The sequence below is a fragment of the Lutjanus erythropterus genome, chromosome 7 (genome assembly GCF_056507025.1).
Source record: "Lutjanus erythropterus isolate fLutEry1 chromosome 7, fLutEry1.hap2, whole genome shotgun sequence".
NCBI classification, from domain to species: Eukaryota; Metazoa; Chordata; class Actinopteri; order Lutjaniformes; family Lutjanidae; genus Lutjanus; species Lutjanus erythropterus.
Window position 1 is genome coordinate 12,080,231 of NC_139323.1, and position 230,698 is coordinate 12,310,928.

Sequence of the window (230,698 nt, forward strand, 5' to 3'; positions counted from 1 at the left end):
CATAGAAGCATGCGCATTCACAGGTGCAAAGAAGCAGTCCAACACAACATGGCGGATTATCTGTAATCCTGTCAGTCATATCAGCTCTCCTGTTTGTGTGTGTGTGGGTGTGCGTGCATGGGTCCATCAGAGCAGTCCTTGTGCTGTCAAAGATGACAGCAGTGTATTTGTGGTCATCAGTTCTGTGCAGCATCTTATTTTAGAGGTCATGAAGGTTGTTGGGCTCCTCAACACAAATAATTCAAGAGACACCGACTCTGGTGTGAGGGCTGACGATTACACATGATGTCCATCGTAGTGTTTTTTGACATACTTCATATGCATTTTATTTTAATGTGAAGAATAAATGAAAAACAGTCTAATACATGTCAGTTAATCGAGACTTGTATGTCAAAAAATAACAAAGTAATATTCTTGTGTTTTTGCTTTTACATGATTTACAATTAATTAGCAGTACTTGGATTTTTGTGCTTTTCCTAGTCTTTTTTTTGTGTCATTATGGCATGAAAATCAATGTGCAGAAACCACAGTTGTGCATAAGTTAGTTAAACAATCATGATTTTCACGTCACATTTATTTCTTTATTTATCATTAAAGATTTGTTTCATGTTACATATCATTAATTTGGTGCATGTTTTTTCTCAAGGTTGTTTTGTTGGCTTTTGAGTGCAAAATATTTCGGTAATTCTTCCCTAACTGCCAATTTATGTCCTGGTGGAAGTTCTCTAATAGGATTTGAGAGATGGCTGCGATTCAGCATTTCTTTTCCCCCTCAGCTTCCATGTTTGATTTTTCACATTTGATTAATCAGATCCAAATCCAGTTTGTCTCTGCAAGTCGTTCTGAACATTGCATTCAAGTCTATTAATATCATTATTAAAAATGTACAAAATAATGCACTGAAAGTTTATATTTGTAATACTAAAATATGCAAAAACACTGACATGATCCTTTGAAGCAGAGGGATTCAGTGGTTACAGTATGTCAGGTTGTGATACTTAAAGCTCAGGCAGTGTTGCCAGTGAGCTGCAGTGGTCTGGAGAACAGTGGAAAAACTCATATGGTCAGATGAGTCATCATTCCCCTGCTTTCAACAAGCTGATGAGTACATGTGTGGCAGACAAACTGAAAGACGTCTACGGGCCTGAGCGCTAGTTTCCTAAAGCGAATTATAATATCCATCCTATGACAAAGCATGTTAATTGTGATGGGGAAAACATTAGTTCAAGATGACAATTCCCAGAAACCAACAGATCACTGCATTGTTTGATAGACACGACAACCTCAGACAAGAGGATCTTCCACTTATCCAGATTTTTTTTAGCTGAAATTAAGTAAGTTTTTAGGCTCTATTGTAAAGTCTGCCATTACCAAGGTGAGGACCATCAACTTAATATACTGTAAAAAAAGAAAAAAGAAAGAAAGGAGGAAAAAGAATTTGATAAAACTTAAAAACAAATAAAGCAACCAGCTGCAAAGCCTAGTATTGGGGCTGACTCAACTATGGTCTAATTCGTTATGTCAACTTAGGTGAAGAAGTTCTCTCAACATGTTTCTTACATTTGTCAGACTTAACATTAGTAGTCAGACCTACTCACATATTTAAGTTAATAATACTTACATTATTATCATTTGATAAACTGAACAGAACTAATTTTACCATATACTCCAATATAAGCTATGTATGTCTCAAAGCAATATCTGAAGTTTATAATATATTTATACCACTTATGCTTATATTTCAAAATATAGCAAGTTGTCTAGACAGCTGGTGGATGCAAACCCACATTTTCTTAGTGTGAGGAGACAAATACTCTTGAATATGGATTTTTTTTTTATGCAGTACTCTTTATGTATGTTTTCAATTTACAAGAATACACAGTTTCCAGGTGATCAAATGTAATAATTTATTTTCTTAACTTAAGTAGACAAGCAGCTCTTAATAGTAAAGTTAAGTTGGACAAACTTAAGAAATTACTTTGAGTGAACTTCTTAACCTAAGCTGACACAACAAATAGCCTTTACTCAGAGAGTTCACTCATAAGCTGGTTGCCTTACTTTTTTAAATTTTGTCAACTTTTTTTTTCATACAGCCTATACAGCTCAGGTTTGTATCAGTATTAGTGTCATAGCGCTTTAGTATCTGCACTAGAAAACCAGCATTATTAGCATTTTCCCTATTTGGTTCTAATTAAATATAGTCAATAAAGATCATTGTGGTTATATTTTTCACCATTAATTCTCATTGCACCATGTTGGTCAATATAAGATTACAGAATTGAAAAGGGTCACTTAATGACAGCATCCTGAGAGCAGATGTTTTGGGGGGAAATCCCAAGAATATTTAAGCAGTGTTTCCATCATATGGAGGCAATTGTGTCACCTACACAGTGGCATAAGCTAAGTGACTAACTGCCCACAAAGAAATATATTCTACTTTGTAGAGAAAGGAAACTATTTTACCAAGTAAATGAGTGTTCATATTATTACAAAGTTGCTCAATGTAATTTAATGTCATTAATGATTAAAAATACACACTGGTCAGAAGAACTCCAGCATGGCCATTATCCGTTGCTTATGCTCTTCTGTGTGCTGTATATCTGCTGCTCTGAGTCGGTGAACTTAGCGGCTGTTTGTTTAAATGAATAGATGTGACCTGTGCCTGATATGTCTGGTCTGTGTTGGCTTAGCTTAGCAAAAAGATGGAAGCCACTGCAGCTTGCCAAAACAAGTCCAGCATGAAACCACCCAGAGAACCACAACTTGTTTTTACAGTTTGATTTTTGTGCAGATTAAACAAACAAGATACAACATGGATAACAGACAGAACCAGACTAGTTGTTTTCCCTGTTTCCAATTCTTATGCTCATCTAATCTATCTGTTTCCTTGCTGTAGCTTCATATTTAGCAAACAGACATGAGAGTCATATCTAACTTCTCATGTAACTCTCAGCAATTTCCCAAAATGTCAGACTATTCCTTTAACCTCCTGTCTATAATACCAGCCTGATCTCAACACATATGAGTAATTTACAACACTTATAATGTTCATAAAGACAGAGAAAAATGGTGTCTCATTACGGCCGCCCTCTTTATAAAGACATAAAGTGTCTTGGTGCTTTATTTTGGTTTGATAAGGCTGAATTCGGTGTTATCTACCTTTAATTTAACCGAATGCATCTACACCAGCATTATAATTACAGAAAACTTAGGTAAAACATGCTAGGATTAGCACTGGTCAACATCAGAAAGAAGCATGCTTCAAGTATGATAAAGTGTGTTGCTGTCAAAAGACAGCCATTGCAGAGTCTGAGTAAAAGCCCCAGTCTCATGCCTGTTTATCTTTTGGTCTGATGTATGGAGAAGCTGGGCGTCCTCCAGCTTCACACCTCAAAACTGATCTCTCTTGACTGTCCAAACAGGGGTTCTGTTGCCAGGTGAGTGTCTGAGTACGCACGTCGGAGGTGCGTAGAGCTGCAAGTGGTCTTGATGGCAACCTCATAGGGAGGCGGGGGCTCCAGCCACGGAGGAGGGTGAGGCGATGGGCTATAACCACCAGGTTCCATGGGAGGGTAGTCGAATTCCTCACCGCGAGCACCTTGCCTGTGGCGTTCCATCGTCCTACAGCCGAGAGAACAGTGGTAATAAAAAATCATGTGAAAACAATCACATGGAGACACTTAATGAGGACAGACCAAACACAAATTGATATAGTTCTAAGGTGTCAGCTGTTGTAGAGATCAGATGTTAGACAGCAGATGGAGTCATGTTCTGTCAGTAGTGGGGTTTCCTGCCAAACACATGCATTGGGTTTCACCAAAGCATAATGGATATCTCAGCTGCACAGGATGATAAAAAGCTTTTGAATAACAGCCATAGCCTGTAACCATGAGCCGTGGATGTGCAGTGTTGCTTTCCAAATATTTCAGTAATTTATTTCACTCAGTAGCACATCTCTAACCAAACAGCACAAGCTAATCAACTGTTTTTGGTTAAAGTCTACACTTCTTTGGATTACACTAACTGACTCCTTCTTGGTCAAAGGAATAGTTTGACATTCTGTGAAATATTTCTTTTGACAGGGACAGCACAACTTCATAGCAGCTGAATCAGTTATGACTAAATTTTCACCTCTGGTCCCTGCGTAGGAAACAAAGATTAACAGTTCTGCTAAAAACATTGCAGTTGCAAGACAGTATTCACTGTACACCAACAACATCAGCAACAACAAGACAAGGAAGTAACAAAATCTTGGTCCATCTTTGATTGAAACTGCCTAGTGTTACAGTTTACAGTTACAGTTTGATCTTTGATCTGTTTATCATCTATTTTACTCTGATTTACAACATGAGCATTATGTTGTATAGATGAAGACTTTAAACTAGTGAATGAGACCATAAAATCATGAGGAAACTATTCACTGAGGTCATAAATCAAGACAGAAGTCGGATCATTTTATCATAAGGCTTCATACAATTTGTTTTCTTTTTACAACCAATGAAGTCGCCCCCTGCTGGTCAGTAGAAATAATGTACCTTTAAGGCACTTGAACTTGACTTTTCAGACTGAGAAGCTCTGTCCACTTTTTAATATGCGGTCTATGCCTGGTTGAGTTCCAGAGGTTTGGTGCTCTAACAGAGAAGGCTGATCTGTCAAACTCTGTAGATCAGTGCTGTATCACGCCGTCAACTCCACTGGTCATCCAAATTGTCCTCCTTTCTGGCACCAAGTTAGATGAGAAAATCAATACCACTCTCATATCTGTGCAGTTAATATAAAGCTACAGTCAGCAGCCAGGTAGCTTAGCTTAGCACAAAGCCTGGAACTGGGAAAAACAGCTAGTGCAGTTCTGCCCAAAAGTAACAAAGTTCATTTACCTGCACTTGTAAATCTCTGCAATCTACAGTTAGTTTGCGCAAAAGTGTGACAAGATGACAATTCACCAGCTTTGGAGGTTTTCTTGGGAAAATAGTTGGATAGACAAATGGAAGTTATGTTTTAACACATTTTCTGTGCCAGGCTAGCAGTTTCCCCATCTTTCAAGTCTTTATGCTAAGCTAAGCTAATTGTCTGCTAGCAGTAGCTTTATATTTAGCGTACAGACATGAGAGTTGTCTGGATCTTCTCATTTAACTTTCATCAAGAAGGCAAATAAGTATATTTCCTAAAATTTCTATCTATTTCTTTCTAATTTGTAGAGATTGTACGTTGTCATTAGATAGCTGTTGCCTGTGGGCAGTGTTCAAAGGGATAGGCCACAATCGATCAGTGTCATCCAGAGCTGAGCAGGGCATACGGAAGACAATATGACATTTTTTTCCTCAAGTATGGAGGTTGAAAAGTATATTTGGCCCAAATTAATGAGAAATAAAGTCAAAGTGGGCATTTTTCTTGAAAAGGTGCAGCTGTTGGGGTCTTTGTTCAAGGCTCTAGTACATGTACGAACAGCTGTATCTCTTAAGGACCCTGAAAACTGATAACTGAATCTATGATGTCATCAAATATGGAGCTACAACAGGGAAAATGAGTCAGACAACATGGCAAAGCGGACAGTAATACTGTGTAGGGTCTTATATGAAATCTATTCTATGGATCTGTTGTTAGTACAAGAAAATCACCGTAATACACTTAAATCAATAGTTGGAGTCTTTTTTGCTTTCAGGATAAAATGACACTTATAGACACAGACTGAAGAGTAATAAATCTGCACTCATTTTCCTTCACCTACCTGGGCAGAAACACTGACTGAGACTCTGGGAAGCGGCTCCCCGGCGGTGTGAAGAGGGCATGCCCGTTGAAGTTGGGGTATTCGTTGTATGGGTAATGTGGACAGTCTGGGTCGAACTCCCGGTGGTTGTAGTTTCCAGCACTTTTGCTGTTCATAGCCCAGAACAGCCCCAGGATGAGCATGACCACCCCCAGCACCACGCAGCAGAGGGAGAAAGCCTGCAAGCGGCTCTGGTACGAGGCCAGGAAGGCTGTGGAGCCCCCGGTCACAATGAGGAAGGCTCCGATGAAGATTGCTCCATGGTGTAGGGAAGGCATCCTCCTCCGGGACTGTAACTGTTTCTGAGGTTACTGTGTAGGCTGTGACCGGCTGGATAGAGTGTCTCACATACAAGCAGTCCCACGGAGTGTGCTCTCCATGCGCTCTGACACTCACCAGACATCCAAAGATTCACTCCACAGTCACAGAGGTCCTATTATGACAAGAAAAAGCTCAGTGAATCTTACTTATTTGTTCCTATAATTTCCATAATTCCAAAAATATTTTTTTCTTTTAAAACTGCTGATCATAAAGTCCAGGTGTTCAGTCTCCACTCTGTAGATCTCCAGCTCCTGTGGATCAGTGTTGAAATTAATATTCTGGGAGTAGGAAGAAAAATAAAACAATGAAGGCTTTGATGCGCATCAGGCCAATGTGGAGTAGCTGTGTTTATCATCAGGGCAGATGGACGAGAGGACGGCAGAGCCCATTAAGAAATCTTTACTGGCGCCCCACCCTCCCTCTGTCTAATGTGTCTGAAGGGTACCACTTTAGCCCTGTGTGTGTGTGTGTGTGTGTGTGTGTGTGTGTGTGTGTGTGTGTGTACAACAGCAATTTCTCTAAACATCAGGGGTCATATTGCACATGAAATATAATGAAATATAGGCATACATCCTTTAACAGAATAAGATGCGTTTATAACTTCAATGTGTTGGTTACAAAATGTAATGAGTAAGTTACAACCGAAACTCAATCTTCAACAGTAGAAAATAGCATCTCTGTAATCTTATTTAATACTATTTGTTCGAATTTATGAAAGGGTTAATTAGTATTTTACTATCTAAATGCCATTGTTGGAGCTTTTGACATGGCCTTGAAGACTATGAATCTGGATCTTATTATATAATATATAATAAATAACATATAATCCTTTTTTATAACCCTTTTTTAAAATCTGACACTGAAGTCATGCCCCCTGTTAAAATCAAAACATTAGTGGTAGCACAACATGCTTAACCAATATGTTTTTAGTATGTTTAAGATCCAATGTGTAAGATTTCTGTGTATCTATTGGTCTAAATGAAATATAATATTCATAAGTATGTTTTCATTAGTGTATAGCCTGAAGATAAGAACACATGTGTTTTCATTACCATAGGATGAGTTTTTTATTTACAGAGGGTGCAGGTCCTCCTCCACGGAGGGCGCCATGTTGCACCTCCATGTTTCTACAATAACCAGAGTGGGCTATTGGACAAACTGGAATTTTGACCTGATGATGACAGCGGATTAAAAGTCAGCATGTTGGCAAAATAATTGCAATTCACCCTGAGGAGATTGTGAATGTCTGAAAAGTCGTGGCAATCCATCCATTAGTTGTTGAGATATTTCTGTCTTAATGAACGTAGCTGACTGACAGATATCAGTGTCCATAGTATGGCTAAAAATAGAATGAAATAAAATTTACACAGAGTAATTGCACAGCATGAACAGATGAAACTAAATTATTTTGGTGTTTCTGAAGCTCTGGATACATCTCTACTATCAATACTTTATGATAACATGGGCAAAAATGAGCTGATAAAAGTTAAATATTACAACTATACACAAGCCCAGCACAGTACATTATTCTGGACAATTCTATATATATTGTATTTTATTCCCATATTTTTACTTTTGCCATATTTTATGTCTTACATAGATCCTCATTTTGACTTAATCACTTACGTCTTTTTGTTTTATACTTTTTGTAGGAGGATTGCTGGTGTGAGCTTGAGTGCAAGAATTTCATTGTCAGAGACTATTTTAATTGTGCACATGATAATTAAAGACCTTTAAACTTAAATGAGGTGAAGTTTGTTTCTAATTTACTCCTCAGACTTGACCAGTGGCTGATGTAGGCAGTGTTGTAACAGAACCACACTAACAGCTTGCATGGTGTGACAGCCACTGTGCTTTGTGATTGGTTCAAGTTCGGAGAGGCTACGCTTCTAGAATTCCCTACAGTCACTGGCTTGGCCAATAAGCGTGAAGCTTTGGCGTGCGGTAACGCCCCCTTGGTAATTTTAACCAATGAGAGTGGTTGTAGCCTATCACAGTGAAGGGGTGATCAGGAGTCGGGGTTTGGGTTTGGAATAATCAATAGGGAGTTTAGTGTGAGTCTAAGTGAAAAGTGCAGCAGAGACTTTTATTTTGGAGACGGTGCGCACTTGGCTCTGATCTGTGCAGACACGATGGATCCGCTGTTGTATTTAGGAGGCCTGGTCGTCATGTTCCTGCTGTGGATCAGAGTCAAAGGTCTAGATTATGTGATCGTTCATCAGAGGTGGATATTTGTGTGTTTGTTCCTGCTGCCGCTCTCTGTTATATTTGATGTGTATTATTATGTGCGAGCATGGATCATTTTCAAGATGTGCTCTGCGCCCAAACTGCACGACCAGCGTGTGAGAGACATCCAGAGACAGGTGAGACACCGTCATCGTCTGACAGCGTCTGTGTGCCTGTACAGGTGTGTGTGTGTGTGTGTGTGTGTGTGTGTGTGTGTGTGTGTGTGTGTGTGTGTGTGTGTGTGTGTGTGTGCAGTTTGAAGCTGGTTTGGTGTGCTGAGATCATTTTAATCTCTGGTAAGAAAAAAAAAAAAAAAAGTAGTAAACTTTAATGTATTAGAAGTTCAAGAATACAAAGTATACGTGTGCTTGTCTTAAAGTTTATTTGAAGTGTCCTTTTAAAGTGTAGAGCTGCATCAATTACTAATCGACTATCACACTACTCACCAACTTTTTGATTATCGATTAATCATTTTGAGTCATTTTTCAATAAAAATATAAAAACATTTCATCTTCTCATATGTGAATATCAGGGATTAACAGGGACTCACATATTCACAATTGAGTGACATTTTATGGACCAAAATAAAAATGATTGTTGCAACCCTAAAAAAGTGTTCTTCAAAATAGATATTGTGAAGTTCGACTTCAGTGCACTGAAAATAAATATAGGCCTGGCCTGCTAATTTTCTAGTACTTACAGTACTTATAATGGTATTTCAGTGTAATTACAAGAAGTGTACTTTATTGTAAATGCATTATGTATTGTAAATTAGTCTACTTTTAAAAAATGATACTAAATTTCAGGTACTTATAGTGGTAAGTTAGTTTACTTTTGGGAAGTATATTTTCAAGTCAATTGTAATACTCTATGAGTATGCTTTATTTAACTGGACTTAAAATATGTTCAGACAAGTGTACCTCAATAAGTTTATTTGAAGCTATTACAAGGAACTTTGATATTTTGTTGATTTTTGAGGCCCCTGCAGATAAAAAATAGTCAAAACTATGATGTCACTTCAGTGTACTTTGGAATAGCAGCACAAACTAACTTTGATTTCATTAAAGCATTTATATTAGTATATACACAACCATATATTTTAAGTGTACTAAGTATACTTGAAGTTCTTCTTAAGCACATAAAAGTACACAAAGTGAATACTAGCAAATGTCAAGTGAACTAATCATTAACACACTTAAAGTATAGTGATGATTAGTCTGACTGCAAGTACACTCAAGTATGCTACAACTTAATAAACTCAGCATATTTATTTTTCAGCAGAAGAAATGGGAAACTGAATTAACATCTAATACAGTGGAGCTTTATTTATTAAAATCTTGCACCACTGCAGACATGCAGTTTCAATTTTTGTTGCTGTTTCAGTATTTCAACAAGCTACACAATATCAGTCTGATACATTCTACTCGTCATTATGTCAATTAATAACATTCATTATGTGAAGTTTAGTGTATCATTCACATTGTTTATAGCCTATATGATACTGTACTTAAGTGATGAATAACATGAGTACTTACCTGTATGTTTTTTGCAAGGAATCGTGGGTAGAGAAGAACTCACAGTGGCTACTTGTGTTTCAAATGCAAAAGTGATATGTCTTCAGTTATGTGAAATATGTCAATGATCAAAGTGACTTTGTTTGAAGTGCATTGGTGGTTTTGTTTCATCTCTGTTGACTTCATCAATCTCTCACCAATCAGTTATTACACAAATGTTTTATATCTGCTGAATTGTTTAGGCCTACCTGCTTTTTAATCAAATAAAGGACATTTGGAGGTAAGTACGGTCATAGAGGTATTCTAATATAATTTTTCAACCGTTAAACAAAGAGTCATATAGGACATTGTTGCAGGACACCTTATATAGTGTGTGTGGGAATAGCAATGTGCGTGTGTGTCTCTGTTATCCCATTAGCAACAACATAGTGTAGAATTGAGTATTATAGTATATAGTATAGAGAATATTATATATAAGACATAACTGACAGAAGGGTGAGACTGAGGGGAAAAAAGGTTCAATTACAAATTCATTTGCTCGTTCAGCACCATGGACAGCTCCATGATGGACTTTTCAACTCCCAGCAAACTTAGACTGCTGATATTTCAGAGCTGTGGTCGGGGTCATAGATTCTAACCTTTACGAACCTCAGTCAGATAAGGGATCAATAGTTCAGGCAGACTAGGTTAACATATTCAACTAAACAGTCCCTCTGCCCCTTCACTCTGGTACAGTTAAAACGTATGTAAGGGTTTAGTTGTGTAATCTCTTTACAGTTTGAGAGCCTCCTGACTGTGTAAGACAGAGAGCACTGGGAACACCTTGGCGTGAGAGCAGACCAGACAGAACTAATACCTTGATTCCTAAAAAGATTTGGTCAGCTGAGAATTTGACATGAATTAAAAGTGAATCAAAGCCACAGACCTGAAAGAGCTTAAAGCCAATTATTTGCATAGTTCAAGGGAGCTGCCAAGGCCTGAGGACGTACAAGAATGTCCTCAGACAGCTGGAGTACAGGTCAGTATGCTGTGTATCATCTGTCCTTTAGCAGATAGTAACCTGTTCTTCTGTGTCTCACATATTCTGACACATTTTAGGTACGTGAGTGGAAGAAGGGGGGCAGTAAGACCTACATGTGTACAGGTCGGCCCGGCTGGCTCACTGTGTCTCTCAGAGTGGGGAAATACAAGAAAACGCACAAGAACATCATGATCAATATGATGGACATTCTGGAGGTGGACACAACGAGACAGGTAGGACGATTCAACAGACAGAAGTTATGTCCCCAAATGTCCTGCAAATTTGTCAAAAGAGTTGTCCATTCAGCCCCAGTCAGCTTTACTCATAGATGACAGATATTTCTACTCAGACATTTTTTTTCTACTCAGACAGTTTTTTTGCAACTTGGCCTTATTTTAGTCCATGCTAGGGTCTCATTCAAGTCTTTCTGTGAGGACGGTAATGTCTGCTATTTGGCCATTTGGTCCACCACTTTGGAATAGAGTGTGGGTGGGGAAAAAAATAAGTCATCAGTCAATCAGAGCCTTTGTTTTGTCATGTTTTAGTAATTCCCAGTGTGTTCGTTTTGATGGAGTTTTTTGTGAGGGTACAGACTATGCCTGTGTATTGGGAATGAGCATGTGCAAAGGATGGGTATAATAAATTAAAATTCATCTGTATCTTCTTGTATGGTAATATGTCCTGACCTGCGATAATAATGTATGGTTGTCACAAAATCCCACAGCCCACCTGGACTTTACTCACGGCACATCGTTTAGGAACCACTGGTTTAGAGAACATTGTAGATCCAGAACAAAACAGACAGAAGGACAGGACTGAGAGAAAAAAGGTGCAATTACAAATCTAACTGCTACTTCAGGACCATGGACAGCAATGTGGGGTTATCAATACACAGCACAGTTAAGTCCTTATATTTCAGAGCCGTAGTCGGCACAAATCTCAGTCAGATCCTCAACTAAACGACCCCTCTGCCCCTGTGCTATCTCTGCTTCCGCCACTAGGGGATGGAGACAGGGAATGGCAGGTTAACAAGGGGAATGTATTTTGGTCATTTTGCAAACAAGGGGGATGGCATCCCTCCTCGTATCGGCTACTGATTCTAAGCATGCTGAGCATTTAGCACAAAGCACTGCAGTAAAGCCTCACCGACATGCTAATATGGCTGTAGACTCGTAGATAGGAACCTCACCAGGGTGATAGAAACAAGAAGTCAGAAGATCAGACAGGTTGTCAACAAGCCAACAGCCAGCCTATTTAAACCACTTTATTTGTAGGGTCAAATTGCTCAAAATTTTACCATTTACAGTTTTTTCTTCTGGTTCCATCTGGCTGTCTTGTCTGTTATTAGTTCTCAGAATTTAACCTGATGAACAGAGTTGTTATTAACCAATGGTCTTTACTCACAGTGATCTTTGTATTTCAGGTGGTAAGAGTAGAACCACTGGCCAACATGGGTCAGGTGACCGCTCTCCTCAACTCTATTGGTTGGACACTGCCAGTGCTGCCCGAGCTCGATGACCTCACTGTGGGTATGTTGTCCATATTACTGTGGAATATTTTCAGGGGAATCATCATGTAGAGGCATCATCTGTGTCTTTCTGGTTACTAGAAATAAGGAAGATGCACTGATGATTTCCACAGCACATTGCTCAGTGATCCCACTTCTCCTCCATCAATCACTGTATCCTGTTCAGAGCCGCGGCGACTTCTCTAATTGTGTTAGAGGATTGATGTTGTAGCTCAGAAGATGAAACTAGGAGGAAATGGCTGCAGTGTTGGAAGCTCCCCTGGATCGGGTTTCATAATGTATTTCCTGATGCCATAAACTGCACATCAACAATCTAATGTTTTCCCATCAGGCCGCGGTACATTCATTTATCCTGATGTCCACACAGGCACATCATACTCACTCCCAGCAGGCAGATGCTGCTTTCTGCTTGTTTGTTGGTCTAAAGTTATTGAATTACCAAGAACAGATGTTTTATTCTCTCTCCTGTCTCAGGTGGGTTGGTGATGGGTACAGGCATCGAGTCTTCCTCTCACATTTATGGCCTGTTTCAGCACATCTGTGTCGCGTATGAACTGGTTCTAGCTGATGGCAGCTTAGTGCGCTGCACTGAGGTGAGTGTTGAGTGTGTGTGGTGTCATCATGAAGTCAGATTAGTGGGTCGACTCAGGTTTTCTGGTATAGCAAAAGTGGCTCATGTTTAACAGGGATCACCATAGTAACATCATCACCACAGAGCAACTGACCATATCTTTACTCTGGCAACAGAAAGTCCTACATTACTTTTAACTGTTTTTACTGATCATTTTTGCTTCATTGTTATAAGCAGCAAATGCAGTTTTCTATATTCTAGACTACTGAAAAAGTTGGAAAAATTGCCTCCCTACTAGTAATTTTTGAACAATCCCTAACCCAAAGAGAGCCAGAGTTGAACTTGTGAAGCAGGCCTCAGAGTTGCAGTGTGGTTTTCAACAGTAACTCATTGTGTAATTGTCACACCGAGCAAATCAACAAGAGTGGTTGCCTTGTGGAGAAGATAAAACAGCCAGTGCTGTGAGGTTTACTAATGGTTTAGTTGTAAAAGCCGTCATGCAAGACTAATGGCCTAACGTTAGAAACCCTGTAGGCTGAGACCACATTCATCACCACAAGTGTACGGTTTGATCTTGTTCAAATAGAGAAGGTTTTTTTTCGGTCACACAGGAAGAAAATTCGGACCTGTTCCACGCCGTCCCATGGTCTTGTGGAACTCTGGGCTTCCTGGTTGCAGCTGAGATTAAGATAGTCCCCGCTAAGGCATGGGTGAAACTGTGCTATGAGCCTGTCAGAGGACTGGAGAACATCTGTAAACGCTTCACTGAAGCATCAGAGAACAAGCAGAACACATTTGTGGAGGGCATCCAGTACACTCTGGACTCTGCTGTGATCATGACAGGAACCATGACTGACCATGCTGAGCCTGATAAGGTAAGATGGGTAATGCTTAATTTGAGGGGATGCGCATAAGACTGTCATTACACTGTCATAACCATGTCATTAAACTGTCACGAACACAAAGCAGTCTTTATGAATGTATATGACTGTTGTCACTGAGTGTCATTCAATCAATTATATGACTTTTAATACAAAGTTGACATTGTTTGAGATGACTTGTTATGACGTCTTGACATTGACCATGACAGTATTTTCCTTAACCTCAAGTTGTACCACTTGGACTTGTCATAAACATGCCATTAAATGTTATAAAGCTTGTTTGACAACAGATTTCAGTACCAATGTGATTTAGCTTAAAGAGTCAGCTGATGAACAGAGGTTTGCTAGTTTACGTGTTGCTAAAGTGGGCTAACCGCTCTCTGTTGTTATCTTTAGCTGTCATTAGCTAGTTAGCTTGGTACTGTACTCTGTACTCAAACTGGCCTTATAACAAATAATTACATCTCCATTATCAAGTTCAAATGATGCCACTTTACTTGGAGTCCAGAAAAATATTTACGACAGACTTCTAATGGTCTTATGACGGCCAGTGTCCAAACCAATCACATATGACAGTATAATGTAAAATCATAACGCTTAACAGTTTCATTGACAGATTATGTTGTCCTGGTTAGAGTCAAGTTGTCATAACAAAGACATCTCAAACAATGTCAACTTTGCATTAAAATGAAAGAACTGACCCCAGCAGTTATAAACATTCATAAAGGCTTCCTCAGCTTCATGACACTTGTCATGACAGTGTAATGACAATCTGTGCATAAGATTGTCATTACACTGTCATGACAAGTGTCGTTACTGTGTGTTACTGTGAGGTGTTGACTATGTGCAGTGTTTGACTTGTTTTCACATGTTGTATCTCATTAATCTCTATTCTTCCTCTTTGATCAGATTAATAGAATCGGTCTGCACTTTCAACCCTGGTTCTTTAAACACGTAGAGAGCTACCTGAAAGGCGATTGTTCTGGAGTTGAATACATCCCTCTGAGACAGTACTACCATAGACACACACGCAGCATCTTCTGGGAACTTCAGGTACTCATAAAACACACACACACACACACACACACAGGGGATGTTTCTGTTACTTCAAGGGACGACATATATCTGTCATATTTTAGCTTGTCATCATCTTATCAACTTCCAGCATACACCTCTTTATTATACTCAAATGCTTTTATCTCTGTCACACACACACACACATTTTGCAGTTACACACACGCCATTAGCCATTAGTGAGAAGTGCTTGGCATCCTTTGGTTTCTGTAACAGTAAATGGTGTGTTGAATTATGCATCGTATTGGTTTGTAAGATATCTACAGGAGGGAGCTCTGGGCTTTTGGGTGCTCTCGGTTTTTGAAAGGCTTTTGTAGACAGTGCTGAGGAAAGTCAGACAGAAATACGGCTGAGCGATGCCTTGATTAAATCGTTAATCGATAATTTGTGATCGACATTGTTGCTGTGTTGGACGTGATGATGTAAGAAAATGGTTGTAGGGTTGTGGCTGCCCTCTGGTGGAATAGTTGATGAGCGCAACTAGACTGTATCAGCGTCTCATCAACAGGAAGCTGGAACAGATATTATATCAAATTCTATACTCATGTCCAAACTCAACAGTAAATCTCACATGAGAAGTTTGAAATTGAATTAAAAATGAGGCTCAAATTTTATATTTTGTTTGTAACTTATTTTTTGTAAAGTCAACATCATGGAAAAACTTTAAAAGTCTCAAAAAGTTAAAAATCCAATTATCTCTAGTTTTAAACTTTAACATGTCTTAAATAGTCTTGAATTGTGAATTTAACATTACTTTTATGAAGGTGCATTAACTTAAGTCTGTTTGGGGAAGTCAGTATGTATGTGAAATACGTTGTATTCATAATAATTTTTAATAGTCTTAAATTAAACTTGTTGAAACCTGCAGAAACTGTGTATTAACATTGTTTATCCCCAGATAAAAAATAGAGTGGGACTGACAAAGCACAGATTTACATCGAGTCTCACATATAAAAACAAAGACAGGTCAAAGTTATCAGCAACTATGTACTTGATAATTGAATCAAAGATGAATATTTAATACTATTTAGATACTGTTTACTGCATTTATAGCATTAAAATACTGTATTTTACTCTGAAAAACATCTAACCATTTAAATGGTTTGAAAATTGAGTAGTAATTAATCTGTATTCAATTGCTAATAAAATCCAAACTACTACGTCTTCAGTTTGCTTCTATACACGTTTCACTCTGTCTCAGCTAATAAGTCTACAAATAATGCTTAATGTCATCGTCATCTAATCTAAGAGACACAAGGAAAACAGTCCACAACATCCATGACATCTTAAAGTACTTCTGTTGTTTGACCATTAGTCCCAAATCAAAATATTGAATTTTAAGTTTTATAAAACAGAAAGAAAAACAACAAATCCTCAAGTTTGAGAAACATGAATCGGCAAATTTTCTGGCTTCACTGATTAATAAGTTAATTATTATAATTGTAAATTGCTGTTAAATGTTAATTGCTTAATTGTGTCAGCACTAGTTACAGCACAATGCATCATGGAGAGCCACTATGGCATCGTCTTTTAACCTGTTTGTGTCTTTTCCTTTCTCCAGGACATTATTCCCTTTGGAAACAACCCGGCGTTCCGCTGGCTTTTTGGATGGATGGTTCCTCCTAAGATCTCACTGCTGAAGCTCACCCAGGGAGAGACCATCAGACGGCTTTATGAACAACACCACGTGGTCCAGGACATGCTGGTACCCATGAAGCACCTGCAGGCCGCCATCACACGCTTCCACCAGGACATCGACGTAAGACTCGGATGTGAACAACGCCACTAAATACTCGCTGTTTATAGAACATACTCCTGCTTGAAGTCCTGCATGCCTTGTGTTATTGCAGGTTTACCCTCTGTGGCTGTGTCCGTTCCTGTTGCCGCCAGGCAGAGGGATGGTCCACCCCAAAGGTCAAGAGGAGGAGTTGTATGTGGATATTGGAGCTTATGGAGAGCCCAAAGTCAAACATTTTGAAGCTAGAGCATCAACACGTCAGCTGGAGAAGTTTGTCAGAGATGTGCATGGGTAAGTGTTCAATAATATACTGTGAAAGGTCATACAGGAATTTAGTGGAGCTACAACTCACTTCAACCATAGATCGTATATTAAATAAGATTTCAACCTATTTAATATACAGTCTATTGCTCCAACTCACTGCAGTACTCATTTTTACATGTTCCTCTGTTAACATAAATATACAAGTTATATTTATTCAATAGCTAAAACATGTGTTCATCTAACTTGAGGTATTTTGACTTGAAATGATGAGTTCAATGAATGTACTGTACAGACTTCAATCAATTCATTAAATTAAGTTTCTACATTCAACATTTTTTCTCTAGTACAACTTAATTAATAGTTTATTTGACTAGAAGATTTTTTGTATTTTTTTATTATAAAAGTTTTTATTAAGTTATCTCAACTTGTCTTTTCAAATTCAGTCAACTTTAAATTTTTAGGCAGCCAGGACAATAACTTTTTTAATTACAAAAATATTTATTTTTCAGTGTAAATGAAATGAGTCTATGTGATAATATCAACAACTTGTGCTTAAACAATTAATAAAGTTAAAAAGTATTAAATATATACAATGGAGCATATAATTTTACACATTCACACTGCGTCTTGCATTTGCAGGTTCCAGATGCTGTATGCAGATGTGTACATGGACCGAGAGGAGTTCTGGGAGATGTTTGATGGACAGCTTTATCACAGACTGAGAGAAGAACTGGGCTGTAAGGAGGCCTTTCCCGAGGTTTACGACAAAATTTGTAAATCTGCCCGACACTGACCCCTCCCATCACTGGAACCTGACCACAGACCTGTGCCACATTCACACAGACGCATCTCTGTGCAACTGGACAGCCTCTAGTTTGGGGATGTTTCAACAAAAGCAAAAAACTGTCAGTTGAAACTCCAACATACATCTCAGACTTCTCTAAAGTGGAAATAAGCTTCGCGCACACAAATACGGGCTAAAATGTGTGTTATTTTTGGAAACCCTTCTCTCAATGTGAAGCAGGACCACAAGTGTTGTAATGATTTTAAGCAATGAATGTATTCTCTTTTCCCTCTTTCTGTACACAATAAGCTCATTTCAGTTCATTCAGATTTCAATTCATACTCTACTCAACTCAAAAACCACTTTACAATCATGGTTTATGTTCTTGTACTTGTTGAGAGACCGTACTGTACCAGGTGTTTCAGTTTTGTCCTTTTTTACATGTATATGTTTGGAGACTTTTCCCTTTTGCATATTTCTCTGATTTTGCTGTATGCCTTTTGTTAACAGGTTAGCCTTACCCACAGTTTCCACAGTGCCATACAGCCGAAAACATGGTCTCCCAATTAACATCAAAAACAAATTTTAAAATGCTTTGAGACAAATATGAGATTTTGTTGTTGTTTTTGTTAAAAAGCATTTTGTAACTTATAGGCTACTATTTTGATATCAAAACCCCATCATATTACCAGCACTGTGTACGGATTGAACAAATAATAAAAAACTGTTTTCCACAATAAATATTATTCTCGTGCTTTGTAAAATATAGATTCTAAAGTTGCTGGAAATAAATGGCATGCTGCACTACATTAAAAGTGTCTACAATCAAAATTATATTTTTATTTTAATAACACAATGCAAATTTTCTGAAATAAGTAAGTCTTTATTTTTCAGTAACTTTCCCATTATAATGACTTACAGGGTTTTTTTTGGGGGGGGGGGGGTCATCACATTGGCAGAAATGAGCTTCCATTAATTATAGACTTCTCAGACACCACTATAGACACACAAAAGTGCTCTGAGTTTTACTACAGGTCTGGAGGTGAGGTTTTACCTGAGGGGAACCAGCAGTTTCTGCTGTTTGGGATTTTCTTTTTTCCCAGTGACACTTGAGGTTCCGCCTTCTTCTTTTCTGTGAAGTTTAGAGTCATCGCTATCTGTTGCAAGCAGCCCGGAGTTACAGAAACCACAGGTAGGCTGTGTTTACACTTAAAGTTATAATATTAACTCTGTGTCGTCACTTAAAATAATAAAGATGACGGTTCCTGACTTCAAGGACAGTGAACTGCAACTACAGGAATAGTTTACAAAATGAAGCTAACTTACGCTAAGTTTCACAGTCAACTTTAGCTAACGTTAGCTGCAAACCGCTAGTCAGTGTAGCTACACTACCTTCTGCTAACGTACACGGTGTTATTACAAGTAGCGTTTGCTAATGCTAATATCTGACATTATGTTACGAAACAGGGCATTTTTGCAGAGGTGACTTTGGAGGTTTGTTGTCAGATGCTAGCTAGCCGTTGTCGTTTTTTGTTGCAGTGAAACAAAACAGCAATGCTGCCTGTTCTTAGCTTACAGACCTCGAGTTTTATCTAGCTTCTCTAGTTAGCTGAAATTAGCCGTGTGAGTGTTGGTGACCTGTGCACACTTGCAGTTTAAGTTTCTTTCTGGTAGTCCGCACACTGGATAAGGTCAAACAGGCACCCTGTTTCCTTGACAACAATGCGGAAGTATATAGAGTGGTTGGAGTACACTATGTCCTGCGCTGATTTTAGCATTGACAGATCTATAGCACCAACCTGTCGGAGGTTTTATTAATTTGTAAAGATGGATAAGCGCTCCCTGCTCTGCAACAAGACGTGTGTAGCTCTTATCTAAAGGCATTGTTTCAGTCTGCATGTGAGCAATCCTGTGTGCTGCAGTGTGTGGAGCTAAACATGCTAGCTCACTTAAACTTTAACCTATTTACACATTTACCCACCATATCGTGACATATCGATTATGTTTACAGAGGCTCTGGGTGGAGCATCAAAGACCCACAAGACAAGTCACAGAAAGGATTACTGGTCTATCCAGGCAGTGCAGTTTTTGGTGACGACAGGAGTTCAGACTGGAGAAGACGGAGGCTGAAGAGGAAGGATGTCCACTGACGAGGAGCCCACTTTCACAGTCAAGCTGCTGCAGCTGTTGCTGCTCTCCACCTATTGGGGAATGCAAATTTGGGTCACCTTCATTTCAAGTTAGTATTAAGCACACACGTACACAGACTGGGAGAAAGTACACAGAAAAGTTAGAAACACACAGGAACGAGAAGGAGAGGCTGATAACTCATTTTGGGTACAGATTGTCTTTGGGATGTTTGTCATTGTCATACGACCACCTCTAAATATGATCTTAGTGATCGGATCACAACGTGTATCTTGGGGTGCATTCACAACTGTATCTAGTTCTGTCCACTTATGACTGGACACCTTGGTCACCTTTACATCTACATCTAGACACTGCATAGTTTTTGTTTTGTTTTGTTTTGCAGCTCAATCACTGTATTTACTTAAAGCTAATCCAAGGTGTGTCTGTGCTTGTTGCTTATGAAGCTATGCCGTTCACCGTTAGTAATACATTACATTTATTAATATAATGCAGACAAGTGATTGTGAATAATGTGCAAACTGATTTGTGCAACATTTTCACATGCCTGAGTAAATAAAATGTTGCTTTGACTGACAGATGAAGACCAATTCAAAGGCCGCCTGTAATCTTCATCTTGTGGTATCTGGATCTGAATGATCTGAATGATCCTCAAAACCTCAAGATCTTTTTTATGTGGGGTACCAAAAAAGGATTGCAAAATCATGATGCTCTTGATTGAAAGTTCTGAAATAATGGCCCCCGTACATTGCAAAATCTGAGCACACTGTCAGTAAAAGTTTTTAGCAGTCTGCTTAAAACCATAGAACAGAGAAGTGTGGTGGAGCATGTAAAGCATTTTGATTGCTGTATGAATCTGAAATTGTTGAGAAAACTAATAAATATAGTGTGATTATGATGTATATGTACTTAAATCAGAATACTTTATATCTTAAAGCTTTAATATGTAACATGTCTGCATAGAAATTCTCAACATATGTTATATATTTTGTTGAGTTATGAACTTAAATTATGCCAAATGTTTCCAGCAATGAACATATGCAGAGAAATCCGTAATTCATTCAAGGTAGCGGTACGTTTCATACATGTCGTTGCTAGTTAGCCGCTAGTTGCTATAACTATATAGGATTACTATAGGAAGTCAGCAAAATTGACTAAGCATAAGGTGAATAAAACTTAAATATTACCTCATCCATGAAGATGATTTCTGCGTGAGCCATGTCAGATAAGCTTCATCAGCTATGGTGGTTGTTTAAAAAGTGAAGATAACAACCCCCATGATCCCACACTACATTATGACATTATCAATGTCTTTTGTTTTGTTTTTTTAATGTGAGAGACCCCAAATGTCTGAATTTACATATTGTGTGTTTAATTTGATTGTTCTTACTCCTGCTGCAGTGCTAATGAGTTGTTCTGATTTCTATGCAGGCTTTGTGATGGACAACCACCTGAACAGACACACTTATGGCTTCATCCAGAGTCGCCTTGTCCCATTTTACCTCCACCTGGGTTCAGCTTGTGCCTTCTTTAACCTCACCATTTACGCCGTGTATCATCCCAGTGAGATGCTGGATGAGAGGGAAGCCTTTCAGGTACGTTATTCATACCACATCATCATGTCACTTAAAACCCATTTTAGAATATTCCTTAAATCTCGGCCTCTGCTCTCCCCACCAGATCTTCATCTTCTTTGTGTCGGTGACAGTTGCGGCTATCAACGCCCAGTGGTTTGGCCAGATGACATCAGAGATCATGGCAGACATGCATCTTATCGAGCAGGCATGCGGACTGGGTCAGGACATCGGCCTGTCGTCAAACCGTGAAGCATACGCCAAGCTCTGCGAGACGGATGTCAAATACAGACACCTGAGCAGCCGTCTGTGGCTGTACAGACTGCTGTCATCCCTCTGTAACCTTTGTTGCATCGGCTGCAACTTCTACAGTCTGTGCTACATGGCCGAGAACCTGGTCACACTTTAATACTGATACACAGCAGCTGGACTGTTGAATTGTTAAAAAATAGTCTCTCCCACGTCGCTCCCTTAAAAATCTAGAAACTCATATTTTTTATATCAAAGCAGTAACTTATGTATTTAATTCATTAAGTCTTTCTCAATCTCTGCCTTAAAGTTGTGAGATGAAAAGTCAGTTAGTCTTGTTATTCTTGTGCCTTAGGAAATATTGAAAGGAGACAGCCTATGTGCTTAGATTTAGGCTTAGCTGGACGTATCTCCAAAAAGACAAATCAGTTCCTGCTGTGAGTAATGCCTCACCTTTCACCTAGTGTGGCTGCGGCTGGTGGCGCCCTTGAGATTTCCCTTGAGCATTACCCTATGGTACCTCTCAGCAACCTAAAACATGAGGACTGTTTTTATCAGCGTTGTACTTGCACAATCAGAGATACTCAGGACAAAAAACTAGCACCAGCCACAAGCTGGTAAAATATGCAAGTGGCTGGTAGATTTGCTTCACTCACCAGCCAATGGTAATGTATTGAGTGGCTGGTAAAATCTGAACACTGACTCGCCATTTGGCCGGTGGACAAAAAAAGTTAATTTTTTACCCTATAGATACCAAAGCAGAAAACAGCCCACTGCACTTTATTATATGTAAGCAACAGAAAGGCAACTTTACTAAGGGAACTGCTCCCACCCTGCTCAGTCCTGCTCTTCCTGTTTGGTTGTAGTTTAAATTCCTTGTTGCACACAGTGTAGTGTCACAGGTTTGTCTGGCTTACCTTTAGTTAACTTAAGAACACTTGTGCTTTAAGTTTCTCATGAAAATTTGTGCTATCTTTAGCTCCTCCGGCTGCTTCCCGCTGGTTTATAAAGAAGGATTCAAACACTTTTACTATATGGTATACAGCTAGTGCTGCTTTTAGCCCATCCAGACACCAGGGAATTGATTGTTACATTGGATCAATATAATTAGAATTTATTGGTGCTTATGAACAGTTCCTGTGTATTGATCTTCAGATGCTACACAGCAGGTTGGACCCTTGCTTTTATCAGCGTGCCTTTTAGGAAGACACTATTGCGTTTCTTCCGATGAGCATGGACCTGTGGTGGGATCAGAATAGTCAGTTTCAAAAATACAGCAGTGATCTTTAGGGGCTCTTTAGTATTGTCTGTTTGAAGACCTGAATGATATCTCTGCACTCATCCCTTTCATTAATCATCAAAGTATGACCATCATGTACATTGTTACCTTTACAGTGTGGCTCAAATGAAAATTAGTCTGTTGCCTGAATTACTCTGTGTGTTTTGCTTTATTATTTAACTGACTTTCAAACTGGGGGCTGAGTGGAATATTGAGTGGGCTATATTCTCAGAAACAGAGTTGGTCATTTTTTATTGAAGACTTTATTATCTTAAAACCTAAAACTAAAAAAAATACTCAGAGGGTATTGTTTAAGACAAAAATCCTCTTAAACTGGGGGTCTGTGGTCTAATATGCATCTACTGTACACTTTTGTGTCTGAATGTTATGATATGTTATAACATGATGATGTGGCTGTTGGGGAAGTTAAGCAGCCATGAATGGAATGAAGCCAAATCATTTTTGAGTTGTACTTGCGCTACGGTTGTTCTGCGCGGCACAGTTCTCAGGTGCCAAGAGCTTTTTGTAGTCATAGTTTGAATATCTTGTTTCAAGCAGAGCGGATCTCTCTGATCAATTATATATGCTGTTGTCTTTTTTGCACATGTTGAATTTATGTTAACAAACCGCTCCTCTCCTGCTATGACAGCCCCTCCTTGTTGTAACTGCTTTGGTGCATTTCTCTTTTTTTCTGTTCTTTAGTTTCTGTTGTGTTGGCCTGTAATACATGTCCATTAAACCAAAGTAAAAAATGCCATGAACACCGACAGCACTTCCATAAGGAAGAGGGCAGAGGCAGCTGAGTACAGTTTCTGAAACTCCTTTCTTGTTTTCCTTTTGTTTTTTTCTGACTGGACTGATGAAGGTGCTTATTATATACCCGTTACTGGCAAACTCAATGCAATAATTCTTAGTAGTTGTTTTACACAAGGCACATATTTTATGTTGTGTCTTGTTAGCTTGGTCAGTTTAAATTCATAGGAATATAAAAATAGGACAGTTTTGTGCATAAACATAAAATACATTTTAGAAAACCTTTTTACATTAATTTGCGGGCGTATGCCAGTTTCTTAATGATATGTCTGAAATAAGGGGTGTGGCTTGTATTGTGCTGAATGTAAGTCACCTGAAGACCACTGAGGTCAGAGATCATGAGCTGTTCATGGTAGTGGGTTTGTATTAAAGATGTTTTGTCATGTGTAGTCTGTTCTTTGTATTAAAATGTGTTATCTCTCAGCTCTGTGCTTCATCAGATTTTCTCCATCATTAGATTAATTTGTAATCTTTGATCAGGAAGTCCAAGCAAAACTCAATTACTGCTGATTTTATCAGTACAGTACTGGCAGTCAGTCAAAAGAGCCAATAAGTGAGGTTTAAATTCAGATTTCAGACTTTTTGAAATCAGATTTTTAGCTTGCCTATTTTGTATTGTATATTTTTGGGTGAGCAGTGTAAGATTTGAAGCCCTTTCTACAGCAGTCAGAGTATCCCATATGGAAAAAGACATTATCAGTGTATATGATGTGATTTGTAAGTTGTTTCGCATATGGAAGCCAAAAAAAAAAAATCACCCTCATGTAACGTTTTAAATGTTTGGTGGTTGATTTTGGTGACACCCAGTGGTAATAAAAAAAAAAAAAAATGAATGTGGTGTGCAGGGTGTTTCCAATGTGATTTTTGCCAGATCTGACAGGAGGGGGAGTTATTGCTCTACTGGAATTTATCATCAGCCACAAATAAATACAAGAACCTCAGTTACAAAACTGCTCAATTATCCAGGATCACGTGACATTAAAATATCTAGAAACAGAGAAATAATAAAATATTATTAGCATAATTCATTTTCAGACTTAATTCAAGACTCAAGTTGGATATTACAGGAAACTGTTATTTTAAAATCATAACACAGCATGCTGTCTGTAAATAAGCTGCAAGATGTCGAAATGACTCGATTTGTAACCTGAACAATAAATACAAATAAGCATGTCGTGTCAACAGAGGTTTTTCTTTTTAATGTAAAAACACATTGTTGCTACAAATCCATGGTTACTGAGTTTGAGATGAGATCAGCATCAACAATGCACAAGCCACTCCACCTACAAAAATGAATATTAGTCTAAAAAAAAGGGTAATAAATATAAAATGATGTTGATAAAAATGTAAAAAAAAAAAAAAAAAAAAAAAAAGTCAACACTTGTACCTGACTATTAAAAGGTTTAGAAAACCATGTTTCTCTTATAATACTTAAAAAAAACTGAAACATACATTTCAGGACAAAAAAATCTCATTCTCAGCAATAAATGTAACAGGAGGTGAGGCAATTCAGTTACAACCATTTCTGCAGGTGCTACCTCAGTTAAAAGTGCGATAACATCGTATCAAGAAAAAAAAAAAGAACAAATGGATCCCCTTGTACAATTTACAAACAAGAAGTTTGTTAATTCTGCATAGAGAGAACCAGTTACAGCCTTGGAGAGTCCACAACCACCACTCTGTAATACTGAAGGAGCGACATGTAAACTGTAATTATAAATTATCTCCCATAAAGAGGCAGCAACATTATTTAAAGCCACAATCCTTGATGGGAACTGACAGCCCACTGCCCATCCACTTTGGTTGCTTGAAGGATGAGGTTAGATAACTGTCATTACTGTCTTTAACAAGCTTTTAACAGTGAATGAAAAATCGAAAGTAATATGTTTAAGACTGAAATAACGGATAATGAGTGTCAGTGCGTCTCACTGTGCTTAGAAGGCATCTAAAGTTACATTCCTTGTAAACAGCAAACCAGAAAGGCAATAAAAATAAGGATTGTGCCTTTAAAATACAATTACTTAATATTCCCACGATTTGTCAGTACACAGTTGACACAGTTGATAATTCCAGCTGTTCACTCCTGTGTTCAGGAAACATTTCGTCATCCCAACATGCAACTTTCCTTTTTGTCTAAATGTCAGGAAATGTTGTCATATAAATAATATCAGTTCCATGTTTCCCTTCTTCTCAATGCTCACATGTACAGTATCAAAATACAAATATTTAAAAAGAAAACACAATCTAAAAAGAAAAAAAAAAAAAAAATCAATCCACAATCCTCTGTAGGGTTTGTAACCATGGCAGCAGTAAGAGCGTCATGGTGACGGCTCCATTTCCACAACACAGAAAGGTAGTTGCCACAGCACCATTGCCATTGGTTCCACCACGTCTTTGCTGCTAAAATACTCTATAAATAAAAAGTCGTACTAAAAATAGAGCTTTCCTGTTCATCAGCATAAAAATAATAAAATCCAGTGTCTCTGTCATACAACCACCTTGCCCTTGATGTCCAGCTTGGTGCTTTCAGTTGCTTTGTTGGACTGCTCCTCTGTGAGGGTGATGTAGGAGTACACCAGGCTGCCTGCAATACTGCAACAACAAGGACACAAACCAAGGTTAACGAAAACTAAACTAAAAACTTAAACTAGCTGAGGGAAAACATTTTAACAGAATTAGAAGCTAGCCTTGAAAAATTAGATGAAACAATAGACTAAATAAAATAAAACAGAACTGTACAGGAAATATCTTTTTTGGTCATATCACTTTGGTCAAATTTATCAACACAACAACCATGAAGAGACATTGTTGCATGTTATGTTTATTGAGACTACATAACTGTGAGTTCAATTGCCTTCACAATGTGCTGTGTTTAGATTGTAATACTATTCGGAACTTGTTAAATCTCGCCCACCATGTTATAATAAAAAACTAAAATGAATAAAACTAACACTGAAACTACCAAAACCAAACTAAACTTTTAAAGCAATAAACCCTAAACTGAAACTGGCAGACCCATTATGGAAACTAACTGAAACTAATGAAAAATACAAAACTATAACAACTCTGATAAAAACACTTTACATCTGTAGAAGAACATCAAAATAAGCAAAATACATTCAGTTTAGCTGGTGTTTGGTAAAGTAAATGTGTTTCTTAAGTTTTTAAAACGGTTAAACTGGTTTTCAGTATAGCAGCTATTTAGATTAATGTTAGGGAGGCTATAAAAAAAAAACTTCCATGCGATCATTTCAGGCAAAATGAGACTTGAAAATCACGTTTGTCTGTTTGTGTCAGCGTGAAGGTGAACATGTTGCAGCACGTCATCAGTCACACAATTTGCCATATTTCCCAACAAGATCCAGCAGGCACATAATAAAGTTCTGCAGCTGATTGGCACATTACTATCAGCACTGACTTTCTTTTGCTCAGCAGGAACAAATATCATTTAGTTTACATCTGTTTACAACCAGAAACAAGAATCTTTAAGCTAATAAACTACACACTAACAACAGAAGGTGGGATACATAGCACCTTATAATGAGCTATGTGAAAAACAAAATGTTCCCCAGAGTGAACTTAGCACAGCTGAGGCCCAGTTTGACGAGTTTGAGAAATTCAAAACAGTCCGTAATGATTTCATTAAGGGCTTGTGACTACATGGGTCCCACATGAGAGAGCACATTAGAACCACAAAGCCTCTCCTTCAAACTTCTCTTCTTGTCTCTTCTAAACTGTTATTTTGTCTGCTCTATTGTTGAAACACTTATCTCCAACAGAAACATAATCGTAAGCACTGGAAAAGGAAGCGTGGGTTTTGGATTTAAGATCGGCGGCTCCAAAGGTGATCAATAATGCAGTCGGCATCTTTCGAACATGAAGTCAGATCAGCTGGCTGCACCTCCACAGACCCCTCCAAAAGAAGAGGAGCTGAGCTGAGGCTGGCTCAATGGGACACCAGAGACTGCTGCGATCACAGAGAGACCTGTTCCACAGCATCCTGGATCAGGCTGTTGCACCTGAGGGGCTGCTCACACTCCGAGGTGACGGGACGCAACACACATGACACTAGCTGGACAAGGAGAGGAGGAATCTGTGATTTTACGTTGATGATGCTTGGTGCACAAACAGTCACAGCTGATGGACAATGTTTGGCACATGTTGATGTCGACCATTTTTCATTATTACATGCAACCTGATGCAAAATCAAAAAATTACATCACTACAGAATCATTTCCTCTGTGTGTAGTATGTGCACGTGTTTATTTTGCTTAATATTTTTACCCTATTACATTCTGAAATTGATTAGTTATCTGTATATGAAAAAGTTGAGTAAAAATAAAACTGATCATTTGCAATAGATTTTACTTACAAAGAGCTGAGACTGATGTGAATGCCATTAGTTTTGCAGGAATTTGATCACCAACCAACTGGGCAAATATAAAATTTGACCTGATGATGGTGGTAGAGGAAAAGTCAGGGGATTATCTACTACATTATTACAATTCATCCTGAGGATGACATGTATGTCTGTACCAAATTTTGTGGCAAACATCCAATAGTTTAGACATTTCACTCAAAACCACAAATGTCAACCTCATGTTGGTGTTAGAGGAAAAGTCAGGGGATTATCAAAGTCATAAGGATTCCTTGTCTGGGAACCATGAACGTCTGCCTATAATTTCATGGCAATCCATCCAATAGCTGCTGAGATATTTCAGTCTGGATCAAAGTGATGAACTGACCCAAGTGACATTTCCATCCATAGAGCCAGGCTGCTAGCGTGGCTAAAGACAACACGCTATGATAATATGGTATTTAAAGTTCCTTCTCATATTTACATTAGTGCCTATTGATAAATCAGATTTTCATCATCAGAGGATGGGAACATGCATGATAAACAGATCGCAGAAGACTGCCTGAAATGTGATGAATAGGAAAAATAATTTTATCTGCATGCGCCATGCATTCATTTCACAGTCAGCACGCAAACATTTGACCTATCAGATGGAGCCCTGGATACATGGGCCATGCAGTCACACCATGTGGCCAATCAGATGAAACCCCAGCTAACTGTCAGATTGGTTTGATGTTTCCAAACCCGATAATTTCTCAAAATCTGCCCAAATGGGTAAAAAAAGAAAATGAAAAAATAGGACAAGGAGGTTCAGGACATTTTTCCAATATGACATTATAGTAAAACAACAATTCAAATGTTCACAGGTGGACTAGAACACAGAGAACTACAATGCAACAAAATCTTTGTCCCCCATTCTAGCCCTCTGCCTTAAGAACAAATAAAAACTTAAGGACAGCTCAAATAATAATAAAAGTTATAGCAGCAGTTGTTCTGAACTGTATTCGCATGACTAAAATTATGCAATTTATGAATTTATTCAATACATTTCAAATCAGCCCAAATTGTGTCCACTTGTCCAAGTCTATTTTAACCAGAACAATGCAACCCAAAACCACCCGACCTGGCTACACGGGCCGCTAGCTACCCTCAGATTAATTGGTGTCAATTTGTTAGTAACTGCGGGGGTTAGTGAGCACGATAAGAAAGATAGAAAAGAAAAGTGAGGAAAACATGGCTGATGAAGACCTTGTGGCGATAAACAGCACCTCTGCTATTTTGTAATTATTCTGGATTTAATAAAGACAACATGTTACAAACACAGGTACTGTGTAAAACATGCCAAACTGTTTGTGGCATTATAACGTCAAAGAATTACATGAACAGGTCAAAACTAGCCAAACCATAAATGTCAAAACATCAGAAAGATAGGAACTGTCTCACATGGTGCTGGTATAGTTTATATGTAATTGCCTCAATCTGTTTTGTGGCCATATGATTCAAAATGCGCCAGAATGGTAAATTTGTATTGGGGGAGAAATTTGCATAGGGCCACAAAACAACTTGGATGAAACTGAAAAAATCTCTGATGACAACCAGACATTGTTTCATACCTGATATTCAAACCTATGAAGTTTGTCCATGAGAAGATGTAGTCTCCACTGAACACCATCCCAATGTATGTCACCAGGACATTCTGCAAAATGGAGAAAATATTAAACTTTTTGTGCTCTAGTGTATTTAACCATTAGCTCACATTAAGTCCACTGCTTACCTTGATACAACCCACGATCGTAGTTGTTAATGCAGAGTTGTACTGTGTACAAAGCACAGTGGAATACATCAGAACAAACCTGCAAAACAACATGTTATCATATTACAAATGATTCAGCACATGTTCAAGCATGAAGTCAAGATTTCAGTGTTAATGCAACGGATGATTGTGAGCTTCAAGCAATGACCTAGAATCTAGATTTCAGCTGCTGATATAATACATGTAGCAATACCACAGAAATTTGGTGTAATCCAGATGTTCAATTCTGGCACAAAATGCAGTGCTGCCTGCTTGGGCATGCACACACACACACACACACACACACACACACACACACACACACACACACACACGTCACACACTCCGCTTTGGCCTGTATTCTTACCCCATGATGCAAGAGAGAATGAACTGGGTGAGGAAAAACATATCTGACCAACCGTCGTATTCCACTGCCTGAGAAGAGAGGCACAGCATAAGAAACAACATAAGTCTATTAGTGAAAACAGACACACACATATAACACAAATATAAGACAGGAGTACAGACAGGTTAAGTAGGTAATTTTGTACAGGACAGTTCACCCAAAAACCAAAACTACCATTTTTTTTCTTCTGGCATGCAGTGCTAATTATACACTGCCTGGCCAAAAAAAAGTCTCTTTCATTGGACCGCCTTTAGTTTTGATTATGGCACGTATTCACCACGGCATCATGTCGATAAGCTTAAGCAATGTCACTACATTTATATGTGTCCATGGATGCATAAGTTTTTCGCCAAGATTTTGTATTGACAATGGGAGAGTCAGACCACTGTGTGAAGTCTTCTCCAGCACTTCTCAAAGATTCTCAATGGAGTTAAGGTCTGGACTCTGTGGTGGACAATCCATGTGTGAAAATGATGTCTTATGCTCCCTGAAACACTCTTTCACAATTTGAGCCCAATGAATCCTAGCATTGTCATCTTGGAATATGTCCATGTCATCAGGGAAGAAAAAAAATCCATTGATGTAAAAACCTGGTCATTCAGTATATTCAGGTAGTGAGCTGACCTCATTTTTGGGCTCATAACGTTGCTGAACCTCGACCTGACCAACTGAAGTAACCCCAGATCATAACACTGCCCCCAGAGGTTTGTACAGTAGGCACGAGGCATGATGGGAGCATCAGTTCATCCACCTCTCTTCTTACCCTGATGCCCCCATCACTCTGGAACAGGATAGATCTGGACTCATCAGACCACATGACCTTCCAGTCCAATCTTTATGCTCCCTAGTACCTAGAAGCCTTTTTTGCAATTAGCCTCACTGATAAGTGGTTTTCTTAAGGCTGCACAGCTGTTTAGTCTCAATCCTTTGAGTTCTCTTCACACTGTGTGTGGAAATGCTCTTACTTTCACTATTAAACATAGCCATGAGTTCTACTGTTGATGTTTTATGAACTGATTTCACAAAACATTTAAGTGATCTCTGATCACAATCATTCAAGATTTTTTTCTTATCACATTTCTTCCTCGAAGATGATGGTTCACCACTATCCTTCCAGGTTTTAAAAATGTGTTGGACAATTCTTTACCCAGTTTTAGTACTTTCATTAATCTCCTTAGTTGTTTTCTTTGCTTGATGCAGGCCAATAATTTAACCCTTCTGAAACAGAGTAACATCTTTTCCACAACCACAGGATATGTCTTCTGACATGGTTGTTTAAGAAATGAGAAGCTCCTCACTGCCTCAGTTAGGGTTAAATAACTTGTTGCCAACTGAAACATATTAATCACTGCATTAATTATCCAATGGACAATACCTATTTGCTTAGTCAAGTCCAGGTGGTGACTTTTTTTGGCTATGCAGTGGATATCTTTATAGTTACTGTGTGAGTTGCAGATTTAGGAGACATCGAACAAAGAGATGTCTGCGTTTTTTCCCCAAATGCTGGAAGTAGATGGAATTTGGCTTCTGATGCACATAGAAAAAAAATCAACAGCAATGTCTCTTGGAATTATGGCCTAGTTTCTCAAGATAATGCACAGACCTTGTTGTGATCAGTTTCATGTAGGAAATATTTTCTTTCTACTGTCCAGCAACACTGCGCAGATGGAAATGTACATCGACTAAAGGCTTGTGCTTGTGACAGTGCAGGAGGCAAATATTCATGACGTCCTCCTTGTCTGAGCTGTAACCTCTTGAGTAACGTGGTTTGAGACGGTGTACTGTTGTATCTTCTGTTCTGCTTCTGTTACGAAAATAGGTGTAAGAATGTTTCGTTTCTTGATTCTTTGAGAGTTTGTTTTGTTTATTGGACATAGCAAATGTACGTAACATAACATGCACACATTTCCCAGCTAAAACTCAGACAGGAGGATGCGGAAGGAAGGGATGAAAATATCGGCATTCACCAATGGATGAGCTGACAGTGACCGGCTGCAAAGCTGCCCAACTCTAACAGGCATCTCTACATCTGATATCTCCAATACTCTACAACTCACACGAAAACTACCTAGATGGATAAATAACAGTAAAGGTATCAGGAAAATATGTATTAATGATTTTGAGGTGAACTGTCCCTTTAAAAATGCTTAGAGTGCGAAATATTCAGATTTGATTTAATTTAAAAAATCAAGTCATTTCTTGTGGATGTAGCCTGCCTCGTCTGGCATTCAGTGGAAGAACCAGAGATGAACCAAACACTGCAGAGTTTCACATTTTAGGGAGTCAATGGCAACCAACACTTACATGCTTATAAACTCAACACTGTGTTCCCTGTAGTTTTTAAGGTGGTAGTCTGTATCTCCACTGAGGTTACTCAGTCAAGAGAGGTTGTAGGCGCTGCTGTAATAACTCTACGAGGTGCATAATAGCTGCTTTGTGCCTTTCTGGCTGCTGGGCCCCAGCTGGGAAAACCAGAAGGTCTCTGCCAACACTCACCAACAAACAGGCAGCTCATATTTACGGCACACACCCATCCTCACATGTAAGTGCACTTAGTTCAAATTAGGATTAAACTTCCCAATAGCTGATCAGCATCAACACCACAAACTAACTAAAAAGACGGTTTATTCATGTTTACATTACACAAATCTAATGAATAAAATCTTCCATGAATAAAGACGTTTAAAGGTTTGAATGAAGGGGCTGCTTACCTTCTGCATATCTCCAGTCACATGAGCCAGCAGTAGAGTGGGAATGATCATAAATAATGCATTATAATACAACAATCCATATTTCCCCAACTCCTGTGGGAAAGAGCGTAGAATCAGATGGGTGCAAGGGAGGAACATGAAAAATAAGCAGAGCCAGAACAGACAGGGTTATTCACAAGTCTTTCAGTGCATTCCTCACTAACTAGCATACAGATGTCATGCATGTCCAGCCCACTGCACTACCTAGAACCTCCAGTTTGCATGTGTCTGATTCCGACTCACGTGACTCCATCTTTCACTCCCTCACAATATCACGCAGACACATACACACACACCTCTCTGTCTTGCTCAGTATTAGCAGCTGGTGCTCTACAGACATCACAGACTAAATCTGGATCCAGTTCTGCCTCTTGCTGTAATGTGAGAGCTGTGCAGTCTGTTCATGTGACATAAAGAAAAAGACTAAAACAAGCTCTGTGACATTTCTGACTCATCAGTCATTAACCTGACAGTTAAAAATAGTGCTAGAAAACAAACACACAAATGATACCTTCTCTACAAAAACACATTTAAACCGTGATAAATCAATTTAGCAGTGAGTAAAAAGTATGTGTGGTGTTTGTGTACACTGAGGTCCTTTAAGCCAGACGCTGAAGGACAGTTTGGGTTCTTTAAATTCACCAACATCAGCTCAATGCCAAACACAGCTCCTGCCCAACAATGGTTACTATTCATCAAGACGGTGCTGCCACATACCTTTGCATCTAATTTTTGTTTCACATAGGCTCCGTTGGCTGCAGTGAGCACGTCGTTCAGGAGAATGAACACGTAGCCCTGCAGGTCAAAGGCCAAGTCGGCACTACGAACAGAGAGGAGAGGAAACTAAAGAAAGTGTCGGGGATGTAAATAAGATTTAGCTTTAGGCGTGCTCCGTTTCAGGAGGGCTCCTTTAACTACAGATATACAACATGTGTCTAATGACCCTAAAAACAATATAACTTAAGTGTGGACATATATCAGGGCAGGACAACCCTTTGTAGTGAAGGTATTTCTGGTTTGGTTAAAAGCTGGGACACCTGGACATAGCAGAACTTACCTCGCGGCTATAAACGCCCCAAGGATCATTGTAAATACTGTCAGCTGGACTGGCCTGGAGAATTTCTTCCTGCCAAAGGTCAAAGACAGTAGAGCAATGAAATTCAGTCTGGAGCTGTAAATAAAAGCCACCAATACAGCACAAAGAGAACAGCCTGGTGTCTCACTGGCAAAAGTGGGTTATCTCTCGTGTGCGATCTTACTTGAGCAGAAGTCCCTCAGCCAACATCGTGAATAAAATGGAGAACCTCCTGAGGACCGTAAACATTGGCAAACTGGTGGAGCAAGACAGAAATCGCTTTAACCTTGCCAGACATCAACAACCAAACCCAATGAGCTCATGATAGCACTACATCAGCTTCCCTTTAACTATCATTCAGCCCAAATAGTTTAGAGATGAGGACTTACTTCAGCCTTTTGGTTCCAAACAGACCAGTGATTTGATTTCCCACATACAGGAGAGGTAGAGGAAACGTCTGAAAAATCAAGGAAAAAATTTTTCATTATTTTCATTATTAATTAGTCTGCAGATTATTTTCACGATTACTCATGTAGTCTCCTATAAAATGATGGAAGTTGTGGAAAATTCTCATCACAATTTTCCAGTGCCCAAAGCGACATCTTCAAATTGCTTCTTTTATCCTGATAACAGTGCAAAACTCAAAGACAATTTATTTCCAGGTTTGCTTCTATATGACTTACTCTACAGATTCTGACTGAATGGATATTGGTTCTTTATTAGTTTTGTCTTGTAGTAGTTACAGCATGATCAAGACAAAGTTTTTTTTTTTCCCCAAAAAACACATTTAAAAACAGGCCTGAACTATGCAATTTTATAAATGTAAAGTTAACTTCATTTATCCAATCAATTTTTGGGACCTGCCAAATCATATTTAAGACACTGTAAGGCTTAAAATTCAGATTACTGGATTGTTAGGACCCCACAGACACCTTGTCAGGGTTAAGAAAAGCAGACATTCCTTCAGTTTAGGAAGGTGGAACAAGAAAATGTTTTACATTTTAGCCTGAAAAATGTTTGATTGATAATTAACCGATTATTAGTGGTTTCTTTTTATCAAATCATTGCTGCAGTTCTAATGTGGATATTGTGAAAAAACCACTGGAGCACTAGAGCTGCAATGAGTAGTCACATAGTTGTCAACCACTAAATTAATTGCCAACTATTTTGATAATCAATGAATTATTTTGAGTCATTTGGTCTCCTGTGATAGTAAAATAAAAATCTTTGGGTTGTGGACAAAACAAGGCATCATCTTTTAAGAAACAGAGATCAACAGACTCAATAGTTGCACCTATAATTTGGATATTGTGAAAAAAAAATAAAATAAAGTGACCACAGTGATCCTTTTACAAAGATGGATAGATGCTCTCACCTTACGAGGTATGCTCTCATCACAGTCTGGGAAGCTGATCACCCTCGCTGCCTTGCCCACCCACAGCACAACCACTGTGGCCAACATCTGCACACACATTCAATAAAAAACCATTCAAACTCTGCCTGCTTTCAGGAAGAGATGATGTGCGTTTGGAAAATCTCTGAACAAAAGAGGGAAAAGGCATTCAACTTACTTGTCCTATTCCGACACATATTGAAGAGGGGAACCTAAAAGAACAGAGTTAGTTAAGTCCCCGTTAGTGAACATTACAGCACACTGTAGCTAGCCTCGTCCTTAACACTAGTGGGTTAGATTATAGCTTCTCAAAATGCTACTGTAAGTGCAGCTTTCCTATTTCAGCTGGTTTCTCCTCGTTGGCCAAAAGTTGCCGCTAGCTAATAAGCTCCACCGTGCAGGCACTGTTATTCAGCCAACACAACTTCCCCGGCTGCGGCTATGTTAGCTAACATGGTAGCTTTTCAACTAGCTTAACGTTACCTGTAGTTGGTGAGGACACTTTTGTTCACCACGACGATGAGAAACGAGCTTAGACCGTAAAATCCAGCGGCAAACAGCTTCACGAACAATGTCGAAGGTTTGTCCGCCATCCCCGACAAGTTCTCATTCCTCTCTGAGTGTCGGCTCTTCCCCTGCCATCACTTCACTCACTCACTCACACACATACACACACACAACTCGGTGACGTAGGCGCTTCACAACTTCCGCCTTAAATCTGGACATCACATTGTGGTTACTTCAGGTACCTCAAATTAACGGTTTAATTGTGGTTTGTTGGCACAGCTAACGTGGGTCCGGTGGAACTCACACACAGAACTGAAAATTATACTAACTATAATTAGCTAATTTGTTACATAGATGACAGAGGAGAGCTGGGAGGACATGGTTATTTTTTTACAGCTTTAATATGCCCCAATACTTTCATCCATGAATATTTTTTAGATTAACAACAATAGCATTTCCTGGTTTTCAATGTGACATGTGATCGATAGTATCCAATCACAAGTTAGGAGGTATATTCATTCATTATACGGCGCTCGTAATAACCATAGATGGTTGTGGATGGATAGCAGGTTTTTGGATCGTTTAAGACCGTTAGAGCTATATTTTAGGTTATGAATATGTATTTAACTTTACATTATGTAGATTATAAAATCAGTTACATGGATTACATTTCATGGCCTTGAAAATATACTTTATAATACTATATTTATTATATATTGCATATTACACTAGAAAAATACCTACTTTTTTATATTTTAATTTGCATACTATATTAAACTGTACTTTATAGTATATCTTACATACTGTACTTTGCAGCTACTAATCTCACACCACAGTGCCATTTGAGACAGTACATTCATTTATCACTCTTACACAGAAATCCTCATTTTAATATTATCTACAAAAAACAAAACTTAAACTTACTGCACCACTACAACAACACTGTCTGTGGGTCTTGTTTGATTTTTATTGATCTTGTATAGTTTCTGTTTTAATTTCTGTTCTGATTTTAAATTTATATACCTCTATTTTCTGAATTAGATTACTTTTACTTACTAGGAGCAGTTCTGTCTGCTTTATCGTAGCATTAGGGCCAGATATGATATCTTCAAAATGCAGCTGCAACTACAGACTGAGGCACCTCCTCATGAGAGATGAGTGGAAGACAAGCAATGCAAATACATATAAAAATACATATAACCTCACTGCTTTATTATCACAAAGAGAAGTTCAAGCACTGCATGCACACTCATTTAGTGTTCTGCACACTGCATTTTACTGGTGAGTTACAGCTGCTCAGATAAAGGGCAGGTTGCTCCCCTCAGTCATTTTAGGCTATAACACAATTGAAATTGTTCACCAATTACACAGCCGACAAATGATCAAAGTGTATCACGATAAGAGCGGCAGCTTTGGGTTATAATAAAGAGTGTTGTTGTAATTGTGAAATGCTGATGTAATTTGGCAGGGGGAGCTCAGTGCCTCCTCCTTCTCTCCATCAGCAGACCTTTGTAGTCCTGATGGTTCTGCTGTCCCATATAGTTTTGCTGATGTGTTACAGCATTGATGGCTGACTCCTCTGGGGCTGAAAGAGTAGGCAATATTTTATTAGGCAATATTAATATTATACAGGCATATTTGAGAAGATGAGTGTACAGAGACCTAACACAGTGAACTCAGGAGACATGAGTGATGACATACCAATCTTTGTACAAGCCTTTAAAAGTCATAACTCTGAATGCGAATGCTTCAATCTACAGCACATTTTCTGCAACAGAGACATCAGGCAGAATCATGCAACATACTTCAAACTCTGCAAAAATATAAATGCAAATACTTTTGTTTTTGCTCCCATTTTTCATGAGTTGAAGTAAAAGATTCAAGATCACTTCTATACACACAGCACCTAATAGATATCTTTTTTCAAGATCAAACTGATAGTTTTAGAGATTAAAAAAAAAAGAACTTTTACAGTATAAGGAAGCATTTAACCAAAACTTTGATGTAATTCTACATGACCACTGAATGAAGGCCAGCTTCCTGACCTGACCTTGCAAAGGCTCATGTGTATTTTGGCAGCTGGTTGTGGGATACAGACCTGACGTGTCTGTCTGATAAGAAATGTGTCTCTGCATGTGCCACGTTGCCAGACACAAAGCAGAGTTGTTGAGTGAAACCCTCATTCATTTCTTTTTGAAAAGGAAACAGCAGGGGACACCTGACCTGAGCCATGTCTGGACTGAACGCGTCTCTCGGATACTTTCTGGCTGTCGTGATCTTTGCAGCCTTAGTTCGAACACTCCTTCAAAAATGGCCGCGGTTTGGCTTCGTTTTGGAGTTTGCATCCTCTTTCATGCTGGTGGCATGTTGGCTGGAGGTGCAGACCATTGTGGAGGTGGGCGAGTGGGCTGGGGGTCTGGGTCCTGATGTGACGGTGACCATTCTGTTTGTGGTGCTGTTGACCCACAGTGTGATCTGTGGTGGTGCATCAGGGAATCCCACCCTGGTGGTGCGGAAGTTCCTGCAGCTGGAGGCCACCTACCTGCCCACTCTCCTTGCTGTAGCAGCTCAGTTTGTTGGGGCCCACCTGGCCCTTCTTGTGGCTGGGTACTACTGGGGTCTGGAGCTGACAGACATGCACATGATCAAAAATCTGATGGCCAGAGAGTGCAGCACGTCTCTGCTGGTCTCTCTGCTGCAGGGGTTTTTCACTGAGTGTGTTTGTGCGCTCATCTTTCATCTAGTCCAGCTAAACCTGCAACGCAGATCTGCTTTGATCCGAGTGCCCCTGATCGCTGTCCTCCTCACTTTCCTGTCCCATACAGGTGAGTTTTAGGTGAACCTGGTCCCTCCTTTATCAGCACTGCAAAACAGGTTTAAAATCCACTCTTGAGAAGAAAATAAATAAGTAAATATGGGAAATATATGCAGGAAATTACTGTTTTCCTGGGTTGTTCTATTTTTACATGTGTATCTATATGGTTTAGGCCAATAATTTAACAAAACTAAATTAAAATTAAAAAAGGGGGAGTTGTGTGTGGATGTATGTAGTGGCATGAGTATATGTATATGCGTATAAGGGGTATGTACATGAGATTCAGATCACTTCACTGTATTAGTATAGTGATGGCAGGGCTTCATCTTTTAATGAATATATATTTTTGGAGTCTCAAAGAGCACATCACTTGTCCCATCTGGTAAATGTCCAATAACTTCTCAGTCCACATATCATACACATATTTATTTAAAACTTTTGCAAATAAGGACAAAATATCATAAAACAATGAGAAACTGGACTGAGAACTGTGTTAATGTGGCCTGTCACTTCCTTAAAATGAGAGACCAAATTACTTACATTTATTTTATACTCTAATCAACATCAATTAATCCGTTATCAATTCTGGATTTCTTAATGTGTTTGGTCACAGAAATCTGAGAGAAACAATTATTCTTACTTCATTTTGGTACTAACCTCCTCAAGTACAAGCATTGATACATAAGATATATATACTGAATATTTTAAAATATTTTTTGATTAAATATGATACTGAATATGTTCTACTGTATAGCAAAGTAAGTTACTCCCCCCAGGTTGTCAGTGTCAGTAAACTAATTGTTTTTTGTTTTTCAAATGATGATTTATGGATTATGATTAATGGAGTTTTTATTGCTTTATTTACACTGAAAATTGAAGATTAATATTTTGGGTACGTGCTCTGCTTACTGTTTTTGTCAGAGTAAAGTGATGTGATAAACAGTGAATGTTTATCAATATTGACTATGCAACATGCATTTTATTGTACTGAAAATGTTTTGAGATGTTTAAAGAGAAAATAAAGAGAAAAAAAATGTTTAAAGAGATTTTTAAGTAATTCAAAAGTATTCAGATTAAATTGTAATGCAATGGTTTATGTAAATTACGAAAATTTGCTATGCAATTGGTATTCAATAACTGACAACATTACAAAGTAATCTGATTCAACCACGTCAGTCATTTATGAATGTATGTCTGCCTCAAGTGATATTTGAAAGACTTTCCCGATTCCACTTTCTTAACAGTATCTTTAAATCAGTATAATAAAAAGCGACTGATTAAAAACTTAATTATTTTCTGCAGCCAGAGGCTACACTTCAGCTTACATGAATCCATCTCTGGCTTACGGCCTCACCTTCCACTGTCCTGGATTCACCTTGGTGCAGTACGCAGCAGTCTACTGGCTGGGTCCTCTCACAGGTAAATGACATTACAATGAAATATGTGCATCCTCTGTCAGTTCAGGTGAACACACTGCTTACACTGAATGTCTGTTTTCTAGGTATGACTCTGGCTCTTCTCCTGTACATGGGCCACATTCCAAGGATTTTTGCCAAGAACCTGATATATTTTCAGAAGACACGTTTCAGAGTACCAAAGGGGGACAAAGGAGAAAAAAAGAAAATGTGAAAGAAACGACTAATTTTTAATTTTCTTTTATCTGACAACAATTGGTCTAGACATATTTACCTCAAGTAAGAGTCACATGTCTGTATAGACAATGTAAATTATATTTAAAAAAAATATAATAATAATAATAGCAAATTGCTGAAATTTTCTATTTGTCTTTGCAGTTTTCAATAAAATCATCAGTATAAATGAAGTTTTTGTCATGGAAAAAACAAACACGGTCGCCAACACTTCTTCCTTTAAATCCATCATGTGTAGGACACCACACAGTCGCCATCTGCTGGTGGTGTCAAAAGTAACACTGACCAACAGATAAACATACTCCAGAAAGATACTTAAAGTGATCTCACAGAGGCCAAAAACTTACTCAATCAGTAAATTACTAAAATACAGAAAAGTTAGTATTTAAATAATATCAAACTCCTACCTCACCTTGTGGATTTATGTAACACAATAAAGCTACACATAAAAAAGAAAAAGGAGAAATATCAGTCCTTCATGTTCCACAGTGAGAAGAGGTGCTCTGGACAGCAGTGGGTTTAGATGACACTGATTCATCAGGCTTTTTGTCTTTTGGCTGATTCTTCAGAGAAGGGCCTGGATCTAAGGGTGAGAAAGAACAAATAATATCGATCAGAAGAAAGTGTTTGCCTTTTCGAATTGAGAAATCTGAATTTTAGGCTTCTATAGCTCCCAGTGTGTTTAATTTCAAAGTCTGATTAGGAAAAAAACTCTGGTTTCACACCTCAAATCTCAATGCTTCTGTGTGGAGTAATGATGAGATAAGTACAGTTTGCATATGGAAACCATCCTCTGTTGTGTAGTGTTGAGTTGAGGCTTGATACCTGGCTGCTTCTGGTGCTCCAGCTGAGCCTCTGGACGGTCCACCCACAAACAATAATCTGGATTATTCAGCAATGTCTTGCTCTGCCCACAGCTGAGACACCTCACAACAGTGAAGCAAGTCTTGCTGTTTTTTCCTGATGAGACAAAGTCAACAAAGACAAGGCTAAGTGTCTCTGAGCATGCTTCTTAACCAAACAAATGCAGATTAAACACATAAATGAACTGTTAAACTGATTTACTTCTTTGTCTTGTTGTAGCAGTCACGCCAGGGATGAGCAGTGAGCAGCACTTCTTGCATAATGTTCTCTTCACTGATGGGTCTCTGCAAAAAAAAAAAAAAAGAACAGATGTTAAAAACCCCATTGATGACAGGCAGCTGTTATACTGACCAGTTCCCTGAAAAGACTAAAACCAACAATACTCTCTGATTTACCTAACCTGTCTGTGGCTGTTAACCATAAACACACTGGGTTTCTACAAAAAAAACGTAAATCCCTTAAAGTGTCACAAATCTACTTTTTCAGTCTTTAAAATGGCTCAGTATTTGTCTATAACAGCAGGGCACTGTTGTTTTAAATTACTCAAACAGGAGGAAATAGTGCATGACTGGAGGACTGTTTTCAGTATTAACAGCAGCAGGGTGGTGCATACAGGACTGACTCAAAATAGAGTGCTCGTTCATTGCAATAAAGGGACGTCTCAGCCAGTATGACTCATTAATGTGTTTTTAGTAATTTTTGTACAATAATTGAGCTCTGACTCTCATACGAATAAAATATGTCACACTAGAGCTACACAGACAATACTTGTTAGTATAGTGGTTTTTATGGAATTAGTTGATGTAAGCAACCCAGATCTGCTCTAAAAACAACTTTTTAATAACCCCCCCCCCCCCCCCCCCCAAAAAAAAAGTCATCAATTGTGAACCCTGAAAACTAAACCTTAAGTCTAAATAATTTTGTTGAGCTGGACATGTTCATGCACATGTGAAACAGACAACAAGAAACAAAGAAACAACTACAACTCATGTTGCTTTAGCACAGTGATGCTAAATCAATGGGAGTGCTACAACTTGCTACAATTAAAACTTGTTAGAAAGATTCGTACTGGATATTGATTTTAGGTGGGATTTCCATGGATCAGAAAAATATTATTATTTTATTTTTATTTTTATTAGTATTTCCCATCTTTTCATTGTATGTAAACAAGAGCTAACTTAAATATGTTTGATGATGTGATGCAACATTTTAGTCAATATAAGATTGAAAATAACATTACATAATATTTAGGCTCACTAGAAAAGCTCTGCTACACTGAATGGAATTGGTCCTTATTTAGTACCATTACTAACACCTGTGTTTATCCTACCATTTCACATCAATATCGCTGCCTTGAAAGGGGTTTATAAAACAATATAGCACAAACTTTATACGTTATTAAAAGCATAACATTCTGCATGAAACACAAACTGACATTGTAAAATATAAATGTAATTTTGTCTGGTCTTTTTTTGGGCTTTGTTCTCCATGTATGTGTACCTACGTTTATAAACGTGTAAAATAAATAAAGTGAAAAGGGACTGTAGTTCTACCTTCAAAATAAAAGCAATCCCAGTTGAAGCACACAGCTCTAGATAATATTGAGACGAACTTAACTTACTGTCTGAGAACCAGACGTCTTGCAATGGTCCTCTGTGTGAAGCAGTAGAAACGAGCCAGCTCCACATTTTCAGGGTTTTGAGATAAAACACAATGTGCAGCCTGGACAGGGATAAAACCAGTAGAGGATCATAACACGCATGTTAGCAAGACAGCTAGCATGTTAGCCATGTGACGGCTGCCTATGGCATCATGACAGCTACTAGACATTGATGTACTATTTATTTCCTACCTGGTAAAGATAGTTCAGTCTTTGGTAAGCTTCTTTGTCTTTTATTTGGGCTGCCATTTCACCCAGAGGTCAGAAAAAGTTAACTTGACGACAGCAGCAGGCTGAGCTCAGCCGGTGTCAAATGTGTTTAGAAGGAAACCCCAGACCCGCAGAAAATCTCGCGAGAGTGAACATTTCAACCCAGACCGCGATTTTCCCTAACCCTAACAAATGTTTTCTGTCCCCAAACAGATTTTAATCAACAGCGTTCTACATAAAATATATATATATCTAATTAGTCTGTACAATGTCCACAGTGAAGTAACAACACATAGAAATCTCGCGAGAGTTTCGCAAATTAAGAGTTCTGTTCTAGACACGACCGGTGTCAAACACAGTTACACTTCCGGGCCAAATCTCCAGAATAAACGCACACGAAAAATTTTGCTCACAAAATTTTAAATGGTTGTTAACTACTTCTACTGCTTAAAATGAAGACATCTCAAGCTCCGTTATCTACATCCTAATCTTCATTTTTCACCTCCTGCAGAGAATTCAGTCATAGAGCCTAAACTGATTATACATGAAGTCCTCATTAGTTCAACTTAAAGTATGCAGATAGGAAATGTTATCAATGTTATATTGGATCACTTAAATGATTCTAGCTTCATGTTTGTTTCCCCTTGTGTGGCTTTATTGGAAAAAAAAAGTTGAAATACACTTTTTTAGACTGCAATAAATCTTTTTATTTGACACGTCTTTGCAGCTATTTTTCATTTCTCGGCTTCCACGTAGATTTATAGCTTTGTGTTGGTATTTATCTAGGTATCTAATTCTCATCAGTTTTAGAAATTTTCAGGTAACATAGTGACATAAACTGAAAAAATTACTTATTTCAAGATGATTTGTCTCAATTTACATTCGTACAAACTTGATAAAACAAGCTCAACCAACATTTTTTTCAGTTATCTCAACTAATCTTTGCTTGTCCAAAATATGTGACACAGGAAGTTGAGCCAACCAACTGCATGATAACTTGATTACGTCAAGCTGAGTCAACAAATCCTTTAAGTATGCTACAAACCATGACGAAATATTTTGCTGGCAATCAGTACATTATGGTGATTTTGTAAAACTGTGAGACTTAATTACTGTAATTAAGTCATTTTGAGGGTTCTTGTACTTTAATGAGTAAGTATGCATTACACTAATAGCCTTCAACTTAAATTAATATCACAACATTTCATCTGCGTATTTGTTGCCAATAAAAAGTATGTGATTGCAAAGTGAAAAACATACGGATGACAACAAACTACAACATGCACAGGTTTGGAGAGGTGACTGTGACCACCAAAAGAAAGAGAAACTGAAACCCCATTCGAATGAATTATACTGCATTAAACATAAACGTTTAACAAGTAACTAATACTCTGAGTAACTTTCAGGAAAAATAATTTGTACTTAAATGGACTGCTCACCTCAAAATCAAAAATACACATTTTCACATACATTGCATACTTGTTTGAAGACAATGGTGTTGAACTTACTTTCGGTGCTGAGCACAAGTCAAATTCCATTTAGTTTCATTGCATTCAAGAGAGGATTTTCAAAACTCTGCAACTTGCACCAACACTACACTGTAAACACTAACATCAAGCTTAATTACAATTACAGTTCACCTAAGTCAGTTTTTTTTTACCAACTTGTTATTAACAGTCATTTTAAATAAGTTACTTGTACTCTGAGGTCAAAAAAGCTGCCAAACTCAGTGTACTTGAGTTGGGTTCACTTAAACAAACCAAGTACTTAGATGTTATGCTTTTTTCAGTAGTGAAATGTAACATGTGGGTTCAAATCCCAGCTGGGGCAGAGCCTTTCTGTGCAAAGTTTACGTGTTCTTCCTCTATCCCTCTATCTATCAAATGATTTAATTCTAAAAACTGCTGAAGGCACAAAAAGGTAAAATTATGTAATATCCGGAGAAAATGAAGAGTACAGAAAAATGTGCAAAACTATGGTACAATTTGTTTGTTTGTTTTCTTCTTCTTTTGTGCATTAAACTTGGTACAGCCATCAGCTGTGACAGAAAAATTCTTCTGGTACAGGTTTTGGCGATGGGCGTGGCTAAATGGCTTAACCATTTCCCTTAAACAGCAGCTCCTGCTGCACGTTTCACCCACATGAACAAAAATCAGTAGGCACATGTATCACGCCCGGATGTTTAAAAAAGCCTCATGGAGCCACAGTCTAAACCCAACAGAAAATTGGACATTTTTAATTAAGTTGGCAATTTTGGTGATTTCCAGGTGTTTTATTTTAATAAACTCTTCCTACAGAACTAATATGATAGATTTCAAAATTGGTGTGTGCCGTCTAGAGACCTTCATGATGAAATGTTATGATAAGATTCCACTTTTGTTGAACAGCGTTGTCGTGGTGTGGCGTTGAATTTTGATGTCAGTCTTTATCTGCTCCAACACACCTGATTCAAATGATCAGCTCGTCGTCAAGCAACCTGATCATTTGAATCAGGTGTGTTGGTGCAGGGAAACATCTAAAACATGCAGGGGTACTTGAGGACCAGGGTTGAGAAACACTGACCTACACCCTGAACTTCATTTTGCACCTCCTGTCAAGCATTCAGTTAGTCATAAAGCAAATACTAATAATAAATGAGATTTTCATTTGTTCCACTTCAAGTATACAATTTACATTTTCATTTAGCAGATACTTTTATCCAGAGCGATGTACATCTGAGAGCTGATATAAAACAAGCAAGGATCTAGTCAGGAGAGAACACAAGTATGCGCCATGAAGCCAAGTTCAAGTCTGACAGGACTACAGTATAGATAGGAAAGGTTATTAATGTTACATTGCTCAAATTAGTCAGGCGTCTTTGCTTGTTTCCCTCTGTGTGGCTTTATAAAAAGAGGTTATATTACAGCACACCAATCACTTTCACACCCAGATCACAAAAGCACAAATAGTTGCATTTATTTGAGTGCGCAGACAAGGTTGTTAGTCGTTCAAAGGAGAAAAAAAACAAAAAACAAAACAGTCAACAAATTGTCTTTACCAGCCTTCAACAGCTAACCATTATCATATGGTCACTTTTTTTTCAAACTAATTATTAAGTACACAATATACACATGGGAAAAGCGCATTTGTTTAGTCCAGAAGAACACAAAGGACAGAGTTCGACATACAATACTCATTTTTAATAACAACAATAAAGAAGAAAGTATAAACCCTGTCAATCTAACATTTTAATTTGCCTGTAAGGTGCACCTCTGGTATCAGGAGACTATTGATACAGGGGAAGAACTGGTACAGTAGGTCTGTCAGGTCTGCGGCAATTGAAGAACGACACAATCACAGCACGTTCATGATGACAAATGTACTGAAATGTTTCCTATAAAAACCAGAAAATGTCCATAAAACACGACGAGTCAATGTGGAAATAGCAAGAGTGTTCTTTGAATGAGACCATCTATATAACAAGAAGGGGGACAAATATGAAATTCAAGTATCAAAATAACTAAGACACTGACGAGCTGAAAAGGTAAATTACAAAGGTAGTAAAAATCATGGGAAGAGAAACATTGACACAATCAACAATACATTAGGCAACATTTTGCATTTGTTTAAGGCAGTTGATTAAAAAAAACTAAATAGAACTAGGCATCTTCTTCATTCCAAGTTAAATACAAGCCTAGCCCTAACTTGTCACCAGGAGATTTGTTGTACAAAATAACTACGCCTGACTCGGAAACTAAGCACTTTAGTTTGACTTGTCTTCTGACGTCTGAGTGAGAATAGAGTTCATATGGACAGCGGTGGAGTTGTGCTCTAGATTTTTGGTCTTCTTCACAGTGAGGTTTGTCAGGGCTTATAAGGCTGGTGCATCAAGAGTGGCGAGTCACTCTCAGCCTATTGTCTGGCATGAAATCTAAATGTTTGGCACATATCTGTGCACAGCATGGGAAGGCAGGGTCGTGAGTTTCATCAGCTAACGATTGCCCTTCATGGCCTCCTTGGCTGCCAGGATGAGAGGTGTGAGACTGGAGAGTGGCTTCGCCAGCTTCAAGAACGGGTGCTGCACAAACAGAAGAGAAGGCAGGGGGACCAGTGAGTCAAAGTGCAGATTAAATTAAAACACAAGAGAAGTCCAATAAAAAAAAAAAAATCTAATAACAGGAAGTGTTTTTTAACCTGCAGTAGCTCTTTGCCTCCACCTCTTTTCTCTACATCCATTTCCAAGCAACGGTTGAGGAAATCTCTGAAGACTGGAGACAGCTTCTCTGGGTTCTGAAGCTCGGGTGTGCCATTCGTGGCAATCAGGTATAATGCCTGCCAAAGGGGAAGAGACAAGACCAAAAGGAAGAACTGTCAAACCCAGTTTCAGGGAAATAAATCATTTGCCAGCAGCAAATGAATCAAGTCAAACTGGTAAAATGAGACAACGTCATTAAAGTCTGACCGGTGTTTAATTGCTATGCAAACAGTAAGCACTTTAACAAGTCTACATATATTGAAAACCTCACAATGATTTGAACTTTGGTCGATGCCAGACAGTATTTGCTGTAAGTTTTTCCAAGGCGCAGTAATCAAATACGGCTTTAATTATCATTCAGTTTTGATATGGTAATACTAATTGTCAGGAATTTTACTGGGGTTTACCTCTAAATCATGTCATTGCTAAGAAGTGGCGAGGTTTGTAACATGCAGTGTGGACACATCAAGAGCAGTGTGCTCAGTTTGACGGGATAATTTATTTAAACATCATCCATCCCTGCTGAAATAAGCAGGCTTTCTATACTGTACATTGCACTCTTTTCATTACTGCAGAACCTGGCACTGGCTCTTTCCCTGTTTATGGTTACAATAAGTTTGATCTGTGTATCAACGTTGTACATTGTTCTAATCCAGTGGTTTGCAAGATTGGCAAAATCTCAAGGCACACCTGTACATTTGTGCAAAATAGCGTCTAAAACGTGTTCTCACTGTTATCTCTCCGTAAACATTTATTTTTATTTACTAATGCCAAATAAAATTTAACAAACATACTGACAAACTTTATCACTCAAAAATATTAACAAAGTAATTTCACAATTAATTTAAAACTTTGGAAATTTACATCAAATCAGCAACAGACCTATTCAAATCAGACAGGTCACAAGATTAACAATGAGGTAATGGAACTGAATAGTTGGTGTTGTTGTTGTAAAGTATATTGCAATAATAATGTAGCATTGTCACAAAATCCCATGGTACACCTGGACTTGCCTCACTACACTGTTTGGGAACCACTGGTCTAATCCCTTGTCTGCACTTGGTCAGTAAAGCTGATTCAACAGTGTTTGCACACAACACGAATACAAAAAAGCAACAGAAGCAGCAGACAAACTCGTCAGACATATTTGTATCTCAACAAGTTCAGCTAACAACAAATCAACTGTTCGGTGCTCGAATGCCGTTGTTGGTGTATGTGGAGAGCAGGACAAACACTTATAACACTTGTGAGCATGTGTCCTGGTTTTGTGTTGACTCATGACAGTTTAAGGACCGCAGCTGGTCAGCAACTACACCAAAGTTTGACAAACAAATCGTTCATCCCATTAATCACTAATGTGTATAGCTTTTGATACTAGGATTGCAAATAATTATTTTTTATTAGTGATTAATCTGTTGATCATTTTCTCCAATAACTGATTAGGTGTCTGGTCCAAAAAATGGCAGAAAATGGTGAAAAATGGCGATTGTTGTTTCCCACAATCCCACGGTGAAATCTTCACGCTATGTGTCCACAAAAATTTGGACACTTTTTCATTTTAGTTGGCAACTAACTTAACACTTGACAAATAATCGACTAATCATTCCATTTGATATAAAAATCAGAATTGTTTACAATGTACAGTAAGCTGTGCCTTTGACTTTTATTTGTATGTGAACCCGAGTTTGTTAAATAAATTTGCTCACTGCACAAAATTTAATTGGGAGAATTTCATGCCACAAGCTGAAAAAAAAAACCATGTAAACAGGACTAAAGGAAAAATAATTAAATAATCAAGAGGGTTTAAAAGTCTGACTCACTCGTAGTGGGTTCTCGTTCAGGTAGGGAGGCTCTCCTTCCACCATCTCGATGGCCATAATACCCAGTGACCAAATGTCTACTTTAGGCCCATAAGCCTTTCTGGTCACCACCTCAGGAGCCATCCAGTAAGGCGTGCCGACCATGGTGCTGCGTTTGCTCTGCTCTGGGGTGATCTGGGCACAGAAGCCAAAGTCGGCTGTCGAGGAGACGGAGAAGAGTAAATATATAGTTACAGTGACAGGACGTAGAGATCAGAGTTTAACATCAGTACAGGACTTACTCAGCTTGACAGATCCGTCCATCCCCAGTAACACGTTGTCACTTTTGATGTCTCTGTGAATGACCTGGTTTGCGTGCAGGAAATCCAACGCTTGTAAACACTACAGATATGATGACAAACAGGAGGAGATGTGGTCAATTGATATGTTGGGAATTTAACTTTTGTTTTGCCTCCAACCTCTACTTAAAGACTTGGATTAGATTTCGTTCACATGGCAGCATACCTCTCGGCAGACAGCAGCTATCTGGGCCTCATCCATACAGGTCTCTGTAACCACATCTGTCAGCGAGCCACCAGCCAGATACTCCATCACCACGAACAGCTCCTCCCCCATCAGGAAACTGACACGCACAAACACACATCATCACACTCTGGTGTCCATCTATGATTTCTAACTTTTAGGATTTGTTAGAATCACCATCAGCAATCCAGCTGCAGGTTTACTGTCAGTCTCACCTGTCTAAAAAGTTGACAATGTTGGGGTTCTTCAACTCCTTCATCACTAGAATCTCATTGATGATCAGCTCCTTCTTCGGCTGCTTTTGTAGGTTGATCTGCTTAATGGCGACCTGAAAAAAGGCACCGTGCGAAACCAGAGAATCAGAATTACCCAAATTTGACAAATTATTCTCAGGACTATGTTAGTATACAATTTTTTCCCCTTAATCTTTATTATGACTGCAGTGTATGTGTGTCTTTAACACAGTTAAGTGGTTTGCCTAATTGTCTTTTCTCTCTTATTGAAAAACAATTTAACTGAGATTATGTAACTTTAGAAAGAAGAAATAACAATTTTGTCCACTTACAAATGAAAAGTTGAATTCATAAGCAATAAAATACACCCTTATTCAGAAGTTTTAGATTAGAACTGCAATGATTAGTCAATTCATTGATTGAAAGAAGATCTATTGCGACACAATTGATGTCAAATTAAGTCATTTTTCGGGCAAAGAGGTTCCAGCTTCTTAAAGGTACGGATCTGCTGCTTTTCTCTGTCCTTTATAACAGCATATGAGGAGGTTTTTGGACTCATGGCTGGACAAAAGAAGCAGTTTAAAGATGTCACTTTGGGTTCTGGTTAAGTGTGATGAGCACTTTACACACATTTTGGCCATTTTGTTGACTAAACTCTGCACCACTTTATCATGAGAATAATCAGGGGATTAACTGATAAGAAAAATCATTGTTAGTTGCAGCCGTTTTGCTGATACAAATAAACTTGGTCTGGTATGATTTATGATGTTGTTGTTCACAGATGAGAACTAAGGTAAACTAACTTTAAATAGATATCTTTGAGTAACTGACAGCACTGGGTCAGTTTGCTGACTTGATTACTCTCACTTTACTTGAGCTGCTGTTACAGGATGTTTTAGTGTTCATCATTGTCTCAGAAATGTCACTTGCAGCCGCAGTGTCAACTGTTCAGCAAGTTACACCATCTCACCTTAGAGCTGCATTTCTTGTAGAAACAGTGCCATGTTAATAAAGCTTATTGTTAAAAATTATTTACTTTCATGAGTGCATTTTATGTGATGACAACTTTACTCTGCTGTGTCCCTGGACTGTTAATTCCTTTACTCAGTCATATTTTACCTCCTGTCCTGTGGCAACATCGATGGCTGTGAATACTGTTCCTGATGCCCTGTGAGAAGAAAGAGATTATCAATTTACTTCAATGCATATTAAAAAAAAAGTATCATCATCTCAGACATAGACAGACATTTTAACACAAAAGCTGTGATACATCTAACACAACTGTGATATGATGCTTTGTTTTAGGGTTGGCATGATACCACTTTTTCATGTCTGATGCTGACAGCATAACACTGATTATCTGCTATACCATGTTTTTCCCTCTTGAACAACTAAGCTGTTAATGATTCATTTGCATGGATGCACTTTGCTGAATCTAACCATCTAAAAAACATCATGCTCAAACTGTGAGACTAATATTCTGCTTTCATGAAGGAGGAAACACACAACTCACAGCATGAGTGATACTGCTGCTTCTTTTTATTTAAACCTTTTCACACAGAAAACTTTTAGCAGCATTTTTGACTGGTCGGCACAAAACTAATTTTTAAATGCAGAGCATAATTACACTTGGCTGTTTTGCTTTTTTCCTTCCTTGAGCTAAAAGCAACTCCACACAGCTGACATGGTGACAGCACAACTGACAGGTCTCACTCACATTCCAGCTACTGTTCACTGTTCAGACATTGTTCATCTGTGCTACTGGTGACTCTCTCCCTCCCTCCTTCCCTCCCTCTTTAGTATGTCACTCAAGTTGACTTAAGCATTAACGCGAGATGCGATCCAATGACTTGGCTACTATTGGGCCAATACCAATACTGAGTATCAGATCAGCACATCCCAACATTGTATGTATAATACTGACCTAGATACACTAGAATAACAATAATACTAGGATCTGAGTGATAGGATAGTTATGATCTCATTATCGGGCTTATCTGGTTTCGTATCACTGATGATGCTCAAAAATGGACCTCACAAAGCTCTGTTAACTGTTAACATTTTTTGTTTTTAATTAAGCTGTTATTTAGAATTGGCATGTTCTGCTTTTCAAGGTTGGAATATTAGCGTACAGTAATCATGAGAAAAGTCCCAGTTCTAACTGGCATCCATTTGATCTATTTTGGTAAATAGCTGTTGAAAAACTTTTCCAGGATGCAGGTGGGCAGCATTACACTTTAGTGTGGATTCTGTCTCAGGATACAGTCAAAGCCAAGTGTGAGTACACTGTGGGTGGATTCGAGAGGTTTAAAAATTTCATGTTGATACAAAAAATTACCAAATTGTGAAGAAGTTTAAGGGCCTATAATCATAATAATTACATAACTACATACATAATTAATATTCCATAGTATATATAAAAACTTAAACACTACCACATGTTTTAAATGTAACTGGTGAATCTGTACTCACCCCTGACCAATTTTTTCATATCTGGTGTACTTCTTCTTGGGATCTCCAATGCTGACTATGGTTCCTGTAAGCCAGATAACAATTTCGTATGTAAAGGAAACAGGTGGGATTTAAAAAGCTCTGTCACTGTGACAATGGATTTGTGAGATCAATGGTTTATTAATAATTTACTCAGTTTATCCATGATCTCCTCATCCGACATCTTGCCCTTCTTTTTCTGTCTGTCTGCAGCCTTGGAGGCAACGTCTCCGTCTACACACGTGCTTGGAGCAGGGATGGGGTCGATAACAGAGCGAGTATACACCTACACAACACAACACGATTAAGACTAACAAATTAAGAAATCTCAAGTTCACACTGAATGCATCAGAAAGTGATTTTTACAAACAATCATCAATGAAATCACAACTTACACTCTTTGTGTGTTCCGGTCTTGGTGCCACAACAGGAGGAGGAGTTTCATCATCGTCATCATCATCAATGTCTTTGATATTCGGAGAAGAGGGTTCAGTGCCTTTTTTGACAGGCTAATTTAGAGAGAAAGAAAATGCTGTTAACCGTTACAAGACAAAATACAATGCAACTAAAATAGCTTTTTTTACAGACTTGAAAAACTTACAGACTGAGGCCCTGGGGTGAAGGCATCTTTTTCTGCGAATTAAAAGAAGAACAATATAGCAGAGTGAGAAAAAATAAGATGCTTTATAAGTACCTGTAGTGACGGGTTAAACTAGATGTTCTCAAAAGGTTCACGGCTGTTCTGCTCGTTGCACTGCCTGATCACACGTTTTACATTACAAAATATTGATTAAATTCCTCTTCATGAGAAAAGAAAAAATGTATCAACTTAAAGGCAAAAGTATAATTTTAGGAAATAATTACCTTGCACCTACCAACTTGTTAGAAATCCATAATGCCCTACAGGTAACTAAACAAACTTAAAACTTACAATCTGGATTTTTTTCATGTGGTGACGTATTTATCCATAGTCAGTGTAGATGGCAGTTGGCGCAACCCCCAGTTTGGAGAGGCAGCAGGAATACCAGTGTACAAAACTAAGCAAGAGTCAGCAGCTAAACCTAATCAGTTTAAGTGTACAATGTACTTAGAATATTTTTAAAAATATGTAAATATGATTCACTCCAATGCAACCAGACTCCTTAAAACCAAACTTTTTCCTCCCAGAAAACAGGAGTTGCTGGTCTACCGCTGCCTTGATCAGTTACTTTATTTGTATTATTGTGTGACTTTGGTGAATCCAAACTATTATTTTAAAACACTGAAGCCACACAATACCATAAACAAACTAACAGATCGAGCCAAGGCAGCAGTAGACCAGCAACTCCTCATTTCTGCAAGGTAAATTTACTGTTTCCGCTTAACAAGTCTGCTTGCTTTGGAGTGAACCATATTTGTCTTATATAACAGCAGTTTCTTGTCAGCAAAGGCTGTCTGAAGGCAAAGTAAAGAAGTGAAATATTCTAAATATAGTGTACACTTAAACTGAATACAGCAAAGTAAAGCGCTGAAAATATTCAGATATCAGATTAAATATTCTAAATAGAGAATAAACTTACACTAATATTGTTTTCTTTAGTGGACCTTTTTTTTAAGTGTCTAAAACAAGTTTTGCTGCTGACTCTGGCCATGGCAATTCATTGCTTAGCTTCTCCGCTGGGGGCGTGCCAGTCAACATCTACTGTTGGTAATACAGTTACCAGTAAGTACCTGATAGAGTAATCCCATATCAAACAATATGAAATATCCTTTTAATGTTGCAATATAACTTGCAGCCTCACCAGAAGATGAGAAGCTGAGGTACTTCTGACGACCGTTGCCTGTAGAGTCGTAGAACTTAAGAACATCAAGCACAGCCTGTGGGTTTTTCTTCTGCTCTGACTTGGTGATGTTTGAGGTCTGGAGTAGTCGAGCCCATTGCTCTGGCATACCCTGTGTGTAACAGAGGTGACATAGTGTCAAACTGATGCAGGCTTAGATGTTACGTACATACGACTTGTAAAGCAGGTGTTAGTGGAAGAAAAAAAAAGCGTGAGAACGAGCAAAAGGTGAAAACTCACAGTGAACTCTCCTGTGACGGCGTCAAACCCAACATGTATGGTGTGTTCAAAGTCTGAAGGTGGTGAGATTTCTGGTCGTTCTTTGTCTCGATCTTTTTTTCGACCACCTTAGAGAAACCAAAACCTTATTGAAATTACACATGACAACACTTCTCAAGTGTTAACAAACCAAGAGGCTTTACTCAAATAAAATTGAAAAAGTACAGGCTCTGAAATGTAATCAAAGTATGAAAATAAACAGTACCCCTCTCTGACTGTTCACAACATTTCTCTTCTTCTTATGTATTTTTCATCGTCATACCTTTTTGGTAATCTTGTTACGTCTTTTTTCTTGTCACATCTTTTTCTATCTTGCTACATTGTAAAGTAACAAGTACAGTAACAAAGTATTTGTACTTCATTACTTTCCACCTCTGAACAAACCCAAGAATGACTTTCAAGTTCTATATTTTTCTGCCAAACTCTTTGTCTCACCTTTTTCAGCCCCAGAGAAGATTGAGATGATCTTGTTACGAGGTTTTCTCTCCTCAGGCACAGAAGGCAGTGGTTTTGAGCTGTGGTTGGCTGAGAGTGAGTCTTTGCCAGAGCCTGTGCTGAAGATGGTGCTGCTCATCCTGACCGGAGGGGCAGGGGGTTTGTCCTCAGGGTCTCCGTTATCACACATCGCTATAGGTTGCTGGGAGCCTCACAAGGCTAAGAGGGCTTGGGGAAGGGCACAGCGGGCGAGAATGGACAGGGTGGCAAACAGAGAGGGAGCGAGGCAGCGCTCACATCAACACGAGGCACGGCTGTGCTCATGCGCTACGGGAGAATGTGCCAAAAATGACAGAAGAGAAAGGAAGCAGTGAGTGGTACCTGTAAGAAAATTAGACATTTATAAGACAAGGAAAATACAGTGATAAGGTTACAAATACAGTAGAATGTGGTGACTAATAATCAGGGAACTACTCTCTAATAAAACAATTTAAAGGGACAGTTCATCCCAAAATAAAAAATATATTGGACCTAGGTTTGTAATGCTCCAGATATCAAAAAACATTTGAAAAACTTATCAGCGGTACATCTTTCCAAAAATCACAACCCAGTTAGTCAAGATAATCTACACATCTTGCTGTGAGCAGTTTCATGTAGGAACTATTTTCTTTCTAACATCTGCCAACTGTATTACCACACAGATAGAAGCATGCTACTTTACTCATGAACAAGAGGAGTTAACCTGTGACAGTACAGAACGTAAACATCAACAGGGTGCGCTGTAACCTCTCGTCCATGACGAGATGCGCATTTTGTTTTACACAGTGATACTGATGACAGGTGTAGTTCAGTAGAAGGAAAATAGTGCCTACATGAATACAACAAGGTCTGTAGATTATCTTGAGTGACCAGGTCATGGTTTCTGGAAAGAGACATTGCCACGGAGGTTTAAAAATGTAGTTTTGGCAAGTGCCAAGGAATTATTATATTTTCTATTATATTGGAGAGATGGCAGATATCTCTACGGTGGACATCTCCACAACAATCTAGATGGATATACAGTACTACAGGTAAGAGGACAAATACTTATTTTTGATTTGGGGTTGAACTGTCCTTTTAATCGCGAATTAATAAAGCTGGTTTGGTCACTGGGAAAACAACCATCATCTTGGGTCACAATAGTGTGGGACAGAAACCATGCACACAGTCTAAAATGCTCTAAGTCTCATCTCATAACCTTATTTTTCAGACAAAAATGTATACAAAGAATTGCCACTACTTCAAGTACAAATAAACGATCCCTACAGTGGATAAGAGGGTGACTTAAATTACTGTACGAACAAATAAATCATTTGGCAGTAGCTAACTAATAATCAGAGAGAGCAGAGGCTAACATTTACAGTTAACTTAAAGGAGACCGTGTTGGCGGAACGAGATCAGTGACTACAGTTTATTTAAACATAACTTACCCCCGTTAAAGACTTAGTATCAGTCTGAGGAAATGTTAAGAGCATTTTTAATCAGACTAGTTTCTTCTTTGCGTCCCATGTTTTGTCTAAATAAGACTATAAAAGGAGCCCGCATGAGGATACAAGAATAATGCAAGTTGCTCCTCTCCAAGTATAGCTGATACAGAAATAACATCCTAACACTTAATTGCTGCTTGCTAAGATAAATAGTGTCAACATATCGACATTCAGCCTGTTATTTTCCAATATAACGGTATTTCTGTTTTGTCAAAAGTGTCCTTCAAATAAGTAACAACCGGGGCGGCTAGCAAGCTAGCGTTAGCCTTAACTACTTGGCCAACAAGTGGGTTGTGTCCATAAGAGAACCCCCTATCCGCGAAACGTATCGCGAGAATGATTATTATAACCCAATCCTTGATCTCTATCTAACTATACACACACGTTTTACTGTTCCTGAAGTTACCCAGATATTAATGATAGCGTCTTCACATTACAAATCATGCTTAATTATACAAACCGCCACAAAAAAAAAATTGAGAAAAATCTCGCGAGAGTTTCATAAATTAAGGGTTCCCTTCTAGACATAACCCAACAAGTGTGCTAGCCATAAGCTAAGATTAGCATGACTAGCTACTAACGCTTGCAATCCTATGAGAGCAGTGTTTAAACTTTTAGCCAGTTAGTCTGCCAAACAAACTTATAGGAGAGATTAACATAGCCAAACGTGTTATCTAGACAACACTATGGAAGCTTAAAGTTTTAAACTATCAAGCAGCACTCTGGTTTACAGGCAGGCTAACGGAGGCGACGCAGGAGCAGCAGCAAAGCTCACCGGAGCCTCCACACCAGTTCAACTTGAAGAGAACTTGACTCCCGGACGATCCTCGACGAGCTGGAAAACGGCTGTAAATCCGTTAAAAGTACTTCCTCTGTTACACGGGCCTTGATGGTACGCAGCGCATACAAATAACTTAATAAAAACGTGACTACAATTATTTACAGTGCAACTTTTCTTCTATCTTTTCGGCCCTTGGATAATTCCGCTATGGCGAAGGGGAAGCGGAACTACCGACCCAGCCCAGCCTATTCAATCATGTTTCAGATGAATGGTGTGAGAACTTTGACTGCTGTCTGTATTCAAAACTGCACTGCTGTGATACTCAGAGCTCTGACAATAATATTTTTGAGCACTACAAACATTTACCATGCTGAAATTTAAAAGAGGAACAGAAAGTTAGAGGTTGAAAAGCACATAATGTATTTTAACATAATATGTGAAAAGGAGGCTGATTGAAACCCACTTTCCATCAGTTTGAAAATAACTTTAAAATCCAGGCCCTGCTGAAGCACTTTTGCGCATTTCCGGCAAACAGACTATTATATATAATGACTGATTTCCCACCGTATGATGTCTGATAAAGAATGACACCTAAACATCAACTACACAATGTGTGATTTGTGGTTTGTCATCTCCAAATAGATATGGTATTATAGATGGGTATTTTATTGATAGTGATAGTGAAAATCAAAACATGACACAAAAAATATTAAAACAACAGTTACTTTATTTTATTTGCAGAAGTAGCAAGTTAAATTATTTCCTGAGGTATTACAGACAGCTGCATCTTCATCACATTTAGTGAACTGAGCCCTCAAATTTTGAACATTTTCCCCTACTGTTTCTGTAACATTACATAAATACGGTCAGCAGTATTGTTTGTCCAGGAGCTTATTGATATTTTTGTAATGACTAGTCAGGAGCCAGTACTGGTTTAGTACTGTTTTTCAATACCCATTCCTATATGATAGGAATTAGGGCTGACACAATATCACATTTTCACTTCATGATTATTCTGGCTCAAAAAAAAAAAAAAAGAAAAGAAAATTGAAAAATCTATCTTGGCACATCTATTTTCATATCAAGCTATTTTATATTTTATAGCTTGATATGAAAATACTCAAGTATCTCAAAACTGTACTTGAGTAAATGTACAATCCACCACTGGCAGCTACAGCAGCATAAGTTTTTACTCACAGACAGAAGAGGTTAAAGAAGGTGATCTAATTACTATAATGTTTATTTTCCACATCATTCAGCTTAACTGTTCTGTAGCTGACCATGATGCCTGACCTTTGGATTTGGGCAAGCTTGAAAAACACCCATAATATTGAAAAGAAAGTTTGTTACTAGTAGACATTTTTACACCAATCATCCTCATCAATCTACACACTGAACATATTAATCTTCAGCTGTACTGCACAAAATGTCCAAAATAAAATATTTTATAAAGGAAGTACAATGGAGCTGGATATGAGACAAGTATTTTTTAAATTTTTGTGTTCATGTGTATTGTAACTTTATGACCCTGTAATTATTCTTCCCAATCTGACATTTCTGATAAAACAAAAACACAATAGAACAAAACTTCATTCTCAACACAAACTGGAAAACGTCTTTAGTTCATTAAGACAATAATCCACATAGATCTTTGCATTGTTTGAAGTTTAAAATATTGTTTTGGGCTAAAAGACATCTGAAGAACGCGATTTGCACCTACAGACAATGTTGAGTGAAGTGTTTTAAACTGAGTAAATTAAGACGTGTCGTCCTCCTGTATGATTTGGGCTATGTTCCTACTTCTGATCCAAGACTATAATAAAAGCCATTCTTGCAAAAAAAGTAGAAACTGAACCAAAACTTAGACTTTTACACAGAGTAACTGGGGCCTATTCCAAGGATTACTTTGCAGAGTAAAACAAGGAACCTGGACTGATGTAAAATAGACATGTTCTCTGTCTGCATCACCTCAGAAGATCAGGTGTTCTCTGACTTTGATGCTACAGTGACACCTGGTATCAGAGAGAACTGTATTATTAAAAGCTATTGAGTTGTTTAAAACAAAATATGTTGACCATCACTTAATGATTCGATGTTTCCACATGAATTTGGACAGCAACACACCGCAGATCATTGTGACGAGAAGAGTTCCACCACATATAGGTATCACCAAAGATCCATCACCAACTGGAAACTGTAAGCTCACAGGGACTTGCCCCTACAGGATAAAAGATACGTTTTGAATGATATAAGAAAAGGAACAGTAGACAACTAGTACGATGAAAAGATGCAAAGATACCTGCTGATGCTGGATTTTAACCCACGGACATGAGCTTGAATTGTCGGGAGTACAGGGAGCATTCACGACAGCATGAGGCTCTAAGTTGTCGAGCTGTGTACCTGGACAGCAAAAAGTAATTTAGATCAAGACAAACAGTCACTTAATTTTCAGTCCCCATTAGCTACTTTCTTTATCCAGTGTTTCTGTCAACCAACATGTAGGGGTCTTTCATGAGATTATAATTCAGAGAAAACTTCTTTTTTTCTCTTTCTCTTTCTTTTTTTGTATTGCTGATATTCTGGTTTACCTTATTTTAATGGATTATATAGGATGGGCAAAAATAAGTATTGGACTTCAGCCTATTACTTTATCAGTTGCTGATTGTGAATTTTATTGTGTGAAATCAATCAATCAACTTTTATTTATTATTCATAGCTGCATTACTATTTAACCATATAATTTAGTATATAAATATATCCACACAACTAAAACAAAAACAATATTATTAAAAGGCATATTGATTTCATTTTATCTGTCAAATTTAGATCAGAAAATTCCCTTTGCAGCTATCAGGATTGGACCCTGAAGTCCTCAATCAGTCAAGGCTAGCAAAAACTCCAAGGCACGTTGTGAAGGAGCTAAAATGTTTGTTACCCAGCAGGAAATTTAGGAGGTATATAATAAACACATTGGTTTCTTGTTTCTAAGAAGAGCTGATAGAATTAAAATGATCCACTTGCATTTTTCAGTCCTCAGCAGCAGCTCTGGAGGTTCTATGTCGACAGTCCTGAATGTTTTCCCATCAAAAGAAGGCTTGTGGTAGCGACCATGTATGGGAATTGTTACTTTTAGCAGTCTGGGAGTTGGTCCAGTTGGAAACACATAGGTGATAAATCCTGAAGTCTTGTGAGCAGGCACCTCTAGATCTATGGCTGCATCTAGTAAAATCTTCCAGTGAAAACACAAATAATTACATTACTATATACATACACAGTGTGGATGAATGTGGCTTGTAATACTTATTTTCATAAATATGCTTTGTCAGTCGTACCTGCCAGTCACTTTGATCACGCAGGGATGCAAGTTGGTATGGATCAAGATAGACACCTCTGGGCCATTTATGAACCAGCAAAACCTTGACCCCACTGACCACGTCAGGGTTGAACTCTACAGTGGTTACCACCTCCCTAAAACAAAAGAAATCACATCACTCACAGAAAGCCTTGAAGATGGTTATTTTCACATGCTTGGAAATGCACTGTCCATACCTGTGAAAACCCTTCTTGTTGATCTCCACTGAAACTGCTGAGGATTCAAGCAAAGGCTTCAGACGATCACAGTGGTTTTCATTCTTCTCATCTACAAAAATAAATATGTAAGGTGCATTGATCAGGACAGAACAGACTTTTAGTGATAACTGTAATAATACTTTTATGACTGATTTAATTTATTCTTTGTTAGTTCTAGTAAGGAAATGAAAACACGGGGGGAAAGTGGGTTCATGAGGAACAGCCTGATAGTATTAAGATTAAAGATAGAATTAAAACTAAAATATAAAGGTGTTAGGTTTTAAGACAACTGTACGTTATAGCTGAGTGGTAGACCAATGAAGCTGAACGAGTTTTTGTTTTAAATGTATTTTCCACCCACGAGGTTGTAAAGTGTAAACTTAATCTTTCGTGTCATTTCTCTTTTCATACATGATGACAGAAGAAATTGCTTTCTACCAAAAATAAGTTCAGAGTTTTGGTGACACACAAACTAATAATTGATTATCGGTTTTATACCTTACCCTTTTCGATCAGACAATGACATGTCGATAAACAGGACAACACAGAAAACAGTAGGAAATACATCAAAATGGTACCAGTGAACTACAACAAGCCTTTCACGGCCTGTGTATTCTTTTTCCTCTAACAAACTACGTCTGTAATATGTCGTGCTCTCTTTGAACTTGTTTACGGAAAAAGCTCTTGAAGGACCCCTTTATAGTTCTCAAGAAACTCTAGCGATGCCTGACTAGAAAGAAAAATAAACGAGCATTTCTGATGGAATAGTTATACAAAAATAAAAAATAAAAATGTACACTCAAACAACCAACCATGATTCATTACCGCCACTGTAGGTGAAACAATAGGACTTTCAAATAATTTCTGTAAATATAGGCAGGCTTCGACAAAGACGTCGGCTAACGTTCGGCACCAAGGAAACGCTTAACGCTAAGCATCTCTCAAGCTCGCTAATTTTAGCGAGTTTATTAATCCAGACTCATTTGTCAAATATTAATTTTGGTTAAAATTATCTAGTATGTTATCACTTAACTTCGAATGGAGACCAGTTGAAACCAGTTTGAGAAGATGAGTTTCGAGGCAAAACGATGTGGAGTGCAGTTCAGTCCGCCCGCTATAGTTTTAATTTATGAACACAAGGAATCCAATACGGTGCGAAAAAGAATAATACCAGTGCGAAACTTCTTTAAAAATTCCGGTGAGGCGAAACATTTATTCTGCACTTCACCCACACAACTTACTGTCCATTTCTTTATTTAAAGTTACTAAAAGATCTCGTTCACGGCAGGCATGTCGATATGAAGCAGAGTAAACACAGACATCCCGTTCCATTTAGTATAGCAACATCTTTTCAGTGAGCCAACATGCACAATAGCAGCACCCTGTCTCTGTTTGAACTGACTCGAACGGAATCTTAATTAGTATCATGGAAACACCTGTGTTTACTTTACTATAGTTTAAGTCTTCAACTGCATTTCTATGCAGCACCAAACCACAATGCACGTATAACCAGTGGTGGACAGTACTGAAGTACATTTACTTGAGTACTGTACTTAAGTACATTTTTTGAGTATTTGTACTTTACTTGAGTATTTGTTTTTTTGGAAACTTATGACTTTCACTCCACTACATTTCAAAGACAAGTATTGTACTTTTGACTCCACTACATTTCTAGGAAGGTTGTTGTTACTTTTCGACTGAGCTTTGAAGTCAGCTGTTGGTGTTTTTTCTTTTCTAAAATGCAGTTGGTCACATGTTGTGTTCCTCACAGAAGGAAACCAATCACAGTAGCTCCTCTCAAATGGGACTGATGTAAAAGTGGAAATTTGTCATCCAGGTGCTCTCTGTGACGAGCACAAGCAAGCTCTCCCTCTGTCATTCAAACAAAAAGCTGTAATGGTGACTTTGTTTTTATTGGGGTGAAAAATACCACATAATCCATGTATATACTGCCTCTGAAGACAAAGAAATCTGTTATTTAACAGACTTGAAGAACTCCTTACAGTTGTCTTCAATCTAATTTTATGCAGTGATTTTAATAGTTAAATCAGAAAATGACAACAGCTGTCCTTTTTGTTTTTGATTGTATTTCAATGCTGAAGTTTGTATAGGTGTTTCTATAGACTTTGTGTAGCATCATGGTTCTACAAGCAGGTCAGTGAAGCATCAGGTGGTTTCAGAGAGTTACAAGCTTCTTTAAATGCATCATGAAAACAATACAGCATGTATTGATATTAAAAAATGTACTTTGTAATTTGTACTTTTGAATATTTAAATATTTTTAAAAATGTACTTTTGAATACTTAAGTATTTTTAAAAGCAAGAACTCTAGTACTTTAACTCAAGTAAAATTTTGACTGAGCAACTTTCACTTGTAGTTGAGTAATATTTGACCAGGAGTATCTGTACTTTGACTCAAGTACTGGGGTTGAGTACTTTGTCCACCACTGCGTATGAGGGCCTTAGGGCTCCTTTTTTAAAAATCTTACAAGCCTTTTCCTGTCGATGATCCTCTATCAAAACCTTAATTATTTGACCCTATGATGAAAATTCCTAGATAAAATTGTGCTTAATTACATTGCCTCAAACTAACTTTTTTGGGGGCCTTAGGGGAAAAAATGAACTTATCATCTATAGTAAGCTGTGTGCACTGACATGGATGCTGAAAGGCAACAGGATACAAACATGATGCCCACAAAGTGGGAGGAAAGGGGGGTTAATTGGGCCCCTGTAGGCAAATCTGACATTGTAGAAGTCTGAATCCTTTGTGTCCTCTCTCCCGAATCACCAGACTACAGCAGTGCTGCTGAAAAGCTGAAGAACAACCCCCGGCACAGGGACTACCTGAAGGACGTGTCTCAGAGCCAGCTGGAGAAGCTTCACATCATCCTGCGGGATCACATGCGAGGCTTCACCTTAGAGCACAGTCTGGCCTCATTCCACGTGGACCCTGATGAAGACCTGAACAAACTGGACGACGAGGAGCTGGCTCGCAAGAAGAACCAAATGGATGAGCTGTTTGAGAGGAACCGGAGGCACAAAGATGATCCTGACTTTGTTTACGACCGTGAGATTGATTTCCCTAAAACCACCACCCAGGAAAAGTGCAGTTGGGATGACGAGTCTGATGATGGATTTTAAAACTCTGTTCTTAAATCCTCTATCTGACGTTTCAGAATGTAGACTGCAGATCACCTGACACACTGATGCTCTGTGAGATAAAAGGGAAATCTGACACAGCTGAACCTGACTACAAAGCCTAATGTTCGTCTGAAGTCATACACACATTTGCATGCAGAAAAATATTTTCCGTCTATTGCCAGTTTATTAGGTACGCTTATCTAAACCTAATGCAGTCAAATGCAACAGTCCTTGACTTCATTACACCTTCATGAGGTTAATAATATGAACTTTTTATTGAAACAGTTTTATTAAAAAGGTGCTTCAAAGCCAAAGTTACGGCGCTGTTGAACATGCTGAGAAGAGATTTTATTATTTTGCCCACCCAATTTATATCAGTACGGATAAACTAAATATTAGAAACACTACTCAGTATAACACAATACTACAGCAGTGTATTGCTAACAGATCAGTACCAAGTTTTATAATGTGAAAAGCTTTTCATTGTAACATTTTGAGAAACATTTAATACAACTTTCTAAATCTGTATGTAAAAATGTGAAAATATCTTGTTATAACATGAAAAATATCACGTTGTAACAAACTATTTCCTGAGCTGTTTTTCTTTTTCATACGCTTCTTTATATTACAGTTCCACAGCCCTGCAAACTAAAGCCTCCAAAATGGACATAGAGTTGAGTCAGCACCTCTCTTCAGCAGTTTCAAATAGTGAACATTCTGACGTTTGCAAAAGAAGAATTTACTGCACAACTGTTGTACAAGACTTTTAGCTATCTGTACCTAATAAACTGGCAACTGAGTGTTTCAGTGTTTCTGGCAATGGCCATCACAGCTACAGTGGGCGAACAGAGGAACAGAACAACTGCAGAAACACATCACAGCGTATTCAGCACCAATTTGACAGCATTCCCAGACAACTACAGCAATAAATACAGTCAATACCCGCATTCACACTGTTTTGATAATGGTTTGGCATTTCACTGGAAACACCAGTAACACATGCAGTATTTTTCCAGGTACCTCTCATGGTAATCTAGTTGGTCTTGAGACCTTTGCACCTGAAAGTACAGCTGCAAGCCCCAAAACAGCCAAAAAAGCAACGTCTTAAGAATCAATGTTAACAGTTACTCTGCTCTATCCAAAGTCGTCAGTGTCAACAGTTTTCATTGAGTGGTTATTGAGACAGTTTGTGTACCTGTTGTCAGTGAAAAACTGGCACAACAGTAAAGGCTTTTCATTTAAAAGAGTAACTGGACCGTTGTTGGAAGAAATGTTACTGATTCAAGAGTAATTTCTTTTGGATTTCTTGATCTTGATCTGTTTTAATTGTAATGTGTGTAATGTTCTGACACCAATTTTTTAATCCCGATACATGAACCTTGTGTATCAGCAGATACTGATTTGATATCAGTTACATATTAATTTTTTAACTGCTTTTTACTACTTAACCTGTATGGATGTAATATGATTTCTATTATTGTTGTATGGCCTGGCACAGCTTTGAAAAAAAACATGCAGGTGTATATGACGCTGCTGTGAAGCTAATAAAAGAATAATATCGGTTCAGTGCTTAGACTTGCGTATTCGCAGACACCTGATCCAGTGTTTCGGGTGTATTGGAAGCATTTCCAATACTAGTACTAGAACAACCCTAGAAACAGCAATAGTCTCAGCGCCTATTTATACAGAGTTAAGGTACCATTAGAGGTAAATGAGAAGATTCATAAATTCGGTGAAACAACCTGAACACTATTTGTAAATACCCTGTGGTCATTTTAAATGCACATCACTTGTTCCATTTCAAACTGCAATGAATGGAAAAAAAAACATGAAATAATAGTGAATATTTATTTGTTATAAAATACTGAAATTTATAAAATACAAAGACTTTGGCTCTTTTATTTGTGGCTTACACCTAAACAAGTGATATTCACAGTTGAATATGAAAGAAGAGGCTAAAATCCTATTAAATAAAATTTGAGTGTACACCAATATGTAAGCAATACAACAAATATATCTTTGGAAAATAATGTGTCCACAAAATATTGTTTCATATCATACAAAACATATATATATATATATTTCCATATGGTTTGAAGTGATGCACTATGGCAGAGTTTTAAATGAGTAAACTATATATCATAAAACCAAGCCTGCAGTATCAAACCTCTTCAGGGGAAAATTTCATTCAAAGTGCTTCAATACCTCATTCAGTTGACAAGAGACACTGACTGACTGACCATTAGTACCACAATACATTCAAAAATGTCGCTTTTTTAAAAAAATTGATAATGGATGAATTTACATTGCTTTGCTTGTTTGGTGTAAGCTAATCAAAACGTTTTTACACTGGTATCAATTGCAGTCATGTATGCAGTGCTGATGTATTCCCTAAGGAGGTAGGTAACTGAAAATATGACACATAATTCCTTCAACCACCACAATTTGGTAAGGATTTAAGTGTGTAAATTTGTAAATTCTCAGCAGGATCTTAATTTGTTTAAAAAATAGATCTTTATAAAATCAATATTTCAAGTATGCTTAAGCCACAGTCCAGGATTTCTGAGCATGTTAGTAATAACAATATATACACTTAAGAGGAAGGATTTTCTGATTGGTAATTTGTGCAACTTTATACTCCACTGCCCAGACTAATATACCCAGAATACACTAATAAAATACAGGTGAATTTGTTATTTAAGCGCTTTTGGACAAAGACAGCTGTCTTAAGTCCCATGACACGGGCATAGTAACGTCTAAAGAAGGGGTCTTATGGCCTTTAAAACAGATGTATGACCCATAATTTCTATGGAGTTATATGAACTGAAATATATGTATATATACACAGTATATTACACTATTAAACTACACCAAAAATACATACATTGTTAGTTAAGTACTTCTGAAATTGAAAACTTTCATTTCTTCTTCTTGTCTTGGGTGCACCTCGGACAAAACCTGAGTGATTTGAGAGGGAACGGAGAAAGTTGTTAAAACGTGGGGACCATCATTCTCATCAACCATCTGTTTTAATAATGGTAATGTTTTTATAAACGATTGTACATTAACATCCTTTAAACAAATTCAAAGTTCTTACCATTTTCCTTTGGGTTTCGTGGCAAGATCAACACAGGCAAAGTGAAACCACTCAATCGGACACTGATTGATGAAAAAACCCCCCAAAAAAACCAATGTCAGTTTTAAGAATCTTGACTCGAGGCAGGCAGTCAGACAGGTCGTGATAGTAAAGACTCTTGTCAAAAAAAAAAGCAGAAAAGAAATAATTTGAAAACTTACATCTGGGTTATCGCATCCAATCATCTCTCCATATGACACCTGATGGCACAGGCAGTACGTCGGCTCATTGGGATCGACTGGCATGTCCAAAACGTCTGATGGTTGCATAGGCAGGAGAGCGTCACTCAAGTCTGGGCTGGAAGTCCAACACAATACGTACATTATTAGATTTTAACATGATCAATTAGGGGGGAAATTAAATGTGCAGTGCAGAAACTAGAAGCAACCCCCTACTAAACCTCCGGCCTAACTAAACCACCCAAGTGTACCTGTTTTTCATCTTTTTCTTGCGGGGAGAATCTTCATCAGAACCTTTCCTTCCTCTTCCCCTGGATCCACGCTTCTCTCTCAGCCCCCGGGACTCACCCTCTGTGGAAAATGTTGAAATTTATAAATGTGCATCAATCATTTATGCATTGTTTTACAGAAAAAAAAAAAAATCAGTTACCCAACTTACTTTTCACTCCTCTTCCTTCTGTACTTTCGTAGCCGCTCACTTCCAGTTTCTCCTTTAGCTCATTCTCAAACCGTGCCAGATCTGCATCCAGTCTGCGGATATGTTTGTCCACCTGCAGTATACAACATTATTGGCGATTAGAACCTGGCCATGTGTTCAATTTAGTACGAGAATATGTGATTAAAAATGCCAATTTCCAACATGTCGACTATTTTAAATACTGAAACCAGATTAACAGTGACAGGAAACAGAATTTACAAGTGAGAAAATACGAGTAGGTTTTGGACTGACCATTTCATACGTCTGCATTGCGAGCTGGACTTTGTCATCACTGAACTCTTTGCACTTGCTGTAGGCATTCTGGATCTTCTGCAGGTGTTCCACTCTCTGTTCTGAGGCCAGGTTCTTCACAGTTGCAATGTACTCTTCAGCCAGTTTGTCAATCTCTCCTTTCTTTTCTGTACAACATGATTATTACAAGAATGGAAACACAATATTGATTGCACAATACTATATTATAAAGCATAAAACACTATACTTTTTCTATTGGTTTTAAATGGTATGACAAGCATGCCTCACATTGAGGCCTTCTCAGATGTTTTCAGTTACTAATCCAAATAGATATTCTTCAACAGCACACATTTTGACACATCAAAGCAGGAAATACACAACAAATAATTAATAACAATTTAGATAATAACATTATGACATTTAATTATCACCTTCAGTCCTGTTGTCCAGGTCCCGCATCAAGGTAAAGTTTCTCTGTAGCTCACATGGTAGGTTTTCAATACCTAGAGAGAGGGTTGACATCATGATGAGGGAGACAAAGAGGTAGACATTCGTCCCTAACACTTCACTTATTATCCACTAATGGTGGGTTCATACAAAAAGCAAATATATTTTTTCATGAATTATGCAATGCAAACATGTGAAATTTGCATCATTCGCATAATCATGCAAGTTGAAAATATTTTATTTTAGCACTAAGTTTTGAAAATGACAAACCATCATGGCCTAATTCACAATAGGCCTCATCAGTAACTCTTAGGAGTTACTTTGTGCATAAATCAATGTTCCTACACACTTTTACTGCCATTTCTGCATCATCTTTTATTATGTTGACATGTGTTATTGAAGATACATACACATATTAAATGCTTTATAAATGAGAAATAAATACATTTAAGCTGAGTTAACAGATCATCTAATTATTTTAATTTCCTCTCATTGGTAAACAACATAGGACATTTTAACCTATTTCATAAAGGCAGAATGAACAGGTTCCTGATTTTTTCCCTCTCATCAATAATTTTTTTTTTTTTTTTTTTTTTACATATTTTAAATGCCTTACAAAAAGGGTACTGCAGATATTAATCTCAAATTTGTAGAATTACTTCCAGTAACACCTCCTGTCATGGCCCAGCCTCGGAGCGTGACTGCTTCAGTTCACTGTTGTTACTACATGGTTGGACCTGTTCTGCTCAGAAACACAACCGCACAACTGAATGCTTCAAAACCATGTACAAAAAATAATTTAATTAATGCAGGTTGTTGGGGACACAAGGCGACGAGGGGGAAAATATTATAAGATTAATGGAAACTATTAATTATCAATAACATTGTCAGTTACTATTAATAATTTGGTTTAAAATAAGCTACCAATGAGCTCAAGAATTTTAGCCAATTGTATTTTGGGTTGACGTTGCATAAGCCGTTATGTAGTAGCCTATATATGTAGATATATCATGGTAAATGTAATATTTACCATAAAAAATAAAACACGGGCAAGTTGGGACATTTTCCCTCCACTTGAAGAGTGTCAAAGCTTGTATGGTATCCGTTACATTATGTGACGCACTTCAAACACCCCGCCCCGGCGCGTAACTGGTTACGGGAAACGCGGTTACCAACAGGTTGCAAATGCATGGGGTCTGCTTTCCAACAAGCAAGCACGAGTGTAAACCGAACTGGACAATATCCGAAAGTTTTATTTTGCAGAGTACGACAATAACAATTCAAACAACATTGTAGAAATGTTACTGGTTGCTAATCACCTAGCTGCTAACGGCTAACTGTGACAGAACACGATACGGACTCCATCCGATTGCTAGCAAGCGTAACCTACAAATGGTTAACGATTCATAAATTCCACATTTGTCCATCTAACATTGTCATTAGTCTTTGCGTGAGTTTAACGACACAGATTGACAGTTTGCCCAACTTTATATCACCGACGGTTATATCACGATGCTACTCAATTAGCTAACGAGCTAGAAACATAACTACATAGATAGAGACATAGCGTTGACAGCTAACCTAGTAGCTAACGCACTGTATTGCCATCTGCCAGTCACCCGCCAAGCAAAAAAGTCCCCAATACAGTAAAACTAAGCCTCAAACAGACGTAGGGTGATCGAAACGTTCATACTTATTTAGTATAACCCCAGATACTTACTGTCAAGATAGTGTTCCAAGTATATTGCCGTCGCCATTTCAGGTTAGTTAGCAGTGTAGCCCCTGCGTTCTTCGCTTTAGCCGTGAAACTGTTGGCCGGAGGGCTTGTTTTGTAAACCAGGGTCGCCCGTCGGTCAGTGGCTTTGAGATATTTGATTCTGTCTGTGGTCACAGATTTCTCTGGGCGGTAACGAAACGGCGCACACTAATGCATTTAGGCAGAGCAGTTTCCCTCCAGCGTACAGGATACAACTTTTCTGCTTGTGTGAGCTTGTCACTCGCATGCGCAGCAGATAGCGGTACGTCCAGTGCTTTTGTGTCTCATACTGTGTAAATCAAATAAAAACTCGTCTCAGAACGATCAGTTTACTTCTGTAGTTACGCTAAAACATATTTTTTTGCCCCGATCTCCAATGGCACTGTGTTTACGATATCTGATACGCCATATTCTCTTTATTCAATTCAATAAACTTAACCCGTCTCAGTGTAAACATCTATTTCACCAAGGGAAAGATAAACAAAATGGCTATATTCCCTAACCTGTATGATAGTCATCTGATGTCTGAGTAAATGTACTTTGTCCATTCTATTCTCTTGCGGTATATAAACCATATTAAACGCAGATATTTACACATGTACAGCCCACCATGTGAGTAAAGAGGGGAGACACGATCGAGTGCGCCCTCTCTGTATTTGCTAGCACTTTCGACTGGTCTTGTCTAGAAGGGAAACCCAGACCCGTCAAAAATCTCGCGAGAGTGATAATTTTAATCCAAGCCATGATCTTTCTTTAACCATTAACAAGTATTTTCTGCCCATAATCCCATCCAAATTTTATCCACGGCGATTTCAGAATATAAAACATGATTCGTTTGTATATCATGCACAATGAAAAAAAAACAACGGGTAGCAAATCTCGCGACAGTTTCGCAAATCAAAGGTTCGCTTCTAGGGACGACCACGTTCCAACGCTGTCAGCTGACAAGTACGTCATTCAAAACAAACACCTCCCTCCTCAAAGAGAGTAAATATTAGCGAAGATGCTCCAGGGGCGGCGTTCACGGAAACTGTCGACGGCCGTCTATAACCTGCGTTCACTCTGTTTATTGGTCAGGTTTCTGGACCCCAAGGAGCTCATCTTCGTTTTTGTACATCTCACTTCCGTGTTTGTTGTAGCCTCACGAAAGACATCTTTACTTGAAACATAGCCGTACAAACTAGCAAGTAAGTAACTACATTACACTGCGCTTTTACCAATTAATATTATAAGCAGTAGTGTTAATGTTTTAGGTAGCTAACGATGAACACTGTGAACTAGCTAGTAGGTCAGCACGCTAACATTACTGGCATGTCTAAGCAAACGGCGTTAGTTAACGCTAGCTAACTTCAATTGCGTTTGGTATCAGACAGGATCCACAAAAGATAAACTTGTGAATTGCTTCAGTGTGACAGACTGCTTCGCGTTACATAATCGGTATTCAACACGTTCTCTCCCTTCCAGCTTGTATTAATAAGAAATGAGGACGATCTGCTCACAACTGGCCTGTTGTTACTTGAAGCCATTATCTGTTACCGTTAGATTAGCTCGCTAACCAAAATAGAGCTAACTGATAGACTGTCAGCTAGCTAATTAACAAAAAGAGACAGTCATGACACTGACAACTTAGCTATCTAATATTTGTTTCTAATAATGCTGTTATTAACCGGCATATGTCAAACGTGCCTGTTCATGAGCTCATATTAATTTGCAGAATACAGTTTCTCGTGATAAGATACCTTTGTTGCATTAAATATCAGACTGTTGCTAAACTAACAATGTCAGTCACCTGCAGAGAAAATCATAATGGACATTTCTCTGTTTTGTTCTTAAAATATCAGTATGGATTTCTGCCAGTAGTCACGAGGTTTGTTTGGCTGCCACGCCTCGTCATGTTGAAAGTTAAGGTCTGTTGTATTAGGGTTGCAAATTGTAATAACTTTACTTAATCAATCATTAGGAAGTTGATGATCAATCAGTCAATTAATTGTTATTTAAATAGTATTCAAATTTTGCTTACACTAAACAATATCAAGTACATTTTTTCTACAACAACATAGTGCATATTTTCTGACAGGATTACGTAGCCTATGAAAAATATAAAGACATAAAGGCCTACATATTAAATAATTTTAATTAAATATCAGATAGCATAAAGCATGTGCTCATAAAAATAATCTCAGTGATACTTCAGATCTTTATTTGTTAGTAGATCAATTAAATTTTACTTGATTGATCAAATTCTTGATCATCAATTACTCATTATAATCCCTAATATATACATATGTTATTGTTTCAGGTGTTGCCTCCAAGATGGCTATGGTAAAGAGTGGTTGGCTTCATCGACAAAGTAAGTAACCACAGATGCCATTTTAACAGCATTTAATAAGTTTTGTCTACTAACTGGATGGTAAAGGTGCTGTGACCTTTGGTATGAAATCCTCTGTAAATTGACTAACATTTTATCATTTAAAGGCACCATACTGCGTCGGTGGAAGAGGAACTGGTTTGACTTGTGGGCTGACGGACGACTTGTGTTCTATAATGATCAACAACGGCGTGACATGGAGGATGACATTCACATGAGGGTGGACTGCATTAACATCCGCAACTCTGCTGCATGTCAAGGTGCTTGTCATCTGTTGCACAATGTCACACATTGTCACACTTACAGGATTAACCAACATGTATTAATGTTTTTTCAGGATGTAAAGATTGTGGTGTCTCAGTACCACAGCAGACTGTGACAATATCTACCATGATTTTACATAGTTAATTATGTTATTTTACTATTCAGTAGTATAAAAGGACTATTAGTGACTGCTGCATTTTTTGTTTTGAGTTTGTTTTGCAGTTGTACGTACATAATTCAGGCATTCATTGCCAAAGACAATTCAGAACCAACATGAACTTCATATGTGCTATTAAGTTCATGTTAGTTTTGAAGTAAGGGAAAAACACTTTTTTTTTAACAAAAAAAATGCTCTACACATCAGACTTGAAATAGAGGACATTTTTCAAGTCGTCAGTTTCTTTGTTTGTTAATATTACGATAAATATATTGTGGATTTTTTAGTGTGTACCTTTTAAATGTGTCCTCTCTTTATTTGTCCTGTTGTTTTGCCTCTCAGAGCTTAACCCACCGGATGGGAAGAAGCGCGATTCCTTGCTCCAGATAGTATGCAGAGATGGACGGGTCATCAGCCTGTGTGCAGACAGTGCAGATGATGCTCTGTAAGATGGATTACATATGCTGTGTCATTATATTAGCTTGGTGAATTATTTGGACCTCTTTTTTTGTTCCTGTGTTGGTGAAGTTGAATGTTTTTGTTTTAGGTCTTCTGTGATTATATTTTCTAGATAGACATTATCGTACATCCAGAATGACATGGTCTCCGCTTTGTGTTGCAGGGCCTGGACCATGGCACTTCAGGATGCCAGAATCAATACGGTGAGTTCATGCTACATCTTTAATTATGTGACTTTTGATTTGTTTACCAAAATAAGAACATTAGACTGGAGGTCAGAGATATTTCTCTTACTTGTTTCTGACTGTGTGATACAACTCTCATATTGTGCGTTTTCATTATATCTCTATGATGGTCAAACTCATTGCAGTAGAAGGAAATGTCTTTATGAGGGGTTGTCAGAATTTTCTATAGTTTCCATTTGTCTACACATCACACAGCTCAGTTTTGTTGGTGTTTATTCTCAGTTTACAAGTGAGGTGGCCTCATTCATGTTGTTTTATACTTTTAGGTGGTCGCAACTCCTCAGATCGGCTTTGCACAGGAAGTGATGGCATCTGCGCCTCCCCCCTACTCAGAATATGCTCCACCACCTCAGGTAAAAGGCATAAACAGAATGCATGTTATGCATGAGACTGAACAGTGATGGGATGTTACGAAGTACATTAACTGACATATTGTACTGAAGTACAAATTTGAGGTACTTGTACATTACTTGAGTATATTCTTTTCATTCTACTTTATACTTTTACTCCAATACATTTATTCGACAGCTTTTGTTACTTGTAACTTAGCAAATTAAGATTTTTGCACACAAAACATATTGAAATTTACAAGTCCAGAAAATGATTTAACTATTTTGATAATCATTTAAGTCATTTTTATTGTAATAACATTTTATGGTTCCAGCTTCTAAAATGTGAGGATTATTGCAATAATTTTAATTAGTTTTTAATGATTTTGAGGTTTAGATTATTGGTTGGACAAAACAGACATTGTAAAAACTATTTTCAGTTATTTACAAACCAAACAATCAGTTGATTAATGGAGAAAATAATGAGCAGATTAATCCTAAAGAAAATAATCGTTAGCTGCAGTTCTATTCAAATCAGTTAAAAATGAACCAACTACAAACAGTAAAATCCGACTTTGACATTAATGCATGAGTAATAATAATCTATTGATATAATAGTATAACAGCCAGGGGGGCACTGAATGCGTTTACTTTTAATACTTAAAGTGTATTTTCATGATAATACTTACACACTTTGACCCAATTAACATTTTTCAATGCAGGAATTTTACTTGTCTTTTTTACAGTGTAGTACCAGCAGGTCTGAAAACTTTCTCCACCAGTGGGTAAAGAAAATTGTGTTAAGTTAAATGGGGAAAACTATGCTAGCAAGCTAGGTGAAAGAAACAAAAAGAGACTACTTCATGACAACAAAGTTGGAGCCTACTGCCATCTACTGGCTCAGTAGTGGAAGTGTTAAAAAGCTCCACTGAGCAACATTTGTGAAATTTTGAAGGACTTGCTCACACTGCCATCATGCACAGAATTAACTGAGTCTTTTATTTTCTTCTTGTCTGTCATTTTTCAGCAGGTTTATGCTCCGGGTCCGTATGGAGAGTATGTGGCACCTCCACCTCACGCTACACAGATTGTGTACTCTGCTGATGGACAGCCCTACGCTGTAGCTTACCCTTATCAGTACCAAGGTAAATAACTGCACATTTCTCAGCATACAAGCAGTAAACCATCATACTGAATGTAAGATGGAAACTTCATAACATAAAATAGGACAATTTTTAAACTTTTTCATTACATTACACTTTTCATGTGTAAGCGTTAAGTTAAATGAGACATCACATCGCTGTCGTTCATCCTAGGTGGATACCCTGCTCCGGGAGTGAACCATGTTGTTATTCGGGAACGCCAGCGTGACGACGGGGGAGACGTGGCTCTTGGCATGCTGGCTGGAGCGGCCACCGGTTTGGCCCTCGGCTCTCTCTTCTCTGTCTTCTAGTGTCTTGATTAATGTACATCTAGTAGCACACTGTTCCCCCGTATTCGCAGTATTTGGCTTCTTCTCTGTGCCGTCACATGAGTTGGAGTGAAACGTGTCTGTTGGGCTACTTCCATCAATGAAGCATGATTGTGATGGGCAGTGAATTACTCTGTATGTGTCCTACATATATATACACACACATATATATATATATACAGTTAAGTAAATACTGTTAGCACTTTCTCATACGGCCTGTGTGGCCCCTCCCACCCCCTTTGTGTTGTCAATATATGAATGTTCTTAACCAAAAAATACAGTTACTCACTTTTAAGAGTTATTTAAATGGCACCTTTTATGTACATTTCAGGTCCTCTCAGTGTTTTTCAAGTTTGTTTCATGAAGCACATTTATCCTGTGTTTGAAGAATTATCTTAAAAGCCATGCATTTTTTTTTTTTTTTTTTTTTACAGTTTTCATCTTTCTGTGTACTGTACTTTGGTTTTACATGTATTCTTTTCTGTTTTGGTTGTGAGTAATGCAGTGTTTCTTCAGCTCCTCAGGTTATTTGTGGCGGAGGCAGGCTGAGATGAGAGTTTTGTAAAGACACGGCACACACTAAGCAATAATCCCTTACACTGTAGCATTTTGAGGTACCCATGTGGTGAGATCTGGTTGTGATGGATGTCTGATGTTGTCGTCCCCACAAGTAAGTCTCACGTATGAGGAAACACTTGCATTTACACGATGCGCTCTGAAGTGAAAAGGGACGTCACTCCTCCTTATACCTGCATGCATTATTTATGATCTTGTTTTTTTCACTGGCAGCTGTTGAGTCACTTTTCATTTTATTTGAAACATGTTTAAACTGATATGTTGGTTTTCATTTCAGTAGGCTATTATTACCAATTAGATGAATCCATCTCTTGAGATTTAGTGTCATTTCAATTGGCCTGGACTTTTATTTTTCACTCCAGATGACTTGAATGTTGTCAGATTTCCCAATTTTTCATGTTAAATTTGATAGTATTTATTCACTTTGAAATCACAACTTGTGCTCAGTAGAAAAGATTTTGGTCTTCTTTTCAAACAAAGACACTGCAGATATTTATCAGTGACACTAACAGACGATGTATGAGACTAGTATCTCCAGATTATTTAATTTTAGCCAATAGTCAGCTTGTGTAAGCAGCTTTTGATGTCATTTTTCTACAGGTCTTAAATTAATTAACCTAATATATTTCTCTTATTAAGTGTACTAATTAAATGACGATCTACCCTGCATTTAAATAAAAATATATGACAAGAGATGTATTTTAACAATTAAATATATTCACAAAGTTAATAATGGCTCCTGTTTGACTTGGTTTTGTGTCTTTTATTTAACCCTGAGACTTCTGTTCACAGAACATGTCATTTAGGATACAACAAAAGTGCAAATGACCACCTTTACAAGGTAGATTTATGTAACCAGCAATTCACCTCTGTAAACCCAAAAAGAAACTCTTAAATAAAGACATTTCACACCCGTTTGCAACACAGGAACATGACAGAATCTGTAAGTCATCCAGAACAAAAAATAACAGACAGAATCTGAAAGTGGTGAAAATAAAGCTCTCTGACCAAAGTTGATCAGAATTTAGAAAAATGCTTTTAAAAAGCATTATTGTAAAATATTACACTGAGTACCTCAATACAAACCCAAAAGGCCATTTGGAAGCTAATGAGAGGCTTATATGTAGTTAAATAATAATAAGTATACATTTTTAAATAGTGAGCATTCATGCATTTTTTAGAATAAATTCCCATTTATAAAAGCCCCAAAATTCAGTTAAAGAGGCATGTTGTGTTGAAAATGTGCATTTACCCACGACAGCATCACCAACCACAGTACAGATTTTAGAACAGTGATGGAGGAACATTTTTTTAAAGAGTATTATCACTAGTTTGAGACATGAGAAACAAAATCATTACATAAAAGAAACCTAACATGTGTGCATGTAAAAATGAGTCTAAGATCAAACAATTGATTAATTGATTAGTCAGCTAACAAAGAAATCACCAATTAAGAGTTTGATCATTGATTAATCATTTTTGTCAAGAACAGCAAACAAGCTGCTGCAGTAACTTAATCTTAAAGCGACAGTTCACCCCAAAATGCTGTTTATCAATCCAGATGATTTTGGTGTGAGTTGCCGAGTTTTGGAAATATTGGCTGGAGAGACGCCAAAAAATACACCTGAAAAACACAGAAACGTCCTTTCCGGAAATCACGACCTGGTTACTGAAGATAATCCACAGACAGTTTCACGTAGGAGTGACTCTATTTCTACTGAACTACACCCGCCAGCCAGCTCAGTGGTGCCGATACTACAGCTCACCAAGGCTGACACCATTACTGTTCACATTCTTCTTGTTGGCAGGTGCAGTTTGATTTTAGGGTGAACTGTCCCTTTTAGTAAAACCTTGATATTAGCTTGCTTTTTTGCTACTTCACATTTTTTAAAGCAACATTTACTTCTTTTAAACACCAATCCAGCAGCTAAGAACTTAGCTTCCAGTAACCTGTGATGGTTGTTTTCTTTTATTGTAGATACTTAATTGACGAAAAGATTAATCGAATAATCAAAAACATAACTGACAGTGAAAATAATTGTTAGTTGCAGTCCTGTTAATGAGTAGAGTTTGACTGTTATCAGCCTTCTTGACCAAAATCCTCGGTAAACTTCTTCAGCTTCTCCAGATCCTGCTCATTCACTGTGGGTTTGGTGTTCGATAGTGACCTCAGCATGTCAGCCTGCACAGAAAATATCACAACAAATTCTGATCGCTGCAGTCGTCCCCGTTTATCAATAACACTGACCAGCACACGATAGATAACATATTTTCCTTTGCGGTGATTGCTGGAATTCTTTTCTCACCATGCACACGACCGGCTCGAGAAGTTTTTCCCCAGGAACTTCCATCCACGTCATCTCTACGGCGTTGGGATCACCCGGCGAACACGGAGTCAGGAGGTCTTCCACCACAACGCCAGGATTGTTCCATGATGACCCACGAACCTTAATTACCGTTGTAGACAGAAGGACACACACAAAAAAATACTTGATTAGATACTAGATAGGTCATAATGAACATTTTGTAGTTGTAGTGTCAAAGCTTCATACAGTGTGAAAAAGAGGGAATATTTTAGCTATTTCTTTAATGAATGTCTCTTTAGTGTTTCCCAGTGTTCAGGCAGTGCAGCAGCTGTTCACTTGTGCGCATAAAAGTCTATATTTATTATCTCATAGCATATAAGATAAGAAAATATTATAGTGTACATATTAATAGATTCAACTTCTTGTACTTAAAGGACCAGTGTGTGATACAGCTGGGCAAAATATCAATATTACATCAATATCATGATACGAGACTAGATATCGTCTTAGATTTTGGATATTATATTGTGATATGGCATAGGTGTTTTCCCAGTTTTAAAGGAAGCATTACAGTAAAGTGATGTAATTTTCTGAACTGAACAGCCCCCACTTTGGAAGTCAGCGAACTAAAGTATTGGACAAAATAAAATTTGGCAGATGGTATTACCACCCTGGTGTCTGTAGCCAACAATGCTATTGTTGCCCACACAGGTTATTTACACCTGCATGGCAGAGACAAACCATGATCTTTGCCTAAGCCTAAACAAGCAGTTTTGTTGCCTAAACATAACCAAACTGTGACAAAAATCTAAAGACTACAAACTGTTTCACACCAGACTCAAACTCCAACAGGACAGTCCCATGTTTAACCCATTCATCCATCACAACCTCCTCATTCTCTTCTTTATAGCTACAGTAGGGGGCTGAGTTTATTAAATTGTGACCTGATGATGGTACTATAAAATGTTAAAGCATGACCAAAGTGATTCCAGTTCATCCTGAGGGGGGCGTGCATATGTATACAAAATTTTCTTGACAGAGGATATCAAGAACAGGTGAAATGTTACTGAGTCTGTACCTTTTTGAAGTGAGTGGCTGACTGAACCTTCCTGACAGGCTGCATGAGGGCGTCCCTCACGATAATACTGATGTCCGCTCCAGAGTAACCCACTGTCTTCAGGCCCAGAGTGTCGAAGTCTGCCTCTGTCAGGCTGTTGGGAGTGGAGCCGAGGTGCAGTTTGAACATGAAGGAGCGTGCGTGCTCTTCAGGCAGAGGAATGTAGATTCGCTTCTCAAACCTAAGACAGACAAAAGATTCAATCAGCCATTCAATCAGCATTTAACCTGTTAAATCCTCACCCTTTCCTTCTTTTTGGAGTTTTCAAACAGAAAATACTTGTAGTTAGTTAACATTAGATCAGCTTTTAAAAATGCTTTTTATATAAATTACACAAAAGCCAAAGAAATTTTTTTTTACCTATTTTAGCCATAGGCGGTCATACTGACCACACAGAAATTGCTATTGTCATACTTTTTACACAGCTGGAGATGCATATTGGTTGCTTAGCAACTAACATTGTCTCTGTTAATAAAACTTCACAAGTGGTCTCAATTTCCAATTTCCCAACATTAAATTACATATAATTAATTAATAAAACATGATTAAAAATAAAGTAGGGAAGACCAGGGACAGTTGGAACACTTTTTGTCTGCACCTTTAACTCACTGAATTTTTGTGTTGAAGCTCTCAAATCTTCAAACAAAGTAAACTTACTTACTTTTTTGGTTTTATTTTTGGTTTATTACTTTTAATCGTTTCCAGCTCTTTCCCACAGCCTATGATTATTTTTTGTGATGCTTCTAGATGGAAATTTGCTATTAATGTAAAAACAACAGTTTTAAAATCATATAAAATATATTTAACTGTTTCTCGCTCTGAGTAATTCTAGATTAAACAAAAAATTTAAATCAAATCAGTGATAGTTATTATCCTACAGAAAAATACTGCTGTGAATATATGCAATCGTTACAGTTTACTACACACAATAGCACACATATTGATACATATATAAATACATTTTACATAATTGACATTTTGGTGTTATTTTATATTTAAAAGATAAACTAACAGAATGAACGCAGCCTGGTATTTATCATGGAATAAAACAGAGTTTGGAAGTCAAAGATCAATATGACAGATTACGGCTATTCTTGTAGTTACTGATTTCTAACGCTTGTAGTGTTTAAGTTTGTTAAACCGACCTTCTCCTGATTGCAGAGTCCAGTGTCCATGGTATATTTGTGGCTCCCAGGACCAGAACTCCATCATTATTGACTCCAACACCTGAGATGAGACGGACATTTCTTACACTTCATTAACCAAGGACTACTGTTTATTAAGATTTTAGCTCAGATCTCTTCCTGCTCACCCTGCATCTGGACGAGGAACTCTGTCTTGATCCTGCGCGCTGCCTCACTCTCATTCTCGCTCCTGGAGCCACAGAGGGAGTCGATCTCATCGATGAAGATGATGGATGGCTTGTGTTCCCGGGCTAAGGAGAACAGCTCCTTCACCAACCTGAGGGTGGAAGAACAACAGATGTTGATTGTCAGTTTATCATTTATCATTCCAAGTTTTATCATCATGTAATGAACCTGGGCCTCACTTTTCACTTTCCCCCAGCCACTTGGACACAAGGTCGGAGGAGGAGATGGAGAAGAAGGTGGAGTTGTTTGCCTCTGTGGCGACTGCCTTGGCCAAGTAGGATTTTCCTGTTCCTGGAGGTCCAAACAGAAGGATCCCTCGCCAAGGAGTTCGCTTTCCTACAAAAACAGACACAGTGCTATTAAATACTTCTCATTTTCAGGAGTTTTAAAGTTGTTGCTCTTGTTTCAGCACCTGTGAACAGATGAGGGAATTTGATGGGCAGGATCACAGCTTCTTTTAAGGCTTCTTTAGCTCCCTCAAGTCCAGCCACATCGTTCCACTTAACGTTTGGCTTTTCCATGACAATGGCACCTGTAAGAGAGATGGATGATGAACACTTCTGTCAGAGCAATGATACTGAACTGCTGCGCGTGCCTGTTTGTTCATTTGAAGCAGCGGCACTGTCATTCACCTGAGAGTTGATTTTGGAACTTCTTTTTCTCTGTGTTCTCCCCGTCACCACTTTCATCCCTGAAATTAAGTGACAACAGTGCACGTTGCTATTTAATGATACTTTCAATATATTCAACAGTGAACATTTTTAGGGATATCCAGTAACATTTGATTTTACAGATTCTAGTTTCCTAATAATGTCTCAGCAAGAAACTGATATGAAAATGATAATTCTTCAGCTCTGTAATTAGGTGCTTATTATAGGGAGAAGGGAGAACTTTCAATTAAATAAGTCTCTTTACAATGCAGGTTTCAAAATGGTAAAAAAAATTGGTTTTATGAGGAAGGAAATGCATTCAGCACATTTCTTTGACCTAAACTTTGGCGACTAACACTAAATGTAGACAGAAACTTTTTTTTATTTACAAGAAAACTCCATAGGGCATCTTTAACAAAACCAACAAGACTCAAATAAGATTTAAGCCTTATTTGCAAAGGACTAGTATGACCAGGGGACCTCATGTGATTTAAATATTTCCCCACATCTTTGATTCATGCAGCACTTTCACATGGAATAAGCAAAGTCTGTATTTTATGCAGACTTAGTGACATTATCACCTGAATATGATGTTAAGGCTCTGAGAAACATCAATGTTTCAGAAGTGGAGCATCTGTTCTTCAGCAGCCACATTAATAATACAGTTTACGGTTGTTCTGCCCATTTTCTATATGCATTAAAAGCACAACAATTTGCAATTAAACTTCTCCGTCACCCAAACTAATTTTAAATACTGTTTAGCCGATCTCACAGCCCAGCTACTGACTGCTGTTTGACATATTTTGAGATACAATCAGCTTTCATGCTTGTTCAATTGTATGACAACAGGAAACAGTTGTTTAAAAAAAAATTACAACCCCAATTCAGTTAGATGCCGATTCACACGGGACTAATATTATCACAGCGCCTCTGTGTTCCCAGTGTAACTTTTACTTTACAAATTATGGACATAGCAGATTTGCATTGGGATTAAGATCACAAACGACTTTGGCAGTTATTACAAATTATTACTACTAGGTTTTCTAAATTTAAAAAGTCCACATAGTTAGACTCAGTCCACACTCTGATCATAATGTCTCACCCTTTATCATCAGACTCTTTGACAGGTCTGGCTGGAGGACTCTTGTCCTTCTTGCTCAGATATTCCTTCAGCTGTTCGGCTCTGTCCAGGTAGTCCGCACACTTGTCCCTGATGCTCTGCGCCGCTCGCTCACCCCTGGTCTCATCTACAACACAGTGAGTAGCTCAGACAATGTTTTTGTGTTGTACAGATGTGTAAACAATAAAAAATGTCACACAGATTGTATGAAATCAAAAGCTGATGGGTGTCAGAAGTCAAGCTCCTTACGCTTGATAACATGAAGAAAGTATTGCACTGCATGCTGATATAATCTTAAGGCCTCTTCATAGTTTTTGGCTTTGTCCTCCTCGGCAGCTTTGGTGGCCAGATCGATAGCTTTCTGAAAACAACAGACAACATGAAAAACAAGAATTTAGGAAACCATCTTGTAACAAAATGTTTTGTAACTTCTGTGTTTATTAATGCTTAACAATTACACACATTTTTATAGATAGAATCTCATAATTCATACAACCTTTGGGTTGCCAGACTGTGAAAAATCCTTTTGGCAACTGTTTATGCTTTTTACTTGGTAATACTGCTGTTATAAATGTTGGAAAACACATTAATTAAGTATTGCACCAGTTAGTAAATGATTTATTAACTGTTAATAACGCTATTACTTGCAGCTTACAGGGTAACTTATCAGAAATGGTACTGAAAGAGGTATAACAAGCAGTCTGATTAATTACTAAAATAAAGGTAAAGTCCTTCATTTACAATATTCCTTAAGTAAAGGCACATAAGTATTCTCAGCAAAATACACTTTAAGTCTACAAAGTAAAAGTATGACCTATTATTATATATTAGATTGTCAATGATGATGCATCAGTGTAGCATATTACTGGAGTAGTTGGTCGAGGTGGAGCTAGTTCTAACTCTTTAATATGCTGTTAGGTAGTTTAGTCCCTTTGTTTCCAGCCGAGGCGTTCGGCCCCCACCCAGACTAACAAGATAAATCTGAGGGGTCGTGAGATGATTAGTGGAAATGGAAAGAAAAAAAACTTATAATCAAAGTTTGTATACACTTTACAGACTCTTCTCTATTTTTTTCATCTTTGAATGAAACACTGGTTAATTTGACCACTGTTTAGTTTGTCCATTCTGGGCTACTGTAGAAACATAGCAGCGTAGCGAGGTGGACTCTATATATAAACAACTCACTTTTTAGGTAATGAAAACACAGTGATTCTTATTTTCCAGTGATTATATACTAATGAAAACATACTTATGAATATTATTAGGGTTGCAAGAAATAGTAAAAAGTCGTATTGTTTTTATTTTGACTGCAATGAGCAATACAGTTAGTGTGAATGATCATTTCTGCATTACAATTTTCATTTTTACTGAAAAATACAGCTACTTAAAGTATGATAATATAACATTTGTTGGGGTCTGTACCAAACAAACATGTTTTCTGACAAGTGGAGAACAAGATTTTTAGCCAGGGCATCTATGCAGCACTACAGTGCTTCATTATAATGCTGTTTTCCCATTTTTCCTTTCTCAAAAACTTGAAATTTGTTTCTGGTCCTGTGCTTCGGATATTGCACTTGGCTGTATTGCAATGTTGAGAATATTGTGATTAATTGTGCAGCCCTAAATGTTGTATTCAGTTGCAGCCATACTTTGACAACACAGCCTTGTAAATTTTACACACTTGACCTTTAATTTAAAACATAAATCTGAAAAGTAACCACCCATGTCTCTCAAATAAATGCTGTGGAGTAAAAAGTAGAATATTTCCCTCTGAAATGAAGCAAGAAATATAAATACTCAACTAAAGTACATCAAACCTTTACTTGAGTGTAGTACTTGAATAACTTAGTTACTTAGTAACTTTATAACTCTGTAGAAGATTAAACACCAGCCAAAGGGATTTTTCACAACCTGGCAACCCAAATGTTTTCATTTACTTCTACAGCAGACAAACCAAACCGCATCATTAAATAACTTAATAACCATTAATAAAGCCATTGGTTATTACCCACACAGCCTGGTAGCGACTTTAGTACTTCTTAACGTTTAAATTTACGTACTTTAATCCATTCAGTTGCTTGTTCATTAAAAAAGCCGAAATGTTATGTAACGAAGTAACTCAGTAAAAGTTTGACTCACCTGTAAATTAGAACTCGCCATTAGGTTTTGATGTGTCTGTCGCTTCAGACAAAACTGTAAATCCAGTAACTCTCTTTCTCTCTGTTACCTGTTACTTATATTTAATTTTCGAAACAGCTTAAATCTTAAAACATCCTGAAAATGTGCCCCTCTTCCGCATCAACAAACAGTGGACTGTCACTTCCGCGGTGGTCACGTGACAATGTTTATCTCATCTTCATCAGCCAATGTAATGACATATTTCTGTCATAACTTTGAAAACAGACACAGTAATCATTCAAGGTTTGTACAGAGCTGTCAACATTCAGAATTAATTACTTTACTTTGAAGAGAAAAAGAAAATTAAATTAATTTATCCTCGATACAAACAGACGTGTACTGACCTCTAGTGAAAAGCAGTTGTCATGACTAAACATATTGTAACTGCCATCGGTTTAATCTGCTTAGGACTTTATTATCAAAATAATATTCTTATATTTTTTTGTTAAAAGAAAAAATCAGGACATCTGTGACTTTTCAAAATAAAAACAATTTGATCCTTATACATTAAATAAACATGCAACACTGCCACTTATGAATTGAATAACAAATTTACACTTTATTACATCTATTAAAAAGGCAAATAAAAAGTGTGCAAAATATCTAAAAGTCTTACAACACCTGGGGTAAACAAAAATAAATGCATATACTGTAGAACAACGGCTTAAAGGAGACGATGCACATGGCAGACAAATGCATTTTGGTTGCACATTATGTGTTGCTCTACATTTAGTCCAGGTTTATTCAACATAGGACAGCTTCACTTCAGCCGCAATCAAAAGCAAGCACCATGTACAGTACATATTGTAGTAGTATTGTAGATTTGACACTGTGTGGTTTTCTTTTTCCCTCAGTATTCGTCATCAGTGTGCTACAGGCAGGCAAGAAGGCAGGAGCCTGACGGGTGGTCATCAACTGTCTCCATTTAAGATTTTTGGATGTAAAATCTTTAAGATGCGATCGCTCTTTGTAAGATCTGCAGGGAGTTCATTATTCTGTAAAGCACACATGAGAAAAAGTTTAGTTATGTTCTGTCTGTCGCCTCATTTTTCAGATTTAAGTGCCTCACCTTGTTGGGTAGTGTGGGGTCTGCGTTGGCCTCAAGTAGAAGCAGAACAGTCCGAACATTTCCACCCATAACAGCAGCATGAAGGGCGGAGGAGCCATTCTGGAGACAACAAATCAAAATATGTATTCATAATGTTTATGGAGAGGTGTCATATTCTCCACTTATTAACAAATATACATCTGTTCTTTATTCAGTGCTGCAGGGTTAGAGTAATTTGACATTTTGGAAAATATGGCCATTTCCTTTTTTTGCTCAGAGTTAGATGAGAGGACTGATATCACTTTCATGTCTGTACAATAAACAAGATGCTAAAGCCAGGAGTCAGTTAGCTTAGCTTAGCATTAAGACTGGAAACAGGGAGAAACATCTAGTCCTGCTCTGTCCAGAGGTAAGAAAAAAAATCCACCTACCATCTGTACAAAAAAACTGAAGAGTAAAAATGACACATTGAGGTTTTATGGGAGGTTATGTACCAAACCATGTCCTTCATGGGGTCCTTCTTGTATGCCAAGCTAAGTGTCCACTGGAAGTCACAACACATTTACCCTACAGACATGAGAACAGTATCGATCTTCTCATTTAACCCTTGCAAAGAAAGCGTATTACCCAAAATGTTTAAGTCCAGGGCAGCATCCTTTACCTTGAGAAGACCGAGTGAAGGAGAAAACTTGAGAAGTTCTTCAATAACGCTGTTGTGTCCCTTAAAGGCAGCTTTGAATAACGCCGTTGATCCATCCTTGAAAGACAACAGAGACAGCATCTCCACTCAAAGTCCTCTTACTCACTTGCTCTGAGGCTTTCGACTATATCACATGGTCCTTATCATCGGAGTAAGTTTGCTCAGTATATGTTAAAACTTTGAGACTCAAGCGCACCAACAAAGACGAATTTAATCCAAGACTAGCTCTAATAAGAGTTTTGCAAGACCATGTTTAAAATGAGTAAATCTGTATTTAAAATCAAGCACAGCTCTGTTGCATGATTAAAAAATAATCTCAGCTGTTAGGGGTTAACTTTCAGCTGCTTTCTATTCCTGAACAAAATGTTAACTAGCTTAAAAGTTATTTAGCCTAGTTAACCCTACTCATGATGGCTTGGCAGAGCCATTGTTTCTCCTCCTTTGACTGAATGAATGGAGAAATATGGCTGAATAATAAAAGATTTAAAACAGCACAGGAAGGATAAAAGAGACTGCCTGACAGCAACTGGCAGATTGTTTTAATGGATCAACTGTAGTGGGAAAAAAAAGAGACACCTAATAAAACTCAGTTGGACTGAGTCTGTCCCTTCACTTTCTATGAGGACCTTGATTGATTTGCTTAATCCATCTCAAAATGGCAGTCATTTTAAAAGTTTAACCTCCTCAGATCACATTTTAAATTGTTTTGGCTCAACAGAATTAAATTTAATTTAGGGTTAGTTGGTGCAACCCAGTCTGAGATACTGTAAGTACGAGAGGGTCTGTACAGTGTGTGATTCCACTTGCCACAAATCCAGTCGCAGTCAAAACTTTTGACACATTGGATATGAGGACTACCTACTAGTCTTGTTTTGGACAAGAGAACTAAATGACGCCAATCAATAATCCTGCTATGCAGTAAATCTGAAATAACTATGTACTTGTCTGTCAGCATCCCGATCTGCACCACGCAAGAGAAGCACCTTCACCACCTCACTGTGACCCATCTGAGCTGCCATCCACAGGGGGGCAGTGCCGTCCTGGAGGACACAAGGATGAAGAGGGAGGAGGTGAAAAGAAAGACAAGCATTAGAATCGCTGCAGGGATGAGATAACCTGGGGGGGATGAAAAAGAGGTGTGAGCTGAAGAGGGATAAACTATGTGACTGCGTCTTTTAAACATCTTAATATGCTAAAGAGGCGAGGACATTACCTCCCTCGCTTGGTTAACCTTGGCACCATATGAAAGCAGCTGACGAATCACAGTCACATGACCCTCCTGGGCGGCGAGAAACAGAGAGGTGGCACCGTCCTGAAACAAAAGAATCATCTCATACACTTTTTTACTTGGATTGCTATAAAAACTGTCCAAATAAAACCTTCCAAATGAGCAAAATGTGTATTAATAGCAAATTACTGTATTACTACTATTTTAGAAATGTATGTTTGTCGAGCCAGGTTGTTTTCCCCTGCCTCAGGACAGACACTAATCCTGCCAAATGTCAGTTGTGACTGACTCAGCAGTCTGCAGAAACCTGAGAGGCTGGATTCCAGCTGCTGGGACATTGTGTGCAACCGACCGTCATGTTCCTGACAGACAGAGGTACTGACAGTGGGAAGAGGACACACAGAGGCCAAAGGGGGCTCACATTCAGCTGGTCATGAACATTGGCTCCATTCTTCAGCAGAGTTTCCACCACCTTTGAGTGTCCGTATTGAGAGGCGACAGTGACAGCTGTGCCCCCATCCTGCCACAAAAACACACGAGAGAACCAAGCCAGCAGTGAGAAAAATAGTTGATAGCCATAACTGTGAGGAGAGAGTAATTCTAAAGCTTCGAGCAGTCTGGACAGCACGCTCTGTTCATCATTTTTGTCTCTTTATCTCTGCACGAAGCACTCTGAATCACAGTCTGAGATGATAGCATCACAGCAGTCTCAGTCGCCACCACCCAGTATTATAAAGGCTCACGTCATTGCGCCCTGCTACATACCTTTGTCTGGAATTCAGTGGAGGCTCCGAATTCAAAGAGGAACTTCACGATGTCATTGTGACCCTGCTGGGAGGCGAAGAACAGAGCGGTGGAACCTGTCTGGAGAGGAAGATGAAAAAAGATACTGCAGCTTTTATTTTGAAAACAAAGAGTTTCCGCATTTCTATCTACTTGAAATGTAGAGTAAAAGACAAAAGTACTAAATTAAAGGTGTACATCTTGCCAAGTGTTGGCAGGTGAAAACATTAGATTTGCGTGGAGCAAGAATGGCATAATAGTGGATGAAAACTAGAAGATGACACAGGAGTAGATTTTCACTCCTGTCCCATCCCAATGCCAGGAAGAATAATTCCCATCCCATCCTGTTTCCATCAATCCACAGTCCACACGTACTTACACACCTTTTAGTATATAACCTATAAGAAACTGATCTACTATTACTATGATTTCCAATCCCGCCCGCTCCCATTGACCTCAACCCCATCCCAGTCCCGTGACGAACAGTGAAAACTCCGATCCCATAACTCCCATTTGGCCGGGTGATGACAATTCCCAGAGTCTTCTCTGACATCCAGGAGCTGGTTAGCTTAGCCTAGAACAAAGACTGGAAATGTTGAACAGCTAGGATGTTTTTGTCCATACCAGCATCTCTAAAGCTCATTAATTTACATGTTATAAGTGTAATAGTGGCAATTTGTAGTTTTAAGGAGGGTTTACATGCGGGACTATTTCTTGGCCTGTAGCAGCAACTTCCTGGAGTCTCCTCTGGCAGCCAGCAGCTGGTTAGCTTGGCTAAGCACAAACAAACTGGAAACAAGGGAAACAGCTAGGCTGGCTCTGTTTGTAGCTAAAAAATCTGCCTGCCAGCAACTCTAAAGCTCACTAATTAACATGTTCTATGTCATTTGTTTAATCCAGCCTGAAACCAAAGTGTAAAAGCGGCAATTTGTGGTTTTACAGGGGCTTATGTGTGTGACTATTTCTTGGCTGGGAGCAGTGACTTCCTGGAGTCTCCAAAAAGGTAAATTATTTCTGTGGTCTATACAGATATTTTCCCATCATACCTCTCTCTGGTAGTTGATGTCAGCTCCTTGCATGATAAGTTCTTTGACACACTCATAATGGCCGCTGTATGACGCCACCATCAGCGCTGTCGTTCCATACTGGAAAGATACATGACAACAATAAATTAGCGTCTTTTTTTTTTTTTTTTTTAAATAAAATACTTTACAGGAGGTGATGGACCTGGTAAAAATTCTGCAAACACATGAAACCCTCAGCCATTATCACGATAGAAAAGAAAACTTGAAACGGTTGTGAATTTTTGATGGTACACATGCTCCACAGAGGTGAGGCTTATTATGAAGCTCTCTGTCTCCCTACCACAGGTGGGTTATGGTTAAAGCGTGCAGCTGAGCAGCAGGGACATGCAGCGTCCGTACACTGTCTCTGCAGTCTGCGTCCACACGTCCGCTGTTGAGCAGCAGCTGAAGTAGAGCCAAGTTCCCCTTCCTCGCTGCCCAAAACACAGCATTAGCCAGGGGTGTTTCCTTCTGGAGGGTAAATACACACAACAACCACTGACCTTAAACCACCATTATAGTATTATACACACTGACAGCAGAGCACGGCCAATAGAAACAGTGCAGAGGTTTATAGGTTAAAAGCAGGACTGTCAAAATCATTTTTGTTTGACCTCATCTGGGCCGGACCAGTAAAATCAGTGCATATTAACCTGAAAATAAGTAACCCTGCTTAAGAAAATTCAGAAGTAATGAACCACCAAACAGACTGAGCTATTCTGAGAAAAATAAGTGCAATTTAAAGTTTTTTTCACATTCGTTCAGTCTATTCTCAGCCTTCAAAAATGCGCCTGAGACACTTGCTGTCTAGACAGGCCTTTAAATAGATGACATAAATATAGATCAGAGTGCTGGACTTAAACGTAATAGTCCCTTGTAACAAAAAATACCTTGAGTCTTTTTTCCTTTCTTACTTTCAAACATAAAAGTGATTAACTTAAATGCTGCTGAACATAAAAAAATAGAAGGATGACGCACAGTATAACATTACTGAGGTTTGTGGGGTCTGGTGTCTGACATTTTGTGATGTGTTTGTTTGTCCTACAGGAGTGAGTGAATCATCAACATTTAGACATGAGATCGCATAGATTTATGAATTGAGATCACAATTTTTTTTATGATTAATCATGCTGTCCTCATATGACTTAGCAATAAAGCACTAACGTTCCACCAATGTTGTTTTAATATACAAGTCTGACAGATTATTTTGTACTGAAGCTGCTGGTAGACAATATTTTGCACAATGTTCGACATAATGGTCTGGAATTAATGACTGCTGTGCAATTTTTTACACTTTGCAAAGTCATCCAGAGGACCTGATTGGACCCTGTGGTGGACTGATTCTGGCCCATGGGTTGCATGTTTGACACCCCTGGTTTAAAGTGCTTAGGCATGAATGACATCAATCCAGTGCTTGAATTGATCAATAATCAATCACATTTTTCCCTCTCTCTCAGAAAAGGCATTGAATGAAGAGTTTTTTTTATATGCACAGATACTTTCACACTGCACAGCCAGGTGTGATACTGAAGCACAACCCTTTCACTGTATATTTATATAGCTTACAGTCATTGGAGGGACCACAGGCCCTATGACCTATTATAGACGCACATACACACACGTACACTCACACAGACTGTATAATTGCCTTTAAGTCCTAAACAGCCAGCTCACTTTACAAATAAACACAGCACGCCGTAAAACAACCCCTAAAAATGAACAAGTGAACACATCATCAGCAGGAAGCAGTGTAATCTGTTTTCTCATTGAGGCCCTGTGGGCTGATGGATGAAGAGGATGGTTTACCTTGAACGACATCCTGCAGACCTCATGCGTGACTCATGTTTCTTCTTCCTGCGCACTCATTCATTAGAGACGATGCTGCCGAGCGCCTCTCGCCTGTTTTGCCGCACTGTGTTTGGGTGTTGGCGGCGCCCGTTTGCCGACATAATAACAGCCAGAGAGGAGAGTCAGCTGAGCTCATCCTCTGCAGTCACAGCAGCACGGAGGCAGTGCACGCTGCAGGCCGCTGGAGGGCGCTGCTCAGCACCGTCATACACAACCTGGAGACGTCAGACACGGAGAAATGTGAGTTTCAGAGACTTTATTTGCTGCTTTCTGGTGACTTTTAGAGAAAAAGAAATAACAAAACAATAAGCACACTGCACTGGGGCTGCAGCTAACCATTATTATTATTTGATTGTCAGTCATTTCCTTGATGAATCTATTAGTTGTTTGGTCCATAAAATATCTGAAAATGGTGAAAATGTTAATCAGTGTCCAAGATGACGTCCTAAAATGTTTTGTTTGCAATGCTGAAATTTTCTTGAAATTACTCAAACCAATTAATTGATCATCAAAATAGTTGGGGATTTGATAATCAAGTCATAATCATAATCATTGCATCTCTACACTGCAACAGCATTTTTATGTTGAATACTTTTAAATTTTAGAATACAGAATAATCCATCCCTTTAGCGTGAACTTGCATAATTCTCTGGCATAAACATTCATTAGTTTTCTGTTATTCATTCATTTTTTTGCCCTTGCCCCTAAAAGATAATTGAAGCATCAGATTTTATAAAATGACTGCCCTTTTCCGTTAATGGTCCTTGAAAAACAGGAATTCTTCTTAGGAAGTCTGGTTTGGTGTCTGTTGTTGTCTTGGTGGAAACAGCAGACTTTTTAAGAGTCATATAGGGCTCACATACAGTACATACAGTGTCATAAACAGGTTGTGATAATGAAAACAAAAGAGGTGTGAAAATTTGTCCAAAATAAGAAGAAATACCAGAGAATTGTGATTCCTGGGAGGAAATGGGGAGAAGGCGATAAAAAATGGGAGTCTCCTGAGAAAATATGGAGGGCTGGCAACATCTGCGAGGGTAAAGACACATGGATGGATTCAATAAGTTGCTAAGTACAGTTTTGATGTATGTGCACTTTACTTGACTATTTCAGTATACCTTTTTGATGCTACTGCTGTGACTCCTGCGAGACTGACTGGACTCTATCTATATATCTAATATCTATTTTTCATGACAATCACACTGATATGTAATAGTTGGATAAACACAGGTGTTACCAATCATACCAATTAAAATCCTGCCCCTATTTCATTCAGGTGCAATATTAATTCAAAACTATGCAATATCTACATTTCAAAAGTGTGTGCAATAGTGTGAACTCAAGTGCTGAGTCTGTGTCTTGTTAGTAGTGTTTAATTTTCTCTTATGTATATCTTACTTGTGTACTTCTTTATTACATCTTGTTCTTATCTTATCCACTATTTCATATCTATTTTGGTCAACTTTCTGCCACTACTCCTCTACATTTAAAAAGCAAATACTTACAGATGTGGATTTCACATTAAATACATTTATGATAATCTCATAAAGATATAGCAAACACACACACAGATTAAACCAGTGGTTCTCAACTTTATCAGTTTGTGTTTCCTCACAGCGTCTTTTTGCAGCCCTTTGTCATGTATCATATTAAAGGTCCAGTGTGGAAGATTTACATGGATTTACTGGCAGAATGTGGTAGACATTGAATATAATATTCACAAGCATGTTTTCATTAGTGTATAATCACCTGAGAATAAGAACGGTTGTGTTTTTATTACCCTAGAATGAGATGTTTAGCTCTACAGAGGGCATGGGTCCTCTTCCATGGAGGCATGTTGCTCCACCAGTAGCCCAAAATGGACAAACCAAACACTGGCTCGAAATACAACCTACCACTCTTTTTGTGAGTTCCACAGCCACTATCGGTTCTCTTGCTTGCTTGGAAGGGAAGGGAGAGATGGATGTTCGCGATCTGCAAGCTCACCAATGGATGCCTCTAAATCCTTTAAATCTACGGTCCTTTAAACCTTTAACGTTCTGAGTTATTAGCTATTCCCCTTTAGAGTGATTTACCTCTCTGAAACTCAGCTGCTTTCAATTACTTAACTGTTTCAGGCCCAAAGATATCATCAATTATTTCACAAAAAGATTAGAGGAAAGTATGAAATAAATTAATGACAAAATTGTTTAGCAGAATTGTGTTTTTCTTCTTACCTCTCCTGTACATCATCTCATGATCCCACAGATATATTTTGAAATTTTTCAGGGTGTGACTCCTTGATTAAGAACTACTGAACTAAACTATCTATCATAGTTGAAACTAGCTCTACTTTGAATGGCTATAACAAGAAAATGTTGCATCTGCATTGATGCATCATTATTAACAATTAAGTAACTACATACATTTACTCAAGTGATACTTATTCTTCCATTTTGTACTTAAGATTCCTACTCCACAACATGTCAGCTGGAAATATTGTGCTTTTTTACTCCACCTCAAACATTTTCTAAGTATTTTAGATAAAAGAAAAATACATAAAAATAAATGTACAAGCAGCTCATAAAATACAATGCATTCTTAAGTTGTTCCACATTTCTTCAAGTTCTGTTATTCATTATTAATCCATTTCACCCATTTTCAAAGTCCTCCCAAAAAATATTAGAGAGAAGTCCACACAAAATTAATACAAATTTGTATCATGACCCATCAGGTTTATTTTGTGACCCTCAGGTGGGGGTCTGACCCTCATGTTGGGAGCCACTGAACAAAAAACCTGATCTCCACCTCAATCAGCTACAACCTTAAAATGCTGTGTAGACATTGATGCATCAGTATTAATAATTTTATAATGTCACATACACGAATATACCACTCAGGGACCACTTCTATAGTATAATTTTTACTTTGGATGCTTTAAAATAATACTTATGTACTTTTACTTAAGTAGGAATTTGAATGTGTGTAGTACGTTTATACTGTGCCCTTTTACTTAGCTTAAGTAAGTGATCTGTGTACTTCTTCTACTACTGGGTTTGGAAAGTTTGATGTCAGGTGTTATGGTCAATTATAAACCGGTATTTGAAGGATTTACAATATTGCAGCTTTAGCTCTCTCTGAATGATAATAGAGGTATTAACCCGAGGAGGAGCAGGGAAAGCATCTTATTTTTGTTGACTAATGTCCCTCTCAAGTGCTGGCATAAGTGTTGATTTAGGGATTCAGTAAAGTGCAGTGGAAACATGTACGTGTTGCAAGGCTATATAAGGAGGGTTGACAGTGATTCTGTTGCTGTGTGGCTGTCCAGAGTCGCTCTCAGAACATGGGAACAAAACAGACTCACATCCATGCAGGTAAGCTGGACAGAGCTTTTTATTTCACATGGAGAACAGTCTCAGAAAAAAAACCAACTGAAATCTGAAAGGCTTTTAAGTTTGTTCAGTCAAAACCTTTGTTCTGGCAAGAAGCTTTAAGGGAGAAATGCTAAATTAAATCAAAGTATTTCAGCTTGCAGTGGACTTTGTACACACAGCAACACTGTAGAGTTTGCATCATGATCCATCAACAACATATAGTCCTCATTTATGAGATATTAGATATCAGACATATTGTATCTTTTTATGAGAAATTACATTTTAATGAGTTTTTTACAAATGAGATTTTCCACAAAGGGCCACAAGAGAACAATTAAGTACCAACCCCATGTTAGAAATGAATATAGGATTCTGACCATAGTTGCAAACAAGTTAAAACATCTGGGAGATGCTATTATTGTATTTATCCTGTCTGTGCTGAGTATATCAGAGGACAAACTAATTTCAAGCTGTGTAATCCTAATGGTTGTGTAGTGATTTGTGAAGTCATTTTATACAGGGTGGCTGCATTTTTTCTACATCACTGCTACATTTTAATCTTCCTTTGAAAACCTCTGCTAAGTCCAAAATATAGCATTGTAGCTAATCAACAGCAAAGCCTGAAACTTTCAGAACTTCTAGTGCTCTGTGCTTTTTATGGTAATGAGACAGAAACTGTCTAGAGTAAAAAAAATCCACGATATTTGTTCTAAAAGTGTGGCATAAAAAATGTACATACAAAAGTTGAAAGCATTTTTGAGTTTTCACAAATCAGGGCTAATTTGTTATGACCTCTTATATGTAATGCATCATTACAGTTTGGAATTATTCTGTTATTTATAATAGAATAAGTATTAGGCACATTTGTGGAATCAATGTTTGTATTGTGCAGTAAAATCTGGATTTTCTGGTCAGTATATAAATGAGTACCTGCAGTATGAAATCTATATTAGTCACACTAAAAAAGTATTTTAAGTTTACTCAGATAATGAAGGATGTGTAGCGCCAATTTAAGTTAAGTTCACTCAAAGTGATATCTTAACAAAGGTCTGTCAAACATAACATTACTATTCAGATCTACTCTTGTACTTAAGTTCACTCAAAGTATTAACAGAGGTTTGTCAGACCTAACATTGAGTAAACTTAAAGAGGCTTTTTAGTGTCAACAACAAAGATTTCACACTGCAGTTACCAATTCATATACTTACTAGAAAACTCAAATGTTAGTGTACAGCACAGACATTAATTCTATAAAAGTGTCTAATACAAAGGTGTGACTCCACTGTGATGCTCTTGTCCCTGTAGTGCAGCAGGCCAGCTTCCTGCTGAGAGCAGCTCTGCTCTTTGTCCTGCTGTGCGGCCCACCGTACGTAGCGCCAGACTCAGATGAGGCCGTCCTGACTGACTGGGAGATCTGGAAAAACAGCCATGGTATATCCTACGATGAAATGGTGAGACGCATCCTCACATTTGAAATACAAGCTCTATCATTGGGTGCATAGATGCTCTGATTAATTTGAGTCTGATGTGATGTGATTTGTGTTATCATGCAGGACGACATGCAAAGGAGGGTCATCTGGGAGGAAAACAAGCGAATGATTGAAGACAATAATGATGGATATTTCATGGGAATTAGGCCGTTCACTATGAGCATGAATAGATATGGAGACCTGGTAAGTATTTTCCTGTCTGCTAGTTTGCCTTCGATCTCAACTCACAGTCACATGGTTATGGATTTTTTTTTACGTTACCACTTGTCTTTGTTGTTTTTCCCGCCGGTTTGATCACTGATTAGTTTCACCAGTTCCTGATTATCCTCCATGTGTATTAAGTCTCTGTGTTTCCCTCCTTTAATTGCCAGTTCATCTTTGTGTCTAGTCAAGTGTTCCAGCCTTTCTCTGTGTATTTTGAACTTTGTTTTTGAGCTTTGGATTTCCTCCATGCCAGTATGAATTTTGTTTGCCTTTTGGACTATTTTCTTGCTTGGACCTGTCATCTTGGTTTTTTGATACCCTGACCCAAAAGGCGGACGAAGAAAGCTGACCTGGTGCAGTTCAAAAAGATGTAGTAGCAAAAGAGTCAGTGAACAAAAGCTTAAGCTTTGGGCAGACAGGGCCAGATCCAAAGGCCATAAAAGAGATGGAGTCCAGAAAACACTGGGATAAGGGTGGGAATGCCTGACCACAGACAATGACTAACTGACGGCTTAAGGAGGGAAACACACAGACTAAATACACAGGAAAGTTTATCAAGGACAGGTGAGACTAATCTGTAATGTGAAAAGGTGGTTAAAAAGGCAGGAAGTAGAACGAAGAATGACATATATAAGGGAATGCTTTACCAAAATAAAACAGGATATAAGTGAACAGAAACACAAAACCATAACACACAATGCTGTGTTTTGATTGTATTTTAAAGAAATACAAAGATCCTAAGTTTAGAGAGAAAATCAATTATTGACTAAATTTGAAAGTCCCATCATGGCTGAATTATTGATGGCTTAAAGGCACAATATGTAAATTCTGCCACTAAGGCTCTGTCTCCCATTAAAACACCAACAAAAGACGTAGTTTGATAAAGTCTTGGACCGACGTGGGATCATAGGAGTTGTTACCTTCACTTTAAACAACCACCACAGCTGAAGAAAATCCATCTGTCATGATTCAGGCAGAAATCATGTTTGTTGTTCATATTGTGGCTTTTAATAAATAAGGTATGCTGTTTTGATTGACTGATTTGCCAAATTGTAGATATAAATAACATGAACTCTTGAAAAAAAATTTATCTTATTTGTTTTCTCCATATGTAGACAAGACAAGAGTACCAGGTTTTGCAAGGTGCCAGGATAGACGCCCACTTTGTGAAGAGAGGGAAGACCATCTCATCCCGAAAGTTGCGTAACAATGCTAAGAAGTTAGATGGTTGGTTTGTCGACTACAGGAACATGGGTTATGTCACTGAGGTGAAAGACCAGGTAAGACATTTTTAAATTTATTTTGGCTGGATTCTATCCAGACTGAGTTATGACCACCTTCAACCAACTCTACTCTTTAAAAATTTGTCACAGGGTTACTGTGGCTCATGCTGGGCCTTCAGCACTACAGGAGCTATCGAGGGACAACTGTATAAGAAGACAGGTCAGCTTGTATCTTTGAGTGAACAGAACCTAGTGGACTGCTCCAAATCTTACGGTACCTATGGCTGCAGTGGTGCCTGGATGGCCAACGCCTATGACTATGTGGTCAGCAATGGACTGCAGTCGTCAAAAACCTACCCCTATACCTCAGTGGTGAGGCTCCACCTGTTGGCTCTGCCTCCATCGGAACAGTTATAACAGTTCATTACTCTGTGTCCAGCCTGCCATTAACTTAAAGCTCTGCATTTCTCTCAACAGGATACCCAGCCCTGTTACTACGACAGCAGACTTGCAGTTGCCCATATTAAAGACTACAGGTTCATTCCCAAAGGAGACGAGCAGGCTCTGGCTGATGCCGTGGCAACCATCGGTCCGATCACAGTAGCCATTGATGCAGATCATTCAAGCTTCCTGTTCTACAGCTCAGGTTAATCATCTCAAAATACTCCCCCAAAAACAATTGTTTTGTCAGATTTTTCAAAGACACTATAATCTAGCCTGGCGTTGGGGATCTCTCAGTTCATTTTTGATTTCCAAGGGGTGCAGGCCAAAATTAATCTGGATTAGACTACAACCAATCGGAGCAATGAAAAATGTGAGCTAACGTTGAGCAACACATGCATGTCTGGGTGGCACTTAATCTGGTTTCAAGCAGGGAAAAATGGCAGCCTGGCTGCAAACTTTCTCAACTTACAGCTAAACAATATACTAAAATGTGCTTCTGAATACATCTGTGGTAAGAAAATATAATGCTGTAACAGAATCTTGATTCAGTAATGCCTAGTTATAGACAGTTTTGTGAGCCTGGTAAGTTGTGCTCAAAACATTTTCAGTCCTCAATATGTGACTTTTAAATCTGGACCAGTGAGGCTCCTTTGTCAGTCATTGCATCAAACCTGCCCCATATTAAATAAACAGTTGTGACTGGCTCAAAGAGATCTAGGACAAATGGAAATCTCTCTGCACAAACATCTGTCAGACAGGACACATGAGCTCATAGATTCATCTGGTTCCCAGGCTTACTGCCATCAGAACTTTGGTCCTAAAAATGGAATTGAATTACTATGTTTATGTGAATGATGTTGCTCATAGTGCAAATCCAGAGATAATTATCAGCTGACCCTTCGATGTCCCTCAACTCCACACAGTTTTGCAACACCTTTCAACTAATTGTTCTGGTCTGAAACTTTACAGTTTTAGGTTCAGTCTCACCAACTGTCTCCAGCTGCAGCAGGCAACTATTTACACTAACAGGCTAAAGAGTCAGATATTTTCCCTAGGACTTGGTAGAGACAAAAACAGAGGATAAAAAAAAGCATTGATGTTGGATTTACATTTACCAGTTGGACACAAACACAACCCCAAATGAACTGTAATGTTGCTCCAAGTGGCTAAACGATGAATTAATGCATGTTGAAATTTCTTTTGCAGGAATATACGATGAGCCCAACTGTAACCCCAACAATCTGAGTCATGCGGTGCTGCTGGTTGGCTACGGCTCTGAAGGAGGCCAAGACTACTGGATCATCAAAAACAGGTCAGAAAAACACTACATATAAAATAGCAGAGGTCTGTTTGTGCAACATACTTTTTACTGTTACTGTATCACCTGTACAAGTGATCCTTGTATTTTGTTTTCTTTTTAGTTGGGGCACCAGTTGGGGTGAAGGTGGCTACATGCGAATCGTCCGAGATGGCAGGAATGCTTGCGGCATCGCAACCTATGCCTTGTACCCTATTCTCTGACTCTAATAAGCTGTTCAGAATGAGTTATAATGCTAAACTCTTTCACAAGACTGTGAGTGGGTCTCAAAAAACAGCATCAGTCATTGCTGATCTAGGCCACGTCTTCTCTAAAGCACTACTCTCATCAATATTTTCTGAACCTTCTGCTGAAACTTTCTGACACTGTAGATAATGTTTTGTGCAAAGACTCACAAAAGCCTTTTACATCGAACACATTACTTCTCTCAGGGATGCAGCACACACACCAGTCTATCTGGCCAGGGATTAAATTGGCTGTTTTATTGATTGGCAACCTCACAAAATAAGAAAAAGTGTATTTTTAGTCATTTAAGTGAGACTATTTAACTTTTGGACATAAGTAATAATGCATTCCTTCACTTACAAATGCAGAGCTGAATTTGTATGTAATTCTCGCACGACTGTTAGCTTCTCATAGCTAAATTTTGGCACTTTTAGCAAACCTACAGCAATGTATAATGGACATTACTCAGTGAGTCTGCTAATTTTCTGACTCTTCTCTACTTCTGATACTGTTACAGTAGCTTAGTATTATGGCTTAGTTTAGCATGAAATATTGCCCCCTAAAACGCCTTGTCACACAAGCATTAAAAACACAGGAACCACACTGTGAAGTCAATTATTCCAATTACTAGTGGGGACATAGTAAATCAGCGCAAATTGAGTAAACACTGATCTGTGAGTTTGTGCAGTTAACCAATAGCTAGCTGTCTTGATAGTGCTTACCTTTGTGGGAATGGAGAACCAGAAGTCAAAAACAGAGGAATATGCTGCTCATTAGCTCATTGGCCTTATTACACCATCCATTATAAACTATACTAATACATCACAGTGTGTTTAACATTTGTTCTCCTCCAATAAAACTTGGGAACAAAATGCCAGTGGGAAGTAAATGGCCCAGCACACAAAAAATAGAAAGAATCTCCAATAATTGTTATAGTGACTGATGAGCGCTAATTTGTTCCCACTAGCAGTTAGCTCACCAGCTACAAATGTTCAGCAACAAGCCCTGCAAGAAATCACCATGCCACTACCAAAAACATCGCCACGATGTGAGGATTCATTGCGCTGTGCTACTTTCACAGTGACTGCTGTTCCATAAGTTACATAGTCTTGCTTTAACAAATGAGTAATAATTATTAATTATCAATATACATGCAATATCCATTGATTTTGTAGATCATACCAAAAAGGAAATCAGGGTGCCCTGCTTGAGAATTTCACTGTTTTGGGTTTTTTTTTTAGTTAAATTTTTTAAAAAATAACCTGGAATGTTATATACTCAGACTGCAAAAGTTCTTTTTTTTTTTTTTTTTTTTTACAGTGACAGTACTTGGTATAAACTGAAATGACATATTGGGGTTGGGGTAGGGTGGGGGGGTAATGGTGGTTGGGGATACACACCATACACAATTGAAAGCCTGGCTTCTGTGTTTCAGGCCTCAACATGAATCTGTTTGAGACAGAACAATAAAATGGTGCTTTGTATTTTCAATTAATTTTTCTTTTTTTTTTTTCTTTTTTTCTGTGGCATATTTTTGTATTATTTTTCTACCAGTATAAGCAATATTTGACTTGTTACTTACTGGATCAACTGAAATGCCTTAACTTCTGGACTGACTGATAATAAAGTGATAAAAAATTTAGCTCAGAGTGTATTTATCTGCACGTTGCATTGTTCAGCCACAGTTCACATACAGCGCTCCACCGCCTCATAAAATGTCTGCGAGTTCAACCACACCTCACTGAACTTTGTCCTGTACTCATTTGCACGCACTGTTTCTTACAGTTGAGCTTTTCTCCATGTGTCTCACAAAAAAGCTCCAAGGTTCACCTGCATCAGACTTTACCTGTGAGGAGGAGAAGGAGGAGCTTTCTGAAAGAGACCGAAGGAGACTTTTTTCACTGCTAGACTCTCACAGCTCACTGAATAGCTCACAGTGCGTTGGAATATGTTTTTGCGTTGCAGTGTGGTGTGGTTGCTTTTGCTTTTCTTTGCACAGGTTTGTCCCTCTACTGACAAACATTCAAAGTGCAGGCATGGCAGACATACACAGACCCATCAGAGGACCCACAGGACAAAAAAGTTCTGTGATCCCTCCCTCACAGCCCAGAGAGCAGGTGCTCTCACTCAGGTAGGGCAGCTCTTTGTTGGGTTTTCTGTTGCACATTTTGGGTTTTGCACAGCAAATGGTGCTAAACAAGGAGAAAAAAAAATCATTTTGTGTTACACCTGAAATTGCTCTGACCCCTTTTGAAAAAATAAATATTTTGATCTGATGTGAGTGTATTAAGGTCCTATCACACATACATTACAAACTCAATCCTTGGTATACAAACCTATGGTGCATAATGTACATAACGACCAGTGAGTTATTGTTTCTCTCTGTCTCCATGTCACACCCTGATTTACAACTCAAACCAGTGGAGACAATGTACTTTCTTTGTGACAAATGCATTTCATACAAGATTGAATTCCCATTAAATCCACATGCTCTTGCAATGAATCACTTTGCAGTGTGGTTACTCAGTGATAAACTCTTTCTCCTGAGCAGGTTATGCTGTTAGAGTGTTTGCTTGTGTTAATTGTCCCACAGTTGACTGTTCTGCTCTCTGTGTCTGTACAGAAGTGCAGCTCTGGCTTCTACAGAGAGTGGGCCGGACCACACAGGAGTCAGTGTGTGCCATGCAGCTGCAATGGACTCTCCAATGACTGTGATGAGTATACAGGGAACTGCATGGTTGGTGTTCACAGACATGCACACGGCGAAGGCCAGCCAAAATGTCCTTACTTTGCAAAAATGTCTTTAATCTGTTGGTTAAAAACGTGTTCCAGTCCTCAATATGCAACAGCACACACAGATATGGCACATGTTCAGTTGTTGATGTATAGAACACTTTGTGGGCCAAACCAGTGACAAAACCTGTTGTTCATGTTGTTTCATCTAACTGACCTGCAGAACTGTCAGTTCAACACCATTGGGGACCACTGTGAACGCTGTAAAGAGGGTTTCTATGGAAACGCAGCCGACAGGACCTGTCGTGCCTGTCCATGCCCGTTTACAACAAACAAGTCAGTTTCTTTTTCGTACCGTGCTCAACCGTGCTCAACTGATTTCTGCTCTGCATCAGTATGAAGATCTTATTCCTTCTCTCTGTAGTTTTGCACTGGCCTGTCTGGACGCCGGCTCAGGAGTGGTTGAATGCTTGTGTAAACGTGGTTACAGTGGAACCAGATGTGAGAGGTGTGTCTGCTATTCAAGAACCCTACACAAGCATCAGATACATTTCAAGATAATCATCAGTGCACCAAAATGTTGCATATTTATACCTACTGTTCACTGTTTTCTTTGCAGGGCACATAAATTATATTGACACTAAAAACGTGAAAGCTCAAAAGCAGCCTGTCCTTGTTTTTCTCTCTTTATTAAGATGTGCATTTGGTTACTATGGCAATCCAATGGTGTATGGAGGCAGCTGCAAGCCCTGCAACTGTAAGGATAGGATGTTGAACATTTGTGATTCTCTGACTGGAGGTAAATTTACATTTTCACACAAATACACACAAATAAAGGTTTAAGAAAAATGCTTGTCGGTTAAACAGAAAGTGATGCAATCAGTTTTGGACAACCAATCTGGGCTACTGGAGAAGCTGTTTGGCCATTGTGGGTTCTTCTACATGTTTGCAAATGACGTTTAATGCGTGGTTTTTTAAATCTATGAGCTATGAGCACAAATCCTTTAAGAAGAATGATAAAATCAAAGTTGCAGTGGCCGAGATATCCTGACTTTTGGTCCACTGTAAGGTCAAGCTCCAAAAATACTTGAATCTTCATTTCCCAAGATGCAATCAGCAGCCTTTTTTTTTTGTCAGACACTTTCTGCCTTACAAATACCAATATGTTAATTTCATGCTCTAGTTTGTAAAGCAGGCTTTCAGGTATGAATTTGTAGTCTGCAAGCCCAAGCGTAGAAAATAACCCTTGGCGGAGCTAGGACTATTTTCTCAGACCTCACAACCAAATTGGACATTATACAACTGTTTTCAGAGGCTGAGTAGTTCTGCTCATGACGAGTAAACTAACCTTCATGTGTTGAAATCCATGTTAATATCCTTTCCTTTTAATAGAGTGCATCACATCTGATGACAGCAGCAGTGGTGATCAGTGTCATGGTGAGTTTGTGTCGGAAAGTCATCTTGCGATCATCTTTTGAATAATGAAGAGTTACCTAAAATATCCTCTCCTTGTATTTCCTGACAGAATGTGACAGCTGCACTCTTGCCTTACTGGCTGACTTGGAAAAGATGGATGACGCTCTGGTTTGGCTGAAGCAGCAGATGGAGAACATCACTAATGACCCCGGTTCACTGTTCAGCCTGAACCGCCTGCAGGCTAACATCTCTGAAACCAAGGTACAGTACATGAAGGTTTTAGGCCTGTTTAGCTCCTTTAAAACTTTTTAGAGTTTGCCAAAAGATAAAAGATCCTAACTTTTACATTCAAATCAGGCAACAACATTTCCCCATATTTAGAATACTCCTCACTTCTCCTGTGTTGCAGATTCTGGTTGGGAGGTACAGCTCTGCTGTGAGACACCTGAATCCAGAGGTGAAACAGCTGGAAGCAGATGTGGATGTTGTCGCAGACGACTTAAGTCAACTGATTGACAAGGTACCTGGAGTGACTTTTCCTCAGTTAATCAAACTGAAACTCCATCAGGAGGATAATTTTGCTGAATTGTATGATTTATTATTTTAATACTACAGGAGGCATTTTTAGAAACTGATTACATCACACACACATCACATCATGTCAAAGAGTGATGGATGGAGTTTTATTGATGAACTTTCTTCCTCTTAGTGCAGAGTATAAACAATGGATGTGCATAAATCAATCTGGAAACACATGAGAAGTAATGACACAATTTTAAAATTATTTCCAACTTTCCAGACATTTGAACATGTATTATATCTGGAGAAGGTCTCGCAGAACGTGAATGGAACAAAGTTAAAGGCAGAGGATCTGCTCTCTGAAGCTATAGTTCTCCACACTACAATACAAGGTACATTAATTGAACAATATGTGTTGCTACACCGCTTCTCTGCAAGTGGGCTTTGAGAGTTTCCTCAAAATTTAAAGGTCCAGTGTGTCAGATTTAGGGGGATTTATTGGCAGAATATGGCAGAAGTGGAATGGAATATTCATAAGCATGTTTTCATGAGTGTAGTCATTTTAAAATAAGAACTATTGTGTTTTTGTTACCTTAGAATGAGCTGTTTATATCTACAGAGGGTGTGGGTCTTCACAATGAACAAATGAAACACTGGCTCCAGAGAAAACCTTTTGCATTTTGCAAACTGTAATCTCCCCACTAGATGTTACTAAATCCTGCACACTGGTCCTTTAAAGCAAGCTGTGCCAAATATCACATTAACAGAATACATGAAACCAGACATTATTAAGCAAGTTTCCTTAACTTTAATTATTTTTGCTCTGTAATCTGCCTCTTCTGTCTGGAACTTGTTGAGGAAACGGAATAACTGGCTCAGTCAAACTGACTCTCTGCCACAGATGTATCATTTACAGCGGTGTCTCTGTTATTGTGGTTCGTCAGATTTGATAAAGCGGCTAACTGAGGTGAAACCTGGAGAGTCAGTGACAATCTCTGAAAACAACAAAGCAGGAATGATGGAGGCTCAGCGCATCGTGCAGGAAATGAGAAAGAGAGGCTGCGCTGCTCAGAGAGACACAGCTGGCAGAGAGCAGGAGGACGCACACACATGTGAGATTTTATCTGTTGGTTGGTTTGTTTTCTGGCGTAGATAGAGATTAAGTTTAGTTTATGGTTACTCTGATGTTTGGATCCTCACACGAAGCAAACTTTCATTCACTTCACACTGATGTGAAGGGGATTCACAACTCTCCAACTTTTTTGATTGGTTTTGTTTATCGCTTCTCCTCCTTCTCCTTAACAACAAAAAGATATTTGTTACCTTCTCACCAGCGGTCACCATCCCTAAACCTAACTCCAAATTCTGGAAAATAACAGTAATTTTAAAAGAAATAAGTTGATTTTGAGCTCCCAGATCTAGCTTGACAATTTGAAAAATACGTGTTTTCATTTTCTTTCAAGGTTTAGATGCTAGTTTAAGTGGAATCCAGCTAACTTGATCACTTTTCAATGAATGTATGAAATAACTGAGTTAACATTCCTTAACTGATGATCAATAAAGTGTAAACTAATCATATGAAAGATAAACACAGGTGTTACCAATGATACTAATTAGGTTCTTGTCAGCAGTGTCAACTGTAACGCCGTTATTTTTTGCAGTAACTAGTAATTTAACGCATTATTTTTTAAATTCAGTAACTCAGTAAACGTTACTACATGATGCGTTACTCCGTTATTTTTTGTGTAGTCTGCAGCCAGAGCTGTGTAGTCCTGAATCTTCCTGTGTGTGTGTGTGTGTGTGTGTGTGTGTGTGTGTGTGTGTCAGCGGGGAGACGGGAGAAGACACGCTGTGTGGGCGTGTCTGTTTATAAGACTGGTATCATCATGGCGTCGGCGGCGGAGCCCAAGTCAAGTTTCTTTACATGGAGATATTCTCACTACTTGACCTTTGTCGAGCACAAAGACAAGAACGTTTTAGTTAAATGTAAGTTGTGTCTTGGGTCAAAGATCTTATCTACTGCCCAAAATAGCAATTCAAACCTGTTGAAACACTTACAGAAACAATGCTGCAACGAAGCTAGTAGCTAAGAGTACAGACACAGACTGATGCCACTTCACCTCCACCACCTCAGCAACAGCGGCTGGATTTGAACCGAGGGACTGACTGCTCCTGCTAACCAGGAAAAAGATGATAAAGTCATTCAAGGTATTTTGTAGAAGACATGCAGCCAATTTCTACTGTGGAGTCGCCTGCTTTCAGGAAGCTAGTTAGCATGATACCGGGCGTCACACGGCAAATGGGACGAAACACTTTTTCTAAGTACCTGGAGAGCGAATACGCAAAAATGGAAACCGAGCTAAAGAAAACTTAACTCAAAACTTAATGGGAGACCTTTTTTTTCATAGTGACTAAAAACTTTTCACAGTACCGCGTTACCTTTTGGTGTAAGTGATCAGTAAAGTAACTGAGTTACTTTTGAAATAAAGTAACTAGTAACGGTAACTAGTTACTGGTTTTCAGTAACTAGCACAACACTGCTCGTCAGTGAGCCAACTCTGTTTGACCTAAATGAAACAAAACCTTAATTAGTATCATTAGTAACACCTGTGTTTACCTACTATTTAATGTCAAAATGGCTGCTGTGAAAATGATCTATTCTGCAGTAAATCATGAGTCATTCGTTAGTTGACACACAAATAAACAAATATAAAAACTCCATGGAACAAAAATTCATGCTACAAAGAGTCATAACTGAGCTTGTTTGCAAGTGGTTCAGGTGGAAAATGATTTTTGGGCTGTTGGGGAATTTTTCGCTGCAATACCCCAAGTGGCCACTGGGAAAAATTGACAGCAAGGCTGAGCAGCATTGCTCCATCTAGTTTTATTACAAGTTCATGGTCTTTACAGTGGGCCAAGCTAAAAGGCTACTAGCTGTAGCCTAATATTGAATAAACAGACATATTTATAGAACAGGCCTGTTTTTAAAAAATTGAGCTGGGAGAGGTGGGTAGTATTCTGAGAAAAAAAAAATCCAAGATTAATGCTGTAAATGTACAAGGAAAAATAGATATTCTCTAAGATTATGAACTCCCGTCATATCAGAGACGGATGACACTGACTGGCTGATATCCAATAAATATGGCATCAACCCTGAAAATCATGTGCAGATTGCCTCAACATGTGAAATCCATGCTGTTTGTGTTCTCCTCAGTGTTGGACACGATCAGGAACATGACAGATCCTGCAGAATCTCTGCTGGCATCAAACTCTTCTCTGAGTGAAGTGGCTGAGCTGCTGTCAGACGCAGAGGACGCAGTCAACAGGACACATGGTCTTAATGTGAAGAATCATGCTATGCTACAACAGCTGGAGGTGGTGTGAAACACAGCTGCCATTAGTCATACGTTTCTAATGTACAACAGGAAAATCTGTAGTGTCATACTGATGTTTTCACCTCTCTTTGCTCATTGTTTGCCAGAGTCTCCACACTCAGCTGCAGGGAGAACACAGTACACTTCTTCCTGTGACTGACATGACAAAAGATGTGCTAAAGAATATCACAGACATCTTTTCAATGCTTGAGGATATTAAAAGAGTAAGCAGTCGTCTTTTACCACCCTGACTCCTCGAGACCAGCCTTTGAGAGTCCAAACTGAGTTTATTGTGTGTAAATTGCAGGACTTTGAGAATCATGCAGCTCAGCTCGATGGTGGAAGGTTGGAACTCATGAAGAAGTTAAGCAACATCGCTCAAATTATGGCGAATGTGCAGATGGTAACCAAGGCTGAGGAGCATGCGGAGGAGCTCAACAGATTGGTGACAGAGTTTGAACAGTGAGTGCGAAGCAGAAGAGACAAAGAATGTGGGGAGATATGATTTAGATTAAAAGGGATCATTTGGATTATTTGAAGTGGGGTTGAATGAGGTTCTTATATCAATAGTCAGTGTATTTCCTACAGTAGATGGCAGTCGAAGCACAGAAGCTAAGTAATGTGCTGCTGGGGATGGGGTCAGCACCAAAATGTATTTTAGCCACTTAAAAAGATCCATCTAAAAAAACTCAATATCAGTTTAAGTGCACACTATATTCAGAATATTTTCACAGCTTGTTGTCAGGCAGCTTTTTCAATGGAAAACTGGAAATAATATAAGCCAAATACTGCTCTCTTTTGCCTCACAGAACCCAGCTTCCTCGATCTGTTAGTTAGTCTGACTTTGGTGAATCTGAACTATTCTTTTAAGACACCAAAGTCACATGATAACAAAAATAAACTAACAGATTGTGATAGTGGTGGACTAGTGACTCTTGTGTTCTGCGAAGTGAAACGTCTGATTCTGTCTATGGAGTTTGGTTGGTTTGAAGAGAGTGACCCCTGTGACCCTTATGATCCAGTCCACAGCAGTGCATTGTTTAACTTCCTACACCAGTACTCCTGCTGTTTCCCTAAACCGGGGGTGTGTCCACCACCATCTATTGTAAACTGACTATTAATAACTACCTCAAAAAACCCCACTCCGACTAATCAATAACACTGAAGAGAACTATGTTTATTTTGACATTAATACATCATGTTATATGTTATTCCAGAGTGCTGCATAATGCTACGAACGGTACTGACCTGCTCAGTGTCCTGGGTATAGGAGCTTATAACAACATCATAAACACAATAGAAAAGGCAGCGATAGCAGCAAATCAGTCCAGTGAGGCTGCTGATCAAGCCTTAAAGGTAAATTACGTGCTATTATGCTTGATAAAAAGCTGAATGTTTAGTAATGGTAATGCTTATCAAAAATATTAATATGATTATGTCACAATAAATTAGGGTGTGATGGAGGGACATCTGGTCAGCAGGGCTCAAGGACTCAAAGATAATTCAACTCTTTTCTGGGCACAAGCCAAGGAGACTCAGAGTGACCTTAAAAGTGCGTAAACGGCCTCATTAGTAACAAGTCAGATTCAATATATTCATTCTGGATGTCCAAAAAGTGAAAAGCTGTACAATGTCTTTTGGACAGTGCTGTCGCATACAGTGAACGCCCACAAAGATCGTGTGAATAAGCAAAAGGAAAAGGGAAAATCACTGAGAATGGACATTTCATCTGCCAGCGGTGACATCAAAAAGATCAGAAAAGGTATACATCTCTTTCACTTTGACTGGATCATTGGAAGTCTGTATGGGGACACGTGAAATGGCAGATTATGCACTATACCTGAGTCACAGTACAGCTCAATGGCTTTTTCATTTCAGATGACACAGAAGTCCTGATAGAGTCTGCGAAAACAGCCGCCTCTACCGCTAACTCCGCAGTCAGTGATGCAACAGAGAGACTGAAGAATATCAGCCAGGAAGTGGAGAGAATAATTTTATCCAATGTCAGTGTGAATGTCAATGATATATTGACTGATGCAGACCAGGCAGGTGAATATTTAACAGTAGAAAACAGCCACTTTTTTGCACTTGTTTCCTCATTTTAAATTTTATTTTGCTGTTGGGTTATCATAATTCTATAGTTTGTTGTGTTTTTTTTCTGTGTCTGTCTCAGTGAAGAACTTGAGCAAAGCCGTTCCTGCACTGAAAGACAAAATCACACAAATTGAGGCTCTCAGTGGGAAGGTGCCTCCCAGTGCCAACATGACAGAAAGCATCTGGAGAATCAAGGATGTGATAGAGGAGACAAGAAACTATGTTAACAGGGTAAAGTTTTCCTTTAAAATGGTTGTTTCTGGCACGTCAGCTTTGATTTGAAGGGACATGTCACCCCCAAATCAAAAATACACATTTGTCCCCGAGTCTGCAGTGCTGTTTATCTATCTAGATTGTTTTGTCTGAGCTGCAGAGTTTTTAAGATATCAGGCATAGAGATGTATGTTGTCTCTCCAAAAATCATGATCTGGTTACTCAAGACAAACTACAGACCTTGTTGTGAGCATTTTCATGTGAGAACTTCTTTCTTTCTAATTTAAAGAAAGTAGTTCCAGTAGATTCTAGATGGATAAATAGCACTACAGGCCAGGAGGAAAATATATGAAAAATATAAATATATCAAAAATATGTAGTCTTGATTTTGGGGTGAACTATCCCTTTAGAGCTGCTGCTCCTGTCTGTTCTTCAGGTCTTCAGGCTAAAGCCTGTTGTTTCAGGCTGCTGTTTTTGGTTGTCCATCCCTTTTTACTGTCTTGTTCTTTCTCATTGCTTTCATAGCATTGTTCTCTGATTTAACAAAAAAGTAAAAACCTGCTGTACACTAGCTGCCCTGCACCAGATGGCAAAGTTAGTAACTACCTAGTGAACAAAGAGGAACATTTAGCAGCTAATGTGCCAGATATTTCCCTCAGGAATTGTTGGAGATTAAAAACAGAACTAACAAAAAAGTAAAAAGGATTTATATTCCCTAGGTGACAAGAATCCCAACTCCAAATTAATGCTAATGTTGCTCCATGTCTGCTGCCCCAAATGCCCCCAAAAACTGTTGCAAGTCTACCTTAACTCATTGCTCGCTGGTTAGCTTGCTAAATGCATTTCAGTTCTGATATTTTGACATGTTTTAATTGGAAAAGAACAGGCGTAATCAAAGTCTGTTTTTGTTTTCCGGGTTTTTCAAATGGAAACACCCACTCAGCCGTTACAAAAGGCAGTGATGTACTATAGGTTACAGCACTTGCTTATATGGCAATAACATTGTGCAGAAGCTTATGTTACGTCATATGGGGAAAACTTTTCAGGAAAATAGTAATCTGAGGCCAAAACATGTGCACTTAGACCAGATTGAATATCTGGATTTGAATACATATTGAGTACTACTGGGAAGCTACAAAATGATATAGAAAGCCTAAAAAAATAATGGACCCACCCTTTAATAATAATCTAGTTAGCAGCTGTTTTCAGCCAAAAAATCTCTGATAACCCACAGACTGCTACGAGTGACAGACAAAGTTAGCGGTTAGTTGGTGAACACAGTGGATAATAAAGCTGCTAAAGACGCAGATATTTCCAACAGGAGTTGGTGGAGACCAAAAACAAGCTAAAAGGGAAATTGGACTCACTACATTCATCAGGTGGACACAAACCTGATTCCAAATGAATGTAAATGTTGCAACATATCTACTGGATGTGTTAATAAACAATTCTTTGCTAACAGGTTTGCTGTATCAACTTTCCGCTGCCCCCAAACAGCCAAAAAATCAGTTATTGTAGGTCTAGCCAAAAACACAGCAAAACATTTTCACAAATCACCATTAATTTCCACCTTGATCGTCTCACAGCTCTCACTTGCCACCAATTTCAATGGAAAGGGTCATGTGGAGCTTCGTCCTCCGAGAGACGTCGATGACATAAAAGCATTTACAGCTGTCGATCTGCTTCTCAATCGCCATGAGAACAATCCCTCCAAAGGTAACTCCAGACATAAGCGACGCCAGAAACGAAGAGACACCAGCTTCTTTGTTTTCTACCTGGGCAACAAGAATGTGAGTGTGTCTCCTTAAATACAGAAAAATTAGTGATTTTGAGATTTGAGTGACAGATATCTGATTTTTTTTTGTATGTCATGGTATTCACTCATTTTCAGGCCTCTGGAGACTACATTGGGATGGCGATCAGAAGCAATGTATTGATCTGTGTCTACAAGTTGGGTGGAGTGGTCCAAGAGGTGGAAACCAGCCCAGTAACAACCACCAATGTGAACTCCACAGACTTTGACAGGGTTATCCTCCACAGGTACTCCATACAGAAATTTAGAAGAAGAACAAGGATCTTCTACCTAAAAGTACTGCACTCAAAGTTTCCTCCTCTACCAGTTATCTCTGTGTGTCAACAACTCCTGCAGAGTTTACCAAGATGCTGAAGTTAACATCACACAGAACTTCACGTCAAAGACGCCCATCCACTTCTCTCTCAAACGTGTACTTCCAAACACAATGACCGGCATCCTCAATCTGGATCCAGGCAGTGTTGTTTTCTACGTGGGCGGCTATCCGAAGAACTTTCAGGTAATCAGTCACTGCTGCTATTTCATTATACCTGCATTTATTTACTCTTCCTGCTGGTAGAAACAGAAAAAGAGACTTTAATCAAACAAAGCTTTTATTGATTTCAATCAGCACCCACTGGGAATTGCAGTCTCAAAAGTGTCAAGACCAAACCCAGTAAACAAGCCTATCTCCTCCTTGACTGGTTATCTTATATCCATGGAAACCCATTTTCACCAAGAAAAGAAAAAATGCATAGGTTAGGGATGATTAAAAAAAAAACCCAAAATACTCATGGTTAGCAGATAGTAAGTCAAAATTTTGATGAGTCATTTTGACTTACTAAAGCAGAAGTTTGACTTATTTAGTCAGCAGTCAACTGAATCAGTACCTCAATTAGTCATTAGTAAGTAGTATTAGTTGTAGTAGTAATAAAGGTACAATATACAACATTCTGCCTCACTAGATGCCGGCAGTTTACTCTGTTAAGATAAAGTGGAGTAATGACTATCTGTCTTACCTACATCTGGTGTCAAATTTCTAATATTACAGCTAAACAATATACTAAAATATGTTTCTGGAAACATTTTACGTGGTGAGGCAGTGCAGTAATCTTGATCCATATTTGATTAGCATTGCCTAGTTTGACAGTTTGATCTGGGTTTTGTGAGCAGTTTTATCTAGTAAACAAAGCACGCATTTATTTTGTTCTGAGATGCTGCCGGTTCACTGCGACATCTAATGGCAGTGAATATTGCATACAGCACTTTTTAAGTTTTGAACTGTGCTAATAATGGTAACTGTTACATTAACATTTTTCATTCTGTATCATGTCAAACTTTTCATTTTTTTAATTTATTTTTTGCTTCTTGCCACATGAAGAGTTTGAGAATAATACGACTATAATAAACTTTGATTTTAAATGGAGCATATGTGTCAGAAATGATGAGAAATGAAGCAATCAAATCATCAATCATCGACCGACTGCAGAGGAAATGTGGTCGTCCAATGTCCTTAAAATATGTTGAGTGAATTCATCCATTCATGGCATGTTGACATTTTCAGTCCCTCTTCTTTTGATTCTTCCAGCCTCCAGTGGAGCTGAATTACCCCAAATACAGAGGAGCAATGAAACTTTCCTACATAAATAACAATCCTGTTAGTCTGTTCAACTACAAGCATGCAGCCAATCTGGACCCCAAACAGCCCTCTGTGAAGTAAGGACTTAAAAAATGTTTCAAACAGTTACAGTGTTCATAGACTTCTGTTGTTACAATGACTAGAAATGGTTAAATAATGATTGAATTATTCTTTATTTGTTTAGTATTCGCAGGTCGGAGGTGTTTGATTATTATAAGGGGACCGGTTACCGGATGGCACTCATGAAGGAGCCGAGTAGGAAAAAGAGAAGACTGATCAAGTTTCACGTAAACAGTCGAGAGACAGATGCCTTGTTATTCTACATTGGAAGTGAAGTACGATGTTTCTAACTGACTTGAACAGATTTACAGAAGCACCAGTCAAACAATTACTGATAACAGCATCTTGCTCTACAAATAGAAAATGAAACATTGTCAGTAAAAAACAGTGGAGGGGAAAACTTAACTGACCATATGTGTCTCTGGTACTCAACATGATTATGATTTTGATTTTCAGCATGATTTTCAATGATTTTGGGCTCTGGGACTGGAGATGACACTGTTTAAATAGCAAAGTTAAACTGTAGATGCCCTAAATGCCTGCGCACCATGCACCTTAGACTGTGCGCTATAGATCATCTAAGTAGGGCCCTTTGTGTTTTATCCATTACAGGAGTCTTTTTTCTGTGTGTCTGTGGAGAGAGGCTTCCTGGTGCTTCAAGGACGGCAAACAGGCCGAGAGGTCAAACTTCAGAGTGCTGAAAAAGTGTCTCTATTTGTAAGTTGATCTAGGTAACTTTAGAAAATGAACATCAAGCAGTGCCAGATTTATGAATTCATGCTTTTGTTCCACTTATAAACTGCTTTACTAATGATGTGTCCTGTCTCAGGGCACACAATTTGCAATCACTATTACAGACATCTTTACTGTGCACTACGGACAAAAGCAGATCTTTACAGATCACAGTCAAACAAACTACACGAGTTACTACATCGGGGGTCTGCCAGCATCACTCAGACAGAGGTAACAAAACAGATACAAGCAGCATTCACAGCTTTAAATCACCAGATTAGCTTAGATCTATTTATGCCTATGAATCTCAGACACAACATCACGACTCCACCCCTGAGAGGATGTGTGGATCACGTGACAGAGGAGGCTGAGGCCGTTCAGTACAACAGGACGATTGGTGTCACTGATGGATGCCCGATCTCAGCACTGGTAAACTGCCAAAAAGACATGACCAGAATACATGGCTGCTCTAAGTTTCATGCCACAAAAAGACCAAAAACAGAGCTAAATATTAGACTTATATTCTGCAGGTGGACAATTTAATTTATTTTGTCAAAGTCAGTCACAGTCGTGCTTTAAAGTATTTAGAACTGTACTGAAAAAAGTACTGAACAGACTTTAGACAGACAAAGAAACTTAATATTAGTGTTTTTCTGGTTTGTGTAGGGTGTTCGTTTAGCTACGTTGCATTCTGCTCTATCTGCTGATTCCCTGTTTGACTGGGGTGAGCGGCCGCTCAGAGTCTCCCTGGGCTTCAGGACCACAGACAGACATGGTATTCTTCTTAGGAGCAGCAGCTCTCAGGTAAACCCTGCATGCCTCATGTGAAGCTTCAAAAGTGAATCAAAAGTTGAAGATGACTCCATCAGTATTCTCTGATCTTCTGCAGGGCTCCAACTCTGTCCATGACCTCCAGCTGTCTCTGGCTGATGGCCATGTGGTATTCAATAGTGACAATTATACTTTGAGGTCAGATAAGAGGTACAGTGATGGGAACTGGCACTACCTGTTTGTAGTACGGAGGTCAACAGGGTAAGATGTCTTCCTTTTGTCTGTAACTGTACTTTTATCTCACTTACTGTAATCTCAATTTTAAAAACAGCACGTTACTGAACCTGTTGTGATTTTCTCAGGTTGGAGCTCAGCATTGACAATGTAAAGGTGACTCAGGGACAGTCGCCCCAAAGAAAACCACTGGATCAAAATTTTCAGGGCGAGAAATTCACAGCCTGCATCGCTAACCTTTACACAAGGAGGTCTGCAAACATAAAAAATCTGTTTTTAATGTCACAGCTGTTCTGTTACAGATGTTATGTTTCCATTTCTCTGACAGTAAACCAAATTTATTTCTTATAAAAATATAATCTGACACAGGTCTGAGCAGAGCTTTATACCTGCTGATCTAAGCTCGTTTTCACTGACGGACGATGCGGTCCTCGGCCGGTGCAGTCTCCGTCCACCAACACCACACACTGAGGTTTTACCAACACCTGTACCGACAGGGCCCCAGACACAAAAACCTGTGAGCACAGCAAGCCATTATTTCTACAGCACCATAACAATTTGCTCATTGGTTTTATTATTAGATAGTGATGCAAGTTATTTGTTTGCTGCTTGTCAGATTCAAGCTCCGGCAGGCAGCCAGTGTAAACAGCAGCGAGCACAGCATGGTGAATACCAGCTCACTGAGGAAGACAGCTGGCTCAGTTTCACCCTGCCAGAAGAGGACCTTAACTTCAGGTATTCATGTATTTCATGTATAAACAATAAAATACCTTGGTGTTTTCTGAAGATGTAGAAATGCTGACAGAATTCTTCAGAAGCATTAGTGTTTTGGTTTGATGTCTTTTTTTTTTTTTTTTGATACTTCTCTTGTGTCTCAGGCCTCACTTCTCTCTTAACATCAAGACCAAGTCATTAAAAGGGCTGATCCTCCATGTAGCAGGGGGAGGAGATGTCCCCCTGTTGGCTCTGTACTTGGCCAACGGCAAGATCAAGATGTCACTTGGAAAGGACAGGACCATCTTCCACAAGGAGAAGAGCAACGATGGGAACTGGCACAAAGTAAGCGACAGTATGCTAAACCCTGCACTTCGAAATTTTGAATCTTTGACTACACAGGAGCAAATAAAGCTGGTTGAAAACTTCCTCCAGCTGAGTTTTCCATGTTTCTACATTCCATAAACGAAAACTCTACATAAAGATCCTAAAAATGCACATGATGGCTACATATGTGAAAATAGATAACACTAGCTAGTGCAAGTTTGTCTGGGGATTCTGGAGTGTAAACATCTTGATAACAAATAAAAAGCAGCAGCTAAACTCCTGTATAGTAGCTTCTTGGATGCTCCAGTAAATACACCGAACAGGTATTAATACGACCTCTAACTCAACAAAATAATGTACTTAGCTAAGGCCATGTGGGGTCCTTTAATATGACAAATGTTCCTGTATTCCCAGGCTCCTTCTATGTTCTCCAGATCTATATATTACAAAATGGGTTAGGAGGATAGCATTGGGTACAGGGTCATAGGTACATAGGTAAGCATGCAAACCTTCTGCCATTAGCAAGATATGTTAGAGCAAATAAACACACAAAAATCAATTTCTTACACTTTTGTTCTTTTTGTAAAGGCTAAAAATAGACCACATTCCTAACTTTTTAAATGCAGAGTATCTGTCTTTAAAGAGCCCCATGCACACTGCTTCAAGACCAAATCTTGACACGCCTACTGCCTAGTTATCATTACTTAACTGTAATAGTCTCTGTTCAGGAGCAGGTTTAAGTGAACAGTCAGTTACTATACATTTTTGTGCCCCTGACACATACAGTTAACACTTCAGTGTCGTGTAGATCATAGTGATAGTAACCTAAAATTTCTCTGACTGAGGTCTTTAGGTGAGGAAGTTGTGTTGAGTCGCTTCACTTGTGTGACAGGTTGTCTCTGTGTGTACAGGTTGACTTCAGTGTGGAGAGGAACTCTTTTCACCTGCTGGTTGATGGAGTCCGTGTGACTGATGGACATTTACCAAAGAATGAGGGATCGTCTTTAATGCTGCACAACCCTGTGTATCTGGGAGGTGATCCCATAAGCAAAACCACAAAAGTCTGTATCACACCTCGGTCATAGACTGTGTCATATATTTTCATTTGTTTCACATATTGACCCTCTTCTCTTTTCTGCTCTCATTCTCCCTCAGGGACACAACATTCCCATGAACAGTATTATTGGATGTGTACGGGAATTCAAAATGAATGAGGAAGTTGTTGGAGAACCTGACGAAAGCCATAAAACTTTACCTTGCTTCGATAATCTCACAGAGAAGGGGACATACTTTGGTGGCGGTCACATCATCTTAGGTCTGACAAATTTCATACATCCTGATGTCTTGTTTTATGTCCCTGTTTCTAGAGCCTGAGCACAGGTTATAACAAACACTGACCCAAACCTGTTATCTGTTCCAGATAATTACTTCATTGTTGGCTCCCAGTTTGTGTTGGCTTTCGAGCTGCGTCCTCAGTACCTGACAGGTCTTCTCTTCCATGTGCAAAGTCACAAGACCAGCCTTAATGTGTTCTTAATGGAAACCAAGGTGAAACCTCTCACTCTTAGAATGAACAATGACAGCTTTTCAGGCAGCTGTTCAAAAGAAAAAGTGCATTAAATGAGCAAAACATTATGTTACCAGGTGGGCGTTGAAGTGAATGATGGTAGCGGTGCTGTCAGTGTCTCAGTGACTCCTCGTGAAAGCCTCTGTGATGGAAAATTTCACGTTGTTACAGGTATGACTTATCATACTGACAACATCACACAAAGTTATAATAATACATGAGTATCTCTAAATTTTAGATTTGCATGTTATTGTCCTGCAGTGTCCAAACAACTTGAAGTTATCAAACTGGAAGTGGACTCTGAGCAGAAAGTCACCCCCTTCACATCCAGCTCACACGCAACAACACTGGATACACTTTACATCGGAGGTAAATCCATCAAATATTTCACAACCAGTCTTTCAGAGAGTATCAGCTTTTATGAAATAACCCTGACTAGGATTTTGTTCTTTCTTTGTTGTTGCATTTATTTTGTTTTGAAGAGGGATATGCAGTAAAGATATGTTGGTGTCATTGTCACATGCTAACTAACGTAAAGGAGCACTTCAGCCCCAAAATGATTTGCATATCAGTTACCCACTCTCTATTCTTTGAATTAATCTTTGAAGTTTTTATGCCTCCGCCCGCTGAAGGTGCCGGGCCGGAGGCATACTGTTCTCCGGTTGTCCGACCGTACGTGAGTCCGTGCATCTGTCCGTCACAGATTTTTGTTTGCGCGATAACTTTTGAACGGGTGGACGGATTTGCACCAAATCTTGTGTGCTAAGACTCTATAACAGGTACATGAACTGATTAACTGAGACCAAAGCTTTTGAGATCGCCGCAAAATGGCCGTCTGACAGACCTGTCTCTAAAAACACACTTATGCCAATAACTTGGTCAATTTTAAAGCTTTTTTATATTTGACTTTGATATATTTTTGAATAACTATGTTGGATAATATTAGGTAATAAAGGTAATAGTCCTTTCCTTGCAATCTTTTCTCATTAACTGTATACTGTATCAATAGAGCCATAATCTCAATTTATAATGAATCAATGGTTTCAATCAGGTGTAGGGAACACAAAAAGTCACAGTTGTATGAAACTGTTGCAGGTGGAGGCATCAGAATCGACGCTTTAGCGTCGACTTCTACCCGTTTTCATTATAGTGTGCAAGCAATCGTAAAAAACTGTAAATATAGGTCATATTTAGTTGAGTAGAGATTTATATCTTGTACTTCTTAATTAAAAAAAAGTATTTTTAAAATATATTTATACTTTTAATAAAACTGTATTATCAGTAGTATTAAAAAACACCTGATGTGCTGCAGAATGTGGAATGAGGCAGGGTCACATTAAAAGAAATCAGCGTATAGATATATTATGACGAAAACATTTTTATTAATATAATGAAATGTGTTCCTTAGTGTGTCTGCGATTTTATTGACAAGTCACCTGTGTGGGTTGATGAAGGCTTTAAAATGAAATATTATTCCAAGCCTAGAAGAGGTCACTCAGTAACGTGGAGATTCCCACTAGGGAACAAATGGTGAAGCACCTACTGCAATGCCACCACAATTGCTGGATGCAACCAGTGGAGATAAGTTCTGCCAACATTAACATAAACAATCTAATCAGACAAAAGTTATCTCTAACAAGATTTAAACTGAAGCAGTTGTTGATCACTTGCAGCCCCTAGTGGGTCCTAGAAATCAGCTGTCAATGGTTGTACAACAACTGAGCAATCAAAAAATAGAATTAGTGCCTCGTAGTTGTAATTCTCTACCAAACAGTCAACTTGCAGCTTACATCCATGTCTGTTGAGACTCATATAATGTATGTAGTGAAGACTTTGAAGGAATTTAATATAGAACTTACTACTATATTGATCTGTAAATGTGAGGGAATTTAATAAAAGATATTCAGTGTATTATATTCAGTGTATACACACACATACACCAAAAGAAAAAGTGACTTATTGTCCAAAATAAACATCAGTTAAATTGTTTCCATTCTTACAACCTTCTCCTTTGGTACACGTCTCATTTCTAATACAAGTCTAACATTTTTTTTTTTCTTTTAACAACCCAACACTTATTGTTACCAAAAGAACAATCATGAGTCATTATCACAGAGTTGTGGCCTACAGAGCAGCCTATAAAATAACCTGCTGTTTTTAACTGGGGACATAGAAATGTATCTTTAGAAACAGTTTCATATAAATTTTTGTATAAATTGCAGGGTCATGCATGTGCAGGAAATCTTTGAACACACTTGAGTTTTAATGCAGTGTTTTGAAGGAATGAAAAGTCCTTGGATTTTAGATAAAGTGCTTAAACTTGCTTGATATTGCATTACATTCAGAATAAACTGCTGCCTGACTGAATTTGTCAGTTACATTTTTACATTAAGATATAGAATAAGTCACATAGTCACTGAGTCAGATTTTGCCAAATAAGAATTTAACCGATTAAACATGTACTAATTGATTATTAATCAATAGTCTAGAAGAGGCATTAATTGCGCTGCATTTGACTTTGTTTTGTCTGGCATAGCCATTCATGGATTAGGGAACTTAAAATTAAACTTCCTAGTGAAAAAATTTGTTTTATGTCTTATTAATTATTAATGATCAATCAAAAAATCACTTGTTAGCAACTATCTAATCAACTATCTGTTTAGGGAAATGCATAAACTTCACAACTGTAATAGGAATTCATTTGTCACCTGTTTGTAGAAATCTATCACAAAACATAATTCTGGTTGATAATAGCACAATAGCATCTAATTTAACGTAATGAAGAGGTGAAATAATCATTTTCTATATAAATGTCATTTACCTGGAAGGTGTTGGAAGAACTTGACCATGTTTGGGAACCAGTGTTGTAAACCACTACATTTCAGAGGGAAATGTACCCTTTATCTCACTGCAACGCCAGCTTTGGTTACTAACAGTTTATGTTTTTGTCCACCTGTCAGTTAGCTAGTCAATTTTTCTTTTTTTTTTTTTTGCCAGCCACAATAGATTACCAATGTGGGGTTATTTTTGATTCGTTATTGACACAAATCTACCAGCCACTTGCTTATTTTACCAGCATGTTTACCCACCTAAACGTGGTCACTGGTATAATCTGGAATGTATCCATACAAAACATGAAGAGCTAATAAAACATGATGATTTGTTGAAGAAAAAAAAATACATGCATTTAACATTTACAATCCCAAAAAATAACATTAAATATGTTTTAGTTCAGTAACAACTAACAAACTGCACGATATTGCCCTGAGGCAACAGACAAAAACACTATTTTAGTACATACATTAAAAACAAAATTAATATTTAAACAGTGAATCATACTCATACACATGCATATATATTTTAATTTTTTATTAATTAATTTATTGCCAGATAAACATTCTCATCTGTGGACAATTTAGAGTCACCAATTAGCCTATTATGCTGCATGTCTTTGGACTGTGGGAGGAAGCCGGAGCACCCGGAGAGAACCCACGCGGACACGAGGAGAACATGCCAACTCCACACAGAAAGGCCCCAGCCACAAACTCCCCAGCTGGCTAGGGGATTTGAGCTCAGGACCTTCTTGCTGTGAGGCAGCACTGCTAATCAATGCGCCACCGTGCCGCCCTTTTAGTCACAGTTGTGTTTGATTGTTGTCTGAGTTGTTATTTAAATGGTGAATGTGTTGGAGTGAAGTCATGCAGCTGTGACAGGTGACACGTGTGATACACAGGCATGGTCATTTGAGTCTGTCTGAAAGGCAGCTGCTCTTGGAGTTCCTGCTGGTGATGGAGTTCTGTCTGTCCTGGCGACGTGTTGGGCAGAAGAACGTGGACATGCAGGTGACGTTGGTCCATCGCTGCAGCCTGTGAAGTGGACAGCTCCATTCCTGCTGGTGTCACTGCTGCTGCTTGGCCTTTTGAGTTTCCTCTGCAAGACAGAAACACCAGTCGGTCTTCTGAAACCTTAAAAACTCAAGATACTGCTTCTTGACTCTCACATTCACACCTATGGACAATTTAGAGTCACCAATTAGCCTATGATGCTGCCTGTCTTTGGACTGTGGGAGGAAGCCGGAGCACCCGGAGAGAACCCACGCGGACACGAGGAGAACATGCAAACTCCACACAGAAAGGCCCCAGCCACAAACTCCCCAGCTGGCTAGGGGATTTGAGCTCAGGACCTTCTTGCTGTGAGGCAGCACTGCTAATCAGTGTGCCACCGTGCCGCCCTTCCCTTTTAGTCACAGTTGTGTTTGATTGTTGTCTGTGTTGTTATTTAAATGGTGAATGTGTTGGAGTGAAGCCATGCAGCTGTGACAGGTGACACAGGCATGGTCACTTGAGTCTGTCTGAAAGGCAGCTGCTCTTGGAGTTCCTGCTGGTGATGGAGGTCTGTCTGTCCTGGCCAGGTGTTGGGCTGAAGAACTTGGACATGCAGGCGATGTTGGTCCATCGCTGCAGCCTGTGAAGTGGACAGCTCCATTCCTGCTGGAGTCACACGCTGCTGCTTGGCCTTCTGAGTTTCCTCTGCAATACAAAAACACCAGTCGGTCTTCTGAAACCTTACAAACTCAAGATATTGCTTCTTAAACCTGCTTTAAAGGATCAATATGTAACCCCCTAGCGTTCAAAAAAGAGTACTGCAATCCAAATAGCAACTATATTAAATATCCTGAATCCCTATTCAATGTACAATCTATGTTTGAAGCAAGTTGTGGTTGCAAAAACCAACATGGCCGCCCCCATAATACCAAACTTGAGGCTTGAAAACAGTTGTTCACAAACCAATGGGTGACATCACAGTGGCTGCGTGACTTGAATATTGTCTTACCTTCAGCCTCTGTGGGGACCTGGCTCCTCTCCCACTTCCTCTTCGTCTTTTTGCCCTACACACATACAAACATATTGATATCAGAGGATGAAAACTTGTTGCAGTGAGTGTGTGTCATCAGCTCTAATGTAATGATGTGTAGTGATGTAAACATGTTATGAGTTGTGTGTCAGCAGGGTGTACTTACATAGTTATCAAAAGTGGACCATCCAGGGTGATGCTGTAGGTGCAGCAGTCTTTCTCTTTCGGCTTGCTCGTAATATTTCGCCTGCTCCGGCCTTGTTAGTGAATTCCACTGACGGACAGACGACAACATACTGTGAGTGAGTTAACAAGCTAAACTAGCACAGCACAGAAATAAGCATTGACAGTGATGTCTTGTTGCAGAGTACCAACCGAAAAGGAACTATTATTTTTATACCAAACTTTACCAGACGAGTGTCGTTTGTAAAACACTGTGTCCCAAATATACAGAACCAACATACCTACCCTTTCTGCCACGGCTTTGTTTACAGTCGCACTTTCTCTATTGTTGATTTCGGCAGCTACAGCTGACCTCTGCTCCTTCAAGTAGAGCATGAAGGCATTTGGCGGCTTTTTCACGTATGGCCGGTCGTTGTCGTCTTGTTGGCTTTCACGCTTCCTCTTTCTGTAAGACAAAACAGAGCTCATTTTAATCACTGCAAAGAAAGACGTATTCTAGGAAAAAGTTACGATTAGCAGAATAATACAAGATGTAAATGTTAACTTTATCTATGCATGTATTGTACAAAATCCGTTAAAAGGAACTGATTATAATAATATTCGTGTTTGTAGACAATTAAGAGACACATGAAATCAGTCAATGGCCCAGAGAAAATAAGTATAAGGTGACTGTGATTCCTTTATGAGTCTGACTTATTTATGGTGACCACTGTCAGACATCATGAGCTGGTCACAAAAAAAAGACAAAAGCACGTTTTGATCTAAACTGTCCAGAACAAACTTACCTTGATTTGATGATATCCGGTGGGGGAGCAGAGACGGGGTTAATGGCAAGTCCTGGTGGAAGCGCATACACCAACTGTCCATTCCTACACAGACAAAGACACACACATTTGTTAGCAGAAGGAGTGTGATGATACATACTCAAGCACAGCAGCAGTGTTCCCTCCTGTGTTTGTTTGCATTCATGAGTGTGTTACTTACATAACTCCAACTGGACGCAGGGACTGGTTGGTGTCTTCAGGGATCCTGGGAACTGGTACACTGTTACACTGGAGACACAAACACACACAGAAAAAGGTGATTAGACAAGTTGCAATGGTGTCATCTGTCCACCAAATGTCCTAACACTGTCTTACCTGTCCGTGGCCATAAGCACCTCCTTGGCTGTACAGGTGACCTGGCTGCATAGGGTTCAGTTCCAGTAGGGCAGAGACAGGAGGAGGAGGTTGGTTGTCTGGAACAGCATCAAAATATATTAGAGCATCTTCCAGTAGGATGCTCCCAGGGAATTCTGCACCCTGGCTGTCTGCTGGCTGAGGCTGGGGGTTCAGGTCCAGAGTGGCAGGAACAGGAAGATGAGATCCATCATCGGGGGTTGCATAAAGAAAAGCTAAAACATCGTTCCAAACAGCGTCGTCACATCCGTTATCCTCGCTGTCTGCTGGCTGAGGGTTGGGGTTGAGTTCCAGCCCGGCAGGGACAGGAGGAGAAGGAGGAGGTAGAAGATCAGGTGGGTCATCCAACAGTGTGTACAGGGCCTGGATAGCAGTCTCTATCAACTCTCCCTGCTCCATCCCCTCTACAATACAGTCAAACTCTGCCCTGAGCTCCATATGGGGGCAAAGATGATCTGTGTGCAGTTTGTTGTTGCTGAACTCTTCCAGAAGAGAGACGTATACGTCTGATTCGGTCTGGACTCCTGTTAAACACATCAAAAAGAAGCTGCTTTTGAGACACTTGACTGTGGAGTAACATTCATTTATATGATATATCATATAGTCATTTAGGCATATATTGTATATTTTAGTTCACTATATTTGTTACTTTGCAGATATTGCACATACTGTGTATAAACAACTAACAACAAGATTTAGAGAAAATATTCAACTAATTTTAGCTGTCTCTGTGTGTGTGTGTGCTGTTCAGTTACTTACGTTCACACATTTTACTTTGCTGTTCACCAACTTGTCTTGAACTCTCTCTCGGGGTTTAGATTCTCGATATTTCGCTCTCAGTGTCGCTCTGAAGCCTTCGTGAATACTAGACAAATGACCAAATGTGGGCTCAGATGTCCCTGATGCTGTCTGTCATTCTCATGATGTCATGAGGTGCATTGTGATGTAAGCATTCCATTCTCCGACTCCATTCTGATTTATTCAGTTTGTCAGAATTCATTCCAAATTCAAAAAAAAATTGAAACAAATTAACAAACAATTAAAATACAATAAAACAGACCAGAAGATAAAACATTTCAGTCAGAATTACAATAAACTCACCACAACATTTTTAAATTATAACCGTGTACCACATGCACAGATGTTGATTCACAAAATTGCATATATGTGCATATATTTCTCTTTATAAGATGAAGCATTTCCTTTTTTTATTACATATCTATTGGCACAAGCATGTGTAAAATCCAACATTTTATATACAGCCTAAGATAAGCCCTTTAACACTTTTTAAAGATGAATAAAAACATTTCGAAAATGAACTTAAAGAAATTTGAAAATACCAAAAACAGATAGTATGCAGTATGATGTACTAAATCAGCTGCTTTGATTATATTTGTACAGTTAATTAATGGAAATATATTTTAAATATATGAGTTTCTATTATATTAGTTGAGTACAGACCCATTATTAAGAAGTACAAGATATAAATCTGTGCTCAGCTAAATATAAAGATGTGTATATTAAATACATTTATACATTAGTCAAAATTAGTTTAAGTTTTAAAATGAAAATTCATTGCTTATGTATTTATGTATTTATGCTGGAACAGCTCCTGGTATTAAATGGCCACTTGTTGGATAAAGTAGCCTAATCAGAACTGGCCAGAACCAATCTGTCTTTTTATATATGTAGTCTTACACCAGCTAGTGATTTAACCTCACTCTCAACACAGACTCTAGTTAAAGTTTTATATTGAATTGAAGAATATGAAAACCACATAAACAGCATTGTCCATTTTCTTTATTAATCAATTTATTTGGCATATAAAATGTAAGAAAATTGTGAAAAATATAGATCAGTGTTTCCCACAGTCCAAGATGATGTCCTCAAATGTCTTGTTTTGTCCACAACCCAAATATTTTCAGTTTACTGTCAGAGAGGATTAAAGAAACCAGAAAATATTCACAGAAGCTGAAATCTGAGAATTTGTACACTTTTTATTTAAAAAATGACTTATAACAATTAATCACTTATCAAAATAGATGCAATTTAATAGTCGATAACTAAGTCAATTAAACTTCCACCCAGTGAAGCATTTTTTCACTAGAGGCTATGATAATGTGCAGGGTAGTTTATCATCTATGTTTTAAAAGTGTAATCCTACTAATAATCCTAGTTTTTAACTGAAAGTATCTGTAATCTGATCATGTCTTTTTTTTTATCTGTAACTGTAATGGAACACAGTTACTTTTTTTTGTATCCAGATTACGTATTCCTGTTACTCTCCGACCCTGAACGTTGGTCCACCTGTAGAGATGTTGCAGTGTTGTTTAGGTAGTGATCCAATGGCAGTTCTTGACCAGTTTTACTTTGGGGGGCAGGCTGGAGCCAGTTGTCCTGCTGTAGTAATAGTACATAATGTAATAGCACACAAAAAAAACAACATTAAATGCCATGATTGGTATTTGTTTGAGTACCTTACAACTGCAAGTATTTGTTTCAGTAACAGTATTCAGTTCAGTAACATGGTGTCAGCACCATATCATTGCAAGAGAGTGATCATTTTACTATTATTGTGGATTTTTGAAGTGAGAGGGCACAGGGGTGTCTGGTGAGAGGCAGTGCTTTGAAAGGGCAGAGAACTGACATGATATTAGATTTCTGTGTCTAATGTAGAGAAGTGTGTTTAGTGATTTGAAAAACACTCTCTTTAGTGTTTTGCAAAAAGTGTGAGGCTGAGAATGTGCCTATTGTTGTGCAGATCTGGACTGAAGTTTTGCTCCTTGAGTATCAAGTTTGTCTCTAAAAACACACTTATGCCAAGAACTTGGTCAATTTTAAAGCTTTTTTTATATTTGACTTTGATATATTTTTGAATAACTATGTTGGATACTATTAGGTAATAAAGATAATAGCTCTTTCCTTGCAATCTTTTCTCATTAACTGTATACTGTATCAATAGAGCCATAATCTCAATTTATAATGAATCAATGGTTTCAATCAGTTGTAGGGAACACAAAAAGTCACAGTTGTATGAAACTGTTGCAGGTGGAGGCATCAGAATCGACGCTTTAGTGTCGACTTCTACCTGTTTTCATTTTTTCTTGCATGCCATTGTCTCCAGATGAAAAAAGGAAATCTTCATGCTCAGTATTTTCAAGAAACATTGCTTGTGAAATCATTTCTGAGCCTTGAAGGCAAACACTTATTATGTTCACCTGCAACACCAGCTGGTAAAATTTGGCATTACTGGCCCAGTGTTCAGCTTAATATCAAACTGACCTATAATACTGCTATACCTGTTGTTGTAAGATTGGTATCCACTGATACATGGCTGATATGGCTAATCATCAGGGCATCCCATAGTTTTAAATCTATGTCAAACATACAAAACATGATAAAAATAGGGGGGAAAAAAAGAAAAAAAAACAGACGGTATATGCTGCATATGCATTTATGCACATACACATACAAACGTTTGCATATATGAAAAAAAAAATGCATTACAGAAAAGCCAAGGCAGCAAAATACACTAAAGAAAACAACTGATGGTGTACAATTTGTGTGAGTGTGTGTGATAATCTTCTGTTTCTGTTTTGTCCTCTTCTCCATTCAGGGACAACAAAGCAAAGCGGCGTCTCTGTGTCCTCACCATTTGTGGGCTGCTTGCGAAATGTGAAGATTAACGGCAGGCCTGTTGCATTTGAGACAGGATCCAGGGTGGTTGGACCTGTGAACATCAAAAGATGCCCTGCAAACTAATTATGTGTAATAAATGGTTGATAAACCAACGTTTTCAACCCCACTGACCCTACGGCATCATTACAAAGTCATATTGTGTAGGCAAGCTTTGTTGAAACCCACAAAACCCCATTTGAAATTCTATTTGTTGAGCCTCCACACCCCCACAGTTCAAATGCAGTTTACAATGACAAAGACCATATTTATAGTATGTTTTCATGAGTGTATAATCACCTGAAAATAGAAAATGTGTTTTTGTTACCTTAGAATAAGCTGTTTATAAATACAGAGGGTGTGGGTCTTCTTCCATAGAGGCCGCCATGTTTCTACAGGAGCCCAAATGGACAAATCAAACACTGGCCATAGATAGGGCACTTCACATTTTTTGTGAGTTCAGCAGCCACTGTTGGTTCTGGAAGGGGAGGGTGCAACTAAATCCTACACACTGGTCCTGAACCACTGTAAACTGTAAAAATAACATGCAAAATAAAAAATAACATGACAGTAAAAATTCATTTTAAGTAGTTTTCTTTGGCCAAAGTTTTCCAGATAAAGCAGCTTTACTACTGCTGAGTAAACTGGAAAGAAATCCTAAATATATATATATATGCAAAAACTATTTGTCCCACTCTCTCTCACTCAGAGCACGACCAAACCAAGTTTTAAGTTCACAGACTCTGGACCATATCATTCAGCCCTTTGATTCAAAACAAAAAAATCATTTTCAGTTCTTCCATAACCCATAAAACACAGCTTATCAAATGTTATGTGCTGAGGGTAATGAAGTGGGTAGTCCATAACTTCTAGAAATCCTCAAAGATGTTTAAAAGCTGTGGTATATAGAATTCAAATAGAGTCCAGTTCTTGTATCAGGCTTTGTGATGCACAGATTCTTTATTTCCTTAGAGTTACTAATAAAAGGAAAGAACAAAATATCAGTACCTTTTAGTCATGTGAACTTTTTGATCTGTCTTAGAATAATTTTGGTGGGTTGTATGGCACAAAATAATGTGCTCAGCCAAGTTCGCCAACTTATAAGCATTTAAGTTACAACAATCATTCCATTCTGTCACTGACGGTGCACCAGAACATTTCTGGATTTTGAACAGACATTTCATTTGATACAAGTATTCTTAAATCACCATAATAAGGGCATTACAGAAGAAAATGTCATTCATTCTCCTTCTCCTAATTTGCATGAGTCCTGGATGGTTTTAAATCTGACAATTTCTAGAGCCAGAGGAATGATTCCTGTTCTCATCAGTGCAACTTAAGACCTTTGACTATTTTTTAAGTTTGCTGTAATTTAAAATCCAGTGCTAACATTATGTTTGATTTAGAGACAAAAGGTAAACTTTAATATCTCCGATATCATGGGGCTTTTGACCCTCAGGTTACTTTGTTTCACCAGCAAAAACATAGAAACATACTACATACACCACCAGTACACACAGAGTATGTACCCCACAGTGTCCTCCTCCAGAACTCCTCTAACATACATCTCAGTCTGCTGTTCTACTTTTGACCATGAGATGGAGTGCTTATCCTAATGTAGTGTCCTCAGTTAGTCCCACTCTGCTCTCAGATAAGTTCTCCCTGTATATGTGGTGGCAGAAAGGTATTAAGTGTTTGCTGATTTCCTTCTTCACTATCTGATATATCCTGTGCTTTTCTGGAGGCAACTAGCAGGAAGCGCACTGTTACCTTGAATAAAGAACAGATTTCTCTGCATTTGAAGGTTGCTGGAAACATTTGGAATAATGTCAGTGCACATCTCAACACTATATAACATATCTTTAGACTATTTTTATGCAGAAATGTTACATTATTATTATTATTATATTACATTTTATGGCTTTAACCCACAACCGCTTGTAGTTGGCCAGTAAGTCGGTAGCATATTCTGCTGTTCCTGTCGTACCTATGTTGTTTGTATGTTGTTTGTTGTATTATTTTACCTCACAAACTGGACTTTAGTCCCCATAACTTTTTTAATTCCATCCCTCCTGCATGAGCCTCTCTTCTCTTCTCATATTTTTCTTAATGTGAGAGAGCTGGAAGAGGGATTTCATTTCAGTTCCCCTCATTCACATGCAAATCAAATCTCCATTCACACATATATTCTGCTTTATTTTTCGTTCGTCTGGGTTTATCTCTTGTCAGCCACTGAAAATGCAAACATTTTAGCTTCACCTTCTCTGATCAGAGAGCACAGCCTCCTTCACATGCTGCTTCTAACTGTACATGAGACCATACGACTGGCACACAAGTCTTATGTTTTCATTTTGAGAAAACAACTTTTGTTTTACACTCAAGGTCCACATGTTGCATCAGGATTTTTCTGAGAGCAATGCTAACTTGACTCCAAGTCTAAGTTGGGAAAATGAGCTCTACTGGATCCTCAAAGGTCTATCAGAGGTTGGGAGATGGACTCCAGCCTTAGCTCCAATCTGTCAACACATCACTTTATTACAGAAACTCAGATCAGATTACACTTTATTTTCAGATTCCTCTGAACGTTGCCTTGGATCCCAAGCATACATCACATGTTTTATTTCATCACAGTGTTTTATTTCACTTTCCAATAAAATGGTTGGTTTAAATTCACTAGTTTCTACATCACGTGACCTTGTAACCCCTGCTCATTCTTGTTTAATCTGTCTGACAGATTGTATGATACACACGTTTTAGGTTTTCAGCAAAAATATTAATAAACCCCTTTACAAAGCTTAAGTCCTGTGTTTGTTTTATGAAATACTGAACACAACAGACAAAATTCAGTGGACAAAACAAGAAAAACAATCAAAACTAGTGATAGTTGAAATACTGATATAGAAAATATACTGTATGTTTCTGTGAGGATGTTTTTTTTTTAGGTTTGATTTCTTTACAAGGCATAAAACGTCAGGAGCAGTGACATCCACATGAACCTCATATTAACTGACTGCTTGTGGTTTTGTGAGTTTGGAGTCCAGAGGAAATGTTAACGGCATGATGAGGTAACTGAAGGTTGAATTAGTGAAAAGTGTATATACAGATATACAATTAGAGTCAAAACACTATTATTAACATTTAAAAGAAGACAGATGGACACTAAAATCATGCATCAGCACCTCCCCTCTGTGCTAAAAGTCCATCATGGACACAAACAATCCCGTCTCCATGTGAGTACAAATGCTACTTTTCAAAGCACTGTCAAACAACTTTACATTTCATCACTTTAAATATTGATTACTGACATTTTTATGCACAGTTTTCTGATCATAAAGTTAATTAAGGCCACGCAGTTAAAGTACACTGTTTGCATATTGCCTGTGTGTAAATTGAAGTAGCTATTCCATTTTTCTTTTTTTAAAAAAAAGCAGCTAATTAATGCTGCTCTGTATTGAGGACACTGTTCGGTGCAAGTTTCTCAATGAGGAAACGTCCGTTAGTAAATGTCTGGCAGCTGGCTGTATTTCCTGTCCCAGTATCCACCAGAAAAGAGCCAGTCCTGGGAGCTGGTGTGGGGGTTTTGCCCCTGCTGAAACCACCTGAAAACAGAGCAGAGACGCATCAGCATTCATTTTTAGTTCCTATTAAATCTAGGCGACACCAGCCAAATGATCATAACTCAAACAAATCAGAGAAAGCGAGGGAGGGAGGTCAGGCATGCTTTATCACAAGGTTATGGGTAATTTGTTGGGGAGTTGGTTATTTTGGTGGTTTGTTTTTGACTAAAATTAATTTGGTACTTTTTTTTTTGCATAAAAGTAAGGAAGGAAATGATTTGGAGGAGAGGACTCTTGTGGCTTCTCAGTGATTCCATCATGTGCCAGGAAGTGTAGCCTCCATGCTGGGGGGGGAGAACGGAATAATCACATTGTCTCCAAAATGTGATTCTATCATCAGTGATTCTCTCTCTTATCTCAACAGAAAACAGGACACAGTTATAGAGATAAGATTTAAATTTAGAGAATGAGAAGTGTTTGGAAACACGGAGATTGCAAGGTCATATGAGCACATCACACATTTCAGGCACATCATTCAAACAACAGACAAGCAGCTCTAACCTTGGACCCAGGGCAGGGCTTCTTAACATCAAAGAGAGGATGTGGCAGAGAAACAACACAGATGAAGATAAAATGGAGACTAAGCTTGAATATTTCAAAGCAACAAAGTATGAAACAGTGTAGAAAGAGATGATAAAATTGCAGCATCAAAGAAACAGAAACAGTATAAACAATGAAACCTGCACATACGGTAAATGTCAGCAACAACAAAGCTAATTGAGTTTAGCGAACCAAACAGACAATAATCTGAGCTGACACTGTTCAAACTGTCTGACAGAAATAATAGAGAATTAGATGAGAAGATTGACACCTCTCTCATATCTGTATGGTCAATATGAAGCTACCACCTGCTGTCTGTTAGCTTAACTTAGCTTAAAGGTGGAAAACAGCTGGCATGACCCTGTTCAAAGTTAACAATATCCACCTGTCAGCAGACCTAAACCTCACTCATTAATTATATAGTTAGATGCTGCTGGGAAAAAAAAGTTAAAAAGCAACACACTGGCTAGCTACCTCTCCTTCCTTTCAGCCTTTAAGCTATGCTAACTTAACCATCTGCTAACTGTTTGTTATTCAGTATACCAAATATTGTTCTTTATGACAGAAATAGTTTGACATTTTGGGGAAAACAATTACAAGCTTGCTGAGAGTTAATTAGATTAATACCACTCTCATCTCTGACAATATGAAGCTACCAACAGTATCTTAGCTTAACATAAAGGCTAAAACAGGGACACAACTAGCCTTACCCTGTTCAAAGGTAATCCACTTGTCAACAAGTCTAGAGGTCAGTAATTACCATATATAATTTATATTGTTAAAATTTGATTTTAAAAAAAAGGTAAAAACAACATGCTGGCTAGCTGTGTTTCCTTGTTTCCAGTCTTCGAGCTAAGCTAAGCTAACCAGCTGCTAACTGTAGCTTGTCATTCAGCACACTGAGTACGTGCATTTACCAAACTTTTGGACAATCCCTTTAAAGATAGAAATTAGATTGAACCATAATTAAAACTGAATCTACCATACAAGTAAATTAAGTATGGGAATGACAGTTCAGAGGTTAAACTCAACTGAGGATGTTCACACTTTATCAGTATTAAATATCAATTACTGCCATTTTATGCACGCTGATGAAGACAGCTGTATTAAAGCTGGGGTAGTTTATTTTTGGCGCTACAGGGGAAACGTTCCATAATAACTTTTAAACCTACTGTAATTCATGTGGTCAGAGAGAAAACTAGACTTTGACCAATCACAGGTCAGTTAGATAGGAGATTATTAAGTCTTATTCTAACACAAATAAGACTCAACAAATCTGTGAGCCATCAGTCCAAAGTGTTGGTAATTGGACGACCTGGGAATGACTCAACAATCAACTCTCTTTTTCCAGAATCACTTACTGCATCTTTATTATTGCCTGAAACTGTTTTTTCCTTTTAGTTACAGCTGCATTTATGTCACTATGAAAACTCACTCCAAGCATTAGCTGATTACACAAAAGCCTGTTGAGTAAATCAGTTCAGAGAGGATAACAACGCTCTGAGTGTCACTGACAGCCTCACCTCGTCTTCCACTCTTCATCAGATTTGGAGCGGTTTTTGCGAGCAGCTCTTTGTTTCTCCTCGAGCCTCTTCTTCTCCTCACTGGCGAGGTCTATTCGAACAATAACATTGTAGAGTTTCAGACTGCAGCGAGAGCATTCTTTTTTATTTTCAGTTCCAGTATGTTATTTCTAAATTATTACCGATGTCACCGTTCTCCATGGCTCGTATGTCTGGCCTCAGCCTGCAGTCAGTCTGAGGAATGGCTCCCTCCATCTCCTTGTGCAGCTCGTTCAGTTGCATCGCAAAGGACGTAAAGCTGTACATCTGCAATTACAGAAAACACTTATTAAGTATATTAGAACATTAAATACTCAAGATACATCCTGATTTTCAAGTTATGCTCCAGTGAAAGCTTGTAGTGTGCATTATTCAGTCACACCTGGGCAGAGTTGGCTGGTCTGGGTGCAATTCTCCACAACAGCTGACTGCCAGGAATCACTTCCACCGTGTCTGCAGCTGGAGAGGGAACCTCCTCCTGACCTTCACTGCAACCCTGAACACCACAAACAGAAATCATGCTCCATCATCATCATGTTCTCTGCAACAAATGTTATTACAATCATTTTATTCAGTGGTGGGAAGTAACTAAGTAAATACTTTGTACTTAAGAAGATTTTTCAGTCATCTCATGTTTTTACTTTTACATTTTAACACAAATATCTGTACTTTCTACTCTGTACATTTTCAAAATAGGCTTGTTACTGTATATTTAATGCATTTGAAGGGAATTATTGGCATAAATAACATAAAAGATGTTGATGATGTAATAAGACAAACATGACACAAAACACAAAAACAACATTAAAGACGTGACAAGACAAAAAAATATGTAACAAGACAAAAATAACACAAAAGATTTAACAAGACGAAAAAGATACAACGAAACAAAAAAGACATAATAGGACAAACGTGACGTAAAATGACATAAAAGATGAAAACAACATAAAAAATGAAACAGACTTGAGCAGGGAGAAAAGGTGAGGTCGGGTTAGCTTTGCACAAAAACAACTGGTGGAAATGTCTTTCAGAGGGTGACTTTTTACTTTAATATTCTGAGTACATTTCAGAGTCTGTACTTTTTCACTTTTACTTGCGTAAAGAAGTTGAACCAGTACTTATACTTTTACCAGAGCCTTTCTTTACACAAGTTTCCGTACTTCTACTTGTGTACAGAGTGTGTGTGCTTTTCCCACCTCTGATTTTATTTGACTTCATGTTGTTGGTCTTGAAAAACACTGCTATTATCCACCAGCTCAGCCATCAAGCTGCATTATTCACATGCTGAATCACAATAATAAACTGATGTGATTCCCTGCTGTTCAGCAGGAAACACTTCATACCGCTTTGCTGCCTTTTTTCTCCTCTGCCCCTTTCTTGTCGTTTTTCTTGTGCGCTTCGAAAGCAGCAGGGTCGACGACATACAGGCACTCTGTCCACTTCCCATAGAGAGCGCACAGCTTCTTTTTGCTGTGGGGAACACACACACACACACACACACACACACACACACACACACACACACACACACACACACACACACACACGCCCGCAGACACAGACACTAGAGTATGGTTTCAGTCAGTTTTAGCTTTGATGGATAAAGGCTTTCTGATGCATCAGCTAAGATGGCAAACACAAGCTCATAAAAAACAAAATAAGCTTTTTCATGTGTGGCATCACACTGGTACATTTACGAAATTAAAATCGTTGGTGGCTAAAAGGAAGTTGAAAGGCCAGACTCACAGGCTCAGGCAACATCAGAGTCATGCTGCGTAAAAAAAAGTGGATTTTCTCATTTCTCTGCTTGTGATCATCCTCTGCTACAAAACGTCTCTCAGTGTCATTTTTAAATGTTCGTGTGTTACAAAGTCAGTGTTGTTGTTGTGGTCATACACACTACTTGTGCCAACTCATTCATGTGGAGTCACTGGCTCTGTGTTGTGTCTTTTTTGTTTTATCTCTATTCAGTTACATTTTAGCTGCCTTTTCCACCAGTCTTTTAACTTTTTGCACTGAAGCCCATGTCTTTCAAGAGCTGGTTTTGACGTCAGTCAGTTATTAACTGTGTGAATTTTTAAAGGATCAGTTGAATGGTGAATAGATTTTGTCATAGAACAGAACAGAACTGAATACAACTAATATTTATTGTCCATATTGGCTTAAATCTCATCGGCCTCTTTGCAGAGTGAAGAATATTGATGACACTTGGGATGAAGGATTTCTTAATTACATTTTTAAAAGGTGCAGGGATGCTATAGGACCTTTGAGCTTAAACACTCAAACTGGCTGAAGAGAGGATGGGAGCAACCTGTCAGGTCATTCTTCACCTTCTTCCATGTCCTTTCTGTAAAAAGTTGGGTCAGAGCTTTTGGTTTGCCAATTATTTACTTGCCACTGACACGATCTCAGAAAAAGCATTTTTAAGTCTACAATTTATCTGACTGCAACCAGCAGATGAAAAGTTAAAACACTTTCCAAAATACACAAGCTCACACCTTTTCGAAGCTCACTGTACCAAGGTTTTTAAAGTTTGGTGAAACTTGCTCTTTTTTCAGATCCTGTTTTGTGTTTGGTGTCACAGTTTGAGTTATAAATGTGCTCAGGGTCGTGACAAACCAGCTTAAGTCTGTAGATCCTGATCTACAACTGAAACATATTTAAACAGCTTATTGATTCATATTTGTTCTAAAATATGGGAGCATGATGGAAGATGTTTCAGATGGCATGAGCCAGATAAATTAGACTGTCATCCAAGGAAAACACTCATGGCATCCCATAGGGCTTTCCACGCTGCACAAGACAGTTTGTGGGGTTATGCCCTGAAAATCTATGGAACTCAGGGCTAAAAGGTGGCAGTAATCAGGTGTGTTGGCTGTTTACAAAGATGGATGATGCATCTCCATGTTCTCTCACTTTACAAATCTATTTTACACTGATGATGTCATTTGCAGCCAGAGTCTGCCCAGTGGTGATCACATGCAGAACTAAGTGGCAAATCATGATGTGATGTGAAGGGTTTATGACCTATACTGCAGCCAACCACCAGAGAGCGATCAAGTTGATTTCACTTTATATTTAGTATATATATAAGTCTTCATGCAAAAGGTTACACTATCTAAATGGCTTTTCTGATCTTCATGCATTAGCGTCAGTCATACCTTTTATCCAGAATATACCCTTCAACCTTGTGCAGCTCTTTACCAAAAAGGCCACATGGTTTGAAATTCAGGCAGCACTTTTCACCAGTTCTGAGTGAAAAAGAGAAAAACAGCACATCATCCTCTCTCTCTCTGCTGGCTGAGTCATGCTGGACTTCCTCATCTGCTCTGTCCACTTTCCTCCTTCTTGATCAAACTTCCTCAAAATATTTACATCTGCAGTGTCAGACTTGTTTTGCTAGATAAATATCCAAAGCTTAACTCTAATCTTTAAAGGGACAGTTCACCCCAAAATCAAAAATACATATTTTTCCTCTTACCTGTAGTGCTATTTTGGACTTTTGGAGATATCAGCTGTACAGATGTCTGCCTTCTCTCAAATATAATGGGATTAAATGACACCAAAAAATATATTTGAAAAATTCAACAGCAATTCCTCATTCCAGAAAATATGACCTGGTTACTCAAGATAATCCACAGACGTTGTTGTGAGCAGCTTCATGTAGGAACTACTTTCTTTCTAGCAGAAAGAAAGTAGTTCATGTAGATTTTACCCAAGGCTGATCACAACAATGTCTGTGGATTATTTTGGGTAACAGGGTCATGACTGCTGGAAAAAGACACTGCTGTTGAGATTTTCAGATGTATATTTTTTTTGGCGCTTTTAGCACTACAAACCAAGTCTCCTTAGTCCCATTATATTGGAGAGAAGGCAGACATCAGGTGATATCTTCAAAACTCAAGTCACAGCAAAACTTTCTAGATGGATAAACAGCAAATACAGGCCAGAAGAAAAATATGTATTTTTGATTTTGGGGTGAACTGTCCCTTTAAATAAGTTGCTTATCCAATACACACACGTGTTAACATTTTAATTGCTGGCTTTCTTTATTATCTTACTTGTGGTTGATCACCTCCACGTTTCCATATTGCTCGATCCACAGCTGCCCCACAATGATGTTGTGAACACAACATGTAGGATTTGTCCATGTGTAGGCTTCACTGAACCTGGGGACATAACAACAACTTAAAGTGGACTCCAAAGATTTTACATATCACAGATGTTTACAGGTTTTAGGAAGCACTAATCTAATCACCTGAATCTGCAAACAAACTGTTTGTGGTTGAGTTGCATCATGGGTAATGTAGGAGGAGGACAAAAAGCTGTCAGTCAAGAGTCTAACCATGTTATTGGAGTGAAATGCCTCTAAAGAAAGTGCACAGATTCTATAAACCAGTATTTCTCAAAGTTTTTTCAATAAAGTACCTCCTTTGAAATATTTTTTTCAGCCATGTAGCCCCTGACCAAAACATTTTTGGTAGAAAAAAATGGTAGAAAAAAAAAAGAAGTACATAAAGAGACAGAACATAGCGCAGCAGCAGCAGCATCAGTGTCAGGCTCAGTGAGGTAAATCCCATCAAAACGTATTTGTCGTGATACGATAGCATTTTGTTCACACTTTCTTTTTCACTTCTGTCTCTGTGTTTTCAGCTGTATTACTGCTACATTTAAACAATGAATTCATTTTCTTCATTGCTGTCTATAAAAACCTTACTTGGCATCCATCTCATAGTGAACATCACTATGATCTCTTTCTTCTCCTGTGAGGTTTTTTTGGGAGTTAACTACTTCATTGAAAACATGCATATTGAATATAAAATGCTGTTTAATCAAACTTACATTTACATTTTTATTGTTTTTTTGTTTTGAATTAAACATTGAACATTCTGTAAAAATTCACACACCCTCTGCACTGCTCAAAATCACCCTGTGATTTTTTAGCAAAGACAGTCATATAAATAATGCCAGTTAATTTCTTTTTAATCAGAGAGAAGTTCTTACTTGGGCAGCTCCAGCGTGATGATGCCTTTTGGCTCTGCTTCCACACTCTTGCCCCAGAACTTGAGTTTAGGGTAGATGGATCCATGAAACACAAAGTCTTGCTTCAGGCCCTCAGCGTGGAACGCACTGACTGGAGGGTGGTGGCTCACCTGCTCTGATATGAGCCTGAAGCCCAGATCCTCCCTGTGAGACAGCGGACATCAAAGTGACAACGTCAGAGGAGGGACGACGACACAGCAGTGATGTGTACCAGGCAATTTATTTAGTATAAGCCAGCGTTGAATGTGCTGTATAATCCTCTTACCGGACCAGTTCGTAGGTTTCTCCTAGCAGAGGGTTGAAGGGTTTACCTGTCCGCTCCCACTGGGAGGCCACAGCGGACACTGCAAACGCAGCCACACACTGCCAACAGCACATAAACACACACTTATATCATACACACTAAACTCAATAGTGAGCATATAATTCAGTCAAAAAATATGGCTGCATTTGAGGCAATTTAAGTAATTTGCAGGATATTACAAAGTGTGCTACCTTCATCCTCTCAATAGAGTCTGAGGAGGTGTTGGCCTGGTGGATGAGGTAAGTGTGCTCCATGTACTCTGTCAGACGCTGCAAGAAGCTGAGCGGCTCGTTGAAAATCACTGGCATTGTAATCTTGGAAAGCTCCTAAAGAAGACATGAAGAGGAGCTGAGGGAGCAGGATTCATTACAGAGAGAAAATATAGTCTCTTCACTGAGCAATCTCCTGCAAGTGTAATATTCATGTTGAGGGTTGAAAAAAGGCCCAAAGAAATATTGGTCCTTAAACATCCTGTACAAGTGTATGTACTGTACATCATTTATGTCGCTTTGGAGAAGAATCTGGCGTATCATTAACTGTAAATGTAATGTTGCATCTACTGTATCCTTCTCAAGTGCAAAAAGGAACAAAGGTTTAGACGATTTCTTGTTCAAATATACGATTAATAAGACAAAAGGGTTTTTGACATTCCACATATGGATTACAGTGCCTGAGCTCTTTCACAGCCTAATCTTGAAGTACAGAAATGTACAGAGTAAAACTCTTAAAGCTTCTCAGCTGTGTGCTGAGAAGCTGAGTACAGCCTCTATACTTAGGCACAGCAGTGCTTTGAAGTAAAAGCTAATGCTAGCATGGCAACACGCTCAAAATGACAATGCTAACACTGATGTCAAGCAGGCATCATGTTTACCATGTTCACCATTTAGACCATGAATAGCTGATTTTTTGGCTATTTGGGGGCAGTGGAAACAAGTTATTAAAACAACACTGACACATCATCGCCTTTGAAGTTTATATTATATTTATTAAATTTCAAAATTGTTAGCAAACAGTTGCCAATTTACACATCCAGCATTTATAGAGCAACATTATCATTCATTTGGAGTCATGTTTCAGTCCCACACTGACTCTCTTTTATCTGTTTTTGGTCTCCCCTGAGAGAAATATGTGGCTTTTTAGCCACTTAATGTTCCATTATTAGCCCTTTTCCACCATATTTGTTCTGATGCACAATATACAGCAATCTGTAGAATATAACATGTCCACTTTGGTTCCAAAGGAAAAACCTTTTGGGTGGAAATGCTCAGAATGGTTCAAAATGAGCTCCTTGAACTGGACCGGGGCCAGTTCCATGTTCGTGGAAAAGGCCTACACGTTCACCAGCTAGCTGCTAACTGTGTCTGTCTGCAGTTTGGTGCTGAGCAGGGCAGTAGCAGGGTAGCTGACAGGGATTTTGTAGAGTTGTTTCACAGGAAACAGCTGCTTGCTGCGGCTGAAAATGAGAGAGGCGAGCAGTGAGAGTCAACCAAACCAGTGAAGTTACAGCTATACAGCTAAAAGTAATGAGCTAAGTCTTGTTAGTTAGGCTCTCCAGAGCTGAGAGGAACTGCAGATTCAGGACATAATTCTCTATAGGTTCATCCTTACAAGTGATCCTTACACAAATATCAAGTAGTGGAGTGAAATTTTTGACCCGATAATAGGGTTGGATAAAAAATAACAGAATCACCAAATGATTATTACAATTAATCCTGAAGGGGACATGAATGTCTGTGGCAAATTTCATGACAATTTATTTAAAAGTTGTGGAGACATGTCACTCTAAATCACAGAGGTCACCCTGTTGGTAAAGCTAGAGAAAAAGGCAGGGGAAATTATTAAGATTCTTCCTCTGAGGACCATGAATGTCTGTATCACTGACATACAGAAAGACTAAGAGCATGACAGCTCCAAACAATCTTGACCCTGGTGGCTGACTGCAGCTCACGAGCCCCTGCCGCTCTATTTCAGCAGATAGAACACGGGCCAAACTAAAAAATCCAAGTACACATCAAATACATTTTTCCCAGTGATGGTGTCTGTTATTTTAGGTAGTTCTTTCTGCACTAATGTTTGTTTAACTGTTCATGCTTCTTTCAAGTTTTGTTTTAATTAGTTCTTTGGGTGTACAAAAAGGGGGTTTGACAACGTGACTAACAGTTGAGCCCTGTTTGCGATTGAGTTGGCCGGCTGGGTGGGTGGGAACTTGAAAGCACGACTCCAACCCTGATCACTGCTGCGCAGATTCTGGCTCCAAATTATGTCAGCACTGAAAGTTGGCAGCGCTTGTACCTGGGGTATTTTGGTTTATTGGACGAAGTGGAGATGTGTTGTCCATATTTTTTTTTGCCAATGGTTTGTACCAACACTGCTGCACTGCTGACATGGCTAGTAAAAATATATGTACATCACTCTCACCATTCCAATGCAGTTCCTCAGGATACTCCAAATACTGAAGTCATTTCTTGAAAACATTGGTGCAGGTAAGCTGGTTCTGAAATAACACACACACACACACACACACACACACACACACACACACACACACACACACACACACACACACACACACACACAGTTGAATTAGTTCTATAGGGTGTGGATGATGCATTGACTTTGTGCAGTCTGGTCTCTAAAAATAGACACTTTTCATTAGAGTAAATGTAGCAGACATGTAATAGCTGCAGGCATCATTTCTTATTCAAGTGAATATAGTCAACAAAGGCCTATAATGTATTGTGTGACATACTGGAGCAAAGCCCAGACAGACAATCAACACCAGTATCAAAGGTAGAATCATCCATCAATTAAGTCTTCAGTCTAAGTCTAACAGTAGAGCAGCCAGGTCAAACTATCTTAGGCTGGAGTTTAGAACATATATTTAAAATCACAAGAACACAGCATATAAGCCATAAAAAGTAACTTTAGGCGTCCATGTAATAATTGAATTAAAATCCACCCAAACAGTGTGAACTGTTCTCCTAAGCTGCCTGAGGGATTAGTCAACATGGGATAAAACCGCAGACTGATTATTGCATTGCACTGTAACCTTATCAATATTTAACAGCTTTAACACGGAGCTCAGTTCTTTCAATACAACTCTGCCTGTTTCTTTACCAGGCTGGACCAGACTCTAAATTATTCACACTATGAAGTGGAAAGACCTGAGGGAGGACATGAAAATGAAAAACAAAGATCACCGAGAAAACAGTCGGAGCAGGTTGGGGAATATAACAGCCTGACACTAATATCTGGGATACGTTACACCAAGAAAGAAACTGCAACAATAACAGCGTGGTGCGAGCAGACAGGCCCTTTGTTGAGTTTGTTCCTCTTTTGATGAGTGCAGGATAAAAGCACAGGGGGGTCAGTGGCCCATTTAGGAAACGGTGGGGGCATACAGCACGGCTGACCTATGCTTTGTGATCCCGTTGGGTTGAGCCTCGTCCTCGTCTCCATGGTGATCCTCCTGCAACATGCTGGTGGGGCTGCTGCAAGGGCTGCTTAACATGACAGAGCCTTCGTCCTCCTCCTCGTCCTCCTCAAAGGAATGGCTGGCCACCGTCTCAAAGCCGCTCAGGGAGAGCTCCGAGTCCGATTCTGACGGAGACACACACATGGAGATGATTCAGTGGGAGCACAAAAAGGCAGGTCCAAAATTCGAAATAAAAAAAAAAGAGGGCAAATCAGTCCATTTCTGAGTTAACACTGCTCTACTCTCTGTTTAAACTGGTGGTACAGTAAAAAAAATGCAGTGAGAGGACATAAAATCAAATTGGGTTTATCAAAAGAAAGATATAATCAAATTCGTCCTGTCTCTGTATCTTTTATAGTCTGATAATAAAACCAGTGTCCACACAGACATGATAGCAATTACAGCTACACAGATAAATCAGCTGGGTTGATACAGTAAGTCATCTGATATCAGCTTAATACACATCTTTCAGTATTGGTGTATTCTGTATGTTGGCCAAAAGACTTTGTGGTCACATAATTATCACATAGTCTGTCCACCAGAGAGCAGTTTAATGTCCTGCCAGCGCACATGTTGCTCATAATTCTTAAAATAATATCAAAAATGTTTGAGTATGCAATATGTTTATGTAGAAAAATTTATATAGTTATCTGATTTTTTAATCTCTCAAATATCTGTATCTATATTGGTATGAAATCGTGATAACAAATTAGTGACTGAACAAACATGATCACATACATGACACATTTCATGTTCATTATAGTTGAATCCAGAAAAAGAAACAAACAAAAAAGTTTAATTTTTCTACTCTTTTCTACTTGTTTAGTTTAGAATTAAATAAATTTTCATTCTGTTTATGTTAAAGGTACAGTATGTAAGTCTGTCACTAAAGGTCTCTCACATTGGAACAATAACAAAAATGTAGCAAAGAAGTGGAGGATCATGGGAGTTGTTGCTTTCACTGTTGAAAAAAAACCACAACAGCTGATGAAAATCTATCTCACGTGGCTGAAATCATGTTCATGGACGAGATAATTTTAAGGTTTTTTCAATGTTCCATTTAGCCACGTCCACCAACTTCCTTCCTCACCGTCTGATGTATCTGACACATCCTGTGTTTTCAAGGAGGTTATAGCAGCAACTAACTCACAACTAACAGCCAGCAGGAAACACATCACTACTCTGAATAAATTACATTTTTCTCTGCATCTGAAAACTGTTGAAAACACTGATGTAAGTACACAACTCAACAAAATATATAACATATTATACACGTGTTTTTAGACATTTTAATGTGGAAATGTTATGTATCATAGCTTTCAGTGTATAAAATAACTTTTTTGTTTTTTACTTATTTAATTTAACTGCAAGTCATTATACTGTAACAGTGTATTTGTCAGCTAATAAATAACAAGTAATTTCATTACAGAAATGCCTAAATGAGTTGTATATGCACTGTATAAATTAAAATAACAAGTAATTTATGACACCTTTCATATTCATGGAAGTAGAAATCTGAAACATAAACAAAAAAGTTACATTTTTTTCACTCAGTATTAAAATACACATTCTATTTATTGATTCTATGTATCCATTATAAGTATATGTGTTTAAGTATATATGCACCATATTACTTTTTTTAAACTCACTTTATGATTATAATTAAATTAAATAATGGACTAAATAGCAGATAAAAAATACAAATAAAATATTATTCATAAAAAAATCAAAATCATGCTCTACAACCATGAACCCAGCAATTTAGTTAGAGAACTGGTTACATAAGATGTCAAGACATTAGCATCAAATTAAATAATTAGCATCAAATTAAATAAAAGGTTTTGTTGTTACTGATGAAGTTTAAATATGCACTGTAAAACTCTGTCATGTTTGAATAAATCCATGTTTTTTTTTACATGTTACTACAACATGCAGGTTTTTCACACCAAAAGCACTCATTCATGTGAAAAGGTTTCAAGTTATTTAAACACAACCAGGCAACACTTGCGCTTACGTCACGCCTGAGGAGCGGCAAAACATACCGAAGACATTCACCGGCAGGTAAAAGTATTCCAGTGTCCTATGGGTGAATGACAGAGCAGCAGAGAGTGTGAGCGGGGAGCTTGTCACAGAATCTCCTCCTGCATCTCCCGAGTGTGTTTGATCACTTGTCAACTCACCAGACACGGCGTCGTGGAACTCATCCTCGCTGAGGGCACTCCGCGGCGAAGATCCCTTGACGACGGATTGCTCAAGTTCGTGGTGCTCTGTGGCGAGAGTCTGCAGCGCTTCGGAGAGGATCTTATTCTTCTCTACCTCCTGCTCCAATTTCAGACTGCGCACCTGAGCTCGCCACACACAAACACACGCATACACACACATACACAAAGACAAAGACTAATCACTCATGGACACATTAACCAGCATGAATTCTAACTTCCACATTTGACTGAAGACAAATTTTCACATATACCAAAATTTTATTCTGTCTCTCTTAACAAAGTGTGGACTACTGTGGGTGACTATCACACCGGCTGTGATGGCAGTGGGTTTGCAAATAAGCAGCTTGTTGACTGACTGACCCTCCCCTCTGCACTGTCCTCTCATTATCAGACCCACAGAGAGAGACAGAGACAGAGATGGAGCTGAGAGGGACGAGCCATGTTTATCTGTAATAGAGGACAGCTGCCTCGCCGCCGCCACCGTCTCAAATGGCCAGCAGGAGAACATGACTCCAGTGGAGGAGCGGGATCAAATGACAGGTAATGGACTCAGATATAAACCATCAGGCAAACCTCCCTTTTACACAAGACATTAGTGTTGATCATATGAAGGTGTGCTCATTTCTGCTGCACCTTTCTGAATATCTTACTTCACTTTTTGCACACTGTAAAAAAAAAAAACTAAAACGATATTCAATACTGACTCCCACAGGTACCTAAAACAAACAGCTAATGAGTTATGAAAGGGGTGTGGCTTAAGTATATGTGGCTGAGCTAACGCACACAATTAAAATAGAAAATCTCTGCTGAGACCCAAGGTGCCTCCCAAAAGAGTCTATGAGAAACAGCTCCTGAGTTATTAGAGGGGGCGTGGCTTAAGTGTAGGGGGAGGAGCATAGGTCATTAATAGAAAATGAACTCTGCAAAGAACAATGATACCTCCCACAAGACTCTACAATAAGCGGTTCATGTCATGTAGGCCATGTTTCATGAACTCATTTGGAAATTATGTCTTTTTGTTATAGGCCACTTCCACTCCCACGCCCCCTTTGGCTCATGACCAACTTTCCACTCAATCTTGTGCGAATATGTGAATTTATCTGGAATTTTTCACTTCTTTGCAACAGGCCACTCCGATAGCGACGCCCCAGACTGACTTGCTGACTTTAAAAAAAATAAATGAATTAAAAAGAGCAGGATTTCAGGAGAGTTTTAACTCTCAAACCATCCATGTTGTGAAGCCTCTTAATATGTTGATCATGTTTCTTTTGAAACTTAATTTAATGAGTTGATTGAACTCTGTACAGTACATTCATTCAACTCATCATTTCAAGTCAAAAGAATAAAGTTAGAATAACTCATGTTTATAAGTTCTGAAGTGTTCTGAAAGTTGATTCCACTAAATTCCTGTATATATATATATATATTTTTTTTATGGTAACCAGGGCAAGTGAGGTGAAGTGGGTATAAGTGCTATGTAATGACTCACTTGCCATCATTGCAATATACTGAACTTTAAAGAGGTAATTCCTACTGCTTGACCCCCACACAGGTGGTGCAAACCGGTGCAAACTGGCGCTGCAGGAGATGGAAGTGATTCAGTATGTTTTCTTAGCAGAGGGGGAATGAGCGCAGACCTCCGCTGCTTTATTCACACTGCATATCATTGTGCGCGGCGTGAGATATACGGTACATGTTGGAGTTATTCCTGTTGAGACCAGGCCTATTCATGGTGAGAGCTCTGAGATCCTGTGAGCCTTTTATCATGCGCTCTGCCTCTGCGGATCGCAGTTCAAAAGGCTGCACAGCTGAGCGATCGAGGCCCGGCACAGGTGTAAAGACTGAAAGCACTGGACTGGCTGTTAAACTGAGAACATTCAAACGGTTTTTGGCAGCCTCTGGGCACGTCAGCAGAGCCGTCACTTCTAAAGTGCCCAGGGAAATTCAACTCTTTCGTTTGTGAGATGAAGCTGTCTAAGTGAGCACAAGTGGGAGGAGAAAAAAAAAGGACAGGGAGGAAGCATACGGAGATGGATTTCGTCCGCCGTTCTGATTTTAATAATTCAGTTTTTGGTACTCAATCATTTTATCCATGCTAGTATGCAGATTTCTTGTTTTAGATTCAGAAAACAGTCTTCAGAAGGGCGTGTATAAAAGGACTGAATCTGGGCATTATCTTGAGAAAGTGAAGAAACTTTGGTTTACATATTCAACAACACAAGTGTGCATTCATCACTGCATTCAAATACTACGGTGCATTAAAAGTAACTGCTCTGCTACATATCAGTTTAACCAATCAACAGAGAAAAGACAGAGACAAATCGTCATTCTGATGTCAGCTTCAGATTGTAGTCTGGATCAGACAGTACCTCAAATGAACCAAAGCTGTGATAAGCTATTATGAAAAATAAAAACTAAAAGTTTTGTGTTATGGACTACAAAACTGAGATAGGGGATGATGATTATGATGCAAATCAGATGTGCCCTCTTTGATATACTTTATATTCAGCTACAGCACACAGACTTATTCAGACAAGTTTGAGTGATTCAGACGCTCTATATTCAGGCTCTATCTCATTTTCTGTTCTTGTCATAAAAGCAAAACCATATACACATATAAACAAATTTGCATGTATGCATACACACATGCACTGACCAGCTGCCATGCTAAAGCAGCACTGAGCATTAGTGGTAGGAGACATGAAGATAGATAACGTGAGACTATACCAATTTGATATAGACATTTTGTTAATATTGTGGTAGCAAAAAATGAGTGTATTAGGCCATTCTACACTCTGTGATTTATGACATTAGCCATGCTAGTCATGTGTCTCTGTGTTAGTCCATCTCTTTACCACTCTGGTCTAGACTTTTATCCAGCTAAAAACAGCCAACCTAAAAAAAATCAGTATCAGTTTAAGAGTATGCCATATTTAGAATATTTTCACAGCTTCACCATGCTATAGGACAGAAAACCTCCAAATATAAGGCAAATATTGCTCTCTCAAAATTAACTCCTGTGGCAAAGACAGTAATTTCACCTCACAGGCCACAGGAGTTGCTGGTCCACCGCTGCCTCGATCAGTGAGTTAATTTGAGTTATTGTGTGACTTTGGTGTGTTAAAGACTTAGTTCGGATTCAAAGTCACACAACAACACAAACTAACCGATTGAAGCAGTGGCAGACCAGTAACTTATGTGTTCTACAAGGTAAAATTGTTGTGTTTGACAAAAGGTGTATGCTTGCTTTGGAGAAAGCAATATTTGGCTTGTACAAAAGATACTTCCCATCTGAAAAGGCTGTCTGACGGCACAGTAAAGCTGAGAAAATATTCTAATTAAAGCGTACATTTAAACTGATGATGTTTTCTTTAGGAGGCCTTTTTTAGGTGGCTGACATAGCTGATACATCCTACATCCTGCTGCTTCTCAAAACTGGGGGTGTGCCAAACACCAGCTACTATGGTTAACACACTGACAATTGATAAGAATCTCATACTTACTCCACTTCAAAAAAACTGAACTACCCCTTTAAGTCTACAAGCCCTTCATATCTTAATAAACATCGACAAGCCACACAGAACCTCAGGAGGACAGATCCTCCTGCACCAAAAAAAAGAACCCAGAAATGGTTTTTATTGTGACTTACCATGTAAACACTGTCAGTCAAGTGTTACAGATGTTATGTTTTATATTATTATAGCATTGATGTACAGGGTTGACAGCAGTTGTGAGCTATAAATGTTGCCATCTACTTTCTCACCTGGAGAGATGTAATCTATCTGGTGAATGTTTCCATTATAATCAAATCCATTCAATCACACACAAAGAAAACCCATCTGACAGCTTATAATCACTGCGCTCCACTGAGCTGCTGCCATAAGGAGGTGTGAATTGTGCCACTGCTTTCTTATGAAACACATTTTGTTTTTACATGTTATTCTTAACAAAATATCACCATATATCTGAGGGCCATAGACAGCAAGGCTCCCGTTGATTACAGTATTTTTAGTGTGTATTTTTTAAAGGGTCAGTTCACTCAAATATATAAATGTTCTTATTGTGTCCTCGTGGTCTCTACAGAACCCATTAATATAGTTACACTTGAAAAAAAAATCTATACACATATATACACACACACACATATATATGCACATGCATGTGTGTGTGTATATATATATGTATATGTATATATATTTTTGACTGTTTAAGTGTCAGTTAGTCAGTTATATCACCTTTAATGCAAAGTTGACATTATTTGACATGTCTGTTTCAGGACAACTTGACATTAATCAAGCCCGTAATGTCATGAACAATTTCCTGGACTTCAACTAACGTGGTAGCACTTGGACTTGTCAGAAAGATGTCATTAAATGGTTCTCCTGCATGCCACATGGAACAGGAGACTGTGGGCTTACTGCCAGATGCTGCTAAATCCTACACACTGGTCCTTTAAGAAATTCTGTTACGGAGAGCAAAAGGCTGATAATCGATGGTATAAAAGGACAACACCTGAATACTTTCTGTTGACAGGCATTTGAACAAAGACTAAAATCTGTCCAGGAGAAGCTGACACTTACCCCTTCCTGTCTGGAGAAGAGACTGAGACAGACACCAAGACTTGAACTGGTCTCGCTGGACAACTCATAAATTTCTTGCATTTTCTGCAGTATGGCGGATGGAAACCCTGAAGGGACAAACACGTAAATGAGAAACCACTTGCACAAACTAATGACAGACATGAAGAAGTCAAATGAGCTGATTAAAAAGCAGAAGATGCTAAAATGAAGTTCAAGTTGTTAAGTGTTTTTTTTTTAATGCTCTCAGAAAAGCTACAAACAACAAGAGCAGCAAACCTCTAATGACAGAAACAGATGGTGCAGACTCTTAATTACAACCATTTCAGACATTAGTCCATCAACATATTTAAACCTGCCTGATGATGCTTGTAATTTTAATCGTAAGGTTTTCATTTCCACTAATGAAATGTTCATATCTGTGAGGTTTCTCCTCTGTTGAGTATGTAGAAAAATAAAAACTTAATTGACAATAAAATAAATAAAATTTACTTTCTGCCAGCCCGTCATTTTTCAGCATGGACAGGAAAGCTGCCACCTCCTCTTCAAGTTTCTTCCGGCTGGCCTCTGCTGCCTGGTTTCAGAGACATGAGTGGAGACTGCAGTTGAACAAAAACATTGTGGGAGGACCGGGAGGCTTTCTAGGTGAGTGAAAACACTACGGATCATTGACGCTGACATGCTAATTATGAATTTTCTTGTTTACAGCCACCTGTAGTGAATCTGTTAGCTCCCCAAGAGACACCAATTCCTCTTCCTCCTCCTCTTCGCTGCCCTGCTCTTGTGAGCAGTAGTGTGTGCTGTACGCTGAGTGCTCCTCCAGTGCGTCCAGCCACGCCTGGAAGACAACAACAGATTTTTCTTTGGTTCGCCGTGAAAATTTAATACAGAAGCAATTCATTTAACACAGCATGACATTGGGGTTATGAGCTTTTGTCTGCAATTTCAGTGTTTTTTAAATATTAAGGATAAAAGCTTTGATATCCTTGAGAGGAAAACTTACAACAGCTCTCTTTTGTTGGTCAAAATAACAGAGACCCTGAAGATATTCTACAACTAAACATATAAAATCTAAATCCTATCACGTTTTTTAAATTGGAGTTTTTAAGATCAGGTTGATTGCAAACACGACCTTCTCACATTGAAGAAGTCATTTTCTGCTCAGAATTATAAGGGTCCTACCTGGTAAGACACATTGTCCTGGAAGCAGACCTGTTCTTAAACCTTTTGGACTAAACTCAAGTCCTTTGAATCAAGTACAAGTCAAGTCTCAAGTTTTCAGAGGACGAGTCCAAGTAAAGCATGAAGTCCTTTGGACCAAGTCCAAGACAAATCTCAAGTCTCAAGACACGTTTGTTTCTAAATAGTTGAATGAGAACATTTAAAATGACAGTACAATTGTGCAAAAAGCCCCATGATGGGTTCCTGTCTGTTAGGAACACTGTAGTATTTCTTCATCTGTGCTCTTGGTTTTGATCTCAAAGGTGGGATATGTGATTATAATCTTTTTTCTCAAACTCAGCAAATATCTTCTCATGATAGATGTCCGTTCTGAATAAACATCCAGTGGTTCTACACAGCCCTGGCTCTGTAGATGAGAAACAAAAAATAGCTCGGATGGAGCTAAATAACATCACTCCAGCTAATCAGCAACAGGTTGTGTTTGTGCTCATGCACAAGACAAGAGGAAGGGGACAGGGAGGGGAACGTAGATGGGGGTTAGTGAGAGGGACGGTAAGTCTTCTGAAGGAGCACTGAAGGGAGGGGAGTATTTGTTTAGCTGTTGAGCTGAAATATCAACAATCTTTCTCCAGAATCACACACTCCATCTTTAATGAATCTCTGATTGCTCTCATTAAAATCACGATCAGCTCACAGGCTTGTTTCAGGATGGATAAACACCTTAAGTAGGCCTAAATCCAAAGCCTTCAAACACAGATTGTAATAGCTGGCTGACACACACAGACATATTTTGCTGTATTCAACTGAATTAACAAGGTTCAGCTTCAGCTTTGATGGTTACACTGCACTCTGAGGATTACGGTGTCCCAGCTGTGTTTACAACACTCATGAACTGTTGCACACAAATGACACAGGCATGTTATTGTAATGCTAAACTGCATTTAGGATAATTTACCATTAAGCTGTAGGATCAGGGACACAAAAACATTTTCTTTTAATATCACAAATTCCTAGCACAGGCAGACATATCCTCCACTGTCTTGTTTAAAACAGGGCAGACGGCATTAAAAATAGGTCACTTATATTAATTTATATAATAGACAAATTATAGCTAAAAAATAAAAAGGATCTTTTTTTTATTATTACAAGAGGAAGCACATTGCTGAATGATTTGAAAGTCAGGATCATTTTCACCACTGCAGGGAGGAAAATAGGCGATATGCTGATATGAAGAGGGGAATTACTGGGCTACTCATTTATGTGTACAGACGAATTAATTTGATAATCAAAGACTAATTACTCTCATTTGAATTTATTATGTTGCCTGCAGCTACAACTGAAAGTGTGCATTAGGTTATGGAGACCTTGAGCGCATCCTGTTGTTGTTATTAATGATTCATGACAGTTTGGCAAAGCTTCAAAAGGCAAAACTGCAAACAACATTGCTTTTTTCAATATTTATGAGTCACCAAGTTCAGTCTCTTCATCTTTTTGCCTTCGAGCCTAAAGTAAGTCCAGTCTGACAGCAGGAGAGTTCAAGTCTCAAGTCACAGCTCAGACAAAGGGTGTGCAATGATTTTGTGGAAGTGGACAGTTTAATCCTTTTCCTTTTATCCTTTTAATTTAGTCACAACAATGCTGCAGTTATCTCTTTTACTAGCTAGCATTATTGCCATCAAAGAAATACCATCATTGCGTCTGCTGTAAATTTTAAACAGACATAAACACAGTTAGCAGCGTGGTTAGCATTAGATAACTAAAGCTATGCTAAAACGTTTAGCAGCTGAAGTTATCTCAGATATTTCTAAAATAAAATTGTGGTCTTCATTGCTGTCATCTCTGAACAAGTTAAGTTAACGGAATAGAGATTTTTTTTTTAGTTTCCTTGGCAGGAATGAATCCTTGAACAAAAAAACAAAACAAAACAAAACAAAAAAACAACATTGTTACTCCTTAGATATCTGAAATACGGCCTACAGTTAACACAAACTTAAGAGATTGTCACATTTTGCATTACACCACAAAATAGGTAGTCAGTAAATGTGTCTTGGACTTTGGAGCTTTTGTGCGTCTTAGGTAGTTGCTAATACTTACTTTTAATATTGTATCCTGGTTTGAACACCTACGTGTAAAATGCAAGACAAATCTTTCCAAAATAATTAAACTAGACAGTATGATGACAGGCTGCAAACAAACCCAACTGTCCCATCACAATGGGAAAGCAGTCCAACGCTTAAGTGGCGAAATCTTAGATGACCTCAGCATCCTCTAAAGCATCAACTTCAGTTACTGCCATTAGAGCAAAGGTAAAGAGTTCCCCCTTAAAAGAAAATCATCTACAGAAAATCATTTATTCCCATTGTCATAAAATATCTTAGTCAGTAATTAGAAACTTTAGAAGTCAGCCTGCTACCTCAGCACACAGCACTTTACATCGATCTTCTTTCTCTTAACCTCGACTCTGTATCACCAAGTATCAGGTGCTCTTTTTTATTCTATCTTCTATTGTGTCTATGTCTGTGTAAATGTATGTTTAATGTGTTTGGATGTGATATGTTGTGTTATTTTTAATGTGCTTGTTTTAAACAGCAGTTTTTCTGCACATTTCTGCAAAGACAAATTTCTGTCTTTTGCACGCAAATGGTGGACAATAAAATATTTTCTATTTTATTCTAACTTCTGGGATGGCATACAAAAATATGTAATTTCTTGCAGCACTCCATGACCTCGGGGATAAATTTTAGGGCCATTAAAAGCATAAAAATACAGTAAAAATACACGTAGCCAAAATCTACATAGTTTGTCAACGAAGGTCAGGAGAAATGCTGTTTGAGATTACAACCAGAGGAGAAATTAAACATACTTTTCTTGTTGCCTCGGGGTCGTTTTTAGGTGATACTTTGAAGTGATGCACACTGTCATCGAAGCACTTGAGGGTAAAAAAGCAGTTATCTTTGGCTCGGATCTGGAAACGAGAACATCAGAAACATCCCACTGAGCAAAAATTACATTACAAATTCAACACAATGGTCAAAAAAGGGAGTGTAATCCTTGAATGTTGGCTTACCAAACAGTGAGCACGCGTGAGAGATTTACAGCCTTGCCTCCTGACATTGGCAGCTGCATCTGACCTTCACGGAAAAACAGAAATAAACAGGTTATATTTTCTTGAGGTCTTTTCTTTTGCAGGCTGGAATCTTTTTTTCTGGCAGATGACAGTTTTTCAATGGAGCTATCGACACAGTCTTTCTATTTTCTAACTGATTTGTCACTTCCAGCACCTTTCTAATCAAAAGCGTGCAGGACTTCCATTTATCTCCTTCTGAGATCTTTTCAAATGTCTGAAAGACAAGGTGAAAGATGGGACCTACTGTTTCGGGTACCACGATAAAACTCCATCTTGGAGAACGACCCAGTAAGTGCGCCAGCCGAAAAATCTGGAGCTCTGCGGCACGACATAAAGGCAAGAATAAGGGGAGAGACATGCTGCATTTAAAAACACATTTCAAGTGCTAAAGAGGAAGCACATACAGAAAAGGTGAAACACACACAGAAGAGTGAGCTATGTGGGTTTGTTGTCTGTGTGATTCTCTCAGCAGGGAGTGAAAATGAATTTAATTTTTAGGGTTTCCCAATGCTGCGGTCATGTAATTTGAAAGCTGCTATTATTGCCAGTTTCTGACTTTTAAAGAAAACTCATATCAACATCCAAGCAGTGATTACAACTGGGATTGTATTTGGCAGTGGATTAATAAACTTTTGGAGTGCTGCTAGTTCCAGTATCAGGACGTTTTATGTGGGAATGACTCACAATACGGTGGTCACATACATTGTAATAAAGGAACATGTCACCCAGTGAAACAGTAATAATTTTTAGACAACAATGGAGCTCAGAGGCACAGGGGATTAGGCTGTTAGACAATACTTATTAGCAGGATTAGTTCATTGTTGTTTTTTTATCCTTAAAGCTGCAAAAAAATCATTATTTGTTATGACAGTACAGGTTTATTCCAGTAACAAACCCACAAACAATTATTACCCAACTCTGCAGTTCCCCTCAGCTCTAATGCAAAATATGCTTCATTTAAAAAAAAAAAGAAGAAGAAGAAATGTGTAGCTGTATCTTCAAAGATCCTGCCCTCTGCCTATATTTTTTTTATTTTCTCATTATTTTGCTGTGCCCGGGACACTTTACAAGCCCAAAATGTCTGTATTTGATGTCCTGGGAATGAAACTCAATAATCAATTGTCTTTCTAGTGTATTTATGAACAGCTCAGATAATCCTACTGATTCTACCTTTAAAGTTCTCATGAAATGGCAAGCTGAGTGCTCTGTGCTACGTGTTTTCTGTAAAACAGGCAGTTAGAGAGGGGCTTGTGGAAATTGGTTGGCATTTACAGGAGCCAGTAGCACTGTGCAGTACGTTCTCCCACTACGCAGCTAAAGCGGCCCGGCGATGTAGGAGGGACAGCGTTTATATTAGCTGACTCTTCCCGGACTCAGAGCTTCGAGTGAACACAGTCCTGTACGGGGACTGAAAGAGCTTCCAAACACCAACCAAGGCCAGTTTGATGACAGGAAATAGGCTACAGAAGGAGCTTTCTTGCCAATTTTGATTCTAACAGCAGTTAGCTAAGTTACTTAGCAACAAGTAAAGCTATGTTTTCTATCTATTTCTAGCTATCTTTTCTGAAAATATTTCCTGAAAATATTTCTGGTTTCCCCTCACTAAGTTAGCCACATACACTCAAAGGTAATAATACGTCAGTGCTGTGATTGCATTTTATTTTCTGCTGCCCTAAAAACGAAAAAGAAACGAAAAGAAAAAGAAAAGAAAAGAAAATCAGTTATTGCAGGTTTAACTTAGTGCTAATAGTGCCAAGTATTGTCATTGCCAGCTTATTAACAATGACTAAAAAGCTCCATTCAGAAGTACGTGTCACTATGGGGCTTTTTCACTGCAGAGATTTTGACACAGGTGTGATTAAAAGCATCAATTATAACCGCATTCTTCATTAAGGTTATTAGTAAAAATGTGTCTTGCGAAAAACTACTAGATCACACTCCATGCAGTTTGTACAGATTATTCTTTAGTTTTCTTGACAGTTTGCACACAAACCCTCCATCACATTAACATAATGTGATGGAGGTAATGCTGCAGTGAAGCCAGTAGTAACTTACTCCGTTGATGTGACAACCTCATTGTTCCGCATGTGAATCGTGTTGTGGACTCAATGTCCCAACTTTTATCGAAGCATTAAACTAATCAATGGCCAAACCCAGTTCACTGTGCAGTTATTCACTCCCCACTGATGGTTTCAGACGCATTCCAGCTTCTCTAGACACACTTTGGTTTCAATGATGAGAATGAAATTAAGACTTCTGGGATGATTTTTACAGTTATTTTTCAAAATAAAAGTATACTTTCTTTAAAAGAACAAACTATATGAGCCTATGAGAGTCAGTCAAAGTGATACCCTCCATTTTTAATGCAAAAACAAAATACTTACAACAATCATCTTAATTAAAAACACACTGACAGCTACTTAAAAGCAGCCATACTGTACAATATAAGAACAAATTAAGGTGCAAATGTGGTGTTAAATTGCATATTTTAAGGAGACTGTTGGCATGTATCTTCAAGTGTAGCAATGACAGATAAATTTTGTATGGCTCAATTTTTTGTAGCCTGTTGCTGAAGCACTACAGTATGTAGCTTTGACAAAATTCAAGTTTGTTTTTTAAAATGTCAGAGTTTTGTGCATTCAACTTTAAGACTAAATGCCCAACTGAAACCTTATTTTTTGGCTTGTCACAACACAGTCACATCACATCACAACACCATGCATTGCTTTCAGGGTGTCTAAATGCAACATGAGTTGTTCTCTGAGTATAATTTCTCCATTTTTATAGATAATATCTCCCAGACTTTACCTTAAAGAGGAGTCCCTCGTACTTCTTGACATTGCGGGTCATACCCTGAAAGGGAAACAGATGAGAAAAATGAGAAGTAGAAAACAAAACAAAGACCAAATCCGCGTTGACTCTTAGCTGAGCACTCACTCGATGAATGTTGCCTTCAAGGACCTGCTTCATTGCTGTATCACTAGCCAGGTCAAACGCTGTCTGGCCTGTGAGTTATGGACAAAAAAGGGTCTTTTAGTGCAACAGAGCACACGTACAACTGTATGCATGAGGGAAAAAAATTGTTTGGCTGAACAACAAGCTAGACACAACTGATATAAATATTGAGGAGTCATTTACATCCAAACCAACCGCAGACTGTGCCTCTCAATTTTGCAATCATAGTTTTCACATTTTTCTGCGTTGATAATCACGATCAGGCCCCAGAAATCACCACAAAAATAATCACAGGTTAAACTTTGAAATCTTCATGATAGCTGCTTAATCAGTCAGTTGCTGTTTTTGTTTGGGTGAAGGAATGGAGACAGACCTTGTGGAATTAGTTAAAAATGTCTTTTGCTCCACACCAGAAAGAATATTTTTCGTATAAGCAGCAAGTCTTAAAGAACTATGGAGAGGAATGGAGAGGCTGGTGTTATTCTAGATTTTTCATTACTGATTGACAGTTTTCTTAATGTCAAAAAGAAGTGAAAAGGAGTCATTCATGATTGGCAGCTCCATCTTACCATTCTTGTTCTTGATGTTGGGACTGGCTCCACTTTTGAGCAGCTTCAGGGCACACTGCTTCTGGCCTCGATAGGCTGCGGAGTGCAGCGGAGTGTTACCCAGCAGATCTGTGCAGTTGATGTCTGGAGGCTTCTTCCTGCTGAGCTGCAGTGAACACGCAGGACAAAAACAGATGGTTTGTCTGGTCCCGAAAGTCCTGCAGGTCTTTATTATACAGCTAAGAACAGAAGCATGGCTATTTGATTTATCATTCTGTGTCCAACAGCTGGAATAGTTAAGTTTGCAACTGGCTTTCAACAGTGTTCATTTTGTGTTTGAAGACTCTTTTGGGACATACTGAAAATATTTTATTCCAGTTCTTTTCCTAATGAGGTTTTCATGGACAATTGTGTTGTTGTCACTGAGATTTCAAGGGCGTAGTTGACTGAATGCTTGTCTGGACTTGTGAATATGCAAAGATGTTTGAGAGTGTAACTGTCATGTTCATGTACAAAACAGACTGAGTGCATTGTGCAAGTGCAATTAGGGTGTGTCCACCTCCAGCTTTGCTTAAATAGGAATTGACAGGTCAGGCATTTATGAAAATGAATTGATTACAATAATTTTACAGATATGGTTCATTGCTTTTGGAGAACTTAGCACATTTCAATTGGTTTGGTTCTTTTGCATGCCAAAAACAGCTTGGTCAATGTAAACTGAATGGAACTGGACTGAATATAACACACAATTATGATACCCCAGGAATTGTTTCATTTTCTGACCAATACACCCATGGGCGCACAGATGGGCACAAATACATTTGCTGCTTACATAACGTAGGCACTGGGTGTGAAAACAACAACTGCGTTGGCTGGAAACTAGCAGTGACAGTTTCTACACTGTGCACCACTCTGCACTGGTTGTAAGGTAGGGCCCTAAAATCTGCAGCCATGCTAGCAGTTCTATGAGGCTAACACAAGCGTGCTAACATGTTCACAGCAACATTACAAACATGCTGATGTTCAGCAGGTATAATCCTTACTGTGTTCATCTTAACATTGTTTGTTAGCAGGCTACCATTTGCTAATTATCACTAAACACAAAGTACAGCTCAGGCTGATGGGATTATTTGGTCTTAAGTTTTGATTATTAATTTTTTTTATTTTGACCTGAGAGTGGCTGTTAAATGATGATGAGATCGTTAATTTTTTATAATTCACCCTGACATTACGGTCCCTATAGCCACATTGCTATCATGGCTAATAAATCTAAATTGAACACTTCTTTTTGCACCACAGGGAGTATAAAAATTAGCTCAAGTTACTTGAGACCATTCAGCACTATTACTCTTAAAACAGTTAAAGTTTATGTTTCAGACTTTGGCTTCACAGTATTAGATCAACATCTGACACTAACCAGCTGAGTTAAAGTTGAAAGGTCTCCTTCTCGTGCAGCTTCCAGAAGTTTCTCCTCCAGTTTCCTCTCCTCAGTTCTCTCGGCCGCTGGTATCAGTAAGTTCACAAGAAAAAACATAAGATGATTTTAGAAGCTCTATATCATATATACAACTTGTACAAAATGAATATTAAAACATTTAATTGTGATTGATAAATTTATGTTTCTATGAAATCTTTGCGATGGCGTGTCTCTCTCACCTTCTAACATGCTTCTGATCTCTGGGTTTTGAGTGACATCTTTGGGAATCTGTGCTGTCCCATTGATGACAGTAGCACATGCATCATAGTGCAGCAGCAGCATGACAACCCCCTGATCAATACGTGATTGATTGTTTGATTGATTGACTGAATGGATGAATAAATGCATGCACAAAACCATTCTATCAACAAAGAGACGAGAAGAGTAGAGAGAAAAAAAGACTGATGATGCATTAAGGTACCTTTCTTCCTGTGAAGGCAGCTTTGTGCAGTGGTGTATCTCCAATATTATTGGGCAAATTAACATCTGCCCCTGCCTGCAGGGTGTAACAACACAGACACACACGTTATCTATGCAGTTATTCACAATCTACAGCAAAAATCTTAAATTAATTAATGATCTTAAATTGTTTGTTAATGTTTTATTTGAAGGCATTTGCACAAGACTGCCTTTACACTGTCATAACCATGTCATGACACCGCATGACAATGCAATGCTGACATTGTTTGTCTTTGTTTATGTCTGACAACATAACCTGTCAGTGTCTTTGTTATGACAACCTGACATTATCAAACTTTAATAAACTGTTTAGTTTTATGTTTTAACATTATAAAAGATATCATAAAGATGTCATTAAATGTTATAAGAGTGCAGTACCAAGTTGATTAAATTTACACAGTTGAACAGACAGCGGGTAGCTAGTTTATTTATTTCTAAAGTAGGCTAACCACAGTCTGCTGTTATCTCGATTAACTGTGAAGCTAGCTGTCTAATTAGCTGACTCAGCCGCGGGATGCCTGGCTCCACGGCTAACCGAGCTACCTAGCTAATGTCAGCTACAGATAAAAACACACTTCTATTACGACTAGTTTAGAAACAAGTGAACTAGCTAACCGCTGTGCACATTTATAAACGTTCATGTTCATGCCTGGTGTCATGACATGGTTATGACAGTGTAATGAGAGTCTTATGCACACCCTATCAAATAAAGCGTCACCAATTCTTAAAAAACAAAACAAAAACAAAAACCCTACCTTCAGTAATTCTTCCACTACATCTTTGTGTCCAAAGTAACAAGCCAAGTGAAGAGGTGTCCACCCCAGGTTGGACTTTTTCTTACCTGAGAAAACGATACATGCTATTACACACACACACACATACACACTATAATTGATATTATTCCCTTATGTCACTCGTGTACCTTTGCAGTTAATGTTGATCTGTGTCTCCTCTCTTATCTTGGACATGAGGAGCCTCTGAATGCCCGGCAGATCTCCGTTCCGGGCGTACTGCAGGAACTGCTCCTCTGGCTCCAGCTCCTCCATGGTCCCCTGCAGAGGAAACGCAGGCCCGGAGAAAAAGCGACAGCATAAAAAGATGCTTTTTATTTCTGTGACTCAACTGTAATTAAAAAGATGCTTTCAGAAGCACATGTGCACTGAGTCTCTGAAAAGAAATCCAGAAGCTATAGGAAGTTTAGGCTTATTGCTACTGTAATTACTTGGAGCTGTAAACTAAATGGCAAGAAAGCTGATGAGCCTGTAGGTTTATCAGCAGTAACACACTTGTTTTTATCTAGAGGAAACATTTGAGTACATTGCAGGAAAACTTTAGAAGCACAGTACTTGTTCAAAAGGAATTTATACTGTATAATTCAAAATTTAAAAGTTTATAATCTAACAAAAGTTTCATTCAGTATAGTCAGGGGCTGACAGGACGGCTCTATATTTCTGAATAGTCTCTCATGCTTTTAACTTGTAAAAAGTACTCTTTTCAAATATATATATATATATATTATTGTCCAAATGGTTTGCAAAAAAAAAAATATAATAATAATAGACTGACAGCTGAAAGGGCAGAAAGACAGAGATACTTCTGAGCACAAGTTAAAGGAGGATATAAGAAATCACTGGTCCTCTGTAAAAGAAATTGGAAGCTTAGCATCAGAAAAAAAAATCTGTGGAGTTTTCAATGGGAAAATGTTCCTGTTTCAGCATAAAGTTCACAATAATGTCTATAACAAGAGAACTAGAAGAGTGCACTCAACAGATGTCAGTCAGGTAACAGACGGTGAAGCACCTCCTGCAATGCAACCACAACTGCCAGATGCAACCAGCAGAGATTTGCAAAGTTCTACCAACATTACCATGACCCTATATTACATTGTCCAGAGCTGAAACAAGATTTCAACCTGAAACAGCTGTTGATCACCTGTGGCCCTTAGTGGCCGGTTAAGATGAGTGATAAGTGAACTGTCAACGATCGTATAAAACAGAGCAGTCAATAGAACTACTGCCTCACAGTTGTATGTCTCCAGAAACCAGTCAAGTTGCACTTTACATCAATGTCTGTCCAGACTCATATAGTGTCTGTAGTGAAGACACTGAAGTAATTTAACATAGAACTTATCCCTATATTGTCCTATAACTTGGAAGGAATTTAATAAAAGTATTAAGTATATTTTTTTTGCAAAACAAAAGTTCTTGCTATACATGTCTGTGACAGTCACAGTGAACAGTGACAATGACCTCTGACCTTTTGCATATGAAATGTCATAACATCATCTTTTTATCCTATTAGATCTTTGTGTGTAATTTTGAGTTACAGGCAAAGATGTGTTTAGTGAGGTCACTGTGACCTTTGATCACCAAAATCTGATCAATTCATCCTTGAGTCCAAGTGGAAAGTCCAAAACATAATGCCCCAGGCCATGGCTTTCGCTGGCGTGGAGGCATTAACAAAACGTTTTTTCAAGGTTTTTTTAAAAATGTGAATCACTGAGTTCCTTTGCCATACAGTCGACAATGTGTACAAAAAAAATTAGGCTGATTGGTCCAGTGGTATTCAAGATTAGCTGTGGACAAGCTGTAGGTCTGTTCATCACTCACACACTCACTCATGCACACACAGAGATACACGCATACATGGAAGTTATTGCATAATCTGCTCCAGGTTACACCTGGGTGCCATAATAATAATAATAATAATAATAATAATAATAATAATAATAATAATAATAATAATAATAATACTTAACATGCATGTTGCATTAGCAAAGCTAGTCTTAAAACTTCAAAATAGAAAGTGAAGGTTACTGAAGGGTAAGCAGCACAACTGGAATTGGATCTGTATATCAGCTAACATACTGTGGAAAATCAGTTTAAACCTTCTGAATCTAACACCAAGACTGCAGAGAGCCCAAAGAAAAACAGATTCCTAAACTGTTTAGAGCCCAATTGAAAGCACTGCTGTGGTTCAATAATGATCATGGGTCACTATCACTTTTCAGGACTGGAAAACAAATTTAAAATCAAAGGCTATATGGAGCAAAAACGGTTACAATAATTTAAATCATTTAATTATTTTTCTTTTGGGGCCAAAACTATTTCAAACATAAATAATCATTTTAGGATGATCTTCATCAATGTTAAAATAGCCATAAAGTCGAGGGAATAACAAAAAAAATTGTCTAAAGCCAAAAGCCTCGGATCTGTGAGGCTATATTAAATTAAACATTAATATCATCAGAATTTTATGTATATTTAATCCTTAATTCAGGGCGAGCAGGAATAATAGTTTTTATTAAAGTGAAATTGATGTGTAAAAACAGTGCAGTGTACCGTGAAAGTGACGTTTGAAACCTCCAGAGCTCATCTTAGGGAAGTTGTCGGTTTATGTTGCTTAATAAATCATCATCTGTCATTGTTTGGGACACGTGAGAGAAAAGTCACAAGAGTGTGTTTTGTCTGACAGTGAGGAAAAAGCTGTCAAACAGGAGAAGAAAGAAGTCTGCTCAAAGATGTCAGGCAGTCACCGGACCTGCCATACAGGAAGGAAACCAGTCGTCCTTCTGCCCCACATGACCTTCTGCAGTATATTCGTAATCAAACTGCTGGTATGTGGCAACACATAAAGAAAGCTTTAACAAAGTCATGGCATGTCACATGGCTACAAGGAAGGATTCACGAACGTCATCACCTAGACATTACAAAGCAGACATGTGCAAAGACAAAAAAGTCTCAACTGTCAGTGAAACAGGTTTACCTGCTCAGATTGAAAAGCATGTGACACTAACAGTTACTCAGCTGCTTCTTCTCTATAAACTGTAATTATATGTTATAACAGTAGAATCAGAATACATGCAGAGTTTTCTTTAGTGCCTCTATTATCAATATTTAAAATCCTGCTTTAATTTGTATTTCTATTCATTTACTAAGATGATTAATCTGATCCTACTAATGTGTTGCTAAATTTAAATAAAACTTAAACTGAGAAAAAGCTGTGCCCTTTGAATCTTATTAATCATTCATGTTTAATTGATTACTGCAATTTGGAAACTTGTGCATGTATGTAGTTTGATTTTTATCTTCTTCTTCTTCTTATTATTATTATGTATTACGTTGCCCTATGTCCCTTTCAAAGCTACCTTGATACTGTAAAACCCCAGAAGTGGCCACTTACAGTGTGGGAAAGTTCATTTACTCAAGCACTATGCAATTTTGGGGTACTGTACTATATTTAAATATTTATGGAACTTTACTTTAAGTACTTTAAGTATTTCAATATCATGTTCCTGTACTTTATACTTGTACTCCACCACATGTCAAATGGAAATATTCTCCTGGTATTCTCCCTCACCATATTTATTTGACAGTTGTACTGGTTCTTTTTAGAATAAGATTTGAAATAAAAAAAAAAAACACACACGACAAGCTTATGAAGTACAACACATTGTTAAAAATTAAACCAGACACATTTCAGACTTCAGAGTTGTTCGCAGTTCTACCAGAGAGACATTTCCCCGCTAAACTTCTCATTTTGTTTCATTTAAATGACTGTTAGTGGCACAAAGTCATCATATTATTCATTAATAATCTCATGACCCCTCAGATTTATCTTGTGACCCCTCAGAGGGGGTGTGATCCATAGTCTGGCAACTACTGGACTAAACTACAGTAGTTAAACCTACAGTCCATCATGACAAGCTACAACATTAAAATGTTTATATATTATTAGTTCAGCAACAACATACAGCTTAGACAACTGCAAATTTAAACTTCACAAACTGTGCTAATATAGGTATTTCAAGCTAGTGTACAAGATTTTATCATGGCTGCAAGATCGGGGCCAGTTCTAACACTGAGCTACATGGCTCAGTGTAAGCACCTTATTCGTGTTGACATACTTTTCTGTTAGAAAATGTACACATTTTTATCAGATTTAAATGCAAAATCTCTTTTAACTTTATCCAAATAGTGAAAATCTACAGCAGTTACCACTAGAATATTTGCCCAGTCTTCTACAAAAACATGGACTTTTGCTTTCAATGAATTCAAATGCTCCGCAACAATCTGATTATTTCTTCAGCGTCACAACTGCCCCTGAACCACTGTTACAACTGCACCCACCACAGTGACGATTGTAAAAATCTAACTTCTTGCATTAAATTTAATATTACAGTCTGGTTCTTATTAGTGAAAACATATCTACTTAATGTACTATTAGTGACATTAAAAAAATGTTACAATTGTCCCTGGTCTCCCCTACTGCCACCGTTACGCCAAGTAAATGATCTGAATATTTCTTCCACTTCTGCCGTCTGGTAACTTTTCCAGATTCTACACAGTGAACATAAGTGTGAATGTAGCCCACTTCATAACAGTGTGAAGTGATGCCTGGTTTCTGCCTGAAGCAGCTGTGACCAGGTGACATGAAACAGGCTGATGTCATCACAAAAACACATCAGCAGAGAGCCGGACACTTACTGGTTCAACTGGTCCGGTCGTGTGAAGTCAGATCCAGGGTGTTCAGACAGCTGCTCTCACACGGGCCCTCTATGAGGCTTCATGTGATGTTTTAAGCCCCTCTGAGCCGTTTCCTGATGATAAAACTACTGCGGTACAAACAGCACAGTGCGTATAATCGGACGCATCACACACACACGCGCGCGCACCACACGCTCAACATTTAACGTCTGCAACCGACACTACGGCTGACTGATGAAGAAATATAACTGTGTCAGCCTCACCTCTCACACACAGACAGCTCTCACACCTCTGTTTTCTGTTTACACTCCCATCAGCTGATCCGCGCAGAGCGGAACTCGCCCGAGCAAAACGCGCGCGCCTTTCAAAATAAAAGCTCTGACCGTTATTTCAAACGCGGAATAAAAGTCTCGTGAAAGTCAAGCGTCCTCCTACGCATGAACAGAAGTTGATTAAAATCAAACGTTTAATCTCTTCGTTACGCTTTGTCTTCTGCGTCGTCTTTGCCCACACATATTTTGTCCTTTTGTTGAGTGAAAACCTGCACGGCAGAACCCGGAAGACAAAACACACGCACACAGGAAGCAGATTATACTTCAACACACTCACCGGCTGGATCTCAACATGTAGTTCATGTGCTGCAAGTTTGTTCTTATCTGTTTTTTACAAACTCGATTTCTTTTAATCAGTAGCTGACACTTGATGATGCAGTGAACAAATGGCGGACATCATAAATCCGGAAAATGAGGGAGATCTTCAAGCTCAGGTAAAGTGTGTTTGCTAACCTCTCTGATAAAGTTAAACCACCTGGCAAGTTGTGTGAAGTGACTGTTTGTTGTAGTATTTTTATGTGGCCTGCAGAGAGCGTATAAGCTAAATGCTAACTATTGTAGGCAGGTGTAGCAGAGGTCCAACAGTTTAAAATAGTTTTATATTGAACTCCTCTCTTTCCCCTGTAATTATGAACAACACAACCATTGAAACACAGGAGAGCAAATACTTGTGCACTATAATTGATAGCAAACTGACATGGAATTAGGACAGGGCAATATATGTCATTGTTTTATTGACATTATGATAGCGTTTGAATGTATTGTGATATAGCATAAGTGTTGCCTTTTCTGATTTTCAAGGCTGCATTATAGTAAATTGATGCAACATTGATATAATCAGTAATATTATTACTTATCAAAAATCTCATTATGTTAATATTTTGTGAATATACCAATGTCCATGGTCCATGTCCCCAGCTATAACTACTACGTACTGCTGCTGCGAGTACTATTGGATAGTTCACTTTACAATGCATCTATTTTATAAGGTCATCGTATCTTTGTAGTTTTTGACAATGTAAGTCAGGCTGCACAATTTATCACAGTCACAATAAAATCACAGTATGGCCCAGTGCAATATCCAAATTACAGAACCAAATCACAATTTTTTGTATTGGTACAGACCTCAAGAAATATCATATCATCGTGATTTCAATAGTTTGTGTTTTGTTTTACAGTGAACATAAAAAATGTAATGCATAACTTATAATTTCCACTAACTGTATCACATATCGCAATTTCAATCTTAATAATCACAATATGACTTTTTACCAAATTGTGCAGCCCTACATTTAAGGGATGCTATTTTAGAGGAAATTCATATATTGAGATATATTTTGTATATTGCCAAGTAGCCTAAAAATATAAAATTATTAATTATAAGCCATCTCGCCCAACCCTACATGGAACACTAACACCAATTTAGAAAAGGCTGCACAACATCTGGACTTCAAGGGAACTTCTTGGAAAGTTTTAATATGGACATAATTTTTCTGACTTTGTTTTACAGGACCTCCATTCAGAGTATATTAACATTTTGTATTCATTGTTGGGGGGTGCCAGCATTGTCTGCACAACACAAGAACAAAGTGGACAGGCTTGTTAGACTGGGTGGCGAGATAACTTACATGACAGACCAGTGCACCATGAGTTAAGCTCACAGCGTGTTAGCCGACCACTGAACCCTATTTGGTGTGAAAATGCAGTTTTATCTTTAGGGTGAAGGTCTAACATGGCCAAAATGCAGACTCTGATCTCAGGGTCTGAATATGACAGCTTCTTGAACTGCCCTTGCTGTCCTTTATGAATTTCGCAAAATGATGTTTTCTATGCTGTAATGTATGGTTGTCAATGTCTTTTTATGCTAAGTACAAATCCAGGCAGACTGACAAATCCAGCTCAAACAAACTGTTTTCTGTGTGTGTCTGAAAGAAGAAACAGGGCGCCCTTGAAGCTCAGTTGGTCAAGTGTGTGTGTCCCATGCACTGAGGCTGTGAGTCATCTGCAGCGGCCATCATTCAGTTCCAGCCTGCAGCCCTTTGCTGCGTGTCATCCCTCTCTACCCTTTCCTTCAGCTCTACTGTTAATTAAAGGCACAAAAGCCTAAATTAAAATGCTTCAGAAGCTGTCGACATACCATGATTAAAGAGGAGTACGAACACACAGGGTTGTTACATTTATTTGCAGAAGACTTAAGCCTAACCTTAAAAGTCTTCACCCTAAAATTTAATTCTTTACATAATAAGGACTAATGATTTGCCCACAAAAGAAAGTCAATCTCCGTAATGTGATTGTGTAAACGGATTGTGTCCTCACAATATGAGTAACACACACACACACACACACACACACACACACACACACACTGTAGGTTACTCTCAAGGTGTCTGGCTTCATTAACACATATGCATGTGATGTTTGAAGCTCAGCAGGTGCTGCGTGGCCACACATTAACACAGAGCAGCCAAAACAGCATGCAAAAAAACAAAAGGTGGACACAAATAACCTCCATCACAAGCTCACATTATTAAACTTGTAGTTTTAGGTGTTAAAACAGAGTTTATTTTTACCCAGTGTCTTTGTTGATCTCATGTATTGCCAGTTGTGACTGCTCTTATTATTTATTTATTTCTTTATTTATTCGTTTATTTATCTGTCTTGTTGCCAATTCATGCACCTATACCTGTTAACATTGTTAATTTGACCTTGTTTTAGTCACATATTCTTCCTTTATTGCTGCCTCAGAGCTTTCTTGATGATTTTACTTGTGTCTTTTCTTCTTATGTGTCTCTCCAACTCTTTTCCAAGCATTAAAAAACAAACGGCAATGATTAAATTCAACTCACATTTTTCAGAGAAATAAATAACTGGTGATCTTTGAAAAACCCAGACAGTTGTTAACTTCTGAAGGTATCTCCACAATCCTCTGAGATGCACACAGAAATCAACATATTCTGTTCTTGATAAAAAAGAATTTTAAACTCTTTTTTTTTTTTTTTTTTTTAAATGTCAAAATATTGCTCATTTTGTACAGACCCATAAAGTAGTTTAATTAATTAAACTGGAAATTTGGTGCATTTTCTTTAACCAATAGTTGAACATGTTAACAAACAACAATCAGTCATTAAGATGCAAAAGATACATATTTTCAACAGTTTAAGGTTTATTTAAACTACTCTAGTGGCACATAAGTTATGTGCAACATTAATTCATGAAACACAAGTGATTTAAGTGAACAATATAATAAAATATTAAGCTCAGACCAGCTGCTCTTGTCTACTTGTCCTTATTGAATAAATGGGATGTGATAACTGCTGTTTCTAGACCAGCAAATCAGACCAGACCAAACCAAACCGTGGTGAAACCTGTGAGCTCTGCAGAATATGGTACATAAAACATACATTGTCACTTAATAAACTTTTAGTCGGTTAAATTCTTAACAGTGACTAATGAATTAACAATTGATTATTAATAGAGAAAATAAACCTTTTTACAGGGAGAACTTTTAGCAGCATCTTGATTGGTCAGCGCCATTCAGTCATCCAAAATGAGTTTTAAAATAAGTTGCGTAAATGCCTAAATTTCACTTGGCTGTTCTGCTTTTTTCTTTATTGAGATTAAAATGCTATTTTCTGCTACAAAAGCTAAGAGCAAATTGCTTTGAGCTGGAATGAGCTAGAAAAATGAACCTTGGCCCAGTAATTACAAATAAAGCGTATGAGCTTCCCAAGAAATATGAGTCAAATCGGCCAAATGGTTGCGCTATTATTAATGCCCAAAAATGCAAGACCACGCCCCTCACACCATGCTACTGATTGACTGGAACCATGATGGATTTTTTTTAATGAGCATGAACTGGAAAACAGTATCTATATAGACTCTATTGACACCAGGTATACAGCACTGTGGGACAGACAAACACATTTCTATTACAGATGAGCAAGATCGGTCAAAAAACATGGCCGCCATAAGACAAAATGTCTTTGCTTGGGGTGGCGCCTAGCATAAATTGGCCATAACTCAATAACCATTTGTCCAATCATCATAAAACTTGTCTTTAGGCCATGATTGGGAGTAACTCTATTAAAGTAGTTTGTGCCCCATCTATAGGGGGCGCTATAAATGTCACAAATGTGTATGTGACAAACTGGTGGGTAGAATTGAACAAATTTTGGTGTACAAGCTTAAGGGTCAAAGAAGTGCCATATTGATTGGTGAAAGTAGATATGGCCTATGACATATTTACTCTTAATTCAAGATGCCATTGACCAATCCTGATGAAACTCTTTGAGACATCCAGCCCCATCTCCTGAACATACACCCGGAGTTTCGTTCAAATCAAATGAAGGAGGGGCAAAAGGTGTAACTTTGAGTGTAAAATAACTGAGAAGCTGCAGACTTAGTGTTGATTAAAAAAAAATGTGTGATTGGTCTCACTCCTTCTTTAAACAGAGTCAAACTAGCTGAAGTGACTTTGCTAAGCTTTGTGAAGCCTGAAACACGCTTGTTGCTGCTTGAGGCTTTAGTTTTGACCGATTGAGCTGCTTGACCACAAAACAGCTTGAAACTGCTAATTGCCACTCGCAGCTATACATGTAGTTCAATGTGGTGTTCTTTTGATCTGTGTGTGCAATTGAATATTTTTTAAAATCCATTAGGTTAGAGTTTGAAGTCCTCAGTGCAGCACTGGTCCAAATGCTGAAATGACCTTATTGATTGATTCATAATTGATGTCAGCACCCATGATTGATTTTTTTACTGTGTTGTTTTTTTCTCTCATGTAGATTGAGGAGGTCGAGGCTCTGTCTTCCATCTATGGGGATGAGTGGTGTGTTATAGACGAAGCATCCAGAATATTTTGCATTAAAATATCCAATGACTTGGACAAGCCAAAACTGACAGCATGTTTGCAGGTAGACAAAAAGAAAATCCTGCATATCAGTGTAATAATACGTGTCTGGTGTGGCTGCTTGTAATCCAGTTTATGATATTTTTTTCTCATTGATCAGATAATTCTCCCACCTGATTATCCGAGCGCATCGCCCCCCATCTACCAGATCAAGTAAGTCTCTTTGCCTTTCAAATTTAATTTTGCAGTGATGTGCTAATTGATAGAACAACATCCCACTCCAAAACCCACTCCTCATCCTGCTCAGTAACCCTCTATTTGTTTGTGGCTTTTGTAGTGCGGCGTGGTTGCGAGGTCCAGAGAGGGCCAGATTGGCAAACAGCCTGGAAGACCTCTACGTGTGAGTGCTTCTTGTAATGTCTGACTTCATGAGGAGATACTGTAGGGTGATATTAGCCACAACAAAAGCTTTTCATTATTGTTTCCACAGGGCAATTTCTTTGTATTCTGTGCCTCTTAGAGAATCCACCTTCATACGGAAATATTTTAAATTTCAACAGGGAGCACGTGGGGGAGAGCATCCTCTACTTGTGGGTGGAAAAGATTCGAGAATTCCTCGCAGAGAAATCCCAGAATTCAGAAACAGGTGAGGTGTGAAAAATGAAATTTATGCTTGAGGGACACTTGAGGGAAATTTGCAATGATATAAATTTACACTTGACAGATTTATCGGTTCAGAGGAGCTCACTTCTAGCAAGAGCAGGTTTTTTTAAATCCCACTGATTCGTTCAGCCCTGTCCGCTTCATTTACTGTTGCTGCGCCTTTCAAGCCAAAAGTGGACAGATTCTGTCATTTGAAATTTGCAGTCATATTTTAAGGGACCAGTGTGTAGGACACATGCCCTCTGCCACCCTTTCAGGTGATTATATACTAATGAGAACACATTTATGAATATTATATTGCCAATAGATCCTTGTAAATCTTACACACTGGACCTTTAAAAGAGCGATGTTACGATGAGGAATAACTGACTGTTCACCAAGTGTAATACTATCTGATGCACGTTTGGCTGGGCTTGCTGGAGTACCAAACAGCAGAGTGCAGATCCCTACCAGGCAACAGATGGTGAAGCACCTACTGCAATGCCACCACAATGGCCAGATGCAACCAGCAGATATTTGTTCATTTCTGCCAACATTAACATGACATCCACATACGTCATCTGTAGCTGAAACAGCATTTTAAACTGAAGCAGGTGTTGATCAGTTCTTAGTGGCTGGTTCAGCAGAGTGAGAAGTCAGCTGTCAATGATCGTATAAAACAGAGCAGTCAAACATAGAATTACTGCCTCGCATTTGTATTTCTCCACCAACCAGTCCAGTCACAGTTTACAGACTCCGTCCAGACTCATATAATATAGGTAGTGAAGACTTTGAAGGAATTTGATATGGAAGTTACCACTATATTGACTGGCAACTTGGAAGGAATTCAATAAAAGGCATTAAGTGTTTTTTGGAATAATGGAAGTTTTCATTATACGTGCATGATTGCAGTGAATAATCATCACATCATCACTTTATCCCATCAGATATTTGCGTGTAATTTTGTCGTAATTACCATGACCTTAACCTTTGACCACAATTTAAGCAGTCATTTGTGCTGAGTTTCAAGAAATTCCCTCAAGATGCTCTTGTGATATTGTGAACAGATGAACTGAAAACATACCCTGTATACTTTTTATTTTTATTTTCAGTATGTACTGCAAGTGTCCTTACAAAGTAGTTACTGTTGCATGCAATATGCTTCTGATTGGGACATACTACTTTCTCACAACATTGCACCTTAGACTTTGACTCTCTTGCTCATACGCCCATCACAAAGGATTGTGGATCAGAATAGCCAGGAAAGCACACTGGCTCCCTTACAGCAAAATGCAACTGAATGAATGCACTAGGACATCCTGTCTTTTTCTGATATACTAAATAGTATATTAGCAGGAACATACAATTAATGCATCTCATCATGGCTGCCACCAGTATGGAGCGATTAAAAAAAAAAAAGGGGGGGGTGTTCAAGAAAATCACAAAGATCCTTCAGCATACAGTCATGAATGTGTAAACTAACAGGATAAAATGAGGTGGTGACATTTTACATCCCAAAGTTCAAATGTCAGATTCACTCTGACATCATAATGTTTTGCAACTTTTTATCAGTCCTCTCTCCTCTGTCAAAATAGTCTCTTGGTGAAGACAGCATGTTTCTCACTGGAAATTATTCACTGGCATCACGCGTGTCAATAAAGTGAACTTCAATTTTGCCAACAAATAAATTTAATACATCAATTTCCTTCAAAGGTTTCACTGCATACATTATATGAGTCTGGACAGACATGGATGTAAACTGCAACTTAACTGGTTGATGGAGGCTTAGAACTGCAAGGGTTTTCTTTTCATAATCTGTTACTCTGTGACGCCTAAATTCTCAAACTGCGGTACGTGTACCACAGATCAGCTGCACTTATAACAGGGGATAACGGCGACACATGTTAACTTGGCTCTGATAAAGCCCATTGTTCATCAAGAGGTCATCAGATCATTTTTTCTAAACAAATGGTCGTAGCAAAGGTCTTGATAAATCTACTTTCCTACTTGAGTCTCATCTAAATGCATCTTCTGCTAAGATGCTCCTCCATGAGTAATACATTCACCTCATGTGGTCTAAAGTTGTGATAAGATGAGCACAAAGAAACCCATCTGTGTCTGACTTTGAGTGACTGCATTGAATTAAGATCGATATCAATGTAATGCTGTCTGTTGCCCTGGCAGAGTCTTTTGAAGTGTAAAATGACTCAAAGATACCCAAATTAAAGATTTTCTTCGAGTGTCACTGTTCAGGTTTTCGTGAGGCTCTGTCTCGGCTGTCGGCAGCCGAGACCCGCAGTGTCTATTATTGAGGCAGACGTTTTCTTTTGAGCAACAAGGCTGAAGAATATTAACTGCCCTCCCCATTGTTGTGTGGCATAAACTGTCCTCTCTCTGCAATTCATGTGGTAATAAGTATAACTGGTCGCAGCACTTAAGCTCAGAGGAGCGGGATTGACGGCTTATTCCCATTGAAATGACGGGAGCATGGCGGAGAGCGTGTGAAAAAGAGCGCAAAGCGATAAGACTGAGGATGCACACTTCACAAAAAAGGAAATGAGAGGGAGTAAACATGACAGAGAGGACATGAAGAGTAAAGAGAAATAATGGGTCTGTTGATGGAGTTTGGCTGAGCAAGAGGAGGCGAAAGGCAAAGCAGATGAAAAGCATCGTAGTCCAAATGTTTGTTCACCCAAATATGAAGTCCCATTTACTTTTAATGAATTATGGCAGTGTGTGTGTGGATGGGTGTGCGCTTCTCTGTTTGTATACAGGCACAGAATAAACAATATATGCATTAGTCAGTTTCACATCGTCTCAGCAGGACAGCAGAAACTTTGGTCACTGTTTGTATTATGGTCATTTCAGATTTAGCAGCTTTTTCCTTCTTTAAAAATATTGTCTGCTTCCTATGAATATAGTACAAAGACAAGATATTTACTGGTCAAACTGCTAAACTTTGTTTTTTGTAAATATACACTTATTCTGACTTTGATCCCTGCAACATGTTCCAAAAAAGTTTGGAGTGGAGCATATTTACCCCTGTGTAACACAACTTCTGTTAACAACACTATGTATGCATTTGGGAACTGACACTAATTGTTGAAGTTTAGAAAATGAAATTCTTTCATTCTCTTGATTGATATACGACTTCAGTTGCTCAACAGTCTGGGGTCCCTGTTGTCATATTTTCTTGACTACACATTTCCAGTGGGAGGCGGGTCTGAATTGCAGGCAGGTCAGTCTAGTGCCCAAATTCTTTAACTACAGAGCCACGCTGTTGTTACACGTGCAGCATGTGTCTCGGCAATGTGTCGCTGAAATGAGCAGGGACAAATGTTTATAATGTTCCAAACAGGTGTGTCTTTCACTGCCTCTGTCTTTTTATTTTAACATTAAATATCTTGTGTTTGTTCTAAACTCAGCTGCATGTAGGTTGACAAGGATTTGCAAGTAATTAATTACATTTTGCCCATTTTTTTTTACTCTTTTTAAAAATCCACAAACCCATTTTTAAAGATTTCCATCTTGAGTAGGGCTTGGGGCTGAGAGCCACAGACAGGATGTGGGAGGTGGACAGTATTGAGAGATGGACTAACACTTTGTTGGTTTTGGTATATTTTTTTTCATGGGATTTGTAGATTTAGAATATTGGCAGCCTAATTCATCAACATTTAGAGTTTGTTACTGTATATTTCTGAAGAAATATCAACTGATGTAATATAGTTTTGCTATAAATACATTGTAATTGGTACTTAGGGCTGCTAAAAACAAACAAGCAAACAAATTATATACTGCAGGAAAATATACGAGGTCACTACAGTTTATCCAACTTCAGTTTTAGCACCTTTGTTTTTAATTCTTTAAATATATAGTGTATATATACAGTACATATACATACATAGAGTATTAACTGATTTTGGGCTGTACTCTCACACAGTGCACCTCTGTTTCCATAACAACAGAGCACTAATTTCAGCTCACCTGTTGATCTTTTGTACCTCATCCCATTGCATTAGCCTACTGTGGACACTTGACATTAACAACATCTGCTCGCTAACATGGCCAGTTTCTGCACCACCACCGTTCTCCATATGTGTGTTGTGAAGAAATATAGAACTGAGCATCAGATGCCCTGATTAACTGTCTGGAAAGAAAAAAACAAAAACAAAAACAAAACAAAACGTCGCTCAGCTCAAACTTTCTCAGTTATTAATAGCACTCTGCTCAGTCAGATTTGTTTAATTCTTGCCAAACAAGGAGCCAAAAAGCTCAGCATGTAACTTCAGTTCTCATATCACTACTGTGGCTACCAGTCTTTCACAGAATCAACTTCAAAATGTTATTGCTTGTCCATAAAACGCTGAAGACTCTTATTAGATCTCCTGACCCAGTACAAACCCTGCACACCTCTCAGGTCACCTTGTTCTGGATCACTGGCTGCTCCCAGAGTCAAAACTAAACATGGAGAAGTTGCCTTTAGTTTCTTTGCTGCTAAGTCTTAAAACGATGGCAATTGTTTTCAACCATTGCTATTACTTGTCTTTTTTTTTTTTTTTTTAAATACCTTTTATTCTGTGTGCTTATGTTTGTTTGGTTAAATTGTTGTTTTTACTCTTTGTGCTTTTGCTTGCTTAATTTCACCATGTTTTAATCTCTATTATCATCTTTGTTCGCTTTTGCCTGTGTGCTTCATATAGCACTTTGTGTTGCCTTTGGGTGAGAAATGTGCTTGTCTTGCCTAAATAGATCACCATCTTCACTCATCGCACAAATCCAGTATCAGTCATCCATTATGAATTGTTTGTTTTGGTATAATAGGTCATGAAACCATGGTGGTGTTGATGTTAAGGTCACGTAATGTTAATTTGGCAATAAGATGCTCAGTATGTGTCATTTTAATGTCAAACCTCCTGGCTTGCAGACAGGCTCAGTGGAGACCTTTACAGACACCAGGTGTAAGATATCAAAGAAAACTTAACAAGACGTAATGTTTAATGTTTATTCTTGTTTCAGTGGATCAACCTGAAAATGTAAACTTGACGGCTGAGGAGCAAGAGGATGACGACGAAGACATGCCGGACTTCAGGACTTTCAAACTGAACACAGAAAATGCACATCTCTTCATGGATCACGCAAACGGTACCGCTCATTACAGCTTGATAGGATTTGTTGCATTGGATGAGGGCTGCCAAGACAAAAAGAACACAATAAAGAAAGATCAGATTTTTTTTTCAGATTAACTGTATTTATTGTAATGTCATGATTGTTAATTCTTTTGAATATCTCATAGTGTGGCAGCCCCACATTGGATCAAACACAACTCATACTGAAGTCTGATGTGTAACATTTTGTCCTGTAGATGAAGAGCTGCCTCCTATAAAACATGGAAGCACCATCACAGACCGACGCAGCACCTTCCAGCCTCACTTAGCACCTGTGGTGACCCCCAGACAGGTACACAACATGAATGACTTATCACTTCTACATTACTACACAATACAGCAAACAAAGCTCCTACGTGCAAATTCCTCAGTTGAAAAATAGAATGATGCCTTTATTTTTCTTGAACCACGAGCGGAAGCTGCCAACAGCAGCTCGAGTTTCAGTAGAAATTACTTGATGAGGGCTTTATGAAGGAGATGATATAAATGTGCCAATTTAAGCGGCAATTTCACAAAATGACACATCATCTGGCTCATTTCTGCATGCTAATCTCACTCTCTGGCTCTCAGGTAACACGCTGGCTCGTCTTAAAAGCTTCCACCTGCTGTGAGGCGCTATTTAGACAAAATATTTACAGACACAGCTGTCCTCCAGAGAGCAGAAGAACTGAATAGACTGACACCTGAACACCATTTACATATTTTCTTGTGATAGTCAAAGAAAGACTGACATCTGCTTCACTAATGGATAATGAACCTTTTTCACAGCAGTTTAATTTTAGATCAATATGGCAGCTGTTAAAAAGGTCTAACTTGGTTTTTATCCAGTGTAGCTTAATGTATTTGTGATGTAAAATGTTCAATATTAATTGATCAAATTAGACATTGTGAAATAAATAAACATATGAATCATTTGTGTAAAATATATAGATCAACAGCAAAGTGAATTAATTTACGGAAAACAAATTATTATTTCATCATTCTTATTTTCTGTTTTATTAGCATTAAGTTTTATTTCATCGTGATAAAACTTAACATTTTTGAGTAGCATTTCATTGTGAACAGTGTAAGGCACCTGCGCAATAATCCCGGTGTTTAATCAGCATCTTGATGCGCTGCACCTGTCAGGTGGGTGGATTATCTTGAAAGAGAAGATGTGCTCACTCTCACAGATTTCAACAATTTTGTGCAGAAAGTTAGTTATGCGGACAAAAAATCCAAAAAGGCCTTTTATTTCAACATGAAGAATGGGAGCTAAAATGTTGTGTTGATATTTTTGTTTAGCATTTAGCACAGTGTCACTTTTCATGACAGGAGAAGTTGTCTGCCCCGCTGCCCAGTAGGCTCACTAATTCCCAGCAAGCTAGCGACCTGATATAGTTGTGTGTGTCTCTTTATGAAAAAAAAAAGTTTAAAACATGTCACGGTAAGTCTAATTTAACCAGAGGTCTATTTCACAAAACCAAGATAGGAGATTAAGTCGTGATTTCCCACTTATCCTGGCTGAATTTAGCCTTGACTCGGTTTCATGAAAGCAGTGTTACCATGGAGATTTATTCTGTGCAGGTAGCCTGCTTCAGACCAGATTAACAACCAGGCTTGATCAATCCTGGAGCTGTTTCTGTTCAGTCAGCAGATCAGAAACCATTGTGTGTTTTACAGTTAGTACATGTTCTTCCGTATGTCTGTGCTTTAGTTTATGAACCTACATGAAAAAAAAACACAGGTACATTCAGTTAACTTTGTTGTTATTTTAACACTGTGAACATGATTAATTTTATAATTATTCAGGTGATAGTCATTGTTACTGTTATATTACCTTTATGAAAGCTGTTCATACTGTTAATAGAGATTCAATTGACATATTATTGCAGTCGTAAAGAAAAAAAGATTAGAAATGCCTGATAAAGTTGCAAAAGTGCTGACAAGGACGTCAGTGATAAAGGGTGATATATAATGTATAGTCCTGTACACGTTTTTCCTCTGTTACAAAGGTGTCCCATACATAGACCTGAGAAAGGCGAGAGTAGGGCTGCAACTAATGATCATTTTCATTGTCAATTATTCTGTTAATAATTTTCTTGACTAATTGATTAGTCTTGTCACAATCTTGTCAGTTGTTCATTATTGATTCATCTATCAATTATTTTCTTGATTAATTAATTAGTTGTTTGGTCCATAAAATGTCAGAAAATGGTGAAAAAATATTGATGTATTACAGTTACTCTGTTTCAGAAAGGTCAAATTATTGGCCTGCGTCAAGCAAAGAAAACAACTAAGGAGATTAATGAAACTACTGAAACTGGGTAAAGAATTGTCCAACACATTATTAAAACCTGGAAGGATAGTGGAGAACCATCATCTTTGAGGATGAAATGTGATTAGAAAAAAATCTTGAATGATTGTGATCAGAGATCACTTAAATGTTTTGTGAAATCAATTCATAAAAAAATCAACAGTAGAAGTCACGGTTGTGTTTAATAGTGAAAGTAAGAGCATTTCCACACACAGTCTGAAGAGAACTCAAAGGATTGAGACTAAACAGCTGTGCAGCCTTAAGAAAACCACTTATCAGTGAGGCTAATCGTAAAAAAGGCTTCTAGTTGCTAGGGAGCATAAAGATTGGACTCTGGATCAATGGAAAAAGGTCATGTGGTCTGATGAGTCCAGATCTACCCTGTTCCAGAGTGATGGGGGCATCAGGGTAAGAAGAGAGGCTGATGAAGTGATGCTCCCATCATGCCTCGTGCCTACTGTACAAACCTCTGGGGGCAGTGTTATGATCTGGGGTTGCTTCAGTTGGTCAGGTCGAGGTTCAGCAACGTTATGAGCCCAAAAAATGAGGTCAGCTCACTACCTAAATATATATAATGAGCAGGTTTTTACATCAATGGATTTTTTTTCTTCCCTGATGACATGGACATATTCCAAGATGACAATGCCAGGATTCATTGGGCTCAAATTGTGAAAGAGTGTTTCAGGGAGCATAAGACATCATTTTCACACAAGGATTGTCCACCACAGAGTCCAGACCTTAACTCCATTGAGAATCTTTGGGAAGTGCTGGAGAAGACTTCACACAGTGGTCTGACTCTCCCATCATTGATACAAGATCTTGGCGAAAAATCACTGCAACTCTGGACGTGTTGCATAAGTTTATCAAAACGATGCCATGGCAAATGTGTGCCGCAATCAAAGCTAAAGGCGGTCCAACGAAAAATTGGAGTGTGAGACTTTTTATTTTTTGGCCAGGCAGTGTATACTGGCACTCATATCAGCTGAAATGTCATTTTGCAAGTATCTAGTTTCCAAGTGAAAGTGGATAGGCAGGCTGGAAAGCTGAGAGGAATTTGATATGAGAAAGAAAGAATGAATCATAGCACCATACTGCTAAAAGTTGAAGATCGATTGATGCTATAATATTATTGGTTGAAACTGCTGTAAACACACTTAATATTTTCTTTTACAGGAAGAAAACATGATTGGATTTTAATAGCCTATAAGAATACAAAGCGTTGTGCATATTTTTTGCATATTGTTAAATAGATGCACAATATGACCGGGGTTGTGATCTAAAAGGGTTAAAAAGGCCTCAATTGTGACTCTGTTGACTCTGCAGCAGCTTAAAAGACACATAATAAAATAACAAAGTTATTCATTATCAACCTCTATAAAGTGCATCACAGTTCACTAAAATCAATATCATTCTAATAAAATGTATCAGGTGCATCATAACATCACCATTAAACTGCCACAGTCGTACAGCCTATTCTGTTTGATTTCATGATGCTATAACACATAATAATACCAACACATTTAGATCAGTGACCATGACGATACCACGCAGCAGTATGAGCAGCTGATCCTGTCAGCACTGTGCAGGAGAGCTGCTCTAATTAGCGCTGCTCTGTAAATAGCGGTCAGTGTTTGTCAGACTGCTGCAGAGGAAAGTCTTACTTTCTTTCAGCTCTGTCAGTCTTTAGGTCTGTAAGTAATAAACTTCTCAAATATTTGCTAAAATGTAGGCTATTTAAAAAAAAAATCTTTTTCTTCAGCCGTAAAGTCATAATAAGATGATTCAAGTCTAGAGCTGCTCGTTACATAGACATGTCTCCCTGAAATCTGCCAGCCAAGGCTCACTTTGAACTAATAAAATTGATCATTATGATGACTCCAGTTTATTGGAAATGACTTTTCTTTAAGGGGTAATGGAAAAATGGTAAACATATGGTGCCGTATGAAATAAAGTTGCTCTCATGAATAACAGAAACTTGTGGGGAGGCTAAGCTTTGTGAACTTTGTGTGATCAGAATAAAAAACACCAGCCATTATTTAAAACTGTTCAAGATCTTTGGCGATTTTTTTTTTAATCTGAATATTTTATTCTGTTTTTTCAAGTAGAATATAAATCACAGAAGAACACACTGACAATACAAAATCACCCACTGTACACCACAGACTTTTTAAAATGAAGAGACAACAAAATAAATCAGCACAGAACAATTAAAAGATAAATTTAACTACCACGAAGGAGGAACATAAAATAAAAGACAGATAATTTATCTTTACCCACAATACAATGGTCTTTTACAACACTAGTGTGGTGAAGATGGGAAAAAAAATGTATTGTGCCTTAATGCAGGGGTTCTCAACCTAGGGATTGGCACCCTCAAAGTGGTCACGACCTAATTTCTGAGGGTCGCCTGATGATTGTGGAAAATGAAACAAAATATGGTGGCAAGCAGCATTCAATGACAAAACAAAACACTAACTAAAAGTAACATTTGCATTTTGCCACATAAAATAGCAACCTTAACAAACTACTCAGTCCAGCAAGCATGATGGGAAAGGAGGGATGTATTTTAGACTGGAAGGGTTTTTACGTTTTATCATCTGCGACAGTGCTAATTTGCTGTAGAACAGATTTTATTCAGTGTATTTGTGAGAGCCAAAGTGTTCGTATGCACCGTCAGATCCCTGAGCTCCCTCCCATCTTTAAAAATATCACTCTTTATGCGGTGTGGATGTTTTGTGGGGGTCACCAGCATCAACCTTATTATTCTGGAGGGTTACGACTCAAATACATTAGTGAGCAGGTTATCATCTCCATGTGTGTGCAGCTGTTCACCTCTGATAGCCACTGCAAGTGTTGATGGGAGATCTGACTTCCACTGCCCTGCATAAATGGAACCAAGTTTATCTTAAGTCAGTATCCTGTGGGGGAGCAAAAATTACATCTGACATTTGGAAAAAAAAAATAAATAAAAGGTGGAGGCAGGGGAGCTCTCAATCCAAAGCCTATTTTTCAGTCCCCCGTTGGCTCTCAAAATATATTTTAACCATTCAAATGGCAGTTTTATTTATAGAAAATGTGATTTTTCCTTCATAAACAGTTGACTAATGCTGTTTGGTGCATTAGTCAGCGGCGTCAGACGGCATGTCAGAGTTGTCATCTGTGCAGTTACGGCGTCCTTTTCAAACTGACATGTTTTTGAGATTGACTCATTTTTCTTAACCACACGTCCACTCAGGGTTTCAGCATGAAAGTGGTTTATATTTAACATGGTGCTGAAGAGGAGTGCAGGCTGCATTAAGTCCTCGTGTCAGCAGTTTTCATTTCCAGGAGAGTTGGATGTAAAGCATGTGAGAGTGGAGGGAGGAATCTAACATGATGTTTGTTGTCCTCCTGCTGTGTACTGCAGGTGAAAATGGTCCTGGAGAAGCTGTATGAAAATAAGAAGATCGCCAGTGCCACTCATAACATTTATGCATACAGGTCAGTAATGTCATATACATATATGTCATATATGTACAAGCTGGTGGTGTATATGTTAGGGAGGGGACGGTAAATCAATTCTCTTAAGTATCATGATTTTTTTTTTCTTCACGATTCCTGATTTTTTTTAAGTTGCTGAATTGAATTTATAAATACAGTCATAACTAGTGTTTGGCATGGAAATTAGCATTGCAGCCTCAGTAATATTTATTTTACTTCACATTTTAAACATACAATGATGTGTGCTCAGACTTTCAGGCAGATGTTTCCCCTGCTCTGTGGAAATGACCTGTGCTCAGTAGCTTTGTGATCACAACACTTCACGCAAATTCAGTCAATCTCTCTCTCAGTGTTTGTTTTGTTTTGCAAGGTTTGTTATTGTTACTGACATTTGTCAATGCTCTGTGCACTTTTATATTTTGTAATTTTTGCTTGTTATTTTGACTGAGTTTGAGCTCCGAAAACATTTAGTCTCTTGTGGAATGTCTCCCAGGTGCACGTCTTCATTTACACAGTAAACAGTAGAATGTTTGTAATCCTGAGCCTGTTTGCTAAGGTTCCTTGTAACACTCAGAACAAGGTATGATTTTATTTTGCCTGGAACAAGATGCTTTATACAACAAAAAACAAATTTGTAACTTTTTTTCCCCTTTGCAGTTTTCCTTTGCCCCTGCAGTTTCATTTCAAAAATGGCAACATTGCAACATGCATAATTTTTTAGAAAAGTTGCTGTAAAATCCTGCAACAATGCCCCTCAAAAAAGCCCGCTGGAAGGACTGATTGCTAACTCAGCTATTACTCTGGCTTCAACACTTTACACTGACCAGCTACAGCAACTTCAAAAGGTCAAAACTCAAACTCAACCTTCCCAAGGGGATTCAAAAGTAATCACAAAATTCAATCTTGGCCAGATATCTTTTTTTTTTCCTCGTGGCACTAGCTTGCTGAGCAGGAACAGCTAAACATAGCAGTTTACTTGAAAAAGTATTTTTATTTACTACTTTTATATGCAGTATAGCAGTGATGCTGCTGAAGTGAAACTCAGAGAGACTGACTGACATGTGAGGTGTATTATTTTGGGAAATATCAGACATAATAGACAGTCTTTTGAAATGTGTGATTAACTTTTTCTCATGGTCTAGTCAGGAAAACAAAGGAAGCAAAATTACAGTAAATAGTAATGGCGATTTATCAAATTGGTATTGTGATCGTATCAAATTATGTATATATATATATTTGTGTGTGTGTGTTTGTATGTATATATATCTATGAACATACACTGTATGATCTAACATCTGTCATGAATTTATTATGCAAATCACATTAACTTCCTCAGGTCAGTGTTACAGTGTGTCTCATTAGTGGAGAAGAACATGAGATAAGTAAAGACTCCTGCCTGCCCATCTTCTCTAAAGGGCACATTACTGCATTAAAGGTCAAAAAAAGCACCCGAGAAAATGAAGGCTTTTTGATATTATTGTATTATGTGAGTAGATGTGCGAGTGTATTTGTCTTTCTACGTGCGTGTGTGTTTGTGTTTTCTGCCTGCGCGCCCCGTGCGTGCAGCTTTTTTCTGCGTGGTCTAATGAGGTCGACATCGAGCTGCCGATGCACTGCCTGGGTGGTCATTACTGTTGACATTTAGACCACTTAGAAAAACTTTCTCAGTGAAGAAGCTGCCAGTGTCACGGCATCGTTCTCATAGCAAAATGTCTTTATCCTCTCCCACCTAATGCCAAGCTCTTGCTGTTCTCCCTGTCGTAGGATTTACTGCGAGGACAAGCACAGTTTCCTGCAGGACTGCGAAGACGACGGAGAGACAGCCGCAGGAGGGAGATTGCTCCATTTACTCCAGGTTATTATTTCATTAACAAAATACTGACCTTGGGCCAGCAGACCCCTCTTTCAGCCGCATACTAAATATTTGTCAGAAAGGAGAAAAATGCCCAAAAGAACTGATGAATGAGTCAGTGCAGCTCACAAAACTTTGCCCAGAATTCGTATTACAAGCAAACTGTTAAATTTCCTAGCTGCATCCAACTTTCTTTTGGCTCCTGTGTACTTAATTGTCTGTTCAAAGCTGCCTTGTTCATTTTCACAGTCTGCATGATTTGGCATCTGCTGTGGCTTTTTAACTCGGATTGTAATGAGTAAGGAGCTTTTCCACACACTCTGACGATATACTTAAACCTCTTGTTTTCTGTGCCACTTTAGTTCCTCATCTATCGTAAGCTTTTCATGTCCCTCACAAAAGAAACATACACTCTTAGAAATAAAGGTAAGATGTAAGGGTTCAAACCAGAACCCTCTCTGGGGGTTTTATCCAGAACCTTTTCACCTTCTAAGGGTGCTAACAAAAATCCACCTAGGGAGATTTCACCTAAACCCGCCTCGGGGGTTCTACAGAGAACCCTTATAACCCTTATGGTACAAAGAACTCTTGACAAAAGAGTTCTCTGAGGATTTCATTGTAAGACTAAGGGTTCCATTAAGAAGCCCCTTTCATCCAAAGAACCCTTGGCAGACCCTTACTTCAAAAAAGGGTTCTTCAGAAGTATATTGTTCTATGTAGAACTTCAGCCCCTTGGGAAGAACCCTTTTGAGGCCGTTATTTCTCAGAGTCTGGTATGTAGCCTATGTGATATTATGTGATTGAATGAAATTGATCAGTGTTCAAAATCATGCATGAAAAACACACAGAGCACAGGTTCAAAAAGCTTCATGCTGCTTGTACATTTTACAACATAAAAGTGACATTTTGACACCTGCTTTAATATATTTGCTGTCCCTCAATACACTCTCTGTCTGCAAATCTGTAAGATGACAGAAAATGCCAGTGAATGAAAATGAGGCTTTGTCCCAAATCCATACTACATTTGAAATTCTAAGCAGGTTTTGAGCATGATTTCATTCTGGAGAAGTGACAGCTGCAAAAAAATTAAAAGTTTCAGTGGAAGGTGGTGACACGGCTCCAGCAACAAAACAAATGAACTCCATCCAGTTAAATTTTTGGAGGAAACATTTTGCTGCCTCATTAAGCTCGACTGGTAGTGTTTGGTTGACATCTGGTGATGCATAAATTAGAACAACAAAGTATTGTATCATTCCCTGTTTAAATGGTTTAGTTTATTGATGTTCATGTTGATTGGCAGCTTTATTATAAAGAGTAGTATATAAACTAAGACAGCAGAGTCTACAGCCATGCTAGGGCTACAAGTATGTGAGGATGTGTATCAGTGCTATGAGCTAAATGCTAGCATCAGCATGCTAACATGACATATTCACAGAGACGATGCTAACATGCAGCTGATAAAATGTTTACCACATCCACGATCTTGGTTTAGCATGTTAGCATGCTGCCATTTGCTAATTAGCTCTTGACAGAAAGTACAGCTGAAATTTGTTTCGTAACATCTGGTTGCTGTAATTAAACTAATTTAAAGTCCCCCCCTAAGCTCAAAACATATGCTCCCCTCTTGTTCTAACAGTTGGATGTGTGAGCCTCACTGTGCAGAAAGATGTCTGTACAGAGACACTAGAAGGATGTCCTCACATTCATCTGAGGAACGTTCCTTTGTGCTCACTGAAAGTCTGATTTTAAGGGGCGGGTCTGCGAGCATGATTTGTGACATCACAACTAGTTTGGAACTCAATTCTGGTCCAATTTGCAACTTATTCAACTGTTCTGTAGAAACCTGAAGCTGACAGTGCACGTATACTGAGAATTGACTCGTGTCCAGCAGAAAAACTTAAGAAATGAAACAAAATTAGCATATTCATATATTCTGGAATTTTTAATGAGGCAGAAGGAGAAGATGCCTTTTAAAATATATTAATATTTTAATTATTCCCTTTTTATAAATATACTTTTTTGCAGGAAAAAACATACATACATATATTGGGCCTCATGCAAAGACATTTTTGTATTTTGTATTTGTCCTACCTTTTTTCGTATGAAGGGCTCGTACAAACATAACACATCTGTGTAAATTATCCACCTGTACGTATTTGAGTGCATGTGCATGAGACTTGTAAATTAGCATAATTAAGACCCCAGTAATACCATATATGGCTGTGCTTCTTGCCCCATATATCAGCAAGTGTTCATTCATGAAAATGGCATCAGAGAGCAAAAAGAAGAGCTCTACGAGTTTAGAGTTTGACGTCCTGCTTTCAGAGATCCATGAAGGTAAATCTGTCATTTTAACAGCATCAGCAGTGGCATTAAAAGACCTGCTAAGTGAAAATAAGAAATTTCTCGATATGAAAATTATTTCAGAGGGACAAAAAACGACTCACCACAGCCACAGTAAGGGGTGATCAATGACTGCAGCGAGAGGAGAGAGTAAAGGGGAAGTTTTCATCACAGAGATAAAAGAGAATAAGTGAGGACGTTCTCCTGGACAGAGACTTCATGAACCTGCATGTGCAGATATACAGCCAATACACCTGACAGCAGGTAATAATAGATCATTGAATGAATGATTATAGGCTTTATATGTAAATTTGGTGACATAATTATGAAGTGTAATTCATTTTTCAAAGTCAAAATATCTTCAAACTAATGAAATATAGAGTCATCAGTGAAAAACCTTAGTTGTGATAACAGCACGCTGACTGCACACAACTCTACGACAGGTCTTGACCAAACAGAAATGATGTTTGTATCTGAAAGAAAATTCAAAATACGAGAAAATCAATGAATGTGACAAGTTCTCTGAAATCACTTTACATACCACTTAAGAACAAATCTGTTCATACAAGTGGTTCTTTCATGAGGGCCGTACGCAGGATGTTTAATAGGTTTTTGGTCATAAGTAGCAACCGTCTCCCAGTCTCAGGTCCAGCAGCAATGCATGTTTTGTTTTGTCAGTGAAAACATTGACATTGCAAAGGACACGATGCCATTTCAAATTGTTGAGAGGTGTTTAACGTAAAACTTGGTGAAATGATTCCAGTGTGTGCATCTGTACTTTTTGAACAATTTAAGCACATTTTAGCGTCGCCACAATAACCATAAATAATGATAACGTGATCATTTAAGTCACTATAAATGTGATGTGAAATTTCAGCTCTACCGACCACCAAACACGTCTTGCCATCCCCAGAGCCATGCTGTCACACCACCGCTATCAACAGTCCAAAACCCAAATAGATTGCATTTCCAATCATATAAACCAGCCAAAAGCAGCAGATCACATTTGAGAAGTTGGATTCACTGTGTTTGAAAAATGTCTTAAAAATTACAAAACTGTTGCAACTCATTTTCTGACTGACTGAGTGGTTGAATAACTGTTTCCGCCCTATGAGACAGTGAGAGAAAATGTTCCTTCTGAAGGAACTGAAACGTGACTGGGCTTGAGTCAATGTCCGCTCAGCGTATAGAAGAAAGAGCAGAACTTTATCGTCACAAAAATCACAAAAATCCCATCAGAAATCATAGCAGTATGCTGTTTGTACCATTTAATGCTAATGCTTATCAATTACATCACGATTTTTTACAGGTTATTTAGCTTTTATTCTATTAGGGTTGATTTTTAGTGTAGAACATCACTGTGATGATCTTTAATGAAGTAAGATGATGTGAAATTGCTCATCCTGAAGGCAGAGCCAAACATTAATTAAGGTAAGAGTACTTCTTGAGAAAGATATATCTCCGCAGAGATTGAGTGTCTACGGTTTTACACAGGGAAATGACCTCAGTAGTGTAACCCACACCACTACTATTTACATAATGTGTAAATTTCCACTCTGTCGCTCTCCAGAGAAATAGTTCATGACAGTAATTTCACACAATTATTAATCTTTTCATTTCGCATATCGAAGAGGCACTTGTCGGTGGCTTGTGCTGTCAGATGGCACCATGAATCACACACACACACACACACACACACACACCCACTTCACACTGAAATGTGCCATTATCCACACACTTTTTTGTTTCCCCCGTAAGACTGAATGAAGGCCAGAAAAAGGTTTGTGACAAAAGAAGAAAGTTTTTTATGAGAGGAGCTCAGCGGTGACTTGTAGTAGTTCTGTCATACTCATTACCAGTAGCTGCCGAGCGGTGTTAGAGCTTTCCCGGATGAGTTCCGTGACTCATGTCAAAGTTCATACTCATTCAGTAGATGACAGCAGTCGTCCATGCCAGTGTGACCCTGTTCGAGAGATAAACCAGTGTGAAATAGTGCATTGGATTCTCAGAGTGTGTATGTCAGAAACTGTGATCTGCTGCGCATAATTCACATGAATCAAGCTATCTTTGACAAATACAGCGTTACCTTCCAACAGTATCAACCACCTAAAACATACATCACTCTTTGTAGACGGCCACGGCTCTAATTGCTTAAATTACCTTTTGGGTTAATGAAAAAGGCCACAAACTTGTGTTAGAACATTGCAAGCACTTCCTCTAATTAAAAGTCTGGACACTTGTAAAGCATTATGCATCTTTTTTAAATCTAATTTTCATGCTTCCTGATGAGACCTCAGTCCCAGCAAAATGCTTTCATTCATTTGCATATGTCATGATTCATCACATTGAAGAGTAACTTATTTTTCAACTTGGATCCTATTTTCTCATGTTTTTGTGTCTACGTGACTAATGGGACAACAATTTTGGAGAGAGGGCGCAGCAGCAGGCAGAACCGAAACTGAGCTACAACATAATCCCTCCTGGCAACTACACACCACTAAACTTTACTGCCACTGACAGACTCAGATTATTATTTTAAGTGTCTGACAACATTATGGAAAGGATCACTACAGACAGAGACCTTTTTTTTTTTTTTTTAAGAATAATACATTTTAGTTAACCAGAAACAGCTGTTTTATTGCTCTCAAACTCACCAGACTCCCTTTGCAGTTTTTACATTGTCATCAGCATCTTCATTCAAACTCGACAGAAGCAAAATAAAACTAAAATTCTTGGCTTGTCTTTCCATTGTTCGACAATCACCAGCCCTGGTTCAATTGAAATTATGCTCTTAATTCACCAATTCATCCGACTAAATGTGAAGATATCAGAAGAGGAGCAAGATGAAGGTCTGAAATCAGAGAAGCGCGCATGTAGAGCCAGAATATTTTCACATCTAACGCAGTGAATAAAAGGTTTATTTCGACCAAATCCGAGGTGGTGATTGTTTGAGCACTGGAAAGACGCACCAAAGCAGTTTTGGTGAGTTTTATTTTGTTTCTGTCATGTCTGAATGAAGTGTGTTCTATGTGTGGTTTATGATGAGAAAATTACTGTTTTTCAAAATGAGTCAGGTGAGTTTGGCCAGTGCAATTAAAAAGTTATTTCTGGTTAAAGAAAACAGATCTTAAAAACAAAAAAAAGGTTCATATTTGTAAGGATCTTTTCCATGATGTTGTCAAACACTTGTAATGACAATCTGAGCCTGTCAGTGGCAAAGCAAGTACTTACAGTAGACTTAATTTGTAGGTGGGATTATGTTCTATGATCATTAGTCACTTAACACAAAAAATATGACAAAAGATACGATACGATATACTTTATTGTCCCCATAGGGAAATTTGTTTTGGACTCGAATGCTACACACAACATGCCTTCATGTTTCCTTCAGATGTAGGTAGAGCCCAAAATAAGAGCTAATAAGGACAGTGAGTGTTGGACTTTTATTTGGCAGGTGGCCAGAAACTCCAGATGAAATATAGATAAATATAATAAATAATAAATATAGAATTGCAGAAATTGTGGATTGTGAAATTAAGCTTTGTTGTAATAAGCCACGCCCACTTTAGTCATTACCAGATTTCATGCATCAAATGAGTCATGACCCTTGATCTTTGTACAAATCTATGAAGTCTATTACAAGAACTTTTTGGTTGTTGAACACTCCTGAACATCTATCTCAGTTTTCAGGTTAGCATCTCAATGCGTTCATGAGTCACTGCAAATTTTAATTTCAAACTATTGCAAGTGACTTATAAAATCTAAATGGATAAATGTATCAGAATTTCCTGTAAAAGCAAAGTTCATAGATGAGTTTCAGGCCGATTGGCCCAACTCTCTCTGACAAGTTCTTGTAAAGAAATTTGTAAATATCAAGCCTCTAAATTTTACATTTTTAGAGCAGAAGACCAGTGGATTTTACAGTGATAATGGTGGCAGATCTAATATTGAAACTACGAGACAGTAAATAGAAGCAGGCTTCTCATTTCTAACTGGTGACTCTAGATTTTGTCAGTCGGACATCCTAACATTTGCAGTATATGTTACAGCAGATAAAGATTTAATCTGTTCCCTACATGCGTGCTCTTGTGTTTAACATTTTTCAAACGCTCCAAAAAGACGCCATTGTTCCGACTCATGAAGCGCTGAGTATCGTTGGTCTTAGAGCCTATGCACAAGACTTCAACTTGGAGTGAAATGCAAAGTTTCACAGGCCATCAGCGCTCTAGTTATGGTTGCTAATCTATGATTGGACAATTGCTGTTCACAGGAGGGGCTTTACAAAGGGTCAATTTTTGTGACTTTTTTTCCTAAGGCTTTTGCTGTACAAACACTTTTAGTGGAGAAAAATAAGCAACAGGACAGGAAATTTGTTAAAACAGATAAGAGGGTAAACGCAGCAGCCTCCTTTCGTATGTGCTTTTCTTAAACCACATGGACGTACATAAGAGCAGATTAAAAGACGTACTATCGGCACACTTCCTGCAGCTGACTGACCTACTGTACATGGAGTGATAGCATCAGGTCCGCTCTTCCTTCTGAGCAACACGCTGATTAATCTTCTACTTGTCACACTTGCAGCGTACCGAGCAATCTACATGAAGAGCTTTCTCCTTAATCTATTCTTCTCTAATCTCGTTCCTCTCCACAAGCCTTTCTTCCTGTTTCCTCATTTAGATTTGTGCTTTCTGCCACTGAATGTGGAAGTGTGAGGATCTGATTAATAGTGTCGGCTGCCAGATGTGGATGAATCCCTTCAAGTGACACATTTCACTTTTTGTGTGTGTTGCGCTGCAGAGCCAAATTCTCCTCTTTATGTTAAATGAACAGTCTGGTCCTTTGGAGAATTAGCTTATTTGCTATTTACTAGGAGTTTGATGAGAAGATTAATGTCAATTTAATCTGTGAGTGTTCAGTAGAGATATGCAGGATTATTTGTAAGCTCAGCCAAAGGAAACCTTAAAACAAAGCCTCTGTTAAAGTAAAAAGAAAAAAAATCCAAAAGTTCACAAGGAATTCTATTTATTTATTTATTTATTTATTTATTCAGTTATTTCTTATTATCTGGCAGACTAGTCAAGAGTACATCCAAGAGACACCTGGTTTTCAACACAGGATTTCTGACTTGTTGCAGGCACTCACTGTTGTTTGTTAAGAAAATCCTTTTTAAGGTCACTGCTTGTTTAACAGTGTTTTACATTTACATGAGTACGTGCAACATGTAAAGAAAGCAACTTTGGATGTATTGGAATGCACCTTTGACAATGCTACATTAACTGTTCCCCACTTTAAGCTTTAAGCCTGCATTAACAGACTTTTTGTCCACTTGGGGGCAGTGCAAACAAACTGCAACACAACACTGACAGATGTATCACCTTTTAAGTTGATATACCAAACAGTAATATTAGCAGTCATTTGGAGATGTGTTTCTGGCCACCTGGTGAACATAAATCCAATACTTACTCTCTTGTAGCCCTACTTTTGGTCTCTACCAAGCTAATCTGGCTAGCTTAACTGGCTTGTTGCTAATTTTGTTTGTCTACTGTTTGGTGCTGTGCAGGTTTCGTAGTTTGAACTTTGTCAGTGAAAACAGCTGCCTGCTAACATTGAAAATAATTCTGACGTCTAAACCAAAACAGTTCAAGGGTGACTCCAGCCACATTATTTTCTGTGTTTTTCAAAGGGAACATCCCACTCAGCCATTAGCAAAAAGTAGCGACATAGGTCTCCCTTTGCACCATTCCATTAACCTTGGGTGTCGGAATGATGTTGACTGCGTTTCAGTACAACAAGTCGGAAAACAAAGATGAACGCCTCCATGAAAACATTTGTCATGCTTGATAAAAGGGTATTACTCAGTATTTTGTGCATAAAAACACTACAGCAACATCTAGATAGAACCTGGACAGCACTGTGGATTGTGGATTTTGAGAGCGGGGTTGGTGAGATTCCTCCAACTTTCCGAGTTGGAAATCTGACTTCAGGAGGTGCTCCAGCTGAAATTTCCAAGTGGGAGCTCAGAAATTCTGACTTCCCAGTTCAGCTGGAACACGCAATATATATATTGGGTGATAATGAAAATGAAATATTAATCAGACCAGGAAGACGATAGAGTGGAAGCTGTTGGGTCTTTCTGTTGGTCACAATACAAGTGCTGTTTGGATGCTTCAGGTATTTTCCACTGATTCTTCAGGTGAAGGGCTCATTGCATGGGTCGTAGTAAAAAATCAAAAATGCAAGGCTCCTTCAAAAACACACCAAGGAATTATTCAGAGCAGCTTTAACTAGATTTTTTCTGATTTTCTCTAATGGTATTTTATGGCTCTTCCTTTTAACAGGTGTTTTATTGCGTTGGGATTTTTTAAAAAATATTGTATGAATTTATTTTCTGGTTTTACTATATGTTATTTTGTGGATTTTCATATCTTTTGTAAACAGCTGTGGTTTATTAGTATGGAAGTGCTGTAATCTCTGTGATTTTAATGCATGAACAAACTGAACCTTGAATCTTGCTAATCTTACCTAAACATGCTCTGGAGCTACACACTGACACATAAACATGAAAGTGAAATTAGTTTTTCTTATCTAACTCTGTGGAAGAGTGCAAAAAGAAATATCCCCCATTTGTGACAAGCCATCAGCTTTAGACTGACAGCTGATGGCCTGAGCTACATGTACTTAATGAAGATTCATCCTCCATATTGCACCTGGTGTGAGATATTTGGCTGCTTGAAAGTGGCTGCTGGTATTGTATTCCCCTCTCGCCCAGCTCTTTCAAATTCACACTCATTTCACATTTTGCCTTGTGTTTTTTTTTTTCCCCACTCACCACAGATTCTGGACGTGCGCAATGTCATGGTGGTCGTGTCTCGATGGTACGGAGGTATTTTGCTGGGTCCTGACCGCTTCAAACACATCAACAACTGTGCAAGAAACATCCTGGTAGAGGAAGGGTACACCGCCTCCACGGTGAGACACGCTCTGGGCCTCTTACGAATCACTCTGTCATTTTCCACTGACACATCATCAGTCAAATCTGACTTCGCTTTCAGTTTTCTGATGCTGGGAGACACCTGGTGTCTTGTAGTTTAATTGACTGTTACTCACAATTATCTCAAACAAATAGATGAGATTTTTTTGCCTATTTGATAGAGCTGCAACAGTAGGTTGATTAATCAATTAGTCAATAGAAAGAACATTAATTGACAGCTATTTTGATAATGGATTAATTGTTTCACTCATTTTTTTAGCAGAAATATCAAACATTTGCATGTTCCAGCTTCTTAAAGCGATAGTTCACAAAAATGAAAATTCACTCAATATCTACTCACCCCTGTGCTGATGTGAGGATGAGCGAAGATCTCCACTTCACAAAACACTCTTGGAGCTTCAGTGGAAAACAACATTGCAGCCAAATCCAGTACAATGGAAGTGAGTGGTGACCAGTTTTAAAATGTAAAAGAAGAACACACACAAAAAAACACAAAATGTCTCCATACTGCTCGTGTGGTGTAGTCCAAGTGTCCGTAAACCGTGACATTAAAATTTGATGCCATTTACATGATGTTTTTAGTCTAAATGTCAACTGGGCTGCTGCAGCAAAGAAATGATGTTCCTCCTCTATGTCGAAGTCCCCGGACATTTTCTTCTTTGTTGAAAGTTTGCAAATTCAACAGTATGCGTAACAAGTCATTATTTCTGAGCAGATCTCTCTCTGTTGTCTGAGTCACTTCCAGGTAGCATGTGAACACAGGTGTGAAGGTATCGCGACATCTCATATGTCTCGTGTTGCGCCACTTGGGTGAGAACCTGTGTACCTGCTTCAGGCGTGTGCATGCAGCTCCGTTCTGAAAGGGCACAGTTGACACTTGGGCTAAAAACATGGTGTAACTGGCGTCTTTTTGGGTCAAATTTTAATGTTGTGGTTTACAGACACTTGGATTACACCGCATGAACAGTATGGAGACATTTTGTGTTTTTTGTGTTCTTTTTTTACATTTTAAAACTGGTCACCATTCACTTCCATTGTACTGGATTTGGCTGCAACTGGAGATCTTCACCCATCCTCACATCAGCACAAATCAGTATAAATGTAAAGTTTTGCTGCTTTTATGATGGCAAATGAAGAGTATCTGGGTTTGGACTGTTGGTTGGACAAAAGAAGACATCAGTTTGGCGACTGGAAAATTGTGAGGAACATTTTTTATCAAACAATTAATGATGACAGTAATCATCAGATTAATCAATATTTGAAATAATCTTTATAATGTTTAGTTGCAGCCCTACTATTGGTCAACCAAAGCAGAGTCCAAAACTCAGTGGAGAAGAGTTCTGTCAGCGCTGTCACACACTGTATGGATGGAGGTTATAGCGAGACATAGATTTAGTATAATAATATAGAGTGTCTGCTCAGCTTGCTTTGTGTTTCCACAGTTACCCCTCAGTAGCTGTCACATTAGGGATATTGCTTCATTTGAAGTGTCTGGTTGCCACATTTTCTGGAGATCAAACACTCTCTGCTTGCTCTCAGCAGCCTGAAGTTAGGTCCAGTCTGCTTTGAAGTTGTCTTTGTGTTTTCTGAAGTTATTCCATTGATAACACGATTGACCTTTGAGCCACTGCTACACATAGATTAAAGGTACAGCAAACCTGCTCTTAAAAGTATCATACTTCAAAACCCCCACGAAGTCGCTGTAAAAATCTGCAGTGATTTCATTTCCATCCTGACAGTGAAAGCTCAGCTGCTCCTGGACGTGATGCCTGGGCTCTATGAAAACCAATTAGAGGCCACTGTCTGTGCATGGAGGGACTTAAAACCACTTTAGAATAGCGTCTTCCCAGATCATGGAGTGCTTCATCATGCTTTGAAAAACACCAATAACAGTTTAAAATCGATTCTTAGACAAATAGCTTGTTGCTAGTTGGCCTGAGCTGCCTGAACCCTGTCTGAAGGATTTGATTGACAGGTCCGAAAAAAGCAGTGCAATCATGCAGACCTGATAAATATCTACAGTCAGTCCTGGGTGGTCTGCCCAGGGTACGTGCACAGACAGTCATGTTTAGAATTAAACAACTTACAGATGTGGTATCGCATTTTTTGTTGTTAAAAAACTCGCAAGGAAATAATTTTAATGGATAAACCATATGTTCCATATGAGCAACAGCATCTATCCCTGCAACAAGCTCAGACACAACAGCCGAACAAACAAAAAAACATCATTAACATTTTGGCTCAGCTCGTACTCGTATGGTAATGCATCATGTTTCAGATGCTGTAGATGTCCATCACGTCTGTCCTCAGAGTCAGCAGCTGTCAGTGCTTTCACTCTGCAGAGCATTTCTTTTATCTCCTTACCTCCACAGTCTAGTATAGTTGCTGCTTTTTACACACAACAGGACACCGAGGCTCTATTTGAACAAAATAAGAAAACACTGAATTTACGGGATAAAAGCTGCCGGGCAGACAAAAATCAATGCAAATTCTGCACTAATGCATCTTGGGATGTACAGAAGACATGCAGCCTCACTCTCATTACTGATGCTGTCGCTTTTTTCTTAGGGTCTATTATGTAGTTGGACCAGTTAAAGTGAAGAAATATGCTCTTTCTTCTGTGCCATTGATTTACTGCATGTTCAGCTGCATCCACAAGCACATCAACAGAAAATGTTTTTATTCTTTTTTAATCAGGGATTATTTAAAAGGGTAAAATAACATTCTGACTGTGTTCCACTCTGGCCACAGAGGATCAAAACAGTTATTGTAATTGATCCTGAGGGAGGCATGAATGTCTGAACCAAAAAATGTTTTGGCATCCGTTCAACAACTGTTGAGACATTTAATAAATGTGCTACAAACTTTCATGGCAATCCATCCAATAGTTTTCTCCAGGCAATCTTGCCTGGGGAACATTTTCTATGCCCCTTAACCCCTCGGTCACCAGGGCGCCTCAGTCCATCCAGATGTTGTTGAGATTTTTTAACTAAAATAGTGGCCTGGCAAACTGACTGACATCACTATCCCCAGAGTAAAAATGATTAGACATCATTACAACCACTTAAGTTTCTAAGGAAGTACAGGGAAAACAAATAGAACCCAGAAGTGACCTTTTAGATGCACCAGTTTAAACTTTGAAGAGATTTATTTGATGTGAAGCCAGAACTTGCTATTGTCCAACTAAGACACACAACACTTAAGGTCAGTCCCTAGATTGTATTATTTATTTAAAATAGTAATAAATGTACTTCTAGAAAAATAAATGAATGGTAGGAAGGTCTTTTTTAAACATTTTTAAATTGTAATTGTAACTTCCTAAGTCCCATCTCATTCCATTCTGTGCTCCAATGACAGTTGAACAAGCTTTGCTACCTCAGTCAACTTTTTCTTTCTTACTCTGATATTGTTATCCTAACCAGCAACATTTGGTCACATCTTAAGTTAAAATGCTAGTTAACTTGCTAGCTACATCAGTTTTTAGGTTGCTATTTAGCCAGTGATTTGCTAACATTAGCTAACTTAAGATCCATCCATCCATCCATTGTCCTCCGCTTATCCGGGGTCGGGTCGCGGGGGCAGCAGTCCGAGCAGGGACGCCCAAACTTCTCTCTCCCTGGACACTTCCTGCAGGTCTTCTGGGAGGATCCCAAGGCGTTCCCAGGCCAGCCGGGTGACTGTATTTTGCTTTTACATGAAAAGGAGAAACTGAGGGACTAAGCTTGGTCAACTGTTACTGGACCACAGAACAAAAAAGAGTGGGACTTAGGAAGGCTCAGTCGAGTGTAAAAACACTGGGCTGGGCTGCATGCATACATAAAAAAAATCCACATTTTTGACTGAGCTGTGTGAAACAGGATTAATATGTATGTTTTCTTTTGTCCAAGAGATCTACAAGTTGGCAGCCTGGATTGTCAGAGCGCTGGTGGAGGATGTTTTATAAGAGTACTTAAGAATGCAATGTTTGGTTTGATGCAATTATTGGAATACATTAAAACAGTATGGTGCGTGCCAATCAGTACATTGTAATTTGCACATTTCAGTAAGGCTGGGAAACACAGCAGGAGTTCAGGCAAAAGTGTCTGTCAAAATTGAGTCATGACTCATGAGCTTTAAAACAGCACTCAAATATTAAATGTTGAAAAAGCTCTGGCGCCATTAAGTGGAGTGCTAATGTAAGATAATCATTAGCCTGCTTGTTCTCTCATCCTTTCCTCTTGTTTCACAGGATGAAGCCACCAAATCAGGAGCCAAGTCCAAAAGGCCAAAAAGCAAGAAGACGAAATGAATTCCAAAAGAAAAAAAGACTTTTATTGAACACGTTTTCACAGTTCTGTGAAAAGGTTGGTTTTTAGCTGATTCAGATGGGTGATAAGAAACAAACAGGGATTTCTTGCAATTACAATTGATTTAAAATAACTACAGTATTGTAAGGTCTTGATCATGCAAAGGTTATTTCAGCTGATTACTTTAACTTGATACTGCTCCATTTTAACTGAGAAGCCTTGAAATGAAATGTTTACAGTACAATATGTTTTCATTAAAGCCATCAAAACATGAGATTTGTACAGAAAATATGACTTTGACATCAGCAGGTTTTGGTCTCTTATATTTGTCTAATTATATCCATCAGTCCCACACTTGAGTTATTTGTCCAGTTTGTCCAGTCTCCTAATTTAATTAAATATTTTTTCTCACTAACTGTAACAGATTACACTTACATTAAGCCTGTTGTAAGCCTGGAACACACAGTTTGTACATGATCAACAGACCTGGAACTTAACCACAGCTATCACACTCCACACTCTCACATGTTTCTGGACCCATCGGCCTAATTTGTTGTGCACATTCATGACTGTATCCTGAAGGACCTCTGTGATTCACAGGTTTTGTAAAAACCTTTTTTTGATGTCTTCACGCTGGTGAAAGCCATGGCCAGAGACATTATGTTTACTTATGTGAACACGACATCTCAGGAACACGTGGGAGGAGTTTCTTCAAACTTGGCACAAATGACCAGGACTGAAGGATGAACTGGTCACAAGGTCACTGTGACGTCACAAAACACAAGTCTGTCCATTACTCAATAATTTCTCTGGTAATAATGACAATGATAAGATTTCACACAAATGTCTGATAGGATACTAGCAGTGGTGGACAGTAACTACTTACATGTAACTAAATTAAAGTTGTTAGCTCTTCTTAATACTTTTAATGGTTAAATATTTGTTAAATCCACAGACAGACATAACTGGTGACCAAAAGCAGTCATTTATAAAAACTGAAAATCATGAAGTATAGAGCAGTGAGGTTTCTGCGTGGCAATATGTAATTAAACTACAGTTACTAAAATGTTGGTGATTACAAAGGAGTTTCAGCCAAATATTCCTTTTGGATGCCTGGAAGAGATCTGCACTCCACTGAGTGCACTCATCTGGTTTTGTAATTTAATTGCATGTAACTAGTTACACATGACTAGTTATTCCCAACAGTAGTTAAGTCTTGTTTTAGCCTAGCGACTGTTGATGCCTTGATGCCCTGACCAGTTAAGAGCAGTGAGGAATCCACCGTCTGTAGAGGTTATATATGGGTTTTTCAAGGTTTTCAAAAAAAAAAAATGTGAATCACCACAACCACAATAGGTCCTTCAGCATACAGTCAAATGTTCACAAAAAAGTTTTGGCTGATGGGTGTAGAAGTATGCGAGAGTAGCCACAGACAAGCTACAACTCCATTGGTCACACGTGAAGAATCGTATGCTTACACCTGGCAGAGATAATAAAACATAATCATTATACACTTGAGTGAACTATTTTGCTCAGGAAAAGAAAAATGGCACTTTTTTTCACCATTCATTTAAAATTATAATGCTCCATCCTGTCCTCATGTGGTGCATGAATTCTCGTACTTATAGGCGTTAATTCAGCTTTTGCCGAATCCGTGTGCAAATGAAATTCATACACAATTCATGCAGTGTTTCCATGAAATATGATCAAACATCACTGTTCTACAAAATGAAGTTCACTGAGTTTCTCTGACACAAATGCTCTAACAATGACTCATACGAGTCATATGTCCGTTTTCCCAGATGATTTGGACATCCACTTGAAGCCTGCTAAATATTCAACTTTTCACGGTTGTGTGTTCTCTCAGAGCATTTAGCTCTCATTGGCTCCTATGAGATTTTACCTCACCTCCCCGTTTTGGTGTCACTCGATCCCTGGAAAGACACGGTCTGCATATTAACCACTCCAGGGTTGGCTTTAGGCAGCAGAGGACTGCTTTCTAAAAATACCCGGGGCTCATCTGTGCTGCCTGGTTCTCACCGCCACAACCTGACGTTTCTGGTGTAAGAAAAGTCGACTTTCATGTGTGTTCAGTATCCTGAGGGAATAAAACTGATATCTTGATCCAATAAGGGCATTTCATTTGAACGAGAACACAAACGACACACAATAGGCTGAGATTTCCTCCATGTCTGTGTACAAAGCTGCCTGCTCATTTCAGCCATTGAGAATAATTACAGCTAATTCACTTAGCAGAGTTGTTTCTCCCTGACAAGCTATCATCACACTGAACCCATCATCTCAGCCCTTAATCATGTTTTTTAGAGGCTGGCGAAGAACTCATGGAGCTAAATTCATACTCGAGGCTGAGGAGAATAATTAGCACATTTAGGAGATTTTAAATTCCATCTATACAGTTATAATTGCTATTGATTCTTTCAACACATCATAGGAGAACATTGGTAGCCGGGTAAATCATTTCAAAACAGGCAAGAATTGATCCCCAAGGTGTTGGCACCTTTTAATATGTTTTATTATTTTTATTTCATTTCACTTTTCATAACAGTTGTACCACCCTTTCTGACCTCTCAGCCAATCACATGTCTTCTCAGCCTCTCTTGGGCCAGCAAGTTCAACAACCACAATTAGGAGGCCATTAGTAGTGGACAATAAAGCAAAATTTAGTCTCAATCTGATACCAAGTAATATCAGATCCAGGATCACTAATAATCAATACAAATACAGCTAATCTACTATCATGTAATGGATATAGTGGAAAATCAGCAGCAGTAGATATGCATATATTACAGCGCTAAGAACAATGATCAAGTACCCATGATGCCATTTAACTTATGACTGATCCTTTTTTTTGTATTGATTGTATTGATGCAAGTTTCAATATTCAAAACAAGACTTATGTTTTGGTAGTATAAATACCTTTGCCCACCCTTACCAACCAGATTTAGACAAGTAGCACCCGTTAGCTGGACACACTACACTCAGTCTTTCGCTGTGGTTGCTCCGGCTAATAGGATGCTGGTTAGCAGCAGTAAGTGATTTGTCAGTTTAGTCATCTGTAGACGTGTCTCCCCTAAAAGTATTTTGCTCCAGAAGTGGGCTGTTCTGGTGATGTATTTTCAGCAGCACAGATGCTGCTGAATGATCACAGAAGTACTAAAGGGCAGCAGTGTGTCCCCATGATCCTCTCACATTTCATGACTACATGTTGCTACTTGTCACTTTGATCATGAAGGGGACATTACTCTGTAGAGTATATAGGCTACAGTATAGTGTAGACTAGCGTATTTATAGAATATAATTTGGAGGATGTTATAAATCCAAGATGAAACAGAGAGAAGGCTGGGACTGAGAGAAAGAGAGAGATGCATTTACAAATCCATCTGCTACTTCAGCACCAGGGACGGTGCAGTGGATTTATCAATACACAGCACAGTTAGATATCAGACAGATGATATTTCACCAAATAATAAATGATTAATTCTAAAGCCTTGCTACCTAAAATAATTCTCAGAACCTCTACCTTTGGTAAAAGTCTCTTGTCTAGTATAAGCTTGACATGCCTTCTTTCAACAACTCAACAGAGTAGCTTAGACACACTCTTACTTACCAAAAGAATAGAAATGGTTCATTATCTTTTTAAATTGTTTTGTACGCAGACTTTTTTTTATAAATAGTGATCTTAGTTAACATGCAAAAATTTAATTTTGACAAAATCACAGTAGACAAAGTCTTGGGGACCCCCTGTTATCTCTGGCGCCCCCCTAAGGGAATCCCAGACCCCAGGGTGGGAACCAATGGTCTGGGCCATGTATTCTAGTTGTCACAAACCTCAGCCAGAAAAAGGATCAAGGAATCAGGGAGACTAGACTAACATATTCATCTGAACAATCCCTCTGCCTCTGCACTCTCTCTGCTTCTGCTACTATGACATGTTAACAAGAGGGAGGAATTTTTATCATTTTGCCAACAATGGGGACGATATCTCCCCTCAAACAGCCCACTGGTCAGCAGAAAGCACGTGATCAGCCAAAAGATCTGTCATGAAAAGTGACATATACTGTATAACTTAAATCAAATGTTGTTATTATAAAAATAATGATGAAATAACATTTCATAGTAAATGGTTCATTTATATATTTTACCCAGTTTGGTGCCACTTTACAATAAGACAATTCTTATAAATGATTTATAAATTGTTAATAATTAGGTTGGTTATTAGGTTGTAAACACTTTACACATCATAAATAAGCAATTATAATAAACTAGTTATGACAGATTATATATATTAATGTTGGCTCACTGATTGGCAAGATCCAGTTACTGCCTACTATGAATAAATGTTACTCATGACTCAGGAACATTTATAACTTGCCAAAGAGAACCTTATTATCGTGTCTAAAACTGTGGATGCTGAAAATGTCAAGGCAAAAATTATTGCCAAAAATTTGATAATCTAGATGAAACGTCATGTTGTCTATGAAGTTATATTAAGATGTGCATACGGTGGTTAAATACTGGTAACTCATTGACAAATATCTGATGAAGGTGATGAAGAAGACAAAGTAAGTTAAGTTGGCAATGACATCTGAGATGTGGACTCACTATTTGGCAAGCAACAGGTCAGGTCAGGTTACCCTTTTTATTTAATGAGCTGTAATTTATTAATGATTTAAACAGTGTTTACAACCTTATAAACCAATTAGAAATAATTGATAAATATTTAGAAGAGTCGTCTTATTGTAAAGTGTTACCCACAATTTATTCATATGCTTATTTATTTTAAAATGTCTTATTTATTTAACATTTAAGATTCCCTAAAAAATTATGGTATTTGTTCATTGGTCTCTTGAGCTATGAAGAAAAAAGAAAAGAAAAAAAGAAAAGAAGAAGAGGAAGGTTATTCCTCATGTTCTCATTCTTTGTCAAGTGGACTTACCAGGACAATGACCTCTGAATCACTTGACTGAATGACTGAACTTGATGCTTGCTGGTGTAAATATGTGTGTATCTGCTGATGATCACTGGCTCCTCGCAGACATCCTGCTGGCTGCAGCTCACATCATTTCATCTCAGTCTGCTTCATGCGTCTGGACCACTTCACCCTTTGATTGCAGACTTCAGCCTTTGATCAGTTGCTGGGCGGACAAAGAAGCAAAACGTCAAGTCAGCAGAAATCGTCTGAGTAAAGACCGGAATTTATCCTGCTTCCAAAATAAAAGCGTAAGCCTTTGACAATTCTTTGTCTTTCAACACACATGCAGGAAATGTTAAGTAATTTTTTTTTTTTTTTTAAATGCATTTTGGATGATTCTGATCTGCTTAACAACTGACTTATGGTCTAAGATGGACTTGCGTAGGCTTGTAAACATTTAACATAAGATAAACCTTTTAATCATCCCACATCCACACTTCTTACAACAGCTCAAGGATCGAAGGAACAGGTAGAAAAGAATGAGTAATAAAAATCCAAATAAAATCATAATAGAAATATAATCTGAAATTGAAACACTGTATGCAAACTGTATAGATTATGTACACCTTTAACTAATATGGATAATTGCACAGGATACTTGCAGACATGTTGCAATACCACATGCTGTGTAGCATCATATTAAGAGAAAAATATAAATAATATTGTCTTTGAGGATGTTAATGTTTAGCCATTAGCCGAATAATTACTGTTAATAATTTAATAGATTAAAAATGGTGTTGATAATTAATTGATAGTCTATAAATGGCAGTAACTGGACTTCATTTTGCATTGCTTTGTCTAGCGGAGGTATTTGTTGAAGAAGGAAGCTTGGTTGGTTAATGGTTAATTGCACAAATAAATTTGGTTTCACAAGAGTACAAGCAGCAAATGTGCATGATTTCACAGTAGAAATAGATAATTAATGTGTTATAGATATGAAGGATTTACTGTATGTATTTCAACTGCCAGTTCAACTTTTGCTGCCCTTTTATGTTGCATGTCGCCTTTGAATACCAAGTTCTGTAACAAAATATTTTTGAGAAAACAATCGCTGCAATGAAATTGCTTCAAAACTAAACATTTTAAATTTTTTTGACAGCCTTCACCCTGCTCAATGCTGTTGCAGTAATAGCTTTATTTTGAAAACATAAGCGGATATCGTGCTCGTTTTCTACTCTGGCTCTCTTTACATCGGTAACAAAAGCAAGTGTGCGCTCCGTGGTACCCGCACATCCAGCACTGATAAGACACCGGCTGACCAGAGACAGAGGGAGCAGAGGATCTACAATTATTATTAACATCATTATTTTAAAAAAAAATCTTTCATTTAAACTTATGTTCCTTCTAATCACAGAACTCCTGTGGGGAAAAATGGAAGATTTGGGAAAAGTCTGTTCATTAAATCTCAGCTCCTCAGTGATGTTTGACTCCTTGGTAAAGTGGAGCGGAGCGTCTGGGCGCGTAGTTGGACTTGTTCGCTGCCTCTGCGCGTGAAATGAAAACGGTCGACAATGATTTTGGCTGTAAATTAACTATGGGCGCGCACATTCTGGAGTCCAACTCCAGCGGCAACTTGACTCCTGCGGTGTCCGAGGCTGGGACCATCCTCCCGGGCTACCTGGCGGTGATCCTGTCGGTCCTCATGGTGACTCTGGTTGTCGTTGTGGTGGCTGGGAACGCGCTGGTCATCATGGCTTTTATTGTGGATAAAACCCTGAGAAATCAAAGCAACTACTTCTTCCTCAACCTTGCTATATCTGATTTTCTCGTGGGTGAGTTGGTGCCTCTTTCTCTTCTTCTTCACCTCTGTGCATCAGATTTGTCTCCTTCCAAGTCTTTTGTTCCTCCCTATGAATGAAAAAAAAAAAAAAACACTAAAAGCCTATTTGTACATGCCTCAAACACGTTGTAATTTCCTTACAGTATAATTAGTGTGTAATTGACGAGTATGGTGACCTTACCGTCCTTTCTGCTTCATTGATGCCTTACATTACCATGGAGTGTTGTGTGTTTTATTTTGTAAGGGCACTCACACCCCTCATTGTGCTGCTCTTATCTGCAGCAGTGGACACATTTCACCCTTCTCTTTAATGAAACAATCAACGCAGGATGCTCTTGTTCCCAAAATGTCTCTCTCTCAGTCTCTGCAGGGGTCTGTGTTGGTGACAGGGAGTCATTTATTTGTCACATGTAATGGGTGTCACATCCAGGAGGTCTGGAGAGGTGTGAATGTTAATACTGGTTGAATCATCATGCAGAATATGTGTGTGTGTGTGTGTGTGTGTGTGTGTGTGTGTGTGTGTGCTGCCTGTTCCAGGTGCCTTCTGCATCCCGGTGTACATCCCGTACAACCTGACAGGCAGGTGGATGCTGGGTAAGGGTCTCTGCAAGGTGTGGCTGGTCATGGACTACCTGCTCTGCACCGCGTCAGTCTTCAACATTGTCCTCATTAGTTATGACCGCTTCCTGTCAGTCACGAGAGCGGTAAGTACAGGGCTGTGGAGGTGCTCATTATCACACACACACACACACACACACACACACACACACGTAACTGACTTACTACCACAGGCAATTCTAAAATGTGTCACTCTCCGGGCTGGTTTGCTCTGCAGTGAGAGATCATGGTCAGTGACATTCACAGCTTTATTCCTTTAAGAGTGTCTGGCTTCAGTCTATAATTTTGTCCAGTCAATTTGAATACAAAGTGGATTGTCTGGTTGATTTGGTGGGTAGATATTTTAAATACAAACATTGGCAGTTAACTCAACAGTCTGTTTTGGTCATTTTTGCTCCCATTTGTCATGAGTTTAAGTTAAAAAAAAAAATCTAAGACTTCCTCCATGCACACAGAAGGTACATTTTGTTCAAAAGAAATACTTTAAAAAATGGTGCTAATGTAATCCATCCACCTGACAGGTGTGGCATATAGAGATGCTGATTAACCAGCATGATAACTGCACAGGTGTTCCTTACACACATTAAAGAATTAGGATAAACTGATCAGCTTCAGGTGTGTTCATATAGAAAGCAAGGTGAATTTTTGTGTAAATCAATTACATACAAAGTTTTCTCATGTATTTGTGCCAAATTTCACTTTCATTCTACAGGAATAAACCCTGGAGTCACACTGGATTCTGGTCTGATGCAAACTGGTTTACTGCTGACAGGAGAGCAAAGAGTTTATTCTGCAAACTTTTGGGATTAAAAAGTGGTGCTCACTAGCTCTTAGCTCCTGGTCGGCTGTTTGAGATGAATTCCCAAAAAGCTTTTTCCCTTATAGGCCACCATTATAAAAGAGACATGTAAAACTGTTGACAGGACACCTCAAACTGCAAACAAGGTCAATTATGACACTTTCTATGATGATGTTTTGATCCATGGAGCTTTTAGTTTGGTAAAACTTAACTGGAGCCGAAAAAAGCGTTTTAAAAATCAGTGATGTCATCACAATGTAAAGTCTACAGGAACCTGTGGGTGGGGGCAAACGGGGAAACACTGCACGTATCAGTGAGCGCAACTTTCACTGGACTGAACAGGCGCCATCTTTGCATTCACTATCTGGTTTATTGTTTTACACATACGGAATAAACACACTCACGTCAGTAACACAAATAACTACAAATGTTCCCTAAATTATCCGGTGATCAAACTTCCACAAGTCAGGCAACATTAAAATTTGCTTCACTTTCTGTGCAAACGCACTGTTAAGGTCTGTGTACACAAATGTGGACAAGTGGTCATTGCATGCTGAAGCAAATGCATTTGCTATTGGTTGAGGCTGTGACTCCGCCCTTTTTAAGTTCACCAAAGTTGAGCTCAATGCAAAGGAAGGACGCAAATTCACTGCCACGCCCCTCAATTTGCGTTTATGTAACTGGGCCATTGTCCTGGTATTCTTACACTATCCCTAACCAATCATTCCTCATCCCTAAACCTATCAATCCAGGCAGAGTAGGGTGGGTCATGACTTTGCCCTCCTGGGAAGGAAAATTGGTATTTATAGCCCTGTACAAAATAATTATAGTTCAGTGTCCAACACAGAACTGCACAGGTTATAGTGTTCTTTTATTGTGACCAGTCCAAGGCACATCTGTGTAATAATCATAATACTTAATCAGCATCTCTATATGGATTATCTTGGGAAAGGAGAAGAGCTCACTGACAGGTTTTCACAAATTTGTGAATAAAATTTGAGAGAAACACTTGTGTAGACAGAGGAAGTCTAAGCTCTTTTACTCCTGAAAAATGGGAGCAATGACAAAAGTGCTGGGTTCATATTTATGTTGAGTTAATATCCATCCATACAGAGTGCTGAGTTGACTGCTAATGTTTGTGTTTAAAATATTTATCTTGCAAATTAACCAGACAATCCGCACTCTTTGTTCAAATTGACTGGGCAAAATTATAGACTGAGGCCAGACACCCTTTTAAAAGAATTAAGCTTTGAATGTCGGTGACTTCTAGTCCAGTTCTAGTGGAGCAAAAATAAAAGTGTTACGTTTATGATTTTGTTTTTAGTGTAATTCGCTCAAAGGAGCACAGATTTTACACATGTCACGTGGAGTATAGGATCTACATGGCGTAGACAGGGTTTTTGGAGCTTGACTCAGACTAAAATTCAGGATATCTTGCTCACTGCTGCTTTGATTTTGTTCATTCTTTTTAAAACATGTCTCCTGTGAGCTCAACAACTATACAGAAGCTGGTTTTAGTTAGATATGCAGTGATTAATCAACTATTAATCATTGTCAACTATTAAATTACTTGCTAGTTATTCTGATAATTGATTAATCACTTTGGTGATTTTTTTTCAAGTAAGAAGGTCAAAATTCTCTGATTTTGACTACTTAAATGTGAATATTTTCTGGCTTCTTTACTCCCGTAAACCGAATATCTTTTACCATTTGAGGACGTCACCTTGCACTTCTTATGTTTTATAGACCAAAAAACGAGAAAATAATCATTAGTTGTGGCCCTAAATTGAAACAGAACAAAAACAACCAGCTGTTTAATGTGCCTACTGGCCTCATTAGTGTTAAACCTGATATAATCCTCTGTTAGTTGATCATTTTTTAACACGGTGCCATATTGCCAGTATTACTCATCGAGTGTAAAAAAAATTTCTCAAAATGAAATCCTCAGATCTCTGAGACATCATGTTCATTTGTGCTTGACTGACATAAAACTGAAATGTTTCCAAGTGGATAATTTGTGTGCTCTCACTGTCTGTGTTATTTTTAAAGCTGCACTCAGTGATTCTGGGTACTGGATTGTTGAATCTCATTCCATGGTTGTGAAATGCAAAAGTTTTGGGAATGTGACTCAATAATCAACTGTCTTACCGCCCTGTGATTGGCCCTTCACCGGCTAGATTTTCTAAAACCCGAGAACAGCAGAGTGGAGGAGCAGAGGTCTAGTTTTTCTCAGATCACTTGAACTACATTATGCTTAAAATCAGTGTAAAGGAAATTCAAAGATTTTCTTCTAAACACATTATTCATGTTAGAAATAGTTGCTGAATACATGTAAAAAGACAGAGAACCATGTTCTACTGAATTCTGGAGTTAGACCGTTAAACTGTTGTACATGATTTCTGTGTTCAGGATTTCTTGGTCAGACCTGAAACATGGCTCAGTGATGTAACGGAGCCATTGTCCCCCAAGTCCCACAAACCGACTCACAAACAGCACTGAGCAGAGCAGAGAAAACAGCTCTTTTTTTCATGATCTTGAGACCTAATTTTATATACTTGGTGATTTTTTAAATCATTCAAATTTGACTGGGTGGTTAATTACAGATGTTTCTGTGGCGTTACAAACTCAGAACACATATTTATAATTGCTTTATGCAGAGTTTGATGGATATTATGGAACTTCAGCCCAGTAATGCAAAAATTAACCAAATACACCAGCTTTAGTTTATTGAATTTGTTAAATTCCGTATATACAGAGAAAAAAAAAAATATTTATTGGCTTACAAAGCAGCATGCTAACTCAGGTTGTTCTGATACCAATATCAGAATTGGAAAATGTTCTATGGTATTCATGCTCTGTACATATTTTCTCATGTTTTACAAAGGATTCAACCTGAGCCAGGTTACACAACATCGATGTTGGCTGATATGCAAAGTTTTAAGTATTGGAATCATATCGAGAAGCAAAAAATGGTATGAGAACATCTCAAGTATTAACATCTCTTTGCTTGTGGTTGATGGTTTCACCTCAGTGGCCAAGTATTAAATCTTATTTATTTATTTATTCATTAATTTTCACTCTGTAGGGAGTAAGATTTGTCTAATTTACAATGGAAATGGTATTTTGCTTTTGTAATGACCACTTGGGACTGCAGCCAGAATCACTTATTAGCATCATGAAGTGGCTCAATTTAATTATTTATTGACACAGGGAGTTGGATTTGTTTGAGTTGCTCTTTAACCACGTTCACATTAGCAACTTTATTGTCTCGCAGTGACATACCCAGCTGCAGAGAGACATTTGATGATTTTTAAGGCAAGGGAAAGATCAAGAACAAGAACAACAAAACAGGGAACGGTAGAGAGTGGGGCCCTGCTAAATGATAGAGTTTAGACTTTCAGAGAGGAGGTGAAGTGAAAATGGAGCGAGCGCGAAGAGAATGAGCGCCGGGCGAAGACGAGGGAGGAGTGGATCAGGAGAAACCAGATGTCTCTTTCACACTGTTGTGTTGCATCACTGAATGTGGCTCTCAGCCCGACATTCCCGCTCTCTCTCTCTCCCTCTCTGGCTTCAGTGACACACAGAGGGATATACAGGGCCTCACGAGTGGGTCTTATTTACAGCATCTATCTCTGCTGCTTGTGAGGTGGCACAATACAAACAGGGCTTCATTTGAACAAGTGCATTTGTCAGCCTGTTTGTATGTGAGCAGCTGCGGCTGTTTAACATGTATCGAACAGCATTATTGTGCGTCACTGTGAGTCATACTCGTGCCTCTCTTTCGACCAGAGGTGGCAAAAGTACAAACATTCTTTGCTCGAGTAGAATTACAGATACTTGTGTAAAAAAAAAAAAGAGAAGAAAATAGAAGTGATTGCAAATAGAAGTGAAGCAATTTCAGTTTGCTCAAGTAAAAGTGAAAGAGTTATGGCTCTGAAATGTACCCAAAGAATGGAAGTAAAAAGTCGCCCTCTGAAGAACGTTTCTATTGGCTGTTTCTGTGCAAAGCTAACTGATCCTCACCTTTTCTCCACGGCCAAGTCTGTTTTGTTACATCTTTTAAACTGTTTTCTTATTTTTTTCTTGTTACGTGATTATTGATCTTATTGCATCTTTATCATCTTGTTATGTCTCTTGCATCGTCCTTCATCGTCTTGTTATGTAATTTATTATCTTGTTACGTTGTTTCTGTATTGGTTCGTCTGTATTTTCATCTTGTTACATCATTTTTTGTCTAGTTACTTTATTGTTGTCGTCTTATATCCATTTCATCCTGTTACGTAATATTTCAGTTTGTTGTTCAATTTGTTTTTTGTTGTTTTACACCTTTTCATTACGTAGTTAATTTCATCTTCTTTCCTTCTCATGTCTTTTATATATTTTTTATATTCTTACGTAGTTGTTTGTCTTGGTATATCTTTTTCATGTTGTTATGTATTTTTTTGTCTTGTTACATAATTTTTCATCTGTTGTGTCGGGGTGTTTTTGTCTTGTTACATCTTTTTTATTTTGTTGCATAAGTTTTCATCCTGTTCGTCTTGTTCATTTCATCTCAATGGATACACTGAGGAAACTTCTTCTCTATGATTTGTCATTCCATCCATTTAGATTGAATTCAGTCTTGACTTTGTGAAGTCAGTGTGCAACGGTGCAAAATAATTTATTTTTAAATAATTCCCCTCAAATACAACTAAAGTAGCAAGTCTGTTTTGGAAATGTAAGGAGTAGAAAGGTCAGACATTTGTGTTAAAGTGAAGGGAGTAAATGAAAAGTCAAGTAAAGTACCTGAAAAAAACAACTTGAATACAGTAACAAAGTATTTGTACTTAATTACTTCCCACCTCTGCTTTTGACACAGGTTAAATACAGAGCACAACGAAACATGACCCGCCAGGCCGTATTCAAGATGGTGGCCGTGTGGGTGCTGGCCTTCCTCCTCTACGGCCCCGCCATCATCTTCTGGGAGACAATCGTCGGCCAGAGCGTCGTCCCGCTTCACGAGTGCTACGCTGAGTTTTATTTCACCTGGTACTTCCTGCTCAGCGCCTCTACATTTGAGTTCTTCACCCCGTTTGTGTCCGTGGCGTTCTTCAACCTCAGCATTTACCTGAACATCCATCGCAGGAACAAGAATGGGGGCATCTTGCCCGAGGATGACGCCAAGACGCAAAGGATCAGTAAAAAGCACAAAGATGGAGCAGGAGCCTGGTCTGTGTTTTTTGTGAAGACACGGAAGGTGTCGTCCAGCGAGCCTACTGCCATCTCTGCAGTCATCGAGGACGACGATGTCCTGTCCCCGTCCTCCAGCGGGGACCCGAATACCAGTCAGATATTCATGCAGAGGGAGAAGTGCTCTCCTAACAGAAAAAACTCCAGGCTGTTTCAGCACACGGCCTCCTGTACGGCGCCCGGCCGCAGGACACATGGGTCTCGTCTTTCACGAGACAAAAAGATCGCTAAATCTTTAGCCATTATTGTCTGCATTTTTGGGATTTGCTGGGCTCCTTACACTCTACTGATGATCATTCGTGCCGCCTGTAGTGGCACATGTGTGGCGAACTACTGGTACGAGATTACTTTTTGGCTTCTGTGGCTGAACTCTGCCATCAACCCCTTCCTGTACCCTCTGTGCCACAGCAGCTTTCGAAGGGCTTTCTCAAAGATACTCTGTCCGAAAAGACAATCAGTCCAGCCTCAGATAGAGGCTCAGTCCTGTTAAACGAACTGAATTGCACGTCTCAGCTTTATGAATGCAGTAACTGTTGTTGGTCAAACACTGTACAAAATCCATATACTGTTCTTCCATCAAAAAATAAGAATTGTTTGTATTGAAGAGGATTGTCACATTATATCTTTGAGCAATATGACAATTCAACACAGTCACGAAAAATGTGCAAGAAAAAAAACTGCAGTTATAACATACACTTTTAGAAATAAGGGTGCTAACTATAAGGTTCTTTGGCTTGTCCCCATAGAAGAACACTGTTTTGGTTCCTGGTAGAACCCTTTATAAAGTCATTTCAGGGGGTTCTGACAGTGTTCCACCCAGATAATCTTTCTGTGGTAAAATCAATTTCACACAGAACCCTCTATCCTGAACCTTTCCACCTTCTAAAGATGCCAACAAGAACCATCCCAGGGGCTTCTACAAATCCTGTTTATATTACATCTAGAACCCACCCAAAGCCCCACTAATCTAGCTCTGGTTCTTAAACCAGTTTCGTTCTCGAAAGCGGTTTAAGAGTTGTTCTTGTAACCTTGGTGCTATCTAGTAAACTAGCCTGTGTATCCACCAGTTTTGAGTAGAACCACTGTAATCAGGGGCATCATCAACAGAGGGTGTAGAACCAACAACCTGTAGAATATGACATGGCCACTTTGGATCCCAAGGGGAAAAAAAGGCTATATTTTGGTTCCTGCCAGGGCCCACGTTTTCAGGTTCTGTACCAGTGCTTGAGTTGGAACAGAGCTGGTTCATATTAGTGGAAAAGGCCTCTGTGAGAGGTTCTACACAGAACCCTTTTATGGTGTCATGGTTCCACGCAGAAGCCTCTCTGAGGACTCTATCCTGAACCTTTCCACTTTCTAATGGTGCCAACAAGAACCTACCAAGGGGGTTCTACCAGGTCAGGATCTCTTGACACCCGTGCTTTCAACAATCCTTGAGGAACTCCTTCTTTGAAAAAGGGTTATTTGGATGAAAAGAGTTCTCTCAGGAAGAACCATTTTGGAACCCATATTTCTGAGAGTGTATTTAATGACAGGGTAAAGCAGTGGACTTTCATGACATCTTTAAAAGTGGTTATAAAGTGGGTATAATTACTCTTGACTAATGTGCCCCTTAGAGCCAATGTCAGATTTTTGAAACGGTGTACATCTTAATTTCAGAATGTGCACTAACCTCCACAGACAATCTCTGTAAGTAGGACAGGAAGGAGTGATGTGGTTTAGATTTTCTCACCACACACTTCTTTATGTGCTGAAGGCTGTGAAATGATGACTTATGCAGCCAGACAGAATTTGATGATCATAATTTAGTATAAGATACTATACGAGAGCTACAGCGCACTAAGTTGTTAAATTACTGTCTGTCTGAATGAGAGCACCGCGGATGGAGGTGACATTCAGTTTTTCACAGGGCCACTGCAAGGGAAAAACCTTTCAACTCCTATTTAGATCAAATTGATGCGAGGGAAGGAATTTATGGTCTTTTATGGTTTTGTAAAGTTTCATAATCTCCCTGCACATTAAGCCTTTTCACTTTAGAGTTTCAAATGCATCGCAGTTCTTTTGAAACAGAAGGCCATTTACCTGTGTCTTCAAAAAGACATTAATTCAAGCTTTTCATCATGCAGCAATAGGATGACAAATGCGGAGTCCTGAAAGTTCAAAGTACCTGAAAAGAAGGGAATAACCTGTATTTGTTTACGGACTACTGAGTGAAGTTTTTGTTTTATTTCACTTTATTTGAACATTTGGCGAGGGTCAGAGAGAATAAGCTCTTATCTGCCGACTCTGAATCTGCACTTAATTTTAAAAAGGTGTTCTTATTGATGTTACAAATGTATAGCACTATAAAATGAGAGTTGCATTAAAACTTTTGTACTATAATATCTGTAAGAGGCTAGATGGTTGTGTTCTATTTATTCAGAGACTTGACTGGTTTATACCACCCAAACTACTTGACTACTTTGTATCTTGGCTATGAATGTCTGTCAGTGTCAGTAGCCAAAGAAAGAATAAAAAGAAAACTGCCTACAGGATTTGTAGCTGTATGTTATTGGTCAAATTTGGAACACAGGTAGTGTAGGGGGAGTAGTTGTACATTTTGGGATGTATTTTATTTACTTTTTTGCTGAGAGTTAGATTCGAGAAAGTCGTTGTTACATGGTGTTCGGGCATAAACGATTAAACTATTTGCCCACTGCCCTGACTGTTTAGTGTGTTATCAATGCGTAGTCAGATGACGGATGCTACAATTATAAAGACAAAGTATCTGCTTCATACATTAGCAGCAGAGTTGCAACACAGGGTAGCAGGAGTCAGATTTGAAAAGTAATGCTATAGGCTATAATCACAACAGGACATGAGGTTGCTTGAGATATGGTTCTTCAGAATGAAATCCACTGGAAGAGAAACTGACCTTCCAATTCCCGCCCCTTTTTGTTCTGTGCTCCAATAACAGTCGAGCAACTGGGTCAACTCTCTCCTTTCCTGTTTCCTGTGCTGATATGCTAGGTGCCAAGCTAGTCGTGTTGAAAAGAAAACCAAATTTTGAAGATGGTTAAAAGATGTTGCTGAGGGACCTGTCAAACTGACATACAGAAACATCTTTAGTTAGTAGACAACTTGGTAGACAACAATTGATGTTGATTAACTGGCTAGTTAACTGGAATTTTTCAAACATTAGCTAATAGATGTAACTACCTAGCTAACAATTAATGTAGAGTTATCTAATTAGCTAGGTCACCCAGCAACATCTTTTAACCATATTCCAAAATTAGTTTTCTTTTCAACATAGATAAGCCAAGCCCATAGCATATACAGGAAAGCTGACCAAGGTTTCAAAAGAGGTTGGACTTATGAAGTGTTAATGACATGGATCCCCACCATCACCAAACAGTCATTGGATGTGGGTAGACATAAAACTGAGTATTCTGCTGTGCACCCTGAAGGCGTTAGCTGGTGCCAATTTGTCAAAACCAAGGCTAACTTGGCTAAACCAAGCTAGTTTAGACAACTTATCTGAGGGCGTCAACTAGCAATTGTTGGGGTCAGTGTGGGGGATGTTTGATAGATTGGCAGCTCAAAACTGAATAATGAAGCCTGAAAATTCTGAAGAGCTAACATTAAAGATCAAAGTCAGCACTCTAACAGTAATAGATATTGAGCGTCATATGTTTTCTTGTAAAATGTTTAGCGTAATAGCCAACACTAGCATTGGCATGACTTCATTAACCAGTGGGAAAATATGAAGTGACAGCCTGCAGCCGGTTAGCATAGCTTAGCATGAAGGCTGGAAATGCACAGTGGCTAGCAAGGCTCTGTCTGAAGGTAATAAAGTCTGCCCAACAGCACCTCTACATGACTTCATGACCATACAGAAACAAGAGGGAAAAGAGATCCTGGAGGGAAATGACAGAAAGAAATTAAGTTTTTGGTGATTTCTGAGTTCAGTCAGAGGTTGAGTTGAATATAAACACATACCCATTCCAACACACGTGGCTATCTTGTACTGTAAGCTAAAGTCTGTACAGTCTGTATATTGGCTGTTTGAGACAAACAAGCACTCCCACAGAAAAAGTCCAGAGGTCAAATTTGCCTATTTTCCAAAATGTCAAAGGATTGTCTAAGTGTTTTGTGAGAGGTGAAAGGTTTGTAATGTTTTCTGGCTCTTCATAAGACAACAGAGGAAGGCTGAGATGAGCTGGTTTAGGCATGAGTGGGTGGAGAGGCATCTTGTTGTGTTGTGTCTGATTGATTGTGAATGGACTTTGTCTGTGTATGACACACACCTGAAAAATTACTATTGAAAACTCATATCAAATATAAAGGGCCACTGATGTTGCTTTAAAAAAAGGCTCTCTAGAAGCCACCAAAGACTTAACACTGCAGTAAAAATAAGGATTTGTTCTTTTTGAAGAATGCTGTCAAGCTTTTATTATCTGATGACAAGTACGAGATAAGTGTGAGGCGTGACAGAACTGCAGGGCTTTGACCTCTGTTACATATTTCCAGCCGAGATGAACAGTAACAAAATATATCCGGAAACACATCCTTGGGGAATTAAGACCGCTGGAACCACCAGTATCGTTCAGCCCTGTGGGAATCATGCGGGGACGCTGTACTTGAGAGAGAAAACAGACCCTTGTTGCGGAGATTGTTGAACCATGGGAGACTGTAGCAACCAACCCATGGTGTTAAGAGAAGAGCCGCGCTAACTGGGTGATAATAGCTTTCTTCCAGTCAGCGTACTTCAAGATTATGTCTTGAAGGTCATGTATAGTGAAGAATGCTCCTCCAGAAACAGCAATGTAAAAGAATTCAGTGTATGTAAATTGTTTAGATGGTAAGTTCATAGGTTCAGCAGTGTGCCGTTTTTAGGAACAGATGTAGGAGATCACTATCTTTCAAAGCATTAATTTATCTCCGTCTGTTAATAGCAGCAACATCTTAGTTAAACTTCTCCCACCATCAGATTTTCCATCTCTACTGTGAATACAACACTCCAACATTAAGTGGCTTTTGTTTTAATAGAGTTCTTTCTCTTAATACATTGTCCAGAAATGAAATGTTTTCTTTCCTTTAATCTGTGGTGGAGAGAGCTCTTGAGGATAAATAAATTTTTCAGTCTATGTGGCGGTGTTGTTCTCCCACTGACCCCGCTTAGTAACAGTGCTTTAAATGCAGTGTTTCCTGTAGGTGTGGATACACAGTTTGTGCCTGTAAAACCGCTGTTGAAAAATGAAAATGTTTTCCCTAAACAGATCCAGAAAATGTGAGACACGATTATCATACGTCCTCCTCGAAATCCATCTGTGGCACTGTAAAAAAAAATTGTTTTAACATAAAAAAAGTTAGTCTCCAGGCTGTTTAAGTTGCCTGAATTTTAAAAGAGAAGTTAAAAGAATTTTACAATAACTCAAAACAAACATTTCAAGTCAAATAAACTTGATGTTAATTCATTTGTACTTGAGAGTCTTCAGTCACACTGAAGAATAAATTTGACATTCGATTATACACCTTTTTTTTTAAGTTTGAAGTACTTCAGGTTTGGCTGGTTCTATTAGAACTACCTTGATCCAACTGTTCCCACTGAATTTATTACATTTTAACATGCACGTAATCGCAGGCCCTTCCTCTGTTTTAAAATGAAGGAAATTTGACTCTATCTAACCCTAAATTTGTCATCAATCATTACAGGTTCAAGGCTCACTGTTCTGTGTTACACACGATCGAGTGTATTGTATTCATTTGCACGCACACATACCAGAAAAAGAGACATGATATGATGATAAATTCACTGAGAAGTGCCGTGCCACAGTGAAGAGCTGTTACACATGACTGCTGCCTGCGTTTTCCTCCATAAAAATCATGTGAAAGCAACACCAGGCTGCTGCAATATATCCATGAAGTCCTCTACAACCAGAATGGTCATTTCTAACTCCAGATTCAGCTTTTATATGAAGGACACATCTGATTACCAGGGCTCATCATAGCCTCTCCAACTTTCTTTTTATCCTTGAAACACATCTCAGTGCAGACGCTACTGTGTAACTGAACTGAACATTACTGAACTATGTGACCATGTGCAAGGTGAGATGCATAGATTCTCTATCATTATTCTAACTACCTGATGGAAAATCACAGAGGCTGAGAGTGTTAAATATCCACAACATCCTCTGATTTATATTCATTTTCACCCATGCCCTTGTACGTCGAGCCTGTGCACATACATAAACAAACAAACAAACAAAAAAGAAAGTGTGCACATGGAGACAGACAGTCCTTACACAACAAAGATACTCTTAACTAAACGCATTTTTAGACAGTTGCGGACACGACGGACGCGTGACATTCATTATTCAAATTTCAACTGAGGGTGCAATGCATGCTTTTGCAAGCTTGTAGAACCAGGCCTGTCACCTGTGTCTGTGGGATTTCCAGCTATGTGCGAAAGAAACGGCTCATTAACGTTACAAGCCACATAATCAGAACTATGAATAGAAGTATTAAGATGAGATAAATCAGTCAGGTGATTGCGCCTGCAGGGAAAAACCAGTTACAGCAACGGTTAAAAATGATATCCAACAAACTGAAATGTAACTACAGAACATAACAAGACGTTTAGGGAAACTACAAATAATTTCCAAATCAAGTCTCAAAATAAGAGTAGATAGCTGCTACAGCATCTGTTTCATATAAGAGAGAGTACTTTATACTATTCTAAATATGTGCTGCAATATATGTATCAATCCTTATTCCTTGTCAAATTATTGTAAATTCGGGACTAATAACTCTGTGACAGGAATATGAAACTGAATTCAATACTACCCTTCATCATGGCTCGCAGTGTTACTATTATTGTGGAACCGTGACGTATCTTAAAATGACACATAAGTTCTCATCATACAAGATTTCCATCCATCCATCTTCAACCGCTTATCCGAAGTTGGGTCGTGGAGGTAGCAGTTCCAGCAGGGGACCTCAGACTTACTTTTCCCTTTAACCAGCTCTGACTGGGGGATCCTGAGGTGCTCCCAGACCAGGGTGGAGATATAATCCCTCCACTTAGTCCTCGGCCTGCCCTGTGGCCTCCTCCCAGCTGGACGTGCCTGGAACACCTCCCTAGGGAGGCGACCAGGTGGCATCCTTACAAGATGCTTGAACCACCTCAACTGGCCCCTTTCTACACAAAGGGGCAGTGGCTCAGAGTCCCACACGGATGCCGGTGTTTCTCACCCACATATACATCATGTATGTTTTCTTCAAACTACAAAATATAAGACACTTTCAACTCTCACACAAAGACTGCTGGGAAGTCTGCTAATATACTGATCATCTTTCTTTAGAAACTTTATTTAAAGAGTTGATTGAACTCTGTACAGTAAATTAATGCAATTCATCGTTTCAAATTCAAAGGCTTCAAGTTAGAAGAACTCATGTTTAAAAGTCTTGAAGTGTTCTGAAAAAAATGATAAATAAATGCTAAATATTTACAATGAGAAAAGATGAGTCGATTCCACTTAACTCCTGTATTTTTTTCCTCTACAGTGTAGAGAGGATATGGACTCCTGAGCAGAGGAGTACAGATGGCTGCCCGACCCCTTCAAAAATGGGTGACAAAGTCAATTTGGAGGCATTTCTTAAAAGGTCAGCCAGGGATGAAATGAATAGACTGTAGTTTAGGTGACCTGCGCAGAGACGCAGGTGGACTTGCAAATAGAAAACAAATTGCTGGGCGCGAGGATTGGCATTGTTTCTGTGCGCTGTGGGAGACCTAAGAACCAATATTCACAGCCTTTCAAAAAGAAAATTGGAAGCAGTTCACATCCTTCTGGTTCACATTTGGATTTCTCTGGGGCACAAATATGGTGACAAGTAATGTAATTGTTATTGAACCAAATATCTGGTGAACACAAAATCAAATGAGATCCTCGAGGACGGGAGGGTGAGCACGCAGACCTCTGGCTTTTTTGAGCGGATGACTGTTGGGAGATTCACATACAGTACAGGGAGCAGCAGAAATGTAGCTGCTGCTCACCGGACAAGACAACATGTGCTCAGAGGATGATAAGCTTATCTGGAGACAACAAAAGACATACAACCATTGAGAATATTTCAGTGAGGATGCTTTTAAATGCATCATATCCCACTGCTCGCTTTCTAATATCCAGTCACAAGAGCATGAGCTGTTTTGAAAAGAACTGGAAGTGCATTACAGCCCAGAGTAAGATTAATGCTGCAACTGTAAAAGGTTTGTCCAGGAAAATGAAAAAAGAAGTAATTTGTTTCAGGATATGAACAAAGCAAGGAGGTGATTTAGCATTAATTTCCCACTGTACATTGTACCACAGCAGAGCCTGCAGGAGTTATGAACAAAAACACATGCTGGCAGGCCACCGGTGATGCCGTTATCAACCTTTTTGCAGGATTCACACAGCGTGGATAAATGTTTTTTTCATGTTGGTGTTGTGACTACATCCTGGATGAAAAACAAAAGTGACTCTAGGAAGCAGCATCCTGCAGCTCACTCACATTGAGGTAAAAAAAAAAAAATCAGACGTCTCTACCAGAGCTCTTAATTAACCCTTGTGCCCTCAACATGCCAGAATAATTGTGAGAAGAGAAATACTCCACAGAATACTTTCACTACAAGAGGTCAATCAAACCTGACTTTTTCCATCATTAATTTCAGGGTTGTATGTTGTATGTTTAACTTACTAATTGTTGCCTACCAGGTCTTGATCTTATTAAAGTAAAACTGGACATTTTTCAACAACATGGTTATCTTTTATGACTTTGAGTTGAACTTGCAGATTGTGCTCACCAGCTCATCTGCTGTTATGATAAATGTTGTCAGGCTCAGGGACGGCCAGCGAGGCGACAAAGACAGGAAACAGCCCACTTGTCTTTCCTGGGACGCTGCTGTGCAGTTTCATGGAAATATTTGTTTCAGGTCATGAACCCCAGTCGTCATTTTATAACCACTGACAGCAAGTAATGTTTTGTGTGCCCTTTTCACGTTTTCATCATGTTAAAACAGGACAACAACTGAGGTATTGGATCTATGAGGCTGTTCTTGGTCACAGCATGCGAACATGCACACAATGACAATACTAACAATGCTGAGTTTGTGTGTTTTTCAAACAAGCCTGTCTTAGCTTGGTAAAAGAAAGAAACTTGAATACACAGGGAGTATAGTTTATTACAGATAAAAGCTGTAAAAATATTGTATTTCTTTATATTGTGTCAGTTTGTTTTATTTATTTGTTAGACTAAAAAAGCTAAGAGAGTTTGCATACATCTCGCATACATTTCCCAGCTGAAACTACATGAGGATTGGATAATCAAAAGTGAGATTATGAAAAAGAGTGAGCTCATTAGCATGCTAACATCAGTAGATATCTGCAACACAAGATGTCTCTGATATAATGTCATAACTGCTCATTCTTCATGTTGTGTTGATACTGTTTGTACCTTTTATCTAAAATCTGGCCATATTTTGCATGTTGTTCCTTTAAAGTGGCTATGAATTTTATTTTATAGCCATTGCATGCTATATTCATTAATTAGCACTAAACACATAGCAATAGGAATGTTAGTTTTTCATTTGTCATGAAACAAATTACTGGAGGATTTGGGTGCTGTGGATGGTGTGTTTTTATAGGCTAACCCAGAAATTAGCATGTTAGCATCCCTTCACAAAAATCCGGTGGGATTTTTCTCCAATGGATTTTGGATTATTGATTTTGGATTTTGGATTATCTGGGCACCGTGACTGTCCCATCAAACGTCAATGTTAAATAGTTGCCGCGGTGTTTCAGTCTTGACCAAAGTGACCACCAGTGCCCCATCACCAAACCCATGCTGCAAGCATGGCGGCTAAAATAATAGGACTAGGAATAAGAGCTGCAGTAGTAGTATCTGTACAACAGAGCAGAGACATTTCCTGACCTTCAGTTGACAGCTGATGCAGATTGATTGGTGTTCCTTTATTACTTAAATATTTTCAGTACCATGACCTTTTACTGCGGACTGAATAAAATGTGTTGTACTGGAATCCATCTCTGAAGGATAAAAACCTGTCTGTCTGAGTCAAAAAGTCATATTTTGGCATTAAAACTTATTACATCAAGACTTTTAGTGTACAACCTTTAGACAAGATAGAGGAGTGGGTGTTCCTGGCACAAAACTGTTTAAAATTAATCAGTATTGTACTTTTTTGTTTTTTTATTTGTGAGCCAACTATTGTTCTAAATAAAAGATGATGAGAGGAACTAAAATAAGCATTACAAAGGAATTAAAGCACAACTGAAAAACACCCACAAATACCTAGAGTGGTTTTGAACTTTATCCTGAAAATGTCACGTTCCTCTTCAGAGGAATGTAAATTATACAGTTTACATTCTGACACAAGAGAACAGAGAGCTTCTTCTTACACAAGTAATTCAAATTCCTACAACTACTACATCACCCATCAAATATGTTTTTTAAAGGTCAAAGAAACTAAGTTTCATGTTATTAAGCTGTATCTCAATTCACCAAGACAATACCACCCCAAGTAACATCATTATTAAGTCCCTAAAAAATTAGTTTTCCAGCTTCTCCATCAGAGTTTCAAACACCTGGGGTTTTGCACTTCATTGAAAGTCATTTTTCCAGTCAGGAGACAATTTACAGGAGATGAGGATTAATGGGTAATTTTGATTTGAGAGCTCAAGCAAGCCCGATCCTCTAATGTAATGCCCCTAATGATCTATGTTCTCAGTTTCAAAGAGATCCTATTCCCAAATTTAGACTGAACCATCCAGAGCCACAGATACATGAATAATAAAATAATGAGTACGATCAGGTTGCCAAGCAGTGGATTTGACAAACAAAGCCTGACATGAGAATATTGCCACTAATGTCTGTGGCATTAATGTGCCATTTTCTTTCAGTTTGTCCATTCAAGACCAAAAATAACCTGCTCTAGAGTAGAACTAAAGCACACAGTGTTTTTCTGCACTATTGATTTTCTACTTTTCGTTTTGTTATTCAACCAAACAATATGGAGGTTTGACATCTTGATTTGGCAACCTGTTATTTTAGAAACGGTGCAGATCGAGTATATGAACACACAGCCTTCTGTTCCTCTTGATTGCTCTCTGAGCCATATGTCTGTTGCTCCCTGCAGTGGGTTGACTCTGTAAATACACACACACTCAAACCTGTGGTCTATTTGTAAAAATCATCACAAGCAACTGTTTATTCATTTTTAAGGTTATTTAAAAATAAATATTATCTTATGTTGTTGTTTATCCTTCACTGTAAATCATTTTAAGCTTTCAACTGTTTCAGTGCTGCTTTAAACATGTGAGTTAAAGTCTGTGTAAAGGAAATTAAGATGTGAAAACACAGAGAACCAGTTCTGAATTGTGAAGAGTCGTGGTCGCCAAACACTATATAAGCCTGAGGAACCGACTCATGAACAACCTAATTTTATACTTTGTGATTTTTTCAGTAAAACCAGTTGAGTTAAGTGAACTTGAGAAAACATTCAAATTCAATAAGCTCAGAATATTCATTTGAATCAACTAAGTGTACAGGGTAGGGAATTCATTCGATAGTAACATTAATCAGGATTAGCATTGTTCTCATTATGGAAAGAAACAACCAGGATTCCTTAACTGTCAAAAAATTGCATGCTGGGAAGTCTGCAAATGATCGAGTTTCTATCTAAACTGAATTTAAAAATGAAATTTCATTCAATATCTACTCACCCCTGTGCTGATGTGAGGATGGGTGAAGATCTCTAGTTCACAAAACACTCCCAGAGTTTCAGTGGAAAACAGCGTTGCAGCCAAATCCAGTACAATGGAAGTGAATGGTGACCAGTTTTAAATGTGAAAAAAGAACATAAAAAACCCACAAAATGTCTCCATACTGCTCGTGTGGTGTAATCCAAGTGTCCGTAAACTGCAACATTAAAATTTGACATTTAAACTAAAAACATGGTGTAAATGGTGTCTTTTTGGGTCAGATCAATGACAAACTTAAGAAACCAGTTAGTCTGTGAGAAGAATGATGAAGAACATGTCATGCTTGTGACTTGACTGTTATTTTAAAAAGCCTGTTTTTATCGCCTTTGCCATTTCTCCTGTACAGAATGCAAAACAAATTTCAGGACACTTTAAACCAAGCAGATATTTTTGTGTCCTACTTTAACTCGTCACTTGTGTCACTCAGCTGTCATTTGTCACGCGCTCATGCTGTCAAGAGACCATTTTTCATTTGTAGCCTGATTACTTTTGACCTCGTTTTATATGTTAATTCAGCACACAGAGGTGAGCAGCGAGAAAAAACAAACAAACAGCTCATCCACATCAGTATACAGAAAAGTAATTTGCCTGGCATGAATACGCAGATGTCATTTAGGGTGATGACGCACCTATTTCATTCCTACTTGGCATCGGTCCTGAGAAGTAAAACAAACCAGGCAGGGAACGCCGGCCCTCACTGTGGAGCATAACCTGATCTTACACATCAGGACCGCTGCTGTCTTCTGATTGTCACATTTCATGCTCATCTGAACACTATACATGAATTTGCAAAGCAAGGTGTAGTTTTGTTTTATTAAACTGATTTAGGTGTAGCCTGGAGGGGATCAATCATTTCTGTGTGTGCGTGATCATCAGTGGACCTGCATCTTGTACGGAGCTAATCTCGAATGCCACTGGACCGATAAAGCCTGATGTTTTTGTTGTGCACATCCTTGACTGTATGCTGAAGGACCTCTGTGAACCAGAAACCTTGTCATAGCATCTTCTTTACACATCTCAAGTTTCTTAGTTTATGTTTTTCATTGCATTCATTCATGTTGTGTTTCCAGTTTTACTTCAAAACTCATATTTCCTCTCTTTTCAGATCACTTCCTGCCCTGTGTGTTTTTCCTTTCTTTTTGATTGGCTTCACCTGTGTCTGATTGTCTGTCCCATCCTGATTGGTCTCACCTGTGTCTTGTTATCCTTCCTCTCACTAGAGTATTTAGTGTGTCTTGTTTTCACTCAGTGCCAGTTCGTCTTAGCTCCTGTGTGTGTTTTGTGTTCCAGCCTTTTTCATTTTGAGTCCTTTTCCTGTTTTTTTTTTTCAGATTTTTTTTTTGTTTGTTTTGTTTGTTTGCCCCTGCCTATTCTCTATTGGATTTGTGTACCTCCACTAATTGACCAATCGTGTACCGAACCCTCTTTTGTCAATTGAAGACTTTGTCATCTTCTATCTGAACTACCTCCTGAGTCATGCATTTGAGTCCTATCTCAGCTGGTTCACCAGTTATAACACTTCTACTCAGCTCCAAAATACAGATGAAGTATGAAGCTGTTGAACTCAACAGAGCATTTAGCACATAAAGAGGCAGATATTTGTTTTAGTTGGTGGACACCACCTTAGAAGAGAGTCCATATTAGGCTTACATTCATTAGGTGGACACACACACGACTCTAGATAAATGCTGAGGTTGCTCCATACCCGACACGTTCATCTAATAAACTACAGATGTCGGTGTTGCATTTACAGTGCGTTACTGCTGCCCGAAATGACTGGAAATCCCCAGCAAACTTGTTAGCAAACAACTGCTTATTTAAACCTCCTGCACTTACTGAGCAACAATATAATTTCGAGTCGAGTTTCTTATCATTTTGGTAAATGTCAGTCCAATATTCAGTCTCTGTGTTTGGTTTCTACTGACTCCTGAGGGAAAGATGTTCACACTTTAGCTGCTGAATGCTCCACTATGTTCTCTAGTTACTAGCTAACCATTTGGCACTTAGTCGGTAGTGTGCAATGTTTTTTTAATACTTTTTTGCTGACTACAATGCTATAAGAGTGGTGACATTGAACGAAAACAGTGAAGTTGAGGGCTGGACAGCTAAACCGTGAGCCAAAACTCACTTGAAAAGCCCTGCAAAGTCAAGAGAAATGGTTGATTCCTGTGATCTGTGTAGATTTATCATTAAAATCCACTCCTTTCACATTACACATTATGATTTTATACATAGTTATGTTAAAAATATTCACATACTTATTCTATACGTGAATTAACAAGGGGATGGTTAATTTGGTGCCTTTAAACCCAATAAAACACACCCTCCATGTTTGTTGTCTTGTGTAGTCGGCTGAGAGACTCTCAGCCTGAAGTGCTGCTTGACAGCTTGTTTTGAATCATTAAAAACTGAGGACTGGACTTAGACCTTATTGATGTCTGTGTCAGCATCTGCTACTGACAAACAAAACCTTTTCAGCGATGCTACTTTGGCCTTCTTTACCGTGCATCAGCCCCAAATTGACAATTATATTTAGAGATTTCTGGACAGTTTTCTCAGGTGGGGGTGTCCACTGAGTGTTGTAATGCCCGCTGGGTTATTACACTGTCAGTTTTAGCAGTTAGAAAAGTGCTGCAGTCATGTCATCAATACACACTGTGACACTGACTGACCCCTTGTGTTGCACATTCAGGAATATAGACCACAACCAAACATATTAAGTGTTTTTGTCACTTTAAATCGGTCCCTTTTTTCCAAAACTGTTTATTCTTTATACTTTAATAAAGTTCTAGTGTGGATCTCATTTAATTACCTCTCATTGTTACATCTATCCCCAGCCAGGGTCTCAACTCATCCCAGTGGAGGTGCAGGTTGGAACTCTGTTTTTGACAGCAACTCACCTGTGACCGCATAGTAGACATCCAAGTAAGTTTTATTTCTAGCAGAAAAATATCGGTATCATGTATCAAAGTTTGAGAGATCTAGCATGAACAACCACTCAGTTACTGATTTTTAAATAAAAAGTGTTGCAACCATCCCTGGTCTCCCCTACAGTGATTCAGAAAGAGAGCAGGCAAGCATGATGGACATAACCTTTTTAGAGATTTCCTCCAGATTTTCCTCCAAATTCTTTCAAGAGGTCCTACCTTTCACTGGCCCCGCTGTTCTTGCCATTTTTAACCTATCCCTCATCTCTGTCTGATTACTTTAAAAGTGTTTGTGCCCAACCACTTTTAAAAATACCTGGCTTTGACCCATCCATCATACAGAACTTTAGACACATCTCAAAATCAGGTTGTCAAAGAGAACAATATTTTCTCTAAATTTCAATCTGGCTTTTGCCTAAAAGTCAGTAATGTTTTAGGTTGACTTTTCATTAATTCCAAGTGTGAGATTTACGTTGTGTGCTTTCTGTTAGTTGTATGTGCATCTTTTAATGTATTTTCACCTGTGCTGTGTTCACACTTACATACAGCATATTTTCAGCTCTTCTCCTCTGTGAACTATTGGTGTGGTTAAATATATGATATGCATGTTTCTCAACACTGCAGCAGTATTTTACATCAGTCCACAGGGGCCACTTCTTCCTCAGACACACAGTTACCTGTGCTGTCACACGTGTGCTTCCTGTAACCAAACATTTCACACGTCGTCTGCAGGGACTTCACATCAGGTAGAATTTAATAACTTATCATGTAACCAACAGTTGCTTGTGGCTGTTGTTGTGTTCCTGCAGCGTGTGCTGACTGACAGCCTTGACCTCAAAAATGGATTCTGTCCTCTCTCATATTACTGCTGTAGGATTAAAGTTTTGTAGGTCCTATATAATTCAAATTCTGAATTGCTTGATGCATTCAAAGCAAAAGTCTATTTCTATTTTTGTGTAGGACCAGGCAGTTAACTAAGTTTTAAGTATTTTAATTGAGTTAATAGCAATTTTACATTTAAATTTGGTGAAATATGTTTATTTTCTGACAGAATAGTAGGTCAACACAGACAAACAAGTATGCTAGCTGGCAATACCTATATTAGCACATTTTATTTATGTTAATTTTTAACCAGTGACATAGAGACCAAATTGCTCTAAGTCTATATTCACAGCCATATAAACTTTAGACAGCAAACGAAAAATACTGTACTGTACTTGTAAAAACCTTCTGCTGAGGTGAAATGATCCTGCTCCTCTTTCAGAGAGGCAGGGAGCAGATTCTGAGCATGTGCAGAGTAAATGTTATCACACTGTCTTCTTTCTAATTAGTGTAATTGAACGTGTTACAATTGCCCCCTGTTACAATTGACCCCAGTCTCCCCCAACCACTGTATAAAAAAGCTTTTAGTACTGTACACCTGAGAGAGTGCACCACAAAATCCATCACCAGTTAAATACAAACATTCTTCAAGTCATAGTTTTCCTACTTTTCCATGCACACAACCCCCGGTGACTTGTCTCTTGGTATGAGCTGACACAGCAAGCACAGCACGTTCAACACACAGTACATCTCCGCTCTGAGTTGTGTTCTAATTGAAATGGGGGAACCAGCTGAGCGCGGATGCTTCTCACTGATATAACATCTGCCATAAGCGGAACGTGGGAGTCCCAACGCAGGTAGTCTTCAAAGGGGAAAAATGTCAAAAAACAACCATTTAGAATAGCGTGAAAAAGGAAACCACCATCTCTCAAGGGGCCATATTGATTCCAGAACCAGCTAGTCAAAGCATAAATGTTGCTGTTGGGCTGTGTGTGTAAACATTTTATCAGTAAAGAGCATATTGCAATATTGATGGGAGTTTATCCCCCACATTCTGGCACAAACATCAGGCCAAGGATTTGAAACGACTTTATGTCTCCTGTTTCCTGAGATTTATTTCTGCTTCAGTGTGTATTAAATCAGTTTTGTCCAAACTATTAGAGTATCAGTTTGACCTTTCACGTTTTCAGAATATTTTGTTTGATAATGTCACCATCTTCCAGCTCTCAGAGAAGCAGATTTTTCACATTCTAGTTTTGGAGGGCTGAATCTCTGCCGTCCATCCACATCTCCTTGCCTGGGGCATCAGTAGTAATCACCAGGAATATCCATCTGTAGGAGCTGTAAAACCCTCTAACCAGGCCCTGTCTCACCTCACTGACGTGCTCCACCACCACACCTCTTCATGCAGCTTCCACTGTTAGTAATTTATTAAGAGATATCTGATGAAGCTGACAGGTAAATGCTGGCTGATAGGGAAGACAAAGATCTTCAGCTTAACAAGACAGATAACACAGAAAATGTGGTCTCACTATTTGACAAACAACAGGTGAGGTCACAGTTGCCTCTTTTATCCAGTGTGTCGTAAGAGCTTGTTAATGATTTATTAAGTGTTAACAACCTAATTAATAACATCATTACTAACCATTTATAAGGATAGTTGTAGTAGTAGTGGTACCTGGTCACATGGTTAGCATGTTAGCATGTGTCAGGGTCAGTGTGTCTTGTTAGCAGCAGATGTTCTGTCATGGCTGACGTTTGTTACACAACAACATTTCATTTCATTTCATCATACATAAGCCATTATAGAGTACATAAAGGGATAGCTCACCCAAATAGAAATATGTATTGCCTTTTTAAAGTCACTGTGAGGTAAATGAAGTTGTCTGTTGTTTCTGGCAGGCCCCCATCATAAGCCAAATAATAAGCCAAATATTATTAACAATAACACGGGAAGCAACTTATTTATTTATTTATTTATTTTTAAAGGACTTTAAAAAGGATTTCAAAAAGGATTTAAATTGTGTATTTTTGTGAAAATAAAGGTCAGCATTTTGGCATCAGCACACTGTTGTTTCTTTATTTCTTTGTTTCTACATAAATCATATTAATTTAACTATTTCATTCTATATTTCTCCTCTGGCCCTCCCCCCAGTGTGGGAATCACTGCAATAAGTGGATGATTGCTTAAACCAAATTGTTTTGTTTCCCAGTATTTCTTATATAGATTAACATCTAATTAACATTTGTACATTTATTACATGAATATTGACTCTGTGTGGGGTCATTACACACATTATCTAGTGACATTTAATGAATTTTGAACATGTTGTAACCGTCCCCAGGGTTGGGATCAGTTGCAACTTCTGACTTCTTCGGTTAAAAATAAAGGATATGTCATATGTAATCATCTTTAAATGGTATGAGTAATAAACAGACAGATGTGAGCTTAATATATAAGCATTTAGTTTGTATGGTCCAAATAATCTCTGAGTAACTGATAAAAATGCAAAAAGTGTTGCAACCACCCCCAGTCTCTTCACTGTAGCATATAAACTAATTATACAAAAGATAGGAAATATAATTGAATTAAGTGAGTGTTGTGCGTGAACAAGTTTGATTCCTTCTACAATCAACTTTCACATGTTTTTTAAAGATCTCATAAAATGAAAAGAATTTGAGGTTCGGTAAAACTTGACTCTGCAGCTTCTTTAACCGACACAAACCTCTTTGCATCTCGCTTTACGACATACGTTTTAACATCTTCACCAACTGCAGAAGAGGAGCGTCTCTTTTCTTGTCTGATCTGGTAAATGTGAATCAGGCTCTTATTTAAAGGGTCAGTTCACCCCAAAATCAAAAAATGTACCCCTGGCCTGTAGTGCGATTTATCCATTTAGATTTTTCTGGTGTGAGCTGCAGAATGTTGGAGATATCGGCAATAGAGATGTCTGCCTTCTATCCAACATGAGTGAAGTGAATGGCACTCGGCTTGTAGTGCTCAAAGTGCCAAAAAAATACATTTGAAAAATTCAAAATTAATGTCTCTTTCCCATAAAATACTAGAGATAATCCACAGAAATTGTTGTGAGCAGTTTCATGTAGAAATGGTTTCATTCTAGTGGTGAAAAAAGTAGTTCTGGACTTTATCACAAATTGCTCTATCTCCACCTTTACTTGTATTCCCTTGTGCAGTGACTGATATTCCTAGACAGCACTGAGGCTTATAAGATTAAGGCTGTCTGTGCTAATATCCAATCAAAATGGCCCAAACATACAGAGGACAGTGTTAAGTGAATTTTGCTGAACAGAGTGCTACTGTTACACCAGAACAAATAACTAGGTCACGACTAAATAGGTTTATTACTCAGGAGGAGCAACATCAGACACGGAGCATTAGCTTTATGGCTATGATAAAAATCAGACCTGATCAAAGTGCATGAAATCTGTCTTTTCATATCCTCCTGCAGCCAGACACAAACCAAAACCGAAAAATAGTACTAATACTAATAATTAAACCAAAAACTTAGATGCATCCTGTATTATATTATTTTTTCAACCTCTCTCCTGTCCTCTGTGAACTGATGTGGTTAGGATATACATGTTATATATGTACATGTTGCTCAGTATTACAGTGGTGTTTACATCAGCCCGCAGAAAACACATGCTGTGGGTGCTGCCCTGTCAGCAGTGAACTGAAGACATTAATTCATCTAACATTGTGACAGAGAGGACCCAGACGGCACACTTTAAACTAGAAGAGTGCACTCAGTGGAGTGCAGCTCCACAAAAGGCAGCAGACCTATACTGCAATGTCACCACAACTGCCAGATGCAATCAGCAGACATTTGCAAAGCTCCACCAACACTAAGTTGTCCTGAGCTGAGCTGACAAGATTTCAGACTGGAGCAGTTGTTGATCAGTTGTGGCCCCCAGTGGCCGGTTAAGAAAAGTGTGAAGCCAGCTGTCAATGGTTGTATAAAACAGAGCAGTCAAAAAAAATTGAATTTCTGCCTCAGAGTTGTTTGTCTCCACCAACCAGTCAAGTTGCAGGTTACATCCATGTCTGTCTAGACTTTGAAGGAATTTTATAAAAGGCATGAAGTATACATAGGAGTACAGAAGACTGAGAGAGCTGCACGTTATCATGTAAGTTGACCTTTGACCTTTTTGATATTAAATGTCATCACCTCCCCTGATGGGAAAAATGTTTTTAAAGGTTTTACAGTAATCCTGAATCACAGAGCTCATTCAGCACACAGTCATGAATATGCACAAAAAAATGATCCATTCCCCTCCCATGATCCCCTCCCAGCTTATGCCTGGCAGGGATAATAACTAAGATATTAACAGCCAATATGTTGATCATCTCTTTTTAAAAACTTAATTTTATAAATTGATTAAACTGTAAAGTACATGAATTCAACTCAATTTGTGTTTATAATTTCTTGTAAGACGCATCAGTAGAATTTGTTGAGCTGATCTTAAATGCACCAGAAAGATGCCAGGATGAATAAATAAAACTTGGATATTTACATTAAATTAATGAGAAAAGATTAGTTGACTCCACTAAATTCATGCATGATATTTTTACAGTGTATGTAAAAGAGTCACAGCACCATGTGGGGTCACTTCATACACAGATGGGGTCACCTGAAGATTTATAAGGCTGAATTACTGAATTACTTTGTGCCAGCTTAAATCATTGTCTTCCAACAGAGTGAGCAGTGGTGATTAATATTTTGGCAGCACAATCTAATTATTTAATCTTTAGCCCTGTTTGTCAATGGTCTTTCACAGCACGTCCAATCACATTACAACTGCTGTGAAATGCAGAAATTGAAAAGTTTCAAGAGGTATACAATTGTTGTTATTAAAATACAGAAATTATGTGAATCAATTTAGTCACCCATAAAACTCAGATCCTTCAAGGCTCTTCACCGCTACACCACCTCTGTGCTCAGTATAAAAGTATTATCGGCT

At 38.5% G+C, this 230,698-nt stretch overlaps 18 protein-coding genes across 30 annotated transcripts; 9 read left to right on the forward strand and 9 right to left on the reverse strand.

Moving 5' to 3' along the window:
* Positions 1-2,584: 2,584 nt before the first annotated feature.
* Positions 2,585-6,436, reverse strand: LOC146323652 (uncharacterized). The gene is made up of 2 exons (XM_084722160.1): positions 5,729-6,436; positions 2,585-3,621 (listed from the first exon to the last, which is right to left on the reverse strand). Exons 1-2 carry the CDS (start codon positions 6,043-6,045, stop codon positions 3,384-3,386), a joined length of 555 nt encoding a protein of 184 aa, XP_084578286.1. The 5' UTR covers positions 6,046-6,436; the 3' UTR covers positions 2,585-3,383.
* Positions 6,437-8,100: 1,664 nt separating this feature from the next.
* On the forward strand, positions 8,101-18,430 carry dhcr24 (24-dehydrocholesterol reductase). Its single transcript, XM_084722717.1, has 9 exons — positions 8,101-8,451; positions 10,927-11,082; positions 12,273-12,378; positions 12,852-12,970; positions 13,560-13,823; positions 14,739-14,882; positions 16,465-16,662; positions 16,754-16,932; positions 17,545-18,430. Exons 1-9 carry the CDS (start codon positions 8,221-8,223, stop codon positions 17,696-17,698), a joined length of 1,551 nt encoding a protein of 516 aa, XP_084578843.1. The 5' UTR covers positions 8,101-8,220; the 3' UTR covers positions 17,699-18,430.
* A 300-nt stretch (positions 18,431-18,730) lies between these two features.
* On the forward strand, positions 18,731-22,407 carry LOC146323654 (transmembrane protein 205). Its single transcript, XM_084722718.1, has 4 exons — positions 18,731-18,881; positions 19,701-19,928; positions 21,269-21,432; positions 21,518-22,407. The coding sequence occupies exons 2-4, from the start codon at positions 19,829-19,831 to the stop codon at positions 21,818-21,820; spliced, it is 567 nt and encodes a 188-aa protein (XP_084578844.1). The 5' UTR covers positions 18,731-18,881; positions 19,701-19,828; the 3' UTR covers positions 21,821-22,407.
* Positions 22,408-24,927: 2,520 nt separating this feature from the next.
* Positions 24,928-36,203, reverse strand: slc35d1a (solute carrier family 35 member D1a). Its single transcript, XM_084722719.1, has 12 exons — positions 36,009-36,203; positions 35,704-35,737; positions 35,508-35,594; positions 34,522-34,589; positions 34,317-34,388; positions 34,115-34,183; positions 33,775-33,877; positions 33,019-33,111; positions 30,269-30,336; positions 29,884-29,962; positions 29,723-29,805; positions 24,928-26,344 (listed from the first exon to the last, which is right to left on the reverse strand). Exons 1-12 carry the CDS (start codon positions 36,116-36,118, stop codon positions 26,239-26,241), a joined length of 972 nt encoding a protein of 323 aa, XP_084578845.1. The 5' UTR covers positions 36,119-36,203; the 3' UTR covers positions 24,928-26,238.
* A 1,415-nt stretch (positions 36,204-37,618) lies between these two features.
* On the forward strand, positions 37,619-40,864 carry aqp12 (aquaporin 12). Its single transcript, XM_084722720.1, has 3 exons — positions 37,619-38,857; positions 40,150-40,266; positions 40,349-40,864. Exons 1-3 carry the CDS (start codon positions 38,263-38,265, stop codon positions 40,474-40,476), a joined length of 840 nt encoding a protein of 279 aa, XP_084578846.1. The 5' UTR covers positions 37,619-38,262; the 3' UTR covers positions 40,477-40,864.
* On the reverse strand, positions 40,474-43,303 carry rpp21 (ribonuclease P subunit p21). Its single transcript, XM_084722721.1, has 5 exons — positions 43,213-43,303; positions 42,982-43,082; positions 41,562-41,644; positions 41,322-41,456; positions 40,474-41,079 (listed from the first exon to the last, which is right to left on the reverse strand). The coding sequence occupies exons 1-5, from the start codon at positions 43,267-43,269 to the stop codon at positions 40,973-40,975; spliced, it is 483 nt and encodes a 160-aa protein (XP_084578847.1). The 5' UTR covers positions 43,270-43,303; the 3' UTR covers positions 40,474-40,972.
* A 2,857-nt stretch (positions 43,304-46,160) lies between these two features.
* pak2b (p21 protein (Cdc42/Rac)-activated kinase 2b) lies at positions 46,161-57,619 on the reverse strand. 4 transcript variants are annotated; one of them, XM_084722723.1, is made up of 15 exons: positions 57,365-57,619; positions 55,064-55,390; positions 54,590-54,696; positions 54,311-54,461; positions 53,131-53,162; positions 52,925-53,038; positions 52,683-52,815; positions 52,512-52,575; positions 51,159-51,207; positions 50,022-50,134; positions 49,789-49,906; positions 49,566-49,665; positions 49,285-49,481; positions 47,404-47,541; positions 46,161-47,287 (listed from the first exon to the last, which is right to left on the reverse strand). In XM_084722723.1, exons 2-15 carry the CDS (start codon positions 55,251-55,253, stop codon positions 47,201-47,203), a joined length of 1,593 nt encoding a protein of 530 aa, XP_084578849.1. In that variant the 5' UTR covers positions 55,254-55,390; positions 57,365-57,619; the 3' UTR covers positions 46,161-47,200. The 4 variants fall into 4 exon arrangements, with proteins under 4 accessions (XP_084578849.1, XP_084578848.1, XP_084578852.1 ...); XM_084722722.1 differs by having other exon boundaries at positions 55,064-55,444; XM_084722726.1 differs by lacking the exon at positions 57,365-57,619 and adding an exon at positions 56,533-57,331.
* Positions 57,620-58,077: 458 nt separating this feature from the next.
* pigx (phosphatidylinositol glycan anchor biosynthesis, class X) lies at positions 58,078-61,618 on the reverse strand. Its single transcript, XM_084722727.1, has 6 exons — positions 61,444-61,618; positions 60,920-61,010; positions 60,703-60,838; positions 60,392-60,599; positions 59,670-59,770; positions 58,078-59,588 (listed from the first exon to the last, which is right to left on the reverse strand). The coding sequence occupies exons 1-6, from the start codon at positions 61,505-61,507 to the stop codon at positions 59,448-59,450; spliced, it is 741 nt and encodes a 246-aa protein (XP_084578853.1). The 5' UTR covers positions 61,508-61,618; the 3' UTR covers positions 58,078-59,447.
* Positions 61,619-61,824: 206 nt separating this feature from the next.
* Positions 61,825-64,881, forward strand: cep19 (centrosomal protein 19). Its single transcript, XM_084722728.1, has 2 exons — positions 61,825-62,138; positions 63,732-64,881. Exons 1-2 carry the CDS (start codon positions 62,009-62,011, stop codon positions 64,079-64,081), a joined length of 480 nt encoding a protein of 159 aa, XP_084578854.1. The 5' UTR covers positions 61,825-62,008; the 3' UTR covers positions 64,082-64,881.
* Positions 64,882-65,915: 1,034 nt separating this feature from the next.
* On the reverse strand, positions 65,916-70,956 carry ing5a (inhibitor of growth family, member 5a). The gene is made up of 8 exons (XM_084722729.1): positions 70,294-70,956; positions 68,558-68,629; positions 68,127-68,293; positions 67,836-67,947; positions 67,648-67,747; positions 67,379-67,514; positions 67,179-67,240; positions 65,916-67,039 (listed from the first exon to the last, which is right to left on the reverse strand). The coding sequence occupies exons 1-8, from the start codon at positions 70,328-70,330 to the stop codon at positions 67,000-67,002; spliced, it is 726 nt and encodes a 241-aa protein (XP_084578855.1). The 5' UTR covers positions 70,331-70,956; the 3' UTR covers positions 65,916-66,999.
* A 364-nt stretch (positions 70,957-71,320) lies between these two features.
* On the forward strand, positions 71,321-77,128 carry plekhb2 (pleckstrin homology domain containing, family B (evectins) member 2). 2 transcript variants are annotated; one of them, XM_084722731.1, is made up of 8 exons: positions 71,321-71,516; positions 72,629-72,679; positions 72,805-72,957; positions 73,461-73,563; positions 73,741-73,780; positions 74,089-74,175; positions 75,182-75,296; positions 75,468-77,128. In XM_084722731.1, the coding sequence occupies exons 2-8, from the start codon at positions 72,643-72,645 to the stop codon at positions 75,602-75,604; spliced, it is 672 nt and encodes a 223-aa protein (XP_084578857.1). In that variant the 5' UTR covers positions 71,321-71,516; positions 72,629-72,642; the 3' UTR covers positions 75,605-77,128. The 2 variants fall into 2 exon arrangements, with proteins under 2 accessions (XP_084578857.1, XP_084578856.1); XM_084722730.1 differs by having other exon boundaries at positions 71,322-71,516; positions 75,179-75,296.
* Positions 77,129-77,934: 806 nt separating this feature from the next.
* On the reverse strand, positions 77,935-85,091 carry LOC146323663 (vacuolar protein sorting-associated protein 4B-like). Its single transcript, XM_084722738.1, has 12 exons — positions 84,901-85,091; positions 83,011-83,122; positions 82,744-82,888; positions 82,664-82,672; positions 81,624-81,682; positions 81,404-81,523; positions 81,171-81,327; positions 80,934-81,082; positions 80,767-80,848; positions 79,583-79,802; positions 78,505-78,645; positions 77,935-78,380 (listed from the first exon to the last, which is right to left on the reverse strand). Exons 1-12 carry the CDS (start codon positions 84,919-84,921, stop codon positions 78,279-78,281), a joined length of 1,317 nt encoding a protein of 438 aa, XP_084578864.1. The 5' UTR covers positions 84,922-85,091; the 3' UTR covers positions 77,935-78,278.
* Positions 85,092-85,471: 380 nt separating this feature from the next.
* Positions 85,472-91,708, reverse strand: ankrd29 (ankyrin repeat domain 29). Of its 3 annotated transcripts, none has more exons than XM_084722736.1 (10): positions 91,569-91,708; positions 90,123-90,233; positions 89,745-89,843; positions 88,681-88,779; positions 88,337-88,435; positions 87,901-87,999; positions 87,629-87,727; positions 86,649-86,744; positions 86,009-86,107; positions 85,472-85,934 (listed from the first exon to the last, which is right to left on the reverse strand). In XM_084722736.1, exons 1-10 carry the CDS (start codon positions 91,578-91,580, stop codon positions 85,851-85,853), a joined length of 897 nt encoding a protein of 298 aa, XP_084578862.1. In that variant the 5' UTR covers positions 91,581-91,708; the 3' UTR covers positions 85,472-85,850. The 3 variants fall into 3 exon arrangements, with proteins under 3 accessions (XP_084578862.1, XP_084578861.1, XP_084578863.1); XM_084722735.1 differs by having other exon boundaries at positions 88,223-88,435; XM_084722737.1 differs by having other exon boundaries at positions 88,223-88,435; positions 90,064-90,233; positions 91,569-91,605.
* cts12 (cathepsin 12) lies at positions 91,604-100,605 on the forward strand. 2 transcript variants are annotated; one of them, XM_084722733.1, is made up of 8 exons: positions 91,604-91,808; positions 96,269-96,414; positions 96,517-96,636; positions 97,773-97,937; positions 98,031-98,252; positions 98,358-98,526; positions 99,531-99,636; positions 99,746-100,605. In XM_084722733.1, exons 1-8 carry the CDS (start codon positions 91,604-91,606, stop codon positions 99,843-99,845), a joined length of 1,233 nt encoding a protein of 410 aa, XP_084578859.1. In that variant the 3' UTR covers positions 99,846-100,605. The 2 variants fall into 2 exon arrangements, with proteins under 2 accessions (XP_084578859.1, XP_084578860.1); XM_084722734.1 differs by lacking the exon at positions 91,604-91,808 and adding an exon at positions 94,933-94,963.
* Positions 100,606-101,809: 1,204 nt separating this feature from the next.
* On the forward strand, positions 101,810-128,569 carry lama3 (laminin, alpha 3). Its single transcript, XM_084722739.1, has 38 exons — positions 101,810-101,998; positions 102,491-102,604; positions 102,824-102,936; positions 103,025-103,108; positions 103,296-103,399; positions 103,993-104,037; positions 104,126-104,277; positions 104,426-104,536; positions 104,816-104,927; positions 105,480-105,647; positions 107,750-107,910; positions 108,017-108,133; positions 108,217-108,371; positions 109,127-109,265; positions 109,362-109,461; positions 109,555-109,671; positions 109,788-109,958; positions 110,083-110,234; positions 111,803-112,006; positions 112,108-112,256; positions 112,366-112,528; positions 113,597-113,724; positions 113,832-113,982; positions 114,320-114,424; positions 114,537-114,670; positions 114,751-114,868; positions 115,106-115,243; positions 115,329-115,471; positions 115,573-115,695; positions 115,814-115,961; positions 116,061-116,179; positions 116,323-116,503; positions 117,397-117,546; positions 117,641-117,800; positions 117,906-118,033; positions 118,130-118,223; positions 118,314-118,421; positions 127,884-128,569. The coding sequence occupies exons 1-38, from the start codon at positions 101,816-101,818 to the stop codon at positions 128,027-128,029; spliced, it is 5,088 nt and encodes a 1,695-aa protein (XP_084578865.1). The 5' UTR covers positions 101,810-101,815; the 3' UTR covers positions 128,030-128,569.
* A 1,890-nt stretch (positions 128,570-130,459) lies between these two features.
* Positions 130,460-164,848, reverse strand: osbpl1a (oxysterol binding protein-like 1A). Of its 6 annotated transcripts, none has more exons than XM_084722743.1 (29): positions 164,517-164,848; positions 159,953-160,082; positions 159,786-159,871; positions 158,993-159,067; positions 158,751-158,799; positions 158,512-158,597; positions 157,116-157,260; positions 156,529-156,596; positions 156,400-156,444; positions 153,836-153,909; positions 153,532-153,595; positions 153,328-153,429; positions 149,995-150,120; positions 149,775-149,856; positions 149,286-149,392; positions 144,664-144,826; positions 142,422-142,608; positions 141,427-141,502; positions 139,200-139,334; positions 138,970-139,067; positions 138,666-138,848; positions 137,723-137,830; positions 136,823-136,912; positions 135,005-135,131; positions 134,044-134,157; positions 133,805-133,928; positions 133,623-133,713; positions 132,061-132,081; positions 130,460-131,541 (listed from the first exon to the last, which is right to left on the reverse strand). In XM_084722743.1, the coding sequence occupies exons 2-29, from the start codon at positions 160,074-160,076 to the stop codon at positions 131,439-131,441; spliced, it is 2,853 nt and encodes a 950-aa protein (XP_084578869.1). In that variant the 5' UTR covers positions 160,077-160,082; positions 164,517-164,848; the 3' UTR covers positions 130,460-131,438. The 6 variants fall into 6 exon arrangements, with proteins under 6 accessions (XP_084578869.1, XP_084578867.1, XP_084578866.1 ...); XM_084722741.1 differs by having other exon boundaries at positions 132,061-132,078; positions 158,751-158,862; XM_084722740.1 differs by having other exon boundaries at positions 158,751-158,862.
* Positions 164,849-165,101: 253 nt separating this feature from the next.
* Positions 165,102-196,990, forward strand: impact (impact RWD domain protein). Its single transcript, XM_084722747.1, has 11 exons — positions 165,102-165,282; positions 169,633-169,761; positions 169,858-169,910; positions 170,035-170,097; positions 170,258-170,343; positions 175,356-175,481; positions 175,702-175,796; positions 181,207-181,280; positions 183,045-183,135; positions 192,310-192,444; positions 196,695-196,990. The coding sequence occupies exons 1-11, from the start codon at positions 165,235-165,237 to the stop codon at positions 196,752-196,754; spliced, it is 960 nt and encodes a 319-aa protein (XP_084578873.1). The 5' UTR covers positions 165,102-165,234; the 3' UTR covers positions 196,755-196,990.
* A 6,000-nt stretch (positions 196,991-202,990) lies between these two features.
* On the forward strand, positions 202,991-210,862 carry LOC146323669 (histamine H3 receptor). The gene is made up of 3 exons (XM_084722161.1): positions 202,991-203,517; positions 204,063-204,229; positions 209,801-210,862. The coding sequence occupies exons 1-3, from the start codon at positions 203,241-203,243 to the stop codon at positions 210,659-210,661; spliced, it is 1,305 nt and encodes a 434-aa protein (XP_084578287.1). The 5' UTR covers positions 202,991-203,240; the 3' UTR covers positions 210,662-210,862.
* The last annotated feature ends 19,836 nt before the right edge of the window (positions 210,863-230,698 follow it).

Coding starts and splice junctions, on each gene's coding strand:
- LOC146323652 (XM_084722160.1), bottom strand. CDS start 6,045: ATGCCTTCCCTACACCATGGAGCAATCTTCATCGGAGCCTTCCTCATT. Junction 3,622..5,728: donor CAGTCAGTGTTTCTGCCCAG/GTAGGTGAAGGA, acceptor TCTCGGCTGTAG/GACGATGGAACGCCACAGGC.
- dhcr24 (XM_084722717.1), top strand. CDS start 8,221: ATGGATCCGCTGTTGTATTTAGGAGGCCTGGTCGTCATGTTCCTGCTG. Junction 8,452..10,926: donor TGAGAGACATCCAGAGACAG/GTGAGACACCGT, acceptor GACACATTTTAG/GTACGTGAGTGGAAGAAGGG. Junction 16,663..16,753: donor GCTTCCACCAGGACATCGAC/GTAAGACTCGGA, acceptor GTGTTATTGCAG/GTTTACCCTCTGTGGCTGTG.
- LOC146323654 (XM_084722718.1), top strand. CDS start 19,829: ATGTCCACTGACGAGGAGCCCACTTTCACAGTCAAGCTGCTGCAGCTG. Junction 19,929..21,268: donor TTGGGTCACCTTCATTTCAA/GTTAGTATTAAG, acceptor ATTTCTATGCAG/GCTTTGTGATGGACAACCAC. Junction 21,433..21,517: donor ATGAGAGGGAAGCCTTTCAG/GTACGTTATTCA, acceptor TCTCCCCACCAG/ATCTTCATCTTCTTTGTGTC.
- slc35d1a (XM_084722719.1), bottom strand. CDS start 36,118: ATGGCGGACAAACCTTCGACATTGTTCGTGAAGCTGTTTGCCGCTGGA. Junction 29,963..30,268: donor ATTCTCTCTTGCATCATGGG/GTAAGAATACAG, acceptor GTTGTTTTGCAG/GTTTGTTCTGATGTATTCCA. Junction 26,345..29,722: donor TTCATAGGTTTGAATATCAG/GTATGAAACAAT, acceptor TTGTTGTTGCAG/TATTGCAGGCAGCCTGGTGT.
- aqp12 (XM_084722720.1), top strand. CDS start 38,263: ATGTCTGGACTGAACGCGTCTCTCGGATACTTTCTGGCTGTCGTGATC. Junction 38,858..40,149: donor CACTTTCCTGTCCCATACAG/GTGAGTTTTAGG, acceptor TATTTTCTGCAG/CCAGAGGCTACACTTCAGCT. Junction 40,267..40,348: donor CTGGCTGGGTCCTCTCACAG/GTAAATGACATT, acceptor TCTGTTTTCTAG/GTATGACTCTGGCTCTTCTC.
- rpp21 (XM_084722721.1), bottom strand. CDS start 43,269: ATGGCAGCCCAAATAAAAGACAAAGAAGCTTACCAAAGACTGAACTAT. Junction 43,083..43,212: donor GACTGAACTATCTTTACCAG/GTAGGAAATAAA, acceptor ATCCCTGTCCAG/GCTGCACATTGTGTTTTATC. Junction 41,080..41,321: donor GGAGCACCAGAAGCAGCCAG/GTATCAAGCCTC, acceptor TCTCACCCTTAG/ATCCAGGCCCTTCTCTGAAG.
- pak2b (XM_084722723.1), bottom strand. CDS start 55,253: ATGTGTGATAACGGAGACCCTGAGGACAAACCCCCTGCCCCTCCGGTC. Junction 54,697..55,063: donor CTTCTCTGGGGCTGAAAAAG/GTGAGACAAAGA, acceptor GGTTTCTCTAAG/GTGGTCGAAAAAAAGATCGA. Junction 53,039..53,130: donor TCACCCCAGGGCCTCAGTCT/GTAAGTTTTTCA, acceptor TCTCTAAATTAG/CCTGTCAAAAAAGGCACTGA.
- pigx (XM_084722727.1), bottom strand. CDS start 61,507: ATGTATTTCCTACTGTTTTCTGTGTTGTCCTGTTTATCGACATGTCAT. Junction 60,600..60,702: donor GTGATCAAAGTGACTGGCAG/GTACGACTGACA, acceptor TTTCACTGGAAG/ATTTTACTAGATGCAGCCAT. Junction 59,771..60,391: donor GCTGCTGAGGACTGAAAAAT/GCAAGTGGATCA, acceptor TTTGCTGTCCAG/GTACACAGCTCGACAACTTA.
- cep19 (XM_084722728.1), top strand. CDS start 62,009: ATGAGTTTCGAGGCAAAACGATGTGGAGTGCAGTTCAGTCCGCCCGCT. Junction 62,139..63,731: donor AAACTTCTTTAAAAATTCCG/GTGAGGCGAAAC, acceptor CCGAATCACCAG/ACTACAGCAGTGCTGCTGAA.
- ing5a (XM_084722729.1), bottom strand. CDS start 70,330: ATGGCGACGGCAATATACTTGGAACACTATCTTGACA. Junction 68,630..70,293: donor CTTGGAACACTATCTTGACA/GTAAGTATCTGG, acceptor CCCTCTCTCTAG/GTATTGAAAACCTACCATGT. Junction 67,040..67,178: donor ACGAAACCCAAAGGAAAATG/GTAAGAACTTTG, acceptor CAAATCACTCAG/GTTTTGTCCGAGGTGCACCC.
- plekhb2 (XM_084722730.1), top strand. CDS start 72,643: ATGGCTATGGTAAAGAGTGGTTGGCTTCATCGACAAA. Junction 73,564..73,740: donor GACAGTGCAGATGATGCTCT/GTAAGATGGATT, acceptor TTTGTGTTGCAG/GGCCTGGACCATGGCACTTC. Junction 75,297..75,467: donor TTACCCTTATCAGTACCAAG/GTAAATAACTGC, acceptor CGTTCATCCTAG/GTGGATACCCTGCTCCGGGA.
- LOC146323663 (XM_084722738.1), bottom strand. CDS start 84,921: ATGGCGAGTTCTAATTTACAG. Junction 81,524..81,623: donor GTTCCAAAATCAACTCTCAG/GTGAATGACAGT, acceptor TCTCTCTTACAG/GTGCCATTGTCATGGAAAAG. Junction 81,083..81,170: donor TGGCTGGGGGAAAGTGAAAA/GTGAGGCCCAGG, acceptor TTCCACCCTCAG/GTTGGTGAAGGAGCTGTTCT.
- ankrd29 (XM_084722735.1), bottom strand. Junction 89,844..90,122: donor ACGCAGACTGCAGAGACAGT/GTACGGACGCTG, acceptor GTATCTTTCCAG/TATGGAACGACAGCGCTGAT. Junction 87,728..87,900: donor AGGTTAACCAAGCGAGGGAG/GTAATGTCCTCG, acceptor TGTGTCCTCCAG/GACGGCACTGCCCCCCTGTG.
- cts12 (XM_084722733.1), top strand. CDS start 91,604: ATGTTTCTTCTTCCTGCGCACTCATTCATTAGAGACGATGCTGCCGAG. Junction 91,809..96,268: donor CCGCTGGAGGGCGCTGCTCA/GCACCGTCATAC, acceptor TTGTCCCTGTAG/TGCAGCAGGCCAGCTTCCTG. Junction 96,637..97,772: donor TGAATAGATATGGAGACCTG/GTAAGTATTTTC, acceptor CTCCATATGTAG/ACAAGACAAGAGTACCAGGT.
- lama3 (XM_084722739.1), top strand. CDS start 101,816: ATGTTTTTGCGTTGCAGTGTGGTGTGGTTGCTTTTGCTTTTCTTTGCA. Junction 115,962..116,060: donor GGCCCCAGACACAAAAACCT/GTGAGCACAGCA, acceptor GCTGCTTGTCAG/ATTCAAGCTCCGGCAGGCAG. Junction 118,422..127,883: donor GGATACACTTTACATCGGAG/GTAAATCCATCA, acceptor TTCTCCATTCAG/GGACAACAAAGCAAAGCGGC.
- osbpl1a (XM_084722740.1), bottom strand. CDS start 160,076: ATGGAGGAGCTGGAGCCAGAGGAGCAGTTCCTGCAGTACGCCCGGAAC. Junction 153,430..153,531: donor TCACGCGTGCTCACTGTTTG/GTAAGCCAACAT, acceptor TCTCGTTTCCAG/ATCCGAGCCAAAGATAACTG. Junction 137,831..138,665: donor ATCACGCTGGAGCTGCCCAA/GTAAGAACTTCT, acceptor TTATGTCCCCAG/GTTCAGTGAAGCCTACACAT.
- impact (XM_084722747.1), top strand. CDS start 165,235: ATGGCGGACATCATAAATCCGGAAAATGAGGGAGATCTTCAAGCTCAG. Junction 169,762..169,857: donor AACTGACAGCATGTTTGCAG/GTAGACAAAAAG, acceptor CTCATTGATCAG/ATAATTCTCCCACCTGATTA. Junction 175,482..175,701: donor CTTCATGGATCACGCAAACG/GTACCGCTCATT, acceptor TTTGTCCTGTAG/ATGAAGAGCTGCCTCCTATA.
- LOC146323669 (XM_084722161.1), top strand. CDS start 203,241: ATGAAAACGGTCGACAATGATTTTGGCTGTAAATTAACTATGGGCGCG. Junction 203,518..204,062: donor TATATCTGATTTTCTCGTGG/GTGAGTTGGTGC, acceptor TGCCTGTTCCAG/GTGCCTTCTGCATCCCGGTG. Junction 204,230..209,800: donor TCCTGTCAGTCACGAGAGCG/GTAAGTACAGGG, acceptor CTTTTGACACAG/GTTAAATACAGAGCACAACG.